This window comes from Ascidia mentula, chromosome 4 (genome assembly GCF_947561715.1).
Source record: "Ascidia mentula chromosome 4, kaAscMent1.1, whole genome shotgun sequence".
NCBI lineage: Eukaryota > Metazoa > Chordata > Ascidiacea > Phlebobranchia > Ascidiidae > Ascidia > Ascidia mentula.
In genome coordinates this window covers 15,865,056-16,084,503 of record NC_138569.1, presented here as the reverse complement: position 1 = coordinate 16,084,503, position 219,448 = coordinate 15,865,056, and the positions used below count along the sequence as shown (strand labels likewise).

Genomic DNA, 219,448 nt, shown 5'->3' with positions numbered 1-219,448 from the left:
TCAAGGTATCTTGCTGTGCGAAGAGTGGCACCGCTTCCGCCAATATAAACTGAGGTTCCAACCTGTGTTTACGGTGGCCGCACCGGTCTACCTGTCTTCGAATTGCCGGCATATTTTGCTGTCTCGAACTACCCGCGGTGTGAAAACACCCTTTGTGTGGACCGCGTGCCATTGGACGCAAGCCCAGGTGCAGTCTTCCGATTAATAACCGGTAAATGATGTCTTTCGTGCATAAGAAATGTTTTGAGATTAATTCCAGGATTTATGACCTTTTTTATTGTCGTCATGCAGCAACATAACACGACGTTTAAAGGCGTAAAAGTGGTTAATTGTTCGTCACTTTTCTTCTGGTGTTTAAGAGCGGGCACGAAGTCCGAGAACATTGTTTCTCGTGAAGCAAAATATAGTTTTCTAAAAGTTATGTTTCAAAAATCTTTGACTGCAAGTCACAGGCGGAAATTCATCAGAAAGACTTTTTCTGTCACTCGAGTTTAAACATAAGAGTCGTGTGTTTTCTTGTGGTCCAAATTAGCTTTCTGGCGCAAAGCTATCTGGGAGAACGAAGTTTTTGTTTGCCTAGTTCTCGTTGCCCGCAGCTCATGTAAATGCGTCCCGAAGGACGATAGATGGTGTTTGCAATCTTAGAGGGAGCTCAAAGTGTCAGTTTACCTCCAACTTGTCATAAGTCATTCCCACAGGCGCACAGATCACACACAAAATTCAACCTTGCTGTGTGGCAACGGGGCCCAAGAGGAATCCAAATACCCGTTGTTTATTTATGCCGACCTAATCGCAGCAGGCTGAGCTTTCCTCATCTTTTAACGCTTTACCAGTTTGTAGTTCGCGATTCCTTAATCCGTTCACGTGAGGAGGAGGGTCGCAGATTTTGTTTTCTTCATCACAGCTTTTATGCAACCTTTATAAACCCTCTGAATTTGCGAACCCTCGTTTGCAAATTTATGCCGCGATCATGAAGTGGTCAAAGATTCTTCATCATAAACAATATAGTCAAAATATAGTACAGTGAGCTGCGCATAGGGCCACTGTTTCAACCTAAAATGTATCATCATATAAAATGTATCATCACTTAATACGATCTTTCCATCTAGATTCTTGATCAATTCAGATTTAAAAATACATTTTCGATTATGAAATATATTTTTCGTTTCTTGTAAACTATCGCTTTAGTTTCAACAAGACACTTTGATGGGAAGTAAAGCAGTTGTTTTTCAACTGCTTTTCATATTGACCCTTTGAACTTGTGGCCTTTTCTTATCTTGTTCATCCGGCAGCGGTAAGTTTAAACATTTGCTTTATGCGTACGTGCCGTTGAAGTTTTACGAGAGCAAACTCGGGTTGTGCTAAGTGTTGACTTTTACTCTAACCCTGCATACTTTATCAGATGCTAGTGGTATAACATACGATTAGCTTCTGTTTAGCTTAAAAGCAATCTTATCATCACCAACTGACAACGATTCACTGTCGTAAGTGCGTCCGGGTATTGCAATGGTTGGCGTTGCAAAAAAGCCAATTAACGTCTGAGTAATGCCGTGTCGATGACCGCAAAATGATTTGCCGGATAACTTATCGCTCATAAATGATCTCGTTTCTGTGTATTGAAATAACCGTCATTTTGTTGTGGTTTTCGTGCGTTATGTCAAAGGCCGAAAAACAAGTTTTGCTGAAATTTACTTGTCTCGTTGAATCGAATGTTGTTAAGTGGTAAAGATGTTAAAATTTTCACGCCTTTCAGTACACGGGCCGACTCGCGAGTGTTGCACTTCACCCTTAGGGCGTAGTTTGCATCAGTAAATAAACAGATTGGGGAATTTGCAAGTGTTCGGTGCGATACGGTATTTTTAACTTTTTCAATTTTTACATTCGCGCAAATCGCACGTGACGTTCCTCTGCAGCCGGTTTTAATTTCTTGGCCACATCAGACTCTCTCATACGTCTTCCTCGTGAGTCGTTCCAGAAACGGCAGCACAGCTATGGCCACATCAGCGCCTCGTCATGTCTTACTTGTGGAAACAGCGTCAATGCCATTTACATCTGCGTAGAACGAAGGAGCCTAAGTTTAATCATCTTGACGTTATGAGATGCTCAATTGCATGAGGCAGTCGAACTAGCAATTCAGTTGGAGAGATACGGTCGTTTATTGGATCACCTAATTACAAAAATAACCCAGCAATTACGTGATCAATACAAAGGGCAATACAAACACGCACTTGCGATACAACGGTTTGCTATGCAAAGGCCGCGACCTCCTTGCTCGAATGGCTTGAAACCGCATAGCCGAGGTAATTTACAACAGGGAATGGGGTTCGAGGCGCTGTGGGCCCGACCACTTGACCTCTGTCATTGCTACGTTGCTTTTGGTTTGAACATTCGCGGTGGTCGTGGTTTGCTGAAAACGCTGTTTATTCCCACATGAACCAAACTACTTTTTGTTCAAATTCATTAGCTTGCATCGTTTTCCTGGTTTAACAACAGCTTGTGCGTATTAGGAAAGACGGACCTAGCTGAATTAGGACAAACTTCCCTAAAATCCTTTTCTGGATACTGAAGCGAAAGGGTATAGATAGCATCGCGAGTCGTTTGAAAAACATTATTCCGTGCAAGGATGAGGGACTTTGACGCAAATCCAAGTTTTTTGACGTGCAAAAAACACTGATCGCGATCGGATATAACCCGATAAATAGAGTTGTTGAATGAAGTATCTACAGAGGCGGCCTGAGAACCTGTACACCACCCCGATCGCTTCAGCTGATCCAAATCGAGGTTGAAAACGTGTTTTTGGCATCTTAGCGGGCGAGCTGGACCTGGATCAAAAGATAACGGATATCTTCTTCGAAGGTCACCACCAGTTCGACGAGTTTCCCAGATATTTTTTTTACTTTTGCTCGGTTCGGGTCGCAGCCAAGTTATTTGCGTGACGAGATCGCGAGGACCGAGCAGTTAGCTTTGTTGTTTGGGCCTAAAAATATAACTTTCACCATTGATTAGCGGTTACTTTACACACGCGAAGTTTCAAGGTAACCTCGCCCTCGAGTTTATCCAACAAGAAAACATCTAACGTGTTTCTTATCCTCTCATGGGCATTTGTGCTACTTTGCGTGAAGCAAGTTGCAACAGGATGTTAACTGAATAAACCACTGTATCGTTCAATGGTCGCCCCTCCCCAGGGAGGGACAGGGGGTGGTCGCATGCAAGCCTAATCGTCCAGAAAATCCACCTCGCTGCGTTAAAGGTGAGACAAGGTCGTCGTCAAGCATGCTTCGCTTGTAGATTGAGATGTTATCGGTGCGAACAAACCCCTCGCCGGCAAACAGGGTCGGTGAGTAAAGCAGGTAAACACCGCCATACAAGGGGATTTGCAAGCTTCCACGGTTATTCATCCAGGCTATCGTCGCATTGGGGAGAAAGCGTACACAGCGGATGTGAGTGGCCCCCATGTAAAAGGTGACCGCTTGGTGAATGGAAGGCGCCGATTTGTTCAATGCACCGAGGCGTGTGCTTTTGGATTGAGCAATGACCTGTGTCCCAAGATAGGAATGCGCGTATATCTCAGTGCTTTGAGGTTTGGTTGCGATAACATTCTGATTGAGAAAACTGTGACAGAACGTTGTGCAAACTTGGCATAATATCAGTCATTTATTGGTCTTGCGCCGTGGATAACGTTATGCCTTCATACACGACGTTTGACAAGCGCCAATTATAATAGTTGCCGCGAAAAGTCAAGCAATCGAAGCCCACTTGACTCGCTGGCCTCAAAAGCCTCTCCCAGGCATTGAGAGAGTGGCGAGTGCTCGCTTGCCGATGCCTCAGTTGCGGGAATTCGTCGTTTAGATTACAAGCTGTCAAGTTCAGAAGCTGAGTAAACATGTCTCTGCTTTGATTCAGGCAATTCTCCTTTAAAATGTTTGTGTTTTTAATCAGCTGCTTGTACCGTTTTTTTTCGTCGGTTTTACTGGAGACGGTTGGTAAGTTTGTGTATCCATGCAAGCGCAGTACCAGATTTAAACCCATTTTTCAAAACCAACTAGTTCGTTTTCTTCTTTTCTCCTTGCTTTGAAAATGATTAGAACCGGTGCATACCAGTTTGCGGATTGCGGCGTTTCAATGATCGATGCCAGCCCAAATACGCAAAGTTTATTTGGGGTAAGATGTTATCTATACTTGCGCAACGAGAAAGTAACACAGGTGGAATTACGTAATTTTTTTCCAAAGTGTACTGAACTTCATCGCTAATCCGATATTGTAGCGGGCAACGTGTCTGCACGTCCAAAATCCCGGTGATATCAGATTTTTTTTTAAATAATTACAAACAGCCAAAGGAGATTAAGCTTGCTGCTTTAACGACCTTCTGAAACAAAGAGTTACAATAAATCTAGATTGATTTTATCTAGATTGGATTCGAAGACCAAGACCAGCGCCTTTCTCACGCTGTGAAATGTGGGCGGACCCGGTCCTCTTCAAATTCAATACGCCTTCAAAGTTGCTGACTGCCAGTAATTTTAGACGAGTTATATAACACCAAACCACTTGTATTGGTCGACGCCACTAATGGTATTGCACTCCCGTCTTGCTCGGATTCTATTGACTTCAAACGAGTTCCCTTTGAGTTGTGGTGCGGAATTGTTGTTTGTTGTTGGAATGCTAGCCTTTCTTATCAGTGCCCTTTATATGTTGATGTGTCATTGCTCTCTTTACATCAGCGCTTTAACCGCAGCCCGCGCAAGCGCTAGTCCGCGGAACCGAATCGTAAACGCAAACCCATTAGACGCGCGGCAAGCTACCAAGGTCGGGTGGCTCTTTAGAGGTTTATTGGCCTTGCGTATACCCGTCGTTGCGACGCGGTCTCTTCTCGGTATTGCTGCGTTCGCGAGCGCCGACCGGATCAACACAAGGTAAATATTTGAATAGCTTTCGCCCTTTAAGTCCACGACGCACACCTTCTTCCAGCGAAAATAGCCACAACCTTTACAAAGATATACTTGTGTAAGGCTTTATTTGCTGCATATTAAGGGAATTTATGAGATTTCGTCTCGGGTGACAAGTGCAATGCAATATCAGAGTGATTTACCGCTATCGGAACGTGTACATTTACTCCACTGCGAATTAACCGTTCTGTGAAGCGAAGCTAAGGAATAGCTCAATCAGGCATCCTATTTTCCTTTTCTTCCTCGTGAGAATGAAGAGAACTTTTTCTGAGATAAAGGCCCAATCCTCGCGCAGTCGTCTTCCTTACATCCGGCGGCAGCTTTCAATAGCGAGCGTGGCCTCTCAAAGGGAACCGTGCCTTTGATAAGAGTTTGTTTACGCTGCTAGCTCGGTCTGTGTGCACGCCCTCAAGTGCCACTGAAGCATGTAATAGCCGTTGTTACGTCACTCCAACTCCTGCTGGGTGACTTCGCGCAAATGACAGCACTTGAGGCGGAGCCGTGGCGGAAGGAGTCACTTCGCAGACAGCTGGGATTATACGATGAATTCCAGAATATTTGTCTTAGTCGCGTTGCTTAAACAGGAAAGTTGACTTGAAGTGTTCAACAGCCACCCTTGTTGCTTGTTGCACAAATCCAGCCTTGTCGTACTAGGTCATGTCGTATTAGCCTTAAAACCACCCAAAGCAGTAAAGTAAGTGGAGTAATCTGGTCAAATCTTCTGCAAACGTCATAAACCGGTGGTGTTGAGCGACGGTTGTGCGTTTCAGGAGATAGTTGGATAGGGTTAAAATACCTCTACAGGGTGGGCGAGCAGTCTTCACGTGAATCAGAAAACTTCACGTCAAAGCATTCAACTTACAACGTGAAAAGCAAACTACGCGAAGAAAGGCAATAAACATTCCTACGCAAAGGCAAACACCGCCTAGTCGTGTGTCGAGGGAGTCAAACGCGTGCGAGTAAGAATTATTGAACGTCGGTGTTTGCGGTTCGCTTGACCACGTAAGCAGAAACAAAATTGAGGTTTTGACCTTCACGTTACGTATTTTTTTGCAGATAGTAGGCCGATTTAGGTTCAAAGAAAATGATTGTTAAATTGTGTGGCAATTTCGTGCTGCTGTGCGCTCTGCTGTGTCTATGCCAGGTATGTTGCAATGTGCATTTATAGTTGAAACTGGCGCTTTTCGTAGTATTTGCTAGTAGAATTGGCGAGACGAAAGTAGCAAAATATACCTTAGGATTTAATGGCAGCGGGTAATATCGAATTATAAGTGTAGAGATATCACTCTACCTCAAAATAAAAATTTTCTTTCTATCTGATGCATTGTTTTGTTAAATCCAGTTTTCGGGTTACTGCAACACCTGTTTTCTCTAAATTATTAAAAACATACTGATTTTATTGTAGGCGCAGGAATTTGACCGACCGCGGAACGACGTTTTTCATCCCCCGCTTGACCGCGTTGAGACGAGACGAAGAAGCGAGGAAGTCTCGAAGCAGCATCCGAACGATGCTTACCAACCTGTACGAATTCAGCCCATCGCATACATCGAGCCAGTCGGTACGTTGGGATAAAAAAAAAACATTTTCGTCAAATAAATATAGCAGAATACTTTCGTCGTGAGGGTTTACCTCTATGGGTGTTTCTATTGAGACAGAGCTAAGCAAATAGGCAATGACATACTATGAGTTTGGTAAATGTCAATATCAAAGACATGCGCACAGATTAATTGTTCTCGTCCCACTCACTCTTAGATTTGTTCATGTGTATGACATAGATTTTTCATTTTAGTAACGCACAACGAATTTGGGAGTATATACTAATATAAAAATTACTTCAGTGTCAACAAGAACAGGTTTTTCCAGCAGTCCGGTTTGCAATGTACGCTCAATGTATGCGTAGCAGCGTACGGCCCTCTCCCATTGAAATCCCCCAAAATATGCAGCAATCGTTCTGGAACAAAACCTCTCTTTGCTCGATGCGAAAAATCCGATAAAGCCGAGGCATTTTTGCGGTAACGCGAATGTACGTTCCGTGGAAATAATCCGTTCAAGCGCTCTCAGCTATATAATAAAAAGCGGCCAGACGGCGCAATAACCGCAGTAAGTTTGTGTTGGCAGATTTCGACCAACTGAATTCGCAGGAGTTTGTTCAACAGGACTGGAACATGTGGACTGAATGGTCGTTCTGTTCTCGGTCTTGTGGAGGCGGAGTGGCCATGAGAACTCGACGTTGCGGCATAAGGTTTGACCGCCCGTATGATAGTACCCGTTTCTCTATGTTAGGAGCTAATCTTGGTTGATAATTTTCGTCACCATGCAATCAGTTATTTTATTTTACCGACGTCGCTTTGTTGCATTGTTGTTGGGTTGCATCAATATTATAGTAATCTTCATTTTGCAGAACACCGGAAGATGTCTTGAGAGATTGTGCCGACGATGACGTGCAACACCAGATATGCAACAGCATTGTAAGTACAACCACCAGTCTCATTCCCTACAATTCCGCTTCTAATGTACAGTGCAGTGGCAAATGCGTAGGACTACGGAAATAACGCACAGATGCACCCCACTGAACTTTAAAATCCTAAAAAACGCAAACCATGTCCATGTCACCAAGTATTGGATGGTCGTATCGCTCTTCTCCTTCTAACCGCGCGTGACGTAAACTGTCACGTCAACACCTGTGCGGTTAACTATTGAAAACTGTTCGTAGAGACTAACAGTGCGTGCCTATTTGTGCATACGTGTGGCAACTTAAAACCACACCGGTGATTCGTAAGTGTGTGTAAAGTGGACGAAAACACCATTAATCCGCTGCATTTGAGCGATAAACAAGTTACGCGAAGTGTATAGGATACACAATCTGGAAGTGCTGTTATTTTGTGTCGCTTCGGTTTAGATTGCCAAGATACGCCTAAGCTCTTGGTATTGGTAATATTGATGTAGTGAATCATTTTTTTGAATCAAGGACTGAATTGCTGTAACAAGTTTTGCGTATTATACAAAGTAGAGTTGAACCGTTGGGTTAACACATCGCAAGTAACCCTTGCATATCCTTTTGGTCCTTTTGAAGCTTGCGAGTGACTTGTAACTTTAACTATAGACATATTACAAGTATTAGATTGGTTTCACGGAAGGATGAGCAATACGGATCGGTAAAAATCCGTGGTTGTTTAATCACATGGATGCATTCTTCCTGGAAACATAACGTCCATGATGTTGTGGTCAAACCACAGTATCACGAGTTTCAGACTCGTAGAAAATCCTTAACCATGCCGATGTAACAATGTACCCACTTCTCCCCATTAGCATGCCGTGTGTCCCCATTAGCATGACGTGTAGTTGACAGGCCCAACAACTACAATTGCCGTTATACTGACATTGGCACTATATGCTCATATTTACTAACGCGATACTGTTGCAAATTCTTCCAAATCAAGGGACCGCTCCAAGCCGAGCAGATGCGTACGTACTATACGTTTGCTTACATCCACACAGCATACTTCAATCATGAAATAGGACAATCGACCATTCTGCTCCCCTACCATCCGTCTTCTCCTCTTGCGATGGGAGGCGAGGCGTAAAGCGCCACTGGCCCCAAGCCCGATTATGGCTATTTAAACATGGCTTTGCACAAACGTTAGCGTAGCCAGGGAGTCAAGCCCCTTTTTATTTTATTTTTTAATCTTCTAGCAAGATTCGTAAGTTTCAAGTCCTCAAAGATAATCAAAAATACGTTGCCAAAAGCAGCACCATATGCGCCTCGCCACTGAACACAAATTCTCAGATCCGTTGTATTGTCAGCTGTGTACATTTTCCCAACCGTATTTGAAACAGAATCCTTGTTGGCTTTTCTACAAAAAAAGTGAAGTTCCATCATCATCTCACACAGTGTTTAAACTCCTTCATATTTTCATCGTATAGGACTGCGACGGGGTGACGAACGACTTTCGAGCCGACCAGTGTACGCGGCACGACACGGTAGATGCGTACGACAAAAAACCAATCACGTGGCTTCCACATTACGGTGAGGACAAATGTGTGCATTATACCTTCTGTCGACTTCGAAAATTTACGTAATGCAAATTAAGCTTCCAGCGTTTGCAAAATTTAGCTGCAATATATGATTCCATCACTAATTTGACATCTATAAGCAATAGTCATGTCTACTGTTTCGAACTGATAAGTTTTATCAGTACAGCTTCGGTAACTTACTAGATTTCCACTTTTGGTGGCTATAGTCGTCGTTAGTTCACTTGACATTTTCTGCAAACTCGGTGTGACCCACCTATAAACTCTGAAGATAATTTGACTGCTGGATTTGCGCAATAACTTGGGGGTCCTCAGCGCTGGTGCTTCATCTCCTGTCAGACGACGCGAAAATCCCTGACAAAACAAACAGTAACTTCGCAATTGTTTACGGCAAAATCCCAGTACGTAATCCTAAACCGACTGCGTCACTGATGCCCACACACACCATCACCATATATAGCATGGGGCGATATATCCCGACAGCAGCCACGTCAATTATATGTGACAGGCCGAAGCCCAAGAAGCTGCACGGACATATTTGGTACCGAATTGTATTGCATTGCATTGTCACGTAGGCACAAGCAAACTCCATACACCGTTTTGCGGAATGGGATACAACTACATCTCAAAAGAAATATAATCAAACAAAACTATTCATAGCACACGGGCGAACTTAAATCACAACTACTAAAGTCATATACCACAAATACTCAGCTGGTTTAACTTTTGTGCAGTGGATAGTGACCCGTGCAACCTGTACTGCATGGCGAGGGAATATAACTTCTACAAGAGCTTCGGGCCTGTGATGGATGGAACGCGATGCTATCAAGAACATTACGACATCTGCATCTCCGGGCAGTGCGTGGTGAGTTTTACGTGACCATGGAAGTGTGCAAACCTCTAACAAACAACGTGAATCACTTCTGAGTTGTGGGGATTACACAAAATGCGCGGTTTTCTTAATTCTACTGTCATACTTTCCTTCGTACAGATTTGCGCACGCAAAAACAGATCGGGAGGACCCGCCGACTCAGTTACGTGTAGGTTGCGGCAAATAGTTGTTAACAATCTGAAAAACGCCCGCCCGTACGTGTAATGCAAGGGCGCAGTCGTGTACGAGGCGCGGCCCTCAAATGTTTCAATCTTTTTTCTCGAGTCGCCATTGACTGATTGTCACTTTCACGTTTTTTTTTGCAACTAAATGTCCACGCATTTGTCCGCTTCTGGTCGTGTTTGTGAATAACTGATGACGTCGCCCAGTTGAGTTCTGGATTCAAAATATTTGTGGGAATTGGTGAACAGTTGGGCGTCTTTAGTAACAACGCGATTGAAAGGACAAACGCGGGTCCTAACCGTTGTGCAAATCGTTACTTGTTAAAACTTCTGCAAAAGATCTCAATGAGTTTGTAGGTCAGTGCCGATCTGTGTGCTTTAATACGAGTAAAAATTTGGCTTCAAAAGTACGATAACTCGTGTTTTTATGAACCGAATGATGCACGCCGGAAGAGCGTGAAACCCTACACCGGTGAAGTCACGAGTGACGCGCAACGATGATGAAACGCGAAAGGTCATGTTCAAGGTTAATCACCTGTATACGCGCGTGTTGTTTGCGAGCACTTTCCCCCGCCACGCAATTCACATGCAATCGCACTTGACCTTCACAAGCGCCAGGTCGTACGGGTAGAAACAAAAACCTGTTGTTTTCGATTGGTAACGACCGATCGGTTGAATCACGTTGGCAATACAGTGCCGCGACTACCTGCCAATAATCTCATGCAACACCAACAAGGTGGCTGACTAACGCCTTCGTTTGATTGAGGTCGAAAACAGTGGGCACTTTTTGCGGCGTTACTGTCTGTTAATGTGATATTATTCGAAACAACGGTACATGTTTGGCTTTGTGGAAGGTTCTCTGTTTATCGGTGTATATGATTAACACATCTCGCTGGCGATGGTGGCAACGTCACACAGGGAGCTATTGTTCTCAAGTGCGCCCTTAATGGTAAATGTTTTGCCGACACCAATTTGTTTATATACATCTTCCTGGCGTCCCCATATAAGCCCATGCACGCGACTAGTGGCGTCGCTTCTACCAACACACTTGTTGTTTTTGCACGCTGTTCCGCATCGTAAGATAATGTCATTTATAGGTTTGAACAGTGGGCGTGAAAGCCTATTTAGAATAACCAACAGTGTAATGCAAAATTGCTGTGCAGTTGTGAATGAATCAACCATTTCCCCGAAAATCAATAATGTGTAAATAGAAAGGCAAGATTTTACCATCGCACATTTGCAAGTTAAAGTTTAAACGCTTTGGTAATGTCCAAAAAAAACTTTTTTTGCATCTGAGCTATTTTTTGAGACCACGTAACAAACACTTCCGGTGACGTAAGGAGGTGCGCTTTCATGTTCTCTGTATGGGTTGCTGCTGTATTCAACAAAAATACATCTAATCCGTGTTAAGGTATTATCTCACAACCTTATCCGATTGTGTTGACGATTTAATGTCGAACACTCCCGGCGTGTCGTGTTGTCTTCTGGCATTAACCTGAACAAAAACGACTTCGGCTTGTATAGGTGTGAGCCTTCACACCTTGCGGACGTCATGAAGAATTTGGATGTGTCCAGGGCGAATGCACCTGAACGCCCCGTTACGTCATGAAACTTCACCATTCCTGTGCGTTGGATGATATCTCTAGCTTAAAAAAGCCACTCTTTGTGTTAGGATATTGGTTCCTTATTGTTCCTGGGACATACACGTAATACTCCTGATTTCTTGGCGCAGAAAGTTGGATGCGACAATCAAGTCGGTTCGAATGTCACTACAGACGCGTGTGGAGTGTGCGGTGGTGACAACTCCACATGTACTTTCTACAAGGGTGTTGCGGTTATGGATCGACATGCTGGTATGTGCTTCGGTGTAGTCTTTGATAACGTAGTGGCGTTATTGTCGGTTCACATATCAACTCTACCGGTATAACACAAGTGAAAGTTGTCTTGCAGCAAAGAATTATGAAGCTTAACCACATTTCGATCTTTTTCCACAGAACAGTTTGGCTATAACGTGGCAAAACTTATTCCGGCTGGTGCAACCCACATTCGAATTATGGAAACCACGAATAACTACCTGGGTAAGTAAAGTCAACTAGATTTGTTTGAACATGTTCTTGGTGAATACAGCTCACCATTTCTCGGAACCAGTGTCTACAAATCTTTTCACTGTTGACCCTTAGTCCCTTCATTTACGGGGCGTCCGCCTCTTATTTGCTTTGGGTTTCATGCTACGTCACAGCGACTTGTTTTCAGTCGGTGCGCTAAAAAGACATTTGACGTGAGTTGCAAAGTAACTGACGTCACAGGTGGACGATATGAATGTTTTTGCCGGAAAGAATTCACATTGTTTAATCACTAAAACTATACATCAAACTTGTAAATTATAAGTCAAAGACGTGACAGGACATTTTACCACTGTTGAAGCTGCACAAAATCTGGGCTTAACTTACCCTATAAGGCAACCAGAAATCTTATTATCTTCCGGTCGTGGTTTCTGTGGCAACAAATCTTAGAAATCTGAGCCACAGAGAGGCAAAGGTTGAAAAGTCATCAGACACAAAATCTCGCGTCGGCGGAGTCGGATTTCGCCCGATGACAGGCCGTGCAATTGCGATGATTTATTTAACAGTTCAAGTTTCGATAATAACCTCCCGGAAAAAGCGCATAAGGCCCACAATCACATACCACAAATTCATCTGAAACAGATTTCTGGCCCTCACGGGTCGCACTCCTGATTTGACATTTTGAGTGAAGAACTCTGTGGTATCCACAGAAAGCGTTTTGCAAATTAATATATGAGGAAGACAGGTTGCATTTACCGTTGTTTTAGTATGTTTTATTATCCGGTTTAATCATCACTTTGTTAGATTTCTAATATCGCATGCAATTTGTAGCACATACCGAGCCCAATTCGGAAGCATAGAAATTGTTAAAACCAAATGGTACCTATATGCCTCGTTAACCTTTTACATATGTTTCAATACAGCTCTAGTTGAAGGGCCATATCATGACTACGTTCTGAACGACAAATACCTTATTAGCTGGTCAGTTGACTTGACCGCCGGCGGAGCATCGTTCAGATATGAAAGGGGTAGCGATGACATCGTTGAAACCCTGGTAGCGAAAGGACCGACAACCAAAGATCTGTACATCATGGTGGGTTCATACACTTTGACTCATATCAACATTTAGATGCTTGTAGATCGTATAAACACACGGCCACACACTTGACTTAAGTTCAAATCCGTTTTCATACAATCCATGAACAGCTTTAAGCTAAGTATGCTATCGGCTTCAGAAAAAGTCCAACATCAGCTATCTTAAATTTTTCAAACGAAAGTATGATACCTATACGGCATTAAAACACCATTAAATAATTTATCTTTGCATTACGACCATTTGGAAGTATAAGTCAAGCTTGGTAGATCCTCATCATGTTCATGCGTGAATAAAGAAAAACATGTTTCGAAAAACATCACAATTGCTGTTATTTTTTTTTGTCAAGCGGAATTGTAATCAAAGAGTGGTGAAACCATTTCGCTGATTATTTTTAGCGCAGTAAAATCTCTCAATAATCACAACGGCTGATTCTCGCAGGTGCTGTATCTGAGCGGAAAACCAAACGTGGAGTACGAGTACCGGCTGCCCAATACCCGCGGTACTAATTTGGCTCAGTTGGTTGCGATCACACACACCATACCGGCAGTCGAGGGTATAAGAGTTAAAGAGCACGCCTATGTCCCCTGCTAGCGGGGCGACATACAGCATCCAAGCTGGCTGTGCGGTGGTGGTGGTGCAATTATTAACAGGCCCCGTGATACGCCTACAAGGGACCCTAATTTTAACCGAATGAATGTGCATGACGAGTAATGCTTCCCCCTCCTCTCTCAAACCTTTTACTTTACCGAATTTTGAAGAGTCACTTAAATGATGAACATGCATTCCTTCTCTTCTAACTTTTTTACGGTGGTGATAACAATCTTATTTCTTCCCTATAGCATATGTTTTTGCTTTTACATGCTTTGTTTCATCTTCAAATAGCAGCATGCGAAAAAATATATACTTGATTATTAAGTCACAATACCCATAGTTCTGATGGACTTATTTCTCATTGTTTGGTATATTGTCCTGATGTTGTGTTGCATATTTCTCTTACTATGTCCAGTCCATACATTTCACTTATGCTTATTTGTTTTTAGCACTAGAATCATCTGAAGAACCTGATTATTACATTGCTCCTTACACACCGCCAACAACCACAGCTAAAACCACCACTACGACCACAACAACCACTACGACTACCACTACAACCATCCCTACTACCACAACTCGACAAACCACTACACGAAGAAGCAAAAAGCTGCCAAAGGTAATAACAAAGTTTGCATTCGTTTTTGGTGGCCACGCGGTAATGACGATCGTCAAGGAGTTAGCTAACATGTAGACAAACGCCAAGTTGTGTGTCCAATTGGCAAATCGGTCAAGGCGCTTGGCCCATATACCAAGTAGAAAACCTGACCCGATCGAATCCTCGTACGGTAAAAAGTTGCCTTTTGTTTATACTTGGGATTGTATGATCTCTATACAGTAAAATGCGGTTTAACATAGTATTGTGTTTCACAACAATTGTGGTTTATATACCTTTACCACATTTTAATCGTATGTTGTCAGCAGATCCCGAAACGCCCAAAGCCGGAGTACTGCACGCCTTGCAAGCGACCCACTAGCAGGAAACGCCATTTCTGTCAGAGCGATTTCGGTTAGTAAAACTTTTTTTTTCTTATGCCTTTACACCGTCTTGGGAAGAACGGCACCAGTCTTGTATAAGCGGCCATTGTTGCTACTTTGTCATTGGCAAAACTTCCCACGTGACACAAATCTGACATTTTGATGCTTTTTAGTTAAAACGCGGATATTTTATCGACTTACCTTGACAGGTCGTGCTTTGATGAGATTAACGGCTTATACATAGGACATTGTTGTTTTCTCTCTCCTTGTACAACATGACGTCAATTTCTAAAAAGTGTTTTAGCCGGTGTTGGTTCCTGCAGTCTCGTGAGATATCTTATGCACACAATCGATGTTGCGTTTCATAACCGCCTTAACCAACACTTTGATATGATAAAAAGCACTGACTAAATTGCGCCATCTGCTGTCCGTTTTCATGGCTTGTTTGTAAATTGAATGAGAAGTTAAACCACATTTTTTTGTCGTTCAGTTAGTTATTGTAATTGTTAAATCTCCTTATCTAATCCACAGTTACTTGATCACAATCAAAAGACTTGTAACTTGACATATAGCATAATTGTTAAAAGTCACTTCTCCAAAATATTTCGGAAAATGTGGTTCCAACAAAAACTATAGTAGCCTAATCTTTACAACACATTACTTACAATGCATCTTAACTGAGAAAAAATGTTCAAGTAAGTTCTAACTGATGTTAATCATTTAAATTTATTTTCTCAGTCATACACGCACGTGTCCAGTCAAAGTCAAAAGTCGAGGGCAAGCGCTTCAGTCACGACGTCCTGATTAAAACGGTCTACAAGTCCGACTTCAAAATGATGAAGCGCGAATACATATGGGTGTACAGCAGCTGCTGCCCCAAACTGCGGCCCTACCGCGACTACCTCATCATGGGTCGCAAGCGCAAAATCGAACGCAAGCCTGATGATAAGGGCGTCGTCCAATTTCTCGGAAACTCCACTGCAAGCGATCACTTTGAGACAAGACTTGTTGTAGACCATATGGACTACTGGCACGGGTGGAAGCGAAAGTACGAGGCCGGAATGAGAAGATTAGCCAACAGCAACATCTGCGACAACTTCAAGTTTCCAACTCGTTCCAATCTCCTTCGCGACCCAGAACAACGATCGAAATCCCGAAGACCGCGGCGCAGGAGGAACGGATCTTGAATCGTTCTTTGTTGTTTTTTTGAAGAGAAACCGTCATAGACCTGAAATACGGTTGACCAAGCTTAAAGACATGTATGATTTCGGTCCAATCGACGAGGCTCACAATCTTAGCCAATCGGATACTGTCATTTGCATTTGTATTACGCATTAACACGCCAAACACCGCACTCAGTGATGTTATTGTGAACATTTGGTAGCGACATAATACGCTTGTGCTCTAAACGGTGCAGAAGTATACGTAATACGGTCAAATTTAAGTTTCATTGGAACAAAACGAAGCAGTTTCTTTCTCTGCATGTATTTTGTGTTCCGAGACTGCCCTTTCGTGGAGGGCCAATACTGTGTTAAGGTTGTATTTGAATTTATCAGTTACATATTTATCAAACTACGCCTCACATATTTTTTTAAATTTAACATAAAAATTGCCGCGAAGTGATTTGGCTCTTTTCAAACATAAAAAAAAAATTATTTAAGAAATATTAGGAAAAATATGTCTGTTTCTATTCCACATTTACTGTTCTTACAGCTTTGGTGCGTATTCTCGTCTTCTTATTTACCTGTTGGTTTTACTGTATTTTTTGTCTCGATTTGTACATTTTCGTCTCGTTGTTTGATTTTTTTCAGTTAAAAGGCAAATCATAAAAGTGTACATTGTACAAAGTGATTTTTCATCGGTTGATAAGGAAACTGATTGCACAGCATTTAAATAAAATAGGACCAGATTTTGCCAACCAATACAAACATATTTAAAATAAAATCACAAAAATATGAACACAACATGCTAAAAATTCAGCATCCTTCTACAGTAAAATTTTAGTGCACCGATAATCAAAAAGAAATAATATTAATAAAAACTATTTGTCGTTTAGTTTTTCTAACATTTCTTCAGAAGTATCCAAATATTTATGTATATTATTAACCAAAGTTTTTCTTTGTCTGCGTGCATCCTTAAACGATTCATCCAAAACAAGTTCATCAACCAACTCCAACTTTTTCATCAACTTATGAGAACAAGAAAATATGCGCTTTTTAATGTCAGCAAATGCTGTTTTCTGGCACTCAGTTGTTATAAAACCTTTCAATAAACTGTCGAGCTCAGATTTTAGGTCCTCACAGATAGTTGTTTCCTGTTCAACTATTTTTCTTATTTCAGCAAGTTGCTTCAAAACCTTTTGCTCCTTTTCATCATGCCGCCTTCCAATAACCATAATTTTACTGCCATTTTTTATGTTTGAGACAGATAAGAGTTGGTCTCTTTCATTAGATAGAGTAATTCCTTTACAAATAAGTGTTTGGTCCTCTTCATTTATTTGAAAAAGTTCTTTAATTTTTCCTTTAAATTGAAAAATGTTTATACTTGCATCCACCTTTATTTTCTGTCTCTTTGGTCCACATATCAATGTTAAATCCATAAAATAAAATTTTACTTGCAAATGTGATCAAACATGAAAACGAAACTTGCAAAACAAGTCTAATTTGCTATGACATATCTAGAAAAGCAAACAACCCAAACAATGCCAAAATATAAATAAAAAACGACAAACAAAAGCCACAGCAAAACTTCTGTGGAAACCTAAACATGTACGAAAAGAAAGTTGCAATAAAAAAATTAAACAATCCTCTTACTTCTACGTTCCACATGGATAAACAATAGTTTGCACATTTATCCATTTCTGGCAGAATTCTGGCAGAATAATCTTGCCAATTTACCATATTTTACAAGGAACAACATACATTCTCCAAAAAATGTGTTTTTTGGATTAGAATCAAATTACAGGGGCCAGCAAGTAGTTCAAACCTCAACAAAACTATTTAAACAAGCTTTTAAGCCATTACTTCAAATACAAAATCGCCCATTGAACATGACCTTCTTTTCGCGATTCAGCACATTGGCGGCATGCGAAAAACTTTTCTAATATAAACAATTCTTCTCCAAGTTGTGGTAATAGGTGCCAATATTAGCCAATATCAAGAGAACGGAAATTTAATGCTCTACCAAATGCAATTAAAACTATTCGCCAAACAGAATCAAGCGGTTCTCATGACCACTTGAGAAATAAATTCATTGATATATTAATAATGTCGCAGGAGGATGAACTACACGTGCTTTGTTGTTAATAGTTTGTGGCCGATGATGCATGGACTTGCCATTTCCTCCTTACTGTCACTCATTCATTTCAGTCCGTCACACTAAATCGTTTTTGCTAACTTACTACGTTGCGGTTACTCAGTATTACATTGCTACACAATCGTGCTACATGTTCCAGTTCCTTTATCAAGAAGCTCACACCCAGTACGCGATCACAAACATATATATGCCTTTCTTGTAGCCCCCGTGTTGAAAACCAAATAAGCATACAAACGGTAACGCCATACATGAATGTTCGTTAAAGTACAAAAATACTTTGTAAAATCTTACCTTTTGATTGCTGGTCTGCAAGAGCACATGCAAAAAGCGTGGACACAAATGCTAAAGTAATCTTTTTTGTTATCTTTAAATAATTTATTTCTCTAACAATATAAGCAAATGAATGGACGTAGCTTTGCTTATTTTAGTGATATAGCCTAACTATATTGATTTTTACTCATAGGTTTATCGTGTGACGCACAATTTTTATACTGTAGATCGCCTTTAAATGTTGTGCTCTGAGAAGTCTCCGCTGGCTGTTTTGTTTCTGATCATTCACAGAATCACAGTCGTGTTGTTGCAGTTTCTTTCGAGGGGAATTAAACTTTCTTATGGCAGTGTGGTACATCAATGTCTAATAGTTCGTCATTGACTGTGATTTTTTTCAGTCAACGTCAACGTCAACGTAACTTACGACTGCTAATGTGTTTCGGTGTGGCCATGTTCGCTCTAAACTTACACAAAATGTTTGCTGGTATCAAACGGTCCCCACCGCATGTGAATCGGACCACGTGTTAATTCTACGTGCAGTATCAACACAAGCACAGCCCAATTCCACTAAATATACATGTTCGCCGTAAACTTACACAAAATATTTAAGTCAAACCCGTAATTTGTTTATTTATAAAGCAGTTTTCCTTTAAATAGGATACTGACAAAGGCCTTTTTCCGGACAAGTCGGGAGCGATATTGGAAAAATCAAGCCCAAAGTTAGGGTGAACAGGCCCAGCGATATACCAACTGTGCCTGCTCCTCCAACTTGCCAGGGGACATTCTCATATACGCAGGGTTATCGCTGCAGTGTAATTGGGACGTAATATTTCATCCTGTGACGCAACGTGAATTTTTTCCTCCTGCAAGATAAAAGCCAAACACTTCCTCATGACATTGTCAAAAGAACATACGAGTCATAGGGCTAGAGGTGGTACCCAGCACTGCACAAATAGGTATACAGCCATACGTTCATTCATTTAATTATGTTGTTTCGTAATAGCGTTATTGATATTAGTGAAATAAATCATTGGAAGATAACGAAGGAGATTATTGCAGCATTTGTCCCCACGCTTTTTGCATATGCTCTTGCAGGCCAGCATTTACAAGGTAAGATTTTCATAGTTTTCATACTTTGGCGTACATTCGTGTATGCCGTCGCCTTGGAAACGTTACTGTTCGTAGGGTTATTTACTTTCCAACATCATCGGCTGCAAACTATTTACAACAAAGCACGTGTAGTTCATCCTCCTGCGACATTATTAATATATGTGCTAAACTGTTCAACGAGCGTTTACTTTCAACAAACCTGGTATGAATACAAGAAATAGTTTGGATGTTTGGATGCAAAGTTCTGGTTTGGTGAGTGAGATTAATAGAAAATGGCTGGGTTTATCTTCAAATTTTTTTTTTTTAGTCGTGTTACTATCGGAATATTTCTTCTCTTGTTGGTTTAGGTCTTGAATGTTTTCCAAGGGGTTGGAGGTCTCATCTGCTGAAGCAACACTAAAGAACACGGAGATGCACGTGTTAAGTTCGCAGGGTACGCTGTGCATATATGTGAGTTACACACAACACAATCAAAGAAATACACGTTCGGCGTATTTGTGTGTTAACCAAACCCCGTTTTTCTATGAAAACTGCTAGTTAGGACACTCAGTACAATGCCATCTTATGTTGCTGACAACTGATTGTATTTACATAGCTTAAAGTAATAAACAAACTTATAACGAAAAGCTGCCTGTTGTTCGACTAGAACACCTAGGAAAGTCAGTTACAGCAGAACAATTTCCTTCTAACACGGAACAGGGTTTCATAAGAAAGTGACTTATTGCCAGATCCAGTTTTTGCCATTCCAGCCTCCAATACGCGAAGCATGGCGGCCAAAGCAAAAATAAGCACAAGAAATTTTTTTTTTATTTTGTAGAGCATTAAATTTCCATTTTCTTGATGGTGTTCGATATTGGCACCTATTACCACAACGCTGAGCAGAGTTGTTTAAATTATGAATGTATTTTTGCATGCCGCCATTATGCTGAATAGCGAAAAGAGGGTCATGTTCGATATTTTTTTTATTTTTTTAGTGCAATTTTTTTTAATTGAAGTAATGGTGCAAAAGTTTTTTTAATTTTATTGTTGAGATTTGAACTGCTTGCTGGCCCCTGTAATTTGATTCTAATTCAAAAAACACCACTTTTGGTGAATGGTTGTTGTCCCTTGTAAAATATGGTAAATTGGCAAGAATATTCTGATACGTTGTCATTACTGATCTCTATTAAACACTGTAGAGATAGAGATCAAGTGGTTGTCAGGTCCCATGAGGATGTGCGGTTTGTTTTAACTTTGTGTGACGTTTAACTCGTAAATAAATGAGAGGACTAATGGTTGAAGAGAAGTGTATGTACAGTAGTATTTTTGATCGGTAACCATGCTTAGACAAATTTTATGGTAGAGCTTTGAATAACTTGCTTTAAATAAATTTTTATTTTTCACAAATCGACAAAGATATTTAATTTATAGCTGTGAAAGTAAGGAAACATTGCGTTAAAAAATGATAAAAAAAATGATGCGCACTGACATGTTTTACGTAACTTACTTTTGCTTAAAATTTTTATGGTCATCCTTGGTGATTCCCGATTTACATTCACCTCACATTTCCCGAAAAGGAGTGTAAGCTGCTGCTTTTTTGCAAAAAATGTTTGAAGCGTATAGTTTGCAAATTAAAGTACTTGAAAATCGAGCGGTTTTGTAATTGGCTATTTACATTTTATGAGTGTGTGTGCGTTGGAGACTGAACACCAGTGGCACCGTAATCGTGATGTAAACAAATTGCAGCACGCTTTTCGCTTTAAAAGTCGTGTTTTGGTTCTCAACCTCGCAGTGTTACAGTGTGACCACAGTCCTCAAAAACGATAACATTGATACACTGTTGGGCTTCAGTGTTGAAGTATGTGAAGGAGTGTCTTGAGGTGTCAGTTATATTATTTATAGCTTGTGTGTGTGCAGAGTGCCTGTTCTTAGTTTCAATTTTGCCCCTCCAAAAAGTATCTCGAGCAGACATAATAAATACCAATTATTTCTCTTGCAGAAAGTAGCAAACACATTTTTCTGGCCGACAGTAGAGTATGGCCTCATCTCATCAGGTCATCAGTGAAGACACACACTTTGATGCGGATGCGAAGGAAAATGCTGACTCACCCATGACATCTTCTTGTGATAATCCACCCAACTCCATTATGCAGACTGATACCACAAGAAGCTCATGGCAAGAAATACGAAGATCTGTTCGGACATCTCGCAAGATGCATGCTCAGTTTGCCAATAAAATACCCCATGACTTTGTTTTTGTTCAAATTCCTAGTGAACAATGCAAGCCAGACATTTTCTCATTGTCTGATACGAAGCAAGCCAATGGCGGTACAAGAATTTTGTTTTTGGGGGTTTTGCCAGACCAGAGAGAAAACACTTTATTGTACATTGATGTCCCTTCGAAGCCATCACCACAGTTATTGGATAAGCCTATTGAGTGGAAATCAGCACTTGGATTTTTTCAGGTGTGTTATGGGCTGTTCAACTTTGAAATCTTACATTTTGGAGATGACATCAGTATTTTCTTTACTTGATCTCAATGTAAAATTCTTTCTGTTGCATAAAAAAAATATATATATATATATGCTGTTTACCGCATCCTAATTTTGAAATTCAGTCTTCTAATCCTTACTGTACAACTAACAAATGTTATTTTGTGTGCAGGCAAGCTCTGTGCATACAGACAAATATTCTAAAGAGGAAGAGTTGCTTCGTGAGCGCAAACGACTTTCCGTTCACGGAATAACTTCTTTCCAAATCAGCTCAGACAACACTCAGCTGCTTTTCCCTGCTGCTGGGAGCCTTTTTACCCTAAAGCTTGCGGAAATTGGAAGGGTACCTATGAAATATTCCATTCGATCTGGAATGTATTTTATGGTATTTAGGTCAACATATGGGAGAACGCATTCGTGGCACAATGCTCATTACATTCATTTCAGTTTAAAAACAAAAATATAAAAGTATTTAAATGTCAATATACTCACAAATCGGTCTTTAACTATGTATATATACACATGGGCGTATCCCTTTGTGAAATATTTTGGTTCGTTTTGATAGCTAAACAAACGCTACTGTATTTTCTTTTGTCGAAATCCCTGTGAAAACAAAAAACTTCCATAAACGATGACCTAATGCATGCATTCGCCATTGTTTCCGAACAGGGAGCATTGTTACCGAACGCTGGCATTGTTACCAAACGTGTGGCATTGTTACGAAATAAGTGTCATTTTTCGTCAGTCTTAGGACGTTATGTCGTTTTTTAGTGGTGACGTTGTTGTAATGGCAAGCGGTTATCTTGTGTAAGTCAATTAGTTTAGTTGTTGAACACGTTGCCAATATTACGCTTGTTGAAAACAACTGTTAGCGCTAGCAAAGGTGCAAAGAGGCATACAAGGCCACCGCATGATAAAAAGTTTCTATTTGCACGTTTTCTTGATAACGTACGCGCACATTTGACCCCTTTTGGTTACAAATATATTCAAGCCTTTCTTTCAAAGTAGTAGTATTAAAACTACGACGCAAGCACTACCGCAAAAATTCGCATCGAGTGTTCCATAGCGTTACGCGATTGCGCAAGGAAGCCACCGTTTTATGTGACAGATTTGCGCCAACACTGGTTTACGTATTTCGCAATGCTCGACCACAATTAAGTTTAGTTTACACCGGAAAATCGGGGAATTCCCAAAAAAATTCGATCCCCATTAAAAAATCCTGAATATACATATCATTTTTTGGTTCATCTTCACAACTCATTAACATTAATTTTTTGTGTCTTTAATAATTTATAGATGTCAAAAGTAATGTAGTCATTTATACAATAAAATTGCATGTGTAATGATGTTGGTTCATTTTTGATTTGTAAAATAATGTGTGTGACAAAGTCAATTATTTGAGGTTTAACATTTAGGTCCTATTTTTGCTGCCACTGTTTAGTGGTATATTTGATAGTGACAAAGACTTTCTAAACCTTTTGTAACAGAGTTATTTAAACTTTTCAGACTGAAGCACCGAAGCCAACTGAGGTATACACACGGTGCAATGGATGTAGAATGGACCCAAAGATGTCTCCAAACAACCCAAAACTAATTGCTTTTGTACATGAAAATGACCTTTGGGTCACCCATACAAAAAGTAGAATGGAAAAACGGCTCACCCATACCCGCAAAGGTAATCCATAAGATGCAACTATACGATTGAAATCAAAATCAAACGATTTTTCTGTCAACAAATTTAATCCAGAAGATTTGTTACCATTTTGTGTTTTAAGGATGTAAAAATCCTCGAGACGAAACAATGTCAGCTGGAGTGGCATGCTACATTATTCAAGAGGAATTTGACAGATACACTGGATACTGGTGGCAACCAAACAATCCTACAGGTATGTCTATAATGTTTCAACAAACAAATAATTTTGTTAATAATGATACACACAGCAAACATTTTGAGACCACTTTGTAGATGTTTATTATGCATTGGAAAAACATGCTTTTCCGCAAGCACAAATCTTTGTAGTCAATTGTTTGTATTTTTATGAAACAAAGCTTTGTTGAATCCCTTTCTTGTGGTATATTGACATTTTTATCTCCGTCCTGTTTGAATGGTGAAATGTAACACGCCATGGTTTCAGTTGTTCAAATCATTTGCATTGTTCAGGTCAACACAGAATTCTGTATGAGTTGGTTGATGAGTCGGATGTTGAGATTTCTCACATTTCAAATCCCCTTGGCACACCAGGGTTGGATTCCTATCGATATCCAAAAGCCGGTAAGTGCTTGTAGCATTGTGTCTGAAATGTAAAATTAAATACTGGGTTTACTTTCTATTCAGGAACCCCAAATGCCAAAGTTAACCTCCAAATGCTTGAATTTTCAACCAATGATGAAGGCCAGGTTGGTAAAATACTTTCAATTTAACGCTTTTATTTGTGACCACCAAGACATTGAAACAACTAAATTTGCATTCAAAGATATTTGATGTCACCATTAAGAAATTGTCAGAACCCCTCAATGAAACCTTCCCATGGATGGAGTACATTGTGCGCATCAACTGGCTACCCAGTGGCAAAGGGTATGTTCAATAAAAACATTTTGTTTTGGAAACAATTTATATCAATGCTGAGTGGTAGCATTTCCCCTTGAGCAATCTGTCCATATTTACCAATCAAAACCCCCCAAATAATAAAATTTTATCTTATCAAAAACATATCAACAAGAGGAATGCAACTAGGGTTTTGCTATGGGTGACATTGGTATTGGGAAACTTTTGTTTTCTTATTGTTGTGTTTTGCATCAAATATCATGACACACCCCAAAGGAAATTAAGCTTCCCCAGAAATTCTTTGTAAAGTCTTAAAATTCTCAAGCTTCTATAATTCAAGAAAGTAGTTTATCTTACGTGTGTTTGTTTTTGTCATAGAATCTGGGTGCAACTCCTTGACCGCAAACAACAAAGAAGTGCAGTGGTGTACATTCCCCTGTCGAAATTCGACCGGGTTGAGGCCAGTGAAAGCAACCAGCCTGTCCCAGGTTCGCCGACCATGGATGATGCGAGCAGCAATGAGTCTGATGTAGAAATGAGCGATTGCTCCCTACCCCCATCTTCTGCACACAACAATATTAAGATATTGTATGAAGAAGTGTCTGAGATCTGGATAAATGTGAGTCAAGCATTTTTTCCCTTACAAAAGACAAGCATATAGTATATAATTTATCATGACAGTTGATACTAACAAGAAAATTAGAATGAGACTCCAAATTGTAGACCAAAAATGGTTTTCCTGTCGATCAGTTTACAAAATCAATCTACATGCTCTTTAAGCTTACAGTAAATAAAAAATGGACCAAAGGCCATTGGTTGCACAACTAACTTTCATGTGATGCAAAAGAAGCAATGGCAGGGGATATGAATCAATATTTTGTCGCAATTTGCCTATTTTAACCTTTTCATTTATTTACCAGCTGCCATTGTAAACAGGCCATGCAAAGTTCAGTATGTTTACATATGGGTAAGCTCTTTTTGTCCCATGTGATTTAAGTAAACAAGTCATGACTTGGCTGTGCAATGCAATTAACGTTGACGGGTAAACAACTTCGTTGCACAAACAGTACTCAGTTGCTTACATAAACACTATTTAATGTTGCTGAACTAAAATATCTGAAACTTTTAATTTCCGCTTAATTCTGTCTTTTTAAAACAATTTAAATAAATGCACTATGTACATTATCAATACAGAATTAAAAAGAAAGTCAAGCTATTAATGTTATTACCATTTTGCGAATAGTTTTGGTACAAGTTGTACAGTTACAACACCTATGCCACATGGAATTTTGCTCATAAATTGTTTGGTTATCTTTTCTACAAAATTGCTCATAGTTTTACCATAAAATTTCTTAATACAGTTGCATGACACCTTTCACTTTTTCCACAATGACCCAACTGATGAGATCAACTTTATATGGGCGAGTGAGCATACTGGACACCGCCACCTTTACCACATCAACTGCCAACTAAAAAGACAAAATCGTTCGAAGCGCCACAGCACAGGCGATTTGGTCTCAAGTATGCTATGTTTTGAAGTAGTTATTAAATTTATGTTGTACAATACACAAAATTACACTGTTTTTTTTATCACAAACCATTTGAAAAAAGGTTGGTTTTAAACTTTGATTGTTTTATCAATTTTTCTTTTCATCAGATGAATGTAGGAACTGTGTCACAACTGTCACTCCTCTAACAACAGGAGAGTGGGAAGTACTTGAGCATCCTGACTCAGTAAGTTGCACAAGTATGCAAATAAGTCCCAACACACCACCTCTGTCAATCACTGCTAATGTGCTGAATCACCAAAATGTTTTGTATGAAAAATTTCCCTCTTTTGCAGATGTGGGTTGATGAGATCAACCAGAATGTCTATTTCATGGCATTGAAGGAAACCCCCCTTGAGTCGCATCTGTAAATAATTTTGTGTTTTTTATCTACTGTAAAGCACTTATGCTGGTTGGTTATGTTCAGGTATGTGACGTCATACGCAACGACTCAAAACCCCGCAAGACTCACAAATTCATGTGCTTCGCATTCGGTGTCTATGAGCAAGGTGGGGCTATAGATGCTAAGCAACCTATGCGCATACCCGAAGACAAACGTATCTTTAATGAATATTGATGAATTTTACAGTATTTTAAACTGTGCTTTTTAGAATGTACTGCTCTTCTGGTATAATAGTTCTATACCAGAAGAGCAGTACATTTTCAATTTCAATATGCCAACAGGAATTTCATGTGTGCTTTTTAGGATTGCCAGATGTTTATCACAGTTTCAAGCAGCATCAAGGAACTTTATTCTGCGAAGGTTTATTGTTTGTCACCACGACCGGTTGCCGCAGTAAACCTTCTGGAACCTCAAGGTGTGGTTTGGAAATAATTTTTTGTTGCCAAAGAGCATTACGTGCATTTAGTATTACTTAGAATAAAAAGTCTATAGTCTAAGGCATCTTGTTATTCCCAAAGGTGTTGGTTCTGTCTCCAATCACTGTCTTACATGTTATCATGCAATAACCAGTTTATGCTTCAGGCCTTGTTCCCGAGTATGTTCCTCCTGAGCTCTTCTCATTCACAAACTCAAACGGAGACACACTGCATGGCTTGTATCATAAACCACGAAACATGGAACCAGACAAAAAGTATCCAACTGTGCTCTATATCTATGGTGGTCCCCATGTAAGAAAAAAGATCTTGTTTTTTCATTTAAATAGAGATTAGTACTTCATCTTGGTAATGGTTTTAAGGCAGTATCAAGTGAATGCACTGTTGGTGTTTGCCAATTTAATTGTTAATTCAAAAAATTCAAAGCTCTTCTGGCAAAACTTAGTTATTTAGTTCGTTGCTGATGTTTTAGTGTAACAACTGAAACGTTGACCGAATTAATAGGTTTTGGCAAAATACCTTCAAGGTTATTGAATATTATGCCTTGTAGGGTCAGCAACAAATAAATTATTAATTGTATCTTTTAGTATTATGAAAAACTATTCACGAATTTAGGTTTAAACCATAAGAAGTTTTGTGAAAAGGTCAACATTTTAAATTTATCACTTTTTGCAAACTGTTAATAATTGCACAGTGAGATGAGCACCCAAATATGTTCGTTTTTATTTTTGCCTTCAGGTTCAGTTGGTCACAAACTCCTTCAAAGGTTTAAGGTACCAGCGTCTGTACACCCTTTCTTCACTTGGCTATGTTGTGGTCACAATTGATGGAAGGGGGTCACCTCACCGTGGCCTGCACTTCGAAGGACATCTCAAAAACAAAATGGTACCTCAAATAACACTTTCAGAACCCAGCTATGCACTGTGTAGTTCATTACTGATAGCACTATTGCCAGGCAGTTTATCAATACAAATAGTGCTTTGCAGCATCCTTCATCAGGATGTAGGATAAGAGTACATCTTCATGAAGGATGCTGCATAGCAACCGCAACGTTGATATTTATCAATATTTTTGCCAGAAAATCCTTTTTGTGTTGACACTGTATAACTATATAAGTTAATCACACTTATTCTGTGTTTAACCGTATTGTGTATTTTTCATTATCTTTATTTAAAAATTTAACCAATATTGTGAATGTTTTGCAGGGACAAACTGAGATTGCTGATCAGGTGGAAGGCTTACAGTTTTTGGCACAGAAGTGCAAGTTCATTGATCTTTCAAGGGTTGCTATTCATGGTTGGTCATATGGTATGTTAATTCACATGGTTGTGTAGCTAGCTTGTCAGTAATCCTACTTATTCTTCACAGGAGGATATCTGTCCTTAATGGCACTTGCACAGAGACCTGATATATTTAAGGTAAATTAAAATTACAACTAATTTTCAACAAATTTTTCTTGGAAACTTCGTAGTAAGTTCGCAATCAGATAAAACATATTTATATGTATGAAGTGTAGCATAAGGAGCCACCACATTTGATTTACAAATAGTTAATATGGAGCTACAAGGCCAATGAAATAACACATAAAGGGTTTACATTATAGGACTTTGGTAGTAACAATCTTGTGTTTGAACAAGGTTTGTAAACTATTACTAAAGGTATCAGAACGTAGTGTTGTCGCTTAGGAACAGTAGTGTACATTTTGAATGTAGAACTACAGGTGAAAAATAAAATGATACTGTTTTTGTCTTTAGATTGCTATTGCTGGTGCACCTGTCGTCAACTGGGAATTGTATGATACTGGGTACACGGAAAGGTACATGGGCTTGCCATCAACTAATCCCGATGGTTACCAGAAGGGATCCGTTGTCAAGTCAGTTAACATACTCCCCAATGAGTAAGTTCGCATTCAACAACTCTGCTACATTGAGGCCTGTAATTTAAAACCGGTTGCTCTTATTGTCCCACTCAAAGCTTGGGTTGTGTACTGACACAACGAGTTTGCACATCAGGTGTTTTTGTGGCTACACACAATTAAAACAATATGAGATGTAAGACTGGTTTCTTAATTTGCCCAGAATCCATCCCTCTACTGAGCATTGTTATTACTACCTTCGACAAATCCGATAGGAAGACAATAATTTGAAACTTTCACAAGTTTCAGATTGAAGTCAACTGGTTTTGTTATACACATAGAACAAATTATTTCGCCTGCACTGGCATCCTCAGTTTAGGATGTATTTATGATGTTCTGGCCAATAAAAACGAGTGTTTGTGTAAACGTAATTTATCCCACAACATGGTTCAGTCCGTTCGTGTTATTCTTAGCCGTCGAGGGAAGCAGTTTTTCGAGCTCCACATATGTTGTAAATTACTTTTTTTACTTTAGGCCGAATCGTTTGCTCGTGGTGCATGGCCTGATTGACGAAAATGTCCATTTCGTTCACACCACCCACTTGGTAAATGCTCTGGTGAAAAATTGCAAACCGTATCAACTGCAGGTTAGTTTAGTCATTCTGAAGTAGTTTTGATTTTATAACAATGTACATTGTCCGAAAAACATGAAACGCGAAGATACGTGCATGTTATGGTTGAAAGTCTAATAATAACGACAATGGCTCGCGAATGTTCACCTTTAATGTGAAAATAAACAACATAATTTCTAAGAACAAGCTGTACTTGTCTATTACCAAACATACATATGGTTTTATTGCCTTAAGTGGATTCACATGTCTTACAAATACTTCATTATTTATGAGTTTGTGCAAAAGTGTTGTTATATGCAAAGTACGACAAGTAGGGAGTGGCTTAAAACACTTAAAAGGGGTCACCTGCCTCAAAGTTTAGCATAGAGAATCCCAATTAAAGAAATATTGTTATTCTTTCGGTCACGTGCTTCGTGTGTCATCTGCATCCATGTTTCATTGTTCCCTTCCATTAGATTTATCCGGGAGAACGCCACGGAATAAGGAGGCCGGACAGCAACGAGCATTTCGAAGTTGAAGTCATTTCGTTTCTACAACAGTACCTGTGAATAATCTGCCTCCAAATAAGTACGAGTGGTAGTTACCAGCCTCGCCGCACAACCGGAGTGCGCACTTTGGCAAATATTCTGCAACGCTGAGGATAAGCATTTGACATCGAAACCTTCATATCCTTGTATACATTTTGCTGAATGTTCAAATCAAGTCAAAGCAACGAAAATCGCCGCATGAAAAAAGCTTTGTCATCACTTGCTTGTGCCAAAGGCAATTGCTTGAAAAGTGTCATTGTGCAAGTTCAGTGTATTCATAAATATATAGGTCTGTTAATGTGCCTTGGTCAATCCCAATTGCATGCAAAGTGACGTAAATTTCACATTAAACTTGTTACAGGGAAAGGAAAACTGATTCTCTTAACTATTTAGCAGCCAGTATTGAACAATGTTGTTTTGTTTTCAAAATAGCTTTTCTTTTATTCTTCCTATCTCAGCCTTGTCGTTTTTCGTTCTTTTATGAACCGGTAACGTCTTTTCTAATTCTATAGTGCTACTTGTTTCGCATTTTTCGCGTTCTCTGCTGTACGAAAGCCTGGATCCACTTTCAAAGTTCGTCGGCTCCTTCCCTAAATCGACGCTTGCTTCAGCCTTTAACATTTTACATACGCTGCCTGGAAGCGAAACTGACACGCAACGACGTTTACTTGGTGTTGTATAAAATTAAAATCTGACAAAACTTTTTTTGGTTAAAGCAACGATAAACTGTGTCAACTAAACGGAATAGGTAGATATTTAATTACAGGTAAATTGCAAAGAGGCACTTAATGCAGTTTAGGCAGTCATTCGAAGGTGCAACGCTAAAATAACACCAAAGGCCATCCGCAATACTGGCGAATCACAGTGGTTACAATAATATAGGTTGTGTCGTTAATAGGCTAGGGAACAAAAATGTTGTTGCGCAATTTTGAATTTAAATCCCTTTCAGTGGCCAGGAGTTTGTTGGTGTGGGATTTGTACGCCTGGAATTCATGTTGTAATAGTCTAAGATCTTCCACTGCTTCGTCCCTTTCAGTTTGCAGTTTCATCACCTAAAAATACACATGTAATGTATGAAATTTTAACTACAATGCCTGCGGACAACGTTGAGTTTAGAGTGGTCAAAAGTTCACAGTATCAAAACAAATTGAAATTTAGACAGAACATTCTAGTATTGATTAGTGACATGATTTATATCTAAATGGAAATATCTTGCAACAACTTTTCAGACAAAACTTTTTCTAATTCCTTCTCAAAATTAAATCGTGGAAAACTACCCTTGCATTAACATCAACCAAATGATGTTTATGTGCAAATTCATCCTGTATCTCCAGCATCTTCTCTTTTAATTGAACAACTTCTGATTGGAGAAGGTCAACCTCAGATTGTCGTTCCTGAATCAGTTTGCCTCTCTGCATTATCTAAACAAGCAGCGACATATTTTTGCCAGCATTGACACATGTAAAAAAACAAATGCAACACTCCTTACACAAAATTAACAGGTTTGACAGAACATATGTAACTGAGTACCTTTTCTATTAGGGATTCTTTATCCTTGCGGAGATTCTGGATTATTTCATTTTCCTCGAATTCTTTATTTTGATTGCGTTTTTTGATTTCCTCGGTTTCTTTTAACAACAATTTTAGATGTAGCTTACTGTCGGCAAGTTCCATTTCCAGTTTTCTTGTCTAAACAAAATTTTGGTGCAATTAAAAAAAAAACAACGCAATACACGACAAAACAAATACTAAATGGTATTAATTAACCTTTGCAGAGAAGCTGAGCTTGTTTTCTTGAAGTTCCACCTCAACTTGTTGTTTTGATTTCTTTATAAGTTCAACACTTATGTCACATTCCTTGAGCTTTCCAAGGAGTTTCAAAATCTCTGTGTCTCTTTCTTCAATGGCACCTATATACATAATAAAAATGTACAAAAGGCATCATCAGTATTATTTAGTCAAATGACATTCCAATGTGGTTTTAAATTTTGAGGATTCACAATTTAAGTTTTGCATACTACAAAAAAGGTTTTCATTGTCCTCTCGCAAAACTTTGTTTTCTTTTTCAAGTTGAACATTCCGTGATTTGTATGTGTCTTTAATTCTGATCATTTCATCATGATTTTCAGCTAATTCATTAAACCTACAACAGGGAAAGGTGTTTTACAGTTTGTAATAACAAAAATTAAATAATCATAAAATGAGTGCTTGACACAATTCCCACACCTACTAATATGACACATGTTCAAATAATAAGTTGCTAGACTATGCTTATCTGTCAATAAATCTTCACCAGTGGAAGTTATGTCAATGTTTTCAGCTTTAATTTAGTTTTATTTACCTTTTTTCTAACATTGCACATGATCTTTTTAAGTCTTTGCATTCGTCCCTGGCTTGATTATGCAATAATTCAAGTTCACGGTTTATTCCTTCCAGCGTCTATGGATTATTAAGAATTGCTCAACAAGTAATAGCAGTTACAAAAAATTTAGATAGAAGCACACATACGGTGACAACAGAAAAGAAAAAATTAATATCCACTGCAAACGAATATTTTGGTTCCAGTTTGTACCTATTGGTGGTTCTGTGTAAGTTTTTGTCTTACTGCAACTTTTTCACATACCATGTTGCTAAATTGCTACTGAACTTGATGATATGCGGTTTAAACTTACAAAACACATAGTTCTTATTCCAGTGGCCTCACCTTATTTCGATTCAAATGTTCATCTGCTCTTTGTTTCAAAATGCATATCAGTTGACCCTGTTCATCTATTCGAGATCGAAGCATTGCATTTTCGTTAAAACCATCTCTTTTTTGACTGATTTTGTTATCTCCTACCTGAGCACAAAGGAAAAAAATAGTAAAACCAGGTTAAAACCAATTTATTACCACACGTAGGTAACTTGATTCAATTTCAACATACGTTAGCTGCTTGTTGTGTGTCCACTATAGTACGAAGATCACCGGGCTTTCGGGTAGGGGATGACATTGTTTCTGTGTTCCTTATTTTCTTCGCGTTTATACGAAAAAGTCAAATGTAAGAAAAATAAGGATTTTCTCTTTGAGCGTTTGTAGCAACGATCTAGCAGTCACTGAACCGTGACGTGTTATAAAATGATTTGTTTGAAAATCTTTTGTCCAGGAAAAAACATAAAATAGAAATTTTCGATGAAAATGAAAAAAAGGATGAACTTGCAACGTATGCCGCAATAGGTAGCGTTTAGTTTTGACATGGACTTTAGAGTTTATGGTCCTTGACCGTTAAAAGACTCAGCTGAGTCTTGGGGCTAGAATTTGTCAATCACCTTTCTTCTGGTTTCGAACTAATCAATCTTCCAATTTGTTAATGGGAATTGCTCTTATGAAACTTAAGTTTCGAAAGTGTTTTGTTGAAACCGACGTTTGAAGTATATTTGTACACATTTTATTATAGCAATTAAAATTGTTCACAAAAACTTCCGAGCTTTTTCGTTAGGTTTTAAAGGTTATTTTTAACGAACAAAAAACACATTTGTAGAAACATTACAAAACATTTGCGTTGATGAAACTTTCGTTGCAATCATATTTTGTGGACATATATTTATTTTAATGCTTGTTTCTACCAATACCGTGTAGGTGTGTATTGAAAAGGGTAATGTACATCCTTTTTTATTTTTACTGTGCTTACACATCGGAAAACAAAAATAGGGTCTGTAAAACTATAAGGGTGCAGCACAACATAAAAAAGGTGCAAACGATAGCGGCACATTAATGCACCATAACCTGTGTTCTCGGCATTGACAATATTTGCATTGCAAGAACAAAAACAAATAGGCTATAGTGCAGAAAATAATTTTTTTTTCTACTTACAAATTGTCATTCATATGATACACCAATGACCTGACTGCCATTAACTAAATAATTAAGAATATGATAAGAACGATATAATTAGCGGATGTTGTTTTGGTGCTGTATAATTTTGTAATACTTTGAACCTTAAAAAACAAGTGTATGTCTCGTGTGGATTGTGTTGGATTAAAATAGTAAATAAATATTTATGGAGGCATTTCATTTGAAGTGTATACAATAAGTTCCGTGTTTTCTACACATCATGAAAAAAGACATAATTGCAGGGCTCGTTGTTGCTTCCATATTGATTAGGACTATATTTGAACCAAAAATTGCAATGTGTTAGTGTTTTCGCCATACCCCGAACAACATAAAGCAACAAATTGTGGTCTGGGCCCCTTCTAATACTGTAGTCGTCATTTACTTCAACGCCAGTGGATAAGTTAGTGGCATGTTTGTATTTGTCAACAAATTCCTCGACAAGTTCATTTGCTTCTTTCCGTGAACAATCGGTGATAAAACAACCGTTGTAGAAAACTTCCATTGGATGAAGTTTAGTTCGGTTCCTGTAACGTGGGACACTTATAAGTTTTAGCAATTGAAAACACAGCAAACTTGCAGCAAGGGCTGATGCATTGTTGCCCATTTAAATTGTACACACAATAACGTACTTTTGGTCAGGAGTTGACCTATGTTTTGATTCTGATTTTTGTTTGGAGTTGCTTGGCATAGTCCCAGAACCCGAAGTCCCCGAATCAGTTGATGTTGCTGGTGTTACTTGATTATACCTTGATGTGTATCGGTATACGTTCAAATTAAACTTAGCATATGTGGTACAAGTAAAGCAATAAAGCGTGTCCTGTGCTATTGGCCTAATAAAATGATTCGGCGACAGTCATTGCCCTTCCTGCGGAAAATCTATTCAGAACGAGTTTTGTTTTGTCGATTGTCAAGGTTGTATCTGCATCGCACGATGATAATGTATGTCACAAGAACGTAGATTTTAGTATCATTAAAATCATCTCAGCCACTTCCAATAATTTATTTGACGTTTTGTCTTGTTACTGTGGAATTAAGACAATCTCTGCAATATCTTGGGATCACTGGCCCAAACAAAAATTAAGTCACATAACAGTAAAGAAGTCACAAAGAGAAAAAAACGCGTGGAAATCTGGTTACCTTGTAATACGTCCTTCGTGATAGCTCGTCTGAAGTGAATTAGTTGGGGCAACTGATGTATGATAAGAAGTACCGGAGTTCATACTAAATATATATGCTTCTATAATGCTTGAGTAGTGTTATTCATGCAAAACAAAATTTTAATTTACTTGTCATGAAAGCCCTATCTTCTGCTAATGTAATATCGTGATGATGTACCTCAAATAATCAACTAAATATTTTACTGTTTACTTCAGCTTTGTTAAAAATTACTGATATTCTCACAAAAGTTACTTAGTCTCTAGGAAATAACTTGGGTGTGTTTGTGTTCTGACAGGTTGCTGCTTCACAGTAAAGTTAGAAGAGCTGTTTCCAAGATTCAAATTGGAAAGCAAAGCTGTGGTGTCACTGCAAACATTATATTTATTTTATTTCTATTACTTTTAAGTATACAAACCTATGGCATGAACTCAGCATAGATACAATACATACATAAGTTTTAATAAATATTGCCAATATTTTTTAACCTACCTGGTAAGATTGTAGTCGTTTAAGGTATGTTTTTGAGTGACATCGCGACGAACGCGAATCGACGTTCCTTGATTGCTTAAGGTAAACTTTCTGTTGTGCGAGCTGGTGTACGGCACATGGGTAACTGTTATTGTGTGAAGATATCCATTGACTTGCAAAACCCTAAATACGTACAAGCGCCTGTTGTCCAGCGTATAGTAACGCCCGTCTCTGCTAACGACCTGAATGTTTGGAAATATTTCAATTCTGTATACCCCCACTTTTATTAGCGCTATTGTTCTGTTGACGCTGTTTCCGTTTTGAAACTTACTACCTATGCTATCTTGGGAAAAGCGGATATCGCAAGGTTTTAGCTGCAAGTTTGACATGACTGCGTATGGAACGCAAGACAGTATAATGACATTGAAATCTGGTTGCGAAACGTAAGCTACCCTATACCTCAAGGGTAATACCCAGGTGAAAGCAAGCAAATATCTGGAAAAGCGATGACGCAATTGTCTTAGGTAGGCTTTAATTCTTTAAAAGCCCCCATTCGGAACAGTAATAATGGAAATATTTCAAATACATTTAACTGTCCTTTCCTGTTATTGGCTGCATTTGCATGGTTATATTTTCACCAATTTGACACAATAAACTGATCTACAGTCGCAGGGAATTCCCCATTGTCGATTGTTGCGTCTCGGTCTGGGAATTAACTTCGTTGTTTTGCCCATTGCAATGGCCTGTATCATGTAACATAAGATTAGGCGCTGAATGTTTTTGCCACGTTGAACAATCACGATTGGGTCAACAGCACAAACAACTAAAAAACTACTTTGTCCTGGACTGAATTTTGCGTCTCGCAAACATATTACTTTCAAGAGGATAAGCTATACTGTATGTTTTGGACAAAAAAGGTGTGCTATATAATTAATAACCTAAAGACGACTTTCAGGAAATAGGTTACTTTCGAAAAGAGCGAAATGTTGTGAAAATATGTCCCCTTGGCTTAACCCCTACTCCCTACACACACTGCCAGCCTACAACAGTTGACATCAGTTATATATCTGATATACCAAGACGATTCGTGTTAGTGGGTTGAACAGTTTGCCGTTAATGATAGTAAAGTAGCACCAACAAGGTTCGTTTCGTCGTTCAATACTGGTTAATGATTAGCCAACTATGAGTGCGAGATTGCATACATGGGTCCAAAAAACGCGTTACACAATTTTTTCTTCCACTCTCGGATCCAAACATAGCATCGCGATAGTGTAAATCGCCTACATACCAGAACTATCAAACAGTGGATTGTAAATTCGTAAATAAGTCTTAAAGTTATAAAACGGCCGTAGCGGTGGAATTTTTGTTCGCATCTTCTTTGCCTTTGGTGAAGCAGATCAGTTTCGGCCGGTACCTGTTGAATGCAAAGAAAACCTACGTTTAAACAACATTTGTGAACGAATACATGAAAACTTATTCTTATTGGATTGTATCAAATCTTTATGCTGTCTTGCTCGTATAAGTTTACTCTTTTTATTTATATTGAAAATAGTTAAATGCCCATAAGACATTTTTTTTTAGTCACTCCGGGATTCGAACCCTGATTATCTTGGCCACGAATCTCAATCAGGTTTGCTATTTGGTTCACGGATGCAAAGTTTTTAATCGCCAGGCCATACTTTTCCAGTTCTTCCGCGTCATCCAGTGTTACTGGCATGTCCAAGTCCATGGTTTCGGGCAAGAAGAAAACAGCGACCGCTGCGAGCACACAACATGTGCCCATGAACACATACGGGATAGAAAAGTGCACTACATCCCCTGTAAAGAGATGTTTTTCATGAAAGATATTGTCCGATGGCAATGTTGATCTTTTGATTAAGTTAACCGCGATATATATTTCATAAATGCGGTCAAATAACAGCACAATAAAGCAAATATAATGTTTCTGTTGCTGTCAGGCATATTACAATAAATCATAATGATTTTTACCTGCATTAGTTGTGGATGCTGATAACCCAGGTACCTATTTGGTTTTATGGTTATCAGTTATTGGCGATAAAGGAAATTACGACGAAGTTTACTGTTATCATTCGTGCCTCTTTTTCTGAAGTTAATTGTCGGGCAAATATGCATGGAACTGGCACAGCCGATAGCTTGATTACAACATGTACTGACCAAGATATAAGATGTAAGGGACCAAAATGCCTCCAATCCGGGCAAAAAACGACGAAACACCGTAGGCTTGGTTACGAAGAAGCGTCGGAAAGAAATCGCCAGTGAAAAGATACAACATGAGAAATGAACCGCCGATAAAACATTTTCCAATCATTGCACAAATTCTTTCCGCATTCTCGTCCACTGAAAACAGTTTTTAAAGTTTATGAACAAGTGGGCTGATAACTTTTATGGTTTATTGATACAAAATGGTCATTGCTATTGCGACACCAGGTGTAAGCAATAATTCTTTGATAAACTTTAGAAAAACATTTCATACTTATTGTAATATTATTTGCGCACCTGAATGCAAAAGCGGTATAGAGAGTAGCAGTAACCCGCAGATCAGCGTGGAGCAAACGAACACCCTTCGACAGCCAAGCTTTCTGACCACTACAAACCACACAATGTAACCAGCAAGATCGGCGATGTTCACCAGAAAGCAGTTCAAGTATCGGTCTCCGGCAAGTCGATTTGCATTAAACGCCAACCCATAAAATACTACAGATATCGTAAATCTAGAAGGAAAATACATCACGTTTTTCGGCTTATACAATTATATACAAAATGTTTTAAGGCTTTGCTACATTTCCGAAAAAATTACATATTGTTAGAAAGAATAGGTCAAACTGTGTTGGGCAATTTTTTCAAAGTTATTGTTATGCTGCAAAGGCTAAACAATATTTTTTTGACTGCAATTTACTGACAGTTTGTGATGGCGTTTATTTTTACTGACAGTCAGGGAGAATACAACAATATGCAAAATCAGTTTAAATCAAGCAAAAGGTAGCAATGGTCAACTCACAGCGCAAGAGTTAAAATAAGCATTCTTGTTCTTAAAAAGCCAACTTTAAACAAATGGATAAACGACAGTTTGGCCGAAGGTTTCTTATCGTCATCTTGAACTTCAGTTTTTGAAGACTTAGTTTCCTATAAGTTTGAACGACATGAATCTTAAATGTGGCAAAAAATTTTAGCATGTTTTCTTACTTCGCTGTCTGGTCCAGAAATTAGGGTAATCGCGGACTCGCCGTTGACTCCATTTATTTTGGCAATATTTCTCATTACACGTTCCGAGAGAGTCGTTTTCTTGATTTGTAAAAGCCAAATTATCGACTCTTCGATGAACCTGCATTTGCACTGACATTTACTTTTAATGCCACAGCAGGCATTTAATTGCCGGATGATGAAAAAAGGGGCAAAATATTTTGATATTCAAATTCCTTTATATCATGGAATCTTAACCCAAAGTTGTACACCAAATTGCAATACAAAGACATCCAATGGAGAAACGAACTTACAAAACCACAAAGGGCACAATAAGTAAAGCAAGAATAGCCATTGCGGTGAGCATCCATCGCCAATGTGTTATCAAATAGGCAACTCCAGAAGTGACCGAGTTGCCAATAGAACTGCACATGATTACAATTAAGCTTAACTTTTTGCCAACTTTCCGTGTTGTCGATTCGTTTACTGCGAAAAATAAAGCATTGGGTTTTGGACATCGAAAGTCGTTTTATAAACCCTGAATTTTTTAAATTGTACCTAAAACTAGTATTAGGTTTCTTTTTCCTGTTATGCACCGTTTATGTTTGAAAAATAAACAAAACCATAAATTTTAACATTTCTTGAGTTATTTTTTTTCAACACTCTTTAAAGCCTAAAACTTTTTACACAGACTGTTTGTCCTGTGGTTTCACCAAAATATTTAGCATGAAATTGTCGTAAAAACTTACTCATAACGACTGCAATAGTGGATCGCATTATGAGGCCCATCCCTTGAAGGAAGATACCCACATGCACGCCAGCCACTACAGGTGTCCAAGCCATTCCCAACGCACCAGTTATAACTATTCCAAAACTTAGCAACAGAGTTCTCTTTCGGCCGTACCTGAAAGTGAACAACATTTTAATCATTGCATTACTTCGTTCTTCATTAGATGTAAAAAAATACTAGCGGTCACCTGTCGGACAGATATCCTCCAACGATGGCCCCAAACATAATTCCAGCCAGAAGCATAGACGGGATTAGAGGAACTATCCACGACTTCTCACACACGAGGTCGAACTAATAATAAAAAGTAACATTAAGTGATATGATTGATTGCTATGTCATTTTGAAAAAAACTCTTTTTTGTGTTTTTCCCTTGGTTGTTGTAAAGATATTGTACTGTAATTTTTGCTCCTAAACATCCGGTCTCAATTAATTTTTGTGAATATAATTTACTTAACTTTCTTAATTGAAAATCCGTTTAAAGGTTGTTGAACACCTAATTAACGATATTTAGAAAATATGTTTTGGGACGATGTCAAAATCAGCACAATATACCATTTTCAGACCAATTGCGTTCCATTTTTGTCATGCGTGCCCTGCGTGTTGTGCAGCCCTACCTTCTAAAGTTCGATGCTTGGGCTAATTGACAGTGATCGTTATACCTATACACACAATAGGCAATACAATATACGTTAAGTATATGTTGTTTTGGTTATTTGGAACCTGTAACACAGATGCTTTCGCTTTAATCATATGTGTTTATTGGGTAATAAATCATACAGAATTTCCTAGGCCAGCTCGGCGCCATTTGCTGCTTAGCAGCCAAGATACATCAAATCAAAGTCGTTATCGCATGCGCACGAGATGAACATGTTTGCTTCCACCGCATTGGATTCCGTTTTCGTGCGGCATCTTATTCAGTGCAACGACCGCATAGCGGTTAACCGTACTATAACGACAATTGTACGATACAAAGTTTATAAAGCTACACAACGTTTACCTCCATAACTGCGGAAACCTCATTCGGCTTGACCAAGTACGACCAACCTTCATTGCAAGAAACGACCGATTCTTTAGATTCGTCTAAAAAAATTGGGTTTTGCAAAAGTTATTGTTTTGTTGTTAAGACCACTATGGCTGCCCCATTTGTAGCCTAGACAAGGTTATGCATATGGAACGACATGTAGGCCGTAATAGTAAATGCAACAATATTAAATTTTAAAATCTTGTTTTTTTATTTGTTTGCTTTGTAAAACAAGATCTACAATGAAAGGTAGTAGGGCACGAATGTAAATGTTTACAGTTTTGTAGTCGACTTACTATATGACCTAGTGGAGGTGTTAAATCGATTGCACTGCTCCCACTGATAGTGACCGTCCTGCAGTAGTCTCAGCGGTATGTAGGCATTAACCACGCTAACCGTCGAGTTTTCAGTCACATTACTGAAAACTGAAGCTTTAAGTTTTGCAAAAATTTAGGCAACAATAGCACTTACCTATGAGCCACAGGTACTTCAAAATCACTGTTGAGAGTTTCTAGTTCATGAACCCGACATCTATGTGGCGGCACATAAGCAACAAAAAGTGTGGTCATTGTAAATGATGATACAACGACAGAGACACAGCATAGCAATGCGCACAACCGACGTTGGTATTTGCCAAAACCACCAAGCTGCTTTATCACTTCACTTTGCAGCGTCATAACGCGAAAATTCAAGTTCAGACTGCGTTTTGCTAAACTCAACTTGCCTTCGTTGTCGACAAATCGAATGAATCGATTGAGACCTACTTACTCAAGCCCGTTTGTCAATGAAACTGCTGATCAAACAGTCTTTCTCTATGACGCATGACTCGCCGTATTGGGCATCGGAGGAGAAATGCAAGCGTGCAGCACAGCTGGATGATAACACAAATCTGGATGATAATTGTTTGTTAATAACCCAAGACAACAAGGCATAAGCAGTATTTTGAGAACAAAAGAAATCTTTCAAAATTGAAGCCAATAGGTCAAACGTTTTAATCGGAAGTTATGTTGCGACGAAGTGTTTGCAAGAGGGTTGTTGCAAGCACCAGTGCTGGTAAACCAATTTTGTAATTCCGTCGAATCTGCGCACCTTTTTATTAATAGTTCCCGAAATTCCTTTAAACATTTGACATTAACTGCAAGGGTACAGCAAACAAACAAACAATCATTAACTTACACCCCAGACCCTATCGCAGCAGCGAGGGTAGTTGCTGGCACTTCCGATAATGGTGTTTGATTTAGGGTAGTGTTGTCGTCCGACTAGACAAAATCCACTGATTTAAGTCTAGATGTTGACCAAGACTAGAAATTTCGTACACGTTTAAAGTCGCGGTTTCGCAACGACAACCCAAATGGGCCACACCTTTGTATTGTATGTAATCGCAGTACTTAGTTAAAACACCTTTTTGTAGGTCAGTGTGTTTCAACCTGTGGGTCGAGCAGCGGCGACTTCTTCGTTAATACTTTTGCGCACATGCTGGGTTATGTATTTACTGGTAAATTCGCTAACCGTAAGTACTCACTTAAAACAAACAGAACCGTATACCCAGCTTTATGTATTTTGCAGCTCAATTGCAAGCGGTTATAAAAAGTGTCCACATTGAGATGTACAAAACACGCATTGAAGATTAGAAATTCCAGGGCAACAAAATTAAAAAAGTAACTGCGTTAAGGAATATAACGAGATTTAAACAAACAATGTACCATATATAGCGTATATACAAGGTATAGATATTTCAACTGTGCAATAATGTTATAATGCTTTTGGTCCATTCGCTCTAAGACTAAGCAAAGATTGTTGCTAGAAAGATAAACGCGAGTGTGACGACCAGAAAAGAATCAAGGCCGATTGGCGCAGACGCGCTGGTCGTTGATGCGCTCTCCTTATTAGTATTAGTAGTAGTTGATGGTGCAGCTGTTGCGCCATTGGCTGGAAACGAAAAAACAGAACTGTCAACACCTTGAATCAACCTACACCACCTTTTCTTTTACTTCGTCGTTTGAAGCAATGGTTTGACGAAATTATGTTCTTGCTTGTGATAAATGGTGCATTTATGAATTACGACGTAAAAGAAGCTAACGTATCTGCTTTTAACAAGTTGTATAAAGTCCACCTTGCAATTCAGAACCGTATCTTTGCAGAAACGATAGAACGACGCCATTTGTCCATCCAAAGCCCTCCTGTACGTCGTATTCTCCTCCACTGCCAGGTACGCCGTCCGATTGCGTCACGTCGTACTGCGTAACACAAGCATAATAAAGTTACAAATGTGTGCATGTGGTACGTAGCCAGGGTTCCAAGGCCAGGGCGCTATTTTTACATGCAGTGTCTTGAAAAATGCAAATGTGCCGTTTTAAAAAACTAGCTTATTTCTTCATACAGATTTTTTGTTGTATGGCGCGGTGTTGGACGTTTATAAATCGACCACCTTTAAAAAAGGTCAACCATCCGGACGAAACATTAGTAATATCCTTAAACTCAGACGGAGTTCTGACACAAAAATCCGATATTTAGGCATCAAAAAGCAGCGTGCTAGTTTTTTAGCCCATGTCGATGGTCACCCTGTATATAGTGCGTTTAATTGAACATTTACTGTTCGAAACTAGTGCTCACTTTTTCGAACATGGCGCCAGTTTTTACGTAGGCTTTGTAATTTCCTTGTATCCACTTGTTGGCTTGTACGAAGGCTTCTTGTCGGAGTAGGGCAGAATCGCTGGTAGCAAGCCCCTCTATAACCATGTGCTGCAAGAAACAAAAAAAACTGTCTTCTCTCCCAAACCAAACGTTACAAGCAATCTCAAAATTCCACATTATTGGAACTTCGAGCCACATTGGTAACGTCATAAACATAATTTATCGAAACATTGACGAACAGAAAAACAACTTCATTTTCGTGGTACAAGCTTACCACAAGTGGCGGCCACGCATTTGGAAAGTCCCACTGCTCGCCGCTTTCATCCAAAGATGTCGGTATGCCACCTGGGTATTCTAAAACTTTGCTGTTCTGCAAGGAAACAAGGTGATGTTAAGGCAAGTATTGTATACATAAAGGATTACACGCGACAATGTGGAACCTGCAGGTAGCTGTACATTCTCTCTTCCCTTTGTAGGCGATTAACCGATGACGGAAAGCATTTAGTCCATAACGGGTTGACGTTGGACGCGTAAAACTTTCTGCAATTACCATTCGAAGTTTTAATACAGCAGAAAATACATCAGTGAGATTCGGGCATAAACGTACTTGTGGTGTTCCTTGGTTGACATGATGTAATCGAAATAAACACCATCTATTTCACTCCACAAAACATCCTCAATTGCCAAAACTCTCGCCTCATAGCTTGTGGTGTAACGATTGCTTTCCTGGGCATTTCCTAAATATACGTCGTCATATACGGTTCAGTTTATTTTTCAATAGGTGATGAGTAGTTGATGAATTGATGAAGTATAAATTACAACTTCACTATGGTAAATCTAGTAAAAAAAACATTACCAAGAAGCTGGTGAAAACTGGCTAGCGATCTTTCACACAATGCCAACATGCTGTTTAAATCCACAGGCACCACGTCCCTGGTGCTTAGTTGTGCAATAACACTCTTATGTGATGTGTAAATGGGTCCTGAAAGTGGCACAGGATTAGTTAAAATATGAAAATTATGATTTATGTAAAATTGATACCTGCCCATCTGGTTGAAAAGGCACAGGATTAGTTAAAATATGAAAATTATGATTTATGTAAAATTGATACCTGCCCATCTGGTTGAAAAATCCCAACCTGATTCACAAGCTGATGTAATATGGGTCATCAGAATCTCACCATCCACTAAACATTATAATTTTACATGGTCATTGCTCAAATAAGTTTTGCCCAATTTTTCAACCACTTACTTAGGCTGAACAAGCCATGACAAAAACCTAAAACTAATACAACAAAATCATTGTTTAACTAACATTGCTAGTTAAATACCGTTTTTCACTGCATTCCAGCATATTAGTTGTAACAATATTGTGTAACTTCTAAACGATATAGATATGAAGTAAAGGGCACCTGTTGCACTAAAAAGGTCATCCATTGAAGGAATTAGGTGCTGCATACATTTTTAAAAAAAATATAGTTTTACTGTTGATAACTTTGCTAAATAGAGTAGTTTGGCATGTTGTTTTCCTGGTACAAAAAAAATTCAATATTTCACACAAACACTGTGTATAAAAGTTATAAAATAACAAAGATACAATCAAAAATTCACACAGACATTTTAATGTGTTGAATACGATTGTACCTGTTGAAAGGTCTTTTATAACATCTTTGTCCTCGCGATAGGATTCTGGTCTTGGTTGGTTGACATTGGAAGCATAACGGTTGAGTGTATGTCCTTTTACTGTCACATTGCGTTCAGTCATCCAAAATGCATATTCATTTTCCAATGTAGCGAGGTTGTCTTGAATGAACTGCATATCACCTTCAGAGAAAATTAGATGATGAATGTGAGCTGACTTTTTCCAAACGGTGTACATTATTCCTACTATTTATTATACTGAAGCTGCCCTGTTTAAATGTTATTTTTTCCTTGACTTTTTTAAGTTAATTATCCAAAGGGAAGTTTTTGAAGTGAAAAAAAAACATGGTAAAAATTTTGCTTTAACAATTGCAGCAACATTTGAAAAGAAGTCTTTAAATCCACACCTGTTGCATCATAATATTCTTTAACCATTGGAATCAAGAAAGGTGGTTGACTCCTCCTGCTGTAGTAAATTCTAGCACCATTGGGAACAAATCCATATGTTTTCACCAAATCCAACAAGTTTTCTAAAATGCCTTTCACAGTCGTGGGCATGTCACTAATAAAAAGCCCTCGAATCACCCAATACGTATCCCTGTAAGTGCAAAGTTTAAGTAAAATATCAGTTACAAAGTTACTTGATTTGTGATAATTGATCACAGCAATAAACATATCAAACAAAATAATAAACAAAGCCCAAAAATCTCATTTCCAGTAACTTGGACAGACTCTATCCAAATATTTTTTAAATTAGGAAAATAACTTAAATCTGATATTTAGTAGCAAATGATTCGATTGTATCAACAATCATTGGCAATGCAAATCCAATCACATGTATTTTGATGAATTTTACAGCAGTTATTTGGGCTTTAAGATTTTTAAAATTATTTTTTATTAGGGTTTGATATATATGTATATACCAGTAGTAAAGTTCTCTAAACCTTCCTCCGGGTACAACAACAGGGTGATTGACCGCAATTAGGCTGTACCGGGATGGGTTGGCTGACACATCATCAATCATCTTTCTGCCAAGCACCTTCCACAATTTGTGAAGTTCGTTCGCCCAAGTTCGCAAGTCATGGTCAGCAATTGACTGAAGAAATTGAGGGCTGGTTGCAAAAAATAGTATTGACATGAAACAGTGTAATTCAAATATACACCAATTTATAAGAACCACCCAAGCCTTGTGGCTAGTATTTCATGTAATAAATTAGCATTAAGTGCCATAAAATCGGAACGGTGGATGTTACAGTAACCGTTTGCCACATGCATTCAAGCTTACTCTTTCACCCAGTCATCTGGGGTCCATTCTACAAGCTCTGAACCTGGCGGAGAAAAGTATTCTGACACAAATGATGTCACTTCTTTGTCTGAGGGATTCCCACCAGCACTTGCACTCATATTATTGAAAGCCGCCAAGGTTACATCTATCAATATCATATGTCAAAAATAAAGACTGCCTGATTAAACTACTTTACCTGGTTCATTATTTAACTTCATGTCCACAAATGATTTTGAGTCATTATAAATATATGCCCTTTGAGCTGCATCCAGGAGTGGGCCATGACAGTAGATCTCACTAAAAAAAGTATCGATAAGTTTAAATCAGATAATGTTTAAATCTTAAAAACAATAAGTTTGCTTCTTATTTCATGCTTGGCAAAGTCTGACCTGTCACAAGCAGGGTATGATGAATTTGCAACATACATGGTAAGAAACAACATATGCACCAAAGGCATCTTGTGGCACTTGTAATGCTAGGTTGTTTGTGATCAAACTGCATTCATGCTTTAATTCACCAGGCAAACATGGCGGTGTTTGTCAAGCAATCATTCAAACAATAGGTTGCACGCGCATGGAAAGATTTTGTTTGCCATGTCACAGAATATTTATTTTCTTTATTTTGCTGTCCAGTAAAAGCGTTCATGTAAATATTTGTGCCACACATGACCTGATGCATATCATACAAAGGTATTTTGTGCACTGAAACATGACAAAAGGCAAAAAAGATAATACATTCCCATACAGACTTTTTTTGCCGAAATTATATATAGCTTTAAACTGATAAGAAATCCAAACAATACGATATATGTCAATTTTCACATACTCTTTTGTTAGGCTTGATGTTTTCCTATGTACTGCCATCGAAAGTTTTCACTTCTGTTTAGGGAGAAATTTTCTTTGTGTTTCAATTATCTTTGTAAAGGTATCATATTGCCAGGTTGGAACAAAGTGTATGGACATCACTTTCAAACACTGATGTCCATTTTCATTGAAGAACCTTCCATTTATTCGACACAGGCAATGGTTAACAAATTTTAAATCCAAACATGCAGAAAGGTCAATATTTATAGAATTTGATGAATTCTTTTCAGCTGAAACAAGTTCTGCTGTGCAAGCTTTCAGTGGCATATAGTTCTCAAACCAACCAACAACTAAGACTTGTTGGCCAGAGAACACTTCTGATAGTTCAGAAACATGCAACAACTGCATGTGCTCCATGGATAGAAAAAAGTACTAAAAGTTTTCTTGACTTCCTTTTTGTCCTTGGCTTGAAATGAAATGCGAACCTTCTTAAATTTGCCGAATATCAGCCACCAGGGGGAAGGTAGTTGATAATAAAAACGTCAGTTTGGCAAAGGTGACTCAACCAACTGACGTCTTAGCAACTTGCTTTTTGGTACACATAATAGTTAGCAGGCTAAAGTTTCCAACGATACAAATATTATAAAAAAAAATCATATTAATATTCGAGTATGAATATGATATTAATACCTTCTCATAATTTTAAACATACTAGGTGACCCAGCAAATACTTTGCACCATCATGCAATCTTTTTATGCCCTCCTTTCAAATGATACCGAGCTTTACTTGAATTTTGTGGGGACGCATGGTAAAATTAACCGGATATTAACCATGCCCATATACATATATTTTCGCCCTTGAACGCCAAAGCACTTCACGCGAAACGAACACATGTCGGCCGTGTCGGCCGCACAAACGTTTACCGCTGAAATCCTGTTAATCGAATAACCTTACACACTTGCACTATCGAATAAAATTACATTTTGGCTACAAATAAAACGCGAACCTTTTATATTTGCCGATTATCAACCATATTCCCACATGCCCTTGAACGAACACATTTCGAACGAACTCTTCACGCGGAACGAACACATTTCGGCCATAAGTGTATAGTATTTGAATTCAAATGCATAACCAAAAATAACATGTGGTTGCTTTGTTAACACCTGAGCCTTGACTTCGCATCGATTTAGCATACACTACTACCTAGAACGCAACGTTCGCTTTAAATAAATGCTGCGTGTCCAGAAAACTACTAATGCGAAAAAAATCGATCGCAAAACTACTACAAAATACGCTGCGATAGACTAGCGTCGCTTTAAAAATCAAATTTAGACCTAAAAATTTAACTTAAACATCTACACGCCGTAATATAAGTCCCGTATGGGAATTCCCCACCTGACATGCTGCTATGGAGAACGTAACCAGTGCAAGGCAGCCTTAAGCAAAGGTTGAATAAACCTGACGACAGATGATACCTATGCGAAGTTGCAGCTAGTGCAGTAGTTACTGTGTGGCGTTGTAAGTGTTGTTGAAAAAGGTAAAATGACATGAAATTTGGCCAAAATAGTAGACGGAGAACCAGGTGCTCAAACGTGTGGTGTGCACGCATGTATTTATGAAGTAAATCATTGTCAAAACATACTTTTGAATAAACATAAGATGTTACAACAAAAAATTATGACGGCCATTTATCAGTGAAATAAGCATTATAGGGCAAGTTGCGGTATATCATGTATGTTATTTACTTGTCATGTCATATTCTATAAAAGGAAACATATGTCCGATCCTGCCATAGCATGGGAGAGCAATGTTTGCATGAGTAAAGGTTTTCACTTTTGTAACTTACACTACCTTTGGTTGTGATATTCTGTAATTTTGTTTGAATTTAAAGAAGTTTGTTTCCTGTTGTTATTTGCAGATTTAAGAAGGTCGGGTACTTTTAATTGTAGTATCTTCACTTCAGTAAGCTGCAAGCATGAAAAGGGCATTTTTCTCCAACCAAAACCCATTTGGAATTGGAAAGCATGCTCTTGACAAGTTTGTTGCCAACAACAGGATTTCTGAAAGCAAAAGTTGCAACCTTCTTTTGCAAAGTGGCCTGATAGTCCCATCCAGTGGGGGTGTGTTTCACTTAATGCCTATGATGCTTAGGTCTGTTGAAAAACTGACCAAAGTTATTGATGAAAAAATGAGAGACATTGGTGCTCAAAAGCTCATGTTATCACATTTGGGTGAGAAACAAATTTGGCAACAAACTGGGCGATGGGAATCATTTGGGAAGGAGTTAGTTAAAACCAAGTTAAGTGGTACAGAATACTGCCTATGTCCAACCCATGAGGAATCAATATGCAAAGTAATGTTGAACTATAACAAACAGCTGTCTAGCAACCACTGTCCTATGAGACTTTATCAAACTACTCATAAGTTTCGTGATGAACCAAGGCCACAACATGGATTATTGCGATGCAGGGAGTTTTTAATGAATGATTTGTACACCTTTGATGCGGATGTGGAATCTTCCAGGAAAACATACAATCAGGTGACAGATATGTATGATGAACTATTTAACCATCTTGGAATTGATGTGTTGAAAGTACAAGCATCCACTGGAGTAATAGGGGGTGACTCATCTCACGAGTACCACATACTCAGTGACATAGGCCAGGATACTGTGTGTATCAAGCAGGACACTGGAGAGGCATTCAGTGAGGAGTATATTGGAGAGAAAGACATAGAAGATAAAAGTTTCACCTTTGCACAAGCCATTGAAGTGGGTCACACTTTTCTTTTGGGCACTAGATATTCCAAACAGCTGAATGTAAGACTTGCTGCAAATGACAATAAATTTTCACTGTTTGAAATGGGTTGCTATGGATTGGGTGTAACAAGAATCATTGCAGCATGCCTTGAAGTAATGTCTGTAGAAGAAGGTATGAGATGGCCATTTCTGCTTGCCCCTTACAAAGTGTGCATTACTTTGCCAAAAGATGGGAGCAAAGAGATCAATGCTGGAATGCAAATTGCAGAAACATTGTATGATGACTTGAACCTGAAACCGATGTTCAACAATGATATTGTTGTGTATGATGATGGGAATAGGACTATAGGTTGGAAATTGGCTCATGCAAATCTCATTGGATACCCAGTTGTCATTGTGGTTGGAAAACATGTCATGGATGATGATCCAAAAGTAGAAATAACATTTCAAGGTTCGAACTCTAGCAACAATTTAGTTCCGGTTGAAACGGCAGTGGAGTACATTTGCAACAATATTCAGAGTGTTTTCAAATACCATTAAACAGTAGATGTATTTTCCCAAGTTGGTTGCAGGTAAACAGATTATTAATATCAGAAAAAGGAGTGATCTAATATGAAGTTGGTTAGTTATTCATGTTTAGATGTTAACCATCCACTGGCAAAATTCCAGTGAATATCTTACAACACAATTTTATGAGAATTTACCTGAAAACATGTTTTTTTTTTCGAAACATCACATGAATTAAGCAACAGAGCCAATATGTTGGGAGCTGCACATACAGTGACTGTTTTGCCTGAAGGACGCATATTGGTATTTCTATAAAAATAAGTTTGGTGCTGGGAAATGCCCACTGTGTAGACCTGTGTCACAATGGAAATTATTGCATCACCAAGCAAAGCAGTGATGCATTTAATTTAAATTTATGGTTAAATGAGCACACATGTGCGTGCTGTTTTCATGGCGAATTTTAGGGTGTTTGGGGCAGTTTTAGTGGGGTTTTGGGCTATTTCAATTGGGTAGTTACTTGATGGTGGGTGCTGCTGAAAATTATGTTGAAAATGGAGCAAACAAATCAGGCTGTATTTGTGGAAAAATGAATCGTTTAAGTGTCCAATCATTCGTGATTTTATGAAAGATCCATCGCATAACTACAAATTTTGATCAAAATTAGTCTCTGAAAAAATGGTTTAGCCACCCCCCTGGTTACTCAGTATTTTGGTAAAAAAGCAACAAAAAATGGAACTGTATTTTGCAGAAAAATGAATCGTTCAACTACCCACTCATTTGCGTTTTTTGTAAGTTCCAACTCTTCTCTATGCAATGGCATCGAATTTAGTTGCTAAAAAAGTGTCAAAGCCCTCCCCCCAGGGCTGTTTATCCCCCTGTCGGTCATATGATCTTCCAGGAGGCCCAACAAGTCCTTGCTCTGTACAGTCTCATCCAGGAGCAAAATTTTTTTTTTCAACTTTGAAGAATTTAGGTCCCTATGTAAGTCACAAGACCCATCAACAGTCATTGGGAAACAAGCGGAACAGTCGCTAGATGCATTACAGCTGAGAGCCTTGAAAACAGGATTTCTCCAATTTAATACCCATATAGCTCCTTAAGGTCTCATCAACGTACCATGGTGTTATGCTCTTGCCAGGCAAAGACTTAACCCATATTGTGTCACAGACGGTGTGACGCACTATTACCCAGCAACCGCTTAAAAACCAATCTATGTAACAAAAGTAATGTATAAGCAAAAGAGCAAATAATGTCAGAGTGATTTACAGACAAGGCCACTGTTTCAACCAATTAGGGTTTGTTTGTTAATATGAGATTTAGGAAAAAAATTGAGTTTCATGCTTCAGCATGCTACATCTAGCAACAGTGATTTCTTTTCTGTTGTTAATCTGTTTTATAAAATAAATCATTATAAAAATTTTGGTGCATGAACTCTGAACATTTGAGTGCACCTACACCTGAACAACATTAAAAGCTACATTGTCCATTTGCTGGAATTTTAAGCAAGACAGTATATAGAAAAAGCACTTTAATAACTATGCATGTCCAACCAACACATTGTAAAAATGGTAAACTTCATCATGGTCATAAACTGCCACCTCAGTGTTGCACGATTGACACTTAACAGGATGAAATTTATCATCAGGTGTCTCTGAAGTACTGGCACTTGTTTGTGCTTGGTCACTGGTGGGTTCAGTTTTTTTTGTGTCCTTCCAACGGCGTTTATGTCTCTTAAATGTCCTTTTTATTGGTTCTGGATAATTTACAACTTCAGAACTGTCAACTTGACAATTGAGAACAAACATTGCTCTGAATTGATTGTGATACCTTTCATGCCTGCGATAAAGTATGTTCTTTTTATCCTAATATTAAATCAATGCTATTAAAAAAATGAAATGTTAACTGTTTCAATTGAAAAGCCTAAAGTAGTTTTCTTTTTAAACAACCACCACAAATGTTGAATTTACCATTTGTTTTGCTACTGTTGCTAACAGACATAATGTAACTTTCAAGTACAGCAGTTGAAAATCATCCAGTTAGTTCAGCAACTTTAAATTTGTCTTACGTACAGACTTTCCAAAAATCGATTTGTTTCACACAGCCAAATAAACAACTCTGAATGCTTTCTTACCTTTGGCAATTCATGCAAAGAGTGATCATGCAAGCTGGACAACTCAAAACTGCATCTGTGCCAGTCGCTTTCTCTTTTTTCTTTTGTCCTGTTTTATGACTGGAACCACTGCAAATAAAATTCCCAACAAAATTTTTATTACTACACTTTGAATGCATCAAAACCTTACCGAAGTTTCTGTTTGTCTGCCCATTTTTGGTCTTCATCATCCGCAAATGGATCATACAATAGATCATCGTTTGATATTATTTTATGTTTTTTCGGCTTTTTGTCTGAATTTTTTGGTACATGGGTAAAAAAACACAGCGAATAAATACAATCTCACCTGGGCCGATTGTTTCTTCATCAGAGTCGAAGTAAATTTGATCGTAGCAATCATCAGCTGCATTAGTTCCAGTCCCAGTTTTGTTTGTCGCTGAAGTGTTTTGTGAGTCACTACCTGTTCAAAATATAACATGCCAGCCAGCTGTTGTTTGACTGTACACTGATTTTATACTTTGAGGCATCCATGAATGTTCCAGTTTAGAAACATTTTGATTTAATTCATTATTCATTGCTTTTTCAAATTCATCTTCAGAGGATGATATTTCTTCACCTAAACAGAAATGCAATTAGGGTTTTACAAGAAAACGGTTTATAATTTTAACCTTACCAGATATTTTCTGTAAAGCTCTTTTTTTTTGTTTCGAGCTTCCATGAAGAAAAATGTCAATTTCATCAAGGTTGGTTTCTTCATCTGAACTAAAATAAAACAAATTCATTGATGAATACAATTTTGCGATACCTCATTCCAAACACCTTTTTTAACTGGCTTATCAGAAGCCTACAAAACTATAGAGCAAATAACAGAATAAAAAACATTTGCAACTGAAAAAAGCAAATACCTATTTACAGGGATGCAATCTTCATCACTATCTGGTGAAATGTAGTAGCTGTAACCATCAACTGCACCAGTGCTACTGAAGCCTGACATTTTTACCAAAGCTAAGGTATTTAAAAAGTGCAGTTAACAAGCTTGTAAGTTACTTATTTCAAAAATAATATACATATCCAGCCTCTTTAACAAAAGGTAGCCTAATTGAGACATGAACAAAAACGCAAAGATTCTACTAACGCTATCAATATGCAGATTTCTAAGTTTAAGGGAAGCAGTGCAAAGTTTTTCTGCCTTTAGTGTTTTTTTGAGCAAAGTGGGAGTGTTTTTAGCCTGTTTTACCAACAATGTAAGTTTGTGAACGGTTACTTTAATGAAAATTACGTATATCGTCCCTAAAGTAAAGTAGAAATCTTTGAATTAAAAAACATATGCAAAGGGAAACTCCCCTTTATAACATTCCCGAAATTATGTTTTTAATTTCTATGTTTCTGACTTTTTGTTTTGGAAGGGGGCTATGTGGAAGCCTAAAATTTAATTAAACAGACAAGTCCTAATTGCGTTATAATAATACAATAGCAGTTGCAGATGACGACAAGGGAAGCAAGACATATAACTGAGCATTTTTCCGCATTTGTGTTTAAAAAAAGAAGAAAACATGCTAGAGCGGTTTTGAAAGTTGTCGCTATCACACCAAGTGCAAGAATCTATTCAAAGGTTTTAGTTAGTTCCTACTGCAAGACGTATTCTAATTTCAGTTCAATATTCAAATCATATTTTATTTTTTTTAACTGGTTACTCTACTGTAGACGCACTAATTACGGTTCCGACATTATTTAGATCGTTTACAATATTCTGATTCTTTTATCATAAAGTACCGGACGCAGCGCTGCAAAATCTCTTCATATTAGGCCTCACCGGCGATCAGATTGGGGTCAATGATAAATTATATGTACCACGACGTTCCTAGTTTTGATTTTTATAAAACTGAGATAAAACGTTATTTTTATTGGGCTATACTAAACAAGGACAAAATTTATTGTCTGACATTATACATAATTTATGGTATAAGCAATAGTTTGCCCTATTTTGACAATACATGGCATAATATGTTTATAAATTAACTATGTAACTTTCCACTTTGTATTTACAGCAGGGAAATTAGTGCCTGCTGTTAACATGGCATCAGCCGAACTGTTTAAAGATCCATTTGACCCAGATGAGTATGTGGAGCGATTAGCATGGAGAACTCATGGTGGAGGAACTAAAGGAGGTGCTCAGGGCTTTAATCCACAAGTAGGTTAAAAGATGCTACAAAGTTTATACTTTACATAACAATGTGATTTTTGCAGCAACTTTATGATGAGTTTGTAGCTCATATAGCCGAGCTAACACAACTGGATGGAAGGTTACAAAGGAGAGTGGAACAGCTTGAAAATTCTCTGCAACGAGAGGCAAGAGGTCATTCTGAAAAAGTGGCTGATTTGCAAAAGAGCAACCAAGTTGCATTTACCCATTTTCAGGTTAGTTTTTGTCCGGCATTAAATTCCAATTTGATATTTAATCTACTATGTGTTTTCAGTCTCTGGAGGATCGCATCAACTATGTTGCAACTAAAGTTGTTCACCTTGGTGATCAGCTGGAGGGAGTAAACACACCAAGGGCACATGCTGCTGAGGCACTGAAGCTCATGAAGTAAATAGTTATTAAAAAACTTTGTTGTGTGTGGTTGCATTCAAGTACAATAACACAAAAAAAGCACTGAAGCTCATGAAGTAAATAATTTTAAAAAAACTTTGTTTGTCTGTGGTTGCATTCAAGTACAATACCACAAAAAGTGTAACGGCACATTGGTATGATGTTTCAATTGAAAAAATGGCATAATTAGAAAATCGCATTATTACTTATTACTTTATTCTGACTGACAGATAGATGTGGTCACTATTAAGAAGTACAGGATGTAGATTTTATGACAATTTCCCTTGTTTGCATGTGCTGTTCATTGTTAATTTGATCCAAAATGTTACAAAGAGAACAATAACAAATCATGTAAAACAGAGTTTAATGCTTGTGTTCTACTGTTTAGGTATTTTGATGAATTTCTAACTGGAGAATATACATCAGAAGTACTAAAAAACCCATACAGAGTGCGCGATGCTGCTGATATTGTTCATAAGCTTCATCTTATTGCACAGGAGCTTCCATATACCACATTTGCAGAGGTAGATCAGTATTGGTGATCTGATAACTATAATTAGGTGTTTTAATCATTTAAAAAACTGTATATCATTGTATCATTTCATGCAGAGTTTGTGATTTTTGGGAACCTGTTGTCTGATTTAAAATGTAATTGACAACTATTTTTTGCCTAACAAAAATATATCAAGTATCATTAAAATATACAAATGTCATGTCAGAATTTTGTTGCCTTGTATGATTTTTTTAAAATTTTGATTGACACTGACACTAGTTCCAGTAATTTTTAAAAAACATGAAGAGACAATGTCTAATTTTTTTACGTAGGTAAAGGGCAGAATAGTTTCCAAGTATTATGCAATAGAACAGGAGCTATTGAATGAGTTTAAAGAGGCACACAAAAATAATGACATCCAGAAAATGAAAGACTTTGCTGACACCTTATCCCACTTTAAAGGTTTGTTGAGATATGTCAACTCATGGGAATGTTTCTTAAAGCTTACTTGTTTTTGATCACCTTTTACAGGTTACCAATACTGCATTGATGCATTCATTGAAGAGTCTCTTCTGAATTCTTTTTATAATCGCAATGATCTTTTCAATGAAATCACTAACTTATGTGCCAAAGTCCACAAGGTGTGTATATGTTGGTTAATAACAAGTAACATTATTAGAGGTTTCATAAAATCCACCTGTGTTTTTCTACCACCACTACTTTGCATTAAATTGATGGACAACTCCACAATTAATTTCACAATGTTAAAAAAACTTGTGTCTGAATAACTGCATTTTGATATGAGGTTTATAAACATCAAGTTATTGACAGGAAGAACTTTTACAGAGGTGTCACCATTTTTGAATATATTTTTTATAACAGGTTATCATGGAAGTGTTTTCGTCTCCGGAGCAGGTTATGGGGAAAATGGTGTCAAAAATATTTCAGACTAAACTCAGCGACCATGTTAACACAAAACTGAAGGAACATCGCAACACAGACCCAGAAAAGTGCAGAAACAAAAAAAGCCTGTAAAACGTCATCGACCTTTTTTTTGTTTGTACAGATATTTGCAACATCTCTATATGTTGTATGGGAAAACCGTTGAGCTCTCCACAAAACTCTCCCAATACAAACTTGGTTCAGATTCGAATTTCCTCAACAAACTGACAAAGAATATATTTAAGGTTTGCAAAACCAATGCCTTGTGGTTTGAAACATATCTAATTAAAAAGTTATTTGTAGCCATTCTTGCAATCTTACATCGATGTGGAAGAGGCATTTTTGAAAGAGAAAGCAATGCTCATATCTCAGAGGTTTTATGATTCTAAAAATCACACTAAAAAGCAACTACATACTGGTTAGTGAATATGCGTATTATTTTTACCAGATAATTGCATTGACAAACACTATTTAAATATCACTCAAATAATTCTGAAAAAAATGCTGGTCCATAATCATATTAAATTTAATATATATCTAGTGTATATATATTTATTTATAACATCTGATTGTAAACTGAAATGTGGGCCTTTTTATTCTCAGAATTACAATTGCATTCATAGTCTGAAAAAAGTAATGACAAATGTTTACAGGTATACAGGATCTAAAAGCTGTCATATCAGATAAAACAAATATTCGATTTGGACTTAGTTCACCATCTAGTGACAGCAACAATAGTGAAACATATCTTTCACAAGAACTTGCCATCAATCTACTCCAGGTAAAATATAACAATAATACATGAATTATGACAATTAAAAAAACTCTTACATTTAAGGAAACAAAAATGGGTTTTGGAAGATGCAAAACACTTTCTTCTGCTTCACAACTTCCTGCCAATGCAGCTCGCATATACTCTTTGCTTCTTGAATATCTGTGTAAACAACATATTGAATATGCAATTGATTTGGGTCTGTTGGCAATTCCATCCTCTGACCCAAAGGTACATAAGTTAACATTTGTACACTTTTTCAAGAAGAAACCAAACTTTTCTTAAATAGTCATAAAATAAAATGAGTGCAGATATGTATGTATGTTAGTGTTGTTTGATTGGATGAAGTAGTGTTATTTGTACAGCAGGACTAATCCCAAAACTTAATAAACTAAATTAAAAATGTTTTTTCTTCTGTGTAGAGTGAACCAAATATATATTTCTTGGATGTTGTTCAACAAACCAACACCATCTTCCATTTGTTTGAGAAGCAGTTTAGTGACACGCTGCTGCCGTTGGTCAGTGCATCGCCAAAGTACAGGTGTGTGACAACACTAATCAATATGAGTAATCAAATCCTTCACACCTTTCTCATGTTACAGTGATTGTGTGCAACGAAAGAAAAAGGTTCGTGAAAGAATGGAGGTCCAGTTAGACACAGGAATCGATCGTTGTTTGTCAGCAGTGATTGGTTGGATGCGACACATACTAAAAAATGAACAGAGAAAGTCTGACTTTACAACGGATCAACCACCACAGCAGCAGTGCACCAATGCTTGTCAGAGTGTAAGTGTTTATAGCTTACAGTATGACACTAGCTTGTCTGTGTCAAGATATAAAGGTTTCATTGCAAAATTGCTTAGAAAAGACTAAGTTGCAGTAATGATGATGAACACAGTAATGTTTGAAACATCTGCTTTGCCATGATTAGCATATTAGACTTTTCTAATCCCACTTTTTGCACCTTATTAAGCTTAAATTTTGCAGGTTTGCAAGTATGTGAAAAAAGTGATGGAAGTGATTAGAAGGGCACTGGATGGAAACAATGTAGATGCAGTACTTAAAGAGTTCGGAACTAGATTTCACAGGTACAATGTATCTAAAGCAGATGCCACATGAATAATGCCTTGATGCATCTTCTTCTCATCACAGATTAATATATGAACAGTTGCAACAATACTCCTTTAGTTCAATGGGCGGCATGATGGCTATTTGTGATGTCAACGAGTATGGGTATGTGTTTTTGGGTGTAAAGTCATATTATAGTGTATTTAATCTTTTGTCATACAGAAAAACGGCCCACCTTTTGAATGTTTCTTTCGTGTCATCTTTGTTCGACAGTTTGCATTCTCTATGCAATTTACTTGTTGTCGCACCAGAAAATCTTAGACAGGTATTTGTTCAGCAGAACATTTATTACCTTTTGGTTTTGATTGTAGAGTTTGTATTGATAGCAATTTGATGTTTAAACACTTTCTCTAGGTTTGTTCTGGTGATCAGTTTGCAAACTTGGATCGTGCTGTCCTGCATACTTTTGCCCAACTTCGCTCTGATTATCGATCTTCTCGCCTTGCCAAAAACTTTGCGACATAGCAGTTGCATTTTAAATTGTATTCAGTGCTTTTCTGATTTTGCGCATATATCCAGTGCAATTATATTGTTATACATTGTTGTACAAGATTGTGTTGACATATTTCCTCTGTTTGTTATTGTGTGTAGTGTTTTAATGTAAAAGTATGTAAGTTATAACTGTTTAAAAATGCTTTAGTATAAAGAGGCTGTATTGATAGTTAGCTGTTGACTTGTGTTTGTACATTCAGCTAAAGCAAACACTGCTTCCTGGTGAATGATTTCTTGTTTGCCACTGAGACAAAAGTGCTTCAGATGTCTGTTATAGCATTATATGCTCTGTTGCTTGTAAAAATCGACTTGTTTACTGTTATACAAAACTTTATTAATGTTTGATGTAATAGACTATTAATGTTATACAGATTTGCATTGATTGATCTAATTTAGTCATTGAGAATTAGAATTGTAGCATGAATATGTTGTTACCAAATTGCATTGTCTTTTGTTTGACGATTTGCTGATACACACTGCTTTTAGGTGGAATGTAAATTTCTGACATATTTTAGTTTTTTGTTGTAACTGAAATGGCTGCCTCTTGGCTGAAAGAACACAACTTGAGTGAATGGCGAGAATGGTTTGTTCGCATAAACAACCCAACCATTGGGGAAATGTGGGAAAACCAACCTTCCTTCTTGCTTGCTAATATTTTGTACCTTAGCATGGCAGTTATGTCACTAAAGTTTGCTGTAAAGCATGGTGGTTGGAGTGGAAGGTAATTGTTTTTGTAGTTGTTTTTCTATGAGTAACATGAAACTTATTACTATCCTTTTTAGTAGCTGTGCCAATACACCCCCTTACTGTCATAGGCTGTATTGTTATTTAAGCTACTGTGGTCCCAGTATCACATTCAACTTAATTTTTCCACAGGTACACGTTCATGTGGTTTGCAGCGCTCTTGCATGGAATTGTAACAGAGGTTGTTGTTTATCATCTTCCTGACGTAAACAACTTTTGGCACAGTCAAACACCTATCATTTTTGTCGGACAAAGATTTCCACTATATATTGTTCTGTTTTATCCAGCCACAGTAAGAAATTTTGAAAATATATCCGGCAAATTCATTGAACAGAATGCTTTTTTAGATTCCCTATGCCTTCCTAGCAGCGGAAAAACTAAGGCTTCCATGGTTTGCAGAACCATTTGCTGTTGGTCTTTTTGATGTAATTACTGACTTTCCATATGACATTATGGGAATTAAGGTAAAGGTACCATGGCATAGTACAACTTTATGTGTGTATAAAAGCCCCAAACTACTTTTAGTTAATTTGGTGGACTTGGCATGATACTGATCCCAATTTGGAAGATAGGCATTATTGGGTGCCTTGGACAAGCTATTTCTTCCACATGGGGTTCCACAGGTAATACCCATGATCAACAAGCCTAAATATAGGACCTTGAAAAATTTAAATACTGAATATCGAACAATACCATGAATATAACAATGATAATATTTCTGTTTGCAGTACATTTGCTGCACTTCTCTGTGGGTCACGATATTTGCTGACTGGAAGTGCAGACAAACAGAAAAGTTCTGGAAGTTTCTTCAAGGAAATATTGTGTGTTATAATTACTGGGTCTTTGTCTATGGCCCTTGCTGTTATCTTCCAAATGCTGCCCATTTATCATGGCCTTAAGGATGGGTTTGGTCTTCATTCTGAAATAATTATTTTCATTGTGTTTGCTCTTTATGCTGGCATTGTGATCTGGTATGACCGTGCACCATCAGGCGAGGTGGGAAAAGTAAACCCTTGTTGTACAATTTTGTTTTACTCAAGATAATGTACATATTTATTTCAGGCAAGAACAAATTTGCGATCACCAATGTCTTGGAAAAAATGGTTCAGTAATGAAAGTGCTATGATGATGACCATCCACTTTTTATTCTATGTGGTATTGGTTGTGGTAGCCAAGCCAGAAAATGTAAAATCGTATGGAATGCATGAGCCAATTGGTCCTGGCAACATTAAAGTTGATCAATATGCAACCTCAGGAGTGATTTACACCAAGCAGAAATATCTGGATCCAAGCAACTATGATGAAGGCTACTTTGATTTTCGTTGCACTGAATTGGGTGGAATAAAGGGTACTCCTAATACCACAGCAATGCCCGAGCTTATTGGGAAGAAGTGGTATTCGATTTGTGGAACTCCTTTTCAGAATCATGCTGAGTACATTGTTATTGTGTGGGCATTTTGCCTCTTAGGCTTGTATGCATATTATAATGCGTTTGCAAGGTCTGCTGGAACGCTGACAAAAAGAAAAATGCCAAGGCAGAAAGGTAAATCTGATTAATCCAAGCTGTCAATTGTGATTGAAAATCGGTTTCAGTAATGTTTCGTGAGTTGCGGTTTAATTAATTTGACAAAGTTTCTGGTGCTTGATTAAAGTTTTTACGCTGTGTCTTAAAATAGTCCTTTTGTGGTGCCGAAATTTGGCTTTTAATTAGGTCAAAGTTTTAATTCTATTTCCCTGTTTTTTTTGTAGTTTTTGTGTGGTTAGCAAAACTATAATTAGAAATAAGTACATGGTCTTTACAAAGTACTTCATGCTTGTTTTTTTATGTCCACAAGATGAGAAGAATTAAAAAAAAATTAACATTTTCCACAAGCAATTTTCTTGTATGACACAGCTTTGGTTTGTTAAGGCAAGGTCGCCCTATAGGCAAGGTTGAATTTGGCCACAATGCAATTCATTTTATGTTTCGTCATCGGTAGCTAACAAAATCAAAACAAATTGAAAATATAATTCAAGTGTGGGCAGCGACGAGGGACCTGTAGAACCATAATTGATTATAAAGCCGGTCGTAGCCAATGTATAAGCGTTGCAAAAAATGATTTTTTTATTACAAATAAGTCGAGTAATAAAAACAATTTATTAATCATTGTAAATTCAAAATCAACGATGTGCGCAGCAAAAAAAAACCAACTACTGTATCGTTATGAACACGTTGGACTTCCGGCATGTGCTGTCGTCAAGTTTTCAATGATTGATTGAGTGTCGCCCATAATTGAACCAAAAATAGTGCTGGGGATGTTTACCTCTCCCACGTGTTGTTGCCTAAAGCATATCAACTGAGAAAGAATGAATGAAATGCTTTGTTGAATCCGACTGTAGCCACTGAACGTTTTAATGTTTTTTTTTGGAATGTTGTTGCTTATTTGTACGCCTGTAATTTAGGTTTTTTTTTGTCCAATTCCAAAAATGCACGTGGAAGAAGGTATTGGTGTTTAGTTTGACTACTTGTTATGTGAGCATTAACGTTAGCTACCAGTAATTCTTAAAAGCTAGTGGCAAAAAACGACGGTTTTTGTATTTGTGTGCAAACTGTTGCAGAAAAAACAATTTCTACGTGCACCACTAGTTGAGTGTTACAAAGTAACCTAGGAGATAGGTTAGATCACTGTTTCTTAACCTTTTTTGGATCACGAACCCCTAAAACATTCTTTGAAAAGCCATGGACCCATTTGCAAGAAACACATTGCAAATGTCGAAAAATTAAAATTCGTGGACAGCGAAACCTTATGTACAGAGGAAAATACGTGGATTTTCGGAATAATTGTATTTTGTTTCATGGACCCCTTAATGCATCTTCTCGGACCCCAGGTTAAGAACCCCTGGGTTAGATCCTCAAATTACGGAAATGTGCTCGCGTACCACCTGGAATGTCGCCGTACCACCGGTTGGGAAACACTGCATTAAATGGATTGGAAAAATTTTGGTTTTGACATGTGGTTGCCAGGTATGGGTGCGAAAAGGGCTATTGGTTGTAAAGCGCAGTGCTCGATTCTTCATAGACACTGCAGCAGTGATGGACTAGCAAAACCATGCTAGAAGACCATCTCAAATGAGAGTGCACTAGTGCATGTGTTCGTAATGTGCCTTGGTCTAAGTTGTGCCTAAGCTGGTTCATAATTGCAATGCTTTTAGCTATTTTTGCAGTCCATGTTAATATGCCAGCCCTATCCTGAAATACGTATCGGAATCTCCCAACAGTCTTATGGGCAACAACGATTTATTTGTCAGAGTGCATCCCACAACGAATAAGGGATAACAAATCGGGAAAATTGATACCTTTTGCAGAATACGGAGAATACATTCATCATTTGATTTAGTGTATTTTGTTTCATTCCGGTATGGCACGATTTTCCCTCCTAACGAGGCGCACACCAAAGCCATGTAGGCTAACCTCCCAGACGCGCTGGTTCCTGTTAATTCCAGACGTTTTTCTGCAGCGCCACACAGGTTTTATTGAAGAACCTATCTAAACCATTTTCAGCCAATCTTTACCTGCAGTATTGTGACGTCAGGCCTATTGTTGGCGCGAAGTCGGAACCTTGAATTTGCGTGGTTAGTATGGTGCTAATGCCAACGCCTTGGGTTATATTAGCCTACTGTATAAAGTGAACTTTTGCCAAATGAAAAAGAGTACAATATAGACTATACATGCTTTACTGCAAAGAGTTTGCGGTACAAAAGTGAGCATATTCTAAAAACAAAACCGATATCATTAGTTCAACAAAAATAACTGTAAATTTCAAGTCAACAACGACATAGCCACAAAAATTTCAATGCTACACATACGTCAAAAAGCAAACTTTATTACAAATGTTATAACTTACGTGCCATACCACGTGTTTATTTGATTTCTAGATTTTAAACGACCCCAATGGACCACTCCATAGCTTAGTATACCACTAATACTGACTTGTATGTCCCAGAGAGGAAATGCATTGTAACCACATAATACACTCAAATTTAACAATCATAGACACTATCACATAATGTACAAATTAAGGCGATACAAATATGCGTAGTACGCAGGTAGTTGTTCATCCATTGCGGAAAGTAAAATTTAACTTTTTGTCCATGTTGAAATACAACTGTAAGCTATATGTTCCCAAACATTTTAGTTCAAGTTTCTTGCACTTGTGTTTCAACAGTGAGGCTCGATGTCATTTTTTTCGCTTGTTGTTTGTCGGTCAAAGAAGTCGTCACTTCGTAGTCATCACCGCCTTTCGAATAACGCACCCACGACGCAGTGTTGCCTACAGCACTTCTCAGTGGTTTCCACCAAACTTTCCGAAGCTCCTTGGATTTTATTGACGTGAGCAAGAAAATACCAAAGCCCTAGGGATAGAGTAAATTATAAAACCGACCTAATGTTGCACAAATAAAAGAATGAAGGTGTCACGTGATTAAAACAATTACTAAACGCTATAAAACACAGCAATTCCAACTATAGTAGGTTGGAAAAAGTCTTCATCATTGGTCAGTTCGTGAGAGTCGTGTTCATTAAATACCTGCAAAGTATTGAGTACAGCAAAGACATAGCTCATGATGAGAACGTATGTGGGGTCGGTGGAGAGCAGCAATAGAAATCCGAACACCCAAGTTATCCCCATGATTGCTGTCAGAGACGAGGCAATCAGAAGAGTTTGCTTATTCGTACGTTTCAGTGCCGAAGAGTTAATCTACACAAAAAACTTACAGGTTTCTTATGTCGATTTTCATTCCATTTGGTTTAATAAGAAAAACATATCAATAGTATATAGATAAAAAGATAACAGTAGTCGTATTGTTACAACGAATGATTTGTGAAAGCGATAACTGCGCTTCAGTAACACACCTCCATGTTTTTGCATGATATCTCCCGGAAGACGCAAGAGAACACCACACAGTTGTAGAGTAGCAGCACACCCACAGGCAGCAGAAAACCAAAATACAGTGAATATTCCTTAAGCCAGCACATGTTGTCAGCACGATATGTGGACACGGGCAAAGGGTTGTCAACTGTTAAAAAAGTTGCTGTCAAATACCATCTTATTTATGTTTTATGTGAACTTTGTTGGGCCCTACCATTTTCGCAAAAGTTTTCATTCGTTTGTTGTTTGTCATAATAGCCAACTGCAATTCCGACGTTTAAAGCCACCACTCCCATAGGAACCAAGTAGGCAAAGGCAGCAACTTTTTGTAAGTAAGCTGCTCTGCTACTGCGAAATACCTGAAATATTCACAATATTGCAATTGTGTCTTTTTGTTGTTGCAGGGCTTTTACCTTTACAACAGACATATACATGTCGTAGCTGTACACTGCCATCCAGCACCAAGTTGTAAGCATAAAGTAATGGAGCAGGACCGCCACGAACATGCACGCTCCAGGGTTTCCAGTTCTGCCCACTCCTATCACGAAGACAAGGTAAACGACAAACAGATTCAGACAGACTTGCATCAGAATCTTGGCCGGACGACGTTTGCGAACATCCCTAAAAAATATACTTGTTTTCTCATAATTCTGAGTGTAAAGTATAAAAGAAGTCTTCTTTTGAACATGACAGTGTTAATAACAATATGGACCAGTCTCTTTATACTCAGAATACTTATAGTTAGTTTTCTACTTAATTTGAAAACTGTAGCTAAACTTACCGGTTTGTCGCGTGTGTAAGAATTGTGATCGAAAGGCCAAGAATTGACAATACACATCCGACCGTGCTCACCACGGAAAGAGCAACGTCATTCGGTACGTTTTTGGTATCCTGTGATATACATTGTTGTGTTACGCCAGTGCTCCCAAACCCTTCTCAGTTAGCGAATCTCGTTTTTGTTAACAATTATTTAAAGAGGTCTCTAAAATTTATTACAGAATATAGTTTTTTGCATGGTTTTTTTTAGAGAGCAACTTTACCAACGCCAAGGATGCAACTTTAACATTCTAAAAAGTTAGTTCATACAAATTGTGGATTTCGTAACCGATCTATTCGTTGGGTAAAATGCTTTGGGCTTCCCCTGAAAGAATTTCGCGAACCACTACTTACAGGTAATACTCCCAAATCTAAAAGTCAATCTATGCTGTTAACAACGGACAACTTAGCACTGACGTTGAGATGTGTAGTCCGCAGTAACGGCTCGTTTTCATGGTGGAATTTATAGTAGTTTGTTGAAATTTATTGTTAAAAGTTTTGCATCAATATAATTTTTATAGCCCATGACTTTGTCCTTTTGCTTCATGAAAGACTTATTAGTGATGCAATAACGGCTTACCACTAAAATGGCAAAGTTAGTTAAGTGGTTGCAATGGCATTCAGGTGGGTTCGCATTGTTTAGGCAACATCCTTTCGGAGACCACTCGCTGATATCAAAATCCCAGTACATACACCTCAGAGTGGTTTGCAACGCCTGCAACACAAAAATTAGAACCACCAACTTTTTATACTCTGTATTATCTATACGTAAAATTTAATGGCCCTTAAATAGTTTAGTTGTGACTTACCAACAAACTTTCGTTCGGCGGTGGTTGTTTTCCGTATTTTGCCACGTCGCCCCCATATTGAATCTTTACAGGGCTACTTAGGTCGCTCACATTTGCTCCGATATCAGCCGACAGAATCTACAAAATAGGTCACAAGTTTAACAAAGCACATGGCCTCTAACACACAACATGACAGCTGTATTACAGGGGTCACTGATACTCCGTGTTGTGATGTAATTTCCGAGTAAAACAAGGAGTCATCCTGGTAATATATGAAGGCAGACCTCCGCGCTATTGTTTCGCGTTTTGTGCGATCTGTTTGGTCAGGTCCCCACGCTTTCTGCATTGCAGCCCGTGGGATTGTTATTTTGCCTTCAACGCCTTTCGAATTCGTATTTGGAGAATAATCAAGCTGTGTAAATTCGGTTTCCAGTGAATACTCTTTCACCTGCGAAATATATATGTATATATATAATAAAATATTTTTCCGAATATATATTCTGCCTTCGAATACATACAGTACATGGCTTTCGCTACGTCTTATGGTTTTATGAAACCGTAACATTCATATCCAGATGTTGTTTTTTTTTGGCCTACAATAATATTGCTTGCTTATAAACACATGACACCTTCATCTGAATAGATCCCGTGGAGATCTCGTAAGTCGTCTTGTTGGCTTCCAGCTTTACTTCGAGTGCCATTGCAGTTATTGCTTTTACCAACTCCTGTTTCTTCTTTGCGTCGACTCTCCCTTGATTACTTCCAGGGACGTTCTTTTTCGTTAAACCCTTCGTAATGTTTACCACCGCTTGCATGGTACCTGTTGTTATCTGTATGCAAATATAATTATCGACATAATTCGAAATATTGTAGCTAACTAGAAGTTTACCTTGATATCCTTGTTTCTGGCGCGGTTGCTTATGTTGGTGACGAAATCCACGACCTGTGTGACTTCGCCGTTGGTTAAGTTGTCATTCTCCGCTATGAGAGTTAATTCTCCGACCGCAGTTTCCACCTCCTCCGCGGTTTTCGCATTTTTTACCAACTAAGTAAAATCAACTGCATGTGTAAATGCAATCCATGCATGACATGTTATATGAGGTACCTGTCCAATGGCCGCCGCTGTTGGAAGACATTTAAACCCGTCTCCGGTGTATCCACTATTGCACACACAATGGAAACTGCCTTTTGTGTAATTACAACTTGCTTTGGGGTGACATGGAGTTGAAAGACATTTGTTGACTATTCGACATATTTAACAAATGAGTGTAATTTATTTTATGTATTAATCTTTTCTATGCTACCAACCTTTGCATAAAACATTTGAGTTGGCTGAAAATTGTGTGTTGTTTAGACAGTCCCCATTAGCTTCTATTTTGTCTTTTTCTAAAAGTGGTTAAATTTGTTTTAATTTTCGTGTGATGGCCACATACAACTGATTAAGACTATGTATTTTTGAAACCTACCTTTAGTTTGATTCTTGGATGTGCAACTAACTTTTCCTGAACTGTTTTCACAAATTTCGTTTCTTGCGGTGCTTCCACAGCATTGTTTGATATCTGTGATAAACTTTTTGGTATGGTTAACTAAGCCAGAATAAAACCCACACATTATATAGTTTTACGCCATTTTTATCAATAAAAAGGTAATAGATCAGGAAATCTATAGTTTTCTTACCCAGTATGCAGACAAAATGTGAATTTAGGCATTCATTACCAACTTCCTTAAAATTTGGAAACGTTGCATTTTGGCAGAGTTTGATTTTCCGACCTTCACATGAAAATATATTATTTATAATGTTAGACTTATATCACCAGTCTGTAACCTACAAGTCGTGTTTGCTTGTAAGAAACTTTTGAACATAAAGAAACGAAATAAAAACAATAGGCATTGTGTTACATAACATATCTGTAGGCGATTTTTAAGTTAGTTAAAAGGTGGGAACTGTTTACCGTGTTTAAAATAACTGTAATTGCCATTTGAATGGCAGCGGGTGACAATTGTTCCATTCATTTCCAAACATGTTTTATTTGCTTCTGCTGAACTGTTGCTGTCAAAATATTTCAAATCAAGTTGTTGAGCATCACTGCAATTACTCTCTGAAAAAAACGAGCTGAATAAGTAACCGCACAAAAGTTTTATTTGAAATATCTACGCTTGCGACATTACTGCGTGTATATTGGGTTTATTTGCTAGGATCACAGTTTGCTTTGACGTATTTGGCTCAAAAATATGTTCTTTGCACAAAAACCAAGTTTTTCTTTTTGGAGACAAATTTCTTCTTTAAGCTGTGTCAGCCTCCGGTCGGTAACTTTGGAAATTGCTGGTGCACTGTATGGACAGACTGACTCATCTCGCTTAATCAGGTGCTGCAACGTTTTTTTGTAAGTCTGTCCAAAACAGTGTACCAGCAATTACTAAAGTCAAATTTAAGCAAAATACATTTGTTAACAAGATGTCTCCATTGTAAAACTCGATTCTGAATTCAAAAATTTGTATCTTGAACTTCACAAAATTTCATTTACACCCTGAAAGCAATCGCTTTTGAAACCCAATATAGCTATTACTTACTCTGCTGGGAGTAACGGGATGCAGTAAGTAGGAACAAACTCACTATTACTGCTTTCGTGATCATTTTACTCAAGTTAAACTGATTTAACTGTTGCACTGTACAACGCACTAAACCGAAATCTTACTACATACACTAAACGAAATTTCTCTATTATGAGGACTGTACAGCATTCCTATGTCGCTTTGTGGGTTGCTTTAACTGTATGAAGTATAACACACCTGTCTGCAGACAATAATTGCTTGCACTAACACCCACGCATAGCTAGCACCGGATGTACGTCAAAGTGGGAATAACCAAACATAGACATGCCTGCTGACGTTCTAGCCTATAAAACCAAAGTTTTTTTTACCGCATGACCCACCATGATTATGTCATAGCTGCCACCCATCGTATATACGTTAGACATGTTTCAGTTTTTGTTTGGCCCACGCGAGAGCGTCTTGACGCAAGTAATGGCCAACCTGTGCCTTTGCGTCAAGCTTTCGGCGAGTTACGCATGTGTTAATAGTGTTACATTATGCATGAGTATCCAATTTTGTTTCGTTTAGAAACTGTATTGCTTTTTCTATTTTGGGACCGGTCTCTATCAAATCAGCTGTCAGCTGTTCTGTGGAAACAAACATGATTTTGATTCTTTTGCATTGTCTACGTGCAGAAACAAACAATCAGCCATTTGGATTAATATTCTGCGAAACTTTATTTTAAGGAAAGATAAATCGAAATCGAGAAACGAAAACAAGCACGTTTGTTACATGCTACGACGCGTTGTTGACGACTGACGAAGTAAAGTTGGTGGTGGTGTGGTTGGTGGTGGTATGGTTGGTGTGTCCATTCGACGCCTCCGTTAACGACGTGTTGTTGTGACCATCATGTGTGCGCAGGGTTCCGACACTAGTTTTCAGACTTATACTGCCTATGAATCTTGACGTTGCGTTTGATGTCTGGCCGCAGCACATTCGCAATGGATTCCACCAAACTCGGCGCAACTCTTTCGAACGTAGCGTTGTAAGGACGAATATCGAAAGACCCTGTTGACCAAATTTGAAGAAAAAAAATAGACACGTTGTAATGCTATCAGTACATTGAAATATATATTGCAGGGAACAATAAGAATGGAGGGAAGTTTTCGACGCCTTTCAATCAAACTTTAAGGTTATAGTACAATAGTACTTTCAACGCCGTGATTTCGGAGACATTTATGGATAAAACTCTCTAAGTGTATTTGCGTTGATGAAAACTAGCAAAACTTTTGTGGTATTTTATGTATGGACTATACCTGCATGGAGTTGGCCACAGCGAAGAGCCAGCTCATAATGACGAGATAAGTAGGATCTTCCGACAGGAGCATGAAATAACCAAAGAGCCACGTCATGCCCATGACTGTGGACATCGTCAAAGCTATCACAATGTTTTGAGCTCTGGAGCGTTTCATAGCACGAGTTCTTCCCTGTGTGCGCAAAAGGAAGTATCGTTTCGTTATTTGATAGATTGCTTTGCATAAGGGCTATTAAATAACTATTAAGCATTGAAAATATTTCAGCTTCCCCACCAGGAAATTGTCGCTCTGAAAGGTTTTACCTACTCGAAGTATCGGTATTGAAGCTTAGTGTGGCAACTCAATGTAATGTAATTTATTTCAAACTTGTGTTTTTCTAAAAGTTAATGTGAATTTGCTATATATTTCCGCAATTATTCTTCCACGTGGGCTGTGCAGAGCTATGTATGTCATGTTACATCAAATCTATATACACCTCCATTTTCTTGCAAATGATTTCCCTGAAAATTAGTAAGAAGCAAATAAGATTGAACACGAGAAGAATTCCAATCGGCAGAAGAAATCCGATATAGAGCGAATATCCTTTCAACCAGCACATGTTGTTGGCTCGGTACGCCGAAGAATGAAAAGGGTTGGATTCTGTCGAAAAATACCGCGTTAGGTTGTGTATATGCTTGAATTTGTTTCGCTTGTCCAATGGATAATAACAATCGCATAGGTGATATCAATTATACCGGAATGTTTTGTTAATTAAAATAGCTCTCGTCGGATTCTATCTTGTTTAAGATTAAAACAGCAGAGTGCGAGGAAAAATACTTCTAGATGTCATGGGAGTTGGTAAAGGCACAACAGTCACTTAAACTATTTGTTTTCAAACTACTACATGTATTTTCTAAATCTGCACATGTACGTTAAAGCACGTAGGTATTTCATCATACTATCTTGAACTGGGTTGTATTTGCAAATTTTCACGTCACGTGACGAATCACAAATAAATACCTGCGTTGCACAAGCTATCTCTCTGTGGTAGTTGGTCAAAATATCCGACTGCAATTCCCACCGTTAACACAACAATGATGCCAGGAGTGATGTAAGCAAAGGCGGACACACGTTGCAAAAATTTACTGCCATCGTTACGAAAAACCTGAAAAAGCATTTCAAGCAATGAATTTAAAGTTCAAAACACTTTCCACTGTTTTAGCGAATATGCTTAAGAGACTATACTTTCAATCTGCTATATTTTTGTTGAAAGAAATGCTTATTCTTGTACTATGCGTTTAAATTTTGGTCATTTGACAGAGGGCTCTTACGGGCGGACGTTCTTTAATTTAAGTTGGTCATAAAATATTTTAACGTGACCTTATCAATCAACAAAAGAACAGTGACCTTTACAACGGACATGTACATGTCGTAGCTGTAAACCGTCATCCAGCACCAGGTGGAGAGCAAGAAATAATGCAGGAAGGCAGTCACAGCTGTACATGCGGCGGGATGTGTGGAACGTGCGACGCCGGCAAGAAAAAGTGCATCAGCGACCAACAGATTGGCGCAGATATTCACTAAGATCTTTACTGGGCGTCGGCGTCTTACCTCCCTAAAAACAGTTGCTCATTGTGTTCGTAACCGACTCTTCCTCAGACAGTTAAGTCATAAAAGTGTTTAATACATTTCACAAAATGATTGCGTACGATGATTGACGGGATCACAATAAATAAAGTTGGGATCGTTTGTAGAACAATAAAAAAATAAAGCAACATGCCTCTAACGTGACGAAATCTCTCATCAAACACATTACCATCACTGAATTTACCAGCGATATTGCAATATAGGCATATTTGTTTATCAACTGAACCATGCTTTGAAATATTGTGCCTACCGAAGCCACAAATGCAGCGCAATTGTTAAAGCTAATCCGCAGATAGATGCAATACATCCCACGTAGCTGACTACCGTCAACGCAGCGTCTGTCGGCACCTTTTCTGATTTCTGCACAATATGTTCTTATAATTGCACGAGCTCGATATTCAGTGGAGTTTTCTTAGGTTAGGTTTACTCACTATAATCAGGGCAAAGTTCGTCAGATGATAACACAAGCATTCGGGTGGATTTGCAGTTGTGTTAAGGCAGCAGCCGTCCGAGAGCCAACTGCTGGTGTTAAAGTCCCAATATACGCATTCTGCGGTCGTTTTAAGCGCCTGTAAGGAGGATCGCCGGAATGTTACAGACCTGGCATTTCTGACTGTTTAAAAACAGATCACAAACCACAACCTGTAGGCTGTTGTTCTTCAAGGGTGTCACTGCAAACTGGGCATGTTGATCCAAAAACCGAATTTCGACTGGTTCTGTCAGGTTTTCTACACTTCCTGCTTTTCCCACGTCTACCGAGATCACCTGATAAATGCATTGTTGCAGAGCGTTAAATAAAAGGCAACATTAAATCACCGAGGTGACGATTGCACTCACAGAATTCACACCACTCTTAGAATAAAACAAAGAGTCGTCTTTGTAATACACGAATGCCGATCTGCGCTCAGTAACGTTGTCGCCGCTAGATGTTGCCCATGCGCTACGCACAGCGGTCGGGGGCAGCACAACGTCAACAGCATCGTTGGTCGTGAACTCCAGTTTAGGAAAGTCTGTCCCGTTATCATCTTTCACCTTTTAAGAAAACATGTTTGTGGAAATAAGTTTTTAGATTGAACAACAAACCTGGTTATACTTAAACTTACTGTCCCTGGAGATCGTGAGTAACTACGCAATACTTGTATTGTAAAGATAAGTATACTACGCAAACCTATTTAGGGAAAATATTCAATGTTTTAACGATTATTATGCCTATGTGTGGACTTGCCTCCATCGTAAAGGCGTTGCTTTGATACTTGAACTTGGGATCCGAACGGTTGAGTTTCACATCCAACGCCAACGACGAAACAGACTTTACGACGTTTTGTTGATTCATTTGATCGGATTCAGATCCTCTTTGGCCACTTACGTTCCACTGACTTTCGATCAGTCCGTCGACAACCGACAGCACCGAGGTAAATGTGCTTGTTGAAACCTAAGAAATGCTCATGATGGATATGTTCATTATGATATGAATACGGAAACGTCCATCCAAATTGACGAACAGGAAGAGTGATTCTCAACTATTTTACATACAAACCAAATGCGAAATCCTTGCAGGAGAAATAGTTTGTAAGGAACCACATATGAATATAGTAATTCCGAGAAAAATCGTTGAAACAGAAAAATTGCAAACTACAAGAAAGCACCAATGTTACACAAAGCAATTTCTTGACAACACTTTGTGTTTGAATAGCAATTTTTGGCTGTTCCTTAGGCCGAAATGTTGATGATTTGTACAGTAAAAGCCGAGTTTGCGAAATAATCTGTAATATTGTTGTTACATTATATTTTAAGTTCAACGAAGGATTTCGGTTGCTGTGCTACATTTTTTTTTATAGCTCTATACATTTAAACAAACAGCAAATATATTGCTTAATTAGGTTCGCAAATTACTTGGACGCCAGCATTTATCTTATCATTTAGACATGATTCTTTGAATGAAAAATCTCCCCACCTTTAAGCCACCCCTGTTGGGCTTGACATATTTTATACCAACCACTGTATATAGATGCAGCACAAACAACCCACAACACCAACAATCAAAAGCACTTACATTAATCTTTCCACTGTTAGCCAGTCGTTTCATATCATCTAGAAACAGCACCACGCCATTCACTTCCTCTTGGGTCAGATTATTACCACCGTTCACCAGTGCAGCGACATGACGACTTGCTATCACGAAGTCAGCGGTTGTCTTGGAAAGCTTTCTGATCTGAGAAGGCGGTTTTGGGTCGCTTGGCATGCTACTGTTGTAAAGTTGTTAGCGGTCCTTACCTGGTCGAGGTCCATGTTGCACCCGTTGAAGGGAAAATGTTTAAACATGGCTCGATTTGATGAAGATTCTGCCCCGCAAAATGCCGTGCTGGCAGGAATACCTATAGTACAAAAAATATGCCATAACATTGCGCTCATTTTAATCGTATATAAAAATACACGGCAGCCCGTCGGTGAGAAATAAAGTTAATAAATTGACGATGCAAGTTTGAACTGCTATGACACATTTTGCATTGTAACTTTTTATCAAACTTTTAAGGTTAAACTTTTAACTTCAACTAATCAAGCATTAATTCATCCTAATGACGCACTAATAATTTTCTTCAAAAAGCATTAGGTTCTCGAAGAATAAAATAAAGCCACTGAAATGTTGCACAGACAACTTAATGTACAGGTAAAGCACACCACATACCTCCCGGGCATCGCTCGTTTGAAGTTTGGTTGTGACCGACAGCTGCACTTTCGAATGAAAAACCATCCAAAGTGGCAAAATCGCAAAATTCTGTACAATATGATTTGTAATTATAGGCATTATTGTAGCTTTCCCGCTAATACTAACCCCGATTTTTATTTGTTGTCCTTTTCCCCACATATTTTGAAACAATTTCACTGAATCACGTGAATTTTTCGCTTACCTGTGCAATTTTTACCATCTCCACGAAAGTGGTGATCGCATTGACATTCGTATGTTGCCATTCGGTTGGTGCAAGTCGCGTTTTTGTCACAATCGTGCGTTTTCTTCAAACACTCGTCAATATCTGTCAAGTGAAACGACGCCTGCTATTAAACTACTATTTTAACCGGTTGCTGTGGATTTAGTTAATTATCATACAAACAACACCTGTAGGTAAATTGACAACACCACTACCAGTACTTTTGTGATAACGATTGCCAATAAGTGAATGTGGTTGTTAACAAAATTATCACATGTTTTAACGGTGACGTCACATCATCCGTCTCGCGTTCGTCATGAGAGTTTCGTTGGTTAATGGCTGTGGTCTCACCGTAGCAGTTATGCCCGTCTCCAAACAATCCTTGGTGGCAGGAGCACTGGAATCCGCCCTGCAGGTTCAGGCAAGTTGCGTTGGGATGGCAAGAGATCGATTGTCGGTCGCATTCATTCACGTCTACAAGCACAAAATATTGCACGCGTTGGTGAAATATTCGGTTAGTTGTTAGAACATGTGTGCGTAGCCTGATAAGTTTGGTATATATTTACCAACTCATAGTTTCACATAAATCAATGTTTGAGTCTAACTTTCCAGCACAACAAACATTTGCTAGCTGCGCACCTAATCCCGCTACACATTTTAGTGGCCTAAAATGTTTCAGAACTTTACAGCATTGGTGCAAATCTATACCTGTGCAATTGCTTCCATTGCCTTGAAATCCGTTTTTACACTGACACGAGAACTTTCCAACCTCGTTTAGGCACGTGGCGTTGTCATGACAATCGTCTGCTTCTGCTTTGCATTCGTTGATGTCTGCGCAGGAGATAAAATTCTATTAAAAATTCATCAACGAGGTTCTCAATAATTTGGCTCCTAAACATTCCTAAACGTGTAAAAAGTGGTTTTGTCCGCATTTTGTGATGATTATATTTGGTGGCTTTAAATTTTAATTAGAGTGACTTGGCATTCTCATGAACCACAACTTTTCGAGGAAGCTTCGCAGTCAGGTTTCGTTCTAAAGATAGCGAAACTTCGGCAACAAAATGTGCGTCATGTGTAAAATTGTGAGCTGAGTTAATAGTTCTAATTTCCGTAACAAAAGGAAGCGCAAAGCATTAGCGTTTCGAAAATTAACACGTCCCAAGCGTAAATAAGTTATACGTGAATCACGTTCCGCCATTCGCATGTATTATTGAAGGCATTTGACTGTTAACGAGAGAAGTCATAACTTTCATCACCGAGGTACGCCACAAAGTGATAATTATTTGTTAAAAATCGAAAAAAATCAACATCCGGCATAAAATCTTGCTTGGTCAACTTTCCTGCAGAAACATCATCAGTTTTTTGATCATCTCATAGATTTGAATATCAGTAAAATTTCAGACAATGCGTGTTTAAACAAAGTTCAAGCAAAACACATCATTGTACCCAAGATTTACATTGTTTAAAAATATATGAAAGTTCTAGAAACAAGATAAAATTTTGCCAGGGGGAAAAGTTCAAAACATGTGAGTCAACATCACACGAACCTGCGCAATAAGACCCATTGCCTCGAAACCCGCTGTTGCAAATACAAGTGTGGCTGCCTGGAAAGTTGGCACACAAGGCAAATTCGTGACACCCATGCATATCCGACTGGCACTCATCGACGTCTGAAGAAATAAATCAAGCAAATGAGGCTGTGGTGTATCCAAATTTGTCAGGTCTTGAACGTGACGTGCAGTGACTCCCTACCAGGCAAATTTTGAATGTTGCTTGGTCCAGAAGTTGCAATATTGCCCTTTGACAGCGATATGTAATTAGACGCATATAGCCGTAGTAATAAAATCATACACAAATCGTTAAGTTTAAATCTTTGTCCTGTATTGAAACCCGCACCTCACAGTTGTGTGCATCATAGGTGTAGTGGAAACAAACTTCTTATGTTCAGAAACTTATTTGTTTTTTTCATATACTAAGAATACATTTTGAAATGTATTTTTTTATAATTTTGAATGTGTTTGATGCATATAGACACCTGTATTAATCCAGGACTCAGAAGAGTGTTCCAGGACTCAGATACATTGAATCAATAATACAGTGACAAATTTAACTGCATGGAGGATAAACTAGATTCCCCTTGGCATCCCGTGGTGTATCCGGTATAATGTGTATCGTAAAATGGCGCCTCCACCTACCAATACCCACACCAATCTTACAAGGACCACTTTTTGTTTCGTTAGTTCAATTCAATGGAAACATTCGCCCAAATTCCTCGGTTAGTTACAAAACCATTCCCACCTTCACAATATGTTCCATTTCTTGTAAAGCCGTCAAGGCAGACGCAAGTGTAGCTTCCTTGCGTGTTGACGCATGTGGCGTTATCGTGACAACCGTGGTTTTCCATCATGCATTCGTTTAAGTCTGCCAGACACACATCAGGGTTAACATGCTTTGTCCACGCTTGACCCAATAACAACCCTACTTCACTCAATCGGTGACATTTCCTAATCTAAAAGCCTCATTTCGTTTTAAATGTTATTGCAATGACAATCCTACGGATAATACAACATGGTGTTAAAGCGTCTCTATTAATGTCAGGGCATTTGAGGAAGATATGCGTGGCAATTAAATTCATCGTGAAACGACTACACGGCCATGGAAGTGCATTTTTTTAAATCACCAGTCAGTTAAAAAACAAGCACCTTACAGCCATCATATACGTTGAATAGGCCAGTAGAATTTTTGGATAAAACGCAAATTTGTTTGCTGTAGTTCACAAACCTCAGTTCATCGGGATATTTTGTAGGTTAGTCTTACCAATACAGTCGCTACCATTTCCTGTAAAGCCGGACTTGCAGTAACAAGAGTATGTACCGGGTTCATTGGTACACGCAGCGTGTTTGTGACAGTTGTGCGATTCATCTGCGCATTCGTCAATGTCTGAAACACAAAAGACTCATTGTACAAAATTTACAATGATACGGTTATTTTTTTGTTTTTTTTGTCCCCTGTCAATACAATCACCTTTCACCCTTTTAATGAGGACCAAACCTTAAAAACAATTAAATGAATTGTCTCGTTTTTAACGTTTTTTCAGACAATACAAAACAAGGTAACAGAACAAAACTTCTGATCTTGAACTTGCTGCCAAAGTAGTAATTGCTTGCATTATCACTTTGACGGATTTAAATTTCACACATAACGATATATACCGCAACGCGTAACCAGTAGGGTGTCGCATCGATACCATTTTAACCACAAAAAACATATAATTTTAGGATTTTTTGGACATGAAAACATTGTAACCGTTTTCGTTTACCTAAACACAGAGAAAGAGTTTCAAAGAAACCCGTTTGACACTGGCAAGAATAATTTCCGACGGTGTTGGAGCATGTTGCATGTAATTGACAGATGCTTGGTGAGTCTTGGCATTCGTCAATGTCTGTATCAAATCGAACATGTCATTATACGGCGTTATGAAAATATATGTAAGGACATACCAGGGCACATGACACCATCACCACTAAAACCTGTCTTGCAAGCGCAGGAAAAAGAACCAATTCGGTTTGTGCAAATGGCGTTTTGGCTGCAGTTGTGTCTGTCTGATAAGCATTCGTTGATATCTGTAAAAGGATATGCTGGACAAAGATATATATATTTACAGAATGGTTAAATATCATTTTTTGTTTGTAAACAGTCCTACTACTTGCTAATTCAAAAAAACATTTTTTCTTTTAAATCAACCAAACTTTGGTAATTATCATCAACATTTCAAACCCATGAAACACAATAGTCAGATAACGTTGTAATCAGACAAAGGTTGTGGCCTCACTGAAAGCGGTTTGTACCTGTGCACTGAGATCCTTCTTCACTAAAACCAGTTTGACACTGGCAAGAATAACTTCCGACGGTGTTGGAGCATGTCGCATGTAATTGACAAATGTTTGGTGAGTCTTGGCATTCGTTAATGTCTGTAGAAAACCAACATGTTAATATACAATGATAAGCAAATATATGCAGGGACTTACCAGCACAATCGACACCGTCGCCACTGAAGCCTGCCTTGCATGAACAGGAAAACGAACCGATATGATTTGTGCAAGTGGCATTTTCGTTGCAAATGTGAGTACCTGATGAGCATTCGTTGACATCTGTGAAAGAACGTGTTGGATAAAGTGCCTATTAAATAAATTGTTTTTTATAAAACACAAAAAATTTGCTTACAAACAGCTAGCAAAACAAACACATTTCGAACCCACTAAAAGGAAAGTAGTTTGTTAAGAAAGTAAAATTTTCTATCCTGCTATCATGGAAATAATTCAGCTTTCCATGTGCACCCTTTTTTCAGCAAACACGTTTGACAGACGTTTGGTAAAACATTCATAACAACGTTATTGTCTATATATATATATATGTGTGATTAAGCCAACGCACCGACGTCAGGGCGTAACGCTACTACATTATGATGATTGCCCCTATTATGGTCTCAACCGCAACAGTGCAGTTTCACATTCCTTCGCATGAAGTAATGGCGGTTGCGACTTGCTGTAGGCGATGGATCTTATATGTGGGCCAGACGAAATCACGGAGATGTCGCTCTACCTAATTCCAGACAACTTTATCATTGTTTTTTATGAGGTGGGCAACATAACACAAAACAAATTGCCAGCACTGAAGGCCTATGTCCATGTACATATTCCTTATCTCCCCTGGTGGATTTATTGGAATTGGCGGGATTTAGACCCTAAATTCTTTCCTATTTTGGGGTTGTTGAGCCCAAATTATAACCCATCAATATTTTAAAAGGATTAAGACAATATTGATGTGAATTCAGCAGCACAAAACTCTAAGGCTGACCATATGTTTTCTTCTGTTTTGAATGTTACCTTGGCACGTCGAACCGTTCATGGCAAATCCTGGCAGGCAAACACAGGCTGAACTGTTCCACGACGAGTTCTCGGAACATCCCCGTTGCTTTGCCTCGCAAACCAGACCGTCTAAAATTAGTTCAAACCATTACAAATCATCTACGTTTGTTCTGCCGCGGGCAAGCAAACGACTCAAAAGTGGACTTGTCGTCCATGATGTCAATTGTTGTTGAAACTATCTGATGCGTTAACAATAAGGCGGGAGAAGCCAAGTTTTGACTATGTTGTACTAAAGTTGCAATAAAGAACTGTTTCCAGAAAACTCACCAAGACATGTTGGGTTAGCTTCGTCGCACCTGGCTACCTTAAATTGCGGAGTCGTCTGTGGCCCGTTTTTACCAGTAGGCAACTCTGTTAAAACGTGAACCTTTAAAACCAAACCGCGCATTAAGGCATAAGTTACTCACCAAACCTAGCAGTCCAGTTAAGAAACACCCCTGCTTGCCACCAGGTCTTCGTCTGCTGTTCGCCTCTGGTCACCACTGCAGCAAAGCCGCATTTGCTAGTGGCGTTTACTTCAGCTTTAAAAGTGTCTGGATACTGTGGTTCCCCTAAAACTGCCGTCTCGATAAGCGACGGAATTTGACAGAATGCTGTCTCGAAAATGACCGTGATGTATTTTGAATTGTTCTTTTTGTTGTCACCCACATTTACGCTGCCGCTGCACGACCCTGCTAGAAGTAAAATATTTAATTGTGCAACTGTTCAAAGCGGAAAAAGAGCAGGGATCCTTATGTCTTGGAATCCAGAAAAAGACGAACAAAACGAAACCGTTTTCGCCCCAAATCGTTTTGTTTTAATACCCATTTCGTTTTCATTTCAGTTTTTCCATACGCAAGATTTATCTGTAATAGTCCAAATATTAATGACGAGATTTATTCACACATCCTATGTATAGCGGTACCGCCCACACCGGTTACCACAACGACGATGTCTTTTTCCTGCAGACATAATGGAAATCGACACACGTACAAAAGAAATGATGAAAAAAACATTTAAATTCAATCCGCACAAATTTGCAGTCTCGCGAAATAATTTGAACACAGTTTGCGGTGCATAGCTTTGAGACCCAATAATTGGCGCCATTGTGGGATTAAGTGCAACTCACCTAAAGCAAAATTGCGGTTGTCCAACAGGAAATACGCGACAATAAAGCACGCGACTTTCATGTCGCGACGTGATCAGTCGATTTCAGATTCACGACGCACCTACGTTAATATTCAAGAAAACTAAAAATGTAACGGGAGACAACATTGTACAATCAAAATTGCCACAAGTCCAAAGCAATCTTGAGTCGATTGCTTTATTAAAACAGGAAAATATTATAATGCCTTGTTCTGTTGAAAAAGGTTTACTTACACACCATCAACGTTGTTATTTACACGAGATATGCAAAGCAGCGATCTATCGATCTATTCAAAGTACGCAAAGAGGCCACACGGAATGTTGTATCGTGGTTGCGTTATCAACAAACGTGCCAGCCGTAATTTCTTTGCTCTTACCTTGCACAGCACGTGAGAAAGTAGAGCGACAATATTGTGTACTGCGAAGGTTTTGCAACTAACTATGAAGCCAAGATATTAGTTATACACCTGGTCAATGACCGTCATTTCTCTCTTAATTATAATGATGTACTTCTTTGTGAAAGCTGCTGCTGCCGCTGACGCTCACGTTTAGGTGAATATTACTACCTTTCACTTCGATTGGCTACCGCCATGGGCTAACTGCCTTCCTTTCTTGGTAAGTCCCATATTAACCATTCTGACCAGCGTCAACCATTAATAACATTGTTGTTTCTTAGGAGAAAGCTCGTGGTCGCCGCGTATAAGGGTGTGACATACGCGAATTTGGAAGCCAAGCTGGTGTGTGCGCTTTTCGTAAAGTTGGCTGCGTCACGGATGTCACGCTCAATGCAGTAACGTGACGTATATGCGTATAGTGCAATCGTGAAGACCGTTTGCTTTGAATATTTTGTTGTGGAGTTGCCGAGATCTTTGTAGTTCGAGGTTGCTTTAAATAAAAATTCGGTTGTGAAGTATAAATGACACATACAATATCCGTAACGTAACAGGCCAATATTAGCAATTCGGTTGTTCACGCTGGTTTCGGGATATTACATTTTGCACGCAAGCGATCATCCGGTATTCAATCACGCATATTTTCTGGCAAGATCGTTTTCGTCTCAAATCGTTTTGATTTTTAAACCTACATTTTGTAAAACCTTTTATTTCACCTCCGTTTTTCTAAAACAAAAAAGGATTAGTTTCAGGGTAGCGGTAACCCTGACTCGGTTTCAGCCTATTACATCTGGCACGTAAGCGATCATCCGGTAGTTAAAGCACGTACATTTGTCACTTCCTTCAGCTTGTAGAAAATACGTATCACTCATATTTTCCCCTGATCTTACTATCGAATATGCTGTGCGACTGAAAGTTCCGGTGTCTTTGCAAAGTTTATATTAATCAATCAGTTCTAACGTAACGATTATTTTGCTCTGATCCGACAAGAAACGAGATACACCGCCTGATGTAAGTCATGTGGACATGTTATGAGCCTCGGGTATATACAGTTCGTCATTCCAACAACAGACAAAAATAGGCCCTGCTACTCAAATTCGATTCTAAAACTGGATTTGTCTGTATTTTTCCTGCGAATTGGTTTCGGTGGTGTAGAATCTTCCCGTCACACTTTCCTCCGTCCTGATGCTACCGCCGTGTTCCCTGAATGCTCGCTTCACGTCGTAACACCGCCTGTTAGGGTTAAGGCGCATCATCAACATGTCGACACGCCGTGTCACAGCGCCACATAGCGGTCTCCAGAGAAGTTTTTGCAGCTCGGATTGTCGAACTGTTGTGAGAAGGAAGATTGAAAGACCCTGAAAAACACACTAACATTAAATGAGGCGATCAAAGCAACACTTTACTGTTAATCGGTTGTTTGTTCTTCAAAAAAATACGCAGTTAAGTAAATTCCCTACAGGCACGCAAATTACCTAGGAGCTATGTATACGTGAAAGAAGGCTGGTAATTGTCCCCATGCAATGTGAAAGAAAGCGTGATTTTTACCTGTCACAAATACCAACCCCAACATTGTACTTAAGGCTTTCGTTAAGACGTATTCCATAATATCCTACATACGTTATAAGTTCATACCTAGTTCTTAAGCACGTGTGATGAGAAAAATTACGCTATGAGCAAACTGATCTACTTCGACAGATGTTCGCCAATTTTGTGTAAATTGGAGGACCTCAGTCGAACCAATTTACGTGCCAGCAACGCCATATAAGGGCAACATTTACAACCTGTAGTGTGTTTAATAAGGTGAACATCCAGCTCATCATAGTGGAGTAGGTTGGATGGTCACTGATCAGCATGAGATAGGCAAAAATCCAGGTCACACCCATGATTGCAGACATGGTTGAGGCGATGAGAAACATTTGCCGACCTGTTCGTCTCATGCCAGCGGAGTGATCCTGCGGCAAGTTCGAGTAACTTAAATTAAAGCAAGCGCAGAGGCTATCTTAGTACGCACCTGATGGTTTGTCCTGCAAAAGATTTCACGGTGCACGGCTGCAAAAACACAGCAATTGTAAAGTAACAAGACGCCGACGGGAAACAGAAACCCAAAGTACAAGGAATAGTCTTTTATCCAGCACATGGTTCTTTCCCGGTAGGAGAACTCAACAATAAAACCGAAGTCTGAAAATGGACAGACGATTGTCCTATTGCTTTGACCCATTAAAAGAATGGAAATGGCATACCTTCGGAACATAACCTCGGGTTGGCCGTGTGACTGAAGTACACGGAAATGATGGTGATCATTACCACTAGAGCAGGCGTCAGGTATGCAAAAATGTAAATGCGATATATATAGGTGTTGCAGTGTTGGACGAAAACCTGACATGAAAACACTTTTCAGACGTTCCATACTTAAAATGAGGAAACAATGTTAAGTGATAACTCAACACATACACGGAACAATCTAAAGTGGAACGGAAATACTTCCTAAAGTTCTATTTTGAGTTTATCTATCATGTATAGTTAGAGAATTAAATGCTACATAAATTCCTACAAGAACCAAAGTAGCATTTGCGAAGAGAGTCTTGGATTATCGTCACTCACTGCTGGATTTAACCATTTGGAGAACAAGGCACATGCCTTAGGGCCAGCCGAAATCCCAGGCCATCTAAATGACGTATATGTTTTAAATAAATCAGAATTAAAGAAATTCATCAGCCAACAACCCCTTTCTACACTTCGTTACGTTGGAAGTTAATTTATCCACGAGTTTGTCTCTTTATGGCAGTTATTTACGAACTTTCTAGTTGTTTTTACCCCTGTTTTTGTTAAATGCAATGTGTGCATATTTTCAGGCGTCTCGTCACAGTTTGCTCTGGGGCCAGTATAGCCATAACCTAGCAGTGTCTTTACTCTCACGACCCTGGGGTCTGACCGTGTGGAATGATATTTACCCGAACAACAGATATGTACATGTCGTAACTGTAGACGGCCATCCAGCACCAAGTTGTGAGCATAAAGTAATGAAGCAAAACAGCGAACAATGTACAACCATGACCCGCATCTGTCCTAGATACACCGATGACAAAGAGTAGGTAAACCATCAGCAAGTTGCAGCAAATGTTCAGAAGGATCCTCACTGGTCGTCGCCTGCGCACTTCTCTAAAATTGCACGTTACGAGGTTTAAGATTATAACATAACCGAAATGCCTAAACACAGAGGTTAAAAAACTTTCACAATTATAAATATTACTCATACGTATAACTTAGGGTGGCTTGCTTCATTGATCTAGTAAAGTTTAAACTACTGATCTGTATTACTCATAAATTTTTTTCATCCGTTGTTTATTTAAATTTTTGTTTTTTACAATTACAATTGTGTCTCTGGTCATCATCCTTACTTGTACAAACAATGCGACGCAATGGTGAAGCAAATGCAAATGATGGACACCACGCAGCCGATATCACTCACAAGACTCAGAGCGACATCTTGCGGAGCAGGATGGGTGCTCTACGTCAAAAAAGTCATGGTTGTGCTGATAACCTGGTATAGGTCTTACATATTTTTATCGTCACATCTCTTTATCGCCTTCAGTGGTTACGTGCGATTTCTGTGACAGCTTTTGGGTGTGGTCAAATGAGAGATTGTATGTCTGGCAAAAACATGGAAGGACTAGTTGTATGAAGGGCTTACTGTTTTAAAGCAGGTTCTACGGGCCATGACTGTTGCATTGGCGAGCACGGCGTACCCAAACCTACTTGAAGATAGCAAAGAAACCGCTTCGTAGAGCATGGACCTACCACAATAATTGCGAAGTTTGTGAGGTGGTTGCACCGGCATTCCGTGAAATCGGATGTTTGGTTCAAACAACAACCAGTTGTCGACCAATCACTCTTGTTGAAATCCCAATGAACGCATTTCACTGTGATATCTGGGATCTGACAAAATTAAAGGCGATGATTTTTTACTTTCGCAATTTAACAAGACTCCGCATAACAGCATGACTACAAATGGGTGGTCACTGATATGGCACCATGGGTTTGAATAACGTCTAAGAATCGAAGTTGGTCAGATGCAGATTTACATGTAGGTGGTCACTGGCTCATGCAAACACAGCTTTGACTGTAGAAAATGTATTAGCATTGTACCTTAGCCTCTTTTGGGTTTGTGGCATTCTTGCGTTTCTTGTCTTTCTCATAATGGGTAATTACAATAGGCTCTTGAAGATCTACCAATGGCCGTGTTGATTGCAGTTCAACGGATACAACCTGAACCAAATCACCAAATTGATGATAGAACCACTGTAACAATTTAATCCAGTTTTTTACCGATGATGCGTTTCTGTTTGAAGGAAACAAATTGGAATTTTTGTACATGATCAAAGCAGTGCGAACAGATTCTTTTCCTTCCTCCTGGGTGTTTTCCGCCGCTTTGTGTTTTGCTGAGGATGGAATCGCCACGCTAAGATGAGTCATTTTCATATTTCTCTTTACGGGCATCAAGAATTCGTCATTTGTGTCAATCGAAGTGTCTTCAACCTAACATGAAATTCATCTTAGTGGTGAGGCTATTAAGGTCCTTTTTATTCATCACAAATTGTATTGGTAGTTTATATGGATCAAGAGGAAGGCAGTATTTGTAACAGAAATATTTGTTTCTTATACTGTAGATTGGTCGTGATCGAAAGGCGCCATTAGCCCAGTGTGACCTATAATTTCTACCAATATCCGCACTAATTAATATTTTAAACTGTGAGTGTATAGCTATCTATATCCACTGATAACCTCTAAAAAATCAATATACCTTCAGTGCCATAGATTCCGTAGCATAAATAAATTCATGCCGCTGCGGTGGAATTTCAACCTGGAGGACCATGTCGGACATGACTTGAACCATATCTTTGCAATGTCCCTTTATCGAACTTTTTGGAGCCCGCAGCACCAGCGAATTCGTTATTTCAAAAACCGACGACAAGGTTTTCTCCGTCACCTTCAGATGAATAGTTGTGGATAGAATTATACATCAAGCAAAAACTGATTAAGCCATGTACCTTGATGTTGCCGTTGTGTTTGGCATTGGATATAACTTTAATCAAAGAAATTGCTTCATTCGTCTCAAAGTCTGTTACTTTATCCACTCTCTTCAAGATGCTACCAATCAATCCCGTTGCGATTTGGGCTAATCTGGTGCTACTTTTCACGAACGGCAAAATGTTGTCGAGTTGTTCTAATAATAATACGATGTTTAATGTGCGCTGACGTTACTATTAGGGAATACAGAACTCACCTTGTGTATTCAAAACTTCGCAATTACACTGGTGGGTTGTGTTATGTGTTTGATTATTTCGTTTTATCACGTCGCATGTGGGAAATAATGTGTTGCTTTGAGCTGTGTCAACCAAAAAAATATGTATGGAATGAAATATGGATATGCACATACCTAATGTTCCAAAACTTTCATTTACCAAAGTAACATTTAACTATAATTAGAAGGGTTACCATCGGGCAGAACCAAAAAATAAACACGCGGCATTTTGATGCCAATATTGGATTTATTTCACCGATTTTAAAGGCGTTAATTAAATTTTATCTTAAGTCGAACAGCGATTTTTCTCCGATTGGTGCGCCCCAAAATGCAGCATTACTAATAATCCGTATTTAATGCAAAAATAATGTTCACTGGTATCGCAGCCAAGGCATTTTTACTTTTTTGAAAAAAAATAGGAACGTTTAGATGAACTTATCGCAAGTCCCAAAGCACGAAATTTTTCTTTAAGACACCATTCGAAAAAATGAGCCATAATCTTCAAAAAATAAGTGCAGTGTGGCCACTCATACACGTAGCTTTGTTAAATATATGATCGTATTTGCACACATTAATGTTTATCCATAACGAATATTTTAAATCTAACAGTTACCTCTGCAGATAGCTCCGTTCCCGAAGTAACCGGGTTCGCAAATACAAACCGGTCTGTCATTTCGAAATTTGCATTCGGCCCTCGGGTGGCACCTGGGTGTCGTGCTTACCGTAGTCCGCTTTGCTCGTGCTGTTAACGTGCAATAGAAGCATGCGTCTATTAATTTATGTATTCTTCCAAGGAAAGTATCAATTTGCTCGATATAAATAAAACATCGGCAGTTGTTTTTCTTCTGAACTTCCATACAATTGCACTCAATTTTTTTAATTTTATTAAAATTTTATGCGCTATTTTACTTTAAGCTAGTAAAAGCACTTTTGGTATATTTTGTTTCACTGGGGAAAGTGAGTTACCTTTACTTATACGTGGACTTACAATATTTCAGACTCCACGTGATGTAGTTGTTCTTTTCGTATCCTGACCAGACTTTTGGTGGTTTAGTTTCAATCTTCAGCACAACCCGACAATAACGTTCAAGGTTCTTGTAATTCAAACCTCCTTTGCTTACATGCCTTGAATCATTCACGAAGAGAGTCAGATTGTTTATCGTCGGCCGTTCGCAAAAGCAGTTCTTCAGCTTTATTGTGATTGTTTTCGAGTCCATCAAGTACGCAGTCCCGACGGGAATCCGCTCGTGTTTTTGAGCTGAAATCAAATGCAATGAGAATCAGTAATGTTTTAAATTACATGCAAAAGCATGGGTAGAAATTGATTTCGTTTTCTACACAACTTTATGGATATTGTTTCAGAAGAACATATTAATTAAAATACAACATGCTTGTCACCAACAGCAACATAATATTTGTAGTTTGGCTTAATTTTGGCGTCGCACGCAGCAGGGTGGAATTACACTTCAACGTGTGCCAGAAGAACAGATAAATTAAATTACAATATACCTGGCAGCAACAGCAATATGATATTTTGCATATTTTTACATATTTCCCTAAACAATACTGTAAATAACCGAATCTTTGTTTTCAAGCAATGGAGCAAGAAAAAATTGAGTACCTTTACAGCTACAAAGGAAGAGCGCCAGGCGAGAACATTCGGATGTCGTAATACTGTGACTCGATGCATTGTACAGTCGGCATTTTGCGTTGTTTGCAGGCTTTTTGGCGATGTAAAACATCAAGTTTTTCACTGCAAAATTATTAAATATTTGTATTCATCAACGAGAGTTATAATGTCTTTCGCTCTTAATTAGCTGCGAAATTGTACGTTGTATCTATATATGATATTGGAAAAGTAGTGCCGAAAGAAGAAGTAAGACCGCATTTTAGTAAATTGTGATAAAATATTGCCTGGCAACAAATTGTAGCTTTATAATAACACTGGTAAGGTTATGGAAATGATGCCAATATCATATACGATATGTGTCTCGAAAAGGCAGCATGTTACTTAATATTTCCCACCGCTACGTAAGCAAGGTAGCAAACCAAGCATTTGTTGTACCCCATTTACATCAACAATGCCACATTTTACCACTAGCCAAGGTGTCGTTGTAGTTTGGACGTCCAGAAAAGGTGTCCAAGAGTACCACATTATTCTTGGACATTGCCTCCTGCAACCAACATTGCACGGCAACTGATGCATTTTCAAATGCCATTAAGTTTCCCTCGCCGAAGTGACGACAGCGCTTTTCGGCTTGAGTAAAGTTAACTGCCCGATCTCCGACCATGTATACGCGATCTTCAGCCTGCAAGATGGACCCTACAAGAATTGATTGTCTGTGAGTTGATGCGTTTTTTTAGCAAGTAACCGCAGGAATTATACGTACCTCTCTGCGCGGTCGATTCCATACTGACAACAGTTAGAACTAGAAACAAAACACGACACATAACCATATTAATCTTAGCTACTGTGTTCCACAAATGTACACGACTGTTTCCTATCCTTAGGACAATATGCACTGCTATTCCCGACAAGAATATTTCTGAGAAGGTGTGTGTAAGAACTCTCGCCATGTAACGCACAAAAACCTTTTTCGTGTATTTACAGCTATAGACATTTGCAAAAGTAAGCGGCAAACAGCCCAGCATACGTAGAGAACTACTTTAGATGAGTACGTTATAGACAAGTTCCGCTCTTTGATTGGCGTTTGCCCTACTCGTCGAACAAGGAGATGCAAATTTCCCAGGCATTTCGTCTGTGCGCTTGTTCGAGCGCCGATGCGACGTTATATTTCGCAATGCTGTGGTTGAAATACATTGATATACATATAGCCTATCGTATTATCAATATGCAGAAACATGATTTGGTAAAAAGAGTATGGTTGTGCAACAGTTTTAAGATCACGACAAAACAAGTGGCATAAAAACCCAAGGCCCCTTCAGCAAAATCATCCGTTCCGCTCGCCTTCACAAATTGCAGTTATTATATGACTGATCTAATACCATCATAATATAAAATACTAAATAATCTAAATAAAGTGGCCCCAAGTCACGGGCTTTAACAACATTGTAAACAGTCAAGAGAGCGATATTGTTAGTGCATAAGCATCCGGGGGAGGGCAAAGAGGGGCAACACATAATTATAAGGGCGGAGAACCAGAAACATAAAAATCACACAAAATACACTTTTATATACAAAGCTTTTGGATTTTTTGTTCTGCGAACGCCCATGAGTTGAAAAACAGTACGGCTTGCTAATATATTGCAGAGTTTGGATTCGGCCCGCGCATAGGTATAAAGGCTGCTGACAACTACAATAATCGACATACTCACAATGTGAAAATTAAGACGACAAATATTGTGAACAAACTTGTTTAAAATATAACACTGTGTTCACATTGATGTTGCGAAATAGGTGTTGGTGTTGGTCGTATCGTAGGGGGGCTGTGAAACATTATACGACTTGCGGCGAAGTCTCATTTTTCCAGAGTACGAGGCTCGAGAAGCAGCAGAACGCAAAGGCAACCACCAGACCTTGCGTAGCTCGGGAGAACGGACGCACGTGAGAAGAAAAATGACAACTCCCTATAGTCAAAAACAAATCCTACAGTTGTTGGAGACTAGCTAGTGCATTAGAGTTGGACTTGTTAGGTTAAATATATTGCCAGAACAACAAGCTAACGCAATCTGTCGAAAATTCTTGTACAATTTTAAAATAGCACGGTACAATTGTAAGAAATGCATCATGCTCAAAGGAGGACTGTTTACTAGACGCCCAGACCTACCTGTAATGTGTTGAACAGGGCAAAGAGCCAGCTCATTATACTAAAGTAAATGATGTCGTCAGAGATAAGCATGAGGTAACCGAAAATCCAGGTCATGCCCATGATGGCCGACATGGTGGAGGCGATAAGAAACATTTGCTTATTACTACGTTTCAGGGATTCGTTCTGGGCCTAGACACAAAAACCACGCAAGTGTTAAATTACCGGTAATTACACCATCGGAACAATCGGCAAGTCATACCTCGACATTTTTGCATGAAACTTCGCGCATCACAGTTGCGAAGACGCCCAAGTTGAAGAGGAAAAGAATTCCGACAGGAAGAAGGAATGAGACGTTGAGGGCGTTACCAGTGAGCCAACACATGTTCTGAGCTCGATATGTTAAATAAAACCCAGGAGAAGCGACATCTATACAAAATAAAGCATTTCGTTCACTGTAGAGGTTCACAAACTTTGTGACCTATTAAAAATCAATGACAAAAGTTACATATAGCTGCATATTCTTGCACATGACTAAATAAGTTTTCTATAGATCATAAACAAGTTTTTAATAAATTGTTGCATTTTCTTTAGTGCCCACTAAGACTACATTGCAATTTTCTGCGACAGTGCACCAGTGTTAAAGTATACAGCGCAAAGATAAACGTTTACTGGCGTGGACTTAACAAACGATGGCATTTTAACCTGGATCGAAATCAAGTTGACTGCATTTTACATATTTTTGCGGCTAATGTACCGTTTAAATAAAATGTTCTTTATCATATCATGTTATAAATTATAAGTCACTGATGTAAGGTTCATAAATATAGGATATACTTTCGCCGCATAGATTGCTGGACGCCGGTTGCTTGCCGAGAAATCCCATCGTGATTGTTAATGTGAGACTGACGGTAATTGCCGGGGTGACGTAAGCAAATGCGGAAACGCGCTGCAGAAAACCCCCCTTATCTTCTCGGAACACCTGCAATGACCGAAAATTGCTCAGATTTCCTTGTGACTGCAAGGGGTTATGTGGAAGGGAGCCTTCAAAAAAATTGCAAGGGCCTTTGCACGTTGCATCATGAGAGACAGGGATTTTCCTTTCATGCTATATGATGTATAACCGTTGTCTGATGTAATTCATCAAGAGTAATGAAAGTAAAACCCCCATAAAATTCCGAAAATGAAGTTCAGTTCGAAGAACACTGTCGGTTTAGTACGTTTTATCGCAAGCCAACCCCCCACATTTAAAAAAAAGCGCCATGTAAGTTGCGGTATCAGACATTCGTTCAAACTTTAGCGTGTGTCAACTAAGTCGGTGATCGAAAAAAGGAAGTTCAATTGCTTACCCTGACGACAGACATGTACATGTCGTAGCTGTAGACGGCCATCCAACACCACGTTGTGAGCATAAAGTAATGAAGCAAAACAGCGACCAATGTACAACCATGACCCACATCTGTCCTAGATACACCGATGACAAATAGCAAGTAGACAACGAGCAGATTACAACAGATGTTGAGAAGGATCTTTGCCGGGCGCCGTCGCCTAACCTCCCTTTAATGATTGACATTGACAACTCTGCGTGACCCTAATAAATAAATTCTGTGGTACTTACCGACTCAAGCAATGAACGATGACAGTGGCTGCAAGCCCTAATATAGAAAAGATACATCCAACGTCACTGATAATGCTGAGTGCCACGTCACCCGGAACTGTGTTCGAGCTCTGCATGAATAAGTAGTCAAATTTCGTTGGTCATACCCTTCGTTGCCAAATTTAGGTGCAGAACAAAGTGCAAAGGCACTTCGGCTAAATTTAGGTACAGAATAGATAAATTAAACACTGTGTTTTTTTATGGCATTGAGTGATGGATGTGACAAAGATCATAACTATTGACAATCTGGTAAAACTTTTGTGGTTTTGATTTAGTAAATCCTTGCAGTTAGTAAAGTTGAAAGTTTTGCTGGGGTGGTTAATACTTAAATTTTCATCGTAAATTGTGCTTACCACCAGAAGGGCGAAGTTTGTGAGGTGATTACACTGGCATTCAGGGGGTTCGGCGCTTTGATTCCAGCAACAACCGCTTGTCGACCACTCGTTTTTGTTGAAATCCCAATGAACGCATTCCACCGTGGTTTGAATACTCTAGAGGTGGAAGTAATTATGGCAACATTCTGCATTGCAGTTTTCTGGGCAGGAATCTCAAGTTTTGTACTTGAGATACTTGGCCAAAAACATATAAGAGCGTTTTCGTTAATGGCCTGACGAAATACGTTTTTATCACAGCTAGATTCGAACCCAAAGGGCGCCCAAAAAGACTAAAAGGTTGTAATGCCTTGACTGTGATGCCAGTGAACCTCGTGGTCGAAATACGAGAGATGAGATCGCTAGGTATAAAGGGATTGCTCAGTGGGGCGACCCTGACTTGTCATGCGATAGCATGGAACTGTTCTCGAAACATCAAAATGTGTTAGGAAACGTTTTAAGTATTGCTAAACTCAGGTTATCCTTGACACAAATCCTGTTTTCTGCCAAACCAATTATTAACGTAGTCAGGTAAACCTTGCGCGTGTCTCCACCTAGCGGAGTTTTTCCAGCTCGTGATTCTTCGCCTTGGTGTTGAATCTTAACGGGATCCGCAAGGTCGTTGACTTGGTCACCGTCACCAATCTCCGCCGATATAACCTATGAAATGACACGTTAAGCCTGGCTTTGGAAGAAAAGTTCAATTTTGTAGTTTATTATATTCTGCGGCAAAAGATCTTTTAAAAATACACTTTTATATTCTGGAAACATATTAAGTTTAAACAATGCCTCTGATTCACGTTTAACCACCTAACGTTTATTACAGTGTTTGCTATTTCGGTAGGCAGTAGCAAAGGACTCACACACAAGCTGTCCCTATTACACACGCGTGGAAATGGTGTTGCCAGATGAAGAATAATTTTACAAACATAAATTCAAAACGTTTTAAAAATGAAGTATGGTATATCATGCATGATATTATAATAACTTTTAGTGACTACACTGGCCGTATTGAGGTTGTTACCACTCACCGAGGTCACATTAACGTCATTAACGTCTGAATAAAACAGTGATGGTTGTAAGTAATATATGAAGGCGAAGCGGATTGTGGTGGCTTCGGCGGTGTTTGGAGAACCACTTAACCTTCGTTGCACTAAACGCCGGGTTGCAGAAGGGGGAATGGTAATGATTTGACGTTTAGTATTGGTCGCAATTCCAACTATGCTTGGAGTAAACGATATCGGGGCATCAATATTTGTCGGAACGTCTTTAGCCTGAAAGAAGAAAGATTAAGTTAAATTCTATAAAAAAAATTTTGAAGAATTGATATGTGCTAATAAATATACATTGCATCTCCCCCAAAAATCACAAGAATAAAAGTGAACGCTCATGCAAACCTCTACAGAAACCTGATCCCCAGAAAATGTGAACGCATCAGCGGGTGAGGTGAGAACTTTGCGGACGAGATCGGCAACTGCCTTCACTACTTTCGTTTGTTGTGATTTTAGTTCTTCTATTGACGACATGGTAGTTTCGTTTGATTTTTGAACTTTAAAGCTTTCTAACAGGTCATTAGTAGAGGACAGGAACACATTGGCGATCTGTGATGTCACCTAAAAGAAACGAAATGTTTAGAAAACTTTCAAGTTATGCTTAAATATACTCGGAAAGGACGATCGACCATTACAGAAAACTGGAACTTACTGTTACTTTTCGAGCTTTGACGGAGATCGCTACATCGTGAAAGAAGTTTGCTATCAACCGCGTGACGGTTGGTCCCAAACTTTTTTTGGACGAGGTCAATTGTGCCAGGACAGTGCCAGCCCTCAACACCATTTCTGCACTCGAAGCTGCATTAGCAAGGTTCTAAACAAATTTTCATGAAAATAATCAATGAGAAACTTTAGACAAGGAGGTTAAAAATGATGTAGGTTTCAAAGGCAAGACTTTAAAATTTTAAACTAACCAGTGTCGTACATCACAATGCGAGTCCCATATACCTGTTTAACGAAATTCGCGCAAGCTGTTTCACTCCCCAAACAAACATTCGCAACAGTCGCCGAATCTGTAAGCATCATAATGCATCAAATGTCTCTGCAAATACCTATTGTACGCACACTGTAAGTCTTTTATATGACATCTGTGGAAATCTGCTACACATTCATTCACGTCTAAATAAAAATTCATAAACGTCTGAAATACAAACACTGAGCTTTTGTGTAAATTTTTGGATAAATTTATTTTATATTTTAGCATTAAAGTAATGCGATTTCCAATCTCAATCGCTCACTAGTTGTGTTGAGTCCGACTGAGAGTAAACGTATAGTACAATGTTTGTTCAAAACACGTTGGATATCATGATACTAAAACCAAGGACCTGAACACGAAGCATTTCCTTTCATAAATCCTGGCAGGCATCTACATTCGTGTTTACCAAGTATATCGAAGTATATTGAGTTTATGGGGCAGTGAGGCGTCTGAGTCGAGCACTCGTCGATTTTAAAATAAGAAACGGTAAAATGCAACTATGTAACCTGTGCAATTAAGGCCGTCCGTACAGTTGCATTCGTATAAGCCGTTGGCATTGGAGCAGGATGCGTTTGTATGACACCCGTACAAACCTAACTCACTCTTCAACACGTCTGAAAATAAAAAGAAACAAAAAACATACAAATTTTTGGTTGAAGTTTTGTATTAGCCAAGCTGAGCACAGTCCTTTATAAAACCACTTATTCAAAAGTACATCACTGGTGCTAGAGCAATATATATATATATATTTGCACGAAAATACATGTGCTATAACGAGCGTTGTGGATAAGTAAAATTTGGAATCAGTTATTGCTTTCAATGCTTTGCACACCTCTGCAAAATGAACCATTTCCCGAAAACCCGTTAGTAACGCAAGACATACAGAAAGGTGGGTGGAACACATTTTATACGTTATCTCAATGGAAATGTTTCATTTGGCGTAAAGACGTATTAAAAACACGTTACACGAAAGATAAGTTATTTAGGTTTCTATGTTAAGTCAACACAGCGAACTTGCAGACAGCTCAGTTGGTAGATATTTGGGAAAGTATATTTCGCCTAACGACATCATCAGTTTCTCCAACTTATTGAAATATATATAGATAAGTTACTTGTGCAGCATTTTCCATTTCCTGTCAACCCGAGTTTGCACTGACACGACCATAAGCCCAAGGAGTTGCTTTGAAATCCGGCATTACATTGGCATAGATAGAAACCCGCTGTGTTGTTGCAAGTTCCTCCATGGTTGCATGGGTTGCTTAGACATTCATTAACGTCTACAGTGTAAAAGTCAAAAATAGACTATATTTAGGATTACCAAAAAGCAATTTTGATCCAAAGATGAAGGCTGTAATTTACTAATTTTAAATCGTATGAAACAAAAAGTAAGTGCAAAAAAAAGGTGTTTGGAAACCATATCAGTTGAATGCGTTTCAAATGGATTTTAAAGTGCTTTGTACAAACCATCATAAGTTTATTGTTAATACGAGGGGCGAGATATAATTATGATGATATTTATTTCATTATATGCTCGACTGACGTTTATGACATTTACCACTAATTTCTAGCTCCTCTAAATGATTAGTATGTCGATTATAAACTAACTTTTCAAACCTTGTTCCGTCGCAGTCGCGGCGCAGAATATCATCAGAATCACGACGAACACCTTGAACATTATATGTGCAAAAAAGGCCATATTATTGCAAAGCTGAAGCTGCAGACAGGGTGTGTACATGCACTGTTTCGACCTTGAATATATATATTGTTATTCGATTGGAAGCCTTACAAGTGAACCAACGCCCTAACATCCCATTCACGTTATGTCATGGCATAAAACAATTATCTGCACCGCACCGCAAGACATACCAAATCATCTTGCCTTGATTTTTCGCGCGCATTGACTGTACCGGTCGTTGGGTTCGGATATCGATATTAATTTATTGCTGTCAACTGAGTCCAACGCGTCAGCTCTTAGTGACAAACACGCGATGCTTGCAGTTGCGTAGGTAAGCTCCCAGAATTAAACTGTCAATCCACCACGTGCCTCATGGGTACATTCCGTACATTCGGTGTACAACTTAAAAAATGAGGCATGTGGGAAGTTCGCGTATAGCCTGTTGTATAAAAGAATCAACAGGTTTCATTGCATTTGGAGTAAAGTCCAAGAAATCGGTTTCGTAGATCAAATGAAATATTTTTAAACTAATGTGTAGTAAATAAACAAGATTATTTTGCAACGAAATGTTTCATAATACACAATTGTTATGATACAAACACTCAAAATGAATTGTTTCAACGACGTCTTTTACAACTGGGTTTACAAAATTCAAAATTGCTGGTAAAAACGGTTATGTTTGCCGCATATTTTTGTCATTTTATTTGTCAGAACAGCTCAGAATTTTATAAACGCGCGTTTGTGTGTGCGTTGAAAGAATGCGAAGAGCCGTTAGGTGTGCATATGCGTATTTCCTGCACAATATAGAGTACACCTCGGTATCAATTGAGGACAATTGCTCAGTTCCGCTATATGCCAACAGAGTTCGATTTGACGCATGGTTGGTCTCTACAATTTTGCAGCCACCATCGATAAAGATTTAAGTCCACGTTTTCCATTCCATCTGATTCGGTTGAGAGTCACACACTGATTCATGCAACAAGTTATGAGTAAATGATGCGCCGCTTTCTTGAATAGCAGCGAACATAACTGAATATGTTTAAAAGAACTGGTTAAACCATTTTGTTGCCTGAGATCGTCCAGTCAAAAGAATGTTTAAATGCATTTTCGTCCTTAATGCATTTGGCAGAAATTGGCATACTTGTAATTGAGAAATGAGTCCGTTGAAAGATCTTGGTTCTTCAAGGTTAGTAGACTGTCCACTATCAGCCGTTTTAACCTGCATATGAGCATGTTTCCCCTGAAAGGTCATTCCTTCACAGGAAGATATAAATCAGAAATGCGATATGACAATATCATGATGCACTTACGGTGATTTTTTTACCTCAGATATTAATTTAAGTTATAACTCAAACCCGCCTGATTGTTTTTGTTTTGCAGTATAGATCAATCTCAATGCCAGAAGTAAATACAGCCAAACCCAGTTTCCGTTAGAATACCGCTCCCTCTAGCGACAGCTCTTTTGGCGTTTTAATTGATCAGTCCTATTGGCTCAGTGCTGGTGTCAGTACATCGGTGTGAATTTTCTGTTTTTTTTTTCAACACCGCCGCAAAACCCAGTAGGCAAATAATAAACTATGTAGCTAAAAAATCTACGCTTGAATATATATCAACACATTATTTGTTTATTTGTGTTTTTAATTTCATGCTTTTTACAAACAAGGTAGACACTGTGTTAGCTGCTCACAAACTTTAACAAAAATACTCAACTTTAACAAAATATAAGTTTTCAATCGAGTCCATTTTGAAGCTTTTTACGCGAAATGTTACATTTTTGTACATTCTACAACCATCGATAAGGTGAACATACATTAATACGAAATGGTATCTACACACATCAGAAAATAAAAGTCATTAAACATGCGAAGGTATGAACACTGGATTTAAATACAAAAAAGGAATGAAGTTATTTTTGGAACATTTTTGAGTTGGTTGCAACGTGTTTAATATTTTTACTGATGACGAAATTCAAGTTTTCCGTACAGCTTAGATTTGCGTTGCACCTGTGATTATCAATAAAAATATTTTTGAAATGATGTTAATGACATACACTATACAGCCCACGGTTTTCTTTTTAGGTTGTTTCAAATCGGGTTGTGGTGACAGTTGAGTTAAACGTTTGCGAGAATTGGTTAGATTTGCTTGTTCCCGTCTTCTTCCTGTATGATGAGGTAGAAACGACCGAACGCAAAGGCAACCACCAGACCTTGCGCAACTCAGGTGACCGAACGCATGTGAGAAGAAATATGACAACTCCCTGAATATGAACACATGTAACGTAAGATTTCTTTGTATTCTGTAAAATCCTTTACGTTAATTTTCAACGCTTCTTGTAACCGAAACAAAATCGAACGATTTGTATCGTATCTATACATTTATGAGGTATCTATATTGAGAAAATCAAAATTTTATGAATAATCAAAATTTTATGAATATCAGACCGCATGAGCACAACTGGGCAATTTGAAGAAGTTATTGAAAGGACAAATGATATAAATTACAGCCGATTCCTGCTTTGCAATGTTTGGTTCTTCCTACCTGTAATGTGTTGAACAGGGCGAAGAGCCAGCTCATTATAGTGAAGTAAATGATGTCGTCAGAGATAAGCATGAGGTAACCGAAAATCCAGGTCATGCCCATGATGGCCGACATGGTGGAGGCGATAAGAAACATTTGCTTATTACTGCGTTTCAGGGATTCGGTCTGAGCCTACACACAAAAAGGGGCGTCAGTAGCTGCACTGACAGATTCTTTACCTAATCATACCTCGACGATTTTGCATGAAACTTCGCGCATCACAGTTGCGAAGACGCCCAAGTTGAAGAGGAAAAGAATTCCGACAGGAAGAAGGAATGCGACGTTGAGGGCGTTACCAGTGAGCCAACACATGTTCTCAGCTCTGTATGTTGAGAAGAATTCAGCAACGGCAGAACCTACAAACCACAAAGCGTTTAGGTGAATCGAGGTAACTTTGTTTTCATCCAAAAACATGTAAGCTTATTTTCGTGGAATACAAACATATATCAAATAATTCAAACACAGTTAATTTTATTTGTCAGCTCTCACTTCCGTCGCAGAGTTTGGTGGCAGTCCGGGGTTGCTTGTCGAAATATCCAATCGTGATTGTTAATGTGAGACTGACGATAATTGCCGGGGTGACGTAAGCAAATGCGGAAACGCGCTGCAGAAAACCCCCCTTGTCTTCTCTGAACACCTGTAACATACAATTTCCCCTTTAGTTCAAGGTTCAACACAGCATTGCCAAAAATACAATAGTTCTTACCCTGACGACAGACATGTACATGTCGTAACTGTAGACGGCCATCCAACACCAAGTTGTGAGCATAAAGTAATGAAGCAAAACAGCGACCATTGTACACGCCGCACCAGATTCAGTTCGAGAGACGCCAGTGACAAAGAGCAAGTAGACCACAAGCAGATTGCAGCATATGTTAAGCAGGATCTTTGCCGGGCGCCGACGCCTGACGTCTCTATATACATACCACATGAAACAAAGTTGCGTGTATGTTGGCACCGAACTCTAAACTTACCGGCTCAAGCAATGGACGGTGATGGTGGCTGCAAGCCCCAATATAGAAAGAACACATCCAATGTCACTGATAATGCTGAGTGCTACGTCACCCGGAACTGTGTTTGAGCTCTGCATGAAAACCAAACGCGTTTATCTAATTTCAAGGCTAGCGTTGTGAATTGTGTCTTGCCATTATTTATTTCTTTGGGTAAAATGTTTAGAGCCCGGGGTTACTTTATAAAGCTTAAATCGCTTAGTTGTGTCGCTTAACATACCACCAGAAGGGCGAAGTTTGTGAGGTGATTACATTGGCATTCAGGGGGTTCGGCGCTTTGATTCCAGCAACAACCGCTTGTCGACCACTCGCTTCTGTTGAAATCCCAATGAACGCATTCCACCGTGGTCTTGAGACTCTAGGTTGCAAAGAATCTTTGATTGCATTTTTTATTTATTTTTGACCACACAGGGATTTGAACCCAAGATATCCTGGCCACGAATCTCGATAAGGTGTTTTTATGATATTTTTTAACTATATGACCTTGCGCGTTTCGCCACCAAGCGGAGCTTTTCCAGTACGTGATGATTCTCCCTGATGTTGAATCCTCACCGGATCCTGTAGATCGTTGACTGGTCCACCGTCACCAAGCTCAGCGGAAACAACCTAAAATTAACATAAAAACATTCCAAAACCTAATTGATTTTTTGCATTTAACAAACGGTGTTAAAATGCTTGAACATGTTACATACCCTAATCTATATATTATTAGGTTTGCAGGCTTGGCAGCCAAGGCATTGCAGCCCAACTGGATCAGCCACTTTTTCCTGACAAGTCGGAGCAAGATTTGAAAAATCAAGCTTCCGGTGAGGTTTGAACTCACGACCCTGGGCTAACCAGGCCCAACGCTCTACAGGAGCTCAGTGATTGCACAGGGTATATTGTGGCCAAGGTACACTGGTGCGCAAGCGCACAACTTGCCAGGCAACCTTCACATATACGTAGGGGATCTCTACCACCGCATCAGATAACGCAGTAATATTTCATGCAATGGCATGATTGACAGGATCACCCCACTGCGCAGGTCCTTGCTTGGCGATCACAGCTATCGTATCGCGATCATTAGGTTTGCAGGCTTGGCAGCCCAGGCATTGTAGCCCAGCTGGATCAGCCACCCAATCATGCCATTCCATGAAATATTACTGCTAATCTATATATTTTACTCTTGGGTGGTTTGTTTTTATAAATGGGTCGAAAATGGATGTATTTTGGGGACGGAATTTAAATTATTCGCTTTTAGTTCTATGAATATGTTCTGAAACCTTGGTCACATATTTTGCTTCTGCGGCAATTTACATAGGATTTTATTTGTATTTTTCTTCGCCCTTAAACAACCCCAAAACTACACAGGTTTTTACGCACCGACGTCACATTGCTATCCGAATAAAAGAGTAACGGTTCCATGTAGAAAATGAAAGCAAATCGAATCGTTATCGTAGTGGCGTTCGTCGACCTTTTCCTCCTTTGTATCAATTTAGTGGTGGCAGAGGGTGGGACAAAGATCACTGGGGGTTTTCTGCTGGTTGCGTTTCCTGCCAGGTTCGGAGCATAAGAGACCGGGGCGTCGTTGTTTGCTGACACGTCTTGAGCCTTAGAAAATGTGTTGATTTAAATATTGATTGTTAAACATTTGAAACTGACGCTTTTGGTCGGTTGTGCAATGATAATTTACATACTAGGAAAATTGTTTTCTGGTGTTTACGTCGCAATTTGGTTACAATAGCCCTGCTAAAATGTCAAGTAGGCCTATATATTATAATTAAATACTGTCTTCTGCGCTAGAACATATAAATTAAGCTGCATAGGCGAACCTTCATAGAAAGAGAGTCGCTTGCGAATGTAAAAGAGTCCGCAGTTGGGGATATTTGAACTTGGCGGGCAAGTGATGAAATTGCTTCCACCACTTCCATTTGTTGTCTCTTCAGTTCAGCTACAGCCGATGCAGACGTTTCAGACGATTTCTGCGCTTTGAAACCACCCAAGAGGTTGCTGGTCACGGCAAAGACGGAGTTTGCGATAGACGAGGAAACCTAATCGCGCAATTCTTTTTTGATTTTGTGTAAGCTTTTTTTAGCAAAGAAAACATTTATGAAATACCAAATTTGTGACCTTTATGTAAGCGTTTCCTACCTTGACTTTTCCAATTCTGGCGGATTCCGCGAGATTCCGCATGAAATTTGCAGCCGTTTTCGTGATGTCGGGTGTCAAAGCTTGTTGGGAAGCAGTGGCGTCAGTTAACAAGGCGCCTGCTTCCTCAGCACCCGCAGTAGTGGCGGTGGCATTAATGAGCGTCTGTAAGTACAACATCATTTTATGGTGGGTCGTAAAGTTTGACCTATACTCTGTGTTAGTGCTATACGGCGTAAAAGGTTTATATTCAGTATATAACGGTAGTTATTTCAAAAATAGAGATTGAGGTATTCGGTGCTTCGTTTTTCACCTGCTGTATAAGCTCACCACATGCTGTTTGATTCGTTTTGCAAATATCTGCAACATCTGACACGCCTGGAAAAAGAAATTGTCAGTAATAATACTGGTCGAAAACGACTTTCCTATTCACTTACATTTCAAACCGTCCCACTGATATCCAGAATGACACGAACAAACAAAACTGCCATGGGTGTTTTTGCATAAGCGTTCTCCCCCACAAGGTTGATTTGAAGCACTGCATTCATTTACATCTACAACGGAATATACACGAATTGTACACATATGTGTAATTTTTGTTAGCTTTAAAAAACCGTTTTCTTGTCAGCCTGTTACCTGCGCAGGTGGGTCCAGTAAAGCCAATAAAACATGAACACACATAGCTGCCAGGTACGTTGAGACAGTTTGAATTGACAGGACACACCGTCGGGTTTGCGCATTCATCAGAATCTGGAAATTTGTGTTTTTCAAACATTCTCTTCGCTTAAGAGCCTAAGTGCGTGCTTGGGTGGTAGCAGTTTTTAGCCGAGGAACATAAGCAAAAATCGAAAGAAAATACTATGCAAACGTAAAAGCAACAAATTTTCTGTTGTATTTAGGTTTAGGTAAAAGGTACAAAGTAATGCAACTTACCGATGCAGTTTGAGCCATCGCTGCTCCAACCAACTACGCAGTTACATTTGTACGAACCATTCGTGTTGATGCAAGATGCGTTAGCATGACACTTGTGCATCCCTGCTGTACACTCATTTACATCTGAAACAAACCACAGTTTTCAAAACAAACCACTGTTTTCAATAAAACGTCACAATTTTGCAAAACCGCGGCTTGGGGGCGTTAAAATTTGGACAATACATGTAAATATATATATTTGAAGAAGCTAAGTATAACTAGATGTACAGCTGGTTGCCAGAGTTAGGACCTCATTTTCGCCATACATAGTTGTGTTAAAAATATAAGTTATTTTGCAAACAAATAAAGTATTGCTTCCGTTACACACCTTCACAATCATGCCCATTCCCTACAAATCCGTCTTTACATGTGCAGTTGTGAGAACCCACGGTGTTAAAACAAGTTGCATTGAAGTGGCACGAATTGCTCATTTCAAGACATTCGTTAATATCTAAAATGACATTTAAAACCATTGTTGCTGGAATAGCTGCTAAAAATCTTTGTAAAAGTACCGCGAAAAAGTCGTTTCAAGAGTTTGTCTCAATAAAAAGAAATATATGCTCAATGTTCGGAACGAGCTGTTTCAGTGCAAACATTAGCGAACAAACAAAAACAAACAAGGTATCTACGTTTATGAAACTATAATAAGTTTGCCTGATAAAAAGGACTAAAGAACAACAGCATTAGCCGCAAACGTTTAAACAGCATAGTCAACAATTTTGCTGCAAAATGTAACTTTACAATAATAACATTGGAAGCTGAACGTTCTGCAGAAAAACGTTTTTTTCTACGCTATGCACATGATAGACTTTCATTGCTTGTAGTTGAAAATGAAATAGTTTAGTTGCATATCTGTGTACATAACCCGACAAATATGTTTACCTTTGCAAAACACTCCGTTTCCAGTAAATCCGTCTTTACAAGTGCATTTATGGGAACCAACAGTGTTCGTACATGTGGCATTTTCATGACAAGAATGACTTGTTTCGTTGCATTCATTAATGTCTATAAACACAGACAAAAATACACGCCTTTAATACAATTTTCGTATTTCAAAGCAAACAAAAACATAAAAAGTATCTACACAGAGCAAAAAATCCATCTTTACAAATACGCCTATGTTGTGTTTATGAAACTATAATAAATGTATCTGATTAAAAAAGACTGAAGAACAACAGCATTACTCCAAGCATAGAGTCTTCGTACCACGACATGTTTAACCTTACAGTCACGTTGGTTAAGTGTTCATTAATTCCGAATCTTATTTATATTCGCGTTGGTCAGCTAACCATATATACTTGTACCTGAGCAATTCAAACCGTCTCCAATAAATCCAATCTTGCAAGTGCAATTGTGGGAACCAACAGTGTTCGTACAGTTGGCGTTGGGATGACAGACGTGTCCTTTGTCGCACTCATTAATGTCTGTATAAATATTACAATACGTCTGAATGACATTTGATTTTAGGAGAAATTTCTACCTGTGCAGTTAAATCCGTTTCCTTCAAATCCTTTATTACAAGTACAGTTGTGCGAACCAATAGTGTTGCTGCAAGTTGCATTGCGATGACACGGGCTTGCTCCATCGCATTCATCAATATCTGTGTAAACATCAACATGAAAATGGCAAGTCTAGCTGAAAAAATGACTGTCGAAAGAACAGCATCAGTATGGAAAATTCCTTTGCATGAAACAACTTCCTTAAAACAACAACCAAAGTCGTTTCCTTGGTCAGCTTAGCATTTATACTCGTACCTGTGCAAGAAAAACCGTTTCCATTAAACCCAATCTTGCAAGTGCAGTTGTAGGAACCAACAGTGTTCGTGCAGTTGGCATTTTCATGACAATAATAAATTGTTTCGTTGCATTCATTGATGTCTATAAACATAGAAATAAATATTGACATTCAATCAAATTTTCGTATTTCAAGGTATCGCCACAACAATCAACACAGCCAACAATTGTTTAACAACTTTCTTGATTCGAAATTGTTTCGTATTTGCCTTTGTCAGGGGTGTTGTTTCTAGGTAAGTATAAAAAGTGACCACTATCTTTGTGAACACTTTAGTTGGTTTTACTTTTAAACCAAGTGTCACAGTGCTACTACCGAAGACGCATATTTTCAAACAGACAAGAAGGCAACAGACCGACACAATCTTGTCCGGTGCCAGTAAAACCACACTCGCAATAACACGAGTAATTTCCTGGAATGTTGATGCAAATACTGTTGTTTCCACATCTGGGACTAACGGCATCTTCGCATTCATTAATATCTGCACAATGAACAAAGTTTGATTCTTTAAGGTAAAGTCTATTTGAAAAACAACACAAAAATTGCTCTTGTAAGTAGCACACTAAGGTTTTGATGTAAGTTGTACAGCGATGTTTTAGAAATCATGATAATGTATCTGTACATACGTTCTTTCTCTACAAAACACATATTTGTACCTGTGCAATAAAAGCCGGTTCCATTAAATCCACTTTTGCAAGCACAGGTATGTGAACCAATGGTGTTGTTACAAGTTGCTATAGGATGACACGGGTGTCCGTTGTCGCATTCATTGATGTCTAAGTAAATATCAACATGAAAGTAGCAAGTTAACCTAATGACGAATGACCGCCGAATGAACAGCATCAGCCACAGGAAATACTGCTCTTTTAGGCCCAATTCTATACTTCTTTTCATTTGCAGTTAGTTCCTGTTTTTCTAAATTCTAACGCATTTTGAAGCGTCTCTTTGTCTTATTTGACAAAAATACATTTGTATCTCAGCAACTATTGCTTCATATTTTGTAAATTGTATTGTTTTTCCCGTGCTTTTAAAATCATGTAAAGTGTTAAACTAAAACAGAGGTTCAATAATCACAAAAATTATTTACATCAAAAGCAAAAAGGAAGAATGTTTGCGCTTAGTTTTACCAAACATTTGCTAACGTGTAAGGTAATTATTTGTAGAACTTTCGGCGAACACAAACCACATATGACTGTACAATGGAATAAACAATACCTTCGCAATGTAAGGATGACGTGTTGAAGACAAATCCATTTGAGCAATTGCAGTTGTAGGAACCAAACGTGTTGTGGCATGATGCGTTTTGAAAGTCACCAGATGAATTGCTATAACCACAGGGGTTGGTTTTGCATTCGTCAATGTCTGCATGACGAAATACCGATTACGCTTTTCTAGGTCCACTAAACCCATTTTCGTACCTGTGCAATTAAATCCATCTCCTGTAAATCCGACATCACAACTACAATTATGGGAACCAATGATGTTGGTGCAATTTGCGTTCGCATGGCACGGGTGGATTACTTCCTTGCATTCATTGATGTCTGTGGAAATGACGATATTAAGCTGTCAATAGATTTAAAAATTAAAAAAATATATATATAGGCTACTGTCGACAATGAAAAAAATGTTGGGCAGAATTCTTTATTAAAGGCGCTGAACAAATTATTCCGTGCATATTATAAAAATACACTTTTTGCTCTGTTGAAACAACTTAGTTTAAAATTTTACTGCGTTTTTTAACTACTACTATTAACAATTTTCACTAATACTACGCTATGCACATAATAGACTTTTATTTCTTGCTGTTGAAAATGAAATAATCACGTTGCATATTTGTGTACATAACCCGACAAATATATTTACCTTCGCAAATCAGGCCGTTTCCAGTAAATCCGCCTTTACAAGTGCAGTTATGGGAACCAACAGTGTTCGTACAGGTGGCATTTTCATGACAAAAATAACTTGTGTTGTTGCATTCATTAATGTCTGTAAACATAGAAATAAATATACGTCTTTAATAAAATTTTCATATTTGAATGTATCGCCACAACAGTCAACAATTGTTTGACAACTTTCTTGATTCGAAATTGTGTTCGTATTTATACCCTTGTCAGTTTTCTGTCCCAAGTTTTATGGGTAAGTGTAAAAAGTGACCTATAGTTTTGTGGACCTTGTGGTTTGTTTTAGGCCTAAATAGTACGTGGGTAAGCCAACTATAAAACCAAAACGCCCAATTCTATACTTATTTTCATTTGCAGTTAGTTCCTGTTTTTCTAATTTCTAACGCATTTCGAAGCGTCTCTTTGTCTTTTTTGACAAAAATACATTTGTATCTGAGCAACTATTGCTTCATATTTTGTAAATTGCATTGTTTTTTCCGTGCTTCGAAAATCATGTAAAGTGATAACTAAAACAGAGGTTCAATAATCACAAAAATAAATAACATTAAAAGGGATAAAGCAAGTATGTTTGCGATTAGTTTTACCAAACATTTGCTAACGTGTAAGGTAATTATTTGTAGAACTTTCGGCGAACACAAACCACATATGACTGTACAATGGAATAAACAATACCTTCGCAATGTAAGGATGACGTGTTGAAGACAAATCCATTTGAGCAATTGCAGTTGTAGGAACCAAACGTGTTGTGACATGATGCGTTTCGAAAGTCACCAGAGGAATTGCTGTAACCACAGGGGTTGGTGTTGCATTCGTCAATGTCTGCATGACGAAATACCGATTACGCTTTTCTAGGTCTGCTAAACCCATTTTCGTACCTGTGCAATTAAATCCGTCTCCTTCAAATCCGACATCACAACTACAATTATGGGAACCAATGATGTTGGTGCAATTTGCGTTCTCATGGCACGGGTGGCTTCCTTCCTTGCATTCATCGATGTCTGTGGAAAGGACGATATTAAACTGTCAATAGATTAAAAAGAATTCTGAGCAACTGTTGCTTCATATTTTGTAAATTGCATTGTTTTTCCCGTGCTTCTAAAATCATGTAAAGTGATAACTAAAACAGAGGTTCAATAATCACAAAAATAATTTACATCAAAAGCAAAAAAGAAGAATGTTTGCGATTAGTTTTACCAAACATTTGCTAACGTGTAAGGTAATTATTTCTAGAACTTTAGGCGAACACAAACCACATATCACTGTACAATAGAATAAACAATACCTTCGCAATGTAAGGATGACTTGTTGAAGTCAAATCCATTGGAGCAATTGCACTTGTAGGAACCAAACGTGTTGTGGCATGATGCGTTTCGAAAGTCACCGGAGGAATTGCTATAACCACAGGTGTTGGTGTTGCATTCGTCAATGTCTGCATGACGAAATACCGATTACGCTTTTCTAGGTCTGCTAAACCCATTTTCGTACCTGTGCAATTAAATCCGTCTCCTTCAAATCCAACATCACAACTACAATTATGGGAACCAATGGTGTTGGTGCAATTCGCGTTCGCATGGCACAGGTGGCTTCCTTCCCTGCATTCATTGATGTCTGTGGAAAGGACGATATTAAGCTGTCACTAGATTAAAAAAAATAAAAAAATATATATATAGGCTACTGTCGACAATGAAAAAAATGTTGGGCAGAATTCTTTATTAAAGGCGCTGAACAAATTATTCCGTGCATATTATAAAAATGCACTTTTTGCTCTGTTCAAACAACTTAGTTTAAAAATTTACTGCGTTTCTAACTATTAGTACTATTAAAATTTTTTACTAACACCATGCTATACACACGATAGACTTTCATTTCCTGCCTTTGAAAATGAAATAGTCAAGTTGCATATCTGTGTACATAACCCGACAAATATATTTACCTTTGCAAAACACGCCGTTTCCAGTAAATCCGTCTTTACAAGTGCATTTATGGGAACCAACAGTGTTCGTACAGTTGGCATTTTCATGACAAGAATAACTTGTTTCGTTGCATTCATTAATGTTTATAAACATAGACAAAAATACAGGCCTTTAATAAAATTTTCGTATTTCAGGTCGCCATAACAGTCAACACAGCCAATAATTGTTTGACAACTTTCTGTTTAACAACGTTATCGCATTCATTGTTGTCTACGTAAATATCAACATGAAAGTAGCAAGTCAACCTGATGACGAATGACTGCTAAAAAAGAACGACATCAGCCACAGCCTTTGAAGCTCAATTGTATAAGTTTTCTTCATACATTTCTCTGTGTTGAGATAATTCAGAGACTAATTAGGCCTTCATTAACGCGACTTATTTGATGTTTTGTCCAAAGTGTTCCAATTAATTTTAAAAAACAGTCTATTGCATATTTGACTGTCTACAGCATCTTGGTTTTCATCACTTTGGCAATCAAAATTAGGAAAGGCCGAATCAGAATTAAACACTGTATTCCCAGACAAATTAAATTTAAATCAGATTTTTGTGAAAAATAGGCGAAGAAATTAAAACGTGTCGTTAACATCCACGGCCTTTCAAGATAGCCCTACAAGTGGGACGCAAGAAAATATTTAAAAAACACTGTGACCTGAAGTTTAACAGTACCTTCACAAACGGCACCATTTCCTATGAATCCGTCATGACAAATACATCTGTGATTTGAGCAATTTGCAGAAGACGAACAGGTATCGCCTCCTGAAACTAAGAGTTGAAATAATTGTAAGCTGACAATACCGAAAGTTATGTAAAGCTAGGGTACCTGTCTGTGATGATATGCACAACGAAATTGGCGGTGTCGTGAAAAACACAGTGTGTGAGCAACGGTTTGCCTGTGCTGTGCTTGAAGGTGTCGTTAGAGTTCTTCCACAAAGACACTGAGATAATTCCACATTGACGTGGCCTACTTCCGGACTCAATGTTTCTTCCGTAACGAGGTTGCCTTAACAGTAAACAAAATTTCACGTCATAGAAAATGCAAATAAATATACAAGCAAGTAAAACACAAACCATTTCACACAAGAAACAATTTCATCACTCACTGTAAAATACACAAACAGGTTGGGCTTCTATATCGCAAGGAACCCATGAAGTATTTTGCTTTTCCTTGTCGTACACTAAACAATTTGAACCATCTTTTCCTTTCACGTGAAAGTATGCTTCAAAAAAAGTAAAAAAACGGTTGGATTCCGTTTTCAAAACTTATACGTATGAACACTTTTACTTTTTGACGACAAATGCAAAACTTTTCGAAGAATATTTTTTGCCGTTTCATTTGAAACATCCACAAGAGTTGAATTCCGTTCCATGCACGCGTGAGTGGCATCGTAATAGGAGTAATCTTTTGTTAAAACAGTGTAAATCCAGCCAGGTAATTCTGAGAAGCAACACAAGAACAAAATCAAAATCAAATTTACATAAAATACATTGAGTCACAAAAAAGTAGTAAATAAGCTTTACCTGACGGTCCATCCATGCATCCATCTGGAGTCGAATTCCCAGTGGGACAATAGACAATAAAACACAAAAGAAAAACAGCGGTCACCTTGCTTACTTTTCTTGCGATGCGATTCAGCATTATCACAAAATTTAACTTATGGTGCCCTCATAACTACATCACATTAAGACAACGGATTAGACGACATACTGCATCAGAACCAAATCTAACTGAGCGTTATTTTCCGAATAAGTGTTGTTCATATGCTAAACTATTCATTACCCGACCAGGCAATAATCGTCATTTTAATTTGAGATCATTTGTCACCTGACTGTGGCTGATAGTTTGCTGTCATAACCTGTAGCGGGTTTATTTACGACAGAGATTGATTTAAAGTATGAACAAATAATTTGCTGTCTTTTGACAAAAATAATAATAATTGGGGCTTTGCTTATTTTTTGAATAGGGACCACATTATCTTGCGTTTCGTATGTAGCCAAATATTTGGTTTCGGGACTGTCTGCTTTTGATTTTGGTTCATAAACAACCCATCTGATTGTTACACCGCATGCTGGGAAACAATGCATTATACCATTAAATAAACGACAAGCAGAATAATAACTTGTAATTGTATTTGAAGTAATAACATAGCGGAATGATTTCACTACGTGATACGCGTAGACGCCGACTGCCAATTAGCGATGCTTTCCATTAGGCGGATGGTATACAAGCGCTGAGTCGCCTGCCGTCCCGTTGGCGCTGATCATTGCGGATGATGTCGACTGTTTGCGAGGAGCACTCCGAAAGATCCCTGAAGCTGTGATCACTGACGTACGTCGTGCCATGTTTCGGAGAGGTGACAGCCAGACCTTACGCATGTCCGATCGTCGCACCGAGGTGAGAATAAAAATAGCGAAGCCCTGCGAACGGGACACAACAGTTAAACCGTTGCGCCAATTGAAAATAAATTATTGTTAAATGTCATCAGTGATACAGACGTGAGCAACGCAAACGACACTTGGTTCAAGCTAAATACGGACTCTGTGATGAAAAATAATAATGAGCCTAGGCGGAAACGGCTAATTGATCACCCGACTAAAAAACTACATTTATCTCAATGTGACCGTTACCATAAAGGTGAGATAGCGTTTGTCCAAATCACCAACTAAACTGTTGCCATATTTTAAGGCTTCTTTGGCGTAACCGTATCCAACACAAACAAATGCACATTGAAATAAATCACTGTTTTAAAATTTACTCGAGTTGATAGGTTAACATAGATAACCACTGCAGTATGCGCAACCGTAATTTGCAACTTTTTCAAGTAAGTGAGATTTAAATCGAAACTTCGCGTATGGCCATATATGTATAAAAGGCTGGGTACTTATTTGAATGCAAATATGCAATGACGTGAAATTATGTATACCTGTAACGTACAAAGCACCGCGAACACCCAACTTGTGATGGTTTCAAAAATCGGGTCGTCCGAAATTAGCACAAGATAACCGGAAGCCCAGGTCAGTCCCAGCATTGACGTCATAGTCACAGCAATGATTAGATTTTGTTTCACAGTTCGCTGCAACTCACGTGATCTGGCCTAATTCAAACAATCGTTGTTATTCGTCAAGCAAAAAAATTAAATTGGCCAGTTTGGTGCTACACGATTAAGTAAGACAGGTGATTTTTTGCAAGCGTTATATTAAATTGGATCATTCATGGCTTTATTTACACATTTTACAACACAAACAGGTACATTGTGTACGATATATCTGCTTTCCACAACAGTTTGAATCGATTCTGTAAATTGTTTCAACAACAAAATTATACTATAGCCCAAGTTTTCATTCAGTTACAAACCTTGAATAAACACTCGTACTGTTAGCAACAATATATATACATGCCTGTGATGTGTTGCACGAGAGTTCGTACGTAACCCGACCAAACACAGTCAAATTGTAGAGCAGCATCGCTCCCACTGGCGCAAGAAACCCGAGGTAGAGCGAATAATTGTGCAACCAACACATGTTCGGGGCGTGGTAATGCGACTCCAGGAGTCTGTCCATTGCTAAAACATGTGTAGACAGGGTTACCATCGGTCAGAATTAAACAATAAGCACGCAGCATTTTTTGTCGAGGATATTGTGTGCATTACGGCGGCAAGAAGACCGTTTTTTTGGAGGCGAAGATCAATTATTTTTTGTTTGTTTTTTGTGGCCTGTTGTTTCGTCCAAACGGCAACTTCGCTAATAATCCGCATTAATAAAGAATAAGCACGTTTAGATAAGGAAACAAAGCACGCAAGTTCGAAAAAGCACATTTACGTTTTCTGGGACACTGCTCGCAACAATAAGCAGAAATCTTAGAAATAAGCACGGTATGGCAACCCTGCGTTTAAATAGGTCTTTTAAAACTTTTGGACCACCTTGAAATAAATTTATAACAGCACCAAAGGCCATGCAGTAATAAAAAAATCATCGACATTTACAAGTTATATATTTTAACTTCAAGCGATTTTGACCATAAATAAAGGCTGAAGTGTCAATCGGGTTTCTATCTCATTGCGATCAAGCCATGGACGCCACGTGAACTCAGTACCGCAAGAAACCCGTTTCAACTTCGTAGGGGCAGACTTCTTACCTGGGTTGCATAGGTCACTCGACCTTTTCTGATCAAAATAACCAATCGCCACGCCAGCCGTTGCCACCACAATAAATAATGGTACGCCGTATGCGTAAGTGAGACAAAGCTGAAGAAAATGACGCGGCCTCTCATCGAACACCTGCAAGAAAATGTCAGTGGTTGTTGCATTTGAATAATAACAAAGTACACCGTACACATTTTATAAAGTGTTGCTTGCGTACACATTTTGTTTGTAATCCATGCAAATTGTCAAAACATTATCATAAAACAGATATAGCTCTTTTGTTTGACTTGTATTTACATGCTTTGTATTAACCCCACATTTATTTCTACTTTTCCCAATCAGAAATCGGCAAAAACACACCTTGACAAGCGACTTGTACATGTCGAAGCTGTACACAGTCATCCAGCACCAGGCGGTGAGAAAGAAGTAGTGCAACAACGCTGTGGCGACGAGGCAGCCGTAATAATTATCGTTCCTTCCGATTGCGACCACGAATATGAGATAGGATAAGAAGAGATTGCAGCAAATGTGGATGACGATTTTAACTGGTCTTCTCTGTCTTATTTCCCTGTGTTGCGTCAGTCGTTTAAAAACATATACAAGTTTTACACGAGATAAAGTTGATACGAGAAAATATGCCTTCCTGTATTGTATTGTGTTTACAACCAATCACGTTCCATAAAACACATATTCGCTTACAGTAACTTTACAGGTGCCCGTTTGAGGCTTGCATAAGCAAATTACTTGCGATCATGTTTAGGTTTTTAGACTCAATTTTACTTTAAACTTTTAAACATTAGGCTTCATCATTGCAACTTTCCTATAGGATTAAACCTTACCTATCAATGAGATGTACAACTACGGTGAGGAACAGACCGACCATAGACAGGATGCAGCCTATATCACTCACGAGCGAGAGCGCCACGTCAGAAGTAACCACGTCCGATTTCTTAGATGTGGAAAGCAGTTAACAACGGTTGCATCACGAAATACTTGAGTTATTTTTGTACACCATTACATACGAATTTATTTAAGATACGTTGTTGGAATATTTTCATGGGGTGAATGTCTTAAAATAGTTGCATGATTGCCAACATTTCACCAGGAATGTAGTTGAAAACGTGTTTTACGTACGACAATAACTGCAAAGTTCGTGAGGTGAAAACATCTGCACTCCGGAGAACTAAGATCTGTGACGTACAAACAGCAGCCATCCGAACTCCACCGACCAAAGTTTCGATCCCAGTAAACGCACTGACTGCGCGTGCGCAACGACTGCCAATGAAAGATTACAAATAAGGTTTTTTTAGGGCACCATTGTGGTCAGTTGTGAAGAATTTAATTTACACACAATATTTTATTCATTCTTTTTTACATCACCACTTAAATGTGGGCTTGCAAGTTTCCGTCAATATGTATAATGTACTATGTTAATCAATTGCAGGAACTACCTGAGTTATATTCCGTTATATAAAGTTTGACCAGCAAAATTCGTACAATGGTGCCTTAACTTGAACCCCTTGAAGGTTTCTGTTGGAACCAAAGCGAAAAAATATCCGAAGCATGAACATATTTTCTTACTTTTAAAGTATTTTCAGCTACTGGTGTTTTGTTGTAAGCCGCAAGCTCGTCCAAATTCTGTATTCGCACTGGTTCGGTTAAATTTGTTATCTCCACGTCAACGCCAAGGTCAACCGAAACCACCTGTGCGCGATAAACGTGGTTTGTAGATCACAAAAAACGGCATTTGTTGTATTTTAAGGCCAGGTTAAAATCCTAATTTTTAGGCCAAACTTTTGGGGAGTCACATTATATACAGGGCCACTGTTTCAGTTGGCTTTATCGCTTATACAAATGATTCTCTGTCTCTTATACAAATCGCAATAAGATATGATGAAGACATTTCGACCCTCAAGCGATGAGTTTCGTCAAATCAAAAACGAAATAGTTTAAATTTTCACGTTTCTTCCTGGTACGTTGGAAATTCCGTTACTTTGAAAGTTATTTTGGGCTATCCGAAATTAAAGAAATACTTGCTACATTGTTACTCGAAGTTTGTGTTTTAATCGCCAAGTTTCCTTATGTGCATTCTGAGTAATTTGGCACTGACCGCCTTGACTTCCTCTTGGTCAGAGTAAAAGAGAACGTCGTTTTGATAGTAGATGAAGGAACTTCGCACACTCTGCCAACTTCTCCTTCGTCGCTTTTTCATCATTCTTGATTGTGATGCGGCTTTCGTTAACGCACTCGAAGGCACAATTACACGGAGGGGCTGTTTCCCGTTTGCCAGCTCACGGTTTGATTGAAATGTGACTGCCGTCCCAAGGTCTATGTTATCTGAAACCTAGATTTATAACAAATGTTGGAGATTGCTCGTACTTTTGTCTTTTATATCATATCGCGATTGGAACCTATTTTTTATTGACGAATGACCATCAGAGGTTTTTAGTTCCAATGGTCGGTTAAAATTCAATCGATATTATTATTATCCGCACCATCATTGGTTAATTGTTCGGAGGAGCTCTGGCGCTAGCTTGCGTCCGATTATTTAACAATCATTAGCTAACTAAATAACTTAACAATGACCATATGAGTGCAAATTTATAATATTTTACAACTAATTCAAACTACAAGGCTGTAATAGTTGTTGTGTTTAAAGTGGCGGAGTACTGTTAGCGTTTACCTCCATATCCAAGAAATTGGAGGTAAAGCGGTAAGTCGCGTTGTCAAGATTGAATCTTTGTGCCAAGGCAGAAAGTGAATAGGCCAATTCCTGTTGTTCTGTTTTTTCTAACGCTGTTAAGCTTGGGTGCCTCTCGCGTGTTGAATTCGACCACGATTCGACCAACTTGTCAGCAATCGCCACAATTTCGCTGAAAAGTTTGCTGCCAACCTGTTTACAAAGTATTACAAGTAAGATAAATGATACTAAAGAAACTGTTTTTGTTAATCTACGCTTTGCATGGTTTTACTTTATAGCCAAATCAAACTTGTTTAAACCGTAGGCAACCAAACACACAAAGTCATTATTACTGGTGAAAGACATAGAACAGGATACTCTTGCAAATATATGTTAACATAATATAACCTTGTACAAGAGTAGTACAACGTATACACTACCTGGTAGTTTTCAGTTTGTGCTTTGATTTTAACAAAAGCAACAAAGGCGACAAGGTAAGAAGTTTGGTTTTGTGAAAGTTGCTGCACGGATTTGGTGAAATTGGACAAACTCGCACCGATGTAACTCATGTTGAAGCCGGCTGTTCCGTTGGTAAGCACCTGGGTACAGTAAATTGTAAAATGTTAATCAAGGAATTACTTGTGAACTTAATACAGCATTTCTTTTGGCATACTCACATGATGTTTTAACGAAATTTTTTTTTATCAAAAAATGCACCCTGTTTTGAAGACATTGTAGGCTACGAATAAATTCCTTTTTGCATTGTTTTGGGTGCAAGTGCTACTAAATTGATATCCAAGCTTTACATACGTGTTCTAGTAGAGAGGTTATTATATCTCCGCAGTCGAAGGTTTGAAGAGAGTTTGGAGCGAAACGGTATCTCCCGGACCCACAAGTACGATCAAATTCACAACGAACCAACGCCTTTGGGAAATCTACGAAACAATAACATTGGTTACGGTACTGTGAATATGGTATGCATTTTCTACGAAACAAAGTCGCAACTTTGAGAAGAAAAAAAATCTGTTGAAACTAACTCACCGATATCGTATCTATGGCTGAACGGTTTGCTTCTGAATTTTAGTGTAAGTTACTTGCTAACGAAAAAAAATTCGAGGTCTGTTTAAAGTTGAAAGTTTGTAAAGAGGGAATAATCCAATGAAAAAATCGCCGACATTACCTGCATTTAAACATTTGTCCTCTGAAAATGCAACTTCGTTGGCGGCCGTATCTTGAAACTTGATTCCGTTGATTTTATGTTTGTGGCAAAGTTCTATTAACACAAGTAAAATGCATACAGTCATCCGTTTGTATTTCTGCTAATAATACAAAACATGCTGTCTTCGAATCGCTTGTCGTTTATATGGCTAAAACATTGAACAGACGATTTAGGATTATTTAGTGTATTTTCTTTTAATATTAGCTAGAGAGAATTAAACAAACACAATATTAATTAAAAGTTGTTTCTATACCTGCAGATGACTCCGAGTATAGAGGTAGACAGTCGCACCGAATTATATCTCCCCGCTGTCTTTGGCAATACAATGTTGTGTTAAGACAAGATAGTAAATTTGAATTCGAACACTCGACAATACCTGGATCAAAATATTTGCAAAATTACAATATAAAATAACTTTGTGTCAAACGCATGGATCAAAATATTGTCTTTAGTGAAGGCACTTTTATGAATCTTCTGTAACAAACTATGAAATTTTGATGTACCTGGATTTGTTTTATTCAGGCATGAAAATTTGCATTGATCCAACTGATGTTGGCAGCATTGCTGGTATTTGTTGCTTGGCTCACCGAAAGTCACTGTAATCGTACCGTTGGTTGCGTTTCCTGATAAGGCCAAAATGAAGCGTTAGTAATCGCATGAGGAATACAAACAAAACTAAATCCCTTGATAAAATGGTTCAAGGACTTTTATTCCTAAAGATAAAAAGCATAAACATGAAATACACTCTCAGATTCGAATTAAAATCAGGTTGACCTTTGTTGTTTCGGTTATTTGTCACGTTTGTGTTTGAGTAAACGTTTTAGTTTCTATGCAATAAGTTTACTGGCTTCTATTTTAACTTGTTTTTCTAAAAACGGTATAACTCCAAAGATATTCAGTCATGCAAAATGGTCGCCAACCAAGCCCAGCTGTGTACTAATACGACTTTTTTCTCGAAAAATATGAACTCTGTTTGAGCTTCGCCATATAAGCTTCAGTCTATTACTGTGTTATATAAGCAAGTGACGTCATTTCATTGACAAAATAACAAAATGCAACTTACCGAATACAGCAACCACGCCAAGAACCAGCACCGCAAGTACAGCAATTGCGATTTTCATCTTTACACAGGACAAGTTTCGAGCACCTAGAACTGCATCTAAATCAGAAACGGGCATGTAATGAATCGTACAATCTCGTGCATTTTTTGTTACTGGATACCGTCATCGCTCAGCTGCCTGTGACAAAGCACTGACGTGCAACAAGTCCCCTCTTCCGGCTTGCCCGTGCCGAGCAGTACATCATACCAATGATTCAAACCAATTCTATATAACCAAGATTTGGCAAGTATCTTACCTAAGCGGTACATAAACAACCAGCGTAGCGATTACTCATCGCTTTCGCGTGACAGATGGCATAGGGCACATGAAAACCTTATAGGGCCTTGTAGCATTGTCGCTATACGTTGCAATTAACCACTAGAGATCAGAGCAAAGGCGGATTTGGGCACTTACAAAGATGCTCCAACCCATAGTGTGAAACCGACGTTTTGTTGGTATTTATGCAACTTTCTGTGAGAACTTTTAAACACAAGCACTTTGTATATAGTTGTGACCGACACCGGGTATTTCCGTTGGTATAGAAACACTCCCGAAACAAGTATATTTCCAGACCCGCAACTCTTATTTAATTTCAGGAAACTGTGTCACGTAAACGATACAAAAGTTTCGGCTAATACGAAAGTGTACATGCTTCACCATTTTCGGTGAAGAAACAAGCCTTTTCTAATGCCAGATAATGCAATGCTTAATTTATCACCAACCCCGTTAACTGTCTTGGAACATGGTTGTTAAACTGAGTCTGTTGTCCATACGTATTGTTGTTGACTAGCATTAGGACGTTGTTGCAATTCCTTGTAGCTTTTGTTATATATCAGTTGATAAATGTTTGTGGCGAGTCACGATAAACCAAAAACCAGCGCGGGTTCTGTTATTATGACGTATTGCTATAAGATTTCTATTAATAAATACGCGAATACCCCATGAGCGTAAAGTAAGTTTTAATTCGACGGAGGTTTTGTTGATTTTGCACTTTGCAAGCAAATGCATAAAATAGGTTACCATGCTTTCTTTGCACTGTTAAACGTGTTGCACAACTACTGTTAATATTTTTAGTTGCTGGTATAAATGGCAATGAAAATTATTGGTTGGTGGTTGCATCAATCTTCGTGTAATTTTGGTTAATTCAGGATCACTTTGGTAAAATAAACAAACGGCATATAGGAGTTAAAAACTCGTGCAACAGCATTTCAAAATGAAAGTTCATGCATGCTTTTGGAGTTAGTACTGGTGTTTGTATTCCTTAATAGCTTACATTTCTAAAAATTATTTTTAATTATAGATTAATTATATGATTATTTTTCTCTGAGTTTCAAAAATTTGCTTCGCATATTTTAATACAAATTTAAGGCTAAATTGATGGTAAAACTTGAACTTACACATGTCACAAATGAAAGGTAAGTTATTTATTTAACTGGAAATATTTATAAACGTATAGATGGCAACTGTATTATTTTATGAAGTGTTGTGTCCAAGATTAGTTAATAGAAACACGCAATTGCCAGAAATTAAAGTTCACAATTTTCTAATTGCATTTTTTATCGTGTATTGTCATACTGTACATGTGGTGTAATATATTTCCTAATGAATTTTTATATTTTTAGCAAGAATTGTGTCTAACATTGGCACGCGAAATGTCGATGGAACAATCAAGGTCAGTTCAAACCACATAGCCCAGCATCAGCAATCCATGAATATGTTGTCATCCAACCACACCAAGGATGTGGTTAGTATAGCCTGTTGTTTGCACACTCATAAGGATAAATTTTGTATACTAAGCATAATTTTATTGAATAAAAAAACAGTTTTCTTTCACTTTTGAAAGTTAGTAAATTTATGTTGTTAAATATGTATATGTATAATGGTAAAGAATGTTAAAGGGGGCCTGCTTTTAAACACTCTTTTAAAATGTTATATGTCTATTTGTAAACTTTTTAAAGATAGATGTACTGTGTAATACATAATTTATGAAAAACAGTCAAATTATAGTAGTATTTGCAATTACCAGCGACAAATGGAGCGCAGCACTACAAACTCACACGATTTCTTGTTACCTACTCTGTTTGGACACATGAGGCACTCTTAAGCTTCCTTATAAACAATAAAAACTGCCCGAGGGTATTTTATAACATGTGCAGTGATGTCACTGTTGTCAATTGCCAATTAAAGAGCGATAATGTGGCCCTTCACCATACCAGTGAGGTGATCATATCCCACCCTCATTTACATATTAGTGACACCCTCATTTGCATGTTAAATTGTTTGCCTGCTCAGAAGTGATGTACTATTGGGCAGCCTATCATGCGCGGTGACAGTCTTGTGCCGCTGCTTCAGAGGCAGCATGATAGACAGACATAGGTGACTTATCTATTTTAGAGAGTAAAGCTATTATGTAACAGACTGGATGGGTGTAGGTTTACATTTAAGGTATCATTTCGATAGGTTGTGTTTTCATAGGTAAACTTTAATACAAGCATTTTCATAGGGTAGACATTAATACTAGTTTTATTTGTATGTGTAGGCAGTAAATGTAACTATATACAACAGGTGGAAGGATTTCAAGCCAGTAATAATTTAACTCTGAAAACTGCAAACTCCAACGTTGAACAAGGTCAGTTGTGGTTAGATTTGTTTGTTAATGCTTAAAGTTCCTCAAACGTTATTAGTAAATTTAGATAAACAATGTTTTTTCTTTTCATACATCTTCAAGTAAAACCTTAAAAGGAGGCATTATTGGTAATTGACCTATTTTTTTGTGAGAATATATCCCTTAGGCATAAATTCATTTTATGGAATGTGAGTATTAAGAAATACCCTTTGCAACTTTAAATAATACTCTGTCCTGTGTTTTTGAAGAAGCACCATGTGTAATTTAGTGTAATTGGTGCTTACCAGCTGGGCGCTAGACGTTATTGCTTTGAAGTTCGGTTTAACCCAGCCAGTTGGGTGTGCATTTACACTTTGCTGATTGGCAATTATTCTGTGACTTCTAGGTCAGGTTCTTGTTGATCATTAAGGTTTGATCAGCAAAATTGATATAGCATATATATAACTAGCCCAATTCAGAAATGTTGAACACAAATGTTACAGAATGGCTCTTCTGGCACTTAGTTTCTAAAAAGTAGCAGTACAAATGTTACAATATGGCATGCACTTTCATATAATGCCGCAGCCAAGAAAGTTGATGTGTATTTCAGAGAGAAGTAAAGAAAAATTGGGCATTGAAAGCCATCACCCACTCCCAGAAGAAGACCAAGTTTCAGGCGACAGTGACCGTTTTGAGGACGGCAGTGGTTACATTGTGAGTGCAAACACATTCGTAGTCAATTTCATTCATTTAAAAGTCAGCCAAAATCGGTCGCGCGTATCCCTAACACACTGTCTTCGTGCTTTTCTATAGGAAAAGGACACCTTTGACGAGTCTGACATGATGCGAAGGCACCACGGCTACGAAATGGTGAGTGAAACTATGGTTTGATAAACGCTAAAGTAATGCATGGTGGCGAGAGAAGAGTTTCTACACTGAGTGTTAAATTGCCGCCTGACGCTTTTCTCCCAACATTGTTCCGAAAAGCACCGGTTTGTATCAAATTATCAGGCCGGGGTCTGCATCACCGAACTGCTTTGCGCGTCCGGCTTGCTTTCGATGATGGCACCCACGCGCTCGAATTTTAAACCTTTCAAAAGACGTGTGGCGAAATGCCGGCGTTGCATTACGATAATCCATCACCTATTGTGTGTGTGGTGACTGGGCGCACTGTTTTAGGAGATGGTTTACTGGAACGTGTCTAAACGGAGTCCACATTTTATGACTTTTTAAGATTACGTGTGATTAAGTTTCTCAGACCGTCGAGCAAATCTTTGTTTAAACTCACAGGTGTAACGTTTGTTGAGCAAATAATCATAGACTACTTCATACGTTCGTTAGTAAATCATTGTTTGTCTGGAACGTGAAAACAAAAGTCGACCGAATAAAAATTAAAAGTCGCTGCCACTTCCTGACTCTGTGGACGCAAAATTGCGGTTTGGTTGGATGTGGGGGGTTCATGTGCGCAGGCGTCGAAGCTTGGGCGGGTCCACACGTCTGGTTTTGTTTTAACTCATAACCAATCTGCGCCTATAAGCTCACAGTATAACTAAATACGAAAAAGTGCGCTGGCGCAGAGCTTATGTGTGGATACCGCATAATATTCTGTGGCTGGTTTCCTCTTCCCAGTAAAAGCACATTTTGGTGGGTGTGGATTAAAACCACTTCCTTATGCATGTTGAATATAACACACGTTGGATAATATCCGATTGGTTCTCATATTTTTAATCGTTTTTTTCGCCTTACTTGCAAAACTCCACTTGTTCTATTAAAATTGCACGATTTGGATTATTTGTTTTGCGAATGATTCTTTGAGCTATGCTGAAAGATAAATCATGAACCCTTTGTCGAAGGTATTAGCCTATTAGCTCTAACTTAGCAAAAACGCTGTTATTTTTACAGGAGGAGGCCGAACAACTTGAAAAACTCGAGATCTTCGCCAAGGAATTCAAGCAGAAGCGAATCAAAATGGGTTTCACGCAAGGCGATGTCGGTTTAGCCATGGGGCGGTTATACGGCAACGACTTCAGTCAAACCACCATCTCTCGCTTCGAAGCCCTCAATCTCAGGTGGGAAAATATTTTTCGGAAGTTTGTAAGCAAATCTTGCGGAGCTCGAAGCGCCCCGGCAAGAGGTATGTATGCGATTACAGCCGCGTTCAAGTTGTCTATACGTCATTAAATCTGCCGGCCGTAACTGCCCGCAGGCTGTTGGAAGGCCTTAGTCGCATTTCGGTTGCGGTATTGATAAAATCGGTCGATTTTGACAAAAAAATCCTGTGATTATGAAGTCGGTGTGTATTTTTCGCTGTGGTTACTTTTTCCTTTCCACGGAAAATGTGCATCAACACATAACTATCACTTCCACTGATTATTATTTGCCCACGTGTCAACTTTATCAGAACTTAAAGCGCTATGCATGTAGTCACAATGGATTTTTTCGGTATTAATTTAATATACAATCTCACTGCGGCAGAACACGAAAATTATTTTTCCTATTAAATAAAGTAAAATTGCCGCTAAATGTGCCTTTGTCTCCTATTTGTAGCTTTAAGAACATGTGCAAGTTGAAGCCGCTACTGGAAAGGTGGTTGCAGGACACCAACGCCGTACTAATGGACGCCAAAGACGGTAAGCACATTCAGTGTTATGGCAACAAACGCTTCCCATGACCCTGGTGCTGCATATTTTGTGCGAAAGGCGTGATTGAAAATACATTCTGGCCATATGGGTCACGTTTGTATTTTTAGCACTTGCTTAACAATAGGAAACCTTATCAGTGGAGCGACGAATATATTGGGCATTGTAAAAGTTCATTTCAAATTGGACTACGTTAGGGTAAGCAGGGTGTTAAATCCGCGCTATCAATTGTGATGGCCACAATCACCGACTACAGGATCTTGTCTCCATCCCCTCTCGCCAACCTACCATTGTCTTCACACCCAAGCACCAGGCGAAAGCGACGCTGCAGCGGAAGCCGTTTTCATACTGGGTCTTCCTGTTGGGTGCACAATAGGTGTCTGTAAGAAGACACTTATGCTAATTAGTCTCGTAACCGATTCCCAAGGCTTTGCGTTGCTTGGGAGTTGAATTACCCGTCGCTTTCTTGCATACAGATGTGTATCATTAAATTTTCTGCGGTAAATGCTTGTTGTTGCAAGTCCTTTGAAAATAAACTACTATAAATCGTGTTTGAGCGCAAACTAACCTTATAAGGAATAAGTAATTTTTAATCCTTGTGTTTCATCTGTTAGAGCCGATGCTATTGTTAAATTAAAACAAATATCCGAACATTTAGGACCACGCCAGCGTATATAAATAGGGTTTAACGAGGACAAACACTTTTACAAGAGAAGCGCCGTTAAATTTTACGCAGACTAATATTAAATCTGTGGAATCGTTTGTCAAACGATTCCACCTCCATCATTGCACGAGCCTTGGGTTAACGACTAGCGGTAAGTGTAGCTTTGGCGGACCTTTTTTTGCTACAATTGTGACCCAGTTGCATTTGCTTACATATTGCTGTAAACACTACGATTGCGTTAAAAAATGGACATGGCAAGGGCAATTGGTATGTGCGATATCCCATCAGTGTTACGTGGTATACACACAGCGAAACTGCCACGTTGGCGCATATAACTGCTGACAAGCGCTTATTGCTGGCCTGAAACTACCGAACCCCGCAAAAACCCATACAGGGGCAATATGATAAGCAGAACGTTGCTCGAAGGGCAACCAAGCACCTCAAGAAACTAACGCTTTGCATACTGTTCTTCCCCGACTCACAGGCCGTCCGGTTGTGATGCCCCAACTCGATCCTCAGTATCCGTCGGGGAGAAAACGGAAGAAACGAACGAGCATCGACCAGAAGAAGCGCAGCACCCTCGACGTCATTTTCAGCCAAGTAAGCATCGTTGGGTTTTGTGTGTAAGTTACCGAGTCCTGTTTCCAAAAGAGTACGATTTCGATGTACAAGTTTTACCTAGAGTAGTAACGCCCCGTAGAAAATGTTGGTTATGCAAACGGCGTTATCGTTATGTCTCTGAATGTACTGACTTAATTGGGCGTAACGCACACATTACGATTGCCATAAATCTGTTTGTCACGTGGCTGGTGGTAGTAAAACGTGCGTGCCGCGTACCACGTGCACGTAAAAAGTCTCTTGGCGAACTTCAACCACAGGAAACCCATTCTTTGCATCTTATTATCGAACAAAAACCCTTCGAAACAACAACACCACGCCTGCCAAATCCCATTCGAAACCGTTGCATACATTAAAGCGGGCAAGTCACGCCAACCTGTATAAATAACCATTCAAGGACCCATTGGAAGCCATTGGTCACGTAGCTCACATTATTGTAAGGCACTTAGCTCCATCCTGCCAACTCCATGTGTCTCGGTCCGGCAAAGAGGCCACAATTAGGAACGATTCTCGGAATGCCCTCTCGGCGATCGATGAAATCGTGGTCTGCCATTTTGTGTTTCCGTCTCCCCGTGCTTACAACAAGATATTTTTGGACAGCTTGTTGTGAGTGAGGGATTTTATTTGCACACTCAATTGCTTTCCAACACTCGATTTAATTTATTGTTCCGTTGCCAACGTATGCGAGACGAGAGAAAAACAATCAAAGCAATATCTTTGCGTCCAACTGCTTGGTACATAGGTTCAAGGTCGATGTTTTTTAAAAAAAATGTGGTTTTGGTATGATCATTATGTATTCATGGATATCGCAAAATTTTCTCAACGTCAAAGCCTCCAAAAAAGCTCGGAAAACTTTCTGTAAAATTGTCAATTAGCTGAATATCACGCCGAAAAACAAAAGGTTGAAATGGGAATGGTTTTTAAAAAATATGTTGCGAAGAATTCGCACAAAATTTGATGGAAAGTTGTAACTACATCACTACACGTAATAAATGTTGATGAATGCGTACTTGAGTTTTATCAAATTTTTAGCTTTTACTTAAAAAAATGTTAGGTTTACTCGAAAGTGCAAAAAATTGTGCATTTGATTTTTGTCCGACTTCTTTTGATTGGTGGAAGTTAGCAAACTGTGGGTGCCCGACATCGTCGAAAGTTTTCAGTTCACTATTTGTGGTTTCCGATTTTACCTGCGCCTTGTGGAGTAAAGAACTATTGCATATACGTGCCGGTCGACATTGGAAATGTAAATTCGGTTTCTGTTTCACAACCCGCCCTTCGCCAGCTTGTTTTATTACATCATTATTTTCTGCGCTGGGTAAACAATGTTTTGCTAACACTCAAATAAACATATGGACGATTTTGAGATAAAATTACGTCATGTGAAATTCAATGTTGCACGTTTGTGTTCACAAAATCGCACTATTTTTCATGTGGATTTCAATCTACGGCACGGTGGTAATCTCTACACAGCAGTCGGTTTAATTGTTTCGCTCGTTTTCTTGTGTTAATTATGGTCCGAGATGCGCCAGGGTTTTGCAGATTCCGCAGAAACTGAACGCCTTTGCATACATGACCGCCACAAAGCGTTTTGTATGTATACACGTTTCTTAGTTCATAAATCCCGAGTACTGCATAGCTTTTAATGTCAGCTATAGCTGGGGCGATGTTTTACTGATTTCGTATTTGTCCACCCTAATTTCTACAGTCTTTTTTGCTCCAGATGGGCTTTTTCTGCGTCAGGATGCGGTCAACGCGTGTCGAGGCCATTTAAATACAAGCGCCGTCCATTTAACTATACACAGCTCGGGGGGCTCGATTGTGCGACGGCGATGTCGCCGTATTCCTTTCACGTAGATGCCGCCGGTAGTTCGTTAATACTCCACTTGATGCGCACGGCCTTGTTTAGCAGAGGCTTCTTCGAAATCTTAAAAATTTGAATATAGGTTTTAGAGCTTCGCGGCGCAGAATTGAGAGTGCGCACCTTCCTGTATGTAAACTAAGTGGGTTGGTTGAGAACTCATCTATTTGTATAAATATGGTATTATGAAGAGCGTCTTCCCGCGCCAATCTGTCGCTTTCCACCTAAAGCAGGCGCACAAGATATGTCGGTTATCATGGTCATGTTCTCACGCCGCGCATTGTAAATAAACGATCTGTTGTAGGCGCCCGAATTTTGTTGGAGTAAAAACACACACATTACGTGATAAACTATTCATAAAATAATGAAAATCGTTTTCCTTTTTACCTGTGTACTTCAGGCATCATACGTATGTGGCAACACCGTTGCTTGGTTGGTGCCGCAGTTTTCAGCAGCGCTGAGCAATCAAACTGGAACAACACTCTTCTCTTTATTTCGTCTGATGCCCTACCCAAGACGTGTCAGATACACCATTGCCCCATGCTAACACCGCAGTCACGACATGAAAAAATCGGAGTCTAGCGCACGATGACGTTTCATGAGGGTAGCGTGCAATGGTCGCTTGCAACACAACTAGTAACATGTCAAAACAACAGAAACATGTTGTGGTAAACGCACTGCTGATCAAACAGTGATATTACATGTGTCCAGTGCATGACTTAGGCGGCTTGGGCGGTTGCAAAGCGCGGCTAGTCGGTTTCTTTCACGATTTTTTGAGACATTGTGCAAGTCACCGTGCCTTGAAAACCAACATATATGTTTCAACCTTTAGCGGAACTGGAACAACAAAGCCATAAAAACGAAACTACTTCGTTCGTTGTCGAGACGGACTTGCAAAACACGAGGCAGTTTACATACATCCAGCAACCTAAATATGTCACAAAATAGAAATTACGACAAGACGATTTTATTTATCCTTCAATCCAAACACCGTAAACAGAACTGTCGGCGTTTTTATTTTGCCGTGGCAATTTCGTAGTGGATAAACTATGATGCGTTGAATTTTGATCATGGCGTTGTAACTCACCTCCAAGCACTTTCATCATATATTCCCAGTCACGAGCTTATTCCCGTCAATGTCGTCAGTAAAATGGCGGCGTCGGATTTGCATAGCAGCTAGTTCTCTTGACATTATCCAACATCTGCGACCATCCGTAATTGCCGTGTTACATAATTGTAGCCTGTCGATTAATTGGTAGTTCAAACATGCTTTCGTTTTTAGAAGTTAAGTATAAGTGTGTGAGTCATCGCATATTATTGCGCTAGTATATTTATTGAAATAAATATTTCCCTATCTAATGACAAGCCCCTATACAGCGACACTGTAAATTTGTAACGTCTCAAATGTGTTCCACTCATCTGGGATACTCGTAATCACCTTGTACCATTTCCATTGAAACCAGAGAAAATCACTTTCAATGACAATTAAGTACGGAAATATTTATTTCAAATCGTGTTCGAGGAAAATGTTCAGCATATAAGCTTCGACTTTTCTATTCAAAGTAACCAACACCAAGCTTTTTGCACTCAACTGAGCAAATTCCCTTTTACAATTTCGGTAGAATCCCAAACCCAACTCTGATGATCTCCACAACATCGCAGAGGAATGCTGTCTCGACAAGGAGGTGGTGCGGGTTTGGTTTTGCAACAGACGTCAGAAGGAGAAACGCATTGCAATGCATGAGCAGCAATCTCAAACTGAGGTAAACGGTTACTTATTTTTGTAAAAAAAACACGCTTCTTAGAAGAAGCAGTACGTTTATCGCGTGATGTTAAAGTTGTTGTGATCTAATAACCGCCAACGGCGTTGTTGTGATCTAATATTCAAATTGCGGTCTGCAAGCCGTGTTTCCCCAATCTATAGTGTACGTTGTTAGTGTCATCGCTCCGGAATTCGTCAATCTTATACCTTGTTTACCAGTTGGCAGTTGCATAACTAGGGTTCGTCCATGGCTTCGAATTTACAGATATTTGTGCGGAGTGTTAGTTTCATTGCAACTATTTGCCTGTTTAACTTTTGTATGTGATATGTGTATATGTTGCAATACAACCCACTTTGCTGTTTTGTGTTTTCCACATTTAAACAACCTAAATATCCGTTACTTGCAGGGCGCGCTCTCGTCTCCAGATTCGCCTCACAGCGGTTCGTTTCTGCCCGGTGGCTCGGGTGCCTTCTCAGGTGGCCTCGACGTTGTTTCTCGCGACCAATCGTCCGCCTTGGGTAGCATCAAGCACTCTGCAGCCAACATGACGCACCCAATGTCCGACAAGGGGCGCCTCTTTACCGGGCCTGTATTGTCACGCGATGACGTACCCGCGGCCTGTCTGGGACCTTCTGACGTCAACAAGTCACACATGGTGGCAATGACACACTCGGACGCGCCGGCTTTGCTGGCACACCAATGCGGACAGTCGATGCTGGGGCCTTCCCGTGTGAACAACACTAGCACAGATTCGACGACCTTGTCCTACCCGGCACCTTATCTTCTGAAGACCGCCGCTTCAGCCAATATTGCCAAGGCCCTGAGTCAGTCTCCAGCGCCGTACAGTAGCAATGGTGCCGCTGTAGCCGAATCCACATTGTATACCGCGCATACAAGTGCGCCGGTAGCCGTTTCTACTTACCCACTGCTCCAGAACTACGGAGGGAAGTACCCGAGCGTTTTGCTGCCCCCACCTCCTCCCACCGAGCTATCAATGAGCGGTGGATTCCAAGGCACAATCCCGATGTCGCTCATGCATCCAAACAGCAATGGTTCGAGCAGCCAGCGAACCGCAACTTCCACAACCAACGCTATTCATTTAAAATAGACACTTTTGCACTCCGTCTAACGAAATCCACGCACCATATATTGACCTATTTGCGTTTTATGCTTCCAACTGGGGCGATTTTTAGGTGAGTGGACCAAAGCAATCTTACGTCAGTTTTACAGCACTGTCATGCTGGTTTCTTACATAGCGTTTTTAATCACCATTTATTGCCGATGTGTGCGCAAGCAGGCCTAGCCATTCTCCACGTTTGTCGTACTATGGGAGTCAAGGCGTGCACTTCACCAGTGCTTCCTTTCTCTGATTCGCGCTTTGTATTTTAAAGTTCCACAGTCCTATAATGCTTTGTAGCTCTCGCATCGGCTGTAGAGTAAGACAGATGCCTATATTTTGGTGCCGCCCATGCTTTCGCCAACGTTTCGTGTTATTGCCATGTTAGTAGCTCCGAAGGCTTGAACTATGTAGCAACATGTCGAAAATCGGAGGTAGCCGCTCTTTGTAAATGTACCGCTACAATACCAACTTTTTGTGACCCAGAAAGAGCAAGTTACTTACGATAATCCCTGCAAACGCCAAACGTGCGAGTTTTTTTCGTTTTCTTTCCATTAGCGATCCACGCGCAGCATACGCACTGCGATGTAGCCAATCGTAAAAATGGTGAATTTTGCGATAGTCCTCAGCATTGTACGGGGCTGCACGACTTTAACGGTGGCCATTTTGCCCGATTCAATGCGCAGTATGAACTTGTGTCTTACTTTAATTTTTTGCTTTTTGTATTTTTTACCCATTTGGTACCCGCTTACTTGCATTTTGTTCCCTTTGTACGGATCGCTATCGATAATTTACACTACAACCTATTGAAATCCGTTCAATTCGGTAATTCCCACTAAAGTCACTTCCGTCCCTCTGGTTCTCATTTGCTCACTTATGTCGCACACCATATAACGACCGACCACGTACACAGAAAACAAGCGTTGTAAACGATGTGAACCAGTCAACAATATAAGTTTTGAGACAACTAAACCCTCCAAGTGCAACTCGATTTGAACTCTTATGTTGATTTTCGACTACACTTCCCACTGTTCCCAACAGACCGTATGATTTCTATGCAATTGCACGCTGTGAAGAACAAACTCCCTCCCGAAGCAACAGAGATACAACTTATCGCTTATGGGGACGAGCTGTGTAAATACTTCGCCGCTATGAAGTCGTGGTTTCATCGTGAGATTTTAAAAGTAAATAGAGAAGTTTTACATCATGGTTTTGCCGTGTTTTTGTGCATCAGAGTAGGTGTGATTTTAATTCTACACTGACAAGCTCATTGTCCAGAAATTTCAAAATACTTGGAACAACACTACGCACCTAAAAATGTAAAAATATATTTGGCATTGATTTATAAATTGTTTGTTGAAATCATTGGGGTACTTGCTTAGTTGTGTGGAAAGTCTCCTATTCAAAAGATAAACTGGTTTGCTCGGCAAAAATGTTTGGTACCAGTGCTGTGCGGTACATATATTCCAACATCGCATGCTGTAACCCAGTGCTTCCCAACCAGTGGGTCCCGACCCATTGGTGGGTCGCGAATCTATTTCAGGTGGGTCGCGAAGCATTTATGAATGTTACAGTTTTCTATTAGATCACGAAATTATTGCATTATCATTACGTAACATCGTTTGGTCATATCTCATTGTGGGTCGCACAATAAAACTTGCAATAAAAGTGGGTCGCGAACTGAAAAAGGTTGGGAAGCACTGTTGTAACCGATGTCCATGCACACGCAAGTAAGAAGATTGATAAAACAGGTGTTTTTTTTACAACTCCTGCACAGGTGAAAGAAACATGTTTTACAACTTTAAAGTGTGAGGTAACGTCAAAATCTTTCCTTTTTTGAATGGTAAGTTTTTGTTATTGCAACAAATTTTGCCTTTGAAAAAATCTTTGCACAGTTTTTGTAGCAATGGTCATGCTTGATCGATTTTAAACAGGTGGTTTACCGTGTTTACGAAATTTACGTTCCAGTTTTGTGGATGAAGCGATGCATTTAGCACCAAAACATTGCAATTGCCCACTCGTTAACTGAGTTGTATTAGAGTACCACGTTGCCCAATTGCTGCATATCGCTTACGAACATGGAGAAAAACCGTGTTTGTGATACATTATCTGATTGCCATGTGTGGCAATACATACGGTTGCGTCAGACGTGTAACAAACCATCATTAAACACAGCTTTCAGAGTTGGACGATTTGCCTCCAGCAGCAGTTTTTATAACCGCAGCTTGGTTGCACACTATGGTTGTGTAAATGCTTTAGAGTTTTCAAACCACAACCAAGAGCTTCTTGCAACAGGTATACCATATATTACCAACAATAAAATAAACATAAAATTGGGGATTTTTTTAACATTATTGTATCATTGCACACAAGAATAATGAAAACATATAAACATGTGCCTTTCTAAAGTTGCCATGATGTATATTGTCATTTCTAACCAAAATAACTTTTTAGCCGGTGATGACAAGCGAGTTTTGTTGTGGAATGTTGGGGAAGCATTGATTAACCCTATGTACAAGCCAGGATGCATGAAAGGGACACATGTATCAAATGTGTTTTGTTTGGGCTTTGACACTCAAAACAAAATGCTTTTATCATCCGGTTGGTAAAGTCGTTTATTTGCTCCAATATTCTACTGACGTGTTTTTTTTAAAATGTTGGGTCATATAAAAATGGTGTTTAAAGTAAATTTTTATTCCAGGAAATGATGAGCAAGTTTTGGTTCATGACATAGCCACAGGACAACTTGTGAACATGATTTTAAGGGACGATGCAGTGTATGCACTTTCAACACACCCAATGGATGTAAACATATTTGCCACGGCATCAGAAGATGGTAAAGTTCACATAATGGACATGAGGTAGCTTAGTAACTTGTGCGTACCACATAGACAATGTTTGATTTTGTAGAATTTTGCCAGTTTTGTTAAACTTTGTTTCAATATTGAGGTGTGGTGCCAATAAAATTTGTGGTTTGTTTACAGAAAGTCGAATAATGGAAGTGGCATGTGCTTGGTTAATTACATTCCCGCTTTTCATGGTGTGTCATTCAACCCCTATGCACCTCTATTTGTGGCTGCCTCACATTCAAAGGAGGGTGTGGGGCTCTGGGATATCCGTAAACCCAAAAGGTGAAATGTTATGTCAAACACATTATCCTATTATAAACACTCAAGTGTGCTTTTAGTGTTTTACTAAAGTACAGTCCACATGAGCAAGACAGTACCATGAGTGTACGATTTAATGAAGATGGAAGCCAACTGTTTGTGCTGAGAAGGCGAGCTGGACCTGTCTTATATAACACCTCTCATGCTGTGAGCAATTGTTAAATAGTTGTTTTTATGTTTTCAATGCAAATACATTTTTAACAGAATCCAGTGGCTACATTTGAACAATCTGGGTATTTTAATTCATGTACTATGAAAAGTGGATGCTTTGCTGGAGAAAATGATGAGGTGATTTTGATTCGTGCTTTATAGAAATAATGTAAATGTATGCACAGGCAACCTTTGATTTTTAAATATTCTCTGTTCACCTTTTTTCAACAGTACGTTGTATCTGGATCAGATGACTTCAATGTGTACATTTGGCGAACACCAGAAAAAACTCATCAAAACTTTCACCAAACAGTCAAACCTGCCAAGCTTATATTGAAGGGTCATAAATCCATAGTAAACCAGGTAGGACATTCTTTGCAGCAACATTTATTTCATTGTGGAAAATATTAATTTTGTACATATATGTCTTCACTACTGGGTGCACATTTGGCTCATATTTCTTACCTTGTTTATAATGGCACATAATTACAGTGTTAATTATACATCATATGAAATACAATTTTAGGTCCGATACAGTAAACAAGCACAGTCAGTTGTTTCATCTGGAGTGGAGAAGGCAATAAAGCTATGGTCACCATTTCAATACCCTGGATCTAGAGACTTTCAGCAGCAGGCACAAGCTAGCAGACCTTTGTATACAAGGAATGAATACATTGACCTAGTTCTTAGGAGGTTTGCAAATTTATGTTTTTTTGTTTCAAACTACTTTTTTAATGGAAGTACATTTTTTGTAGTGGAACCTCTTTGACCCACAACTACGATAACGAATGTACCTCAGAAGATCCGCGTATGATAGCATTTTTTGACAGCCTGATACAACATGATGCTAATCAATCCAGCGATGAATCAGATGACGACTTGCTTGGTTTAAGGTCATTACATGGGATCCAAACCCAATATCATAAGTAAGACAAATAGTAATATTCCTATTTGCCTGCAGTGTCATTGGGAGTAACAGCTCACAGGCTTCTCTGGACAATATAGTCCGAGAACTACATGGTTCAAGGTACGTTGTTGTGATAATTTGTTGTTAAAGCATAGCAAACAAGATGTACTTTTTACTCAAAGCTCATCTGAAGATGAAACAGAAGTTGAGTCTTCAGTTGTAAGTTACCTTCTGAGGAGAATGGGACAGCCTTCGCACACTGCTGAAGAAACTGTGAAGTAAGTTCAGACTTATGTTAAATGCTGTATAAGCAACAATACAAATAATAATAAGTGGTCATAAGACAGCTGCTAGCTAGCTGGCAAGATCCTCTTCAGTCGCCTAGCTGCCCTGATATACATTAGCACTGTCTAAAATTACACATTATTGTTAAGTTTTTTCTAAACAACAAAGTAGCACTTCGGCGATTCCTCAAGATAGTGTTTTTTTTTGAAAAATTAGTCAAAATACTGCAATGTCATCTTTATTCTTCCAGTTTTGCAAGATTGCGTGCACTTAGAGCTGCACTTGCAGAAGAAGAATCTACCCAAGAGTTTATTCCTGGTGGATCTGAATCTCCAGAGTCAAGAAGTCAATCTCCATCAGCAGAGGAAACAATGTCTTTTGTGCAAAATGATTCAGGATTGGGTACAAACCAGCCATCCTCCCATATACCATCAACAAAAAACATTACAGCAGAGGGTGGGCAATCCACTTCGTCGCTTAAAACACACTCCAGTGACTCTGGGTGTGAAAATGAAGTGAAGATTGCCAAGACTAGACAGAAAAATGCAAACCGCAAGCGCAAAGCAAGTAAGTGGGTGGTCAAAGACAATGAAGGGGAACAAACAAACCATGATGATGTGTCCAAGGCACACTGCTCTCGGCCAAATGACAGTTGTGAAGCAACATGCAGCATAAATGCTTATGATCGATCACTGGAGAAACTAAATAGGTCTATTGACAATACAAATCAGCGCTTTGCAAAGGTAGCCGAGAACTTGGCTCAGGCACTAAATACTAGCGATGAAGAGGAAAATACAACAAATGAGAAAGGCTGATTTGGTTCAGAAATAAGCCAGTTTAAAAGGTGTGCCACGAAATATTGGGAACTCTGTGACGTTGGGAAGAAAAAAAATGGGTCTAGTAAAGACAAGAATACACACCTATGGTGGAAAACTGGAGTTGTGGGTGTATTTAAGCTATGGAATAGTTATTTTTGTGCTCTGCTATTAAAACTGCATGATTAACACACATATCAGCAAATATAAAGTAATTTTATTAAGTAGTATTGTTTGCACTTAAAATTCCTGTAATTGTCTCAATGCATTGCTCGACGGTTTCAATGTCTGTCTGCAAGGTTCCTTGCATATCTGAGTGGAGAATTCCTTTTTCCCTTTGCTGAAGTAAAGAAATTGTTTATTAATAGTTCGGGTTTACTTCTGCAAAGTTGCCAGGGCTCTATATACCTTTAGTTTTGTATACAGGCCTCTTACAGTCATGCGGAGAGATGCCAGGACTTGCTTGTCAAGTGATTTGCCACAGCTTTCACATGCTGAATTTTCAAGAAAGTTTGCATATGAAATTAACATGATTCTAGAACTGACCTAGGTTATAATCTTAGGAAAATATTTTTATATTCCGTCCTTAGGGCAACATCAGTACTCTTATTCAAATTAAATTATGATCCACATATTGGCAACAACAGTGCCGACACAGAATATACAAATTGTTTTCTCATCACATACCCTTGCAAATACGCTGGGTTGTTTCCACAAGGTCTTTAATTTTTGGCTCTTCCTTTTCCCATCCAGCTTTCTGCATTCCCATCCGCAAGCTTTTGTGCATGAAATCAACTGCTTTGTTGTTATCCCCGTTACTTTCTGACAAGCCCTTACCACAGAGCTCCCCATACAACATCCAGACTAATGGATCAGAAGTTATTTTGCTTGTTATGTGACCAAAGAGTTTGAGTAGTTTGGATCTCAGAAGTCCACCTTAACACAGGTGAAGATGTTCCCATACAAGAATTTTATTGCAATAACATTTATAAAGTCAAATTTATACACATTTTGTGAGTATGGTAGTAATGAGAATATTTGACTTCTAATTTGGAAGAAAGGTTTGTATTATTACATTACACTCAACGTAATAATTTTACTGCAAAAATGACAATAAATCATACCTCCATTGCCTGATGCATCCTGAATATTTTCAGTTATCGCCCTAACAAGAACTTTCAAAATCGGTATGTCAACAAACTTATCCTTTATATCTAACAACCTGAACAAAAGTAAGATTAGTTACAAGAAATGCATTTCATTTAGGTTTCATCTACCTGTCATATCCAGTCATGGCTTCGTTGAAATGACCAATATCTGTAGCAATAGCAATGTAGTTTTCCCACAATTGCCATTTGCCGAAATTGCATTTAATTGCCTCTGACAATGCTTTAAATGCTTCCCTCCTATTACAGTTAGATAATAGTTGCAATGAAAAAAAAGAATATATTTTATTGTGACTCACTTTTTGCCAGATCGCACATAGGATACAGATAGATTTGCCCAACCTTCATAGTTCTGCACACAAAAATCAAGAAAAAGTCAATGAGACTTAAATATAATTTAAAATCTAAAATTTTTTTTAAATCACTAACACTGTGGTTCATTTTATTAAAAAAAAACAATGTAGCAGAAACACTTTGATTGAAATATAAAGAAATACTTACATCCCAGTCCAGTGAAACACAATTTCGAAAAGCATTAGCAGCTTTGTCATATTCCTCCAGAACTAAGAAAGAACAACCAAGTGTGAACCAAGTTCCCCTCTGACAAGAAGTTACATCTAACATTAGGCATAAACTGCAAAAAACAGATCCATACCTGTAAAGATAAGATGCCCAATGACTTCTCAAAGCATTCACATGCTTCCTTGTACTGTTTCCGAGAGGTATAATACGCCCCAAGTGACTTCATTGCTCTTGAACTTCGGTGGCCTGACAATTCCCATGCCTTTTCATAGTGTTTGGGTTCCTAAAAAATCAATTAATTGTTACAAATTTGCTGCAATTAGACTTCTGGTCTAGGCAGCAACCTGCATAATATCACCAAGAAGACACCATAGGTTTGGTGTTTCATTTATCTTCAGTTGTTTATTGATAGTTTCATTGGCAGCATCAATGCGGTCAGAACTTATGAGACAAACAATAACCTCCTCCCACATTTCCAATGCCTCATATTGTTGCAGTGCACTTCCAACTGCACCAAGGCTCATATAGAGTTTTGCTAGGTCACTCTGAAAACAAGCAGGGATTAAAAATCCAAACATGAAATCCAAACTTTACAAACTCTTCATGTGCAACTTAAATTGTCAACACGTCTAGTTCATGATTTTATAACTGTACATTAAATTTACACATAACAAGCTTTATATTACTTATTCCTGAGAATATAAAAAGAATACCAAAGTCTTAGTTTACCTGTATTTGCCATAAGGGTTGTGGTGACACAGCATAAAAAAGGTCCAGTCTGTTGTGAGTTACTGGCTCTTTGTGTGTTATAAGCGTGACAAGATCTTCCAACTGGTTCATACTCCGCTCAACAGTTCGCGACCTGTCTTTTTCGTTTCGGCAGCGGACTCGCAGAGCTTCAGAATAAATGCACCAACAGCTTTTGGAGGTAAGTAAAACCTAGCAATAAGATTTGTTGATAATTCAACAATAGAAAAACACCTCAAACAAATTGACCAAACATAAACCATTGTTTTACAATAGTATAAGTATAAAGGCAATGCAGCAGAAGAATATTGTATTCTAAACTAAAAGACACATAATGAAAGTCGATACTCATTCAGGTAATAACTCAAATGGTGGTTTCTTTTCTTATAAGTTGCAATATAAATTAAAAGATGCTGATATCAGGAGAATGTCATACCTCAAGCATGGTTCCAATCTCCTCTTGTTGAAGTTTACTAGATGGGCTTGCTCTTTGCATTGCAGTGCTAAAAGTAGTTTATTATTTACAATGACAAACTAAACCCAATGTAACCCCAGAAAAAACAGTATAGTATATTTATTAATCCACTTCCGAACTGTTATACGTACCAGGCTGCCAAGATCACTGCAGTTTGTTCTGCGCACAAGTCCGGTAGAGCTACGTCACTCTCTTCAACCAGTTTTAATTTTTCAAGCAAAGTGTCATCAAGCAAAGCTAAATTCTAAAAAAAATAATCTGATTAGTCTGACTGATTTTCAAAGGAATTGTGCTTTTCACCTTGGGAAAATAATCATCAGGTTTTTTACCAATACTTGTGGGAAAATCCTCTTTGTTTGTCAAATTAATTACCATCTGCAATTGAGAGACAGGTTTTCTCTGAAACTTGGTTCTGTATCCCAAAGCACCTGAGAGAGTCGCCTTTTTAACAACTTTTTATTATTTAAAAACATTATGGCAAATCTACATGGTCAGAGTACATCACACCTGTGAAATTAAAGTTGATACCAGCCAGTTCTTTAGCATTTGTAAAATGGTCATTTGCTTTTTTGTATTGGTAATAATGTAGCAGCAACAAACCAACTTCCAGATGACATTGCAAAAGATAACTCCTGCAATAATAAACATCCGACATTTAACCTTGAAAGGTCGTCACTTATACAATGTTACTGTGAATACCTCATTTCCTTGTTGTTAAGCCAGGATATGGCCAACACTTTTTCTACAATTGCACTTGTTTGTTGAAACAGGGATTCAGAGTGGACACTTAATATTTGTGAATGGACATTGTAACACCTCAGTAGCCACCAAGAAACAGTCTGAAATTTTAAACAACCAAAAAAAATTTGTTGAAAACATCACAGTTTTCAACAGTACCTCCATTTCAGTATTTTCCTCATACAAGCACTGAAATATATCTTCAGCAATGAACAAACAATGTGGGGCTTTAACAGTTTTATAAACTAGGCTTTCTTCTCTACCCATTATATGCAGAACACTGGATATCACACCTTCACCCTAAAAAAAACTAGGGTTATTAATGTTCAAATGTTTACAGTTGTTTAAAGAGGAATGTTTAAACAATCTCACTTCAAAAAGCTGTTCAAATTCAACCACTTTCTCAGTGGGTCCAGTCCAGTTTAACTGCACAAATGTCTGTAAACAGCACACTCCAAAACAATACAAGGCAATAAGTCTATGAAAGAAAAAATAAGTGATAAAACAAAATAAAATTGAATTTTGTTGTAAAAATGGTGAACCTTTCAGTCTTTTCCTCTGGTTGAGCATTGCCCAAGTAGTTGCTGATCATAGAATTGAAATCATTAACAGAGCACTTGGAAAATGCTTCGGGCTGCACAAAAGTTCCTTGTACATACTTATGGTCCAATGTTAGCTTTACCAATATTTGGGAAACATCTTTAAACTCTGAAACAAATTTGTCAAGCAATCTTTTAAATTACATAAATGCACAGGATACAAGATATTCTACCGCTAAGAATGGTAATGACCAATCTGTTCCACAAATGCAAACATTTGAGGCCTTTAATGTGTCTCAGGGTTTGGATGAATTTATCACTTGTTAATGATATGTCAGTCGGAACATTTTATAACAAACAAACGCTAACCTTTGACGAGTTCTTCAAGAGATAAATCGGAAACCCCGAAGGTGGACAACTCGAGGGGCCGTAGATTGCCTTGCATATCAAGTATACAATTGCTAACAGTATATTAACGCACGTGTGTAGTTTGTTTGCAAGTTAATAATAAGGGGATTTTTTACCCACGTGATTTTACGGTCGACTGATCAACGATTTTAGTTTGGTGCAATTAGTAATTTTACTTTCATGTTGTTTACATGACATGCATTGCAAAATTGCGTTTGTTTATCAAAATGCAAAAGGCGCCGTTTGAAATATCCCTAATCTTAAAAATTATGTTTCTGAAAATGAATGCGAGTGTTGGTAAGTTGAGTAATTTAGCCTACGTAATCATGGGTCAATAAGGGCGCTATGGTCAATACTGTTATTGTGATAATGGACAACAAATCAAATTTACTTTGGCGCGAACTAGTAAACAAATCATTACAATGACAATTTTCACGTTCCTCTTCGTTGACCCCAAGAATTATCCACTCCAGACAACTTAGCGCACTATTTCTCAGTTGGTTGCGTTGTGCTACGTTGGTTCCATGAGCAAGCTCTCTGCTTGAAAGTCCGACGGTAAGGGGATCGAAACTCGCGTCTGCCGATTTCGCAAGGACGTGATTTGAAGGTGCGACGGACTGTTGCTTCGCTTATGTTGCCGGGTTGTTACGCAGGCTAACGATTTGTGATGTAGCATTCACTGAAAATATTACTGTGATGCAAAAAATAATCCCCTATGCAAACGAGTGGTGATTTGTTCAGTGATTGGGCTCCGTTAGGCTAGCTGGAGTTTGAGTGTAAATATTAAAATACAGCAGTGCAACCTATAAACATGCTGGATTTTGACAAGCTAATTGTGTTTGCATTCTATAGTATGTAGGCTACCTGTAAACAATTAAAATAATACAGGGCAATATGTCAAAAACTTGTCCATACTGCAAGTCAAGTGATTTGGATGTGGATCCATCTCGCGGAGATACAGTATGCATGAACTGTGGATCTGTCTTGGAAGAAAATACGATTGTGTCTGAAGTTACCATACAAGAGAATGCAGACGGTTCCTCATCAGTTGTTGGCCAGTTTGTGTCCTCAGAAGGTACCAACTAATTTATACCATCTTGCATTTTTTAAACATTTCTGTTATATAGGTAGCTATAAGCCATATCTAAGTGGTTTCCAATATGGACTTGGTAAGGAATCAAGACAGGTTACCCTGGACAAAGGTGACTATTAAATTACATTATGGTATGAAACCAGTATATTTATGATCACATACATTCCATACACCAGGAAAGCAGAGCATTCGGGATCTTGCTGCCCTTCTAAAGTTGAACAAACATTGTATTGACACAGCATTCAATTTCTTTAAAATGGCAATAAGCAAGAGACTTTCGAGAGGAAGAAGAATAAGTCACATTGTAGCTGCATGTTTGTACATGACATGTAGGACTGAAGGAACACCTCGTATCCTTTTGCTAAACACAATGTTGCTAAATCTATTCTTATCTTTAATTTATAAATTCAGTATTGATCCTGAACTTGTTCATGCTATAGACTTGTTACTGGACTTTAGTGACATCACACAGGTAAATGAATATAGTTTTTAATTCACATGAAGACCCTGTCAATAAAATTCCTTCCTATGCAGGTCAATGTCTTTACTCTTGGAAAGGTTTTTCTTCTTCTAGCAAAGGAACTACACATTAACCTCCCTGTGCTTGGTGAGATATTACATTTATAAACCAATCAAATTTACAAAGCTTTATTTCAAAATAATTTACTAGCAAGGCAGTACAAAATTTAAAAAAGTATTGCAAAGCATAGAGAAAAAGGGCATGATCATGGATTTATATGAGTAACTTCTGCAACAAATAAAGCCGAAAATAATTTTGAGAAACCTCAGATTATGTTTCTCCATGATAGAATATTAATTCAGGAATTTGACCCCCTTGCACACCTGTGCCATTGGTACTGTCAATTGAACACTGGAACTGAATGGTAATACCACTGCACGCCACCTCTGCTAATCCCTCTTGGCCAAAATAACTGAGTTCATTTCCATCAAGCACCGCAGAGGCAGTGTAAAATGACCCTGGTTCACATTGTACTGGGTGCCGGAACCACACAGGGAATGTTTTGCTGCATCCATCAGAGAAAAATTCAACCCTCTCCTCAGCAAGCATTACATTGTTCTGAGACAACTTAATGTGAGCAACATAGTTTGCCGCACCCATGCTTGATCCATAGAGTCCATAACCAGCAACAAAGATTCTCTTTTCTGCCATAAAACAAATGGAATCGCATCTTCCCCTGTAGCGCCACTGGTTGCTTCTGTAGGCAGATGACTGGAAACGGTGGCAGCTGTGGGGTGTCAGACCCTTGCGAGGTTTACTGGCGAAAGGTAATTTAGGTTTATTCGTGGCAGAAAACCAGAAAAATATGTCTATTATTTCTTCCTTTGTTAGCAAGTCGGAGTCTGCAGGGCCATCTGCAAATTTCTGGAAAATAACCAAAAAACTTCTGTTGTATGATTTGTGCACTTGTAAATACAAAAAAGGTAGACTTACTTGTAATGGCATAGTTGGAATTCGAATGAGGTAAAGTCCATCTCCCAGCACCTTTCTTTTATTTTCACTTGTTGCTTCAAGGCTTTGTCTCCTGCATTCGGTAGTTGCCCATTTATAGGCTGCATTGAAAACAGCAGTTTCTCGCACATTTAGCGTTTCCCTTGACAGGATGGATTTTAGGGTGGCTGCATCAATGTCAACGAAGTCCTCTGCCTCTAATGCTAGCTCTGTTTGAGCATCAATAACCTACAACAAAGAAAACATTTTATAGCAAGATAAATCTGTTGTTGGCCAAGACCTCTTACCTCCCAACACCTTTGGGTGAGCTCCACTTCTTCAAAAAGCCTACTTTGTGAAAGTAGAATGCATGCATTTTTGTAACTTAAACTTGTCTCCAAAAATTGTACACATGAGTGTGCAAGGTAAGGGACAATGTACTTTTTTGCAGCATATAGTGTTGATAGAACGCTATCAGCTTCTATGCAAACTTCATCACAATACAAAAACCTATGCAGTACACATCAAATGAGTGATGCATCACAATAGTTGGCACAGAAGCAAGTTTACCTTAAAAGATTAAGAAAGGCACATGGTTCAACATCTGGAATTGTGATCTTCTCTTTCCGCTCAGCCAGGTTTCCATTAAACATGGCAAAAAATACTGAACTGCCAATTGCTAGAACATACTTGTGTGCTGGAATGCACAGGGCTGCATCTAATTCAACAAACATGTTGTTTGAAATAGATTGTTCATTGTTATGTCCTCATACAATGCTTGTGCCTGTACTTACCTTTGGCTCCTACTACAAACTGCACATCACTCAGAAGCTTGTTGTTGAACATTACTGCATTTCTTTCCCGGATTGTTGATTTTGGCACTTGCCAATCATTTCCAGAATTTCCTGCATTATTGGTTTTCTTTTCATGTTTTCTTGACAACTTTTTGGCTATACTTGTGCCAGCTGAGTTCACACTGAAAAGTAGCTCATAAGTATTAGTTTCTGTGCAAATTAGTGATGATTGGCAAGAGTATAAAGTTGTCATCATACCTATTAAAGTCCGGATTGATCGCTATGCTTTGAACTAAGGCTGACAGATTTTCAGAGTTTTCTCTCGTTTCCATGTTTTCATCATTGCTAGCTTCGTCCATATTAAGGACTTGGTCAGTCAAGGTGGTGTATAACAAATTAAAGTCTATATTATGTTGAACGTAGTGGCCTTTCTCGAAAACATGTGTTAATGAAATACTGAACCAATATAATACTTTCTCGTTAGTCGTTACGTTGTCGTCGTAAACAAAGACAACCCTTTGCCATACGATTTCAGGTACAATGTTAAATTAATATTACTTTGCACGCAAAACAATGCATATTTCCTGAAAAGAGCTTTATAGGAATAAAAATTACGTGACATATGCTACGACATAATATTTTTAAATAGCTAGGTACGGGTAAATACGATTATTTATCTTTACCTGGGGTATATGTTTATATAACTTTATAATTTTGTTGTTGTACCTAAATTAATATAAACTATTAAATTTTATGAAAATCCTGAAGTTATTACCGATAACAAACTAATAAAATCCCTATATTTAATTAAGCATACGTTACAATGGTTATGTGACCTAAATTAATAAAATTATTTTACTGTAAAAAATGTTTGATCGAGAGCAAAACGTTAAGTCAATTTGCCGCTTGGGGAGTTAGAGAGCAAAGTTTGCGGCGATATTTTCGTCATTTTACAGTGAAAGTGGAGCTTGGTAACAAGCCACTCCACGAGTAAGTCCTATTGTTCGGGTGCGTAACATATCTTCCCGCACGAGGCTGCTTAGCATTCATTTCAGCTCTCATTAGTGGATTGGGTTTGTTCGAGGGTCAGATGATAGTCACGTATAATGTGTTTATATTGTTTGCGGCGATTATGGGTTTTATTGAACGTTCAACTGCAATTAAGCTTTGTTATGTTTGCCGTACGCGCAAACTTGCTACCATTGTCAAGTGCCGTCTGTAAAGATCAAGTATTTTGTTAGGGTTCCCGCCGCGTGCCAAACTTATAGCGCCACAACAAAGCAGCTTTCCAGTCGGCTACGCAGATCGGGCAACTTACAATAGACGATAGAACAAACATTTAGTTTGGAGATTTCGTTTCGTTCAGCACTACATCTGCCGAAAGATCAGCCTTTTGTTAAACCAAAGCAAAGCATAGGTTTTTTTGTGCAGAAAATCTGAATGTAAAACCAGGCATTATTTGTATATCAACTGAATCAGCAATCAGTGAAAAAGTATGGACAGCAGTACACGTCACTTGGCTCCAACACATTCTGTTTACCATCGGTTTTTGCAGCCAGCATATGAGCGCATGATAATCCAACATGTGTACAAGAACAAGATTAACCTCAAATCGGGCGCCCTTGGTCAGTTAGTGCAAAAGCGTCCAAAAACTACAGGTAATTTGTATGATTTGCGTTTCCTCATAATATGTATTACCGACTTGACATTTGTTTGCAGGATACCTTGGCAAAAAATACGAAGGAAGCACTTATCCCGCATCGTCCACTTACTGGAACCCTTCGGCAACTGACAACTGGCAGTTTCAGCTTGCCAGCTCCGTGCAAAGCGTAAGTGTGGCCCGTTGACAGTCACTGATTATAAACACGATCAGATAATTATTCTGTTTAGGTGTTGTGATGTAGAGTTTCAAGTTTAAGTTTAATGTAAACAACTGCGTTTTTAAAGAGTTTTAAACTAAAACTTTTGATGTTATTGAATCTTTATTGTGCCTATTTTCTGGTAAAAGGCTAATTATTTTCGCATGCTAAATTCGTTTTGTTGTGGTTGCGTGGAAAAACATTCTCCTCAACGTAATCATTGTTCCCAACTTTTTATGGTGGAAATAGGAAGGCGGCAAGCGACCCCCGATGCCGCAAAACACGGACGAATACAATATGCGAGTCTCGTCACGTGCCAACACTTTCAGCGCCACCACCAAAGTGCGCGAGGTGCCAGTTTCCGGTATTTACAAGAAGGAGATCCAAGAGTTCAGATCCCGGACTCCTTCGGCTCGCGGAGTTCGGGCAGTCGCGGTGACCAATCGCTCCTTGGTTGCTTCACACAGTGCCAGGTTGGTCGCATCATAACATCACGTGACTCAAGTTGGCGTTTTCTGTTGTTAATCCCATTGAGTGAAATGGTATTTTTTTAGTTGCCGTCGAATGCTTTTGCAGCAAAATGGAAGTAAACCTTTATTTGTACAATTATATCAAGTTATCCAGTAATCTGTATCACCCTCTTGTTGCTTAACTACTTTTTACAAAAAAAATCAGTCCATCTCAATCATTGCCAAGACACTAGAAAAGAGCGCCGGAAGTGTCATACTGTACCTACAGACTATCCACTGTCCAACTATTGACTCCATTCCAATTGAGTTAAAAAACAAACACGGTAGACCTCAGTTAAACGTTCATACCGCATACTCATACAGAGCATCGAGCATTGGTCTCACCACAGTGCGAACGCGGACAGGAACGTCCAGCAGCCGGCAATCAGAACGGTTTCAAAGGGAAAACAACAATTTGGAGTTGACCAGGGAGAGAAAACGGCAAGCTCAAATGGCTTCGCACAGACTGGACCGAATGTAAGTTTACCTCAAATAATTCAAGTAAACGTTTATTCTCCTGTCAAAAATAACATATATTTAAAAGTTTGACCTTCAATATTGCTACTAATTAAATATAAGACGACAATCATAGTTACTGATTGACCCTTGAATCAACATTTTTTTGCGAAACAACATATCTATTCATTAGGAATTGATCTTCTGGCACTTAATTTCTATGCCTGGCATCAAGAATAGCACAACATGTAACCTGTCCTGCGAACGGAAAAAATACACACAGCAATGCTAAACTGATAAAATAACCTTTATTTTCCAACCAGGTATTATATGCACGGGTCATCGACGAAGCTCCACAACAAGTACGCTGTCACCGAGGAGGAACTCGGACGATTACGCTCCATCGCAATATCGCAAGGCATCAAAATTCCCTTTTCGCCCATGGCCTATACCAACAGGCATTCCTCCACTGTGAGCGGACCCCACTCCACCCCGCGGGGAGTTGGAGACGAAGAAGACTACCCTGATTTTGACCTTGACCAGCAGAGCGGCCAAAAGACGGTGATCCCGACCGCTGATGAGCTTTCAACAGGTGGCGACGTTCTATCAGTAGACGGTACAGAGAAAGCAAGCTCAGCCAACACGAAAGAGGATCGCGCGACTTCGGACAACGAGGAGGACGACTTAACGAGATGTGACGTCATCACTCCCACCGAGTTGGGTGTTCGCGACGACTCGGCTCCTAGGCATTCCAATCCTACGGCGGATACTCTGTCCGTGAAGTCCGATTCCGCTGTGTTGGGCCAGAAACCGCGCAATGTGACTTTCTTGACCGAGGCTGAGGAAGATCACCGTACATAGCGAGCCTTGGACTAAAAAACGCTTACTTTTTGGCCTTGAAACTTTCAAAGTATGTAGGTTCGATGTTTTTGCCGTAAACACCTGCGGAACGCTTTGTTGGTTGGAACCAAACCTTGAAGGCTATTAATTTTTGGGATCGCATTCTCTCGCCAGTGGTGTGTGATTGTGTATCCTGATATGTTTGCGATTTCGGCGCAAGTGTTTGTGACGCTCCGGCATCCAATCTGCCGCGCCCGAACCTGCGTTTACACGTAAACTCCACCCGAACAGAAGATGTTTTGGACGGAAACACGTCCCGGCCCCGGTCGTACACAATTACCCCGGTAAGCGCCAAGCCACCGACGACATGAAACGGGATGCAGAATGGAAAGGCGATCCGTTTCATTCACGGCGTCGCTATCAACCAAATTCTTCGCTTGTGGGCCAACACGTTTCTCGGTCGGGAGTGGATGCTTTGATACAGTTGGTGTGCGCTGTCAACTCTCTGTGTGTTGACCGCAATCAGTGCTTGTTTGTGTTTCTGGTCGGCAAATACTTTTATCAACATTTGATACGCCGGCGTTTTTGTTGTGGCGTCAATAGCTGGCCTGTGTTTCACTGAGCCGCTAATGTAGCGTTATGGTGCTTAGTAATTTTCCTACGTTGATTATGTGGCGCGCACTTTTCTTTCATTAATGGACAATTGCGTCGGCAATAGACGTAATTTATTTCACAGTGAGATAACGCGAATGTTTAGTTTGCACTTTCTCCGTTCGTACTTTTGCGTATTGGCTTAATTTATTTTGTGCGATCAACTTTACCAAATGTGCAAGTGTTTAACGCGTTCGGCTTGATGCAAATATTACCCATATTGCTTGTAGTTGCGTGCAGTGCATCACGCAATAAAAACCCTTCATGTTTAAAGAGTGTGCTGCGTGACAAGTCATATATCATACCTTTTATGCCCATGTATGTAACTGTTCACCTCTTGTCATCCAACAGATCCTTGCATGTACATCACCCGCTTCGCTCACCGCTTGGACTTCGGCGAGAAAACGAATGACGTCACTGTGACGGCGTTGCGTCTCGTGTCCCGGATGAAGCGCGATTGGCTACACACTGGCAGGCGCCCATCCGGACTCTGTGGCGCCGCACTGCTGGTGGCCTCCCGTCTACACGGATTCAGCTGCGATCTTGACGACATCGTGAAGGTGGTGAAAATCGGACACGACACCATAAGAAAAAGGTTGGACAATAAGGTTTTGTTCACATTCCAGTTAGGTCTGTCTGTTTGTAGCTGTTGTTCAATTTCGCTATTTGTTTAACGCGACAAGTATTGCCGCTCTAAAACTCCCTTATACCAAACTTATGTCATAAGCATCAGCTTCCCCGCAAGACTTATCTTATGTAAACTTAAATACACATAAAAGATTTCTCAGATTTTATAAACGTATACGTGCTTTTTAAAAGTGTCACCAACTGATACACACTTTTGCAATGGCCACAGGTTGGTCGAATTCGAATCGACCCCCTCTTCACAGCTGACCATCAACGAATTCATGAACATCGACCTGGAGGCGGAACACGACCCACCTGCTTTCTACAACGGAAGAATTAAAACGAAAATCCAACAACTGGAGGCTGAAGCTGGCGGGATGAGTTACATTGAAAGTAGGTTGACAGTATTTTTTCTAAATTAGCATGCTTTATGTTTTTGCAAAATTGCTGCTTTTTGAATAACCTAGTAACGAAAAATTGGCTTGCTCGTCAGTATGCTATACTTGCATATCCCCTAAAATAAAAAAAAAAATTTTTTCAGCCGAAATCGGAAAACTCTCCAGTGCAATCGATGACAAACTTGCTCAAGGAATGCCAGGTTAGTACGAAGCAACTAAAACCACAAATATTATTAGTGATAAAATACCTCAAATTGCCTAAATACACTTAATACACATACTGAGTTTGCATAGTTTTGGCGTTTTGTTGTGGTGCATGAGAAAAAAACATCGTACAGGCCATAAACTTCTCTTCAGTAAATATATTTGTATGTTAATAATAATTTGTAGGTGACAGTTACATTATATTGCAGAATCCCCAGCCTGCAGCGAGGCAGCCAACACCTCTGCGAAACCTACGAGTACTGAAGGTACAATTGCAAAAACATGGTGCAAGTTTTGTTTATTTGGGATATTTAGTGGAATTTATAAGTCCTCCTTAACTAAAGGGCCTTCGCAGTGGGCGACCGTATCTTGTCCTACTGCGATAGAAGACACATTTTTTTGTTAACTACTATAATCAGTCAGCTATTTGGAGTTGTTGTGTCCCTTCATTTTGCCCCCTACCTGTTGCAACAGTATTGCAAAGTTTTAAACTAAACTGAATATTCTAAAACCTAGGTACCCTAGCAGGCTGTCGATTAGCACCGTATCGCAAGTGATTTCAATATTTGAATAAGTTGCAGAAACTGGGGGTTCCTTGTCATAGGCGAAATATATTTTCCCTTTAAACATCAACTTAGCCTTTTTAGTGTTTAAAACCTCAAATAGAAATATCATAGCAGAACGAAGTAATATACTAATGTCAACCTAAACTAATTCGTGTTTCTCCCTGTGGCAGTATGTTTGGCTGACGACAACCTCGACGAGGATCCGCATTTAAAACTTTCCGCCAGTTTCGTTCACTCCGAAAACCCACAAGTTCTTGCGGAGAAATTTCTTCCTCCCAGCAAACCAACCAAACCGCAAAACGGTAAGTTTGACAACGCTGCTAGAGATAAATCATATATATGTACACCCTGTACTAACTGGGACCCGGATACCTTTGCAGGTGGTAGCATACGTGCTTATATATTGGCAAATCAGTTTTTTTCCAACAAAGCAGTTGATGTGTTTGACCACGTACCGTGAAAAAAGTTTGTATGGTTTATAGTTAAATGCAACTTTCCATTGCTCGTTACACAACAGTATGATGTTATGGACCGTATATAAAACATTGTCATAACGCTTTATTTCCACGTCCTGTTTATGTCGGTTTAAAAAATTGCCAAAGCTTATCTGGGAGTGATTAAAAACTACACATAGACTAGACGTCAACAACTAAATTGCCTGATTTTTTCTGTAGACTCCGTAACGTTTGCTGGACCTGCTCCGACCATGGCGAGTCTGGGTTTGAACCAGAGCGTGAAGGAAAGTTTCTCAACACCGAGCAAGGACGCAAGAAAAAGAAAGAAATCAGAAGACGGAGAATTGGATCTCGACGGAATTGACGACGAGGAGATTGAAAAGGTATTCGGGTATTTCGGTGTGTTTGCCTCAATGCACGCATGATCTAACACATATATATATATGTATATATATCACTTGCAGGGAGAACGTATCGCTAACTCGGTATTTGTTTTGTAACACCTTCATAAACCTTTTTGTACATTAGATGAATTATCCTGCTCGTGGAACAAACACTTGTTTTCAAATAGTGAACAGTAATTAAACCACTGATTTTGTTGCTTCTCCTCATACTACACCCACCATTATCCGTTTCAACCTTCTGCAACAAAATCTGCTTGATTTTCGAAAAAAATATTCAATCGCGATATACGTCGAGTTTACATATCTTAATCGTATCTGAATTATGTTCAGTCTGTTGAGCAACGTTATAAATATTATCCGTTATTGTTTGATTTAGCTGCTGCTTACACCTCATGAAAGCGAGATCAAATCCAAAATTTGGGTCCAAGAGTTCGGAGAATATGTTGTGGTGGGTGTTTGCATAACTTCTTTTAATTAAAATATTTCGAAAAATCTTTTTTTACTTCTTGTTGCCAAGGAAATGGAGGAGAAACGACGAAAGAAACAAGAAGAACAGAAAAAGAAAGCGAAGCCCAAAAACGCGCGCACCAAGCGGAAGGAATATTACGGGCAATCGAAAACAGCGGGCGAGGCGTTAGAGAAGCTGCTCTCACGCCAAAAGCTCTCGAACAAAATTGATTATGAAGCTTTAAGAAAGGTAGGTGAAGGAAAGCAGGAATAGGACCTCGGTTCTGTTTTGTTGGTTTTCGGAGCGCGAAGTAATGATTAAGAGGGATGGGCGGGGCATTCGTATTGTGCCGTTAGAGGGGAAATTCTTGGATCTGCGCAAGATGAACGACTGCGAAAGCATTTGCTAAGAATGTCCTTTTAATCATAAGAGGTTTGAAAGACGCAATGTTCTGTGTTTAACAATAGCATACATATACCACTCTACATACCATGCTATAACTTTAATAACGTTTAGGCAACTGAAGATGACAACACAGAGGGGTCTGCGCAGCGAACAGTGGTGGAAGAGGAATGTTTTAAACCGATCCCAACCAAGAAAAAGAAGCAAGCTTCTGAGGCTTGTCTTAATTTTGGAACTTCGGACACCACGTCGGCTCCCGTGAGTGTAAATATTGAAGAATTACTGGTACGTTTTTTTTGGGGCACTTTGGCAGAGTTGTGCACTGGGGATTTTTTTAAGGTCTGTTACTTGCCAATGACAAAGGTTAGTTAATTTTTTTTGAAAATAGCAACGCTGTAGAACAAAGGTACCGAAAATTCAGTTTCTTTGTCATAGGGCAGTGGTTCTTAACTGGTTAATTGGTCATGCCATTGCGGTCAAAAAAGAAAAAAATATGTAACAGATATAGCGAAAATGCAATAATTAAATTCTTCATTAAAAGATTTAAAAAACTACTGGGAAATAAAGATTACTTTTAAACTGAAAGTGGAAAATGAAAAAAAGGTTAAGATCCACTGTCATAAGGGGTTCGTTAAGCATTAGCTCTCCTACACTGATTGGTATGACCATATATCTTTACCAACAGCAGGAGGAGGTGGTGGAGACAAAACCCGCCGTTGCCGAGACAACGGAAGACGAGGAAGAGGAAGAAGAGGTGGAATATGATGAAGTTAGTTGTGTAAGCGCCAGTCAACTTCTACAGAAAGCAGGTATATATATATTTATCCCATCGTTTCTAACACGTGTTTATCACTTCTGTTTTCTTGAACTTTTTTGAGATTTCATGATGCTATTTGGTATGATATTGTCCGACATCCCGTCTATGGTTAAAAAAAAAAAATTCGTATATTCTCTTTTCCAATGCCTAGTTTATGTAAATATAACATCAAATTTCTTTGGAATAATCACTGCCAAAGTGCCAGTTTTGCCACAAATGGTATAAAACTTACCAGTCCCTGTTGTTTTACCCTCACACAGGTATGGCAGGCTATGGTCACGACATGGACGATTACGATTGAACAAGGTCGCTTGGTTGGGTGTGGAAAAACAGCATGAGTATAGAAGCAAGACAAGGAGCAGTGGACAAGATAGTGATTTGGCGTTCCACATTGCGTTGCTGGGTGTGGTTGATCGGACAGCTTGAAAATATCCATTGGCGATTAGTTGTTTTTGTTGTGGTTGAAGCTTTATCAATGCGTGTTTTTTTCTGTTGACCAAGAAATTAAAGTAGGTTTGTCAAAATAGCAGTGACATAACAACAAAGCGTGATTCGATCATTATTAAGGAAAATGTCGTTTCTAGAAAGCAACTACTTACGCTGCTTGTACTCGTTTAGTGTGCAAATATGTCATGAATATGTGTGTAAACCATAGCATTTGTATGTGTCAAATGAATGCAAAATGCTATTTATATCCACAAGTACAATGGTCATTGCAGCAATATCATTTCAAAAGCATTTGCTTCCCTTGCGAAAATCAATGTGGTTTTACGACGCATGTAACAGAATAAATGCCCGAATTCATAGTTTTAAGCAACAATAAAGCAACCTGTTTGATATGAAATGCCATTTTAGTGATCATTTGTACGGACATTTGGTCATACGAGTTATATCACCATGTAATACCAAGTAAAGTTGATAATGTTTAATACAAAACTGTTCGTTCGATTAAAAATATATATATATACCTTTTGTTTAAAAAGATTCTATGAAGAACGAACATTTTGATATTCTTCATGTTACCTGGTGGTCAAAACGTGTCTTCAGTTAATAATATTTGCCAAGAAAACGGTATGTAAATACCTCCATTCTTACACAGTGTGACCCAATATTTTTCGAAATGAAACGCCCTTTAAATGTCCACGTTGTGTTGGTCACGTTCACATACAGCGGAATGTCCGAGATTTTGCCGTGTTTTGGCCGGAGGTGGTTGACTACGTGCCGCAAGCCAAGTTGTTTGGTTATGGCTACCTTTTTTCTTCAAAACCACTTCAAGCAAGTCTACCAAATTCAGCCGCTAATAGTGTAGGTTATACATCACGTGTAAATAACTTCGCGTTTTAAACGAAGAATATTTACCACATATTTTTATTTGCTTAATTTCAATTATTTGAAAAAACGAAGTATTAATTTCTTCTTTCGTAACTTTTGATTGAACTGAATAATAGAGCCCTCCATAGTGGATACAAGTTTAGAAGGAACAAAGCCCATTTACAACTAAAGGCTAAATAGTTTGTTGACGACTAAAGCTTTGCTAAGTTCACGCACGTTTAAAATTATACCTTTATTCATATTCGTTATTCATGTTGAAAGTCGATCAACCTTTACCAAGTTAGCATATTGACAAATACGTCTACATTTATGCTGATAATTTTTAATAGTTTGTGTGATTGTTATAAAAATGATTTTGATTTTGTAAACCATTTGTGTTGCTAAAGACATTTTTGTTTTGGATTTCCACTCCCAACTAAAAATACATAGATTGCTTATTCTCCTAATCGCAGAAGCTCACCAAATCGACAAGAAACGTTGATTTCTGATGGAATCCAGTTGTGAAATCGATTGAAACAAGTTGGTTGCGCGAATGTTTGTCACACATACAAGAAGTACACGTGTAATGCCAATAGAGTTATTACAAGTCTTCGTATGGTTTGTATCACAGAGCGCAATCCATTGTTTGGGTAAAGACATGGTGACGTCATACTGCTCTGAAAGCGAACACAAGTGCCACTAGAAAAAAAGGAAAATCGGCAGACAAAACATTTCTCCAGATATGCGTGGTACTGTGCACGTAATTCAGAGGATTGATTTGGGTATAAAACGCTGACTGGTCATTTGCAGCAACCAAATAATTTGTCCTTTGCGAAATGCTTACGTTGTGTGCGTGGTTGGCGCAAATGTTGTTGTACGGTTGAGTAATTCAATAGCGTCCCTAAGTCCAGAGATTAATACATCTACTATTTAGATCAATGCAAGACATTTGCGCAGAAACTGACAGTTAAGTGTGCCAATAGCGAAGCTAGATTCAAGCCTTTAAGTAAAAACCATGGAGCGGAATTGCTTTCAAAATGAAGGTACGAATTGTATGATTGATCTGTTTTGATACAAGACAATATTTAAGGGTAAAACGTATAACGTTAACTCGAAACTCATTGTTTGATTTGACTTGCATGATTTAGGTGGAACGCAGCAACCTAACTGCGACCATGAGTCTAGCTATTCACGTATGGCCAATAACGTTCTAGGGGACATGATATCTTATCGCCCTCCACCATTGACTGTGGGTGTATTTGGCAAGTGGGGAACTGGAAAGTCTCGCATGCTTAAATTGGTTCGAGGTAAGAGAGTAGCTTGTGCAATTGCTGTGAGCAACTACTTCCGTTAAAAATATGACAGAGCCGACCTATTTCTACTGTCAGTCCTTTGCTCATTGTATTTGTCCATTGACCCGTAACGATCGAGCCATTGCTTTTTAACCGCTATATTGCAATTGCAAAAACAAAGTGATCCCCGAACTATGTGTTGTAAGACCATAATACAAGCGAAAAGGGTTTATATCTTAAATATCTTTAGTCTGTCTACGGTGTTAATTAATGCTTACATGGGTGTTGTTTTGAGAGTAACCAAAAAAAATATTAATTTTTACACATTAATTATTCTTGTTTTGAATACACAGAGGCTTATTTGCTCTTTCAGATAGAATTGAACATGTTACATCCAGTCGCCCTCAAAAGCCGAACGTGTTTTCAATCAGTTTCTTCAAGTTGATATTCCGGTTGCTGTTTTACAACCCAAATTTGAAAGCCCCAAAATCAAAAGATACCAAGTTTATATTCGTCGACGTAAGTACATCACTCATAATTGTAAGAAGAAGCCATAGTTTTGTCCTATTAACTGTAAAAATCTTACAGTTTAGCATTCTCGACTACGCCGGAACCGACCAACTATGGGCTGGAGTGATTACCCACATATCAAGTATCATTGAAGAAGTATTCGGTTCGTGGTCGGTTAGGGTGTTTCGTGCCTGGCATTACAAACCGGACAAGGATTTGCAAATGTACCTTGAACCTAGTGAGGAGGCAACTGGAAAAAAATGTACCAAGCGTTGGACGATTTCAAAAACGTCTGTTCTTGTGGTCACGGCTTTGATAGCGGTTGTTGTCCTGGTGAGTGCTTTGTGGTCCATCTACGGTTTTCCACAGTTTACCGGTACAGAAGGCGACGTGCTGACAACAGTTATAACGACTAGTCTGGCGGCAATACTTGGTTTGGGCGTCGCATCCAAGATTGGCGATATTTTCAACATGGTAAATACCGACAGCTTAATTAGTTTTCGCGTGATTAAATTCACTTGATTTTCGTATAGCTTTTCAACCTGATCAAAACCCAAGCGGATAAAGTGAAAACGATGGCTAACGAGAAGGATTTCAGTTCACATTTGGGATTCATGTACAAGGTCAAGACCGAGATTCATTACATTACGTCACTTGTAAGATACGCCGGGCATTTTCTGGAAAGGGATTTTCGCCTCTGCTTGATCATAGACGACATTGACATTTTAACCAGCGACAAAGTCATGGGACTATTTCAGGTTAGCGGAAATTTTGGAGGGAAAAAAACTAAGGATATAAGCGTGTACTTGTTTTCAGGTGGTTTCCCTGTTGGAATGTTCGCCTAACTCTCCCTACGTCCAAATTCTTTGCATGGATCCATACATCGCAGCAAGCGTTGTTAAAAAATCGTTAAATAGTGAGCTGAAAAACGGCCACGCCTACTTGAGAAAACATATCGAGGTATTTGTGAGCATCCGTTGAGCTACGGGCATACCCTCCTCTATTAACCTAATTAGCTTTTTTGTTTTAATAGTTGCCATTCCATATTCCGTCCCTGGATCAAAAGAATAAGCTGCGATTCCTACTTTCCAAAGGAGCTGTCAAGCATTTTGCTGGTAAACAAGCTTTTACTGTGTCATATTATTGTATTGCTAAAGCTCTTCACTTTCAAAGGACTCGAATGTTCGGAAGTGACGCCAAGACACAAGGATAAAAGGGACGATGAATCTATACCCTTGGTTAAAGTAGTGCAACAACGTCCACAGTTGGCAACTCAAACCACCTGCCTGGTAAACAATTGCCTGTTTTTGCACGAATGCGTCATTTTTACGTACATATATCTTTACACTGTGGTATAGTTATGAAGTTTAAATACTCAATAAACGAAATCTTAACTTGTTAAACAGGAAAGTGATTACAAAAAAACTTGGGACGAAGTGCGAAAATGCTTCGAGGAGAAACCCAACTTACTGGATTACATCGACGGAAACGAATTGCGCGTTCGAAGAATTCTATCGTCCACCCAACTTGCGGTAACATAACCACAAAAACATACGAGTCATTATATACAGTTTTATTATAGCTGTTGCTGTGTGTTCGTTTTACCGTCACTTTAAATATGTTCTAATCACATTTATAAATTAATATATTGCATCTTAATTCACATGATTTGTGCTTTTCCTTCGCTTTTATCATTTGGACATTAAGACGGGTTCTTTGTATATGGTATTCAACTAGCATTGCAGCCAAGCTGGATCAGCCACTTTTCCCGACAAGTCGGAGCGAGATCTGAAAAATCAAGCTCCCGGTGAGGTTTGAACTCACGACCCTGGGCTAACCAGGCCCAACGCTCTACCAACTGAGCTACCTCGCTCCGACTTGTCGGGAAAAGTGGCTGATCCAGCTTGGCTGCAATGCCTTGGCTGCGAAGCCTGTGAACTTTATGATCAGAATATTAGAGCTGTGATCGCCAAATATAAAGGGCCTGCGCAGTGGGGCGATCCCGCCTTGCTATGCGTAAGCATGGCATTACTTCTGACTTGTATGACTATATGCATATTTCGGTTTACTTTGATCTAGATGCGACTGACGGAAAGTGTACACCAGAAAGACATCAAACTTGACATTGAAAAACTTGCGTCCTGGATTATTCTTGCCGATCAATGGCCTTACAGGTTGGTTCAAACTATGTGTAATTTGGTCCAATTTTCTTCTGGGACAACATGTAGCTTTGTTGTTTAACATCGCTCTGATCAGGTTGAGTTGCATTTGCCAAGCGATTGACGACAACTCGCAACTGTATGAAATTGATCCTAGCATCGCTTACAAGTTTTCGGCGGAATCGTTGTTACAGGACCTTTATCCTTTAATTGTTAACGATCTGAAAGCTGTGAAGGTGAGAAGTAATTCGAATGATTGGGCTGCAGACAATGCACAATTTCCTTAACCACATTTATTTCTTTGAAGGGTTGGAAAGACTTCTTGGAGTTGGACGCTGATCCTGAAATGTTCGCTCAGTTTCTCCTGAGGTTTCCACTTACTGTAGGAGATCTGAAGACGTTTTTGCCGTATACAACTAACTTGGACAGGTTTTGCGTCGAATTGTGGCGGTAAGGATCTGGTTTTATTCCTTATCACGCGAGCTGCATACAGGGGCACTGTTTCTACCTATAAGGTCTCATCGGTGCACCTTTGGTGTTTATACATGACACGATCTTGGCTCCCAACCGCCATGCGAAGACTTCCACTTTTTAATAACTATGCAGTCGTCGACACCCGCTGGGTTGAAACCTAATAAGTCGAAGCAGCCGTGTATGCAGCCCACTTAAAGCATATTAGTGACTCCATTGCTTATTTATTACTGTTCTACATTAACTGACGTTTGTCTTGTGTAGAGCGCGATTGTGCAGAACAGATTAGACAACAAGCCCAAACTACAAGGACACATAAAACGTTGGCGCCACAAGAAGCCTCTTGATAAATGGAATGTCGATGATGTTTGTGGCGAGGTAAAGATTTAGTTGGTTAACCTTGTAATAGTTTGCTATAACATAGGACATGTGGTTTCTGATTACGGGCATCTTGCATTAGAAAGTTTAATTTTGCACAAAAATGTATTATGCGCCATCAGCACGAATATTGAAGAAAAATTTACCTTCGGAACCTACTTCCGCCAATTGTTTGTTTTTTTACTTTTATATCAGTAATCAATTGAAAACTAACGTTTACCAGAAACTGACAAATGTTACCTGTTAATATTTAAATGATCACCGCTATATTCCCGTATCTAGATGTTCGTCTAAAATATTTTTAATTATTCTTTCGGTTGTGGCCGTTTTTTAAACTTGATAGGTTGCAACAAATGTTTAAAAACTAATTAACCGACATCTTCGTAGTTCGAAAAAATTGGACTCAACGATAAGAACCTCGGCCAGTACATGGAGATTATAAAGAGTCACGACATAGACGGCAAAACTCTGCGCAGAGCCGCACCAAGCGACATTAAAAAACAACTGAAAATGTCGTTGGGCGATTGGGTGGCGGCCAAAGAACATTTCGCTGCTCTAAGGACGTTTTACTGAGAACGGCGGAAAAGCTTCGGACCCGCTGAAGATTTGAATGGAGTTGTTGGAGTGTCCAGAAATGAACTTTTGTCCATATCCCTGGAGGAATATTGCAGCGAAGATTTGTCGAAAGATGACTTTTAGTGCAGTGCTTTATAGTTGTAAAGTTTTTTTTAGTTTTGCAGTAGTGGCCTATAACACCCCCATGACTTACTATACCGTTTTTAATAAAAAAAACTGTATTTGAAGAATTAAAAACTAATAAAGGATATATATATAATAATAATAATATATATGAAACTAATATACGATGACAAAAAAAATATAAAAATCACAAAAATACATATTTTCAATAAATAACAACTAAACCCTGCAAAGCACATTCTTGAATCACGTGATTAACGTAATCACCGAACAGAAGAAAAATCAAATGAAAATTTCCAACTGACTTCAAAGTTACCTGAAATAAACAAGTTAAAATTTTGCTTCAATGAACGTTGAACTTCGTGGAAATCATAATCGTGGCGATTTTGGCGACATAGGTATGGCAGGCCATGCATGGTCACGACAAGACCGCTTGGTTGGGTGTCGAAAAACAGCTGGAGTATAGAAGCAGGACAAAAAGCAGTGGACAAGTTTGTGATTTGGCGTTCCACATTGCGTTGCTGGGTGTGGTTGATTCGACAGCTTGGAAATATCCATTGGCGATTAGTTGTTTTGTTGTGGTTGAAGCTTTGTTAATGCCTTTATAAACATGGTTTTCTCTGTTGACCAAGCTATACTAAAGTAGGTTTGTCAAAATAGGAGTGACTTTAACAACAAAGCGTGTTTCGGTAATTTTTTAAGAAAAAGGTCCTTTTTAGAAAGCAACTATTTAGGCTGCTTGTTTAATGTGCAAATATGTCATGAATATGTATGTGTAAACCATATCATTTGAATGTGAATGTGTAAAATGAATGCAAAATGTCATTTTATATCCGCAAGTACAATGATCATTGCAGCAACACCATTTCAAATGCATTTATGTCCCTTCCGAAAACCAAAGGACAAAGCGCCATTGTTTTCAGCTGGTGCGTGTGGTTTTACGACGCATATATTATTACATATAAATTTATAGTTTTAAGCATTAAGCAACCTCTTTAAAATGTAATGCCATTTTTTTGATCATTGGTGCGGAATTTTGGACATACGAGGTATAGTTGCAGGATAAAAAAATGGATTTGAGACGTAATTAGTTGATAACGTTTATACTAAACTGTTCATTCTTGCGGTGAGAAATATACACCTTTTGTTTAAAAAGATTGTGTGAAGAACGAACATTTTGATATTCTTCATGCTACCTGGTGGTCAAAATCTATTTTCAGTTGATAATGTTGGCCAAGAAAACGGTATGTCAATACCTTCATTTTTACACAGTGTGACCCAATATTTGTCGGAATGAAACGTCCTTTAATCGTTGTGTTGGTCACGTTGGTCACGTTTACATACAGCGGAAAATCCAAGATTTTGCGTTGTTTTGACCCGAGGTGGTTGCCTACGTGCCGCAAGCAAAGTTGTTTGGTGAAGGCTAACTTTTTTACCCAAAACCACTTTAATTATAGTCTACCGTATTCTGCCGCTGATAGTGTTATAAGTTATAGATCATAAGTGAACAACTTCGCGTTTTAAAAGGATACTTACCACATATTTTTATTTGCTTTATTTCAAATATTTGAAAACACGAAGTATCAATTTCATATTTCGTACGTTTTGGTTGATCTGACTACATTCCTCCATAGTGGAAACACATTTAGGAAAAGAACAAAACTTATTTATAACTATAGGCTACGGCTAAGATGTTTGTTGAAACTGCGCTGAAACTTTGCGAACATTTAAATTTATAGTTTAAGTCATGTTGAAAGTCGATCAAACCGTAGGAAGTTAGCATATTGACAAAACTGCAGCATTTATGCTGTTATTGTTAATCTTTAATTTACTGGAATTTTAGTGAATTTGAATGTGATTATTACAAAAATAATTTTGATTTTGTAAACCTTTTGTGTTACCAGAGACTTTTCTTTTTGTTTGGGATTTCCACGGCCACATAACAATATATAGATTGCTTATTTCCCTAATCGCACGAGCTGAGTCACCAAATCGACAAGCAACGTCTATCTCTGATGGAATCCAGTTGTGATATCGATTGAAACAAGTTGGTTGCGCGAATGCTTGTCGTACATACAAGGAGTACACGTGTAATGCCAATACCGATGCAAAAAGTGTCAACTTGGTATAATTGGTAACAGAGGGTTATTACAAGTCTTCGCATGGTTTGTATCACGGAGCGCAATCCATTGTTTGGGTAAAGACATGGTGACGTCATACTGCTCCGAAAGCGAACACAAGTGCCAATAGAAAAAAAGGAAAATATTGGCAGACAAAGCATTTGTCCTGATACGCGTGGTACTGTGCACTTAATTCAGAGGATTGAATTGGTTATAGTACGCTGGCTGGTCACTTGGCCTGAAGGTGCCATCCAATTCAAGGTGTTGGTATTGCATGTTTTCGATTCAAACAACCAGATAACTACTGCAGTAAACAAATAATTAGTTTTGGGCAGTGCGAGAAAACAGGCCGAACAATTCGGTAAAACAGGCAAATTACGCCACTTCAGGTGGTCCAACTTGTGAACAGAATACTTTACCTCGTGTTTTATCGACATTGTAACATCGCTGTTCTGTATCAGTCGTTTGTTTACTTGTCAAGCAGAACGCGGCGCAGCCTTTGTCAATAATTCATCCAGCAGCTTTTATTCGATACCACAGGTAGAGAGGAGGTAGCATGATAGAACAGAAGTATTTGGCGTGTTGTGCCATTGGTGAAATACCTATTTTGACTAATTGTTGCGCTTAGCCTCAGGGTTTAAACCTTGCGTAGCCTTTCCTGTCCATGGCGCAATGCCTACGTTGTATGCGTGGTTGGCGCAAATGTTGTGAAACGGTTGAGTGCTTCAATAGTGCCCTTAAGTCCAGAGCCTAACGCATCTACTATTTATGCTTGAACAGGACACATGCGCAGAAACTGTCAGTTAAGTGTGCAAATAGCGCAGGCAGATTGAAGTTTAAGGTAAATACCATGGAACGGAATTGCTTTCAAGGTGAAGGTACGTATTGTATGATTAATCTGTTTTAACACAAGTGTGTTCATATATTTAAGGTTAAAAAGTATAACGTTAACTCGAAACTCATTGTTTGACTTGACTTGCATGATTTAGGTGGAACGCAGCAACGTAACTGCGACCATGAATCGAGCTATTCACGTATGGCCAACGTTCTAGGGGACATGATATCTTATCGTCCGCCACCATTGACTGTGGGTGTATTTGGCAAGTGGGGAACTGGAAAGTCTCGCATGCTTAAATTGGTTCGAGGTAAGAGAGTAGCTTGTGCAATTGCTGTGAGCAACTACTTCCGTTAAGAATGTGACAGAGCCAACCTATTGCTACTGTCAAGCCTTTGCTCATTGTACTTGTCCATTGAACCGAAACGATTCATTGCCGTTGCTTGTTTAACCGCTATATTGCAATAACAGAGCAACACACTTCCTTCATTTATAAAACTGTGTTGTACAACCAGGATGAAAGCTACAAATGTTTATATCTTAAAAGTCTTCTGTCTGTCTGGGGTGTTAATTGATTGTTATTGTTCTGTGCGTAACCAAAAAACATAACTTTTGACATATTAACTTACTCCATGTTTTATTTATTTTGGTTTGAATACACATTTAATTTACTCTCTTTCAGATAGAATTGAACATGTTACCTTCAGTCGCTCTCAAAAGCCGAACGTGTTTTCAATCAGTTTTTTCAAGTTGATATTCCGGTTGCTGTTTTTCAACCCAAATTTAAAAGTCCCAAAATCAAAAGACACCAAGTTTATATTCGTCGACGTAAGTGCATCACTCATAATTGTAAGAAGACGCTATAGTTTTGTCCTATTAACTGTTCAACTTCCAGTTTAGCATTCTCGACTACGCCGGAACCGACCAACTATGGGCTGGAGTGATAACCCACATATCAAGTATTATCGAAGAAGTATTCGGTTCGTGGTCGGTTAGGGTTTTTCGTGCCTGGCATTACAAGCCGGACAAGGATTTGCAAATGTACCTTGAACCCAGTGAGGAGGCAACTGGAAAAAAATGTTCCAAGCGTTGGACGATATCGAAAACATCTGTTTTTGTGGTCTCGGCCTTGATAGCAATTGTTATTCTCGTGGTAGTCTTGTGGTCCATCTACGGTTTTCCACAATTACCAGCCGCAGAAGGCGACGTGCTGACAACAGTTATAACAACCAGTGTTGCGGCAATGCTTGGTTTGGGCGTCGCATCGAAGATTGGCGATATTTTCAAAATGGTAAATACCGACAGCTTAATTTGTTTTTGCGTTATTGAATTCACTTTATTCCCTTTAGCTTTTTAACCTGATCAAAACCCAAGCGGATAAAGTGAAAGCGATGGCAAACGAGACCAATTTCAGCACAAATTTGGGATTCATGTACAAGGTCAAGACCGAGATTCATTACATTACGTCACTTGTAAGATACGCCGGGCATTTTCTGGAAAAGGACTTTCGCCTCTGCTTGATCATAGACGACATTGACATTTTAACCAGCGACAAAGTCATGGGACTATTTCAGGTTAGCGGAAATTTTGGAGGGAAAAAAACTAAGGATATAAGCGTGTACTTGTTTTCAGGTGGTTTCCCTGTTGGAATGTTCGCCTAACTCACCCTACGTCCAAATTCTTTGCATGGATCCATACATCGCTGCGAGCGTTGTTAAAAAGTCGTTAAATAGCGAGCTGAAAAACGGCCACGCCTACTTGAGAAAACATATCGAGGTATTTGTGAGCATCCGTTGAACAACAAACACTCTTTACTATTGACCTAATTTGGCTGTTTTGTTTAAATAGTTGCCATTCCACATTCCGTCCCTGGATCAAAAGAATAAGCTGCGATTCCTACTTTCCAAAGGAGCTGTCAAGCATTTTGCTGGTGAACAAGCTTCTGCTGTGTCATATTATTATATTGCTAAAGCTATTTACTTTCGAAGGACTTGAAAGCCCGGAAGTGACGCCAAGACACAAGGATAAAAGAGCCGATGAATCCATACCCTTGGTTAAAGTAGTGCAACAACGTCCGCAGTTGGCAACTCAAACCATTTGCCTGGTAAAAAATGCCTTTTTGTATGTATGCGTAATTTTTACGAACTATTTTCGGGAAAAGTGGCTGATCCAGCTAGGCTGCAATGTCTGGACTGCGAAGTCTGTAAACCACATGATCGTTTTTACGTATACATATGCATATATATATTTACGTTGTGGTATAGTTACCATGCACTTTCAAATATGTAATAAACGATTTTCCAACTTTGTAAACAGGAGAGTGATTATAAGAGAACTTGGGACGAGGTGCGAAAATGCTTTGAGGAGAAACCCAACTTACTGGACTATATCGACGGAAACGAATTACGCGTTCAAAGAATTCTATCGTCCACCCAACTTGCGGTAAAAAGTCATTATATACAGTTTCATTTTGGCTGTTGCTGTGTTTGTTTTACCATCAGTTTAAATATGTTCTAAGCACAGTTGTCAAAATTTTACTATATTTCATCTTACTGCACATGATTTGTGTTTGTCCTTCGCTTTTACCATTTGGACATTAAGACGGGTTCTTTGTATATGATATTCAACTAGCATTTCCTTAAAAACTGAAACTTGTATGACTGTATTCATAATTTCGTTTACTTTGATCTAGATTCGACTGACGGAAAGCGTTCACCAGAAAGACATCAAACTTGACATTGAAAAACTTGCGTCTTGGATTATTCTTGCCGATCAATGGCCTTACAGGTTGGTTTAAGCTATGTGTACTTTGGTCCAAGTTTCTTCTGAGATAATTCTGTAGTTTTTTTGTTTATTGTCTGCTTTTTGATCAGGTTAAGTTGCATATGGCAAGCGATTGACGACAACTCGCAACTGTATGAAATTGATCCTAGCATCGCTTACAAGTTTTCGGCGGAATCGTTGTTACAGGACCTCTACCCTTTAATTGTTAACGATCTGAAAGCTGTGAAGGTGAGAAGAATTTCAAGTGCTTAGGGTGCATACAGTGCACAAAGTATCGACCTGATGGTCTAATCAGCTGGTGACTGCAGCACTGAACTGGCTTTAAACTAGCAGAATTTGTCGCTTTTTGGTACTGTTCAGTCAACGTCGATCCATTGGGAGCCCAACTACGTACCAAAGAACATAGACGAACGACTGTGGAGCACACTACGGTCAAACAACTGCCTATTATCTATTAGTTCCAGGCTCGGGTGTCGATCAAATCGTATAGAGGAAAAAGAGCCGTAACAATCTCTTTTGCCTCCATACAGTTCAAATTACTAGCACAAAATTTCCTTAACCATATTTATTTCTTTGAAGGGTTGGAAAGAGTTTTTGGAGTTGGACGCTGATCCTGAAATGTTCGCTCAGTTTCTCTTGAGGTTTCCACTTACTGTAGGAGATCTGAAGACGTTTTTGCCGTATACAACTAACTTGGACAGGTCTCTGCGGCGAATTGTGGCGGTGAGGATTTAGTATTAATCCTTATATTAAGCGAGCTGCATACAGGGCTCTGTTTCCACCTAAAAGGTCTCATCAGTGCAGCTTTGGTGACTACATATGACGATCTAGTCGCCAAACGGCCATGCGAAGACTTCCACTTGTATGGAGTCGTCGACACACGCTGGGTTGAGACCTAATGGGTCGAAGCAGCCGTGTATGCAGCTTATTTAAAAAAATATTAGTGGCTCTATTGCGTATTCGTGACGGTTCCACATTAACTGATTTTTGTCTTGTGTAGAGCGCGATTGTGAAGAACAGATTAGACAACAAGCCCAAACTACAAGGACACATAAAACGTTGGCGCCACAAGAAGCCTCTTGATAAATGGACTGTCGACGATGTTTGCGGCGAGGTAAAAATTTTGTTATATATAATAGTTTGTAATTTTTTATCAGTAATCAATTGAAAACTAACGTTTACTAGAAACTGACAAATTTTACCTGTTAATGTTTAAATGATCACCGCTATATTCCCGTATCCACATGTTCATCTGAAAATAACTTTTAATACTTTTTCGGTTGTGGCCGTTCGTTTTCAAACTTGAACAAATGTTTAAAAACTGATGTACCAACATCTTCGTAGTTCGAAAAAATTGGACTCAACGACAAGAACCTCGGCCAGTACATGGAGATTATAACGAGTCACGACATAGACGGCAAAACTCTGCGCAGAGCCGCACCAAGCGACATCAAAAAACAACTGAAAATGTCGTTGGGCGATTGGGTCGCGGCCAAAGAACATTTCGCTGCTCTAAGGACGTTTTACGGAGAACGGCGGAAAAGCTTCGGACCCGCTGAAGATTTGAATGGAGTTGTTGGAGTGTCCAGAAATGAACTTTTGTCCACATCCCTGGAGGAATATTGCAGCGAAGATTTGTCGTCAAAAGATGACTTTTAGTGCAGTGCTTTATTGTTTTGAAGTGTTTTTATTTTTGCAGAAGTGCCATATAGCACACCCATGACTTACTATACGTTTTTAATAAGTGTTATTGCAATTAACTGTTGTCGCCTTCCAACGCAATACTTATCATTGTTGTAAGTTAACGTACTTTTTTCTTGGTTCGCTGTACCCAACCTGAATTTACGACGTCACAAACGTATAATTCGAAAACTGTATTTGAAGAAGAAAACAATATATATAAAACAAATATAGGATAAAAACCAAACTTCAAAATATATATCTCTAAAAAATACCAACAACGAAAACCCTGCAAAGCACTTTTAGCTTTTCTTGCCAAACATTGGCCGCTTGCAACCGCCATCTTTGCCCGGGAGAAGATAGAAGGATTCGCTTGAACTAAATGCAGGTTCCACCACAACCGCCGGTTCCGGTTTGCTACCGGTAGGTGTGGTAATAGCGCTGTATTGACACGATTGTGTCATTCGATTTTGCGCTATTACCGGTATCGGTTGTGGGTATTTGAAGCCGTGCGTCTTGTGGTTCCCCGGGAATGTCGTCATACTTGCTGCTGGTTGGTTGTACTGGGTGTTTTGGTCGTTGGTGTTGTTGTGCAGTCGCATTTTGCTGAAGTAAGATGAACCTGCGATCAAATGTGCAACCTTTATTACAAATTCAAACATACCTGTATAAGACAACGCAGTCAAATTCGAAAAGAAAATTTGTAATTTATTGTAGACAAAATATCCACACATGAAAATAAGTAAAAGATTTCTTATTACAATTGTTTTAGGTGGGATTAGCGTAATGGTAAGTTTTTCAGCTAGGAATAAAGAGGGCACCTTTCAGAATAGTGGAGTTAAGAAGTTTGACGCGTTTGGCCCTTTCCTCGCGAAGTTGAACCACGTGATTAACGTAATCACCGAACAGAAGAAGAATCAAATGAAAAGTTCCCACTGACTCACTCGACTTCAAAGTTACCTGAGATAAACGAGTGGAAACATCGTGTACAAGGATTAGGAAGTAAAATTTTGCTTGAATGGCCGTAAACCTAATCGTGGCGATCTTTTGATTCGTTTTCTTTCCAACAGTGTCTGACAACATAGAATACTTCAAACGTGTTACTCTGTTTGTTACTTGTACGAGTGTCATATGTAAAAAAATAACAAAAAAAGCTAGCTTTAAAACAACAGCAGCAAATATACCTCAGTGAGCATTTTGCTGGAGTAAGCTGCCCAAATCATAACAAACCGACGAGTCTTCTCCGTAATGACGCTTCCAGATTTTCTGCCTTTCGCCAGATCTTCACCCAAACGTGTCTCAGGTCTGAGGCCTGCATGTTTGTTAACTATCTTCTCAACGTGGGCAGCATACACTTCCACCGATGATTGATGCTGGAGGTTATGTGCAAAGAGAAAAGGTGTTAAACACGCAACACGCAAATCCCGATATCAGTGCAGATACAAGGAACAGCGATCATGACGGACAACTTTGTTACTTGAATGTTTTACTTTGCGAAACATATTTACGAACATAGAAATAGCCGACCATATTCGGAGGGCATATTAACATACCTTCAAAAGCTTGCAAAAGTGGTTCACGTGATGTGTCGCCTCGTCTCGGATTTTAAGCAACTTTGAACGTCCGATCTTGGTGTTGTGGCTGGCAAATGTACACTGGTCCACTATATCGCTTATGCACATGTGTTGTAGGTCATAGAGCAACTGAAAACAATGTTTGAGACGAACGTTTATGTTGGAGCGAAGTTTTACTTTGTTCGAGAAATATTTATCGCACAATATAAAAGCACACAAAATACCTGTGATACGATAAACGGATCTTTGAGTGTTTTTCTCGCCTCCCTTGAAACGTGACAAAGCGTGGTGACGCGACGAACATACTCACACCATCTTCTGGCAGCATCGAGTCGAGTCTTGGTGATTTCGTAACAAACGCTGATGTCGCAAATGCCGTTTTCCTCGATCCAAACTGGGATTGACTTTGCCAATTTCCTTATTCGAACTAAGTGCAAAAGACTGTATGATTAGAAACTGTACTTTAAAAAATCAGTTACATTGTACCATTGTGACCACTTATGTTAGTATCTATGTAGCTGTATATATACACAGATTTTATTTGCACCAGTTTGGATAATTTACCGTTAAATTCTGTCGTTAGGGTCTCCAAGCAATTGGGTAGCAGCACCATTGTGACGTCTTGATACATAACATCGTCGCAGAGTCCAATCAAATTGCTAAGGGCAGCATTTCTTACCATTTCACCACACTTTGCAGGAATGCTTGACGAGAAGCTTTGAAAATGTTCCTACAGAGACATCCTTTCTTTATTTCTTTTCAAAACAAACTTGTTTTAGGCGAAGCTCACTGACCTGAGTTGCCTTGAAGTCGAGACCCGTAACGTGGAGAACAAGCTTTCGGTTAAATGTACAGTAGAAGTCCAGAAACGCCTCCATTTCTTCCTTGTCAACATCAGAAGGAAAAACAACTTCATCTACTGTGGGATACAGCGGCACAAGCCAAGCACTGATTGATGTTTTCGCTGTAGATATAGTTGCGTTACAAAAATAACTGCAAAAAAATGGGGAAAAAATACCTTCAACGTCACGATTTGGCCGCGTTATTTTACATTCCCTCCCGTCTATGGTAACATGGGCACCGACCTGACGCCTCTGAATATTCCTGCATAAAAGTATAAAAGTTAAGCAAAAGTATATACAAGTTAACAAAATCATTTGTGTTCTACGTGGGGGTCCGTAAGAGCTTTTGTCGTTCTGTATCGGTGCCGCGAAATCTGGTGGCGTACCGCGAAGTTAGTTTGACGCTAAGCCCTGCGTAATGATAACGCGACTGTCCTCTCACTCCCAGCCTTCTTGTGGCCAAGTTTGGAAAGCAAGCCCTTACCACCTTGCCAAAGACCGCTTGATTGAAAGGTTTTATTCTATATTCGCGACAAAAGTTGCAGAACTCCTGCAGGATAATAAGGAGTTTTTTGAATTTGGATGGTCAAAATTACTAAAAAAACTATTGTTGATGACTTACTTCGAACATAACGCTTCTTGGAACGCTGGTCAGAACGTTTTCCTCAAAATTGTCTCTTAACCATTCGGTTGTAATGTTAGCCTGTTTGCTACAGGGCACTGGGTATCTCGTATGCAAATCCAACGGCCTAGGAGTGCTGGTGTTCCCAGATTGGGGGTTTGATATGAGCATACCTGTTGGTCAAAACTCATATAACAATAAGGCATTTATTGTGTTTGAAAAAAGTTCTTTACACAGCAGACTTGAACAACTACTTTTTTTTTCGTTTTAAAAATTATATAGCCTATTAGGATTAAAATTGGGTAGCCTATACCTTGCTTTTCATTAAAGTAGCATTTTCGATGAAAAAGGAAATCAAATCATGAGCAAGTTAGATTTACAGCTTAATATTAACTTCCAAATTACAATTTATTTAGAGTTACTGGTATTTTGCTCTAATTCGTCAAACTACAATATTATAATTATCTGTTTGTCTAAATATGGTAAACAAACAACAGACCGACAGTGTTTCCATGTTCGTCCACAACAACAATTTGTTTCGCGGGTTGTGCTGGCAACAACCTTGGCTGCACTTCGACTTTTTCGTGTTGCATGTTTTGACAGATATATATGACAATCACGTTGTTCCCATGCTACCACTATACCTAATTCATTTTACTTGTTTTAACCAAGACAACGAGACACAGAAGAATTGTTTTCGTTCTTTTCCACATTTTATGACGTAACAAAACCGTCATTTTGAAGAAATAAAAACGCAACGTAAAAGTGTGGATAGCAGTTAAATGGATTTGCAATCCATTAAAACGCATGAACTTTAGTTTTCAACGTGCAAAAATCAATCTTTATTATTCTGCACGATTTTCCTGATGTCAAAGGTTTAACATATCTTTTTCCAAGATTTCGGACTCGGTTACAGCGTTGAAAAACCTTTCTTTTAAAGCATTAAAAACCTTTGCTTGAACTTTATGGGCAAGTTTCACCTTTACTCTATCTGCACTAACTTCATAAAAATAAACTGATGAACAGCCAGCACCACACACCTAAAACCAAAATAAAGTTCCAAAACAAGTTCTAAAATAGGGGCTTTACCCGAATTATTCCCGCCATTGCAGGAAATAAATGCGGAATCAAATTCATTCAACTACATAACGTAAATAATGTTGTTGCCTATTGATGGCTAATACTTTAGACAATGATCTTTTTTTCAGCGAAGGTGTAGAAAATTAAAAAATAATTACGGTATCATAGATATACTAAGATCCATAATGATATGTGTAGAATTTTTTACACAAAATAAAAATGATTTGCTATGTTTGTAAATTTAAACTATAAAAACACTGCTTGTTTATAGGTTGTTGTATAATTGACAGTTAATGTAGTTGCAATGTGTGCATATAGTTTTCCAAGAAGTGCCATTTAATTAATTTGCAGTAAACCAATATGAAAGCCACAATTAGTGATGAGGAAAAGGCACACTTTCCAATAACATCATGCAATTCATTTATATCATTGGTGGATGAACACTTGGAAAACAACACTGTACCTAACCTAGCATTTCTGTCAATTTTGTTTGGCTACCTTGAACATGAACTCACTGTGAGTAGAATTATTCTATCTGATCATAGTTCCGATTCAGAAACTGATAAAACACTGCAAAGCAAAAATCAAAATGCACCAGAACCCAAAGCATCAGAAGAAGAGTCAAACAAGCAAGAAGATCCATTTCCTACATTGGAGTTGGATGTGGTTCAGGCTCTTTATGAGCAGTTTGTTTTACTTATGAAGGCAACTGTGGACAAAAGTTTGCCAGAGTTTACCACTGAGTGTGGTTGTGCTGCACCCCCACTGTGCAAGTTTGTAAGCGACATCATGTGGAATGGTTTATTGAGATCTTACCACAAGGACAAGGCGCACATTCAGTCTTTGTTTAGCTATTTTACAGGTTTGGTGATCTTCCATTGTTTATTGGAATGAAATATTTTTTTCTATTTTTGTAGGTAGACAACTTGATTGTTTTGGATTGGCATTCTCTGTTGTTGCTGCTTGTCAAGTTCTAAACTACGATGATGTACATCTGGTTCTAAGTGGCGACCATGCATGGATCATGTGTGGAGATGAAGAAAAGGTTACCATTTTATAAACTGTTTAAGCTTAACTAGCTTTTAGTCAAAATTGAAAAAAGCTTAAAATTTAAACTTGGATAGTTTTTGAAGATTTTGTACAAGTTTCATCCAGTGAATACATAGCGTAATACGCACATAATTTACCAGTGCATGTTTCCCCATAAAATTTCCAACTGTTCATAAAGTTGAATGAAACTGTTTTGACATAATAGGACATGGTTGAAGTAACATGGCATGGAAAAGGAAATGAGGATAAAAGAGGAATGATCGTTGACTCTGCTGTAACATTCAAGGTAAATACCTGACTTTCTATAAAATTGCAACAAACTGTTTACACTCAGCAAAATTCTGTTTGCACAGAATTGGATTTATTATAGTGGCAAGCCAGTAGTTTGTGATAGGTGGATGGAGTTTGTAGCAATGCTTATATCCATCAACCCATCCATTGACAGCCACACTGACAGTGAAGAACTGCAACACATTCAGCACACATTTCTTTGCAAGATGTTTAGCAAAGGGCACTTGGACAAGTAAAGCAATTTTGTTACCTTTTTTGTATTTTCTCTGGTTGTGATATTGTTACAATTAAAGGTACCCTATGGCACTGGGCACTTTTGCTGAGCTACAAGAAGGAAAACCTATAAACGAACAAAGCACATCAGCAGAAAATATTCATTGGAAAGCAATTCAAACTGTGCAGAATGATTATGATGACATGCACATATTTCCATACTGCAGTCAAGGCCACTTCTACATGAGACAAAAGAGATATAAGGAAGCACTTACATCATGGGCAAAGGCTGCACAAGTAGCTTCCAAGTAATAAAAATAAAATAGTGCTAAATAAATAAGTTTGGGAGCCCATTCACTAATCTTTGAAAAATGGGTTTAGGTACAACTATGGTAAAGATGATGAGGAAATTTACAAAGAAATGATTGACATTGCTAATGAGCTGATTCCAGTGGCATTAAAGGAGGGAAGTCTCAATGATAACAGGGATTGTTATTTTGATGTAATTAGGTGAGTGTTTGCACAGATTCCTAACAATTTTGTGTGTATAAGAAATAAACTTCAACCAAGTTTTAACTAAAATATTTGCTTAATAAAGATTTTACGATGGTGTATGTTTATGGGAAGAAGGAAGCAGCACTCCAATTCTTCACTCCTGGTGGGCGCGATATTTTACTCTCTCCGTCAGTCGCTTCCCCTCGAACATTAGAGAGTCATACGGAGGAGAGGAAAAGCAAAACAAGGAGCAGAATCAAATACGGAGGTCGAGCAGGTCAATAGGGTCACCGGCAGTGCATGAAGAAGGCTTTGCATCACCCAAATCAACCTCGACAGATGATAGCTCGGTTAAGCAATCACCAAACAATGAACCGGAAACAAAGCTGCAACTATGCAGCCACAAAATGAAAGCCCTGAAAGACATTTTGACAAGTGCTAAAAAAATTAATACTCAAGCTGTGGGGTTGCTGTTAACTGCACAGTCACAAGTACAGTTTGTAAAGCGACGCTCCACAATCGGTGATTACAGCATTGAGTACAAGCGCTCACGAAAATCTAAAGAATCGGACAGTTAGTCGTATTCAACCTACAGACTATTATAAATGCTCACTGCCAAATAAACATCCATTTTGTAAATTGTGTGTTGGATTAATATTCAAAAATATAATATGCCTGTATTCTGCATAACTGCATGTTTGAATTGTTGAACCCAGAACATGCCTTACCACATAGGAGGCAAACTTCTGTTGCAAAAATTGTTTATATATTGCCAGGAGGAAAGTATTACCTTGTCTGGCTGAAATACACAGAAATAATAATCTGCCTCCAAATAAATAAATATCAATACGTTAGCAGAGCTTTTTTCTCCATTCGAAAATTACCCTCACTTTTACACCATATGTTAAATTTGATACACACAACAGTGCTAGTACTGCCACTTTAATTGTCTAAAACATGCCATTCGAAATGACACATAATTTGGCACAAAAAAATAATCTTCAAAGATATAATCTACAAACAAACAACAATAAGCGCATTTTTTGGTGTTCTAAGTATGCAACTAAAAAAAATACTTAAAGCATAACTATATGTTCTATAAAACGGTATTTTTATTTTTTGTAAAAAAGGATCAGAAAAGTAAAAACTACCAGATTTAGGCAGTTGGTTCAGGTAATAGCTGAGTTGTGCACGGCAGTCTTGATTTGCCAGTGTGGTAAAATAAGTAGTAGGCAGAAAAAGTAGGAAACAGAACGTTAAACTTGTGGCTGCAAGTCCGAAGCCAGATGTATGAGGAAACATATCAGTTTTGACTTTTAAAATCCTTGATTCGATTGGAAATATTTTTCTTCAGTGGCTTTTCAAAGTCATCGAAATCGACTTCATGACCGAAGCGAATTCGCTTTTCACTTTTTGCATTCAGCAAATCATCCGTGGTCTTTTGTTCTGTCCAAGTCTACCAACAAGGATAGTTTGTGAGAGAAAAAAATGCAAAAAAAACTTTAGGTTGGGAAGTTACCTTCCTGGGGGTAAACACTATTTCTTCCTCTTCTTTGTCGTGGGTTCCTGATATCAGCTCATCTGCCACAGCCAACACAGCATTCTTCTTCTTTTTTGAAGGTCCCATATCATTGGCTGTTAGCCTGGGTGTTTCAACAACAGGAATTTCTTCTGTCTGTGCTGGTGGCTTAATTGTAGTAAATGTTATTTGCTTCATGTGAACATTATGCTTACACACTCATACAGAATAAGGGTTGCATGATGTATTTTCTTTATTGTTAGAAAAAATTCAAAAGGTAAGTTAACAATATGCCTGGCTATGTTTACAAACAGTTAAAAAGATAATTTAATCATAATTAGATATATTACTTTGTTTTCCTGATTAGCATCACCCTCACCCTGGTGTTCATCTGCAGTGCCTGGAGCTGTCAAATGACCCTAGAAGCAAAGATGCAGAATTAATGGATGATAATTATGTTGTTATAACATAAGCCGCACCAGTCATGTGACACTAAACTGCACTTTTCCAGTGTATAGTTTCTAGTATATTGCTAAAGCCAGAGTCATTTTTATTTATTTTTCAAACTATCTCTTTTCAGACATTCATAAAGCATAAAGACATGGCTTAGGTTTAGGAATTAACCTGTGGTATGGGAGGAATAGTGAGAGGTTTGGGAGGTGCTGGTGATTTTCTTTTCCCCTTTTTGTTGTCCTTTTTGGGCTTGGGAGCTGCATCATATTTCTCTTTGACAAGACGGTACACTTCTCCATCTGCCCAATCTCGGGCAACATCCAGGGCTGTTTTTTCTGTATTTAGTTTTAGAGTTTAGTTTATTTTGGCACACATTTATTACATACCATGCAAACTTGCTGAACAGCACTTAAAGGCTTGTATTTAAAATCTTGTTGCATTAAGTTATGGTATCATAGTTAGGTATTGTTAAACATATCCAAATAAATAAAATCCGTTAATTGCTACTATTGGTTTTTGAACTGACATTGCCAGTTAAAAACATTATATCGGGTTATTTGATGATAATTAGACAAAAATGTTGTGTAACCTTCTGAACTGACTAAAGTATCTGTAAACTTGATGTTCAATTGTGTATTATATTGCCTTGTGAAAACATCAATATCATGTTTTACATCTCTACAAGTGTGTGTGTTTCATGTTGACAAAAGTTTCCTTCTCTGGTTATATTGAGTCAGCTGAACTCAAATCATCGCAACTATATTTAGGAAACAAGTGCCATAGCTGGGGTGACCCTTACTGAAGTGAAACGACATGTCTGTGTACATACAAACATGTGCCACCAGCTTGTACACGCGGTATGAAAAGGGAAACAATGTTGATTTGATTAGTCTACCTCTCACTGGGGGTAATACCTGTAACATGATACGAATTTGCTTTGTTGCATGATTGGACCTTTGTGATGAATGGTTTAAAGATATGAGCATTAGTCAGCCCAATCAGAAAGATTTTAGCGTAATTAAATGAACTGAAAATAGGTGGGAGTTGCCAGGCAACATGTCACCATACTGGAGTAAAAATAAGTTTGTGACAAACCTTTTTTGTTCTCCACCGTCACAGAAACATTGCAGTCCAATAGATACTTCACCACATCTGGTTTGCAACTTTCAATGGCTCTCATTAATGCTGTTGCCCCATTCCATGTGATGGCATTTCCATCAGCACCCGCCATCATCACTGCCTGCAGAGCAGAAAGATTGGTTTAATTAACAAAAATTTTCACAACGATCATTTCATAACAATCATAAAAGGTATAAAGAATAAGTTACCATTACTCTGATGCGCTAATGACACTATGGTGTGCAGACCAACAGACAGGTAAATATACCAATTTCTAAAAAGATACAAATGTTTTCTTTACCTTGACAACATCAAGTTGGCCGGAATGACAGGCATGATGTAATGGTGTCCATTTAAAGTTGTCCCTGGATTCAACACTAGCCCTGTGAATCCAAAAACATGGTTTGCAAAGTTGAAAAAAGAACACAAACCCCTATCCAATGCTGCAAACCAGATTTATAAAGTCAACATACCCCGCAGAGAGCAAAAAGTTTGTCAGCTGTAGGTCTCCCTCAGCGCAGGCAGCCATCAAGGGTGTTTTAAAGTATTTGTCTCTGGTGTCAACATTCGTTCCAGTCTGCAAAACGAAAATATTGGCAAAGCTACCACAACCAGGAAAAAAAGGAAACTTACCTCAAAAGCCCTCTTTAGTGTTTCTATGTCGCCATGACGAGCTGCATCGGTAATGTTCATGTACTGTTTCTCGGGAATTTGCAAGTACCATGCTGAGTCATCTTGTAACGGGTGACGTGGTGGATTATCCCTTTTAAAACATTTTTATTCAACATCAACCAAAATATATTTGATGATTTAAAAAAAATTTTGTAAGAAACCTGTTAAATCTGCTTGTATCAGTCCAAAGTATTTGTCTCTCCACATATCGATGTGGAGGGCCACCATCAGCACGTCTGGGCCCATCTTTTTCAGTACAAATTGGAACAGGAATCTTGAATTTTCCTTTCTTGCCCTTCCTTCCACCCTTTTTGCCTTTTTTACCCTTTTTCTTTTTGCCCTCGAATGCTGACATGAGGCATGTTTTGGAAATGTACTTTTTGCCAGAGAGAAATTCGTCAATTTCAACGACCCCTTTTCTGTCTTTGTCATGAACCTTTTCAATAGGAATAGTTAAAAAAAATTATATTTATACACTGAAGTTTAAAGTTACATCATGCAATCTCTTTCTCATGTCCTCTGGTATTGGTGCCTGCAGCTGGTTCATGGTTCTATCAAAATCTTGTCTACTAACAAAGTTTCCTTTCATTGGATCTTCAGAATCAACTTGTGACATGACCTTGACAGAAATTTTGTTTCTATTAATAAAGTGGTTGCCGCTCATTCTGAACATGTGCATAATTATATAATTGCTTATTTTAATTATTGAAACATTGTTATTTAAGCAATTACCGATCTCATTAGTATTTCCCTGATTGTTTCAGATCGCTCATAGCTCCAATCATACAGTGATAAAAGAGAGGGATCATTCGGATTTTTCATTCCTGGTTTTGAATATTTGGCAAAGACCCTTTCTGCTTTCCTCAATTCCTTCCCAGCTTCTTTAAAACTCTTCTCTTTGGCCAGCAGCCTTGGTGTAAATCCATCACTGTTTTTCTGCTTGGGGTTTGCACCTTGGTATAAGTGAACAGTATTTACTTTGAACTCAATAACCAAATGCTTTTGTCAGGCCTACCTCTTTGTCCTAGGAACTTGCAAATCATCCCGAACCCCCCTTCAGCAGCAAAGTGCAGTCCATTACTTCCTTCTGAATCTGTGCTTCCACAATCAGCTCCATATGCAGCAAGTGACTGAATTAAAATTTTAATCAAACAACCATTCCAATGAAAATACAATAAACAACACCGGATCGGTGAACCAAGCCACCCTGGTAGGCTGTCGATCGATACCGTATCTGTAGTAGCTGAGTAAAACTTTTAAATCAATCTTTCAGACAGCTCTTTTAAAGATGTTTTTATTTTTGTCAGAAAAATATATTTCAGGGCCAATAGTTTAAAGACAACGTGGTTTTAAAGACAAGTTGTGTGTTTAATGCTAAGCAACATTTATTTAATTGACATGAAAGCCAATCAAAATGTACGCCATTTAATTCAAACAATGTTTTAGAACTAAAACATGGAGAAGAAGATTATTGATGAAAATAGTCACCTTAACAGCATCCAATACTCCCATTTGAGCAGCAAAGTGTAAAGGAGAGTGCTGCTTTTTGTCCAAAACATTTGGATTTGCCCCCTTTTTGAGCAGTGCTTTAACAACTGTCACATTTCCAGATGAACAGGCCTCAGACAGAGCTGATCGACCAGACAGCTGAAAACATGATAGCATGTTATCTTAAAATCAATTCTATTGGATGAGGTGATTTCAGTATTCTAACACTCCAATTGGATGATTATTGCTTACACTGTTAATTGCATTAGGGTCAGCTCCCTTCTCAAGTAGCATGAGACACATGGCTTCATTCTCTGCAGCCAATTCACATGCCATTACAAGAACGGGTTTACCGCCTTCAGTTTTATTGTTGACGTTTGCGCCATGAGCCAGAACAATATCCAGACACCGTTGATGTCTCTTTGTAGCAGTGGATAGACAATAAAACAGCACATCTGCACAAAAAGTATTGCTCTTGCATGGCTAGAGGTTTTTATGACAGCACTTACCTTTTCCCTCATTGTCACGAATTGTGGTATCTGCCCCTGTTTTTGCTAGAATTTCAACTGTTTTATCATGGCCATAGTCAGCAGCTTTCATAAGAGGTGTTCTTCCTACATAGATTATTTACAGTTTGAAGATTCAAAGGTGTTCTACTGTTGCTTTATTTTGTGCTGCTACTGTTTTTTGCAAATAATTTATGAATAGACTTTCAAAAAATCTAACAAATTACTCATATTGTTCATTACCACTTTAATAAAAAGTGATCTTAAGGGATGTTTGACATTGAAAGGGAGAAATGCCCACAAATATTTAGGAATGCAACTGGTATCTTTGCCTTTTGCAACAAATGTGTGCAGAAATTATTATCATAGGTGACGATTAGACGTTTAAAATAAATTAGAACCAAAATTTACCCTTGAAATCTTGCACATTTGGAAACGCTCCAAGCTTAAGAAGAAATTTCATCATTGTTTCGTTGTTAGATTGAGCGGCCAAATGGAGCGCGCATTCTCCATCTCTAGGATCGCGGTAGTTTATTAACCTGAAATGAAAACAAGACTTAAACAAGCGGGAAAGGCATTTCAAAGGAGGTTCATTTGAAACACGTCTATACATTGGTATGTATCCAGAAACAAGATTGTGTTCCCAGTAACGGCTAAACACACTTACATGGGAATTCCTTGGGTGCACAGCTTCGTTATCTGCATTGTATCTTCTTGACGAACACACTGAAGTAGCTTGTAAACCTGAAGGGTCTCCAGACGCGATTCGGCGGTCACGGCCATCGTTAATTAGAACCAAATTAAGCGCAGAGGCCGCTATACTACGTAACAGAACTTCTAACGTCCATCACTGGGATTTATCTAAAGAAATGCATAAGTAACATTAATATTTGCGACCGATAACCAGAACAAATGAATGACGCAAACAAACAATTACTGTACAGCACACAGGAGCAAAAAGCAAAGTTTGCTATCTTGTTATTACCATCACAGTTAAAGCCCGAAGCTTTGTTCGAGCTGTGACCAAGTCAATAATGTAAAATGCCACTCCTTTTCAAGGCAAACACAGGCTACCTCTCCTAAAAAGGCGCGTGATTTGTCAAAATGACCCATAACAGGTCCAAAAAGGACCAAACTATAATGATCAATTTAAATCGTTTGATTAATATCAAACAGGGACTCCATACGTAGTACCAACGTACTTGAGACTGTTGCTACGAACTGCGGCAAAATGTACACACAATTCAAAAACGTGAGTGTGTATTCAGCAGCTCAATAACGATGAGTGCCTATACTGTCAACTCACGCGGTTATACTTGAGAAAAACTGCTGCAAATAAATTAACAACCTTTTAAAAGCCAACACAACCAATTTAATGCCTTTGATGTCATGTTCCAAGAAAAACTACACATTTCACTGGTAAATTTACGATAACCCGAAGTTTCAAAGTGGCTTCTCTTTGCGAAAGTGAAAGCGTGTAGGCTACCTATACGACTACTTAATACGGCTATAAACCGGATCGGTGAGCTATAGCCCTCCTCTCTCTCTTCTACGGGCATTCACTTTTCAAGGGTTTAAAGTTAATTGTCTCTTTGTGTCCTTAGCGCGTCTTGTCATAACTCTTCGGCGTGGACACAAAACACGCAGGCGTCTTTTGTTGCTAGGGTCACAGCTCTCCCCAATAACAGCCTTTTTCTACAACGCAACCGCCTCTCTCGTTCAACGCTTGAGCACTTTTGCTCGCAAGAGCGACATCGCTCTGTTTCAACACAAGGGGCAGCCCAAAAAATAATTTAGTTGATTTGACATATATTACTGCAAAACCACGGCCGATGGGCGGACTTGTGGTTTTAAGAATTTGGGTGGGGAATACATAGTACATATGAGTCCTTGCCTTTTTAAAATTTTTGGCAATTTCACGTTTTATTTAAAGTCTAAAGGAAACATTTGTATGGTTTAATTTAGGTTTTGTAAATCACACATCGCAACATGAAGCAAACTTTTTTTAAAAAACAAAGATTTTAGATATTACTCACATGGCTGCTTATGACCATACGAAGTTCTCCTGTTCTTGACAAAGTATCACCAAACGGATAATCCATCGCCAAACATTTATTGATATCCGTTTGGGGCTAAAACGTTTTGCACAATCAGTTTAGTCACATCCTTTTTATATATGCAACTTCAAAGTGTGATGGAACAAACGCTTTTATGACGATTGTGCGATGAAACATAATTTCAGTCAAAGGTATTTAGGCCAGTTCTTTCCAAAAGACTTGGACTGATTAGCCCCGACTTCGTAAACTATGCTAACGACAAATTGTATACAACCTTTACATGGCATGTTTGTTGGCAACGAAAATATCACATACAGCTTATAATAAGATGTTTCTTATTTTCACTCCATCGCCTCACATTTCTTGGTCTCGCGAACCCTCCCTAGATCCCTTCAACTGCCCCGAAGTTGAATCACAATGAATAATTTATTTGGCGGCGCAATATTATGTGATACTCATTAAATTTTCATCTCCGGATATATTTTTGTTCGCACATTTGAATCATACATGTTTGAACAGCAGCAATACTTATTGTGAGGACGAACAGGTTAAGGATATCTGCAGAAGTGTAACATGAGGCGCAGATCTACAAGCTATGTCACTATTGATGACCCGGCAAAAAAGAAACCAGCGCAACGTATTGGGAATTATGTGAGATATGGTAATACGGTGTTCGAAGTTCATGAATTGCATGAAGATTCTCGTCTGTGCAGAGCCTTAGAGGTATTGTAGCATTTATTGACAAAAACGCTATAGGGCCTAAAATATTGACAACAACTGTTCAAATTTTAAACCACTTAGGTTACAGCCATCATCTCTGTGATACTTTTGGGATACTATTCGTACTTCTACTATGAGTCGTTGCATTTTCATGTGGCTAAAGGCTATGGTCATCTGGGCTACGCTTCTGCACAGCATGTAGTTGGTCAACGGTTATTAACAGGACGAGGAGTCGAAAGGAATGCAACAGAGGCTATGAAATGGTTCAAGTGCGTTCAAAAAGAAGTGTTTCGTTTTACCTGCATGTAATGTAGTTTAAAAATCCCTTGTCATATTATCCTGTACTCAATTCATGCATGCAAACGTTTACCTACAACCAATACGTTGCAGACACGCAGCCAGACAAGGGCATGCAGAAGCATCATTCAATCTAGCTGTCGGTCATATCCACGGACACACTAAACTCAAATATGGGCAAGTGAATTCGTTTTCTTCTGTGTTTTTACGTTATCAACGTAGTTATGAGAATATTTTCCCCAAAAGTAAATAGTTTGCACTGATAAAAAGTTATTATTGTCAAAACCTACCGCGGGAAAACCATGACGTTTACGTGACGTGAGTTTAGGGCAGCCTCGAGGTCCGTTGAAACTTGCGAGTGACGTATGAATTAAATCATAGAAATATCATGAATGTGACCTTTGTTTCACTAAAACGCACGAGCGTCAAAGAATGGTAAAAATCTGTGGCTGTTAATCTCGCCGACACTGTTTTCCCTTGAAACCTTTCCTCCATGATCTTGCCTTAATACCAAAGCATCTGGAACATAGAAAATTCTTAACCTACGTAACAATGTACTTGTCCCCGTCAGCATGAACTTTATTTACTGATTTACTGAAAAAACTAGTGATTATATGTATTGACCATGCGTTGGATTAATTGTACGAGAGTGGTCACTTTATAACTTGATGATGCACGTTAGAGAGTTTAAAAATAATCTACCAAACAGCTTTTGCACCGAGTTACTATTATACACAGTACAGTCAGTAAAACAAAATTGCGGAAGTGTTTTAACTTCAAAAGAGTTATAACTGTATAGCACCTCGAGGAAGGGAAAGCCAAAGAAAAGACTGCTGCAATGCACGCAAGACAAACTGTCTAAATTCTTTCGCGATTTCTGTAGGCATCCGACCAAACTGCTGAAACACGCACAGAAGCACGGAATAAAGGAAGCTGACGACGCCCTGTCTCTATGCTCGCGTACCGGCTGCGATATGTGAACGAACAAACGGCGAAAGTGGAGTTTTGAGATGTATATTGTGAAAATCACGCGATTGCACAGGTGAAATAAAAATTACAAGATGAAAACTTGAACTTTGGTTTTGAAAAAATGATGATCAGTACTCGCGTTATTATGAAAATTAAAATGTCATACCGAAAACACAGCACAGTTAGTGCAGCTAATGAAAAACCTCGGATGGAAGTGGCTTTCCTTCCAAAGCAGCAACAGCATTTTCCAACCCCAGACGAACCATAGCTAGGCGGGTTCGTACAGTGGCACTCGCGCAGTGGGGAGTTATAATGACGTTATTGAGCTTTAAGAGTGGATGATCGCGGGGTAAGGGCTCCGGATCAGTAACATCCAATGCGGCGGAGTGAATTTGACCATCAGTAAGCGCCGTCACAAGCGCTTCTTGATCAACCACGATACCTGAAAAATACACACTTAAAAATACACATGCTGTACCAATGTAGCCTGTTTAACAAAATATGATGCCAACATTTGGTATATCCCTGAAAAACTGTTATTTTTGCGAAAGGGTTCAGAGAACCCTTCAACAAACAATGTGTTTTGAATCAAGTGCAGAAATCGTTTCGAATTTAAACACGGCGCTGTTAATAAATTTAAAAACTTCCGACAATTGCAGTTGTCTGGCACTTGCACTTCGCGTTTTGGTAATTCAAAGTGCAAAGGAAGCCAAATGACTAGCTAGTTGCGTCACAGCTCAAAACCAAAGAGCAATACCAAGAGCGCAAAATGCAAAGTGCATGCGTACAAACCGGTTAATGCGCTGCATAAAAAAATATTTTTGAACTATATAAAAAATATCTACATTTAATGAACTATGGCCATTTTTGTCCTTGGCAACATATCCAGACACAGTACATGTGTGAACGAAACAGCATTCCCGATAAAGCGACAAAAAGATAGCGTGTTTACACAATGCGTTTGCATTGTGCCGGTTGTACAACCCGACAGCAGTTAAATATTAAACATCGCACAGCCGATATCAAACCGCAACTGCTGTTAATAACAGCTATAGGTGCTATTCAATGAACCCATTTCACCTCTGGACACGTTTACAAATATCGCTGAAGGTTTCATAAGCTTGAACTGTTTCGCGCCGAAAAATCTGGTAGTTTCTTTGGAGGCGGGCACAAGAACCACTACGTAATCACACAGAGGCAGCATTTCGTCGAGTTTCGAATAGTACGTGGCACCAACTTGTTCCTCCTCCGAAACCGACCTAAAAGTTAGTTGGTGGTGATTAGGGGAGACCGGGGATAGCTCGGACGGTTTTGGGAAAATTGCTCATATTTTTTTAAAATTATGAACCATATTCTTAAATTTTGTTTTGTTGTGAGTAGTAAAGCATTACTCAAAAAACAAAAGGTTTTTCGTTCGTTTTAGCTCACCAAAAATGTTTATTCAGCCCATTTTTTAAACAGGTCTCAAATGTCCGAAGTCACCCCGGTACCGGGCTTTGGGTAAATCGTGTACGTTTAACGGCAGCACGGATATCATAGATTTTAGAGTCAACAAACGATTTTTTATCTTTGGGACTCTTTCTTACTGCCAAAATTCAATCATTTCATCCAGCCTCTGTTTATTCTCTACTATGACCGATAATTTTTCATAAAACTTAAAAATTATTGCCTTCTCGCGATTTTTTGCCATGATGTCCGAAGTATCCCCGACCACGTGACGACATAGAAATTCTTAAACTATGGCCGTATTTTTAACGGTTACACAAAATCATCATTGGCCTATCCAAGAGTACATATTTGATTATGCAATCAACCCAAAATTACTGCATTTTGATTAACTGTGACAGATATATAACCTTCCACATACAAATTGTAAAACTTGGTTTCACTGATAAATTGACTTTTTCGATTATAACTTTTTAAGCAGACATGATTTAATTCCAAAGTTCCTGTTAACGTTTGATGGAGACATAAAGCTTTTGTAAAAGTGTCTTAACAATACCTAATTATGACGTAAAATACCTGGTCCGAGGTATCCCCGGTCTCCCCTACACACGAAATATATTTGACATCAACACAAAACTAAAAATCACAAACCCCCAACCTGCGTTTACGATTGTTGTACAAAATCTTCATTTTGAAACCTTTTGCCCTTTCCGCCACTTTGTACCCAATGCCCCCCATGCCAACGATCCCCAGTGTGGCTCCCCATACATCATGGGACAAGTCGTTCCGATGGAATTGCGTGGTGTCAGGGGATACTGCAAGTTTCACGTCTGCCAAAAAACTTTAAAGTTTTATGTGTTTTTCAATCGACGACGTATAAAGTGTCAGTCAAAATCACCAAATTACTATAGTTTGAGGCCATTAATTCATACTGTTGTCGCAACTGGCTAAACGTTATGAATGCTGCACACAACCACCAGCAAAACACTAACTTTGAACAATATTTCGGCCAGCAGCCAAAATTAACGCCATTGTCAGATCAGCAACGGTTTCATTCAATACACCGGGGGTGTTTGAAACTTTAACTCCATGGGATCGAATCATTTGTACATCAAGATGATTGTAACCAGCTCCCACAGAAGCAACTATTTTGAGACTCGATAACCTCTCCAGCATATCTTTAGAAACCTGAATTCAATTCTGTAATTTTTTACACAGTCTGGTAATTTTTACACAATAGGTAATAACCAAGCACCTTTGGCGCACAATGCACTGACAGGACGACCTTAATTTTTTCAGATAACGACGGATCATTTTCGTATTCTTCGGACCAAACAATATTAAAATGTTTTTCAATTTCCGTTACGTAAGCAATTGGTACGCATTGTGAGTCATCTTGCTTCGAACACAGGCAATAAGGTTTTGACATGGCCTAAATCTAAACAAAAATATTGGGTAAACAAAAAACCTGAACGCTGTTCACGTCAATAAGTAAAATATTTCTTGTCAGTTAACAACCGCATGCAACACTCCATATTGCGTGCATTACGTCACACAGAAACCGTGGCTGTTCCGCGAAGCCCGTGCTGGTAAAATGTGGTACATGCCTTCCTTTTTTATACGAATCCAGACGGTAAATGTTCGCTTTTCTTCCTCTATATTACAAAGTTTCAATAAAATTAGACAATATGCACAGGGGCCGCCCAAGCAAAGGAAGTTTTGAACAATATTGTACCAATGGAAAACCTATTTTAGAACCACAAACCTGTTGCAAAAATTAAAATAACAAATATCCAGTTCCAGTTTTAAATCTGCAACAACAAAAAATTGCATAGGGTGATGGATTATAATACGAATTTGTAAAGAACACACATGGTCCATAAAATGCGCAGCAGCAAATACAATTAAAATACAATAAAATTTCAACAGAACTTGAATATTCCAAAAATACCAAAAAAGGCACATATACACATCTACCATGTCATTATGGTAACAACACCAAAAATGAAATATTCCAGCTTCAAGATAGCAGTAGCACCTAATACAAGCAAAATAAAGATTAAAAACATCTTATATAACCCAATTGTTTGCAATTGCCCCAATCCAAATTGATACAGCAACAGCCCCAGGGTCTGGTTTGGTCAACACCTCAGAAGCAACATAACTTGCCCTTCCAGCTCTTGCCTTCATGTTAACAGTAGACTGTGCTGCATCATTACACTGTGTTAGTACAGTTTGGGCAATTACCGTTGGGTCTTTTTTGTCACTAATACCATTACTCAATGCAGTATGTGCAGCCAATAAAGAATCGAGCATTGTACGATCACCAGGCTCAGCTCCACCATACTTTGATACTGCATCCATTCCTGACTTTAAACAATCACGAATAGTTTCTAAATTGGTGTCACTGGCAATGCCTGCGGCTGCAGTAAAGAACAAGCTGTAAAGTCCACCAGATGCACCTCCCATTGTTTCTTCTGCAGAGCGTGCTATGTTTAGAAAGATTTGCCCCATTGATAAACTTTTCCAGGTTTGACATTTCTGTAAAATGTCTGATGCCCCTCTTTTTAAAGTAGAACCACAGTCCCCATCACCAGAAGATGTATCCAACTCATTTAAATAAACTTCCTTTTCCAAAAGTGCTTCACAAGACTTCTGGATCAGTGTTGTAACAAGATTAAAGTTGGATAGCTCAGCCACAGGTAGGTTTGAATCCTTCACTACTGCATCTTCCTCATCTTTGGGCAAAACAAAAACCATGCTGGCACTTCTATCACACCCAGAAGATAATGACTTGCAAATTGCTGGCCATCCTGGAGCATTTGTGGAGGCATCAAGACAATTCAGCAGCTCATCATCAAGTTTTAATATATTAAGATTAAATCCAGACATGTCAAGTGATGTCATAAAGTGACCAAAATACACCCTTATGACTGATATATTCTTTTCTTCCAGATATTGAATTGCTTTCTTGGTTAAGATATGCATTTCCAACACTGATAAACCTCCAAGGTTGTTCATAATCAGGCTAACACGACTTCCACTTTCCAAGTTTATGTGACTAGAAGTTTTAGGGTTGGTCATGTGACTTATCATAGCAACAATAGTATCATCAGCAGACAGGATTTTGGTTCTTCTGATTCCTGCCTCTCCATGAACACCCAAACCGATTTCCATTTCACTTGGATCCAGAACAAAGGAGCTACCTCTACCAGGGATGGAACAACCAGTTAAACTCACACCAATTGTCCCCATGCTTGATGCTGCCCTTTTGGCAACCTCAGCAACATATTCCAGTGGCTTGCCACACTGTGCTAATGCTCCAGCAACCTTCATGACCGCCATAATTCCCACCAGACCACGTCTACCAGCTGTTTTGTCCTGACTCTCCAAGGCACAGTCTTCCCCAACAACAACCATTGTTACTTTTAATTTGAGAGCCAGTGCTCTTTCTAATGCAATGCCAAAGTTCAATCGGTCCCCTGTATAATTTGCTACAATGAGCAACACACCAGCTGGAGTGGCTACTGCCTTAATAGCAGCTAGAATATCATTTGGAGGCGGTGAGGTGAAAACAGATCCAGCAACAGCAGCAGTAAGCATTCCTTCACCAACAAAACCAGCTGCAAATGGTTCATGCCCTGAACCACCGCCACAGATTATGGCAACCTGTTTCTTTTTCTGAAACTCAACTACATCCTCGCGCACCACTACACGGTGTCCCTGCAACAGACACTGTCCAGGATTTTGCATCACAATTCCATGAAGCATTTCATCCACACATTTTTCAGGATCATTTAATAGCAGTCTATTGACACGAGACATTTTTTGTTGATTTCTCTCTGAAAAAAAACAACAATGACACATTTCAAACAAAGTGTAGAATGGGGTCGATCAACGTAAATAAACTTAAACATTTCCTGGATTCATTCATGCACCCAAGTCGAAGTCGTAACTCGGTTTATTCAACCAGGGATGAAACAATTTTGTAAACCTCACCAAGCCTGCAACTGCTTTTATGAAACAATGTTGATTGTTGTAGTTCCTATACACACTAAAGAACAACCACCTAAATTTAAGTCTTGCGCAAGAGTCGGAAGTACAATTGACCTTGAACCCGGCAGATCGCAGTTGCAGCAAAATTCAAGTCAGCGATAGTTGGTCATGCGTGCAAAACAATCATTCACGCGAAACAAACTGCCGGGCCATGTCCTAAAATGTTCTATTTATTTGTGAAAGAATTTATTGCGCCACATACATTTATCAGGGATAATATTATTAAATAAATTGGTTTAATTTACAAAACTTAATGTTGTCTAATTTAAAAAAACGTTAAAAATACTATGAAAGCAATAAAAATCATAGATTTTGGGAGTCAGGGCAACAACAGAAGCTCGTCGCAGCTGATTCGCCGATTGGAAACCAAAACAAACTGTTTCTCAGCAAGTAAGAGTGTATAACTCCGTTTATCCGGAAAATGACCAGCGCCTCTTTGGGAGAATATGACCTAACCAGAAGCACGGGATATTTTTCCTCAATTTCAAATAACAGCGCTAAAAACAAAAGATGTGAATTTGTGGTGGAAAGTAAAATGACCCGAAAAGATCAAAATGATCAACAAACAACAAAGTACACAAAAAACATCCAAGCAATCTGCACGTGGTTTGAAAGCTGGCAAACGTGGCAGCAACATATTCTATTTACAGGTCTGATCAATCGTTTAACCAAATCTCAACTGCGTAGCGTCAGTATGGCCATTGAATCAGTATTTCACAGAGACTTTGCAGCCAGCTACAAAGATGTTTACCCAATGAAGAAGGTTTGGTCAAGTCAAAAGACACCCGATAGTTTTCCTGCTGATGCAGGAGAAGAAACACTTTTATCTAGTTCTGACAAACTTGAAATATTGTACCACGGTAGCACCAAATCAAGTGCAAAAAACAAAAATAGTATGTCAGCTTCGAAGAAATTTGAGAAGAATTTAAGTCCTACATTTGTGACAGCAACATCTTCAAACAGTAAAGTGCATGAAGAAAATGATAACACATTACATATAGTTTATCAAGATTTTGATCAAACGTCAGTCAGCTCAAGAAACCTATCTCCAATTGTGGAACAAGATGATGCTTTATCACCGCCCATAATCAACCAACATCTGTCTACAGTTAATGCCTTCACTGCCCCAAATGTTTCTGCAATTTTGAATGAAAACAAATCTGGCATTAATGCTTCTATTGGTTCAGCTCATTCAGTAGCACCTAGTCTATCCCCTATAGAAGAAACTAGCCCTGAATCAACTTCATCACCAGTAAGTGGTACAAGCCCAACTAAAATCACCCCGATTCCAGGTGTTAAATCATCTAACATAAAGCAAAGAGCAAATCCCAAGAAAATGTAAGTGAATTAAGTCATTTTTGTGCATGACACACCTGTGTTCCATAAATACAGGTTATTTTATGTTTATTTAACTCAAAATTTGAAAATAATAGAAAAGAAAACCAAGATATCATTCCAAGACCAGACTCCAAAGCATCAATTTGGACAATGGGCCCATCAGACTCCGTTCAGGATGAAAAAGAGTTTGATTTTCGTAGCAGTGTTACTCCTTTAAGTGTTGAAAGTGCTGATTTTTTTGCAATCACCAAGAAGCAAGAAAAACTTGGTAAATTTATAACAAGTGAAAGTCGAGCTGGAAGTGCCTTCCTAAAAAGGTGACAGTTTTAGCATTGTCAGAACAATTTGTCAACTTTAATGTAATCTAGGCTAGACCAACAGAGAAATAAAGTTCCAATGCCAATGGCCTGCCAAATCTATAAACACTCCAAACTCTGGTCATCACAACAAAAGCATGTTGCTGCAAATACAAACAACTTGAAGAAAGAATATAAAAAACAGTTATCACAAATATGGAATGTAAGACTTTGTTTATCTCAATCTTTTAGATTTTTGAACTATAATCTTTTTGTGTAAGCTGCAGACAGATGACCACTGTTCTTTTCTTTGCAGTGGGCTGATAATTGGGAAGAACATGTTTTTGTTCGCCTCCTACTGCAGCTTTTATCTTTTAGTGATGGGAGTTTTGAGAAGTATGTTGCAGACAACATAAAGCAAAGACAAAATGAAGGTGTGTGCGTTTGATGGTTGATTTTTACTGACAAGTCACATCCAATATTATTAATTACAGACAAACTCGCACAAATGACATCCCAGCTTCTTCCGGATCAATTTTGGTTGGAAGTTTTTAAGTGCCTGCCATTGCCTGATCTTCTATCGGCTGGACTTGTGTGCAAGCATTGGTTTTATTTGTCCAAATCTGATGCTCTGTGGAAAACCAAGTGCGAAGAAATAGGTGCTAAAAAGTTTATTTTGCAACCAATGTAAAGTAACTGGAGTGCAATCATGTTTAGGAAAAACTTACAATGTTCCTCAACTGGTTAATTTGGTTGAACAAACGGCTGGGCCCACTGAAACATTGGACTGGAAACAGGCTTGCATTGAACTTTATCAGCGACTCAACTTCCATGCCCCCAAAATAGCTGCCGTCATACCCAGGCCCCCATCAATTACAACAACGGAAGGTGTGGTGAGATCCTAATAAACAAACTGAATGTAAGAGCAGCCTTCCTCAATGGATTTGTTGTTGCTTTAAGATTCATCTTCAACTTCGGATGACGAGACGACAAACCAAGACAAGTATAAAGCCTATGTTTCATTTTCCAAATCTAAAAATTTAAATTTGAAAAGCAGCAAAACAGGTAATTAGCAGACGTAGAAAACAAGAAGGCCAAAAAAAACATTTACCGTTTAGTTAGTTTCAGTATAATGTGTGCTACTTGCGAAAGATATTAATTTGCATCGGATGCATGTTGATGCTAAGATTTCGAAACAGTCGAAAAATACTAGATTCATTCTGTTCATTATGGTGATAACAAAGTAAATATTTGTAGCTTAATATATTCGCGCTAAAGGTTGCACAAACTGTTGGTGTTTGAAGACCGTTGAAGTACATTTTTGCACTGTAAGTTAGATACCCTTTTTTTGCATATTATTTTTTGAAGCCTTTCTCCGCATCTAAGTCATAAAGTAACTACTATACATTTACTTTTTTGTCTGCAGTATTTCCGCAAAAACCCATGTTGGAAAAACAAAGGAAGAAAAAAGGTAAATCCTAAGTTCTAGATCGAATTCCCGAATAAATAATTTCCAAGCATTTATTCTGATGGGGTCCTAGAGGGAGACGAGTATGTTGAAACAGAAATGGAAGACATAAAATACGATATGCCCGCGGATGGTGCCTTATCCCCGCATAAAAACCCACCCACGGGCGGCTTTCTTGAAATGTGGAAAAATATTAAAGAAGGTTCACATGGCATGGCTCGTTTGGCGTAGTTTTGGATGTATTTGTAGTTGTTTGGTGGAATTTGTAGAGCGGACTATGTGTGCAGTGGTGGCCAAAAAGTGTGAAGGCTTGTTTTTTGTTTGTAGGCCAACTATGTTTTCGTCTTTTGTGCACTAGGTTGAACGTTAATCGAATTGGGTGTCCCGGTCTTACCTTTTCATACAAAACATGACAGACCCTGACGTCAAAAGCTCACTACCTTTTAATGCTGTTCGTTTTTACTGCTGTTAAATGGTTTAAAAGTGTCTGGGCACATTTTCATGCTGTCCGCGAAAGCTAATATTAGACCCAGAAAACGTCCGCGAAAAGAATGCCCGAATGCATTTCGTTAGCATGCAACTATTAAGTTAGTTGTAGTGTTTATTTTTTTGTCATTATCCCATACCAAATATGCATTTTATCGCAGAGCTCCCTACCAACGACAGGGAATCGATATCAAAGCGAAGTGATCGTTGTTATGAAATTGACCTGTGGGACGAATTGTTTTGTGAAGACGAAATGAAGGAAATGCACGAAAGAGGGGAACAGTTTGCGGTAGATTATCGCCTTCCACTACAGAATCGCGACAGGTGATTATTCACTCTGTCCATTGCAGTAGGTTAGGGTTTCCAAATGTCCAGAAAAACCGCTTCCTGAGGTTAATAGGAAAAACTGCCTAAATGTCCGGAATTTTGAAGATGGCACGCCATAATAGCCCGTGATTTAACGTAAGACGCCTTGGACTTTTAGATAAGGGCCATCAGCAATACTTCGCCGAGACGCTGTTAATTTTTTTTTAATTTGGGACTAAAAATTTGTCAAAATGAATGACGTAATTCTGTCCGGAATTGTGCGGTGACAAATATGGTATCATTGGTAGTATGCCGACTACAAATCCGAATGCATCCCAAACTGTTTTTAAATTGCAGTTTGATTCACTAGATCACTGCTGATCATAAAAAACGCACAATTCGTAACTTTGACAGCTAATTAATTTCAACCACTGCGTTTCAGGTATTGGTTGGTGAACAGCGTCATTCTGCCTGTGCAACATGTTCAAGTGCTGGAGGTAAAATTGGTGATAAAGCTAAAAAGTGCAGGCGCATCTTCAAAAGTGAGTTTTGCATGCAGGCTCACCGTGGGGCGGTCACGTGTATTGTGTGCAACGGAAAACGAATTATTTCCGGCGGTCTGGACAGAGGTGTTCGAATCTGGTCCGAATCGGGAGAATGCTTTGCCAAGTTGGACACATCTCACAAAGGTAATACGGTTTTTTAGTCTAACGGTATATTCACTTCTTTGTGAACAGCATGGAAATTTGAAATCAATAAGTTTGTGGCACTGAGTTACTGTAATATAACGACACGCGACAAATTTGTTACCGCCACGGATTTAATGTGGATGATTTTTTCCATCGAAACTCTTGCTTAACAATTGCCATCTTACTTCAACATGCATTGCTGTGTAATTTTATCTGTGGCAACTTTCACAGGCAGCGTCCAAGGGATTGCAATAGGAGCAGACGATAGATGCCGCAAAGTTTATACATCTTCGTGGGACACAAACGTGTGCGCGTGGGACAGCATCACCGGAAAGCTACTAAACAGCTTAGTAGGTCACACCGATAGCGTGTCGGCAGTGGCAGTGGACGCCAAATACTTGTGAGTATAAATGTTAAATGATGAAAATACATATAGTGTGCTAAAAATGCATGTTAGCAAGTTTGTTGTAACTTGTGGTTGCAACATAAACGTAAAGCAGTTTCAAAGAGCAGGTCACATTGCATCGATCGTTCATATATATGCGTGTGCGACACCTAGTGGATTTATACATAGAAATAACACCACATCTCCCCTTTTATAAAGGCAACGTAATTAAACACAATTAAAAAAAACATATTCGGCACAACAAAACAATATTGCACTACAAATCAAGGGGTTGCGGTTTTTAACCAATAAACCAGAGCGTGTAGTGTATTAGGGCTGTTCCTGAGTGGGCACTGGGTGAATGTGCCTTTTGTTACGCCTCAGTTCACCACTTTCCCCACGGACAATGTATGACCGCGGTGTCTCCGAATGGAGGCGTGGGTTCGAATCCCACTTTCTGACACCAAGACAAGCAGTTTCAAGGAGCAGGCCACTTTGCATCGATCGTCCATATATATATGCGTGCGCGACACCTAGTGAATTAGTACATAGAAACAACACCACAGATTACAGCATAGAGACAATAGAATTGTGTGCCAATAGAGATTAATGTAAAAAATGCCCTATCAGCATATATTTTGCGACAAAAACTCGACTTGTAAATAATATTGCGTGCTGTGGTGTCTCCTTTAAAGTTAGTTTAACAACAATATTCTGAAAGTCGTTTTAGCGAAACCAGTCCGAAATTCTGGTGGGGGCCAAACATCTTCTCAGAACTTAATCAAACTCACAGTTTTTAACGTACAAAATTGTATATCTCGTTACAGGGTTTCAAGTTCTCACGACGGTACCATAAGAGTGTGGGACATTCGCACTTACGAATGCATTCACGTTATAGAACATCACGAAGGCGCAATCCACTGTATGTCGTATGAGGAGCGCCTAATCACAACCGGAGGGGCGGACAAGTATGTCTTGAAACCCTGGAAAACATTCATGCTCTCATTGATTTTTTTGCAAAGTTTTACCAATCTATGTGACGTCGTTACATATATTTCAGCAGTTTTCAGAGGAATAATTATTTGTTAAATTCCACAAAGCGATCTGTGGACAGCTCAGATGGTGGATGTTTTTTTGTGAAAAATATATTTCGCCTTCAAATAGAATCTTTCATATGAAATGGGAAATTACTATTGGCTATCATGTTCTCAGGTTGGTTCTTGTAACGGATCCTGATACTGGAATTTTGATCTACACATTTGAAGGACACACTTCTGCTGTCAATGCTATAACGGTAAGCAATTCACATATCTTCTTTTTACACACTGCATAACAATAGGCATTGCCCATCCCTAACACATTTTTTTAATTGTGCGTCGAAATTGTGGGCAGGCCTTATTGAGCAATGCGGTCTTGTTAAACACTTTCCGAATCGTTTCGTGCCACGCATAATTGATGAATTACTATACTCGAGTCTTCAAAATTGTATGGTGTTTTGCCGCACAGTAACCAAAAGGTGCAACGTTAAGAGGTGTCAATTCAAATAACCGTCAAATGAATCCTCGCAAAAAGGCCCGTTTGGTAAAAAAAACAGAAAAGAACAAACTTGCAAGCAAGCAGTGCAATCCGTGTTGGCTTAGAGTGGCTCTGCTCGCGATAGCTTTTGTCGTCCAAGTAGAAGCTTATCGAGCACTGAAAATCGTTTCCGTCGCTAGGTGGAGTGACGGAACCTCTTAGGAAGCGAGAGTGATTGGATATATTCCCGCTATTCGTTTCAAAGCACTGATCCCCCCAAATCTGACTCGTTTTGTCAGGCCTGTCCAATCTTTTTTGAAAAAAGCTGCCTGGAGCTTGTACTAAAATGCGGACTGGTTTGATATCATAGATAGCCCGAATCACGTGATTAGTAGGTGATACAATAACAGTCAGAAACACCCGAACACAAAGGGATTGACCTTGGATCAAGCCAAAAAATAGTGCCTGCAAAAATAATTGCAAAATAACTTCTTAAATTTAGTAATGTCAACGGTTTACCTTGGATTTTACATGCGTTTTAAAATGACTTAATTTGCGTTTCAGCGACAACAAAATTTGATCGCCAGTGGGGACATCGGCGGTAACGTTATATTTTGGTCGCTGAGTGGCGACCAAGGGCCGATGGAACAGGTGAAGGCGCATGACAAACAAATCAACCAGATTGCTTTTCACGGGGGAAGATTTTTCACAGCCTCGAAGTAAGAAACAAACAACAAACTAGCTTTATTGTCAAACAACTGCCAAATGATTTTATCATGTTTCCTTAAAAATTGCAGTGACTCGACTGTCAAAGAATGGGAACTGATGACTATGACCTGTGTGCGGGTCATGCAAGGCCACAGCGATGCTGTCACTGGTGTACAGGTTTGTGGCAAGCTTTTACCTTGTATTTTACATGTATAAAAACACAGCTTTGTTTATATGGTAATTTTGCGTGAGACTCAAAATTAGAGCAAACATACTCTGCTCATTTCGTGTTTCTTCATTGATGTTTCGCAGTTCACAAACCGGTTTCTCGTAACCTGTAGTAAGGACAGCAGTATTCGACTCTGGTGGTGGGGAGGGGAAGACGACAGCGCCAAAACGGAATGAACGGCTTTATTAACTGTGACCATAACGCGTATGCTCAAATTTTGCGTGTTTTATTATCGCTTTCGACTATTTTTTATGTGATGTTTCCTTCCGTCCCGTATTTGTTCTACGGCATTTTTACCTGCATGGCGGCTCTGCCAGTTTTGCACCACTTTCCCCGTTGTAAACTCACCGCTGTGAAACGTGTAGGCAATAAAGGGTCAATTTGGAACCAGTGGTAAAAATTTGGTCAAACTCAGTTTCGTGCGGGAATGTCAAAATTTCTACTCGCAAATTTTCGCGAAAGTTTCTAATACTTGTATCGGTCACTAGATGCCTAATGTGTTTTACATAATGATTAGGCAACCCTGGCTTTTGAACTTCAATGCAAACTCCTCGCTTTGCTCCGTTAGGCAACGATGTAATGGATTTCAAATTGTTCCAGGGTTAATGAACCATCGTGTGGATGTGGGATTTGATTGTGTTATGAAACACCAAACTAATACCATTTTCTGGCGTTAATGATACGAGAGAATGTACAAAATGTACATGCCTAGTAGTTTCCACACGGACAACTCCCGACCAAAAAGTCTGAAATCTTACACTAAGTACGTGGTATACCAACCTTATTTCGTAATATGTAGTCGTAGTTATGTTGGTTGTTGATGACCTATATCAGGGGCATTGATAACAATTTAGCCACAGTCAAATTTTCCACCAGCGGTTTGGCAGTACAATTCTTGAAATGTTGCGATTCCAGGAGGAACATAAATCCAGAAGTACAAACGCTCTTGGGTGATTGTTGATTGATGGTGGGGTCCACGAGGAGGTTTTTCTATTTCTGACATTGTAAAAAGAACACACTGCAAGTGCTTTTCTAAAGGTAATCTTGTTAAATTGTGAACGCAAAAACAGCCTTAGTAACTGAGTGTTACCAGCGGTTATAGTACAGAGAGCGCTAGGCAGGATTTTAAAAATTTACATGTGGAAGGTAGGGCTTGTTGTTAGTGTCCACTTTGGTGCTTTCAGTGCAAGCTATTTATCCTACCAAATCCATCCCCATTGACAACAGCGACCACCACAGGCTCAGGGGCGACATAACCCGAAGCCAAGGTTATAAAAAACTAACGCCAACACGCAGGGTTTTAGCTCCGAGACCTCTTCAGAGACGTATGCCGCCATGTTGGCCACGCAACGGACGCCATCTTTTGTTCCGAATTAACGACGGCGAAGCACAATTGCGTATCGAACCAACCTGGCTGGACCACCAGTGTGTTCCAGTTCGCGATGACATCACGGGCGAACAGGTCCTGTTTGTATAGAAAACGGATAGCGTGCGAAGTCGAACGCGTCCCAAGGTGCTCGAAATTTTATTGGCTAGCGAATCTCGGCAAGTGGCATCAAAATTTCCTTGTAGCTCTGTCGCACCGCTCCCCGTAAAAGACTTTGAGGTCGTCTGGCGCGGCAAGGGGTTCCGCTTGTTTACACGCGATCCGAATTTTGTTCGACTGTAAAAAAATGTTTTAAAATGGAATTTTTCCGTAAGGATTTTACTGTTTCCAAATTTTCCCTGCGTTTATTTTCGCTCGATGCCGAGGCTTTGGTCTGGTCCAAAAGGACAGGTAATTGTTGTTGACTTTGCAATATACGTCAAGTCATGTTCTGTTCACGCTTGGAGCGTTCACCTTGTTTTCCCTTATTTGCCGGCGTTTGGTCTCCGATTTCCGCAAAACCAAGCTTCAAAAGTTCGGTGACGCCAAATAAACTAAGTAACCTGAGACAAATATGCAGCCATCATTTATCTTTTGCGAATTGTAAAACTTCTTACTGTCAATGAACGTATGTTCATTACCGTCCAATATGCAACAGAAAAGAGAGCAAGATTGACTAAAACAAATGTTAGGTATTATGCAATCGTATCTCTTTTCAAGGTAACCTGGGAATTCTCCTTTGCCAACTTTAAACGAATCATTACGCAACGAACGGCTGGGGAGTTTCTAGACTGAAAAACATTGGACCCCCTCAGACGCGTGGGCAGATAAACGACAAACATGCCGGTGAATAGCGGAAGCAGCTATCTTGACAAGAACAAACAGTCTGACAAACATTGTTGCAATGCAGTACCCAGCTACCTTCACCCGTCGTCATAAACTGCTAGGGGGTGTATGTACGCACCGTAAATTTTGAAACCGCACCCCCGACCGAGTGTTTGTCATGTGGTTATATGTTGTATTGAGTGAAATTGAAAGTCATAGGTATAAAGCATCTCCACAGAGTGGTGAAATCGTGATAAATTTAAAGATACACAGTACAAAGGTAATGGTGAAACTGGGGCCCTTGCAAATCAACAGTGGGTACTTCTGTTAGCGTCGTGGTCGTTAGTGTATGAAAATTGCCTTTATGTGCTGTATGAATCGTAGTGTCCGAAAGCAACATACAGTAATTTTTATGACAATCTTATCTTGTGTTTTGACATTGTTTTTCGTGTGTTATACCACATCTAATAAGCAATATTAAAACCGTGTGCAATCGGGGTAAAGCTGCGATCAAAAGCATTACGGTTGGTTGTTGATTTATCGTTAACAGGTAAACAAAACCGCGACAATTTGTTCACTATTTTGCGGTAAGGAGGACCGACGCCAGTTTTATGGAGCACGAATAACGACGCAGTTACAACTACACAAAGAACGCCATTCTCTTATGACTACAGTGAGTTCATAGGGGCTTTGAGGTTTGTTCAGAGCGCGCGTGCCCGCTACAAGTTCCATGAAATCCGGGCAGGATTGCAAATAGGCCCAAAACTGCTTGTTCCGGGCCGGCGGTCGGATGTGCACGCGTTGACTCCGCAAATATCAACCTCCAGACGATTAAGGTCGCTTGGGCGCCCACCTATTAATCACAGCACATTCAGTGGTGGCTTCACCCGCTCCTCGACAATGCACAATTGCGATTTGGAACGGGTGTTTGTTGATTCTAGGCGAGAAAGAACAAGCCCGATGATAACTTTGGCGCCCGTGCCCGGCTTTGATTAAACACGGTGGAGACGCGCGGCTCGCCTTGCTATTTGACTAAGATCCTGCAAAGCGCTTTGGAAAGAAGAGATCTTGAGAAGCGCAGCGAATGCACTTTGTCCGTCAAAACCGCGGAATGGGTAAACATAATGCAGGTCTGCGGGTAAACATAACAACTAACTAATTAAATTAGTCTCTAAATTTGATGAAAAAACTTTTTTCTTAATCCTTCATTCCGAAACTACTTGTGAGATCTTATAATGCGCGTCATCTGAAATTGGTCATTTCTTCACCCTGAGTCGGAAACTCACGGTGATTTGCTGTACAGATAAACTAAATGCGATTATCCGCACTGCAAACAGATCTTTTAACGTCATCTTTCACGCCCGGTGTTGCTTATCTGTCGGGCTGGCGCCGGAGCAAGCATTGTGTCGCGTGTGGTTAAGGGTACCAAACACCTAAGGAATGTTAGCACTGTGCATTTTATCCGTTGCGGGCCGCCGGTAAGGCTTTTGCTGACCACGCGCGCAGATTAAATATTACAGCCGCCCAACTGCCGGAATGCAATCAAACTGATATTGGCCATTAGCTGCCGACAGAGATCTGTGATGGATGTGTAGCAATAACCGACCGTTTGCGTATTTTGTCATATGGCAAACAATGTCCCGAGAGAAATATATCCATGAGAGCCAGTGCAAGTAAACATAGTGCCGTTGTGTCAACGCAACCACGACTAAGAGAGCTAATCTTTTATCGTTAATTAGAGGGAAGTAGTGGTAATTTCAGCATTTGTTTGGAGCCAAAAAGAACCCAAAAGCAGAAATTTAATGACTTGTACATCAGTCATGATGTTCGATGTAAGATTTCAAAAAATCGGATGTATTTGTTCTGAATATTTATGATTTGTCAGCATATCTATATTTTGAGAAACCGTATAACCGGTAGACCAAAGAATGTGGGCGATCAGTATTGCTACAATTGAAGGCGTAATTCACAGACAAAAGCTTAAAGAAAGGGTAAATAACAAAATGGCTCCACAGCAAGCACAAACCAAACATTATCATTAAAGCCACGCGGTAGTTTCGGTAGATTTAGGCTACCCAGTTTCTAGTTATTTTTAGCACTTGCGCTTGCAAAGGGAGGCGCGTGTAATTGGCTCTCATCGGTAATTTCGAGGGCTCGCGCGGAAGGCTTGCGGCCAAGTAATCCGAATGTGCCAAGTGACAAAACGCCCAGTCGTGAACATTTTTCCAAGCACCCTCAGCAAGTCAAGGACCCCAGGCAAGCGGCCTTCCAACACCTGACCCTATCTTGAGAACGGTGGATCCTCTCCGCGCTTGCCAAAAAAATCCAACGGTCGTAGTAAAGGATCTTTGGGCCTGACCTTGCCGAGCCTCAATAGGGCCAGTGAAGTATGTTTGGTGGTCGCTGTTCTGCGCAATAATTCTTGCAGGGGTTTGCAAAATTCGTGCATAATTTTAAGGCTGAGGATTCTAGCGACAATATCAGTCCAAATTTGTTTAAAGCTCTTTCAGAAACTAAGTAGTTGATGGTGAATTTGTGGTGATGATGCAGCTGATTGTAGGTTACAACATCATAAACTATATTGCTAATACTACAGCGAAGACATCGGAACGCGCGGACCTACCAAGGTACGTAACATTTTAATTTTGCCGTGCGAAAGAGAAACGTCATGGATGTTTTAGCCACCACAATGGTTGTTTTCTTTTGTCAATCCTAAGCTTGGTCAAAGATTTAGTTTGTTCGGCGTGAAAACGGCTTGTACGGCCATCAACCCACCCACTGTCGGACAAACCAAGGTGAAAGCGTTTCGCAGCGCAGTACCTAAATTGAGCACCCATAAAAAAACTCGGCGTTTTCTGAGCTTGTTCTGCTTGTAATAACAAGTCGCATACTTTATGCCATGCGAAATCCCGAGTTCCTTCCATTCTCAAGTGTCTATTGTCTGCCGAGGCGGCTCTCTCCAGAAACGCAAGCGCGGGAGTACAAGGCGTTACACAAGTTTTGTTGTGCTTCCGCATCTCCCCAAGCACAATGGCACCCAAGTCACTTTGATATGTGGCACAGTTTAAAATTCGTCCCACTTGAAAGACGCTCGCTCGGTCGCGCGGGCCGTTTGATGGCATAACCGGCGCAGTGTAGTGGTTACGTAGCTCCGGAGCAAAATGCCAGGTAATGTTGCCTAAAACGGACAGGGGTGACTCGGGTGACGACCAACGTAAACCGGATGTATTTCGCAAGAATAAGCGTCACTTTACAATTTCTACAAATGTATGGGAGTGGAGGCGTGGATTTGTGTAATCCAGCCACAAGTATAAAAATATGACACAACGGCGAAAGGCGAAGTAAGCCTTAGTCATCGGGGGTCACACAATGCAGATTGAAAAACTCCCCCACACAAGTTTACGGAGCAGTTTATAAATCATCAGTTACCTTTGGAGCAACGGAGAATGTGAATAAGTTATGCGGTGCCAACTCTGACACATTGAAATCGCTCAACGGACTTAGCGGATGACACCGCGCGGACAAGGGACTTTGCTACTACACAAACTTCCGTTTGTCGTGGTGAATTTACACATTGCGAGTAAACATGGATTTCCACTACTTAGGGGTAGGTTAATGCTTAAGGCCCTTTCGCCATCTGTACTATTTGAGACGAATTTGATAGTGGATGAATTGTCCCCAAATTGCTATGATGGTTTCTTCTGGGACACAGTGTTTCTTGGGAGGCACGAATATACATTTGTTCGACAAAGCATTTTCTGTTCACATTTTTGTTGCGGGTGTTTCACAACACATTGAAATTTAACGGCAATCGCACTGTGTTTGCCCATTGATTTGAGCGATAAGGCGTAACACGTGTTCTCACAAAATGGCTGATACGATCGTTCCACTATCTTGCCGATTACTGACGCCTTGCAGCACACTATCACAATCCGCTTGCGAATGCGCTGTCAGATGTAAAACGATTTGTCGTTTATTAACGCGGTCCAGCGAGTTCTGGTACCCAGTGTGGACAGAAGTTAATCGAGTGCTCGAAATGGTCAAATGCCAGTTCTTGTTTGTTTTCTTTCGCCTGTTGCTTGTACAAGCAAATGCAGGGGGCACTTTGGTTAATTTTGGTGCGTTTAACAGCAAAGATTTGCTGAGCAAGTCTGGCCCGTTGGTACAAGCTAAATATCCCCATGGAAGTGGATTTGGGCCAGTGGGCGAACATAATGATCATGATCCGCATATTAAATCACACCACGAAGAAGATCTAAAAAATCTTCCGTATCCGGAGATACCCAGTGTCATGGCGATGGCTTTCGAACAATCCAAGGACAAGCATCTTCAACGCACCAAATGTCAACTGCCAGGACTACAAGGAAATGTTGTTAGAAGTTTTCATAACCAAGGTAAACCCAAGGTTCATTTAACTACCGTCAATCTATTTAGTCTGCTGTTCAAATAGCGCTGGGGTAACAAAATCGCGGGTCAAGTTGTAGGGTCTTGACCAAGTTGGTTATATTCTGCCTAATGTTCATTTGTGTGGGCCTTGAAGTATCAAGTTACGAGCACAGAACCTTAGTGACGATAGAAACTGTCAATTTTGTGCATTGCATGCGGCCGATGATAAAGAGTTCTGTTTTCCGCAGTCCCGGGGAAGAATGTAACAGCGAACTTTGTAACGCGCTGCTGTCACGTCCAGCGGATCAATGTAAAATTAAATGTTAACTGGTTGTCTCGGGCAAGTTGCTCATGGCGTCTTAGCCACGTTCGACCAACAGAGGCTGCCAGGCAGCTGAGCTAATGTTTCAGCAGATAAGAATTTAAGGAAGGACAAACGGAGTACTTCGCTTTCTCATGTCACCGCGCGAGTACAAATGTTTGTCCACACCCACGCTCACAACGGTTCGAGTCTGGACTTATTCCTTAAACCATGACTCGACTTTGGGCTGTGTGAGCGTAACCGAATGCGGATGGCAAACTTCACTGTTTCAGCTTGAGCGGCACGTTCTAAAGCTTCATTAGGCACTCTGCCAGCTTGCCGAGGCGACAAAACTCTCAAATTACACAACGGTGTCGTTATGCTCCCAACGCCACAATCTCTAAACGCAAACATTGTTGTTTTGTCGAGTGCAAACGTTTATCGTCCTTTCAACGACTGAACTATGTTGAAAATTGAAATTTTTACGGCGAAATTTTGCGGACAAATTTTATGCCAGACATGACCTTTCCAGGATCGCCTTTGGTTTTGGATGACGAAACTTCTCTGGTTGAACTCCAGTTCGATCTTCCAAAGAAACCACACAATGAAACAACGGTGAGAGGAATCTTGTACACACAAGTTGAAGCGTTGGTTACCGGTCCAAACAACCGGTTTATGCACCTTGGAATGTCGGTTGACTTCGAAGTACACGAAGTTTCCCACAAAATATGGCAGCAAATTTTGCGAAACTCGGCTAGCTTAAAAAGCGAAGGCGTACAGGACATAGACGCCGGCTCGCATTTGTACAAAACGAAGATGCGAACTGGTGATATACTACGATCAATATTGGTCCGGCCCCTCGCGTCGCGCCGTTTCACCATCAATCACGCGCACCCACATTCGAAATCGACAGATGTATTAAATGTAACCAGTGCGGTGCGGAAAATGCGCGACGGACGAAACAAATTCGTTCTCCTCAGCCGTGTGAACGCAGGCAACGACAAAGTCCGCGGACTCTGTCCTGCGCCGCCGAAGCCCCAACTTGTGCTGATCACCATGGACCACAGTCTATGTAACAACAGCAAAGACCCTGACACGCCGGTCTTTAATCCCTTTCTTCAACGCGTGAGAAGGGGTGTCAAGCAAAAGAAAAAGCAACATAGAAAAAATAACGACAACGTGGTGATAATGGACACTTCCGACGAGTCCGAGCAACTTGCCTCCGCTGTTTGCCAGCGGCGCCCAATGTGGGTTCGTTTTGAGCAGCTTGGATGGTCGGACTGGATCATAGCTCCCCAGGCCTTTCAAGCATACCGTTGCGCCGGAGAGTGTCCATATCAGCTCTGATCGAACCTCAATGCGACGAACCACGCACTCATGATGTCGCTGATGCACTCCGTGGAGCCTCGCAAGTCTCCACAACCGTGTTGTGTGCCCACAAAGCTTCGTTCAGTGTCCATACTGTACCTGGACAACGCTAAGAACGTAGTGCTGCGACAATACGAAGACATGGTCGTCGAATCGTGTGGATGTCAATGAAATATTGGGATCTTTCGCATTCATCTGCAACTGTAAGATACGTGTCTTGAGCCAGGTCTTTTTCGCCGAGACAAATTACTGGTCAGCGGTTTGCGTTTTCTTTGTTGAGTAACTTGTATTGCATGTTGTAGTTTGGGGTTGGAGTCAGTTCAATTCGTCTGTAACAGACCTGTGACCTTTTCAGCCAACGGTGGCGCGTTCTATTTGCTCGTGATTCACACGCACTGTTTCCTTTCCCCACTTCGTGTCTGACTTTTCGTTCTGCCTCTCGAATCACCAATCGATCCCGTGTTCAGTTTTGTTCTAATAGCTGCCTATTAGAGAGCGAACAAATAAAATCATTTTGAATTGCCGATGTTTAAAAACAAACCAAAGCATAAAACCAGCGATCGTGAAGGAATTTCCGACAATCCCAGTAACCAATTTGACTTGCGCGCAACGGTTTTGCAATAAATCACACTTTTTCTGCGTCAAAAAACGTTAGAAATTTGACGAGGCGGACACTTTATGGTATAATTGCTGTCGTACATGTAAGTCAAGCGGTATCCAATTACAAGCAGCACCTGGAAATGCGCGGGTTCATCGCGCCACATTTGGCTTTTATTTCTTCGCAACTAAATCCAGATAACGCTTGTGTTGCGGGGGAAATTGCCAAGGCAAGTAAAAACAGAAAACGTCGCCACTTTTCCCTTGGGGCCGTCGCCTGCCTTTCAACAGGTATAAGGTTGCGCGGACCACACACCGGCGAGATGTTAACCTCTCGAAAACTGACCTTGACTTTTCAGAGGCGACGTCTAAGTCTATGAACAGAATCTTGGCCTTTTTAAGCCCAACTCTAACAAACCACAAAGCGTCCGATGCCTGCCTTAAATATGGATTTTGTGTCGTCCAAATCATAACATTTTGACATATTGTGCTGCCTCGGTTGTCTTGGGTATAATACAATACGGTAGCTTTATTTGAATGTTTATTAAATCCAGCCCACATCACTGTCGCGATTTGCCATAAAACTTTCAGTAACGCCATGTCGAAAATATGTGGAAAAGGCTTGCGACGAAGTGTTGGTTTAAAGGTTGTCATGGGTCGTATAGTTTTCCTGAGAAGCAAACATTGTTCGTTGTTTATCAGTTCGCCCACGGAGCTCTACAGCGTTGCGCTTATGCCCGAATCCACAATGACCGGCCCTTATCTCGGGGTAATTTGTTGACTCGTCTTTCCTTTAAGTGGACAAGAGTTTTGTGCGGAACAAACCGTTTGCACTGTGACGTTTGGTGTGTTGGTTAATGGTTGTGAAACAGCCAAGCTGGTAAGTGAGTGATACAACGTGACAGACAGCACAACTTTCATTACCTTCGGCACATCACGATTTCTCATGCTGAATTACGGTTTGCAAATACCGCACAGATGCCTGGCAATGGGCTGCAAATACCAGCGCCGCCTGGATGCGAATTCACATTTGCACAGGTGTTACTAAAACCGCAAGGTGGCACTGCAACCTCAAAACCGCAGTGACAAGTGATGTTCAAGAGGCGCGCGAATAACCGAGGACGAGGCGTAAGCAGGCGTGTAGATTTCACCCAGTCACGGCGCTTTGCATTTCTACAACGCTTTGGGGTCGCGTGCTGCAGTCGCACACTTTTGGTTGTCTAACATCGTGAAGAAAAGGTCAACCTGGTTGAGATGCACTGTTTTAATCTATAGCAAAACATCGGCCTCGGTTTCTGCTGCTTTTCTGTCAGTGTTTTGTCGCATGATGAATGACTTATAAGGTTTACACAGGAGGGTACATTTTAGCTCCCAAGCACAGCCCAATGGTTGGAAACAGTCATGTAAATTTACCTTCGGTTTATAAATATCAACAACTACGTCGAACTAATGTAACAAATATTAAAAATATTTCCAGATAAGGACTTAATGCTGCATAGGCGAAAATCGCGTTATAACAAACATACATCGCTATCGGGATATAAGCTTTGGCGAAAATTGAGTGTGTGGGCGTTACGATATGCATCATTTTACATAAAGAACTTTGACTCATGGGGTCTAAAACGTGATTTCGTGTTTAGGTTATTTGCTAAAAGGGAATTCGCAATGAACGGTAAATCGGATAAATCGATACGAAGATGAAACAATTTAAGCAGCCGGGGTATATGGGTGAGGCATAAACCACGGTACCAAATTATTATCATTGCCAGACATGTTGGGTTCAATTTCTAGTTATGTTTAAACTACATTCGTTTGCATCCATAGTGAATCAGTTATGTCTCAAAAGTTTTGTTGAATTGTGGTGAGCAAATGCTTATATGCGAGGGAGTACAATGGTACAAACACTAGGCGCCAGTGCGGCCACATGAGACAAACAAATCACCGACGGAAAGTTTCCACCTATTAGATCTTACGCGTTGGTTTTCTGATTATTTGCGACCCGGTATTAAAGCTGTATATCAAAGGGGCACGCGCAGTCAGATGCTGCCCGCCAGACGTCAACGCATTGTTTGAGGAAAGCATTACTTGATGTCAAATGCAAGTACGGTCAATCGACGTCCTTAATTAAATTCGCGTGCACTTCTTTGCGAACCCAAAGAAGATGAACGACGAATCCTGTCACTCCGGCAAATGGCAATGAACCATGTGTGTTGTACGAGATTTAGAAAATGAGGCACGCGGTGGCGCTGCAGCGACGTTTTTGCGATGTGGCGTGTGTCGGGCGAATCGTAAACGTCTGAAAAACGCATCCTGAGATGTTTAGAATACAACAGAGATGAACGGAACGGACAGGTGTGTCTATAGCCGTTTCGGAACAGGCAACAGGGGTTCTCAGAATGATTACAACCGAGTTTGATCATGAAGTAAATTTTGAAATGGAATATATTGTCTGACTTGCATAGGAGTTGAATTGTTTGGGTAACAGAGTTGTATAACGTTGGCGGTTGTTCGTTCGTTGTGGCGAGAGTGGTGAAATCAGTTTACAACCTCCTTTTTATACCAAGAACTTTAATGGAGCTGAGTCAGAGGAGAAAAAATACCACTTGGACTTGAATATATATAAACTCGTGCTGTTTGCGAAGGCTGCCATTTAAATTAAATTAGGCCCAGGGTATATTATGACCCACGATTCCCTTGTGTATCAATGGCGAAGATTTCTGAATATCCGTGCAACTGTGGAATTTGTGCTACATTCAAGCTCGAACAAACGGAAAGCTGGGGATATTTCTCCAAATCCAGGTTATATCATATTGGTAAAGGCCCGGGCTCTTGGCAGCGGCGGTGAAAAAGGCAGACAAATTATGGTTGACTTATTACGGTTCTTACAACATCGAGTCTAGTGAAACGCTCCAGCCGCGAGCGGTGTGTTTTTTTACCGCTGCCTGCTGCAACCATTGTCGCATAGTGGGGTGTTTACAGTTCGCCGAGAAGCTTGATTTCGAACGAACCTGGATTTCAATACCCGCCCTTGTGATGTGGTGCCGCGGCGTGGATTAAAATTACCCTTAGTAAAATTACTCAAAAATTACGCCGGGTTTGCTTAGTTTTGTCTGTCTGGTAAGCGGTGGCGTCGAAATATCGCAAAAACTTTAATTGTTGAGTTGAGAAGGTCAGGTTCAGCAGTCCGTAAGTGTGGCATTTTGACCCACAGATTTTGCGCGCTGAGAGGCGTTGGGGCTTCGGAATGCGGAAATATGCCAGTCCGCGGGAACTTTTTAGTTTTTAGCCGCAAAACAGGTGCAAAATCCGTGCATATAGATTCGCCCCGAGCGCTCTGACCGCACATTGCTCAAGGGTGATTGTTTGTGGCTTGTAAGGTGCGATTAAGGCGCGGGCAATTATATCACTGACCGCACCAGATGTCGTGTGTTCCCTGCTACCAGCTATGTGATGTATGTAAACCGTACATACCCTGTACGTTAAAACGAAAGATTGGCCTCGGAAAACAAGAACGATCACGCCATGTTAATTCAAGCGAAAAGGTCAAATTTATGCCAGAGCGAGTCGAGGATGAGACACTCAATTGTTAACGTACATCTGGTAACAACAAGGCGTAGTAAAACAGTTTTAACTCTGCAGTGACGACACATACGCGTGTTGTGCCAGCCCAAGTGCGGTGGTGGCGTAAACCAATCGCGCCTTTATGAAACATACCGCAGGACCAAGTTTGCTATTTTGATGGAAATGTTCAAGCGCGGCGGTTGCAGGTGTGCTAGCAGTACAAATATTTACAGTCACGCCCGGTCGCCCATGTTGCATGCTGCGCCGCCAACACAGGCACATGATTTCGTCAAAGCGCACGACCCATTTGTCCACACCCGAAGGTCCAAAAAATTGTCAAGAGTGAACAACAGCGCGTGTTTTACGCTGTTGTGACAACTCTTTACCGGTGGAAAGTTTTTGCTTTGCGCGCGAGTTTGAGATTCAAGGCACAAAAGCGCAGCAATTGTGTCAGTTTTGCTTCGCGTCGTTTCCCTCTCCCTCCGCGATTTTTTCGACGATTTGCGACGCGCTTGAGAAGGAGAGATGGGTGGTGGCACAGGCGCCGTTCGGGTGCCCGGCTCCCGTGCGGCGCCGGCTAGTCGCACTGGGGCATACATCGAAGTCGCGAATAATCGGCGAAAACCGACACTCAGTCGTGTTGAGTCATTGTTTTGTGTTAGTTTTATCTTTGTAAATCGCCACCAAACGGGCGACGATTATGTAGGCACGTGAAATATGCACCGGTTTAGAAGGGAGGGCACGGCGGTAAAGGTGCAGGGACCAACATTTTTCAGCAGTTTTCCAAGGTTCTTGCGGCCAGTGCAAAACTACGCGAAATCGACAGACATCTCGCCGCGATAGGCATCGTTCCCCGTCAGATCGGCTTGCGTTTCCCCGTTGTGAGCGCTCGTGTTGCTTTGCAATAACACAAATATTTTCCTTCGTGAGTTCAAATTGTCGAAAATTCCAATTATCCCTCTTCTGGCAAAAGCCGAAAGTATACGCGTGCCACCAACAAGGCCGTACGCCGATGTATACTTGATAGATACCAAATTACACGCTTGAGTGGCGACTAAAACCGCCCACGAGTTTGGCGAAGTGAGAAGGCCATTTGTAAACGCACTCAATCGGGCAGATTTGGTTTCGAGAAAGTACTGGTTATAAATGCGAGGTATTGGCTTGGATTGGAGTCACCGTCCCGACTACTTCGAGTCAGTTCGTAATTGAAGACACAAGTTAATTCAGTGACAAAAGCATACACTGTTGCATGTGTGTTATTTTTCTTCTAAATAGTAATGGCATTAACTCCAAAAGGGTTCTGTAACTATTTTTTATCGCAAAAGCGCGTGTATATATGCGAAAAACAAATGCCATGTGCACCTGTTTACGGTTTCGCTCGCTCAAGTCGCACGTGGGCTGGCCTCAAACAAATTACAGGATGCAATAAGTGAGTTTTCAATTTCGAAACGAGGCGGTCTAGGAGACGGACAGGTGACCGCGCGTAATAACAGGTCTTGTACGACGAAACCGACCACTAAAGAACTCCAACTATTTTTGTTGCAGATTTTCTGGCATAGCGACGCAAAACGTTGTTAACTGTAGCGCTGAATTTTGTTGACCGGCGTTAAAAGGCGACGCTAACAATTACTGGATTACTGGAGGCCAACACCAGCAAGCGGCAACCAAAAGTATCTCTCGGAAAATAAGAAGAGAAAGGGCTCTCGGTCAACTGACGGCCAACAGGTGAGGATTTTTGAGCAGGATGTTAATTATTACGACCTTGCGGCACGCAATCGACGGCGTGGTTAATATAACCTGTGCACTGGAGTAATTGAAGATGTGCGCGGTCTCGCTTGGTATCGGGTCCTGGTCAAGGTTTCAATCCTGGCCGACCGGTTTAATTGCAGGTGATTTGTGGCAAGACGCGATAAAACCCAGCAATTGCGCTCGCGCGACATCTCGACTTTTGAAAGTCTATCACGCGAGGCCCAGGTGGCAATTGAACATCACAGAACCAGCTTTGGGAGCTCGGTCAATTAAAACACATTTAGTCTGACCGAGTTCAAAACGAAAAATAGCGGTTTCTCGTTGCCTGCATGTCAAAGGGAAGGTTACGCTAAAGCCAACCAATCACAATCAAGCGCGAGGCGCATTCTGTGGTGTAACTGAATAGGGGTGTTAATATCACGGTTCGACATGGCCCGACCAGAAGTCAATTTGCGGTTCAACCTTTTGCAAAATCCGCTTTAAGGCCACGGCCAGCGAACCTCGTTTCGAAAGACGCATTGCAACGACTATTTTAGCTTGTTCCATCCGACTTCCGGCGTAACACATCGCAGACACTGTCCGTCGCCATTGAAAGCAAAGAAACGACAACTCGGAAGTTGCGGCTTCGAGGTCCTTAATCCCCAAAAGGCGGTACAGTCACGGCGCACGCGGACATCTCTGCAGAAAGAATGATCTTCTTACAGTTCGCCCTCTCTTTGTTGCATATAGACGGTGTTTGCCTTAGTGTTTTGTAACCCGTGCGTAATTAGCGAAACAAGGCGTCTAACTTTCGAGGCGGCGGCGTTTTGTGACATTTTATTGTGCCGAGGTAGCCAGCGCGGAGCCGGCGGCCATTTATCTCGATATAGTGTAACCGCCCCCCTCCCCGTTTAGTCAGGTTCCGATTGGGAAAATTGTTACAGCACGATCGCGCCGGAATTCCAAAAACGCTTCTCACGAAACTTTCGAATGTTGCTCGGCAAATATTCAGGGCTGTCGAATCCAACCGCAGGGATGTATATTCGAAGAACGGTCTGTGGCTCTTTAGAGTAAGGAGAGGCAAGTTTAACCCATTGTGTTTTTATAGCAGATTTTTGTCGAGACCGAACTGAGTGTAAATCGATTCTTTACATAGAGTTATAAGATGCAATGGGCACATGACTAATTTGTTTTTAAAAATATGGGACATAACACTTCCCCGGAATGGCCCCTTGCCACCGCCGGGGCTGCCATGGGTAATAGGGGATTAAAGACGCCCGAGTTGGACTTACGCAAAGGTCAGTTTTCCACGGCGGCGCGTTGCTCCATGTACCGCACGAAAATTTCTAGCAATTATTGGATTTGAGGAACAGTATCCGACCAGGTCGCCTTTGAACCGCGAATAATCGCCCGACGGCATGATTGTTTTACATAGTTAGGGGAAAAATACTGTCTGTGCTCAAACGTGTACATTTCGACTGGCGTTTGCATACTCTACTTTGGCGCGAACATTTCCCTTCTATCTGCGCATCTGACCTCACCGGCAGTCAAGCCATGGAAAAGGTTACACAACGAGTATTTCTATGAATAGAATGCTGTTCTCTGTCGCGTTCCCGAAATACAGCAAATACGTTTCCGCAATTTGCGTCAGAGATGAGTTCCCAATTAAGCATACGGGCAGATATAATGTCAGATAAAATTAATCAATCGTGAACAACGCGGCTATTTTCCTCACTCAAAAACGTGCATTCATAGTTATAATGTAACTTCTGTTTTCTGATTGTTTGCGGGATAGTTCTTAACCAATTAAAAGGTCAGACGGTTGCCGGCTTGCGTACGATTTTATTTTTGAAGCTGAAGTTTGAATGTTGCCAAACCATTAACACTCCATGAAATCCCGTAGTTTGCGATAGCCACATTCTATTGGGCATTGGGACGAATTGCCCCTCGACATGTGGACAGAAGGCTAAACGGTTGAGGTGACCCCACAGGAGTAGCCATGCCTCTATTTGCGAAATAGGATACCTCTGTTATGCTCTACGCCCTTCCGCTTTGTCGCCGCAGCATGGAAGGATACAAACACACACCGATGGCATCGTAGCCACCTCGAACTAAGTGACATGCTTGGACCTCGGCTGCATGTTTACTCATGTAACAGCCACCTAACGACAGATAAACGTAGTAGACCGGCTGTGGCGCCATAGGTCGACCAATACGCTAATCCCTGTCTTTGCGCCGCGGTCCGCTAAAGAGGCAACCGCGCCAACACATGCAATGCTCGCCGTTTTGTCACCTTTCGGCACATTGTGCTTTGCGTAAACAGTACGCACGTAGTATGAAAATAGAATAAGTGACTGCATTGTTCTGAGCGGTTAGGTTAAGCCCAGTGTAGATATATACTTTTGACTTCGCACCACATAGATGCTTTTGAAGTTTGCGATGACGGTTAAAGCGCGTAAAGCCATTACACAATTGACACCAGGAACCAGGTGTTCCTTGTAGAATTGAAATACATGGAATTTCGAAATGACAGTGTGCGAATGATAGGAAAGGAAACGTAACGTTGCTGATCAAAGCGAGCGCCTTGTTTTGATAAGTTTAACTTACAGTTGCCCAAACAAGTTTGTCCGCGCAAGTCCTACATGTGCTGATGCGCGGGAAATGTAAATAAATGTGACGTCAAATTGACTAAACCCCTGTCCCTGTGTAACCCAGTTTAGACACCCTTACTTCCGAATTCAATTGTTTCAGTGTGGTTTATACACATCTATCATATTGTTCAAAAATAATAGCATACTAATTGGCATACAAAAAGAAACCAATTGTCGCTTGAGCACGTGGGTTGCATACCAGGCGTCCCGTTTTATTCGCTGTGTAATAAATAGTACGTCCAGGCCAACGAAGTACCGCTAAGGTGTTCGCCGACCCCAAGTGGTCTTGCAGCCTTGCACGACCCAACTGACCGACTTTCGCTTCGAGTTTGAATTGTGTGTGTATGTTACGGTTAATGAAAATACACGCACACCCAACAGCGCGCCTCGGCACAGTTGAGCGAACACGAGGCCTTTCGCGCCTTGCTGAACGTCGAGTGGATCAGACGAATGGATAGAGACGTCGCACGAATTCAGTTCATCCACGTGGTTATGGTGTCAGCTTTGGCCGTTGCAATTATATGAGAGGTATTCATGCAACCACGGAAATATTCTGGGGGTCTTGCAATACCAATCATAGTTTTATAATTCCGGTCATGATTGGTGATAAATTTGCACCAGGGAGGTCCGCATGGTGGCCGTCGCATTGCGAAGAACGTAAAGTGTTTCTAAGGCAAAGGGTCGGCAAGCAAAGCAAACATAGTGGCGTCAGTGTGGCCTATGCAGCCCCGACGAGCGCTGTACCAGTCGCGCCACTGCAGCCAATGAGATTAATCTCCCCAGGCCCAATATATCGTGCCGTTGAAACGAAAAATCAGTGCAAGCGACCAGGCTTTGGTCTTTTTCTCTCCTTTTACATTTGGCTGATGTTTGTAATCGAACCCGAATCAGATGTAGACAAGGCGCAGATACGCATCTACCCAATTACTTGGCGACGTATGGAGCAATTTGAACCGTGTTATTACAGACATTTACGCGGTGCTGCTTGCAGCGCTCGGGTGATGTTATTTCGGCGACAAGGCCATTTCCAACTGCCAGCCAAGCGCCACACTGTTCCATGTGATTCAAGCATGTCAATGTGATTGCAAGCCGGCTCGCGCCGAAGTTGTCTTAACGTCACTGGCGCGCAAGCTAGCGGTTGTTTATTATGACACAAATCGACGAGCTGACCAAAGCGAGCGAGCGCGGCACTTCTTTGAAAGACAAAATTGCGGTCTTGCCCGGCAGTGGTGCCCTGGCAGACGAGGCATAAACGAATAAATCGTTAGCGACCAAAATTACCAGCACGATTAATCATAGTGGTGCCAAAACTCGTTTTGATCCCGACGTTGTGTGTACACCAGTTCGGTAAAGCCTGACTCAAGATCAAAGCTCGTATTTGCTCGATATGTTGGCTGACGTCCATCCTTGGACGGGGCATTTATCATTGACCTGTTGCTGGCCGCCATATTTTGTGTTCTGGCGACTTGCATGCGTTAATCCTGTTTTGCCCGGGGTGAAAGGCATGTAATGCGCACGCGTAAACGTAAACGCGCTAGGTCCACCCGTCATTCATCATCGTCAAATCCGATGGACAACGATAATAAACGAACGTGACCCCGTGTTGGGGCGATCTACGCTGCGACGCACCTACTACAAAACGGTTTCTTGTCGGAAGGAATGATTCATTGGCTCGTCTCGGCCGACAAGAATCTGCAAAATTCCGGAAATTTGACGCCTATGTCATGGCTGTTGTTCCGGCTCTCATCAGACCCGCGAATAGCGCACGAGAGTACAAATTGACGGTGAAATCGCACGATCTCACGGCCTGATGTCGCAATTTGCCGCAGCTCACGGACATTTGAAAGTAGATCTAGATTCGATAGGGCGCTTAGAGAATTTGTAAATACTAACAATAAGGTGGCTGCCATTAACTTTACGCAAACGTCGCCATCTTGTGGCGATAGTTGCATGAGATTTTCGGAGTTGATTTCGCGTGGCGCTAGCTGCTGCAGATGAGATTTCAACGCTTTTCAATCACACACTAAACTGGGGCTTCTATTGCGCTGTTGTTTTAGAGCTGGATCGCAAGGCAGGCACAGTGAGTAACAGTTCATTAGTATCGCTCCAACGCTATTTGCGTGCTTTAGTGCTCTGGCCACGGCGCGGGACAGATTGAAGTGTTTTAGGGGGCTTACAACGTTGTGGCACTCCTGGAATCCGTCGCTTGCTTCTTTCTCTGGGGCACCCAAATGGCCAGAGGTCACTGGGGATGACGGACAGGACCTGTTTTACCCCATTGCTATTAGCGCAGTGAGTTGCAATGACCTTGCTGACATGGCCAAGGCGACTAGCTTAATCTGGCGTGCGGGTGTCAAAATTGCTCAACCTAATTGTCTGTTCTGAACGGGAAATCTCACCTCGTCTCCTAAAGACCTCTGTTACAACCAATTAGCGGTCGTGGATTGCCATACGGGTGGTTTTTGGTGGTTTCGGAAACAGCGCATGTAGGTTTGTTTTTAGCCGAGAAAGTAAAATTGTGGAGAACAATCAAAGGTTGCAATTACGCAATTTGCCCGCTCAGGCGTACAATCGGTGCAGTTATTAGGTGTGCGGCCATCTGCTCGTTTGTACACTTAGCCATTAACGCTTGGTCCATCTCCGGCACCTTTCAATCTTCGAACTGAGGAAGTTCTCTCTGTTTCGAGGAACCACACGACTGCGCCAATTAATGGTTTTACTATAAGACCATTGTGTTTCTGAGTGAATTGAAGAGTCGTACGCTTTGTAATCACATCGACAACGATGTCAAGCCACTTCGACGCGGTGTCATAATTATTGCCTGCAAGTGATACTTTCCAAGTAAAAACAAGTATTCGCGAAACGACATTATACGTTGTCCGCTGGGAACACCAGTGGGGAAATTGCTTCAACCGGCAATGCCACTCGGTCGCGGGCCAAATTTTGCGACGTTGAATCGTAGAAAGGAATATCGCAGAGGTGGCAGTAGTGCGAACAAATCTCTTCTTTCGTCCCAAGCGCTTATATAAGTTGACGTCCCGAAGGATCGCAGCGTAATGTGTCAGCAACGGCGTCGTAAACTGCCACAAACAAACAACCAACTAAAACAAACAGCAAAACTGGTCGGACAACACAATTACGTGATTATCTGCCGGGCGGCGCGGACAGAAATGGCGCTTGTACGACCCTTGACACAAGAAAACCCGGGCTTGCAATCGCGCAAGGAAGTGCGACTTGTGTTTAAAAGCTAATTATTGACCGTAACAGCTTACAGAGCGCTTTGGACACGGCGAAACGGTTGGATTAGAGCCCCGTTATTGCAAAATCACCGCATCGCCACGCAGCTTAGTAATAACCCTATGGGCGATTCCTGTCAAACCGCAAAGCATTAACGCTAAGTTAAAAAATAAAAAAAAAAAAATGTCTTCGTATACTTTTGCAACACAGTAAAAAAACACAATTAACAGATGTTGTATATATATGCTTCAAAGTTTATAAAAGTTGTGAAAATATAGCTGTACATATGCAGAAGAAAACGTTTTGAACTTTTGTGCTTTGAAATCAAACTTCAAAAAAACAAATCGATCACTTAAAAGATAAATTGACGATTTGATCCCCAAAACACGATCAATACTCTCGCAAATACATCCGAGAAAAATCATTAGTTCATTGTCGTGTGCTATTTGAAGTTGTCAGCAGTTTCGGGGCTTGGTTTCCAGAGAAAAGAATAGGACATATCTGTGGCTTAGGAAAAGTCGCCGACCGTGTTCGTGTGGCCATTGTGTACACACCCGGCGCGGGTCAACCGTCGAAGAGTTGGTTTTCTCCAAAAAAGCCGCCAAGCACACGATCTCCAAAACGGTCGGTCAATTTACAGCGACGAATCCGACACAAAATCAATGGGATTCGGTAAAAAGGATCCATTCACCGCCCACGAGTGCAATCAATCGTGCGAAGCTCTTCAAACAAGAGAAAGATGTCGCCGTGTTTGCGCAAATGAGCAAAAAATTTCTATACCTTGCGGATGAGCATGGGAATAGGTGTTGATTCAGCGGAAGTGCAACGATTGATTCGATACCAATCGCGACGGTATAACTTTGCGGTCTCTGTATAGTGGTAGACGCTGTGAGGCCGCCAGTCACTGGAATGCGAGAAATTTACAAATTTGCGCACCGATAAGTGTTTAACTACATACTAAACACGAGCTAAGTTATTGAATTATCCGCCTAGTGACCGCCACGTCTTTTTTTGTCACTTTTCTCTTCACAAGCGCCAGCACACGACTGGTGATTCGGGGAAGAGAGCGCGACGATTTTGTCGAGTGCGACGTCGCGATACGTGTATTATTTCGTGTTAGTTTGCATTCAGCGACGACGTCACTTATTGATATTATTATGTTTACAGATCAATAAAGAAGAATTGCAAGCACACGTATCCGAACTTAGGATGCAAGAAATTGTGCGGAGGTAGCCACAGAGAATATACGTCCTGCAGTCTTTGTGAAAAGCGTGGCAAAGACAGAAATAAGTAATGATGGTTGCCACACGAAGCCTTATCGTTACCCTCGCGCTTGTCCTGCATCTACTCATCGACGTAACATCGGGACTTTTATCTCAAATGGGCCGGGAAAACTTGCTCTCAAAAGCCGCTGAATACACCGGTGGGTCGCGGAAGGAAGAGGAGGCGTTAGTGAGCGAATATGAAGGCAGATTGTTGAACATGTTTGGCCTGACAAAGCGTCCCGAACCATCGTCGGAAGCTAAGGTACCCCGGATCATGCAACATCTGTACAAAGCTCATATGGGTGATACGTACACACCCCAGCGTGGAATCAGCGACACCTGGGAGTTGGGATTTGATTTACCGAGCGAAGAGGTGCTAAGTCGGGTCAACACAGCAAGAAGTTTCCTACATATAGGTGAGTGCTGAGTGTGGTTAACCAGTTGCTATGTTTTTTTGATTTGTTGGCGTAACGTTGTATATTTGTCTTGTCTTTCATATACCACAGCTCCGAATTCCACTTTATTTACACAAATATTTTTTTCATGCTTAGCTATATACCGTAACGCGTGTGCGTTTTACTCATGCCAAGAAAGAAGGGATTTTACATATCCATACCTTATGCAGTTTGTGTTGATACTAGTCAGACGCAAAACGGGTGTTTTCATTAACTTCGTTGGCGAAAATTCCAAAACCGAGCCTTACAATAGAGATCACAACTTTTTTTACGCATGGATGCCGGGCACTGCATAAAGTCACGCAATTTAGATCAACTGGATTAATAAAAAAAAGTCTCTCCAATCCCTGGTTTTAATCAAACGGTCAAAGTTTATTTCTCGTCGGGTCGAACACGCATCCGAAATATCCCGCTGTAAACCGATCAGAAGAAAGGATGCACACGATTACTTGGGGAAAAGTCATATGCCTTTATTTAAATTTAATGCAAACTGGAAAGTCGAGCTGAATTTTACTGAATGTAATTTGCCGCCAGAAAACAATGAACGCTTTTACCAGACAAATAACTTTGGACTAAATTAACGTTCTTTTCTTCACACCCGTCGCCAAAGGCATATATGCGATATATACAGTGCTGCAACCTAAGCACAATACATGGCTAGCCGCATATTAAATTAATGACATGCGTTAGACAACGCCTCAAACTGGCCACAGACAATCATGAAGCGTTTTAACTCATGGTCAACAGACTTGAAGCAACATCACTAGAAGAGGAGTAAAAATCAAATCTTCATACAGTCACGTTTTAACTTTTTCTCCAAACCTCTATTTTTCACCGTGCTCATGTGCTTTCAAATTATCGTAGGACGAGACAACAATAACAAACAAGATGTATAGCCCCTGACGTCTCTTCTCCAGCCCCCGGTTTTAACCTTGGCCATTGTTTCCGTGCGGTGGTAACGGGTTGCGGTAACATGGGGCCAGCGCCCATCAATGGGGCAGCAGTCGGCACGTCGCCGTCCTGTCTTTAAACTTAATATTGCCCACGTGGCGCCCGAGGTTTAAAGAAAAGTACCGCGTATGGTGCGATATAAACCGTTGCACTGACCCGCGGGAAATGCGATTGCGAGTTTTCATAATTACACGCTGCTATGTTACTATACGTGCTTAACCGTCAATTTTTGCACTTACAGTTAAGGACGAATACATTCCCGGAATAGCTGACAACCACATTCGGCTAAGGTTCGACCTATCGCGTCTTCCCAGGACGGAGCAAGTTCACACGGCCGAGTTGCTGTTGCACCGGGAGGCAATTGCTCAACACTTGCCGATGGAGGGCGATCACGCGCATCGTATTAATGTATACGAGATTGTCAAAGCGCCACGCACGCGCAACGCTACAAAGCAAGGCACGCCTGTGTCGACAGCCATTACGCGGTTGCTTGACACGCGGCTTGTTGACAGCAGGAATACCACCTGGGAGCGGTTCGATGTAAGCTTGCCCACCCTCAAGTGGGCTCGCAACACTCACGACGCGAACCACGGACTGTTGGTCGAGGTCGTGCGCGATGACGACGGCCAGCCGCCTCAGGGCGACAACCAACGCCATGTTCGATTGAAACGCGACCTGCAAACGGACGTCAGCGACGATGAATGGCACCATAGGCGCCCGCTCCTCCTGACCTACACCAACGATGGCAAGACGACCACGTTGTCGAGGCGAAAGCGAACTCCGAAGAAGAGGCCGAAATCGCGAAACAAAAAACGCAAGCGGCGGTGCCAGAAATATGGTCTTTACGTGGACTTTTCAGTAGTCGGTTGGCAAAACTGGATTTTAGCTCCACACGGCTACGAAGCCTATTACTGCGAGGGAAAGTGCATCTATCCGCTTTCAGCGCACCAGAACACAACCAACCACGCGATCGTACAAACATTGATGGGTTCCGTACGGTCGGGTGTGCCAAAGGCATGTTGCGTACCGACCGAACTAGACTCTATTTCGATGCTCTACTTGAACGAGTACGAACTGGTCGTGCTAAAAACCTACCAAGATATGGTGGTAAGGGCATGTGGGTGCCGGTAGGGCCCAAAGGCGCACCGTGCTGTAATTCAAGCAGCACTTTACAATGTTGCAAAGAGAAGGGGCAAACCAGAGCCAGCAACTGGAGGAGATGTTACGCTGCAGTGAACGCAGGAGCATGAGGCGATCTTTATGTGAAAACAGACTTTCGTAAAAACTTCAGTTCCAAGAAGTGTGCGTTTCCCAATGCTTCATCCCGATCTGCGAAACGCTTGTGCCGCTTGCGTGTTTTTTTGAGTGTGTTTCTTGCCAAACGACAGGGTATCGCGTGCTTCGCATGGCTGTTATGTTTTCTACACTACCTCCCGTTAGCAAGGGTACGGTTCGAAACATAGATCAACGAATCATATGCTTTACAATACTTGCCCTTAAATACGAAAATCTACGTTCGCCTCTTTGGCATTCTACAAGTTCCCAGCATTCAGCTAAAGCCTGTTTTGACCGTCGGCAAAAAACTGCGACGACAATAATTGCATTCCATGTACCTATTGCGCGCTCAGCCAGTGCACTGAAGCGTTGCGGGGTCCCAGTGCTTACTGGATGCGATTGTGATACGCAAATCTATCCCTATATTTATTGCATTTGTTTTGACCACAATTGTACCTGTGTCCTGAACGACCATCACAAGTGTGGCTTTTTGTTTGCATCAGGCCGCGACCACAGATCAAGCACACTATACGAAACAGTTTCTCGCCGCGAATGCGATGTATAAATGCGTCACTTTCTTTGACAAATCATTTCGGTCCCGGAGGAGCAACATGGGCACGCTCCACCGCACTTGGCAGATCCCTGGTACCTTGGCCGTGCCCAACTTTCGCCGAAAACTTGCCTCACGCGTTGGGTCGACATTAAGAAACAGTATCAGTCACTACGACCATTACGTGGCTGCACGCCGCTGCGAATCTGAAAGACCCCACTAAATAAATATTTTGCGTTCTCCCAATGTTTCGGCAAATCACGTACCCCCCTTTCTCTTGCTTAGCACTAGGCCTGGCTTCTGGGGACGCAGACTCACCCATATGACACATACCCATCAACCATCCATATTAAAAAAGTCCAATCTAAAAATAGCACGGAAATCGGGGCGCTGTCAGCCGAACGGCGCTGTTTGCCGGTTGTTATGATTCCGCGTATGCCATAATTATACGTTACAGCGCTCGACCCCGTATTGCAAAAATGTGACAAACAAGCCCCCCATACTTCAACATTTTTTTTGCTGTCGCCTGTATTTGTACTTTGGCACCACGAAGGTCGTGTTTCGTCTTTTGCGTTGTGTTTCGTCTTTTGCGTATCGAACTTACAGCTTCTAATTGTGTTTCTTGGCGATTTTTCTTTGTTTTATTCCTTATTTAAATATTTGTACAGAAACAAATAAAACTTTTAAAGTTTTCACGATCTGTGGCGTCCGTGCTTAATATTTTTGCCTGAACAGCCTCTGAAGGATAGAAGGACAATAAATTGGAGAAAACGCGCAATACATAAACGCAGACCACGATGAAGTCACAAAACAAGCAACAACGCAAATATGAAACCAACAATTGGCTCAATTCATTGCACTTCATGAAGTACAATTACAGTCAAAACGACGTTTTCCGACTCTAACTCGGTTTACAAGTGGAAATGTTAATCTCAAGTGCCGGCCACATAAAACAAAATGGCTATCGGATTTAATTTAGCTCTACCGCAAAATCGTGCAAAGGCAAAGCGCGTTTGCTCGGGCTTCGCGGTTAGGTGTAAAAGGCGTGACACGACAGTTGTGATTATAACAGAACACCGTGCTCGCGAAAATAGAGTTCACAGGTGCTAGGCGGGCTGAGAAGTCCGGCCAACCTCTCGCTTCCTGGTAGAAAAAAATCCGCAGAAAGCCAACAATTTGCCTGGTAATCCGCTCGTGAACAGTTAACGCCTTTCGATAATGGCCCGGTTGCGGAAGCAAAGTTTTAACATTGTGCCAATTAGGACCCCCAATCTCAGGAATAAGAAGGTCAGAAACAATATGTTTTCATTCGAGTCCCTGCTGCGCAGGCCGTACACCCTATTCCTTTAATGCGCGGTTAATTTATGTTTGCTGCTAATGTCGGGAAGAAAACCGTGCGATTTTATCACATATCATATCGCGTCGGGCCATCAGCTTGGCCACAGCTGTTAATGAGCGGATAAAATCGGCAATTTTGCATCCCCAAAAAATACGTGTAAAACTTGGGACGGCAGGATGACCTCATGGGCGATAATTTTATTGGACTGTTGAAGTTCAACAATGCTTGACGTTAGCATTGGGTTTGCGTGCCAACTTCGAGACCTCATCTGAATACTGTGTCACGTCAAAATGCTGCAACATTTACAGTGCAGAAAGTTCAACAAACTTAATCACGATCTCATATCCTATATGTGCTTGGATATTTTACCGTTTCGTGCA

General features: G+C 39.6%; 32 protein-coding genes and 1 pseudogene across 38 annotated transcripts; 16 read left to right on the top strand and 17 right to left on the bottom strand.

Annotated features, from left to right (window-relative positions):
* The first annotated feature begins 5,997 nt into the window (after positions 1-5,997).
* LOC145897604 (ADAMTS-like protein 5) lies at positions 5,998-16,550 on the top strand. Of its 2 annotated transcripts, none has more exons than XM_082985966.1 (13): positions 5,998-6,087; positions 6,349-6,502; positions 7,063-7,186; positions 7,346-7,412; positions 8,869-8,971; positions 9,711-9,841; positions 11,762-11,882; positions 12,024-12,107; positions 13,016-13,185; positions 13,627-13,741; positions 14,229-14,398; positions 14,704-14,788; positions 15,496-16,550. In XM_082985966.1, the coding sequence occupies exons 1-13, from the start codon at positions 6,028-6,030 to the stop codon at positions 15,942-15,944; spliced, it is 1,833 nt and encodes a 610-aa protein (XP_082842092.1). In that variant the 5' UTR covers positions 5,998-6,027; the 3' UTR covers positions 15,945-16,550. The 2 variants fall into 2 exon arrangements, with proteins under 2 accessions (XP_082842092.1, XP_082842090.1); XM_082985964.1 differs by having other exon boundaries at positions 14,701-14,788.
* Positions 16,551-16,719: 169 nt separating this feature from the next.
* On the bottom strand, positions 16,720-17,430 carry LOC145897605 (BAG family molecular chaperone regulator 1-like). Its single transcript, XM_082985967.1, has one exon. The coding sequence runs from the start codon at positions 17,354-17,356 to the stop codon at positions 16,799-16,801; it is 558 nt and encodes a 185-aa protein (XP_082842093.1). The 5' UTR covers positions 17,357-17,430; the 3' UTR covers positions 16,720-16,798.
* A 4,004-nt stretch (positions 17,431-21,434) lies between these two features.
* LOC145898780 (dipeptidyl peptidase 9-like) lies at positions 21,435-30,557 on the top strand. Its single transcript, XM_082987388.1, has 20 exons — positions 21,435-21,896; positions 22,096-22,266; positions 23,430-23,598; positions 23,699-23,809; positions 24,085-24,195; positions 24,259-24,320; positions 24,398-24,498; positions 24,847-25,087; positions 25,830-25,989; positions 26,126-26,202; positions 26,312-26,382; positions 26,443-26,524; positions 26,722-26,833; positions 27,001-27,146; positions 27,591-27,737; positions 28,058-28,160; positions 28,221-28,270; positions 28,607-28,749; positions 29,242-29,353; positions 29,794-30,557. The coding sequence occupies exons 1-20, from the start codon at positions 21,468-21,470 to the stop codon at positions 29,884-29,886; spliced, it is 2,691 nt and encodes an 896-aa protein (XP_082843514.1). The 5' UTR covers positions 21,435-21,467; the 3' UTR covers positions 29,887-30,557.
* Positions 30,558-30,747: 190 nt separating this feature from the next.
* Positions 30,748-32,932, bottom strand: LOC145899601 (coiled-coil domain-containing protein 89-like). Of its 2 annotated transcripts, none has more exons than XM_082988458.1 (8): positions 32,790-32,932; positions 32,570-32,704; positions 32,207-32,304; positions 31,884-32,008; positions 31,633-31,775; positions 31,396-31,554; positions 31,143-31,286; positions 30,748-30,917 (listed from the first exon to the last, which is right to left on the bottom strand). In XM_082988458.1, exons 1-8 carry the CDS (start codon positions 32,853-32,855, stop codon positions 30,765-30,767), a joined length of 1,023 nt encoding a protein of 340 aa, XP_082844584.1. In that variant the 5' UTR covers positions 32,856-32,932; the 3' UTR covers positions 30,748-30,764. The 2 variants fall into 2 exon arrangements, with proteins under 2 accessions (XP_082844584.1, XP_082844585.1); XM_082988459.1 differs by having other exon boundaries at positions 32,814-32,855.
* Positions 32,933-33,673: 741 nt separating this feature from the next.
* Positions 33,674-35,751, bottom strand: LOC145898170 (uncharacterized). Its single transcript, XM_082986602.1, has 5 exons — positions 35,384-35,751; positions 35,147-35,260; positions 34,874-34,957; positions 34,366-34,482; positions 33,674-34,260 (listed from the first exon to the last, which is right to left on the bottom strand). Exons 1-5 carry the CDS (start codon positions 35,749-35,751, stop codon positions 33,948-33,950), a joined length of 996 nt encoding a protein of 331 aa, XP_082842728.1. The 3' UTR covers positions 33,674-33,947.
* Positions 35,752-36,914: 1,163 nt separating this feature from the next.
* On the bottom strand, positions 36,915-40,943 carry LOC145898169 (solute carrier family 22 member 4-like). Its single transcript, XM_082986601.1, has 11 exons — positions 40,846-40,943; positions 40,671-40,792; positions 40,351-40,433; positions 39,541-39,644; positions 39,313-39,467; positions 38,878-39,049; positions 38,567-38,705; positions 38,382-38,506; positions 37,880-38,094; positions 37,538-37,720; positions 36,915-37,180 (listed from the first exon to the last, which is right to left on the bottom strand). The coding sequence occupies exons 1-11, from the start codon at positions 40,941-40,943 to the stop codon at positions 36,915-36,917; spliced, it is 1,662 nt and encodes a 553-aa protein (XP_082842727.1).
* Positions 40,944-41,924: 981 nt separating this feature from the next.
* On the bottom strand, positions 41,925-46,944 carry LOC145897461 (trehalase-like). The gene is made up of 14 exons (XM_082985768.1): positions 46,759-46,944; positions 46,130-46,230; positions 45,934-46,078; positions 45,572-45,760; positions 45,056-45,246; positions 44,652-44,831; positions 44,120-44,194; positions 43,865-43,990; positions 43,616-43,745; positions 43,449-43,548; positions 43,283-43,378; positions 42,988-43,116; positions 42,488-42,611; positions 41,925-42,303 (listed from the first exon to the last, which is right to left on the bottom strand). Exons 1-14 carry the CDS (start codon positions 46,794-46,796, stop codon positions 42,158-42,160), a joined length of 1,770 nt encoding a protein of 589 aa, XP_082841894.1. The 5' UTR covers positions 46,797-46,944; the 3' UTR covers positions 41,925-42,157.
* A 1,718-nt stretch (positions 46,945-48,662) lies between these two features.
* Positions 48,663-50,059, top strand: LOC145898881 (putative proline--tRNA ligase, mitochondrial). The gene has a single exon (XM_082987524.1). The coding sequence runs from the start codon at positions 48,716-48,718 to the stop codon at positions 50,036-50,038; it is 1,323 nt and encodes a 440-aa protein (XP_082843650.1). The 5' UTR covers positions 48,663-48,715; the 3' UTR covers positions 50,039-50,059.
* Positions 50,060-51,214: 1,155 nt separating this feature from the next.
* On the bottom strand, positions 51,215-53,129 carry LOC145898668 (E2F-associated phosphoprotein-like). The gene is made up of 7 exons (XM_082987212.1): positions 53,021-53,129; positions 52,789-52,877; positions 52,633-52,731; positions 52,462-52,575; positions 52,306-52,408; positions 52,137-52,244; positions 51,215-51,841 (listed from the first exon to the last, which is right to left on the bottom strand). Exons 1-7 carry the CDS (start codon positions 53,107-53,109, stop codon positions 51,541-51,543), a joined length of 903 nt encoding a protein of 300 aa, XP_082843338.1. The 5' UTR covers positions 53,110-53,129; the 3' UTR covers positions 51,215-51,540.
* Positions 53,130-54,167: 1,038 nt separating this feature from the next.
* LOC145897248 (exocyst complex component 5-like) lies at positions 54,168-58,538 on the top strand. Of its 2 annotated transcripts, XM_082985447.1 has the most exons (17): positions 54,168-54,306; positions 54,363-54,533; positions 54,593-54,705; positions 55,097-55,232; positions 55,534-55,663; positions 55,733-55,842; positions 56,084-56,211; positions 56,268-56,388; positions 56,447-56,561; positions 56,797-56,924; positions 56,982-57,146; positions 57,338-57,456; positions 57,518-57,701; positions 57,903-58,003; positions 58,068-58,148; positions 58,206-58,308; positions 58,398-58,538. In XM_082985447.1, the coding sequence occupies exons 1-17, from the start codon at positions 54,190-54,192 to the stop codon at positions 58,506-58,508; spliced, it is 2,133 nt and encodes a 710-aa protein (XP_082841573.1). In that variant the 5' UTR covers positions 54,168-54,189; the 3' UTR covers positions 58,509-58,538. The 2 variants fall into 2 exon arrangements, with proteins under 2 accessions (XP_082841573.1, XP_082841574.1); XM_082985448.1 differs by lacking the exons at positions 54,168-54,306; positions 54,363-54,533; positions 54,593-54,705 and adding an exon at positions 54,776-54,785.
* Positions 58,539-59,068: 530 nt separating this feature from the next.
* On the top strand, positions 59,069-61,179 carry LOC145897249 (uncharacterized). The gene is made up of 6 exons (XM_082985449.1): positions 59,069-59,256; positions 59,412-59,571; positions 59,627-59,743; positions 59,805-59,902; positions 60,008-60,275; positions 60,342-61,179. The coding sequence occupies exons 1-6, from the start codon at positions 59,069-59,071 to the stop codon at positions 60,834-60,836; spliced, it is 1,326 nt and encodes a 441-aa protein (XP_082841575.1). The 3' UTR covers positions 60,837-61,179.
* Positions 61,180-62,977: 1,798 nt separating this feature from the next.
* Positions 62,978-68,565, bottom strand: LOC145898607 (adhesion G protein-coupled receptor L4-like). Its single transcript, XM_082987126.1, has 17 exons — positions 68,362-68,565; positions 67,743-67,889; positions 67,468-67,560; positions 67,257-67,349; positions 67,099-67,176; positions 66,896-67,032; positions 66,680-66,835; positions 66,420-66,620; positions 65,996-66,238; positions 65,812-65,928; positions 65,583-65,717; positions 64,968-65,077; positions 64,600-64,807; positions 64,401-64,545; positions 64,171-64,334; positions 63,845-64,015; positions 62,978-63,671 (listed from the first exon to the last, which is right to left on the bottom strand). Exons 1-17 carry the CDS (start codon positions 68,423-68,425, stop codon positions 63,456-63,458), a joined length of 2,478 nt encoding a protein of 825 aa, XP_082843252.1. The 5' UTR covers positions 68,426-68,565; the 3' UTR covers positions 62,978-63,455.
* Positions 68,566-69,084: 519 nt separating this feature from the next.
* Positions 69,085-109,456, bottom strand: LOC145897182 (uncharacterized). The gene is made up of 45 exons (XM_082985368.1): positions 109,310-109,456; positions 109,074-109,226; positions 108,892-109,008; positions 108,612-108,791; positions 108,458-108,553; positions 107,303-107,425; positions 107,100-107,246; positions 106,693-106,815; positions 106,490-106,636; positions 105,780-105,902; positions 105,335-105,457; positions 105,132-105,278; positions 104,573-104,692; positions 104,272-104,397; positions 103,880-104,002; positions 103,606-103,725; positions 103,430-103,549; positions 103,008-103,130; positions 102,454-102,576; positions 102,087-102,209; positions 101,790-101,903; positions 101,590-101,707; positions 78,220-78,347; positions 78,040-78,162; positions 77,692-77,814; positions 77,511-77,633; positions 77,009-77,131; positions 76,490-76,612; positions 75,739-75,861; positions 74,900-75,022; positions 74,543-74,665; positions 74,174-74,296; positions 73,951-74,040; positions 73,539-73,639; positions 73,318-73,476; positions 72,490-72,696; positions 72,102-72,296; positions 71,907-72,029; positions 71,696-71,833; positions 71,515-71,624; positions 71,025-71,232; positions 70,638-70,782; positions 70,114-70,277; positions 69,639-69,809; positions 69,085-69,390 (listed from the first exon to the last, which is right to left on the bottom strand). Exons 1-45 carry the CDS (start codon positions 109,425-109,427, stop codon positions 69,118-69,120), a joined length of 6,126 nt encoding a protein of 2,041 aa, XP_082841494.1. The 5' UTR covers positions 109,428-109,456; the 3' UTR covers positions 69,085-69,117.
* On the bottom strand, positions 81,740-88,398 carry LOC145899786 (adhesion G protein-coupled receptor L4-like). The gene is made up of 16 exons (XM_082988693.1): positions 88,332-88,398; positions 88,037-88,264; positions 87,563-87,694; positions 86,930-87,199; positions 85,924-86,025; positions 85,688-85,863; positions 85,441-85,626; positions 84,966-85,175; positions 84,786-84,905; positions 84,438-84,575; positions 84,038-84,147; positions 83,591-83,798; positions 82,880-83,015; positions 82,651-82,817; positions 82,421-82,591; positions 81,740-81,994 (listed from the first exon to the last, which is right to left on the bottom strand). Exons 1-16 carry the CDS (start codon positions 88,396-88,398, stop codon positions 81,740-81,742), a joined length of 2,676 nt encoding a protein of 891 aa, XP_082844819.1.
* LOC145899785 (adhesion G-protein coupled receptor G6-like) lies at positions 89,338-95,439 on the bottom strand. Its single transcript, XM_082988692.1, has 15 exons — positions 95,379-95,439; positions 94,877-95,041; positions 94,271-94,378; positions 93,737-93,801; positions 93,441-93,602; positions 93,134-93,349; positions 92,768-93,010; positions 92,274-92,396; positions 91,719-91,856; positions 91,327-91,436; positions 91,058-91,265; positions 90,546-90,690; positions 89,971-90,137; positions 89,730-89,900; positions 89,338-89,529 (listed from the first exon to the last, which is right to left on the bottom strand). Exons 1-15 carry the CDS (start codon positions 95,437-95,439, stop codon positions 89,338-89,340), a joined length of 2,274 nt encoding a protein of 757 aa, XP_082844818.1.
* A 525-nt stretch (positions 109,457-109,981) lies between the features above and the next one.
* LOC145898168 (adhesion G-protein coupled receptor G7-like) lies at positions 109,982-116,950 on the bottom strand. Its single transcript, XM_082986600.1, has 15 exons — positions 116,893-116,950; positions 116,333-116,452; positions 115,791-115,883; positions 115,421-115,545; positions 115,051-115,209; positions 114,614-114,823; positions 114,044-114,274; positions 113,512-113,634; positions 113,065-113,205; positions 112,770-112,879; positions 112,291-112,498; positions 111,924-112,065; positions 111,188-111,351; positions 110,713-110,883; positions 109,982-110,206 (listed from the first exon to the last, which is right to left on the bottom strand). Exons 1-15 carry the CDS (start codon positions 116,948-116,950, stop codon positions 109,982-109,984), a joined length of 2,280 nt encoding a protein of 759 aa, XP_082842726.1.
* Positions 116,951-118,227: 1,277 nt separating this feature from the next.
* On the top strand, positions 118,228-129,387 carry LOC145898599 (uncharacterized). 2 transcript variants are annotated; one of them, XM_082987116.1, is made up of 10 exons: positions 118,228-118,344; positions 118,552-118,601; positions 119,495-119,558; positions 120,145-120,248; positions 120,348-120,404; positions 121,437-121,603; positions 122,082-122,164; positions 123,322-123,437; positions 126,936-127,076; positions 127,483-129,387. In XM_082987116.1, the coding sequence occupies exons 1-10, from the start codon at positions 118,329-118,331 to the stop codon at positions 128,182-128,184; spliced, it is 1,500 nt and encodes a 499-aa protein (XP_082843242.1). In that variant the 5' UTR covers positions 118,228-118,328; the 3' UTR covers positions 128,185-129,387. The 2 variants fall into 2 exon arrangements, with proteins under 2 accessions (XP_082843242.1, XP_082843241.1); XM_082987115.1 differs by having other exon boundaries at positions 118,552-118,673.
* Positions 129,388-130,180: 793 nt separating this feature from the next.
* LOC145897141 (DDB1- and CUL4-associated factor 5-like) lies at positions 130,181-133,520 on the top strand. Its single transcript, XM_082985323.1, has 12 exons — positions 130,181-130,488; positions 130,648-130,794; positions 130,895-131,054; positions 131,178-131,324; positions 131,381-131,507; positions 131,565-131,648; positions 131,742-131,873; positions 132,037-132,203; positions 132,266-132,403; positions 132,472-132,537; positions 132,600-132,695; positions 132,953-133,520. The coding sequence occupies exons 1-12, from the start codon at positions 130,272-130,274 to the stop codon at positions 133,515-133,517; spliced, it is 2,046 nt and encodes a 681-aa protein (XP_082841449.1). The 5' UTR covers positions 130,181-130,271; the 3' UTR covers positions 133,518-133,520.
* A 217-nt stretch (positions 133,521-133,737) lies between these two features.
* Positions 133,738-138,199, bottom strand: LOC145897140 (tetratricopeptide repeat protein 27-like). The gene is made up of 19 exons (XM_082985322.1): positions 138,074-138,199; positions 137,708-137,873; positions 137,538-137,643; positions 137,325-137,465; positions 137,127-137,266; positions 136,935-137,059; positions 136,728-136,855; positions 136,559-136,671; positions 136,389-136,455; positions 135,935-136,144; positions 135,550-135,750; positions 135,339-135,488; positions 135,185-135,283; positions 134,983-135,035; positions 134,795-134,923; positions 134,642-134,739; positions 134,205-134,453; positions 133,926-134,011; positions 133,738-133,857 (listed from the first exon to the last, which is right to left on the bottom strand). The coding sequence occupies exons 1-19, from the start codon at positions 138,147-138,149 to the stop codon at positions 133,738-133,740; spliced, it is 2,457 nt and encodes an 818-aa protein (XP_082841448.1). The 5' UTR covers positions 138,150-138,199.
* Positions 138,200-138,968: 769 nt separating this feature from the next.
* LOC145899223 (transcription factor IIIB 90 kDa subunit-like) lies at positions 138,969-150,949 on the top strand. Its single transcript, XM_082987956.1, has 16 exons — positions 138,969-139,187; positions 139,240-139,314; positions 139,382-139,555; positions 139,646-139,677; positions 139,740-139,812; positions 146,116-146,359; positions 146,621-146,784; positions 146,933-146,989; positions 147,203-147,259; positions 147,730-147,861; positions 148,234-148,397; positions 148,795-148,866; positions 148,936-149,115; positions 149,383-149,526; positions 149,954-150,077; positions 150,346-150,949. The coding sequence occupies exons 1-16, from the start codon at positions 139,007-139,009 to the stop codon at positions 150,384-150,386; spliced, it is 1,914 nt and encodes a 637-aa protein (XP_082844082.1). The 5' UTR covers positions 138,969-139,006; the 3' UTR covers positions 150,387-150,949.
* Positions 139,844-141,967, bottom strand: LOC145899225 (BTB/POZ domain-containing protein 6-B-like). Its single transcript, XM_082987959.1, has 6 exons — positions 141,708-141,967; positions 141,450-141,631; positions 141,226-141,373; positions 140,964-141,165; positions 140,659-140,904; positions 139,844-140,589 (listed from the first exon to the last, which is right to left on the bottom strand). Exons 1-6 carry the CDS (start codon positions 141,806-141,808, stop codon positions 139,996-139,998), a joined length of 1,473 nt encoding a protein of 490 aa, XP_082844085.1. The 5' UTR covers positions 141,809-141,967; the 3' UTR covers positions 139,844-139,995.
* LOC145899226 (uncharacterized) lies at positions 142,781-146,123 on the top strand. The gene is made up of 5 exons (XM_082987960.1): positions 142,781-143,107; positions 143,169-143,278; positions 143,558-143,781; positions 144,142-144,294; positions 144,597-146,123. The coding sequence occupies exons 1-5, from the start codon at positions 142,945-142,947 to the stop codon at positions 145,132-145,134; spliced, it is 1,188 nt and encodes a 395-aa protein (XP_082844086.1). The 5' UTR covers positions 142,781-142,944; the 3' UTR covers positions 145,135-146,123.
* Positions 150,950-152,378: 1,429 nt separating the features above from the next.
* Positions 152,379-164,431, top strand: LOC145899224 (NTPase KAP family P-loop domain-containing protein 1-like). The gene is made up of 15 exons (XM_082987958.1): positions 152,379-152,439; positions 152,545-152,703; positions 153,062-153,207; positions 153,277-153,672; positions 153,732-153,956; positions 154,015-154,158; positions 154,232-154,313; positions 154,372-154,487; positions 154,605-154,730; positions 155,278-155,372; positions 155,455-155,593; positions 155,665-155,807; positions 156,093-156,206; positions 156,594-156,945; positions 164,344-164,431. The coding sequence occupies exons 1-13, from the start codon at positions 152,412-152,414 to the stop codon at positions 156,115-156,117; spliced, it is 1,824 nt and encodes a 607-aa protein (XP_082844084.1). The 5' UTR covers positions 152,379-152,411; the 3' UTR covers positions 156,118-156,206; positions 156,594-156,945; positions 164,344-164,431.
* Positions 159,672-164,371, top strand: LOC145899222 (NTPase KAP family P-loop domain-containing protein 1-like). Its single transcript, XM_082987955.1, has 14 exons — positions 159,672-159,903; positions 160,015-160,170; positions 160,543-160,688; positions 160,756-161,151; positions 161,210-161,434; positions 161,493-161,636; positions 161,709-161,790; positions 161,849-161,964; positions 162,177-162,302; positions 162,553-162,647; positions 162,734-162,872; positions 163,224-163,367; positions 163,645-163,758; positions 163,989-164,371. Exons 1-14 carry the CDS (start codon positions 159,876-159,878, stop codon positions 164,301-164,303), a joined length of 2,226 nt encoding a protein of 741 aa, XP_082844081.1. The 5' UTR covers positions 159,672-159,875; the 3' UTR covers positions 164,304-164,371.
* Positions 164,432-164,606: 175 nt separating the features above from the next.
* Positions 164,607-167,955, bottom strand: LOC145898167 (transcription factor RFX4-like). Its single transcript, XM_082986598.1, has 11 exons — positions 167,862-167,955; positions 167,363-167,535; positions 167,067-167,290; positions 166,917-167,002; positions 166,693-166,862; positions 166,463-166,628; positions 166,123-166,325; positions 165,878-166,027; positions 165,509-165,697; positions 165,146-165,284; positions 164,607-164,946 (listed from the first exon to the last, which is right to left on the bottom strand). Exons 1-11 carry the CDS (start codon positions 167,953-167,955, stop codon positions 164,627-164,629), a joined length of 1,914 nt encoding a protein of 637 aa, XP_082842724.1. The 3' UTR covers positions 164,607-164,626.
* Positions 167,956-168,718: 763 nt separating this feature from the next.
* On the top strand, positions 168,719-171,171 carry LOC145898354 (menin-like). The gene is made up of 7 exons (XM_082986780.1): positions 168,719-169,304; positions 169,360-169,487; positions 169,698-169,778; positions 169,846-170,015; positions 170,077-170,304; positions 170,378-170,506; positions 170,595-171,171. Exons 1-7 carry the CDS (start codon positions 168,803-168,805, stop codon positions 171,067-171,069), a joined length of 1,713 nt encoding a protein of 570 aa, XP_082842906.1. The 5' UTR covers positions 168,719-168,802; the 3' UTR covers positions 171,070-171,171.
* Positions 171,172-171,420: 249 nt separating this feature from the next.
* LOC145897618 (ankyrin repeat and EF-hand domain-containing protein 1-like) lies at positions 171,421-178,379 on the bottom strand. Its single transcript, XM_082985988.1, has 18 exons — positions 178,285-178,379; positions 176,916-177,109; positions 176,660-176,787; positions 176,252-176,356; positions 175,995-176,197; positions 175,743-175,901; positions 175,270-175,384; positions 174,987-175,207; positions 174,748-174,873; positions 174,416-174,690; positions 174,216-174,345; positions 174,056-174,159; positions 173,884-173,965; positions 173,559-173,703; positions 172,635-172,798; positions 172,361-172,429; positions 172,011-172,178; positions 171,421-171,947 (listed from the first exon to the last, which is right to left on the bottom strand). Exons 2-18 carry the CDS (start codon positions 177,029-177,031, stop codon positions 171,795-171,797), a joined length of 2,463 nt encoding a protein of 820 aa, XP_082842114.1. The 5' UTR covers positions 177,032-177,109; positions 178,285-178,379; the 3' UTR covers positions 171,421-171,794.
* A 448-nt stretch (positions 178,380-178,827) lies between these two features.
* On the top strand, positions 178,828-180,338 carry LOC145897047 (uncharacterized). The gene is made up of 4 exons (XM_082985206.1): positions 178,828-179,028; positions 179,107-179,294; positions 179,416-179,499; positions 180,206-180,338. The coding sequence occupies exons 1-4, from the start codon at positions 178,879-178,881 to the stop codon at positions 180,300-180,302; spliced, it is 519 nt and encodes a 172-aa protein (XP_082841332.1). The 5' UTR covers positions 178,828-178,878; the 3' UTR covers positions 180,303-180,338.
* A 7-nt stretch (positions 180,339-180,345) lies between these two features.
* On the bottom strand, positions 180,346-183,548 carry LOC145897046 (glyoxylate/hydroxypyruvate reductase B-like). 2 transcript variants are annotated; one of them, XM_082985204.1, is made up of 6 exons: positions 183,503-183,548; positions 182,993-183,175; positions 182,730-182,925; positions 182,396-182,567; positions 181,372-181,550; positions 180,347-180,733 (listed from the first exon to the last, which is right to left on the bottom strand). In XM_082985204.1, exons 2-6 carry the CDS (start codon positions 183,164-183,166, stop codon positions 180,483-180,485), a joined length of 972 nt encoding a protein of 323 aa, XP_082841330.1. In that variant the 5' UTR covers positions 183,167-183,175; positions 183,503-183,548; the 3' UTR covers positions 180,347-180,482. The 2 variants fall into 2 exon arrangements, with proteins under 2 accessions (XP_082841331.1, XP_082841330.1); XM_082985205.1 differs by lacking the exon at positions 183,503-183,548 and having other exon boundaries at positions 180,346-180,733; positions 183,004-183,171.
* On the bottom strand, positions 183,548-185,570 carry LOC145897045 (triokinase/FMN cyclase-like). Its single transcript, XM_082985202.1, has one exon. It carries the CDS (start codon positions 185,560-185,562, stop codon positions 183,808-183,810), a length of 1,755 nt encoding a protein of 584 aa, XP_082841328.1. The 5' UTR covers positions 185,563-185,570; the 3' UTR covers positions 183,548-183,807.
* Positions 185,571-186,165: 595 nt separating this feature from the next.
* Positions 186,166-193,575, top strand: LOC145898448 (uncharacterized). Of its 2 annotated transcripts, XM_082986901.1 has the most exons (18): positions 186,166-187,131; positions 187,227-187,448; positions 187,500-187,650; positions 187,744-187,861; positions 187,922-188,086; positions 188,145-188,315; positions 188,388-188,492; positions 188,854-188,898; positions 188,969-189,097; positions 189,543-189,705; positions 190,130-190,184; positions 190,247-190,376; positions 190,608-190,776; positions 191,589-191,729; positions 191,974-192,055; positions 192,841-192,995; positions 193,074-193,161; positions 193,297-193,575. In XM_082986901.1, exons 1-18 carry the CDS (start codon positions 186,215-186,217, stop codon positions 193,387-193,389), a joined length of 3,099 nt encoding a protein of 1,032 aa, XP_082843027.1. In that variant the 5' UTR covers positions 186,166-186,214; the 3' UTR covers positions 193,390-193,575. The 2 variants fall into 2 exon arrangements, with proteins under 2 accessions (XP_082843027.1, XP_082843028.1); XM_082986902.1 differs by lacking the exon at positions 188,969-189,097.
* Positions 193,576-199,272: 5,697 nt separating this feature from the next.
* Positions 199,273-201,630, top strand: LOC145898166 (univin-like; annotated as a pseudogene).
* Positions 201,631-207,166: 5,536 nt separating this feature from the next.
* Positions 207,167-218,422, top strand: LOC145897523 (bone morphogenetic protein 2-like). Its single transcript, XM_082985849.1, has 3 exons — positions 207,167-207,342; positions 214,401-214,914; positions 216,146-218,422. Exons 2-3 carry the CDS (start codon positions 214,527-214,529, stop codon positions 217,033-217,035), a joined length of 1,278 nt encoding a protein of 425 aa, XP_082841975.1. The 5' UTR covers positions 207,167-207,342; positions 214,401-214,526; the 3' UTR covers positions 217,036-218,422.
* Positions 218,423-219,448: the final 1,026 nt, after the last annotated feature.

Coding starts and splice junctions, on each gene's coding strand:
- LOC145898167 (XM_082986598.1), bottom strand. CDS start 167,955: ATGCAACACGAAAAAGTCGAAGTGCAGCCAAGGTTGTTGCCAGCACAA. Junction 167,003..167,066: donor AAGCTCTTACGGACCCCCAC/GTAGAACACAAA, acceptor ACTTTTATGCAG/GAATATTCAGAGGCGTCAGG. Junction 164,947..165,145: donor TAACTCCACTATTCTGAAAG/GTGCCCTCTTTA, acceptor ATTTGATCGCAG/GTTCATCTTACTTCAGCAAA.
- LOC145897461 (XM_082985768.1), bottom strand. CDS start 46,796: ATGGCAGTACATAGGAAAACATCAAGCCTAACAAAAGA. Junction 43,746..43,864: donor CAGTTTTCACCAGCTTCTTG/GTAATGTTTTTT, acceptor ACGTATATTTAG/GAAATGCCCAGGAAAGCAAT. Junction 42,304..42,487: donor ATACGGTTCTGAATTGCAAG/GTGGACTTTATA, acceptor TTTCGTTTCCAG/CCAATGGCGCAACAGCTGCA.
- LOC145898168 (XM_082986600.1), bottom strand. CDS start 116,950: ATGAAAATCGCAATTGCTGTACTTGCGGTGCTGGTTCTTGGCGTGGTT. Junction 115,546..115,790: donor GGACAAATGTTTAAATGCAG/GTAATGTCGGCG, acceptor ATTGTTTCGTAG/ATTTCCCAAAGGCGTTGGTT. Junction 111,352..111,923: donor GAGTGACCTATGCAACCCAG/GTAAGAAGTCTG, acceptor CACATGTTTTAG/CAATGGACAGACTCCTGGAG.
- LOC145897604 (XM_082985964.1), top strand. CDS start 6,028: ATGATTGTTAAATTGTGTGGCAATTTCGTGCTGCTGTGCGCTCTGCTG. Junction 6,088..6,348: donor CTCTGCTGTGTCTATGCCAG/GTATGTTGCAAT, acceptor ATTTTATTGTAG/GCGCAGGAATTTGACCGACC. Junction 14,399..14,700: donor GAAGCAAAAAGCTGCCAAAG/GTAATAACAAAG, acceptor GTATGTTGTCAG/CAGATCCCGAAACGCCCAAA.
- LOC145898448 (XM_082986901.1), top strand. CDS start 186,215: ATGACCAGCGCCTCTTTGGGAGAATATGACCTAACCAGAAGCACGGGA. Junction 187,651..187,743: donor AGTTATCACAAATATGGAAT/GTAAGACTTTGT, acceptor TTTTCTTTGCAG/TGGGCTGATAATTGGGAAGA. Junction 188,316..188,387: donor ATCAATTACAACAACGGAAG/GTGTGGTGAGAT, acceptor TGTTGCTTTAAG/ATTCATCTTCAACTTCGGAT.
- LOC145899225 (XM_082987959.1), bottom strand. CDS start 141,808: ATGGACGAAGCTAGCAATGATGAAAACATGGAAACGAGAGAAAACTCT. Junction 141,632..141,707: donor ATCAATCCGGACTTTAATAG/GTATGATGACAA, acceptor GCTACTTTTCAG/TGTGAACTCAGCTGGCACAA. Junction 141,166..141,225: donor GCCTTTCTTAATCTTTTAAG/GTAAACTTGCTT, acceptor TGTACTGCATAG/GTTTTTGTATTGTGATGAAG.
- LOC145898169 (XM_082986601.1), bottom strand. CDS start 40,943: ATGACCACACTTTTTGTTGCTTATGTGCCGCCACATAGATGTCGGGTT. Junction 40,793..40,845: donor GAAGTACCTGTGGCTCATAG/GTAAGTGCTATT, acceptor TTCAGTTTTCAG/TAATGTGACTGAAAACTCGA. Junction 39,645..40,350: donor AGGTTTCCGCAGTTATGGAG/GTAAACGTTGTG, acceptor TTTTATTATTAG/TTCGACCTCGTGTGTGAGAA.
- LOC145897141 (XM_082985323.1), top strand. CDS start 130,272: ATGGAGAAAAACCGTGTTTGTGATACATTATCTGATTGCCATGTGTGG. Junction 130,795..130,894: donor CAAAATGCTTTTATCATCCG/GTTGGTAAAGTC, acceptor TTTTTATTCCAG/GAAATGATGAGCAAGTTTTG. Junction 131,874..132,036: donor ATAAATCCATAGTAAACCAG/GTAGGACATTCT, acceptor ATACAATTTTAG/GTCCGATACAGTAAACAAGC.
- LOC145898780 (XM_082987388.1), top strand. CDS start 21,468: ATGGCCTCATCTCATCAGGTCATCAGTGAAGACACACACTTTGATGCG. Junction 22,267..23,429: donor AGCTTGCGGAAATTGGAAGG/GTACCTATGAAA, acceptor TAAACTTTTCAG/ACTGAAGCACCGAAGCCAAC. Junction 28,271..28,606: donor AGAGACCTGATATATTTAAG/GTAAATTAAAAT, acceptor TTTTGTCTTTAG/ATTGCTATTGCTGGTGCACC.
- LOC145897046 (XM_082985204.1), bottom strand. CDS start 183,166: ATGTCAAAACCTTATTGCCTGTGTTCGAAGCAAGATGACTCACAATGC. Junction 182,568..182,729: donor TGGCCGAAATATTGTTCAAA/GTTAGTGTTTTG, acceptor GTTTTTTGGCAG/ACGTGAAACTTGCAGTATCC. Junction 180,734..181,371: donor ATTTGTAAACGTGTCCAGAG/GTGAAATGGGTT, acceptor TGTATTTTTCAG/GTATCGTGGTTGATCAAGAA.
- LOC145899785 (XM_082988692.1), bottom strand. CDS start 95,439: ATGTTCAAGGTGTTCGTCGTGATTCTGATGATATTCTGCGCCGCGACT. Junction 93,802..94,270: donor GGACGGCCTTAATTGCACAG/GTTACATAGTTG, acceptor TGATGCTTACAG/ATTCGGCGACTGTTGCGAAT. Junction 93,603..93,736: donor GCGCGAATTTCGTTAAACAG/GTATATGGGACT, acceptor AAATTTGTTTAG/AACCTTGCTAATGCAGCTTC.
- LOC145897248 (XM_082985447.1), top strand. CDS start 54,190: ATGGCATCAGCCGAACTGTTTAAAGATCCATTTGACCCAGATGAGTAT. Junction 54,706..55,096: donor GAGGCACTGAAGCTCATGAA/GTAAATAGTTAT, acceptor TCTACTGTTTAG/GTATTTTGATGAATTTCTAA. Junction 57,147..57,337: donor TTCCATCCTCTGACCCAAAG/GTACATAAGTTA, acceptor TCTTCTGTGTAG/AGTGAACCAAATATATATTT.
- LOC145899226 (XM_082987960.1), top strand. CDS start 142,945: ATGGACAGCAGTACACGTCACTTGGCTCCAACACATTCTGTTTACCAT. Junction 143,279..143,557: donor TTGCCAGCTCCGTGCAAAGC/GTAAGTGTGGCC, acceptor TGGTGGAAATAG/GAAGGCGGCAAGCGACCCCC. Junction 144,295..144,596: donor TCGCACAGACTGGACCGAAT/GTAAGTTTACCT, acceptor TTTTCCAACCAG/GTATTATATGCACGGGTCAT.
- LOC145898881 (XM_082987524.1), top strand. CDS start 48,716: ATGAAAAGGGCATTTTTCTCCAACCAAAACCCATTTGGAATTGGAAAG.
- LOC145897047 (XM_082985206.1), top strand. CDS start 178,879: ATGAGGCGCAGATCTACAAGCTATGTCACTATTGATGACCCGGCAAAA. Junction 179,029..179,106: donor GTCTGTGCAGAGCCTTAGAG/GTATTGTAGCAT, acceptor TAAACCACTTAG/GTTACAGCCATCATCTCTGT. Junction 179,295..179,415: donor GAGGCTATGAAATGGTTCAA/GTGCGTTCAAAA, acceptor AATACGTTGCAG/ACACGCAGCCAGACAAGGGC.
- LOC145899224 (XM_082987958.1), top strand. CDS start 152,412: ATGGAGCGGAATTGCTTTCAAAATGAAG. Junction 154,159..154,231: donor ACTTGAGAAAACATATCGAG/GTATTTGTGAGC, acceptor TTGTTTTAATAG/TTGCCATTCCATATTCCGTC. Junction 154,488..154,604: donor CAACTCAAACCACCTGCCTG/GTAAACAATTGC, acceptor CTTGTTAAACAG/GAAAGTGATTACAAAAAAAC.
- LOC145898354 (XM_082986780.1), top strand. CDS start 168,803: ATGAAAGCCACAATTAGTGATGAGGAAAAGGCACACTTTCCAATAACA. Junction 169,488..169,697: donor TGTGTGGAGATGAAGAAAAG/GTTACCATTTTA, acceptor TTGACATAATAG/GACATGGTTGAAGTAACATG. Junction 170,016..170,076: donor AGCAAAGGGCACTTGGACAA/GTAAAGCAATTT, acceptor TTACAATTAAAG/GTACCCTATGGCACTGGGCA.
- LOC145897045 (XM_082985202.1), bottom strand. CDS start 185,562: ATGTCTCGTGTCAATAGACTGCTATTAAATGATCCTGAAAAATGTGTG.
- LOC145899223 (XM_082987956.1), top strand. CDS start 139,007: ATGTCAAAAACTTGTCCATACTGCAAGTCAAGTGATTTGGATGTGGAT. Junction 139,188..139,239: donor CCAGTTTGTGTCCTCAGAAG/GTACCAACTAAT, acceptor TCTGTTATATAG/GTAGCTATAAGCCATATCTA. Junction 147,862..148,233: donor ACCAACCAAACCGCAAAACG/GTAAGTTTGACA, acceptor TTTTTTCTGTAG/ACTCCGTAACGTTTGCTGGA.
- LOC145897140 (XM_082985322.1), bottom strand. CDS start 138,149: ATGCAAGGCAATCTACGGCCCCTCGAGTTGTCCACCTTCGGGGTTTCC. Junction 137,874..138,073: donor TCTTGAAGAACTCGTCAAAG/GTTAGCGTTTGT, acceptor AATTTGTTTCAG/AGTTTAAAGATGTTTCCCAA. Junction 137,466..137,537: donor AATTTGAACAGCTTTTTGAA/GTGAGATTGTTT, acceptor AGTTTTTTTTAG/GGTGAAGGTGTGATATCCAG.
- LOC145897605 (XM_082985967.1), bottom strand. CDS start 17,356: ATGGATTTAACATTGATATGTGGACCAAAGAGACAGAAAATAAAGGTG.
- LOC145899786 (XM_082988693.1), bottom strand. CDS start 88,398: ATGGTTATGTGTCGTGTTTTGTTTCTAGTTCTAACTGTTGTCAGTATG. Junction 87,200..87,562: donor CTTCCTTTGTAGCTGTAAAG/GTACTCAATTTT, acceptor ATTTGATTTCAG/CTCAAAAACACGAGCGGATT. Junction 81,995..82,420: donor CCTTATTAAACACACTACAG/GTTGTAAATGTT, acceptor TGTGTTTTTCAG/GGTCTTTCAATCTTCCTTCT.
- LOC145898668 (XM_082987212.1), bottom strand. CDS start 53,109: ATGTCAGGCTTCAGTAGCACTGGTGCAGTTGATGGTTACAGCTACTAC. Junction 52,576..52,632: donor ACATTCATGGATGCCTCAAA/GTATAAAATCAG, acceptor TATTTTGAACAG/GTAGTGACTCACAAAACACT. Junction 52,409..52,461: donor TGAAGAAACAATCGGCCCAG/GTGAGATTGTAT, acceptor CAAAAAATTCAG/ACAAAAAGCCGAAAAAACAT.
- LOC145899222 (XM_082987955.1), top strand. CDS start 159,876: ATGGAACGGAATTGCTTTCAAGGTGAAG. Junction 160,689..160,755: donor CCAAGTTTATATTCGTCGAC/GTAAGTGCATCA, acceptor TTCAACTTCCAG/TTTAGCATTCTCGACTACGC. Junction 163,368..163,644: donor CTCTGCGGCGAATTGTGGCG/GTGAGGATTTAG, acceptor TGTCTTGTGTAG/AGCGCGATTGTGAAGAACAG.
- LOC145897618 (XM_082985988.1), bottom strand. CDS start 177,031: ATGGCCGTGACCGCCGAATCGCGTCTGGAGACCCTTCAGGTTTACAAG. Junction 176,788..176,915: donor TGCACCCAAGGAATTCCCAT/GTAAGTGTGTTT, acceptor TTTTCATTTCAG/GTTAATAAACTACCGCGATC. Junction 174,160..174,215: donor CACTAAAGAGGGCTTTTGAG/GTAAGTTTCCTT, acceptor TTCGTTTTGCAG/ACTGGAACGAATGTTGACAC.
- LOC145897523 (XM_082985849.1), top strand. CDS start 214,527: ATGATGGTTGCCACACGAAGCCTTATCGTTACCCTCGCGCTTGTCCTG. Junction 214,915..216,145: donor AAGAAGTTTCCTACATATAG/GTGAGTGCTGAG, acceptor TTGCACTTACAG/TTAAGGACGAATACATTCCC.
- LOC145897249 (XM_082985449.1), top strand. CDS start 59,069: ATGGCTGCCTCTTGGCTGAAAGAACACAACTTGAGTGAATGGCGAGAA. Junction 59,903..60,007: donor TTCCACATGGGGTTCCACAG/GTAATACCCATG, acceptor TTCTGTTTGCAG/TACATTTGCTGCACTTCTCT. Junction 60,276..60,341: donor ACCGTGCACCATCAGGCGAG/GTGGGAAAAGTA, acceptor TATTTATTTCAG/GCAAGAACAAATTTGCGATC.
- LOC145899601 (XM_082988458.1), bottom strand. CDS start 32,855: ATGTCATCCCCTACCCGAAAGCCCGGTGATCTTCGTACTATAGTGGAC. Junction 32,009..32,206: donor TGTGCAATGTTAGAAAAAAG/GTAAATAAAACT, acceptor TCCCTGTTGTAG/GTTTAATGAATTAGCTGAAA. Junction 30,918..31,142: donor TGGTTGATGTTAATGCAAGG/GTAGTTTTCCAC, acceptor GTGTATTTTTAG/GTGATGAAACTGCAAACTGA.
- LOC145897182 (XM_082985368.1), bottom strand. CDS start 109,427: ATGCTGAATCGCATCGCAAGAAAAGTAAGCAAGGTGACCGCTGTTTTT. Junction 105,279..105,334: donor AGATGGATTTAATTGCACAG/GTACGAAAATGG, acceptor TTCGTCATGCAG/ACATTGACGAATGCAAAACC. Junction 103,726..103,879: donor AAACGGTTTTTCTTGCACAG/GTACGAGTATAA, acceptor ATGTTTACACAG/ATATTGATGAATGCGATGGA.
- LOC145898170 (XM_082986602.1), bottom strand. CDS start 35,751: ATGTCAAACTTGCAGCTAAAACCTTGCGATATCCGCTTTTCCCAAGAT. Junction 35,261..35,383: donor AACGACTACAATCTTACCAG/GTAGGTTAAAAA, acceptor TAATGTTTGCAG/TGACACCACAGCTTTGCTTT. Junction 34,483..34,873: donor CACGAAGGACGTATTACAAG/GTAACCAGATTT, acceptor ATACACATCAAG/GTATAATCAAGTAACACCAG.
- LOC145898607 (XM_082987126.1), bottom strand. CDS start 68,425: ATGATCACGAAAGCAGTAATAGTGAGTTTGTTCCTACTTACTGCATCC. Junction 65,929..65,995: donor ACGGAGTATCAGTGACCCCT/GTAATACAGCTG, acceptor CCTATTTTGTAG/ATTCTGTCGGCTGATATCGG. Junction 64,808..64,967: donor CTTACACACGCGACAAACCG/GTAAGTTTAGCT, acceptor TATATTTTTTAG/GGATGTTCGCAAACGTCGTC.
- LOC145898599 (XM_082987115.1), top strand. Junction 118,674..119,494: donor CCAACCACACCAAGGATGTG/GTTAGTATAGCC, acceptor TATATACAACAG/GTGGAAGGATTTCAAGCCAG. Junction 120,249..120,347: donor AGGACGGCAGTGGTTACATT/GTGAGTGCAAAC, acceptor GCTTTTCTATAG/GAAAAGGACACCTTTGACGA.